Genomic DNA, 230,823 nt, shown 5'->3' on the forward strand with positions numbered 1-230,823 from the left:
GGACCCCTCCCTCCCAAAGATGGTGGAATTGCATTTTCCATTACGCTCCACTTTTTAAACGTCTTTCAGTACATCATATGGTACATTAAATATTACCATTGAGAAATACAATTTGTCCTGCAAAAGGCAAGCCCTCATAAAGCTACATCAAAAGATAAATAAGAGTCCTAATTTTTTGAAAGTGAGGAGAAAAAAAGAAAAATGGAAAAAAAAGGCTGCATCATTAAGCGGTTAAATTTTATTCAATGCTGGGAAGCAGAGATCTTGAAAACACTGAAGAATTGAAGCACAGAGTATTAGAAAGTTGCAGGACTTTTATTATACATTGATCAATTTAAGCAAAACTTTTTGTTTGCCACATTATCATAAACACCCCCATAAAATAAAGGATCAGTCCTCTACATAGCAATGTAAACATAAATATGAAGATAATCCTTCATTGGCCTGAACCATCTGCTGCAGGGAGGAGGGGGGATGTACATTGTACTTCAAAAATCATTTGCAGTAAAAGAGTTTGAAAGAAGGGGAAAAATCTGTTCTGCTTGCCCATATTCCTACCTTATCTGTGCCAAGGAGAGAGAGGATTCCAATGCTCCCCCTCCCCCTTCTTTGGCAGGGTTATGGTTAATATTTGGAAGTTCATTGCCTATTCGCTACTTCCTTTGCTAACAGTCCTGAAGCAACTTCAGAGGACTCACACTGATGTTTTTTGTACCCTTTAATCAGTAAAATATGCATGTTTTATAGCCGAAAGTGGGAGGGCAGATGATTGGGCTCCTATTACATTCGGATCCTAGATAGGTTTGCAGCCTGTCAAGACCATCTAAAGAACATGTTGCATGTATAATGGAGATTTCTTTGTCTCCATAGGGTCCTCAAATAAGGAGGAGAGTTCTTGAGATGCTTCTGTACCTCCTCAGGAAAGGTTCTGCAAGACAACCTACATTCTGGAGGCTGCAAAACACAACAGGCTGAGACTGAAAACTGATCTGTCCTGTTTGGTCAGGAATTTGCAGTCGATTGAATGGACTTTAATGGGCAACAGACTTTATCCGTACGCAGAGTCTCAGCATCACACAGACCCTAGAACGTGTTTCCAAACTTAACCGCAAGTATCTCCTCTCGTGCAGCCTGTCCTTGTGTTCAGAGGGATGGAGTAAAGAGCCAGAGGGAAGGAAGCCAAAGAGAGTGACTTGGAACACAAAGAGAGGTCTTGGCACACTTCTCCCATATAGCCTGGGGGAGAAGAACTTTCTTCATCCTATGGATGGTTCATGTTTGGACAGTTAACAAAGCTTGACACTTTCTCACCAAACTAAAGATTACCCCCCCATCTCCAAGAAGTCCATCAGTGAAAGAAGACGACTTCGAGTCATCTCGGGAATTCCTTTGTGTTCTGATATTTGTGGCTTTGCTCTTGACATCTGGAGCCATTTCTTAAACTTGACGAGTCCTTGGTTCCTTTTTGAATGTCCTTGGATAATTTGCCAACATTTATTTAGAGAAGATCCAGGAAGGAACGGCAGTGTGTTTGGCATCTGGCAGTAAAGAACTCGTACAATGCTGGTCTTAAGGGTCATCTTGGTTGGTGGCATCGTAGTTGGAGTACTTAAAGGATGCCAGATGCCTCAAGATTGGAGACCACAGACTGAAGCCTGCAGAGCGGAACTGGTGGAGACTGTGGTGTTTGCCAAGGTGTTGGCTCTTCATAAGGACAGCTATAGTGTCTACAACTACCTGCCCTGGCAGTACAACTCCGACCTGTTCTATTCTGCAGAGATCGAGCTGTTGTGTGACCAGGGCTGGGGGAGCATGTTGGAAGTCCCATCCGGATCCCTACTTAATGTCACAGGACTGGGTTACTTCAACTGTCACTCGTACACCGTGATGGAGAACAACTCCTATTATTTCTTCCTAAGGTAACCTAGGTCTATGAGATATATACTGTATATATATATTCCTAATCAAGTTTAAAATTGTCTTATATGGTCGTAACTTTTTGTTTATTTTTGTAACATTTTACTTAAAGGGAACCTGTCATCACTTTCCACCATATTAAACCAAGGCCAGTTATAGAATACTGATCTACAGTTGTTTCAAAAACGTATTTTGTTATAGATCATTAGAAAAGTACATCTGAATAATCAGTGTTTATAAGAATTCCGTGGCACATACAAATTATGCAGAGCAGTCTGGTGGGCAGGCTGGACCGCTGAGATGGCTTGAGGTTTTTCCTCTAAACCAGGGGTCCCCAACTCCAGTCCTCAGGGACCACCAACAGGTCATGTTTTCAGGATATCCTGAACACCTGTGGCAATGTCTGAGGCACCGACAATAATTACATCACCTGTGCAACACTGAGGAAATCCTGAAAACATGACCTGTTGGCGGTCCATGAGGACTGGAGTTGGGGAACACTGCTCTAAACCCACCTGTCTCTGCTCCTATGAGTAGTACATCATCCACAGATCGCTGCAAAACTAGTGCACACACCTTGAGTTCAATAACTAGCGCATGCGCAGATTATCAGTCCCTTTCTTTGAGCAGACTTAGGGCGCCTGCACACGAGCGGAAATTCCGCGGCTGGAAGCCTGCATAGGATTGCGTTAACAAACGCAGTCCTATGCAGACGGCCGTGGTTTGGCCGCACGGCAAACAAAGCGTGGCATGTCCTATTTCTGTGCGGGGCTCTGCGAGGTGCTGGGGTCGGGTCCCGCAGCGAGAATCCTCGCCGCCGGATCCGACCTGCCCATCTGCAGGCGGCCTTAGTGCATTTACCTGCACATGTGCTGGTTAATAAACAAATAGCACATGCACCAGATTTGCTGTGATCTATGGATGACATACTGCTTATAGGAGCAGAGAAGGACTGGTTTAGGGAAAAACCTCAAACCCGCAAAAGTGGTCCAGCACACCCACCAGACTGTTCTGCTAATTTGCATGCAGCATGAGAATTTTATAAACATTGATTATTAACCCCTCAGTGACCACCCCATTGCCATTTTACATCTTGCTTTTGTGGGCTTTAATCTCCAGGGATGTAAAAACATACTTCCTCTGGGGATTAAAGCCACGTGGGCTGTGGACATGACAGCTCCATGGAGCTGTCACGGGGGGGCTGCGGGTGTGATCAGCTCTATTTAATGGATAGTGCCGATCACACTAAAGTGTAAAAAACGTTTTTAAAAAGATAAAGATTCAGCTGCCCTTATGGATCGGATCTATGAGGGCAGCTGAGCTTACTCACTCCCGTCCTCCGCGATGTCCTGCGGCGATCCGATCCTCTAGGACCTGACGCCCGTCTTCTGCGCATGCGTGCCAGGCGTCATTACGTCAGCTGCATGCGCAGAAGGCCAGGAGCCCCGGCAAATTTGAAATCTCCTGGCTACTGAAGGTAGCCGGGAGGCAGGAGATCCCACCTGGGACCGCAGAGACCGCTCCTTGGGCCCGTGATCGCCATTACCCAATGGATAACGGCGATCATGGAAAAGTTAAAAAAAAGTTAAAGTATCAGATCAAATCCAAGAGGGCAGCTGAAAATGCTGATCCCCTGTCCTCCGTGATGTCCTGCGGTGATCTGCATCGGCACATGAGCAGAAGGGTGGGGAGCCTGGCAAATTTAAAATCTATCAAAGATAGCCGAGTGCAGGGAGGCGTGTACGAGGATCGCTGTATGCGGTTCCCGGTCACATGATCACTGTTATCCATTGGATAACGGTGATCATGTAAAGTTAAAAAGTGTTTAAAAAAAAGTTTCATCTCCCGTTACGGATCGTATCTGTGAGGGGACATGAAATTTCATACCCAAGGTCCCAGGATTTGTCCCCCGATGGGATCTTTATCTACGGACCTTTCGCAGCTTCGACGCATGCGCCCATCAGCATAATGGCGGACGCATGCGCAAAAGTCAAGGATTTCCCGGGAAATTTTAATTCTCCCTGCTCCTGGCAACCATAGGTAGCCAAGAAGCTGGAGATGTCACTTGGGGCTGCAGTCCCCGGTCACGTGATCACCATTATCCAATGGATAATAGCGATCACGTAAAAGTAAAGAAAAAAAGTTGAAGTTTCATCTTCCCTCATCGATGCGATCGGTGAGAGGAGATGAAACTTCTTACCAGAGGCCTCCTCATTTGAACCTTGATGCAATAGTCCTGCACAGACCTTCCCCGGCTTTTGTGCGTCCGCCTACAGGCAAAATGGGCTGGGCAATTTAAAATCTCCTCGCTCCCGACTACGAACGGTCGCTGAGAGCCTATAGCATTGACCAGTGGCCTCGTTGAGCGGTCCCCAGTCACGTGATAAAAAGGTAGCGATCTGCCTTAGACTGGTCTTACATGACCGGATACAAAAATTGCAGATTCCGCATGCGTTTAATCTGTGGTACTACGTGGAACAATCAAATGAACTGGATTACACAATTCCACTCCCTTTAGTGGGTCAGAATTACGTAATCCACTCGCAGAAAACAGAACGCAGCATGCTCTATTTTACTGTGGATATCTGCAACACAGAGCCCATTGTGCGATATACCCGCAGCCCATGCGCAACTACATTGTGTATGGGCTGCAGGTACCTGTGTCATCGCTAAATGACGACGCGAAAAATCTAAACAAAAAAGGGGTACTGCACCTGTGTAAGTGCGCAGTTATGTGCAGTACATTACGTGGCCATACGCAGTTCCACAGCCGGCTTACAGCTGGTATCCGCTGCGGCCCTCCAGAAGTGGATTTCACATACGGCCGTGTGAGTCCGGCGGTATTCAGACCGCTACCTGTAATAAGTAATTTACAAGAAGCCACGGGAACACTCGCCCTTCCTGCAGTTCCAGCAGCAGCTTGTTGAGCACCACTTTTTACACTCCATCCCTGCCGCTGAGATCAAGAAATACCCCCAAAAAAAGCATACGAGGAGGAGGGATACCCGGTTTTATTGCTGTATGTGCCCATCCCAACCAGGCCTCCGTAATTACCCCTGTCTTCCGACATACCACACAGTTTACATTATTTATTACTTATATCTAAGATTTAGAGAATGCCAAAAAGGGCGGCGGGGGGGGGGGATTATTTTTAGGGAGCCAACTTTTTTCTGCAAAAGTGAGCAATGGGGCCTGGAATTTATTCAGTTGTGCCCTTAAATCCAATGGGTGTTCCTTCCATTATAGGCCCAGCCATGTGTCCTGTAAGTAGATTAGGCCCACAACGGGTATGTTTCTGAAAACGGGACGAACAGGGGGATCCATTTTGGGGTGAAAGTCTTCATTCATATGTGTGCTGTACAAAAAAAAGTTTTTAAAATGACACAATTGCCAAAAAAAGGAAAATCGTAATTTTTTCCTTCTGCTTTGCTTACATTCATTCACAAACTATGGGGTCACAATACGCAGTACACCCCTAGATGAATTCATTAAGGTGTCTAGTTTTCAAAATGTGGTAATTGGTGGGGGTTCTCCATCGTTTTGGCTGCTCAAAAGCTCTAAAAGTGTGCAATGGGGCCTAAATCACCTTCAAGCAAAATCTCTGTTCTGAAACCCACCGGCTGCTCCTTTCGGTTTGGGCCCCGTTGTGCGTACGGACATAAGATTAGGGCCACAATAGGTAAACACAGGACAAACAGGTATCCATTTTCGGGTGTAAATTCTCATTTTCATGTGCACTATAGAAAATTGTCTTTAAAATGACATATTTGCAAAAATATTTTAAAAAATTATTTTTTCTCCATTGCATTAACTCCTGAAAAAACTGTGGGGTCAAAATACTCATGACACCCCTCCAAATGTTCCTCAAAATGTTGATAATCAATGTTAAATTTGTACGTCTTCTAAATGGTTTTTTAAAAAACTAAAGTTTTTCAAATGTGCTTCCTGAATAAAGTAAACAGATAAAAAAATTAAAAAAATATATATATAATGAAAAACAATATGTTTGCACATATTTGAGATATTGCAATTGAAAATGTGATTATTATTTTTTAATTCCTAATTTTGGCTCTTCTAATAAATATACGCAAATTCTATCGGACTATTTTTACGACCTAAATGAAGTAGAATATGTGGCAAAAACAATGTCTGAATCACTTGGATATCCAAAACCTTTACGGAGTTATTCTATGTTAAAGTGACACATGTCAGATTTCTAAAATTTGTCCTGGTCATTAACACGCAAACAGGCTTGATCACTAAGGGGTTAAGATATGCTTTTATTAGGGTCCATAACAAAATATTTTTTTTTAAACAACTGTAGATCAGTTTTCTATTGCTGAATTTGGTTTAATATGGTGGAAGGTAAGGACAGTTCCCTTTAAAGGGTGTGTATTCTTTTGCAAACAACTTTTCGCTCCTTCCATGTGTCTATGCAAATTAGCCTTTCTCCAGAAGGAAGAAAACTAACTCATATTAATCAAATCAGAGACTCCTCCAAAAGGAAGAGACAACCATCCCAGAACAGTACTGTTTTGGACTCTTTTTCGACCCTCCTCAGGGTACTTTTTGGCCGGTTGAGATGTGCCTGTAACATAAGTCTCCATACCACCCGGATCTCTTCCTTCATGCAATGTATTTCAAATGCCTAAATAAAAGAAACTTAGCAAATAGTCTTGGTTTAGAATTGTCTCCCGTTTTGTGATTCCCAGCCGAATTCCACCCTTGATGTTTATGTCATCAATAATGACATCACAGACATGGGCAGCTCTATGGCTGCAGCTCCAGAGTGCATGCGTGTAAAGTGGAGCCTGCACATGTGCAATCTGAAATACTGCATTTGGCTGCTCATGGAGCAGGGTGCAAAGAATTGTGAGAAATGTAGATGGGGGCTCACAGCAGGAGCTATGATATACCTACAAACTGGAGAGCAGGATACACAGTTGTTGGCGCGGTGCATTTGCCACTTATCATTTCATACAATCCAAAAGACTTTTTGAGGTACAAGCGATCAGTAGAAAACAGGAAGTTATTTCTAAGCCACGTTTTGAGGATTCATATCTGCTGCTCCCTCCATAATCATAGAAAGTCTTGGTATCGGGTTTGGATGACTATTGGGTGATATATAGTCAGTCATGGCTTGCCAACACAGATAGCGGTAGAACATGTCCTCACTCCTCTGCACCAAGGCAGAACAGCCAGCAGCTCTTGATACCTCATTGTTTGCTATCCAACTATTGACCAAAATATCTGGTGGCATGGATGACCGTAAAGTGTTTCCATAAAGTGTTTGTTTTACACCAGGTACTCTTAACTACTGAGCCACCACTACACTGCTTTGTCATATCAATGAGGCAAAGTAGCTATGATTCTTATTATGCATGATCATGAGGGCACCAGAAGCAAACCCAACCGGGATGTTGTAAGAGGATGTCTACTAGAGAGAGGAGACCCTATACAAGCCAACATCTGGTAGATCCCCCAAAGACATTTATCCGCCTGCACATTTGGTTTCCAGAGCGCAGACGACTGGCGCATCCTTGACAGATCACAATATCTGACCTGTTAGGTGGCGATGATCTCATAAAAATGTGAAAGCAAAGATTTAATGAGGTGCAACCAACATAGCCTATATAGAGGGCCATAAATCTACAGACGGCACTGGGACTCCCAGCATAGTAAACGTCAGGCTGAGTTATATTATAGGTGATGAGTAACGTCTCAGGTTATAATTCATAGGCACTTAAGGCTTGTAAACTTAATAGGCCTGTGGGGAGGGGGCAGCCATTGGTGGTGGGGGTACTGTAAGTGTGATCTTTGTCTACTGTTACTTTAACCACTGTAATCTATATACTAGTAGTAAACACCCTCCATATGGTTGTCGCAGCTGCAAGAATTGGTTATCGCCATCCCTGATGTTAAATAACTTGCCACAGGTAAATGGCCTTTATTATAGAGTCCCATGGCGACAGCGGATTGCCCACAACTCATGCTGCAGCACAAGTTGCGTACTGCTGCAGTTTTCCTGCACTTTGTAAGAAACATCATGTCCTAAACTTATTAAGGCCATGGCCGGCCTTAGCTACCTGTGCCCTGTGTGTTCGCATAGGATACCAGCCACCGGCTGGAAGTGGTGCTCCAGGTGGTTGTAGGCTGGGGGCAGTCAACCCCACCCTAACTTAGATCTCCCCAGCCCAAGGTTCTTCTTCATCACTGCGTCTTGCGGAACTACATGAATCATCTCCTCCTGGCTTTGTCTTCTCATCTATGATATTCTGAAGTGCTGCTGTAAGCCAATCAGTGCCCCCACAACACAATCACTTGGTTCTGCCTCTATATTTATGGTACGAGCTTGGTTCTGGTGTTGTATTTATGTACTGAGCTTGGTTCTGGGGCTGTATTTATGTTATGAGCTTGGTTCTGGGGCTGTATTTATGTTATGAGCTTGGTTCTGGTGCTGTATTTATGTATTGAGGTTGGTTCTGGTGCTGTATTTATGTTCTGAGCTTGGTTCTGGTGTTGCATTTATGTTATGAGCTTGGTTTTGGTGCGGTATTTATGTACTGAGGTTTGTTCTGGTGGTGTATCTATGTTCTGAGCATGGTTCTGGTATTGCATCTATATTTTGAACTTGGTTCTGGTACAGTATTTATTTTCACTGAGCTGTTCTGGTGTGGGTATGCTGCCATCTTGCTCTGTTCATGCAGAATACAGGGTCTTTTAGTGCTCTATGTATAGTTTTTCTTATGACGGGAGGGTGCCAAACAATTCTGCAAATGGTACCATATAACCTAAGGTAAGCTAGGACTATATAGCGACTTTGGCCACAAAATATCACACAACCAAAGATTGTACTACGGCCCCACATCATCACATCCTAATGGAAGCGAATGTTTATTGTGTGCGATGTGCATGTTGCTACGACTGTGACGCAGCAATTATAAGAAATACAAATCTGATGGATTTCATTGGGTTATGCCCATGGCTTTCAGTTACATTAGGATGTGATGTAGGAAGGCCAGTTCAGCTTTTGACCATGCGACATGGGTCACTACCGAAGGCACTGTGTAACCCTAGCCTAATACATATAGTCCCAAGAGAGAGGGGGCTCCTTCATAGCTCAAAATGAAAAACTGCTGCAAAGAGCAGCTCCTACCTTGGAAGATTCTATATAACTGTTCATTAAATGATTGTAGAGATAAGGGCGCAGCGTATTTTGTCTTTCACGATGCAGCATATTTTTTCGTTTTTGGTTCGCCGCATTCCATTTATATATGTCACTATAGTAGAGAACAAAAAGGGACATTCCCCTTTAAAGAGCATTTGATGGCTCTCCTGACACGTCCATTTAAGTAAATCCTTGCATTCCCTATAAAATAACAATTCTGGAGCATCTTTTCTTAGAACTTTACATTCCGCTGCTCCTCTATTATTCTTCCTGGAAATGAATACATTAGCAACTGGGTGTTAGCCTTCCCCTTGTCAACAGGGCATGTCCCTACAAGGTCAATGCTGACAGTGTCTTACTGTGTTTGTCAATTTGTTTCATTCATTTCCAGGAGAAATAAGAGAGGAATATGACACTTCTATTCCTAATCCCTAGCAAGACACTAGATAAAGGGTTAAATGCATTAGGCTTAAGCGGAATTTTGCTCAATCGGTCCTTACAGTATCACCTAGTAATAATGTATTTTGTATAATGCGGTATTGTGTTCAGGCAAGAACCCGTCACATTAGTCTTCAGTGTAATCTGACTGCCGGAGGCCCGGAGAGAGATAGAAGCGACACGCTGCCAAGTATGTAAAAGATGGCACTAATCCTAAACGAGAGTTTATTGGACCTTATCGAAATAACACAAGCGGGAGCCGACCTCTCCTGTAGCGGCTCTGTGAGGACTGGCAATCCCAGACTCCTTCCTACAGGTGGTAGAGCACCCTTGGTGCATAATGAGCCCCCCGAGAAAAGCAGAAACTAAACACCGGGAATGGCCTTACCACCCCAGGGCATACAGATACAACCTGGGCGTGTGGGGTTTGTATGGTGTGGGATTGGGAACCGGTCCTGCTCCATGCATGGCGGGTGTCGGCTGCCCACAACAGCCGCGATCAGTGTGAGCTCTGATTGCAGCTATTAACACTTCAAATGGCGCTGTCAATTCTGGCAGTAGCATTTTAATGCCACAATTGATGTTCGGGGGTTCCGCACGGCCCTCAGCGATGAGATTGCAAGGCGCCATTTGGGTTCCATGGCAGCTGGGGACCTTCTGAAGTCCCCCAGGGTTGCCATGACTGATTGCCATATTTACAATAAAAAAAATCAAAGCAAAACAACATATTTGGTATCGCTGCGTCCGTGTAGGTTATAAACTACCGGCTGATAAGTCTTACTTCTATTGTGAGTAAAATGTGAATGGTACACACACTGATTGGGTCACTGTTACTAGTGGGTACCACAGGGGCAGTATTGGAGGGGCCACCGTTACTAGTTGTTCAATGCAATGATCTTCTATATAAGTACTCAGCAACCCGCTCCTAATAATGTCAGTAGCAAGGGCATAATTTAAAGGGGAGCTTTGATTTTACTTTAAAGGGTTGACCACTTGTAAACTATTGATGGCCTGTCCTCAGAAAAAGGCCATCAGTAGTAGATTGATGGGGTCTGCTACCAAGGGACCCCTGCCGATCATTTGTTTGCCAGGCTAGTGCACTTTTGCACTGAGCTGTTTTCTGCAGGAAGCAGGCAGCTCCATTCTTAGTGCAGTGGCTAGACTTGGTAATGCAGGTCAAGTTCCCATGCGTTTCAATGGACATGCCTTTTAAATCAAACTCAGTGAATGTAAAATGAATGTTTCAATTGAAGTGAATTGATGTAAAACCAAGCCTGACCACTGCGGTAAATTCAAGAAATTGTGTGAACAACCCCTTGTGTATATAAAGTAAAAAATTATATATCTTAGACAAGATATGTAGGCACTCACCCGGTGCAAAGTGGGTTAACCATATAGGTCTCCACTAGCGTCCAGGACAGAGTATCAATTTTGATCCCCTTCCACGATGCAAAGGTCCTGGAGAGACATCTTGCAGAGAAAGGAAGCTCACCAGTGGCAGGAGCTCCTTGTACGCCAACAGATACAAGATAGAGAAAAATCCTCTGCGCTCCACAGGTCAGGGATGAACAAATTTAACCATATTTTATTAGACATAACAGCAACGCGTTTCGGGGCATGAAAGCGCCTTTCTCAAGCTTAAAATTCTTACATCCAGCAGGTATAAATAAACAAGTAAGTATACTTTACTAGACATAACGCGTTGCTGTTATGTCTAATAAAATATGGTTAACTTAACCATAAATTTGTTCATCCGCGATCCGTAGAGCGCAGAGGATTTTTCTATCTTGTATCTGCCGACCACTGCAGTGGGAATGCAGCTGTCTGTTTCCTGCAGAAATCAGCTTGGTGCACGAACATACTGGCCCACCAAACAGTTGATCAGTGGGGGTTCCAGGCAGCAGACCCCTGCTAATCTACTCTTGATGGCCGATCCTAAGCATAGACCATTAATAAATTACAAATTGACAACCCCTTCAACTCAGAGGATTGTCCAAATTGGCTACGCAGATGTGAACAGAACTTTATAGGATGCAGTTTTCACTGTCAGCGATGTTGAATTTCACCGGATTCTTTGCCACCCAATGATCCGGCACATGCTCCCCTTCCTCTTCTAGCTCTTCCTGGCAGTCACAGTGACACGTTATTACCTCACTGAGCAAAGGCTACTTCTATATGGGCATATATCCCGGACCCAACAATTGCTGGTGAATGATATAGTATGTTGGTCAACGCTTGTTTAAAGGGCCTTTTAAATAAGCTGACTATGGAGCATGCAGACAGGTTGGTGATTGGACACATATGTGTAACTGACACCCGAAGGCGTGGCCCAAGGTTAGAGAAACATGGCTGATTTCTTCCAATTACAGCGCCATCTTTATCTCTGCAGTGTGTCTGGTATTGCAGCTAATATTCTATTCACTTCAATGGAGGCAAGTTGCAATACCTTATGAATAGAGATGAGCGAACGTACTCGGATAAGCACTACTCGTCCGAGTAATGTGCTTTATCCGAGTATCTCTCCGCTCGTCCTGAAAGAGTCAGGGCGCTCCGCTGCTGACAGGTGAGTCGCAGCGGGGAGCGGGGCAGAGCGGGCGGGAGAGAAGGAGAGAAAGATCTCCCCTCCGTTCCTCCCCGCTCTCCCCTGCAGCTCCCCGCTCCGCAGCGCGTCCCGAATCTTTCAGGACGAGCGGAGAGGTACTCGGATAAAGCACATTACTCGGACGAGTAGTGCTTATCCGAGTACGTTCGCTCATCTCTACTTATGAACAAAGGTGGCGGTGTGTTTGGATGAAAGCAGGCATGCTTTTCTAATCTTATACAACCCCTTTAATGTATAAACATACTTTGGATCAAAGATAAAACAACTATGCAAAATAAATGGTTGATGAATCCCTCAGGGATATAGTACAAAAATGCATACAACATGCAGAAAAAATAGAATCCGGCGCTTCTTATAAAAAGCAGAGAATTGTAATCTCTTCTGGACCCCTACAGTCCAGCTTTCACCCTCTACACTCAACAGAAACCGCCCTGACTAAAGTGTCAAACGACCTCCTGACGGCCCAAACATGTCAGCTGCCCCTAAAGAACATTGCAATAAAACCGCGCCTTTCTCACTGTCGACACGCTAAAACTGCTCACTGTTGCCCTCATCCACTCTGCTCGATATTGCAACTCGTTGCTGATTGACCTCCCTGCACCAGACTCTACCCTCTCCAATCCATCCTGAATGCGGCAGCCAGGTTCATCTTACTATCCAGCCGCTACTCGGATGCTTCTGCCCTATGCCAGTCATTGCACTGGCTGCCCGTTAAATACAGAATTTAATTCAAACTCACTAGCTTTATCCACAAAGCGCTCCACAGCACTGCCACGCCCTATATTGCCTCCCTCATCTCAATCCGCCACCCAACCCGCACCCTCCGCTCTGCTAACAAAATCAGATTAAGCCCCCCTTTAATTCGAACTTCTCATTCCTACCTTCAAGACTTCTCCAGAGCAGCACCGGTCCTGTGGAACGCACTACCCCAAACTATCCGGGGCGATCCCTCACTCACAAAACTTCAGGCTGCTCTAAAAACGTACCTCTTCAGGGAGGCATACCATCTCCTAAGCCAAACCCCTCTGTACTCCGCCTGATAAGATGCTCCCTGTCCTACCGACTGCAATCCCTGCTAGCTGCCATCAACCACCCCCTGCAGTCACACAGATTCAGCCACCACATGGCCTAATGTCTGACCATTATTTATGTGTATAGCATCCCTCACTGAACACCGCGCCATACCGTGCACATCTCCAGCCCCTTTACCTTCTGTATCACGCTATTATTTGTAGTATGTAAGCTCCTTGGAGCAGAACCCGCACCCCTATTGTTTCCATCAATTGATTACTACATGTAACCGTGGTTTTTGTATCTTTGCTTTGTATCTGTTCTCCCCCCAGAATATGTTGGCGCTATATAAATAAAGATTATTATTACTTCCAAAGTTGTGCACTACAAGTAACTTACTTGTGTGAGAGGCCTCCTTTTTTGAGGTGGTCTCGATGGAGGAGGCCTCCCATACAAGTTAGTCACTTGTAGTGAACAACTTCGGAAGGACAAATATTTGCTTTTTTTAAGAAGCACGAGGCTTTTTTTTTTATGCATGTTGTATGCATTTTTGTATGGTTATCCCAGGTACCTGTTTGCTATCTGGTGTTAGGTCCAGCAGCTCACCACCATGTTGGTTCTCAGGAAGCAAGAAATTTGACCCTCATTTGACAACAGGGGGAGTTTGCTGGGTGCAATGGTCGAGCCATTTACCTCTGGGCTAGACCACTATCACCAGACGAGTCCCCCCTTTTTATTCTAATTGGTTTTCTTCATCCAGTTCTATTTTTTATATCCCCTGTCCTAAGAAGGCTCACCTGAGCGCTGCTATTACAGTCGATTTCTTAGCAATATAGTGTAATCTGTCCTATGGCTGTAGGATGGCAAGACAAGTGCTCCCTATAGATGTACACGGGGTGCCCAAGCATTTATGCTCCTTAGGCAATATGGAATAGCACCACCCTGTAAAAAAAACAACTCATTTCACAGGCATTGAGAGAGCCAATACACAAGACACCAAACATATATTTGAACCATTGAGACCTGTCTGAAGAGACAGAATAATAGTGACCCAGTAGTGGCCCCAATAGGAAGTGTCCCCCTCAACGGCCCCAGTAGTAATACTGACCCCCATAGAGGTCCCAGTAATAATAGTGCCCTCAATAGTAATAGCACCCGTTAGTGGCCCTATTAGTAATAGTGGACCCAGTAGTAATAATGTCCCCTTTAGTGATCCCAATAATGATAGTGAGCCCCATAGTGGCCCCAATAGTTATAGTGACCCCACAGTGGCCCCAGTAGTAATAGTACAATAAAGGCTCCAGTAGTAATAGTGACCCCCATATTGGCCCCAGTAGTAACAGTGCCCTTGTTAGTGGCCCCAGTAGTAATAGTGGCCCCAGTTGTAATACTGACTCGAGTACTGGCCCCAATAGTAATAGTGCCCCCTGTTAGTGTCCCCTGGAGTAATAGTGGCCCCAGTAGTAATAGTGCCCCATTATCCCTATGGACAGCACACCGAATAGCACTAGATGCATAGTTGTAGTTACATTATTGTCTATAGGAAGCAGTATTATAGTAATTATATTCTTGTACATAGGAGTAGTATTATAGTAGTTATATTCTTGTACATAGGGGGCAGTATTATAGTAGTTCTATTCTTGTACATAGGGGGCAGTATTATAGTAGTTCTATTCTTGTACATTGGTGGCAGTATTGTAGTAATTATATTCTTGTACATAGGAGCAGTATTATAGTAGTTATATTCTTGTACATAGGAGCAGTATTATAGTAGTTATATTCTTGTCCATAGGGGAAAGTTTTACAGTAGTTATATTCTTGTACATAGAGGGCAGTATTATAGTAGTTATATTCTTGTATGTAGGGGCAATATTATAGTAGTTATATTCTTGTACATAGGGGGCAGTATTATAGTAATTATATTCTTGTACATAAGGAACAGTATTATAGTACTTATGTTATTGTACATGGGGAGCAGTAATATAGTAGTTATATTCTTGTACATAGGGGGCAGTATTATAGTAGTTATATACTTGTACATAGGAGCAGTATTATAGTAGTTATATTCTTGTACATAGGGGGCAGTATTATAGTAGTTATATTCTTGTACATAGGGGGCAGTATTATAGTAGTTATATTCTTGTACACAGGGGCAGTATTATTGTAGTTATATTCTGGTACATAGGGGAAGTATTATAGTAGTTATATTCTTGTACATAGGGAGCAGTATTATGGTAGTTATATTCTTGTACATAGGACGCAGTATTATAGTAGTTATATTCTTGTACATAGGGGCAGTATTATAGTAGTTATATTCTTGTACATAGGAGGCAGTATTATAGTAGTTATATTCTTGTACATAGGAGGCAGTATTATAGTAGTTATATTCTTGTACACAGGGGCAGTATTATAGTAGTTATATTCTTGTACATAGGGAGCAGTATTATGGTAGTTATATTCTTGTACACAGGGGCAGTATTATAGTAGTTATATTCTTGTACATAGGGGAAGTATTATAGTAGTTATATTCTTGTACATAGGGAGCAGTATTATGGTAGTTATATTCTTGTACATAGGACGCAGTATTATAGTAGTTATATTCTTGTACATAGGAGGCAGTATTATAGTAGTTATATTCTTGTACATAGGGAGCAGTATTATAGTAGTTATATTCTTGTACAAAGGGGGCAGTATTATAGTAGTTATATTCTTGTACATAGGAGGCAGTATTATAGTAGTTATATTCTTGTACATAGGGGGGAATTATAGTAGTTATATTCTTGTACATAGAGGCAGTATTATAGTAGTTATATTCTTGTACATAGGGGGCAGTATTATAGTAGTTATATTCTTGTACATAGGGGGCAGTATTATAGTAGTTATATTCTTGTGTATAGGGGGCAGTATTACAGTAGTTATATTCTTGTACATAGGAGGCAGTATTATAGTAGTTATATTCTTGTACATAGGGGGCAGTATTATAGTAGTTATATTCTTGTACATAGGAGGCAGTATTATAGTATTTATATTCTTGTACATAGGGGACAGTATTATAGTAGCACATCATAAGGTATATTAAAGGACCCTTTAATGTTACTGTTCACAATTACATCAATCTGGGTATAAGAATACACATTTTGCTTCTTTCACTTATATTCAATACTCAGAAACCGTTCTTCTCCACTCCCCCTTTGGCTCCTGTATATTTCTGTTTCCCATCAGTGTAGAATTGCTGTAAGTATTCAATCTCTGGGCAGGAAGCTGCGCTCGGCTCCCTCTGGGACTCCTTATGACTTGCAGGTTGATACATAACACATTTTCTAGCTCGGAGTTCTGCACTGAGAATGCACACGTGTATGTATGTATATGTGTGTGTGTGTCGGCCATGTATTTCAGGCCTTACTTCTGTGCCAGACAAAATAAAGAGCTAGAATTACCAGAAAGACTATAAATCTATGAGTTACAATATTGAGGAAACTTGCACTATTATTGTGTAGCTAACATTGCATTAAGCCGTGGATCTGGAATATAAGCTGAACTGTGATAACCGATTCTGGGATTCAAGTTGCAGTAGGTCATATATATATTCCCAAGACCTGAAGTTTGCAGGATGATATCCTTGATGGGACCTTCCTGCATTCGTTGGGATCTCTGGTTAATTCCAGCAAGTGGATCAGTTCTGCAATGCCTTCTCTGAGTTCTTGGTCTTGAATTTCCTCAACTATCATCTTCTGGTGGAACCTCTGACTGGTTCATCCTAAATAGAGGCTTCTTACCCCTCTTTTGTGCTCTGACACAACAGTAAAAAGTGCCATTTTCCCAGTATGCCCCTTCTCTCTGCAACTTACTTTTAAACTTTGCTCTGCTTATTGTCTGGGTAGTCATAGAGATCTCCGTGCTTGGCTTGATTGCTCATTCATCTGGGAGAACGTTTGGTTCCTCTGTTTTTGGCTTCATGGCATTAATATGGTTTCCTTCTGCACACTCCATTGTCACACAGTTTGGTATTGCCTTATCTTAAGGTGACCAGATTTTCCTAGGGTCAAAGCGGTGTGGTCAGGGGGCGGGGCTTATCACGACATATGATTGTACTTCTGCCATTAGAAATAGGACATGGAGCAAATCACGCAGGATTTTTGCATCGACAAAACTGTCCAAATCCGTACCATTTGTGCGGATTTTGACTAGAAATCAGCTGCACACCCTCCTACCTCCTTCTAGTTCCCAGCTGCCTGTAGTGGCCTCACCTGACCAGCAGCACCGCACCTGACCAGGCTGTAGGGAATCGGAAATCTGGGACTGCTAACTGCGGGAAGCCTTTGCAGGCGCGCCACATAGTGTGAAATCAGCTGCAATTACGCGGCTGATTTCCAGTCAAACCCGCACCAATGTTATGGATTTTGACTGTTTTTTGTATGTGAAAATGTTGCCGGATTTGCCATGGAAATTTCCGCAGGGGACATTCCACAGCATTTCCGACACGTGTAAAGATACTCTAAGTCAGCTTGAGGTATGCGGCAATGTGCAGAATGGCCTCACTACTAATTGTGTCCCCTATATCAGCTCCAGTAGTAATAGTGTCCTTTATATCAGCCCTAATAGTAATCCCTATATTGGCCTCAGTAGTAATAGTGACCCCCACAATGGTCTCAGTAGTAATAGTGCCCCCTATATTAGCCCCAGTAGTAATAGTGACTCCACAGTGGCTTTAGTAGCAACAGTGAACCCTAGATTGTCCCCAGGAGTAATAGTGACCTCCACAGTGGCCACAGTAGTAATAGTCACCCCCACAGTGGCCTCAGTAGTAATAGTGTTGCCTATATTAGCCCCAATAGTAATAGCCCTCCTGAAACCGATATACTTAACTCCTCGTCTTCAGAGCGCCGATGCTCCTTTGCTCTGTGCTGCTGTGGGTTGAAGTGTGATCGCCTGGATGCCTACTCCTTTCTCCTATCCTTCTGTGGAACCAAGGAGGAGAGGTCAGGGGAGGATGATCCTGGGTGAACACACTGACATCAGTATATGTGTCCCGCAGCGGCACCACTGAGTGATTACCGGTTGCGGCTTCCCAGCTGATAGTCACCTTCATGATGACCAGACATCCCGAAAGCAGGACAAAAGCGGGACAGATGTCCCAAAAGCATGACAAAAGGCTGTCCCGCTTGGGACCCTGGGTAAGTGGGACACAGCGTCCCAAAGCGTGACTGTCCCGCCTAAATCGAGACGTCTGGTGACCTTACTTGTCTCTCACATAGCTTTTTCTTCTGGTAGGTCAGAGTGACTTTGGTAGCCTAAGTGGCAGGAAGAACATCACCTGATAGCCCCAGAAATGCCATCAGAACCCTCTTGATCCCTGTAGACCCTGGTAATGCCTTGAACAAGTGCTGGTACTTACGTCTTCAAAAAAAGAGTTTTTAAGGGCAGAAACTATTGATGACCTCTCCAATAGTTAATTGCCAGGAACCGACCGCTTGAGGTTCCCGGTGATACGCCGATTGCTCTGCCTGCTGTTATTTCCATGTCCGACCACTGTCTTGGAGGCAGAAGTACCAGAAATGTAATAGAGACAGCGCTCCCATAGAGTTCAACAGGAGTGAAGCCTGGTAAGGCACTTCAGCTCTTGTCCCCGATGACAACGTCGGTCCCCGCTGCACTGACAGTAGGCCAGGTGATCAATGTATTGCTGGGGATCCCGAACTGTGTGTTCCTGGCAATTAACTATTGATGACCTATCCTGATGATTGGTCACCAAGAGTTTTTGCCTGGAAAACCCCTAAGCGAACCTCTAGTCCTGGACAAGCACAGATGGCCTTCTCTGACTCCTTGATGCACACTGTTCATTAGTATGTATCATTAGGCCGGATTCACATGAGCGTATACGTATTTATGTGCACATTTGTACTGCGCTTTTGCTTAATAAGTGTTGCATATTTGTGCGTGTTTTACTGTATTTTTTGTGTATGCAAAAAACATACAGCCATGCTCCCATTCATTAAAATAGGCAATTACTTAGTTTATTATGTGCCATTTTTGGAGGGGAAATATAGCAGGCTGTATATAACAGGAAGTCTCATAGTGATTCAATCTCTGGCCAAGAGAGGGGGTGGGGCTAGTAGGATCTGCCGCTAGCCCCGCCCCCTCTCTTTGCTACAGAAGAATCGCTATGAGAATCCCTATAGGCCCCACCCTCTCGCCTCCGCTTGTGGGGAAAACCTGGGAAAGCCCTTTAGCCTCGCCCCCTATCTCTCAAAATATGGGGAGTTATGTAAGAGATCCCCTGTAGCTCCGCCCCCCTTTCCTCCTCGCTATGGGGGATTCCAAGGCTGTTGCGCAATCGCCTCTTATTGATTTCAATGGGGCCCTGGCCCCACTGAAAACAATGGGTGATATCGCAGCTTTTTTGTATCGCAGCAAGGGTTGAGTGAACACATCGCAAATGAGAATGAAACCATTGAAAATCATTGGTTTCATAATCATTCGATTTTACTCACTCTCGCATCGCTAGAAAACCTATCGCTAGTTAGTAAGAGCCCTAATACTTGTAACATTATATGTGTGGGAATTTCTATTTTACTCTTTTGCTTACCTAAAGCCAGATCACATTGCAGATGACTGTGCACCAAAGTAATTGGACAGCTGAGCAAGAATCAGAAAAAGTATTTATTTCCATATGGTAAATCTTAGTGGGGCTCCTTTGGCCCTAATAACATTGGATACTCTCCATAGTATACTTTCTACTAATGTCTAATACATTTCAGCTGGTATTTCCCTTCTCTCATCCTGCAAACATCTGGAGAGTTCTGTCAATTAAGATGGACGCTGTTCATATTTCCAGACCTGACATTCTAGTTCATCCCAAAGATATTCCGTAGGGTTCAGGTCAGGTATGGTGCAGGCAGTCCAATTGTGGAACATCCATATCCTTAAACCAACGTAAAACAGCATTGGATGTGTGACAAGTTTCGTTTTCTTGTTGGAAGTATGGCTGACCATTCCTAGAGTATTGCTACATTCTTGGCAGCACATTACTGCCACTACAACCAACGGACCGGGACCATGTCATGTAAAACATCCCCAGCCCATAACGGAACCTCTGCCCTCCGCCGTACTTACCTGTTGGCACATCACACTCAGGCAGGTGGTGTTCCCCAGAATCTTCCACACCCAGTTACATCCATCTGATTTGAAGATGGAGTAGTTGGATTAATCACTCCATAGAATGTTCTTCCATTGCTCAACTGTCCAATGACAATGCTCCTTGAACCACTGCAGACCAGCCCATGCATTTTCTTTGGGAGGACTGTCCAGATGTTTGCGGGATGAATGGAGGGATATACCAGCTGAAGCGTATCAGACATTAGTAGAAAGTATGCCATGGAGAGTATCCAATGTTATTAGGGCCAAAGGAACCCCAATGAGTATTAACATATGGATATAAATACTACTTTTGATTCTTGTTCAGGTGTCCAAATACTTTTGGTAGGATAGTGTATCTCTTATAGAACTGGATGTAATTGAGACACATAAATTCAACTTGAAGCTCCTGGATCCCAACACAAAATCTGTAACAGGGCCCCCACCTACAGTACCATGCACCATTTACTATGCTGGTATCTTCTTTTGTGGCATGGGAGCACCTGGGTGCTACTTCTACACCCCTTATAGTTACACCCCTATTAGCAAAATAGCAGTAATTTCCTTCGTTTTGCTTCTATACAGCACATTTTGTTACCTTCTAGATCATGTCTACAGGCGCTGTCATATGGGTTTTCCCAAGGACCTTAGTTACTACAATTGGAATTATTTTCCTTGGCGTGTTTATTTTCCTAGAGATTTAGGCCTTGACATCGCTGGACTGCTGGCATGAATGCAGAGTGAATCCAGTGACTCTTTTTCAGCAGTTGCCCCCCAAAAGGAAGGGGAAAACGATTTATATCGTTCTACTATATAAGTTCTACTTGAAATTATGTCAGGGTGATGCTAGACAGCAGACTTCATCTTTATCAGTCTCCTTCCCTGGGTGCTAACAATGTCTCCCAGTACTCAGATACTTCCAGGACTTACCGTGGAGCTGAATAATGTAACAATGTATGTCATAAGAATAAGAGATATGAAGCATATATCAACACAATAGAAATCACTATTAAAAAACTAAAGACTCACCATTACGTTACAGAGGCAGAAGGTGATGGTAACCAGATGATGAGAATGATGGTGAAACTGGCAGTGGAGATTGCAGCAGATGGTATGGAGCAGAAAAAGCAACCAGAGAAATCCTATCCCTAAGGCTAGCTTACCCTGACACTGTCCCCAAGTATTTTTTAGTTATTCCTACCGGTGACCCTAACAAAAATACTGTCCCTGACATTAAAAGGGCACTAGGACCCAGTCAAGAAGCCAAACAAGCTGAATAATTAACCAAGGCTAAGAAGATAAAAACATAAACTGAGCAGACAAAAACCAGAAGCAGGAAACAAAGACTGGACTAGATGTTGCGGATAGGTGGTATTGCGACACAGATTCAGGATACAATGCAGAATGAGCTACAAGATATACAATATTTATGAACAGAGGAATAAAAATGAGCAAGGTTATAATAACAAGTAAACAATTTAGCTTTTACCGTATGTTATCAATATGTTATTCGCAGTACGAAATAACACTAATGAGGGAAACATTTTCAATATTGCTGTAAAGAGATCAGTCCTGCTACACAAAAATACAAATTCACACAACATGTATTGTAAGGGGTTAACGCTCTTCTACTAGCAGCACAGCCCATGTGAAACACCCTTCTGTAGCCTTAATTTGTAACTGCAAGCAATGTACTTTGTTGAGTCCAAGTCCTTGGATTTAATGCCTTTCTAAACTAAAGATTTTGTGATTGCGAATTCTCTACACTGTGTACACCTAGCAGTTTTACTGAGGCTAGCCTCACTTACAGTAAGTCATGTGAGAGTACATACTTCAACCAACCCAGTCTTGTCCAGGGTCAGTAGCGCTCCTCTATCATAGTTTCCAGTTTTCCTTGTGACAGTCCTGATACTCCATTGGCGTGGGGATGTAGTAAGGTCTCTCCCTCTCTTTGGTGGTTCCAGGCAGCAGACTGTCTCCATTTTCATCAGTCCAGAGCTTGCTGCTTCTCCTTTACTTCTCCTCTGCAGACCACTATTGCACCTTTTCAGGCAGCTACCCAGCAGCACCTCTATGCAGGCTATCTTGTCTCTTACTGATAGTGCTCCAGCAGCAGCTACTGGTTTCACTGTCACAGTCTCCTGCTTATGGCCCACATAAAATTAATTTTATAGGGTGCTTGCAGGTGCCAAGAACATTTGGGATTGGGGGTGGGGTTTCTGTCTTCAACACTAACAAGTGCTACTGTTTTCTGGTGCTTTATGCGCCTGAATTCACTGCCATGGACCTGATTCTGGTGCACAGCCAATTTGTCCTCACTCCACTACCCTGTCTGATAGGAGAGGGCAGCCCTTTGTACGGCCGCTCATCAGGTAAGAGGAAAGGTGGGGCATCGCTATATAAATAAGACCAAAATAACCAAAACAAACTAAACTTGAACAAGATACTATAACAAGGAATACTGGATATAAATGCACATGATTACTGCTATCACCAGCGACCACACTGCAGAAGTCAGGGATACTTCAAGGGAGGCTAGACAATGAAGAACTCCTCCCTAAACAAGGTTAGCTAAGCAATGAGGTCATCTGAACCCCGCAATAGATCAGCTGCAGGAATAGTTGTTACATAACTGTCCCAACAACAGGTTAGAAAGCACAAGATGACGATCCAGCAAGAGAATTCCTGCTGCTCGTAACACTACCCAGTCGTGTCTTGGACTAATAAAGTTCAATTTGTTCAGTTAACATTCTAGTTTAATATTTCATTTTTTTTCTTTCCGTTCAGGATGGATGAAAATTATAATCTCCTTCCACATGGAGTCAATTTTCAAGATCCCATCTTCCCCAACACACCAGAAAACAATCGCATATTTGCAAGTATTTTCCAGTTCTCCAACTGCGTAGCCGGAATCGATCCACAGGTTTACTCCCCCGACTGGGAGGCTCAAGAGGACAGCAGGGTGAGAGGACAAACATCTGGTCTTTGATATTTTACAGTCATAATACATGTTCTTGAGTATCGTGCCATCTTGTCTATATGTTGTCTTCCGCCTGTAGGACCATCTGTTTCTTATCATCATCTGATTTATATTCCATATAACAATCAAGTCTTCTATAGGATCCTGAGAAAGTCTAGCATATTTTATGTTCTTCAACTTCTATACAACGCGTAACAAATGTTATAGCTTTCTCTAGTTTAATACCTGAGACACTCCTTAGAATCTGCTTCAGCTTCTTAACACATTTCATAGTCTTCTCCAGGTTCTTGATACTTGTAGTCATCTCTAACTTTTCATAGTTTAATGCATTCCGTACCGTCTTCTACAACTTTTTAAGAATTGACTCATGGAGTCATCTCTGACTTCTTCATGTTTGACTTCTGTCATACAGTCTTCTCCAGCTTCTTACTGCTTGACATACTTCTTGGAATATTATCAATTAAGAAATATTTGACATACAATTTGACATGCATAAATACATGGTGTACTTCTGGAAGTTCTCTGTCTTGACGTATCATACAGTCTTTTCCAAATTCACAAGATTCTTGACCAAAAACGTCAAAAGCGGCATATTTCAAGGTTATCTTAGCATGTGATAGTTTGCAGGTCTTTTTTAGCTTCTTAATACTTGACACCATTCAGTGTGTCTTCTTCAACTTTATAACGCTTGACAGAGTTCGGGAGTCTTGACATATGGTGGTGACATATCTGACTTCTTAATATTTGACTCAAGCTTCTTAATACTGGACTTACTTCTTGGAGTCTTCTCAATTAACAAATGTTTGACACCTTTTATAGAGAGTTTTCAAATCTGTGATGCATATTTATTGAGGGTCTCTATGTAGATGTGTCATAGAATCCTTTCCAACTTCAGAAGATTCTTGTCCAAGGGTCACATATTTCAAGGTGTCTTAGTTAACATGAGATAGTTTGTAGGTCTTATCCGGGTTCTTAATACTGGATGTCATTCGTTGTGTCATCTTCAGCTTCATAACTTTTGACACATTTCACAAGGCTCCTCCAGGTTCTTAAAACTCGACACACTTCATGAAGTCTTCCTTCTTGAACAAGATATATTTGACACATTTCATAGAGACTTCTACAAATTTGTGATGCATTTTCTAGAATATTTGCCAACTTTACAACCACAAAGTTGTCCATCAACTCCAAATGTGACACATATCAATGTATTTCTCCAGCTTTTTTAAACTTGACATATTATGGTGAGTCTGCTTTGACTTGACTCATTTTATAGTCTTCTTCAGCGTTTTTCTATTGGACACACTTCTTGGAGTCTTCTCAATTAACTGATGTTTGACACATTGACACAGTGTTCTTCAAATTTGCAATGTATTTCTTGAGGTTCGCCATCTAGACATCTCGTAGAATTTTTTCCAACTTCACAAGATTCCTGTCCAACTCCAAATGGGACATACTTCAAGGTATTTTAGCTAACATATGCTAGACTTTGTAGGTCTTATTCAGCAGCTTAATACTTTATGCCCTTCAGTGTGTCATCTTCAACTTTATACCGCTTGACACATTTCACTTGTCTTGACATATTATCATGACATATCTGACTTCTTAATGTTTGACTAATTTCATACAGTCTTCTCCAGCTTCTTAATACTTCATATACTTCTTGGAATAGTCACCATTAATAAAAAAATGTTTGACATGTTTGAGTTCTTCAAATTTATGTTGCATTTCTTGAGGGTCTCCAGCTAGATGTCTCATAGAATCCTTTCCCACTTCAGAAGATTATTGTCCAACGATTCAGAATGTCACATATTTCAAGGTACGGTGGATCTAAAAAGTCTACACACCCCTGTTAAAATGCCATATTTTTGTCATGTTAAAATATCCGACAAAGATGAATTCTTTGAGATTTATTTCCACCCTCCATGTGCCCCGTTATCTGTACAATTCCATTGAAAAACAAACTTAAATCTTTTCAGGTGGGAAAATAAAAATAACAAAACTAAAATAATGTAGTTGCATAAGTGTTCGCACCCTCTTATATTCGGGGGTGTGGTTGGGTTCAGAACTAGCCAATCACATCTAAACATGATAAATAGCAGTCAGCACTCCGCTGCCAGTATTTACAGGGATTCTGATTTACCCCATATGAAGTTCAGCGCTTCTAGGAGGATTTTCCTGACATTTTCTTAGTTGGTCTGTAAAGAGCTTACAGCACATCAAAGGGATCTGATTGTTGGAAGGTATCAGTCAGGAGAAGGGGACCAAAAAATGTCCAAGACATTATATATACCATGGAACACAAAGACGACGTCATCAAGAAGTGGATTAAATCTGGCAGAATGGTGACATTACCAAAAACTGGACGCCCCTCAAAAATTGATGAAAAGAAAATTGGTCCAGGAGGCGGCCAAGAGGCCTACAGCAACATTTAAGAAGGTGTAGGAATTTCTGGCAAGTACTGGTTGTGTAGTCCATGTGACAACCCTCTCCCGGGTTCTTCATAGGTCTGGGCTGTGAGGTAGGGGGTAAAGACGGAAGCCTACTCTAACAAAAAAAAAACATCTAAGCACGGCTATGTTTTGCCAAAACCTACATCAAGTCTGCCAGAAGTAAGTGGAAGAATGTGTTCTAGTCTGAGGAGACTGAGGTTGGACTTTTTGGCCATAATTCCAAAAGGTATTTTTGGCACAAAGCCAACACTGCATCACCAAAAGAACCCCATACCCACAGTGAAGATAGTGAAAGCAGCATTATGCTTTGGGGCTGTTTTTCTGCTGCTGGAACTGGGGCTTTATTCAGGGTAGAGGGAATTTTAAACAGTTCCAAATATCACTCCATTTTGACTCAAGACCTTTAGGCCTCTGCTAAAAAGCTGAAGATTAAGAGGAATTTCACCTTTCAGCACGATAACGACCCAAAGTAGACCTCCAAATCACCAAAAAAAGTTCCGTTTTCAAAACCCCCAGCCAGAGCCAAGACCTGAATCCCATGAAGAGCTGAGGGTTGACCTGAAGAGGGCGCTACACATGAGATGCCCTCGCAATGTGACAGGTTTGGGGCACTTTTGCAAGGAAGAGTGGGCAAAGATTGCCAAGTCAAGATGTCATGCTGATAGACACCGATCCAAAAAGACTAAATGCGGTCATAAAGTCAAAGGGTACATCAACAAAGTATTATGTTTTAGGGTGTGTATAATTATGCAACCACATTATTTTAGTTTTCTTTTTACATTTTTCTACCCTAAAAGATGTCAACTAGTTTTTTCGATAGAATTGTACAGATCGCGTTGAAGGTGGAAATAAATCTGAAATAATTTGTCGAACTTTCTAACATGATAAAAATATGGCATTTTAAAAGGGGTGTGTGGAGTTCTTCTATCCCTGTATGTTAGTTAACATGATAGTTTATAGGTCTTTAATACTGGATGCCATTCACTTTGTCATCTTCAGCTTCATAACGTTTTATATATTTCACAAGATTTCTCCAGATTTCCAAATCTTCTTTCTTGAAGAAGATATATTTGACACATTTCATGGAGTATTCTCCAAATTTGTGATGCATTTTAAGAGAATCCCCAATGTTTTAACAATTTATAGTAAATACTAGCAGAATTACCCAGCTTCACACAGATCGATTTTGTGTAACTGTTTATGTTTGTGGTTAAAAACTTTCTTTGCTACTGATATGAAGACAACATAATAAACATAATTAATTTCACTCCTTTCACGGCAGTAGCACCCCCAAAAGATTTTAATTCAAGGGGGTAGGTAACATAGTGGGTAAGGCCCCCTGCACAGGGGCGGAAATTCCACGGTGGGATTTCCCGCAGAATTTCCACCCGTGGAAGCTGCCATAGGATTGCGCTAGAAAACAAGATCCTAGGCAGATGGCCGCGATTTGTCCGCGCAGAAAACAAATCGCGGCATGCTTTATTTCTGTGCGGGGCTCCCCGGACATTGGCTCCGCTCCACGCCGTCTGGACAGCAGCCGGCACATCACAGAGCCGGAGCCGCGGATGCAGGTGAGTGCCGTGCTGGTCCCTGCAGGGGCTCGGGTCGGGTCCCACTACGAGAATTCATGCAGCGGGATCCGACCCGGCCATCTGCAGGAGGCCTAAGACTGAAAAAGGACTTATGTCCATCCAGTTCAGTCTACTACCCCCCCAATGTTTATCCAGAGAAAGGCAAAAATAAAACCCAATGAAGTAGAAGCTAATTTTACTCTTTAAGGAAAAAAAATACCTCCCTGACTACAATGTGGCAATTAGAATAATCCCTGAAACATGGACCCATCTGAAGTTATCAGTGACAATAACATGTAATATTATTACACTCAAGAAAGGCATTCAGGCCTCTTTTGTATTCTTTCAGTGAGTTCGTCATCACAACGTCCTCAGGCAGAGAGTCCCACTGCTCTTACAGTAAAGAACCCCCTTCTATGTTGGTGTAGAAACCTTCTTTCCTCTAGACGTAGATGGCGCCCTCTTGTTACAGTTACTGTCCTGGGTATGAACAGATGATAGCAGAGATCTCTGTATTGTCCTCTGATATATTTCTACACAGTTATTAGGTCGCCCCTGAGCCATCTTTTTTCTAAACTAAATAACCCCAATTTTGATAACCTCTCTGGGTATTGTAGTTCGCCCATTCTGTTTATTACTTTAGTTGCCCACCTTTGTACCCGCTCAAGCTCTGATATGTCCTTCTTGAGTACCGGTGCCCAAAACTGTCCACAATATTCCATGTGTGGTCTGACTAGTGACTTCTAAAGAGAGGGTTGTCTGGCCATTTCCACTTCAATTGGATCACGTGTATTGAAATAATAAACCCTCTCTTTACAACTCACTGATCAGACCATATATATATATATATATATATATATATATATATTCATTCCAACTTTTCTTGGCCAAAAACGTGCAATGTGACATACTTAAAAGTGTCTTAGGAGACATATGATAGAGTTTGTAGGTCTTATCCCTCTTCTTAATAACCAGCACCATTCGTTATGTGTTCACAACATAACAGTCCATATAGTCTTCTGCTGGCATCTCTGATGTCTTAAAGGGGTACTCCAAAGAATTAATCTTTTTTCAAGTTTTCACCCATCCACTGGATAAGTGAAAACTGACAAATCCTGAGAACGGGTGTTCATTTGGTCTCCAAGGGAATGGAGCAGAGGTTGCACAGGTGCACCACTGCACCATTCATTTCAGTAAGAGTACCTGAGATTGCTGAACACATAAATTTGCCAATCTCTGGGGATCTCATTGAGAGGAATGCAACGGAAGTGCATCTGTAGAGAAACCAGGCCCTTGTTCTCAGGATCAATGGGAGTCCCAGCGTCAGACCCCCACCGATCTATCAGTGTTTACCTATCCAGTGAATAGCTGAAAACCTAAAAAAAACATTACGTTTCTGGAATACCTCTTTAATGTTTGGCTGATTTCATACAGCCTTCTTCAGCTTCCTTAAACTTACATGTCATGGTGACATTTTTTCACTCATTTTGTACAGCTTTCTTCAGCTTCCTAAAACTTGACACACTTCATGGAGACTTCTCAAACAAGAAGAGTCTCGTCCAAAAACTCCAAAGTTTGACATCTTTCTTGTTCAGCTACTTAACATATGATAGCTTGTAGATCTTATCCACTTAATACTTGACTCCATTCCCTGAGTCTTATTCAACTTCACTACACAACACGTTTCATTGTCTTCTGCAGCATCTTAAAATTTGACATACTTCATAGAGTCTTCTCAAACTAAAATTTTTTCAACATATTTCATAGTGTCCTGTAAATACACAATGCATTTCTTGAGCTTCTTAATCTCTTAACATTTCACGGAACCTTTTCCAACTTTGTAACATTTGATCAACAACTCCAAATGTAAATCAGTTGAAATGGTCTTCTCTAGCTTCTTAATATACAGCATATTTAGTAGTGTTAGCCAAAGTCATAATTCTTGACATTGTTCATTGTCTGCTCCAACATCATAACATGGGACTCACTTCATTGAGTGTCTTCGTATCCTATAATTTGGTAGCTTATTAAATGTCCTAGTCTTAAAACGGCGATGTGTCTGATATATTATCTCCTTTTCCTTGAAGTTGATGTGTGACTCGGTACAGAGGGCCTTACTAGAGGAGGAGGAACGGTCAAAAACCTTATCCCAAAAAGTTCGCTTCTTAGAAAAGGCCAATGCACATCTCCGAGAGAAGGTGAAGAACCTAAAACGAGCATTGCGTCAGGCAACAGAGGACAATAAGAAAGAAGTTCTATCAAAGCAGCTCTTGGAAAAAGACAAAGGTCTTCATAAAGATGACCCACCGCAGACCAACCACAAGAAGATCATATCAAGAACAACTAAGAAAGCAACAGGAAACATGATGGATTCTTAACCGGGTTTGATGTTTGGAAATTTTGTTATAGAGGAACCTGGCACCAAATAGCTCTTACTTCTGAAGACTAAATGGACACAATGAAGGCTTGATAAGTCTGGTGCTATGGATCCTCTACAGAAAATGTATTAAAATCAGTATCATATGCAGTAAGTATACATCACATATTTACCTTGGAAGAGCTAATTAGTATTATACATGCCGAGGTCGATCGCCAGCAGCGTGACATCTGCTATATGGTCCACCTCAATATAATATGGGCCATAAGTCCTCATAGCATCTCATAAATTGAAGAAGCTTATACTAGTGGTACAAAGTATACAAATATGGCTTCATATAAAAAATAACTACAGGAGGACACCTGTATTAAGAAGGAAAAAAAACGGAAAAAGAGATGAAAAAGAAGAAGGAAAAAGTCGCAAAAAAAAGAAGGGAAAGGAAAAAGACCTTTTCTCTTTTTCCTTTTCTCCTTAGCTTTCCTTCTTATTTCTCCCTAGTCTACCTTCTTCTTGTTTCCTTTTCCTTTCTTTTTCTTTTCCTTCTGCTTCTTCTTCATGTTTTTCATTCTTTTTCTCTTAGCAGGTTTGGCAGACACAAACCACCTGAGATTCAGGTTCACATCGAACCAAACTTTTAGCAGATTTTAACTCGAAACAGGGTTCAACTGTTTCAATTCGCTCAATGCTATTCGGGATCCCCATAGGGCTTTGTGGTAATCTATGTTTGGTTCAGTAGAACCAAAGGGAGAAGGGCTCTGGATCTTGAGACCATAATATCGACTTAAGATGTGGCCATATTACAACAGTTTCAAAACAGCCTTATTCTCTCTCTTGTTTATTTGCCATTGTTTATGTCATGTATCAGATATGTTTTCAATAATACATAAATGTAACAGAAAATATTCCAAAACCTCAATGTATACATTGTAGATAAATGAACAATAAACTATAAATAAGGAAACAGGAACTGTAATGGCGTCAGCGTCTTCATATTTCACTACTTTGATTTATTAAAGGGATTGACTAAGATAAGAAAAAGCATGGTTGCTTTCTTCCATTTAAGTAAATGAAACTTGGCTGCAATACCACAAACAAGCTGTGGACAGGTGTGGCACTGTTTTTAAAAGGAAGCAGACATGTTTCTCTCATTCTATACAACCCTTTGAAATGTATTAAAAAGGGAACATTCTTGGCAACTTGTGCTTTTTCGATTAATTATGCACTCCTTTCTCTCAAAGGCGTTGTCTGGTTTTAAATTATAGGTGGACACGTGTTAATAACAAAACCAGTATTACTTACCTGTCCTCTACCCTGGTGATCCAGCGCTGCAGCCCCATGGTCCTTCTGGTTTTTATTGTGGAACGGCTACCACCTGACCAATCAAAGGCTGCAGCAGTCATGCACCATTCTCCTGGCATCATGGTTCACAGAATCTGGGCAGTGATGGTAGGAGAACATCCCCTGACCGCGGTGGTCTATGATTGGCCATTCTATAACAAGGACTGGGAGGACTGCAGCGCTGAATCATTGGGGGAAGAGGACAGGTAAGTACCACTAGTTTTATTTCATCACATGCATCTATATTTAAAAAACTAATTTGCTAACCAGACAACCTCTTTATAGTTAATGGAGGTACTTTACACTTTTCAAGTTGATGGTCATGGTAGAAAGGGGCCACCACTGTGAATCCATCACCTTAAGTCCCGCATACTCCTGAAGTCAGCCCTCGCTGCTACTAGTTATACTACTGCACCTGCTGCAGTGCTGTTCCACAGAGTGATGCACCAACCCAGGGCACCAATTGAGGAGGGCAAGCGGACTAGGTTTCTCCTCCTGATTGGGCAGAGAGTTGAGCTCTTTATCTGCTATTACTTTTTGAAAATCTACAGACAGGAGGAGCAAAAGAGCTGAAGAGGTGGAGAAACACAAGACTGCACGATCAGACTACACAGGGGTTGCTTGTAGTCTGTAACCAGGGAGACACAGCTTTGTATAGGAAGTGCATGAGCAAAACAGTAGTAGATTTTAATGAAATCTCTTTGTAGTTTCATACTGTTTGATACATTGGAACGCTCAAAAGTTATAAAGCCTGAAAAAGTTATAGAATAAGTATTTCAGTGATGGGTTATTATAATGTGAAATTGAAAATGCAAAACAAAAAGCTGGAAACAGCATAAAACCTTAAATTACAGGTTAAAAGAATGCGAGCAGATGGTATTTCATGGAAATTTTCATGGCCTAGAAAATAAGTAGCTTTGTACTGAAATGGAGCTGGAGATCTGAGGAAATTGGCTTTTTTTCAGCTGGTTAGCTCTGTCGTTATAGTGTATTATATTTTCATGTGGTTACACCACCTCTGCCGCAGTTATCATTATATTACTAAGAATAGGGCGTTTCATGTGCGCACAGACCGGATCTCACATTCTTTCTGCTCCTAATGGAAAATACAGAACCTGTGTATGAGCTAAAGGGCAGCGAAAATAGGTCAATGCTTACTGCTATTAGAAGACCAGAAACATCTTACAGGAGATTACATTCCACAGCTTCATATACTGTAGAAACGAACAATTGTATAAATATGATATATAGTGCACATTTAGTTGTTCCTATTCATAGGAGCAGTATCATAGTAGTAATATTCTTGTACATAGAGGGCGGTACTATAGTAGTAATATTCTTGTACATAGAAGGCAGTATTACAGTAGTTATAGTCTTGTACATAGGGGCAGTATTATAGTAGTTATATTCTTGTACATAGGGGTAGTATTGTAGTAGTTATATTATTGTACATAGGGGTAGTATTATAGTAGTTATATTCTTATACATAGGGGGCAGTATTATAGTAGTTATATTCTTGTACATAGGAGGTAGTATTATAGTACTTATATTCTTATACATAGGAGGCAGTATTATAGTAGTTATATTCTTGTACATAGGAGGCAGTATTATAGTAGTTATATTCTTGTACATAGGGGGCAGATCTATAGTAGTTATATTCTTGTACATAGGGGGCAGTATTATAGTAGTTATATTCTTGTACATAGGGGGCAGTATTATAGTAGTTGTATTCTTGTACATAGGGGGCAGTATTATAGTAGTTATACTCTTGTATATAGAGGGCAGTATTATAGTAGTTATATTCTTGTATATAGAGGGCAGTATTATAGTAGTTATGTTCTTGTACATAGGAGCAGTACTATAGTAGTTATAATCTTGTACATAGGAGGTAGTATTATAGTAGTTATATTCTTATACATAGGGGGCAGTATTATAGTAGTTATACTCTTGTATATAGAGGGCAGTATTATAGTAGTTATATTCTTGTATTTAGAGGGCAGTATTATAGTAGTTATGTTCTTGTACATAGGAGCAGTATTATAGTAGTTATATTCTTGTATATAGGGGGCAGTATTATAGTAGTTATATTCTTGTACATAGGGAGCCGTATTCTAGTAGTTATATTCTTGTACAAAGGAGCAGTATTATAGTAGTTATATTCTTGTACATAGGAGCAGCATTATAGTAGATATATTCTTGTACATAGGGGGCAGTATTCTAGTATTATATTCTTGTACATAGGGAGCCGTATTCTAGTAGTTACATTCTTGTACAAAGGAGCCGTATTATAGTAGTTATATTCTTGTACATAGGTGGTAGTATTATAGTAGTTATATTCTTGTACATAGGGGGCAATATTATAGTAGTTATATTCTTGTACATAGAGGGCAGTATCATAGTACTTATATTCTTGTACATGGGTGGCAGTGTTATAGTAGTTATATTCTTGTACAGAGGGGGCAGTATTATAGTAGTTATATTCTAGTACATAGGAGGCAGTATCATAGTAGTTATATTATTGTACATAGCAGGTAGTATTATAGTAGTTATATTCTTGTACATAGGGGGCAGTATTATAGTAGTTATATTCTTGTACATAGGGGGCAGTATTATAGTAGTTATATTCTTGTACATAGGGGGCAGTATTATAGTAGTTATATTCTTGTACATAGGAGCAGTATTATAGCAGTTATATTCTTGTACATAGCAGTATTATAGTAGCTATATTCTTGTACATAGGAGCAGTATTATAGTAGTTATATTCTTGTACATAGAGGCAGTATTATAGTAGTTATATTCTTGTACATAGGAACAGTATTATAGTAGTTATATTCTTGTACTTAGGGGGCAGTATTATAGTAGTTATATTCTTGTACATAGAGGGTAGTAGTATAGTAGTTATATTATTGTATATAGAGGGCAGTATTATAGTAGTTATATTCTTGCACATAGGGGGCAGTATTATAGTAGTTATATTCCTGTACATAAGGGGCAGTATTATAGTAGTTATATTCTTGTACATGAGGAGCAGTATTACAGTAGTTACATTCTTGTACATAGGAGGCAGTATTATAGTAGTTATATTCTTGGACATAGAGGGCAGTATTATAGTAGTTATATTCTTGTACATAGAGGGTAGTATTATAGTAGTTATATTATTGTATATAGAGGGCAGTATTATAGTAGTTATATTCTTGTACATAGAGGGCAGTATTATAGTAGTTATATTCCTGTACATAAGGGGCAGTATTATAGTAGTTATATTCTTGCACATAGGGGGCAGTATTATAGTAGTTATATTCCTGTACATAAGGGGCAGTATTATAGTAGTTATATTCTTGCACATAGGGGCATTAATATAGTTGTTATATTCTTGTACATAGCAGTATTATAGTAGTTATATTCTTGTGCATAGGGGGCAGTATTATAGTAGTTATATTCTTGTGCATAGGGAGCAGTATTATAGTAGTTATATTCTTGTGCATAGGGAGCAGTATTATAGTAGCTATATTCTTGCACATAGCAGACAGCATTATACTAGTTATATTCTTGTAGATAGGAAGCAGTATTATAGTAGTTAAAACCTGGTACAGATAATGTCAGATAACATGCTGACCTTCCCTTTGCCAAGCAGAAGGCAACTTTTGGCAGTCATGGGGTAATGTGGTGACTTGAGTGACTTTGTACGCCGCCAGGTTGTTGGCGCCCAAAGGTGTGATGCTAGTATTTTTGAAACAGTTGCACTTGTTGGCTATTCCCAAATCATGGTAACAAAATTGTACCAAGACGGATGGAACCATGGACAGACATCTGATAGAAAAATCGCATAGCAGCAGGCCACGTGTGGTTGACCATAGAAGCAAGTATCAAGTAGCACATCTGGTATCTCAGCAATGTTGTGTCACAGTGGAAAAACTAACCTAGCAGTGCAGCAGCAGGGAAGTTTGACAAATTTCCACAATTATCATGTGTTGACTGGGGTTCAATAGCTGAATACCAACAAGGGTGCACCTGATGACCTTGCATGATCTCCAACAACACCTGATATGGGCCCAGGAAAGATGTAGGATCAGTAGAGAGTGGTTGGAGGATCATGACAATGAATGAGTCAGCAGGGCAGCAACTCCACAAGCGTTTAACTCACGCAGTCTGTAGCTCAAGTCCAGCGGCCTCTGATGCTGTAACCAGTCTGTGATCCTGACCTCTTCCCCCAGGGTCAGTGTTCCTGCATGCACAAGCCATCCACAGTGCAGATGCTGGGTCGAGAGGTCAGGTATCTCATCCTGAATACAGCAGCTACGGCTGCTGCTGGATCGGAGCTACAGACCGGAGTTAAATACTTGATGTTGGTTGCTGCACGGTTGTAGCTCCACTACGGGGTGCTATTACTAGTGAGGTTATTGATCCAGGTCTTGGAGTCATGGAGGAACTTTCAAAACGTTGGTCCAGGGATTATTCTGACTGCCATTATGGAGTCGGGAAGGATTTTTTTTCCCCCAAATGGGCTAAATTGGCTTCTGCCTCACTGGGTTTTTGTTTTTTTTTGCCTTCCTCTGGATCAACAAGAGGCGGAGTGGGGGGTGTAAACAGGCTGAACTGGATAGACATTGTCTTCTTTCAGCCTAACATACTATGTTACTGGGGCTACTATGGTAGAAACAATTACTACTGGAGCCATTAGGTAGGTCACTTTTACTATTGGGGGCACTAATGGGGACATTTACTATTGGCGCTCTCAATGCCTGTAAAATGAGATTTTTTTTTAAGGGGGGGGGGGGGGGTGCCGTTTTACATTTTGCCTTTAGGCAGCATAAAGGCTTCGGGCACCCCTGAGATTTAACTAGTGTACATATTGTATTGGGACCAAGATGTTTTAATGACATCTCTGCCTATTCTTTCAGCTACAGTCCATATGGAACCTGGCTGTTTGGATTTAAGAAAGTCACTCTGGGTAGCCTCAACAGGAGACGGCAATAAGAGATCCTAACATACCGGGAAAATAAAGAGCTATAAACCTATAAGATAGACCAGGAAATGGTCTATTCATTCAGGTTCCATCTCTCATTTATAACCAGGGTTGTGGACTGGAATGCCAGATATAAAAAGCAGCACATGTATATTATATACAGAGGGTGGAATAAGAGAAAGGTCATTTACAGATTTAATGAAGAAGGTCCTGGGAAGAACAAGAATTATGAAAGCTTTAAAGGGGGTTGTCTTCTTACTGGACAACATTGACCCTATAGCTCCAACTATGTTAAAAAAAGCAGTACTTACCCCTGCTATGCCGCGGGGGATCTAGCACTGTAGCCACACCATCTTGCTGATGTTTGTTGTGGAAGACTATGTCACTGTTCTGAACTCCTGGCATCATGGCGCCCAGGATGTGAATGCTGATGCCAGAAGAACAGGCGGTGATGCTGCAGCGATCAGGTGATTTCCTTCTTGTACAACGAATAGACATGAGCGAACGTACTCGTCCGAGCTTGATGCTCGTTCGAGTATTAGCGTGTTTGAGATGCTCGTTACTAGAGGCGAGCACCACACGATGTTCGAGTTACTTTCACTTTCATCTCTGAGACGTTAGCGCGCTTTTCTGGCCAATAGAAAGACAGGGAAGGCATTACAACTTCCTCCTGTGATGTTCCAGCCCTATACCACCCCCCTGCAGTGAGTGGCTGGCAAGATCAGGTGTCACCCAAGTATATAAATCGGCCCCTCCCGCGGCTCGCCACAGATGCATTCTGACATAGCTCAGGGAAAGTGCTGCTGATGCTGGAGCTGCTATAGGGAGAGTGTTAGGAGTGATTTTAGGCTTCAAGAACCCCAACGGTCCTTCTTAGGGCCACATCTGACCGTGTGCAGTACTGTTGAGGCTGCTTTTTGCAGTGTTGCACCTTTTTTTTTTTTTTTGTATATCGGCCATGCAGAGCATTGCGTCCTCAGTCTGCAGTAATTTTACATAGTATAGGGCCAGTAGTGCTGAGGCAGGGACAGTGAAAAACGTGAAAGACATATACTGTCTATATAGGCAGTGGGCTTTTCCCAAAAAATTTGGGATAAAAAAAATATATTTGGGCTGCCTGTGACCGTCCTGACTGTACTGCGTCTCTGCTGGGGGTAGTAGTCCTAATTAATACGCAGCCAGCTAAGTGTTACAGCAGGCTTGCGCAAAATTCTTTCCTGGCTCTGCGCTGCCCGTTACATCATTGCTGTCATCCTGTCCAGAGGGAAACAGTCTGCATTGCAGTCATTTTACATAGTATAGGGCCAGTAGTGCTGAGGCAGGGACAGTGAAAAACGTGAAAGACATATACTGTCTATATAGGCAGTGGGCTTTTCCAAAAAAATTTGGGACAAAAAAATATAATTGGGCTGCCTGTGACCGTCCTGACTGTACTGCGTCTCTCCTGGGGGTAGTAGTCCTAATTAATACGCAGCCAGCTAAGTGTTACAGCGGGCTTGCGCAAAATTCTTTCCTGGCTCTGCTGTGCGTTCCATAAGCGAAGTCAGCCTCCAACCACAGGCCAATAAGCGACACATTTAATTACAGCGTTCTGTTTCTGCACTACTGGTAATACACCATGCTGAGGGGTAGGGGTAGGCCTAAAGGACGTGGAGGCCAAAGTCAGGGTGTGGGCACAGGCCGAGCTCCTGATCCAGGTGTATCGCAGCCGACTGCTGCGGGATTAGGAGAAAGGCACGTTTCTGGCGTCCCCACATTCATCTCACAATTAATGGGTCCACGCGGTAGACCTTTATTAGAAAATGAGCAGCGTGAGCAGGTCCTGTTGTGGATGGCAGAAAGTGCATCCAGCAATCTATCGACCACCCAGAGTTCTGTGCCGTCCACTGCTGCAACTCTGAATCCTCTGGCTGCTGCTCCTCCTTCCTCCCAGCCTCCTCACTCCATTACAATGACACATTCTGAGGAGCAGGCAGACTCCCAGGAACTGTTCCCGGGCCCCTGCCCAGAATGGCCAGCAATGGTTCCTCTCCCACCGGAGGAGTTTGTCGTGACCGATGCCCAACCTTTGGAAAGTTCCCGGGGTCCGGGGGATGAGGCTGGGGACTTCCGGCAACTGTCTCAAGAGCTTTCAGTGGGTGAGGAGGACGATGACGATGAGACACATTTGTCTATCACTCAGGTAGTAGTAATTGGAGTAAGTCCGAGGGAGGAGCGCACAGAGGATTTGGAGGAAGAGCAGCAGGACGATGAGGTGACTGACTCCACGTGGTTTGCTAAGCCTACTGAGGACAGGTCTTCAGAGGGGGAGGCAAGTGCAGCAGCAGGGCAGGTTGGAAGAGCCAGTGCGGTGGCCAGGGGTAGAGGCAGGGCCAGACCGAATAATCCACCAACTGTTTCCCAAAGCGCCCCCTCGCGCCATGCCACTCTGCAGAGGCCGAGGTGCTCAAAGGTCTGGCAGTTTTTCACTGAGAGTGCAGACGACCGACGAACAGTGGTGTGCAACCTTTGTCGCGCCAAGATCAGTCGGGGAGCCACCACCACCAGCATGCGCAGACATATGATGGCCAAGCACCCCACAAGGTGGGACGAAGGCCGTTCACCGCCTCCGGTTTGCACCACTGCCTCTCCCCCTGTGCCCCAACCTGCCACTGAGATCCAACCCCCCTCTCAGGACACAGGCACTACCGTCTCCTGGCCTGCACCCACATCCTCACCTCCGCTGTCCTCGGCCCCATCCACCAATGTCTCTCAGCGCACCGTCCTGCCGTCGCTAGCGCAAATGTTTGAGCGCAAGTGCAAGTATGCCGCCACGCACCCGCACGCTCAAGTGTTAAACGTGCACATGGCCAAATTGATCAGCCTGGAGATGCTGCCGTATAGGCTTGTGGAAACGGAGGCTTTCAAAAGCATGATGGCGGTGGCGGTGGCCCCGCGCTACTCGGTTCCCAGTCGCCACTACTTTTCCCGATGTGCCGTCCCAGCCCTGCACGACCACGTCTCCCGCATCATTGTACGCGCCCTCACCAACGTGGTTACTGCCAAGGTCCACTTAACAACGGACACGTGGACAAGCACAGGCGGGCAGGGCCACTATATCTCCCTGACGGCACATTGGGTAAATTTAGTGGAGGCTGGGACAGAGTCAGAGCCTGGGACCGCTCACGTCCTACCCACCCCCAGAATTGCGGGCCCCAGCTCGGTGGTGGTATCTGCGGCGGTGTATGCTTCCTCCACTAAACCACCCTCTTCCTCCTCCTCCTACGCAACCTCTGTCTCGCAATCAAGATGTGTCAGCAGCAGCACGTCGCCAGCAGTCGGTGTCGCGCGGCGTGGCAGCACAGCGGTGGGCAAGCGTCAGCAGACCGTGCTGAAACTACTCAGCTTAGGAGAGAAGAGGCACACGGCCCACGAACTGCTGCAGGGTCTGACAGAGCAGACCGACCGTTGGCTTGCGCCGCTGAGCCTCCAACCGGGCATTGTCATGTGTGACAACGGCCGTAACCTGGTGGCGGCTTTGCAGCTCGGCAGCCTCACGCACGTGCCATGTCTGGCCCACATCTTTAATTTGGTGGTTCAGCGCTTTCTGAAAAGCAACCCACGCTTGTCAGACCTGCTCGGAAAGGTGCGCCGGCTCTGCGCACATTTCCGCAAGTCCCACACGGACGCTGCCACCCTGCGCACCCTGCAACATCGGTTTAATCTGCCAGTGCACCGACTGCTGTGCGACGTGCCCACACGGTGGAACTCTACGCTCCACATGTTGGCCAGGCTTTATGAGCAGCGTAGAGCTATAGTGGAATACCAACTCCAACATGGGCGGCGCAGTGGGAGTGGGCCTGGTTGGCAGACATCTGACAGGTCCTTGGAAACTTTGAGGAGTCTACCCAGATGGTGAGCGGCGATGCTGCAATCATTAGCGTCACCATTCCTCTGCTATGCCTCTTGAGAAGTTCCCTGCAAAGCATAAAGGCAGATGCTTTGCGCTCGAAAACGGAGGCGGGGGAAGACAGTATGTCGCTGGATAGTCAGAGCACCCTCCTGTCTATATCTCAGCGCATTGAGGAGGAGGAGGTGGAGGAGCATGAGGAGGAGGGGGAAGAGACAGCTTGGCCCACTGCTGAGGGTACCCATGCTGCTTGCCTGTCATCCTTTCAGTGTGTATGGCCTGAGGAGGAGGAGGATCCTAAAAGTGATCTTCCTAGTGAGGACAGCCATGTGTTGCGTACAGGTACTCTGGCACACATGGCTGACTTCATGTTAGGATGCCTTTCTCGTGACCCTCGCGTTACACGCATTCTGGCCACTACGGATTGCTGGGTGTACACACTGCTCGACCCACGGTATAAGGAGAACCTTTCCACTCTCATACCCGAAGAGGAAAGGGGTTCGAGAGTGATGCTATACCACAGGACCCTGGCGGACAAGCTGATGGTAAAATTTCCATCCGACAGCGCTAGTGGCAGAAGGCGCAGTTCCGAGGGCCAGGTAGCAGGGGAGGCGCGGAGATCAGGCAGCATGTACAGCACAGGCAGGGGAACACTCTCTAAGGCCTTTGACAGTTTTCTGGCTCCCCAGCAAGACTGTGTCACCGCTTCCCAGTCAAGGCTGAGTCGGCGGGAGCACTGTAAAAGGATGGTGAGGGAGTACGTAGCCGATCGCACGACCGTCCTCCGTGACGCCTCTGCCCCCTACAACTACTGGGTGTCGAAGCTGGACACGTGGCCTGAACTCGCGCTCTATGCCCTGGAGGTGCTTGCTTGTCCTGCGGCTAGCGTCTTGTCAGAGAGGGTGTTTAGTGCGGCTGGGGGAATCATCACGGATAAGCGTACCCGCCTGTCAACCGACAGTGCCGACAGGCTAACACTCAAAGATGAACAAAGCCTGGATTTCCCCAGACTTTTCTTCTCCACCAGCGGACAGCAGCGATACCTAAACAATACGAAGGCTGCACCCGCGGATGGAAGCATCGTTCTCTATCACCATCAAAAACGGGGACCTTTTAGCTTCATCAATCTGTGTATTATATTCATCCTCCTCCTCCTGCTCCTCCTCCTGAAACCTCACGTAATCACACCGAACGGGCAATTTTTCTTAGGCCCACAAGGCTCAGTCATATAACTTTTGTAAACAATGTTTATACGTTTCAATTCTCAATTGAATAAAGCATTGAAACTTGCACCTAAACCAATTTTTATTTTAACTGGGCTGCCTACAGGCCTAGTTACAAATTAAGCCACATTAACCAAAGCGATTAATGGGTTTCACCTGCCCTCTTGGTTGGGCATGGGCAATTTTTCTGAAGTACATTTGTACTGTTGGTACACCAATTTTTTGGGGCCCTCGCCTACATTGTAATCCTAGTAATTTTTAGCCCACCTGCATTAAAGCTGACGTTACCTCAGCTGTGCTGAGCACTGCAATGGGATATATTTATGTACCGCCGGTGGGTTCCAGGGACCCACCCATGCTGTCGGTCCACACGGAGTTGTAACTGCATGTGTCCACTTCTAAAGAACCCCAGTCTGACTGGGGCATGCAGTGTGGGCCGAAGCCCACCTGCATTTAACATGACATTACCTCAGCTGTGCTGGGCACTGCAATGGGATATATTTATGTACCGCCGGTGGGTTCCAGGGAGCCACCCATGCTGTGGGTCCACAGGGAGTTGTACCTGCATGTGTCTACTTCTAAAGAACCCCAGTCTGACTGGGGCATGCAGTGTGGGCCGAAGCCCACCTGCATTTAACATGACATTACCTCAGCTGTGATGGGCAATGCAATGGGATATATTTATGTACCGGCGGTGGCTTCCTGGCACCCACCCATGCTGTCGGTCCACACGGAGTTGTAACTGCATGTGTCCACTTCTAAAGAACCCCAGTCTGACTGGGGCATGCAGTGTGGGCCGAAGACCACCTGCATTTAATCGGACATTACCTCAGCTGTGATGGGCAATGCAATGGGATATATTTATGTACCGCCGGTGGCTTCCTGGGACCCACCCATGCTGTCGGTCCACACGGAGTTGTAACTGCATGTGTCCACTTCTAAAGAACCCCAGTCTGACTGGGGCATGCAGTGTGGGCCGAAGCCCACCTGCATTTAACATGACATTACCTCAGCTGTGCTGGGCACTGCAATGGGATATATTTATGTACCGCCGGTGGCTTCCTGGCACCCACCCATGCTGTCGGTCCACACGGAGTTGTAACTGCATGTGTCCACTTCTAAAGAACCCCAGTCTGACTGGGGCATGCAGTGTGGGCCGAAGCCCACCTGCATTTAACATGACATTACCTCAGCTGTGATGGGCAATGCAATGGGATATAGTTATGTACCGCCAGTGGGTTCCAGGGAGCCACCCATGCTGTGGGTGCACACGGAATTCCCATTGCGGAGTTGTACCTGCCTGTGACTATTTATAAAAAACCGCAGTCTGACTGGGGCATGCAGACACCTTGACAGAATGAATAGTGTGTGGCACATAGGTTCCCCATTGCTATGCCCACGTGTGCAGCTCCTGATGGCGGTGGCACAGGATTATATTTCTCATTGCTTCTGTACAGCATTGTGGGCTATCGTCCTGCCCCTTTTAAAGAGGGTCGCTGCCTAGCCGTTCCAACCCTCTGCAGTGTGTGCCTGCGGTTCCTCCTCATGGCAGACGCACTTATAAATAGACATGAGTGTGGCGTTGCATGAGGGCAGCTGAAGGCTGCGCAGGGACAATTTGGTGTGCGCTGTGGACACTGGGTCGTGCAGGGGGGGGGGGGGGGGTTGGGCAGCATGTAACCCAGGAGAAGTGGCAGCGGAGTGTCATGCAGGCAGTGATTGTGCTTTGTTGGAGGTAGTGTGGTGCTTAGCTAAGGTATGCATTGCTAATGAGGGCTTTTCAGAAGTAAAAATTGTTGGGAGGGGGGGGCCCACTCTTGCCGCATTTGTGGCTTACTAGTGGGACCTGGGAACTTGAGATGCAGCCCAACATGTAGCCCCTCACCTGCCCTATCCGTTTCTGTGTCGTTCCCATCACTTTCTTGAATTGCTCAGATTTTCACAAATGGAAACCTTAGCGAGCATCGGCGATATACAAAAATGCTCGGGTCGCCCATTGACTTCAATGGGGTTCGTTATTCGAAACGCAAAATTTCATCCCGAGTAACGAGCACCCGAGCATTTTGGTGCTCGCTCATCTCTAACAACGAACACTAGGACGACGGCAGGGCTGTGCTGGATCCCCGCAACAGAGGAGGGACAGGTACTGCTCTTTTTGTTATTTTAACACAGTTGTGGTTAGAGGCGCAGTGTTTTCTAGTAACCGGACAAGCCCTTTAAAAAGTAACTATAGTACCCCAGCAGAACAGAATAAGGGGCTACTCCACCGTGACCACCAACGACAGAGAGTTCAGATTATGAAAAGTTTGCAAGTCATTTGGTCTCCAGTCTGCACCATGTGTCTTTCTAAATGGCTGCTTTCACACAAATGAAATTAACACTGCAGGACACAGAACGGTTACGGATTTCATCAAATCAGGTGGATTTTGTTGTGTTTTTAACTGTAGAATGCTTTGCAGAATTTCTTGAGATTTTTTTTACCTGCAGGCTTTAATTGTGGAAGTACATCTCCTGAATGTTAGAAATCCACAACGTTGGTAGTTCCACAGCGTTGGAACTCGCATAGGGATAACATTGTGTCACGTAAACGTCTCCACGGACTTATTTTGCCCCTGTGTTAAAGCATCCTTATAACAGGGATATAGCGCACAAGTCACACACTGTGATGTTGTAAAAAAGTGCAGTTCACCCAAGAGTTTGGAAGAACAATTAGACTGATCCGGTCCTTTGTATTGGAGTCACTCCCTGATATTTTTTATTATAATTTAAGAACATTTTTAGTTTTGCTCTTCCAAACTCTCGGATGAGCTGGACTTTGTACATTAACAAAATATATACGTTTGGTCAGCCGTACCCGCACACAGTTCCTGCTGTTTGGAAGTAGCTGGTGATTTGGATCTTTTTCTATTCATCATACAGTCTTGTCACAGTAAGAGGATTGCAATCTCAGTGAAGTTACAGCACAGGGATTGTGTGTATAGTGATGTCACAGATGAAGGATATATAATCCATGATGTCACAGAACAGGGATAATGTACATAATAGTGTTAAACGTACAAGGATAATGTACACCATAATATCTCAGTAATGTGCAGAGCGATGTCACAGTACGGGGATAATGCACACCGTGATGTCACAGTACGGGGATAAATGCACACCGTGATGTCACAGTACGGGGATAAATGCACACCGTGATGTCACAGTACGGGGATAATGCACACCGTGATGTCACAGTACGGGGATAATGCACACCGTGACGTACTCTGAGGCACAATAGAGGTCTATTGTCAAAATTAAATGCCCTTCACAGTATAGATGCAGTTAAAACTCAATTTTATTTGAAATATTAAAACTAGAGCTGAACCACACACGAACAGAAAAAACCCTCCCGCAGACCCACTCACGGGACAGAAAACATCGGGAGCAGGAGTGCGGGTTTCTAGACGTATGAACACCACATTTAAAGTTAATCAGCTATTGTGGATAAGTGGGTCAGTGATCCGAGGATAGGGATCCCCTGACCATTCTTCAGAAACCTAAGTCCCAGTTCCCTTCTAGATGGAGATGAGTGGGCTGGTCATAGGGGTAGGTTATTGAGAATAGCTGATCAATAGGGTTAGTTCGATGGGAGGGAGTGGGCAAAGAGATTCTCAATAACCTCACTAATTCACATTGTGAGATCTGTGATAATAACGATCCTTCAAAGTGCATTAGAATTAGCTGATTCTAGATATATTAGTATACAATATCTTACTTCATTGGTGTAGTTAATTGGTTCTCGGTTCAACACGTTTCCCTGTATCTAACATTCATCAGCAACCATCAGAACACTTTCTTGATAGAGCTAGAGGCAATAGAGATTCCCCAGATTTACGAGAACTTAGAATCAGTGTATATGTGTATCTAGACCCAGTTAGTGCAGTTGTCAAAGTACTAGGTCTCCATAGGCAGCTACCCGAATGGAGACTCCTGTGCCTAGGGGGTAGTTAAGCCAAATTCTGAACTAAAATAGTCCCTACTGCAATTTCAAAGTAATCTCTAGATAAAATAAGAATGTAAAAGTCAATTTACATGTTTCTCAGCTGGAGACAGGGCTGCAGGTCACATCACACGGTTTTATTATTTTCTGCCTCTATCCATTCGGGGCTTTATAGGCAGGGCGATTGAGACGCTGTTTTTCTACTAGAGACTAAGAATAGGGACTTGGGCAATTATCTATAGCTTTGTCTAGCACAACAAGACACTACGCCTAGTAGTCTAGCTTAACTAGCCTAAATTGCCTCTCTAGCAGTTATAGAGTGCCTGCATATAAGACATTAGCGCCTGGGGTCAGTACAGAATCCTACGTTATCCATCAACTTCCGTTGAAGGGTTATGTACTCCCATATAAGCCCAGTAATTGGGCAATTTAAAACTGTAAGACTCTAGCTGAGAAACATGTGAATTGACGTTTACATCATCTTATTTTATCTTATACTGTGAAGGTGATGTCACAGTACAAGTAGAACATACACAGTGATGTCACAGTAATGTAATAATGTGCACAATGATGTCATAGTACAGTCAGAATATACACAGTGATGTCACAGTAATGTGATAATGTACACAATGATGTCATAGTACAGTCAGAATATACACAGTGATGTCACAGTAATGTGATAATGTACACAATGATGTCATAGTACAGTCAGAACATACACAGTGATGTCACAGTAATGTAATAATGTGCACAATGATGTCATAGTACAGTCAGAATATACACAGTGATGTCACAGTAATGTGATAATGTACACAATGATGTCATAGTACAGTCAGAATATACACAGTGATGTCACAGTAATGTAATAATGTACACAATGATGTCATAGTACAGTCAGAATATGCACAGTGATGTCACAGTAATGTGATAATGTGCACAATGATGTCATAGTACAGTCAGAATATACATAGTGATGTCACAGTATAGATTTTAATTTAATGCGTTTACACATTTTTTATAGCACACGTTTGTTCCACAGCACTGTACATCACTTGATGTCCCCATCAGAGCTCACAGTCTAATATGTTTTGGAGTGTGTCAGGGAACCGGAGTACACAGATGAAAGCCACGCAAACACGGAAAGAACATACAAACTCAATGCAGTGTAGGGAGAATACACATAATGATTTCACAGCACACGGATAATGAACACAGTGATGTCACTGTACTGGGTTAATGTACATAGTGATGTCAGAGTACAGGCATAATAAATACAATGATATCACAGTTCAGATTAATATATAGTGATGTCACAGAACAAAAACTGTAAAAAAAACAATAATGCACTCTGCAGGGGCATAACTGGAAATCGTGGAGCTTTCACCGATCATCCATAGTCATCACAAACTGCAACTCACCTCTGTATGGTAATGGGCCCCCTTAGTGGTTGGGCCCCTGTTGGATGCTCTCTCTCCTACACTGGTTGTTACACCCGTGACTCAAGGAGAACTAAAACAGCTCTACAGTGTAAGGACCCCACAAAACAGTATCCTATATCTCAGATTAGAGTGTGACACGGTTGGAGGATGATAAAATAGATTATACCTACCCGATAATCGGGTTTCCAGTAGTCTCCACGACAGCACCAATTGAGATTGCCTCCTCCTGGTAGGACAGGAACATACTGAGAGGTTAAAAGCTCCCCCCCTTCCCCACTTTCCTCAGTGGATTCTAACGAATTGCCGGGGCAGGAGCTCAACTTAAAATTCTTCCCTTAACCGGGGTTTTTTTGGAAATTATATACTATACTACTTTCTTAGGGGGGGAAGGTATGGGTGCTGTCGTGGAGACTACTGGAAACCCGATTATCGGGTAGGTATAATCTATTTTTTCCCCAGTCGTCTCCACGACAGCACCAATTGAGACGTACCAACTAAAGTTTTCTTAGGGTGGGATTGCTGCCGAGAGGACTTTGCGGCCGAAGGCCATGTCCTTGTCCTGCTGCACTTTTACCCTATAGTGTTTCACGAACGTATGGGGTTTCTTCCAGACTGCGGCCTTGCATATCTGCTCGACCGAGGCTGAGCTATGTTCGGCCCATGAGGATGCCACTGCCCTTGTGGAATGGGCTTTAAGAGCTAACGGGATTTCCTTCCCGAGGGCCTATGATGGCTAGGCGGATCCACCTGGCTATGGAATTTTTTGCTGCTTTGCTACCTTTATTTGGGCCACTGAACTGGACGAACAAGTTGTCGTCCCGTCTCCAGTGGCTTGTTGCATCTATGTAGGCTAGGACTGCTCTCCTAACGTCCAGGCAGCTTAGGGTTTTTTCTTCCTCGTTCTTTGGATTACTGAAAAATGAGGGGATTATTATATCCTGGGACCTATGAAACTCTGATACTACCTTTGGCAAAAAAGCAGGGTCCATTTTAAATACTAGTTTGGTGTCTGCGATTTTCATGAACGGGTGGCGGATGGACAAGGCCTGTAGCTCGCTAACCCGTCTTGCGGAGGTGATGGCTACTAAAAAGATGGTTTTGATTGTAAGCATTTTTATGGGTAGTGCCTCGATCGGTTCGAACGGTGCCGCTGTCATGGCCCTTAGAGCCCAATTAAGGTTCCAGTCTGGAAAAAGATTTATGGGCCTAGGTCGCAATCTAGTTGCTGCTGCTAGGAACCTGTTGACCCATCTGTTGTCTGCGAACTTTGTGTCACATATGGCGCTAAGGGCTGAGACCTGGACCTTTAGGGTGCTTGGAGAGAGGCCCATCTCTAGGCCCTCCTGCAAGAACTCTAAGATTAGCGGAGTGTCAGGGATAGAATCCCCGCGATCCCTTCCCTGTCTCCATGAGGAAAACCTTCTCCAAACCTTCTGGTAGATCCGGTGGGTCGTCTTTTTTCTACTGGACATTAAGGTTTCTACTACTCTCTCTGAGAATCCCTTCTCTCTTAGTGAGGATTCCTCAAGAGCCATGCTGTTAAATGGAGTTTGTCTAGGCCTGGGTGGTTCAGTGGCCCTTGGGATAGGAGATCTGTCCAGGTAGGCAAGGTGACTGGGTCCTGGACGCTCAATGTTGCTAGAGGACCGAACCAGCTTCTTTTCGGCCAGAAGGGGGTCACCAGGACTAGTGTGCATACCTGGGTTCCGAAATGCTGTAGAACCCTGGGGATCAGTGGTATAGGAGGGAAGGCGTACACCAGCCCTTGTCCCCAGTCCTGGCCTAGGGCATCTACTGCTGTTGGACGATTTCCTGGCCGGAGGGAGAAGAAGTTGCCTACTTTGGCGTTCTCCCTGGTTGCGAAGAGGTCCAACTGTGGGGTCCCCCACCGGTTGGTCAGGATTCTGAATGCCTCTAGGGAGAGGGACCATTCTCCTGGGTCTATTTGCCTCCTGCTGAGGAAGTCCGCTTTTTGGTTTAACGTCCCCTTCAGGTGGGTTGCCGTGATCGAGAGGATCCGGCCTTCTGCCCAATGAAAAATTTTCTGTGTGATGCTTTGCAGGGCGGGAGATCTTGTGCCCCCTTGGTGTCGTATATGGGCGACCGCGGTGATATTGTCTGACAGTATCTTTATATGTCGGTTCTGTAGCGAGTTCCCCAACTGCTGTAGAACCTGCCATACTGCCTGTAGTTCTTTGTAATTTGAGGACTGTTCTTTTGTCCTCTGAGGCCAGGGGCCCTGAAAGAACTGGTTCCCCACATGCGCTCCCCATCCCCAGGCGTTTGCGTCCGTTGTGATGTGGGTGGCTGGGTTTTGTAGCCAGTGAACCCCTTTCCGCAGGTTCTCTGGGGATGCCCACCAACTCAGGGATGTTTTCACCCCGCCTGGGATGTACATTCTTGCTCCTAGGGAGGACTGCCTTTTGTCCTATGAGGATAGGACTAAGGCCTGCAGGGCTCTGGTGTGGGCCTGGGCCCATGCCACTCCTGGAATGCATGATGTCAAGCTTCCCAGGAGAGACATTGCTTCCCGAATTGTGCAAAATCGTCTTCGTAGGAAGGTTTTGACTATTCTTCGGATTTTTTGTATTTTCTCCCCGGGTAGGTAGGAGCATTGGGATTCTGAGTTGAGCGTTATTCCCAGAAACGTCTTCTGCTTGTCGGGATCTAAGCTGGATTTTTCCCAGTTTATGATCCATCCTAACGATTGGAGAAGCTCTAGCACTATCTCCAGGTGTTTTGTTAGGAGTTCCCTGGACTCTGCTATTATCAAAATATCGTCCAGGTAGGGTACTATTAGGACCGATTTTTTCCTCAGGTAGGCGGCTACCTCTGCCATAATTTTGGTAAAGATTCTGGGGGCTGAGGATATCCCGAAGGGCAGGCATCTGAATTGGTGGTGCTCTATTCCTTTGCCCATGTCCACTGCAAACCTTAGGTATTTCTGGGACCCCTTGTGGATCGGTACGTGGAAATAAGCGTCCTTTAAATCGATGGATGCCATGTAGGCTCCTCTGGGAATCAACTTTATCGTTGAGGAGATGGTTTCCATTTTGAATTTTCTGTATCGGACGCAGGTATTCAGGGGTTTCAGATTTACTATCAACCGATGTTTTCCGCAGGGTTTTCTTACTAGGAAGAGCCTGGAATAATGGCCCTGGGTTTCCTCGTTTTGCGGTACGGGGGATATTGTATTTAGTTGTTGCAAGTCGCGCACGCTTCGTCTTAGTAGGTGTAACTGTCTTTTTGAGCATCCCGTGATAACGAATTTTCTTCTGGGGAGGGACACCAGCTCTATCTGGTATCCGTGCTGTAAGATCTTTGGGATCCATGGGCCCTCGCAGATTGCGGCCCATTGAACCACAAAGTTCCCCAGCCTTGCCCCTACGGGGATGGCGTCAGGGTCTCTGCTTCGGCTCTCCCTGGTGGGGGTTGAAGAGGATATTCCTTCCTCTGCCCCCCTTGGGGTAACTCCAGCGGCCTGTCTTGCCCTTGCCTCAGTAGGCCTCGGGCTGTTGCATTGGAGCCCGGAAGGTCTTCCCTCTCTGTGGTTTTTCTTTGGGGAACCCCTTCTTTCTGTCGGCTGCTTTCTCTAAAATTTTGTCTAGGTCCGGTCCGAACAAGAACTGGCCGTAGAACGGGAGGGCGCATAACTTATTTTTTGAGGCTAGGTCGCCTGACCATGATTTCAGCCATAACACCCTTCTGGCTGAGTTAGAGCGGGCTGAGGCCTTCGCCGAAAGTTTAACAGTTTCGCCCGCGGCGTCCGCTAGGAAGTTAGTTGCCATGCGCAGGATCGGAAGGGAGTTTAGGATCTGCTCCCTCGGCGTCTTATTGGTTAGGTGAAGCTCTAGCTGTTCTAACCATACCCCCAGGGTCCGCGCCACACAAGTGGCTGCGATCCCTGGCCTAAGTATGTTTGCCGCTGCCTCCCATGATTTCTTTAGAAGGCCCTCCGCTTTGCGATCCATGGGGTCTTTTAACTGTGCGGCGTCTTCAAAGGGAAGAGTCGTCCTCTTGGCTACTTTGGCCACCGGGACGTCTACCTTAGGTACCTCTTCCCAGCTTGCGCAAACTTCCTCTTCGAGTGGGTATCTTCTTTTTACGCCTCTAGCGGAGAAGGAGCCTGCGTCTGGTTTCCTCCACTTTTTCTGAATTATTTTGGTGATATTCTTGTGGACAGGGAAGGTATGCTTGCGCCTCTCCCCTAGTCCACCGAATATCTCGTCTTGTAAAGTACGTGGCTTTTTGGGCTGTTCCATTTTTAGAGTAGCCCTGACCGACTTAATTAATTCCGTTAGGTCGTCTTGACGGAATAAATATCTTTTTTGGCCCTCCTCGTCTGAGGACTCCTCGGCCGCCTGTTCCTCTTGCTCAGATCCGATAGAACGCTCAGAATTGGAAGGCTCGTCGGGAACATACGCCTTTTTCTGGCGTTTCGCTGGCGGCGCCGACTGTGACGTTAGGGCTGATCTAACCTCCTCTTTCACCAGCTTCCTAACGTCATCCAGGAATCCCCCCGATTCCTCTCTGACTAGCCTAGCCATGCATGTCTTGCATAGGGGCCTCTGGTACGTGGCTGGCAGTCTCGTCCCGCATTCCACGCATTTTCGCAATTTTGTTCTGGGGGTGATGTCTTTTTTATCCCCCTGACACACACAGCATTTTTTGCCCTCTCAGCGATCCTGCCTCCTGGCAGGACAGGAAGACACTGAGGAAAGTGGGGAAGGGGGGGGAGCTTTTAACCTCTCAGTATGTTCCTGTCCTACCAGGAGGAGGCAATCTCAATTGGTGCTGGCGTGGAGACGACTGGGGAAATTAGAGTTAATTTCAGTTTTGCATGGAAGCAAAAGAAAAAGGGTCTTGCATTTTAAGGGTTAAAATGACACATCAACCGCTTTGTGCTATGCGGTACGTTATCATCCCCATCCAATATTACATGTATTGGTTCCAGATGTATCCTGCTTCTTAATGCATACAGTTGATTGGAGAGGAGAGACTGTCTGGCTCAGCATTTAAAGGGCCACGCTGGTGACTTTTTAAAATTCATTCATTATGTAGCTATCCCCCCAAGTGAATAAGTGAGCTAGTGTGTTACCTCAGTTAGTTACTTCTCTCTCTCTCAAACTCCCGACCTCTTTTACCTCAGATGATCAAGTGATCTCAATTCTGACGAGCTCAGATCTGCTTGGGGTTATATATTCATTTTCTAGTCAGTGTTTCGGTCTGTGTGATGCTGTTACATGATCCCTACCACAGAAACAGCATATAGAGGGACACTGACACTCCTGTCACACTTCCTGATGATGATCACACAGGTATTATAGAGGAGATCACAGCTTATCCTTCTGACTGTATACTTATGCTCTGCAGCTTATATGGGGCAATATAGAAGGTAATGATAATTTAACTGTCCCAGCCGGAAAAAAAATAGTATAGCCTCAGATAATGTTGTGCTGATCCATTATGGGATAGATTTGAAACAAAGAAGAAAAATCTCAGCCTCAAGCGGTTGACTGATAAGCATCAGACTGGGGGATGCACTGCATGGAAGTGGCTAGAATACATAGGGGAGACCTGCAGAGGATGACAGGCAATCGGGTGAGGGGGGCAGGAATAGAAAAATGTGTTTATGCATGATGGCCCTTTAAGGGGTTAATCCACCATCCACTAATGGCTGCAATATGTCAAGGAGGAAATCACAGCATTGTTCTAGTTTTAAATATATGCAATTGTGTGTTAAGCAAAAAACTAAGTTTTTTTTGTAGCAGTTTGCTTATTTACACAACCCTAAAACAGATCATTGTGCAGCAATGAGTCAGGGCCTCAGCCCTGGCCAATGGGGGCAGGTATAAAGATTAAGTTTCCAAATTCAAGAGTGAGCTATAGACTATTGTTAAAGGAGAACTCCACTCAAATCTGCACATTTTTGGGTTGCTGGTCTATTAACAACATAAAGTGATGCGCATTGGCTCTGTGATGCGTCAGTCCTCTTCTCTTAAATGATAACGCAAGAGCACAGTCTCCGAAAAAGTCTTCAGAACTCTCCCGGACTCATTAGACTGTGCCACCTACCTTGTTTACTGCACCTTTGTTCCACATACCGGCTAGTTGCCCCATTGTACAGATCACCTTTCGTTAGGGACCTTTCACATAGACAGAACGGTTTGGCAATACGCAGGGGAATTTGCAGTCCTGCGTAATCAAAAATGGCTTAATTCTGATGGCAATTCCACATTAAAACCCGTATCTACCAAATTCCACTGCCTGTTGCAGGACAATTCTGTTCCATGTGGAAGCTCCATTAAATGTCCAGATTGGGGTTTCTCAAATCCAGTCTTCAAGTACCACCAACAGGTCCAGTTTTCAGGATTTCCTCTGTATTGCACAGGAGATGCCATTATTGGCAGTGCTTCAAAAATTGTCGCAGCTGTTCTCAGCACAGGATGTCCTTATATACCTCCAAACTCTCGAACAATAAGGAGGGTCAAATCTTGGAACATGCTTAGTGGCAAACTTTTATTCATATTAGGACACACCCATATCACGTTAAGCCGCAGCCTTTGCGTCCGTTTACAGTAATACTAAGTCAGATATTAGCTGTACACAGTGATAGTGATTACAGTGCAGTTACCTCCTGTGATCACAGGTGACATCCCCTCTGATTGGAGTCAAGTCGTCCACATTCACTTTTTCTTCTCTATCCCGGCACAAACCACTATGAAGACATCTTCCAGCCATAACGGATCTGCACACACTCCATATCTTGCTGCTACTCTGTGTAGAGCCGGGCTTAGATAGCCATAATTCGCTGCGGGAGACAAGTTCGAGACCTTGCATCGCACTCGTGTGCACCTAGCATGCGGTGTGATGCTATTGCTGGTCCCATTGAAAACAATGGGCGATGCGATGGCCCAAAGATGCGCCATAATGCAAGGAAAAAAAAAAAAAAATCACTCATGTGTATGACCCCTTTCAAAATCTTGCGCGATTTTCTTTCTCAGCCACGTGAAAATGGTCTTAAGCAAAAAGTAGCATTGGACAGCGTACTCTGTATAGCATAGCATGACTCCTCCCCCTTCTTCTGCTCTCTGGGGCCCAACACTGTACTCCAAGAGCAGGAGAGTGGGGAGGAGCTAGAGCATGCTATACAGAGCCCACTGTTTAGCACTACTGAGTGATGAAGAGGGTTTTTACTGCTGCTGATGGATGGAGGCTTTGGAGCGGGAGTCCAGCGGCAGAAGTGAATCAGGGCATGAATGCGGCCTGGGAGGCACACATGAGCTATTGGGGGATATGAGAAACAGTCCTAAAGCAGTGGATGGGCCAATTAGGGACTGAGAGAAATCAGGCCTTTGATTCATGTAGTCCTGAAGCAAGTTGTACATCTCCCTCTGTTGACGCATTACTATATAGTAGGCACTCCTGAGTAGGCGTCCCAAGTGGGCATAGGGGTCCATTCGAAGGGTACAATGGGTATATTTAGCTATTAAAAGCAGGTCTGCTAAAAATATTGGAGGTTGGTGTTTTCGGGATATTTCCAAGTGAGGTTCTAAAAGATGATTTTTTTTTTCCGATTGAAGCGCACATTTCCCGAACGACCTCACTCCTGAGGAATGGTGTAAGCTCAGAATGAGTCCAGTGCAAACAACATTGGAAAATTCTCTGTTCTGTAACCTATTCATCATTATAGGAAACAGCTGATGGATGGCTGTAAAGCACGGATACGCTATAAGATCTCATTGTTATGGGGAATAGAAATGTTCTCCACATGTTACCCACAACGTGGCCCCTACGGAAAAACCCTCCAAGATATCACAGCTCATATAGCGATAAAACCTATGGTGTAGGGTTCATAAAGGCAAATGAGGACAATACAATACATTATTTTGTACTGACCCTGTTACATCCTGTATTATACTCCAGAGCTGCACTCACTACTCTGCTGGTGGAGTCACTGTATACAAACATTACTTATACTGTACTGATCCTGGGTTACATCCTGTATTATACTCCAGAGCTGCACTCACTATTCTGCTGGTGGAGTCACTGTGTACATACATTACTTATGTACTGATCCTGAGTTACATCCTGTATTATACTCCAGAGCTGCACTCACTATTCTGCTGGTGGAGTCACTGTGTACATACATTACGTATCCTGTACTGATCCTCAGTTACATCCTGTATTATACTCCAGAGCTGCACTCACTATTCTGCTGGTGGGGTCACTAAGTACATACATTACTGATAAGTAATGTATGTACATAGTGACTCCCATAGTGGACTACCCAGAGAGGCTATCAAAATTGGGATTATTCATCCTAGAAAAAGATACGGTTCTAGGGTGATCAAATAACTATGTATAAATACACTACAGGACAATACAAGGATCTCTCCCATGATCTGTTTATACCCAGGACTGCGTTGGCAACAAGAGGACATCCGCTACATCTAGCAGAAAGCAGGTTTCATCACCAACACAGAAGGGGGTTCTTTACTATAAGAGCAGTGAGACTGTGGAACTCTCTGCCTGAGGACGTGGAGATGGCAAAATCGATTGTGCTTTAAAGACTTCTAGTTCCCTCTTAAACTCTTTAATATTACAGGATATAGACCTAAAATAACCAGAAGGGCTGCTGATCTGGGGATCTTCCGACTGCCTAACTTGGTGTTAGGTAGGAACCTTTCAAATATTGATCCAGAGGTTATTCTGACAGCCATTATGGAGTCTGGAAGGAATTTCCCCCCCCCCAAATGGGATAAATTGGCTTCTACCTCAATGGGCTTTTTACCTTCCTCTGGATCAACATGGGGGTGGCGGTGGAAACAGGCTGAACTGAATGGACATTTGTCTTTTTTCAGCCTAACATACTATGTTACTATGAGATTATACTTCAGATATTTTTATTGTTAAGCCCAGTACTGGTGATACGGTGGTGGACAGGGGTTCATAAGAGATCATTTTAACTGTCCATCCTACACCTATTTAGCAGAGGTGTATCACTTAAAACTGTTGTCCCACCATAAAAGTTACCCCCTATCCATAGAAAAGGTGATAACTTGCTGGTTGGTGGGGCTCTGACCACTAGGACCCCCACTGATCCTGAAAATGAAGGTCACGCTTACACATTACCGCACACTCCATTCATTTCAATGGGACTACAAGCACCTAGCTAACTGCAGCAGTCCCTTTGAAATGAATGTTGCAGCGCACATGCTAAACCACCACTCTATTTTAACTCAGGAGATTTTAGGACTTCTGTGCTTGTGATCACTGGAGTCCAAGCAGTCAGAGCGCAACAGATCATTTACTTACTCCAATCTTGTGGACAGGAGATAATTTCTATTACTGGGATAACCCCTTTAACTTCATGGTAAACTCTCCTGCTGTCATAGCCCCCATGGATCATACCATTAAAGGGGTTGTCCCACTTCTAGCGGTTTTGCTGCAGGAAGCAGACAGCTCTGCACATTGCACAGTTGCTACTGCAAGGTTGAATTCTATTGAAGTGAATGGGACTCAGCCTGCAGTACCAACTCTGGCCACTGATCAAAGTACAGAGCTGTCTGCTTCCTGCAGCAAAACAGCTAGAAGTGGGACAACTCCTTATTAGTCCCCAAAATGATTTATTAGCCCCACTTCCAAATAAAACTGTTTTAACCCATCAAGTGACTTGATTTACAATACTACTGTGACACGCCCTTTAAATCAAGTTTACAAATAAGGAGTCAAATACCATCAAGTCCAGAAAAACATCATTTATACATATATGTACATATACAAAGAACGCAAAGTCTAAAACAGAAGTATCAGCAATGAAAACTCCATTTTAACTCTTTGCTGCCAGCAGTGGCCTACAACACAACGCACTGCAGGATTTTGTCTTGCAGCAACAGGGTTAGTACAAAACGAGCCATAAAATATACATTTTTTATCATTTTTTTTATATATATATTTTGCTTTTCTTGAAAAATCCTCATTACACATGCTTTAACAGGAAATCGTGTGACACAGGCAAAAAACAATTTCGAATAGTAGCTTTTCAGGTTAGAATTGACCGATACGTCAGACATCTACCGAGACTGGATCTTGAGTAACCGTTCATTTTACGCTAACCTTCCATATATTCTATCCTCATAGGAGTTGCCCAGGATTAGAAAAACATGGCCGCTTTCTTCCAACAACAGCGCCACACCTCTGTACAGATTGTATGCGGTATTTCAACTCAGTCCCATTCACTTCAATTGAGCTGAGCTGCAGTACCAGACATAACCCATGGACAGTGTGGCGCTGTTTTGGGGTTTTTTTATATGAAGAAAGCAGGGCAACCCCCTTTAAATTGAGCAACACATATCAACAGGAAAAAGGTCTAATAGTTTTCGACATGGAATGAACAACAAAAAATTTAAAGGAAATGTCCACTTGTCACATAACATTACCACGATGACCCCATGTACAAAGCCAATGACGAGAAGGCTTGAAATTTAGAGAATGGAAATATGTCAAGTCCCAGTTTTATTTTCAATCCATTTTTGCATGATGCAGGATTTGCAATTGGTCATTTCAGCAGGTTTAATATTGTGGGTGGAGCCAAGTTGTCAGACTGATGTATAAATAGATGCAGTCTACCATGTTTCCCCCAAAATAAGTCCTACCTGAATTACGTCACTGAATGGCTGAGATTGGCTTATCGAGTGCCGGCTGGGATTGGCTGCCGACGCTCGATTAGCCAATCACAGCGCTCGCTTTGCTAGAGGCGGGGTATTCAAATCCTCGTCACCAGCAGAAGATCAGCTGTGAGACGAGGACGACGCAGTGCCGCCACCTGAAACCATCCGGACGCTGTGGACCAGGTGAGTTTAAGGCCCCCCTTGAAAATAAGACACTGTGCCCATTTGGGGGGCAAAAATTAATATAAGACAGGGTCTTATTTTCGGGGAAACACAGTAGACAGAAGAATATAGGCTATGAGCTCTTAGACCAGAATTATAAAGCTGGCCATAGACCTAAAACCATTGTTAGCCAAACATTCAATTAGGGGGCAACTATCTTCTCCATGTAACCAATTAACATGGCTATTTGGCTGTTTAAAATGGCCATGATGGGAGGAGATAAGTAACAGACACAGACATCACTTATATAGGGGGAAATAAAGGACGTGAGAAGTAAAAAGAGCCAAGCTGTCTAAACGCAGGAGGTCCAGTGTTAGGTAGATGGTTATGCCAACTAAAATGCCAGCTAAGCAGAGAACTCAGGTCTGACTGGCCTGCGTAACTAGACCATTAGTGTTCCTTAAATGTTCCTCAGAATGCTCATTTACCTGACAATCCAGTCGTGTAAAGAGACTAACGATCAGCCAATGACTGAGCAAATGCTTATTCAGTAGCTGATCAGCTCAGTCATGCAACATGCGTTGAAAGGGTTGTCCAGTTGTAAACTATTGATAGTCTATCCTAAAGATAGGCTATCAATAGTAGATCGGCAAGGGTCCACCAGCTGGGACCTCCACCGATCATCTATAAACTGGGCCTTTGTGCTCACACACCAAGCTGACTTCTGCAGGAAGCAGATAGCTCTGTTCTCACTGCAGTGGCCAGGCTTGGTATTGCAGGCCAAGATTCCGTTTTCCTCAATGATTGCAAATGCAGTGAAAACAGGGCCTTTTCCCCTACTGCAGAAATCAGCTCATTGGTCATCAACAATTTTCAACTGGACAACCCATTTAAGCATTATTCTTACCAAGGTAAATTTGTTGCAGATGAACCCTTGAAGAAAGTTACTGGTGGTTGTCTTCTAACCACACTTTATATCAAAGTCTTCTAAGGTTTGAGGCAATCATTAGGAGAAATGTACTGATCACCACCAAGGCTTTTTTGGAACATCCTTTAAGAGCATTGCTGATAAGATATCAAAGGCCTTCAGGTATCTGGGCCCCTTAATTATGTACCCTAATGCGATGGTGCAGGGTGTCCCAGCCGTTTGGCTGACAGTCAAAAGTGGTTAATGTAGTGGCATCTTATCACTCTACCTGTACCTTCAGATAGACATCCACTAATAGGTCATTGATATCATTGAAGGTGGCAGTTCATGGTTTTCCTCAGCTGTCAAGTCGGTTGTAGTAATAATAATATAAATGTGTTTCTTAAATCAGCTTAAGCAAACATATATATTCATATATCCACCTCCAAAGAAAATAGCTAGCAGTTAAATGGTTAACGACCTAAATATTATAGGTGGGTATGTACAAGTAGAAGTTGAAGCTCCCACGTACGGTTCCCATAGCTCGCTAGCAAGGGGAGGAACCGCTCATCTCTGACTGGATACTTTCGGTCCAGATTGGAATATTAATAAAGTCTATGCTACTTGGGTATATAGGAATTACGTGTTGACATAGCGACATACACCTGGGGCGTAAACATATGTTAATCATCAGCGTCATTATATACCAGGCCAATCATGAGTTGTTATGATGTTGGGAGGGGTATGCATGTAATTGGTGCTTCATATTTAGTATATCTGTATTGCACTTCCTTTCAATAAACCAGAAGGGTATGGGGGCTGACGGATAGCATCTGTGAGTTCAAATACATATATTCATGCATGAAGCTTCTCATTATAACCAATCTGGAGCAAACCAGTGAAATCTTCTGGAATATGATTTATTCCCTTAACAAGTCCTTAGATTTGATTCTGAATTAAGGGCAAATATCAAACTACAGTATCTTAACCACACGTTCCTCGACATGCAGCTCTCCTGTTGATAAACGATCACTCCCAACACGGCTAAAGGCAGCTGACTCCAGTCAGTGCATGATGGGAATAACAGCTGAACAATAGATGGAGAGCCGCAGGTTAGGGACACGGATCTAGACAACTCCTGGATTCAGGTCATAGTTACACTAGAATACCGTGGGGTGAGGGGTCACCAAAGAACTAAATAATCAAAATCACATTACTGAATTCATAATAGATCATATATTCTGCTTTTCTACTAATTATAATAAAAACATGATAATGCGATGTATATGACAAGTTATATTTACAGAGATTTTTATAATATACATAGAGTTTTATGCGCACTATGGGTTAATATTCAGTTCAGGATACATCACATCAGTACTGGGTTAGGAGTCTGTGACCTCCCGCTTGTTTCCATTCCCTCCCTACACCGTGACACATTACAGACAGTCCTACATGTAATCTGGACAAACGTCATCACATTAGTGACTGGCGTTTCCAAGGTCAGCCCCTTCCATTAATAGTCTGTGGCATGATGATATGGTCTTGTCACATCTCCCTGTCCTCTGGACCATACCTCCATGCATGGACATGTCAATATATAGTTAACAGGTTCCTTCATCAACAAAATCAGCACATTTTTGTCCCCATGATTAGGGGGCCTTGTGTGGTGCAGAGAGTTAAGGCAGCAGTATGCAGTCCTAAGCTCTCGCTCACGAACTGAAGGGTGTTAGCGCAATCCCCGTATGGTTCAGGTAGCCGGCTTGAGGTCAGTAAAATGAGTACCCAGCTTGCTGGTGGGTAATAAATTATCTGAAAGTGCTGCGGAATAAGTTGGCGCTATACAAATAAGTCCCTTTCCCCCCCCCTTTTCCGTGATGTCATCATTATCATGATTTGATTGCCTGCTGGGAACCATGTCTACGACCTCCCACTTTTTTATTACCTTTCTTGCATCATACTACCCAGTCACACCTCCCCACATCTCAATATCACAAGAATGTACAGGTCAGTTTCCCTCACAAAATCAGCACACTCCTTCCTGATGATGTCATCATTGCCGTGATCTGATTGGCTGTTAGGGACAATGTCTCCATTTCTTACCTCCCATCACGATACCGCACCATCAAACCCCCGAACTCCTCACTAAAATCACTAAAGTGAACAAGTTACTTTCACCTAAATACCGGCATACTCATGTCTTGATGACATCATTGAAATGATGTGATGGCCTACTGGCAACCAGGTCTGTGCTCTCCCACTTGTTTCTATTCCCTTCCTTACATCCTGATAATGCCCAGTCACACCTCTCTGCTCCTCACTAACAATCCTAAGAGTGAACAGGTCACTTTCCCTTACAAAATCAGCACACTCTTCTCCTGATGTCATCATTGCTGTGATCTCATTGGCTACTTGTCATCCTGTTCCCATCCAAATGCACAGCAGAGGATAAAGACATAAAAAAGGCTGAGGAGTGACAAACTTGCTCGCATCTCAGCCACATTGTTGAGTATTACAACAAAGGATGCATGTGTTTTATAGACTTTCTGAGGAGCATCCCTTGCAGTCCTATGTAAGGATGAGCAGCAAAAAATTACAAAATGTCTTACGATTGTATAAAAAAGAAAGAAATATTTGGCCCCGTTGGCTACAAAGTAAATCTAGAAAGAACTTGCAATAATGAATCATATTTTCTCCACCCTGAACAAGTTCAAACAAACAGGAATTCCACTGGCACATTACCAGCTCATCAATACACCTGGACTCTTCGATCAACCTACAGGAGAGAGACAGGACTGTCCAAGTGCGGGATACAGGCCGCCATAGATAAAACCCATACTCTGTACAGTAACCACGGAAACCTGTAACAATGCAGGAAATATCTTGTGACCAAAACGAAGAATATCGCTGAGTGAATGGGAAGTATCAATGATGCAGCCGTAGACGTTACGTAGTGAGAACTCCCAATAGGTTTACCTGGGCCTTTTGAGTCATCTCTGGCATCGGTTATCTCCAGGTGACACTACAGGTCAAAACCAGCCAGTCAAATCCTATATTGATAAGTTACCAGAATGTTGAAAAACTTTGACAAGGTTGACAGAAGTCTATTCCTCTGCCACCCCTCACCCCCCTTTAATATCTAGGCCGATCAATCTTTAGTATGGTTGGAGCTCCATTTTTTTTCTTATGAAGCGCTCCAAATCCTCCGTGGAAACGTAAGAAATAAATAACATACCTGCAGCCACCACTAGGGGGAGCTCAGAAGCTTACTGTATACTGTGGTGTTATAGCATTTAGGTATTAACTGTATGCAGTAAGCATGGCCATTCTTAGTTACATCGGACCTGTGTGGTCACACATGGAGCTAGCCACCAACTTTGAGGGAGGCAACTAAGGTTGTATGCTGGGGGTGATCATTCCCCTATGGCTCACTGCACACAGGCGGAAATTCCACGGAGGGATTTCCCGCAGAGTTTCCACCCGTGGACGCTGCCATAGGATTTGTCTGCGTGAAATCTCACGCGGAAAACAAACCGCAACATGTTCTATTTCTATGCGGGTCTCGCAGAGGCCCGCACGGAAATGTCACTCTCGGGCCGCCGGCTCCGCTCTGTGCATGCGACGGCTGGAAGGCAGCCGGCATTTTAAAAAATCCGGAGCCGCGGGTGCAGGTGAGAGCCGCACTGGTCCCTGCAGGAACGTGGGTCGGATCCTACTGCAAGAATTCTGCTGGCAGCCTTAGGTTTGCCTTGCCAGATTTTCTTGCTCCATGCAGCAATATCTTGTGGAGCTAAATGAATCCTCCTGGCTCTGTTTCCTCCTCTCTGGTGTTCCAAGGTGCCACTGTCAGTCCATCAGTGCCCTTGCAACACAATCGCTTAGTTCTGCTACTGTATTTGGGTACAGAGCTTGGTTCTGGTCCTGTATTTGTTACAAGTTTAGTTCTTGTACTGTTTTTATGTTGCAATCTTGTTTCTGCTACTGTCTTTATACTAGGAGCTCAGTTCTGGTGCTATATTTATGCTATGAGCTTGGTTCTGGTGCTGTATTTATATTAGAACTTAGTTCTAGTCCAGTACTTATTCACTAAGCTATTATAGCATGGGTATGCTGCTATCTTGCCGCTTTTTGTACAAGCATAATACAGGCTTCTTATAAATGGAGGGAACACAGACCACCGAAAAAAACTTCTGGACATGGTACCATATAACCTAAGGCTGGCATTGGCAGTAAAGCTCCTGAGCTCCATTTAAGGTTGGCTGCAGGTATTAAGAATGCTATCATTTATCTCTGTGTATGTGCAGAGGATTTGTAGCTCTGTCTCAGAAAAACTCTGACCACTATAAAGATATACTAAGAAATTATTCAGTGCACAGTTCTGGTATGACCACATTGCATCCCATCAAGTGAGATCCCCTAGTCACTTATCTCCCTAGACAGAGGCATATACTGCCCAACTGATATTCCCACATAGCAATAGTGTGTAGCTATACAGAGCTGCAAAGCTGTTTCTAGCTTTATTTGATGGTACTGGAGACAGACAGTAATCCAATTTTAAAGAGAACAGATGTATCCATTTCACTTCATCCTATAAATTGCCAATCATATATATGCACATTAATATCAATCACCTCTATATACTGTATATATACATAGCATTCATGGCTAATTACCAGCTTAGTAAGGGGAAAGCTTGCTACACATCGGATACAGGCGGAAGTACAAAAGCAGTCGTTTTATAAAATACAGTTCCTTAGTGTATATATTCTATAATTAAAAGAGATCACTGTTCTTTAATTGGTCCTTAAAGGGGATGTCCAGTTTGCTTAAAAATTTAATAAGTCACTACAGCTGGGTTATGAGTGGCAGTGTTGACTCTTTCTGCCTGTTTAGGGTTCAGCTATGATCAGTGACTTCAACTAAACTGCATTGTTCAGTGGAGTCTGAGGTAGTCTGAAATCCACCTCCTGCATTATCACAGGCTCCTCTATGCTCCACTCAGCAGCTCTGCCTAATGTGACTGCTGCATATAAACACAAGCCAACCACAAGCTCAGAGTTGATGCAGGACTGAAAGGTTATAAACCACAAAAGGACCTAAACCACCGATGAGAAAAGGATTATCATTAGGTAATGGTACGAGTATACCAAGCCTGAGTATCTACCCGCAATTACAGTATTGGTCAATCTGGTTGGCATATATTAGCACCAGACTGTCAATGGCCCACAGCAGATTATGGTAAATTACAGGCCTCAGGAGAGGGGGGTCTTGTAGAGGTTCATGACATTGACCATACATTCACAAATCCAGTATCTAGTCCAGACATCTCTTCCGTGTCGGGTTTTAATACTGCAGATGTGCCCCTAAAGAAAATTTTTAAGAAGTACACAGAACATTTTGCATTTTTTTTCACCACTAAAAACCACGAAAGAAATAAAAAAAATTCAGTAAAAAGATTACCCAGGAGGCCTTGCGACACATATCGGGCATTTAGCATTATGTATGTTAATATGGAACGCTGCATTTTATTACGCATCGCATCGAGAATACGCGGAAAATCTGCTCAAGGCCTGGAAGAACAAGGAGAACTTTAACAAACATCAATCCCTCTGACCACTGTGGTTGGACATGATCTACTTCAAGGGATACCTTTCAACCTAGGGTGGTCCCACTAGCATGGAGACTTGGTGGTCTCCCAACAATATTTCATGACCTCAAGCTCTTCCTACTAGCGACGAAGAGTTTTTCACTGGAAGCCAAGTAACACAGCAGCAAAGAGTCTTCACCTCGAGACATAAAAATTTACATACTCCCTTACATACAATGTGCAGGCAACATTTTACAAAAAGTTTAACAAGGAGGACATCCTTGGACTATCTGTAAACGTTTCGGTCTTTCATTCAGGCCTATGCTTTTTCTATCATACATACAAGCATATAGAATGGCCTGCCCCTTACCCCCTTCATTCAGTACCCTCTCTTTACCCAGGTCCCACCCCCCATAATTTGATAGGTAAGGTCTGTCCTTGCTTGAAGATCTGCCCTTTGCAGTCGGCCAACCAGGGTAACACTCAGTATGGCCGCCTCCTTTATTTCCAGTGGCATCATATTCCAGGTTGTCTACCCTAGACCCGATTCGACTGAGGGCAGTGGTGGGTGTTGTAGGCCAATGAGTTGTTCTCTGGAGTCTTCTGGGAACAGCGGTCTTGACAGCTGTTGGAAAGGGAGCCTGTAAATAAAGTAGATTAGTACATTAAGACAAATGTCGACATCATGATCAAAGGTCTTCTCTATCATCACCCTACGGTCAATATTGGATGCTCGAGATCTACGAGCCCTCAGGCGTCACTGCATTAAAAACAGGCATGAGTCTGCAATGCAAATCACTGCATGGGCTCAGGAGCGAATTGTCTGAACACTGTTCACTGCGTAATCCACAAATGCAAGTTAAAGCTATCATGCAAAGAAGAAGTCATATCAACACAATCCAGAAACGATGGAGTCTTCTCTGGGCCAAAGCTCATTTAAAATAGACCGAGGCAAATGAAAATGGCTCTGTGGACCATCCAGCTTGTTATCAGCGCACATTTCAAAAGCCTGCATCTCTGATAGCATGGGGTTGCATTAGTGCCTATGGCATGGGCAGCTTACGCACCTTGAAAAGGCACTCAATGCTGAGCAGTATATGGAGGTTTTAGAACATATGCTCCCATCCAGACAACATCTCTTTCAGGGAAGGCCTTGCATATTTCAGCAAGACAATGCACCCATCACAACCCCATGGCTTCACAGAAGAAGAGTCCGGGTGTTGAACTGTCCGCCTGCAGTCCAGACCATACACCAATAGAAAACATTTGGTGCATTGTGAAACGAAAAATCCAGCAAAGAGGATCGAGGACTGCTGAGCAGCTGGAATCCTACATCAGACAAGAATGGGACAACATTCCTCTCCCAGAACTCCAGCAATTGGTCTTCCCACTTCCCAGATGATTACAGACTATTGTAACAAGTGGAGATGCTACACAATGGTAGACATGGCCCTGCCAGAACTTTTGTGAGATGTGTTGCTGCCATCAATTTCTAAAAAGAGTGATTTAAAAAAAACAAAAAAAAACAAATATGATTATGTGTTCTACTGTGAATAAGGGCTCCTGCACACTGGCAAGAGCGATGTTGGGCTGTGATTCACAGGCGGTTATCACCCTCGCAATGCTTCTGCATTACCTTCGCATCACAGCAGGGCGGAAGGAATCTCCTGCTGCGGCTGTGACAGGAGAATTAAAAATTGGAAAAGCCCTTTGGGTGATGCACATGAAAGAAAAAAAAAAAAAGACAAGACGCCTTTGCGGTCACACTGGGTACCATGACTGGCACTGTGCTGCATGTAAACTGCCAACTGTATGCACAAGTGGTGCCAACTGCCCGCTGTATACAGTGAATACACTGCATGTAGAAACTTTCTGCAAGAATTATGGAGATGTAACAAGAATCAGCCGTAAATCTCATGAAACAAATGAATCATTGCCAGATGTAAGAAAAGCAAGCTCAGCAAAGGGAGAAAACGCTTTTCAACATTGGCGTACTGGATACTGAATGCAAAATGTGCCACCATACTGGACTGGCGATTGCCTGTAGTGGTCATATGTGCTATATGAGAGGTCACTGAGCTGCCCAAGTAGACAAGACCCGGCGGAGGAAGGACCGGCCGGGCCAAATGTAAGCAGTTAATGACAATATATTCTTTAAGAAGCTGGAAGATCTCCTAATGGCTCATTCACAGCGGCATATGCAATCTTGATCCGTGAAATCAGCAGCATTTATACTGTGTACATATGCGTAGTTGGTGCATATACTTTTTTTTTGACATACATGCGCAAAACACACAAGTAAGTTTTTTTTTTTTAAACCATTGCTTCCTGCTAACATACGTAAAAATATAGCGATTCAGGCTGCTCTCAGAAAATGAGGTGCGTTAAACGTTAAAAAGGCATGAAAATAGAGCAGACAGCGGTCGAAAATCAGAGCGTTATAAACCCTGAGTTCGAGCGCTGGTCTGCGAGGACCATTAAGGCCGCGCTCACAGCCCGTGTTTTATACTGTAATCAGCGCGACGTTTCAAATGCCACCATTGATTTCAATGTGTCTCTGCAGACTCCACTACAGTTTTCAAGCGCTGTCTGCTCTATTTTCGTGCGTTTCATCGCTTTTTAACACACCTCATCACCCATCACAATCATGGGGTGTGTTAAACAATGCTTTCAAATGCAGCAGAACGCGTTTGAAAACACTCTGCGAAAATCGCAGTAAACCACGGAATTCAAAGGCGTGGCATATCAAGTGTATCGCGGTTTCCGCTGTGGGCTCTCTCCTTTCTATTCCTGCAGCGAAATAAGCAGCTTTAAAAAAAAAGCGCCAAATGTCTCAGGACCTTAGCGGCGGAAATCTTGTGGAATTTCTGTGCGGTGCCTCTGCCGACATTTCGCGAGATTTCCGCTCTGTGTGAACCCAGCCTCAGTGTACAACTACGTATCTGCCGCATTTTTAAACAATTCCAATGCACAACGGGGTTATGTCCGTATCATGTGCATAAAAAAATACGCACGTAATACAGACCGAAAATACGTCTGTATGAATAAGCTCTTACGGCAACCCTTTGGGCCTCGGTCAAAATGTTGCCCCAAGACTGAAAGGGTGAGGGGGTGTTATATCATCTATTAACCTCCTTCAGGGTTACACGGAGCGACCATTGTTTCGGAAAGTCGTTGAAGCATATGAATGACAATAACTTCTTTGCTTTTAGGCCGCCTGCACACGGGCGGATATGAATTGCGGAAACCAGAGCGGGCGACCGCCTCCGGATTCCGCAGCAAATACCGCCCACAGCATGCAATGGAAAAGGGATTCTTCATGCACACGAGCGGAAGCCAATTGCGAATGAAAAATCGCAGCATGCTCCATTTCCCTGTGGATTCCGCACAAACAGCTTCCATTGCAGTCAATGGCAACCGTTCAACCCGCGGTCCGTCCGTAATTAACATTGCAGATGGGCTGCGAATTCCACGGGAAAGGCAGGAGTTCATAAAAGAAAAATCTGTACTGCGCATGTCCGACGGCGAGCCGAGCAGACCATCCGCAGTACCGAAAGAAGAAAATGAAAGCAGGTAGACACAGACGCTGATGCTGCCAGGGCCGGATTCCGCATTCATTTTGCACTATGTAGTCTAAGAAGCAGCGCAGCTAACCCGGATTACCAGAGCACCGTCCCCCGGCGGATCCGTTAGAGAATAAAGGGCTGGTGATATAGTGGAGATGGCAAAGCTCCGGTCAGCTGTCCTCTCTATATTACAAGCTTGCAAGTAAGGAGTCGGCAGCCGCCAGCTTCTCTATCGGAGCGGTGTATGGCACAGAAACTGCAGGCAAGCATTAGCGCTACTGGTTATATCTATAGTGACATCCAGGAGGCGCTCTTTATATTATTTCAATAAAGAAGGGCATCAGGTAATACAGGATGTAGTCAAAAATCCCATTCCAGCGCTATATCGCACTACTGGTATCCTATAATGAAATAACAGTAGCGTACCTGAATAGGAAGGCATGAATGCGCTATAGGATGGTATGAGATTTTTTACAAAGGGCCTTTTTTTCCCTCTTTGTGGTGAGTTTTGATAAGATTCTCACATTTTGCACATGGGAGGTTACATCAGGACAACTGCTGAGCCAGCAGAATTCCCGCAGCGCTATGTAGGCATTTACTGTGCAGCGAACATTAGGGTAAATTCTCTCGCTCTCGTTCCATCTTGGAATCACACAAAGCTGATATTCCCATTGGTGACAACCTCTGGCCTAACCTCAGATTCACATACATATTCATGGGAAAATCCTGCCGGCCGGGACACGCTTGTAACGGATGACTGCGGCGCTGAGCATTTTACGTTGTTGTTTTAGGTGTGAGCAGCTACAGGGAGACAGCTCAAACAAACCATGTCCAACACAATAAACTCTTTTCAGCGCAGTGAGGGAGCACATCTCCGTGCACAATGAGTTCACACATTTGCAGCTCATCGAGGGGCCACGGGGCAGACCTACAATGGTGGCTTTGTCTGCTGACCACACGTGCTGAGCCATAGTATCAGCTTGTCTTTGTGCATAGTGCTGAAACCCATGTCCAAAGTGAATTGATTTGTAAAATTGAAGAGCGCCCTAGCATAATAGATAAGAGGTTGTTTAGAGCACATCACAAGTGTGAAAACCATTTTTTAATATCTTACTTCTAGGCGGAGATATGACCGTTTGAAGTTACAGGCCCAGAGCCTGAGGCTGCACTACTGAGACATTCTCATGACAATATGCCTCTTTATGATTTAGGTTAAGTGCTGAGTTTCAAAGAGACATCATATGCTTCAAAATATACTAGTTTGAGTTACACAAGGCTTCCATGACAACAGTACATGTAACAGCAATCAGAATGACTTACTGTTAGAGTTACTCAGTAGTGCAGCCTCAGGCTTTGGATTTGCAATTTTAAATGATTACAACTCGGCTTAGGAATAAGTTATTGAAAAACGGTTTTCACTGTTTTAATGTACACTAAAGGCCCTTTCAAGAACTGTAATAAACTTGCTTTAACCCTTGTATTTCCTCTTCAAGCTCCAGACTAATCCTTCACCTCTTAGGAATAAATATAGGAAAACAGCTGGACTCTATCCTCAACCTGAAATGGCTGAAAACAGGGATCGAAAGCTTTCAATAGCATTGTAAATGAAGATAAGCCGACTTGAAGTTTCCTCCCCTTTATTTTCGTCTTGCCAGCAGGAAAACACAGTCTGAGGTTCGGCTATAACAACAGGGCTTAATGGTGGATTAATTAGACGTGTCACAACATCTCCTTGTTTCAATCAAGCAACCATAAAAACAGTGAGCGAGGAAGTAATTATACATAATCTATCCTAGTGCTACAAGGTCTACACAAGAAACTCATTAATGCAATTAGCCAAACCTTGGGAAGTTAGTGGATGCTCAGAGGGGATCAGCCGACAGGCTCAACAGGTTCACCTTGAAGGGGTTTACCATACTAAAAGTTTGCCAGCGTAGCCCTGTGTGGCTATAGGATTTCCAAACGGGGCCCTGCAATAAGAATTTAGGAGCGCACCTCCAACCCTTCTGGTTCCCTAGGATGTTGAAGGGGTTGTCCAACAAAAATAAGTTATCTGATATGGGATAACGTATTGATCAGTAGGGGCACTGGGACCGAACTTGAGAATGGCCACCGCAGATAGAATTAACTAAGCGGCACTCGCATGTGTGCTGCCTCTTCATTAAAGGGGTTTTCCAAGTTATTGATCGTGCCCAAAACTATATAAAATCAACACACTCATTGTGGCGATGGACTGCCGCTTCAGCATCTGACAGCTAAGGTCATCAAGCTAGCAGGCGTGATGACGTTCTATAAGCCTGTCACGTGGGCTTCGAATATAGAAACCCCAAGGCAGGTTTAAGGAACGTCACTGATGATGACCCTCAAAATATAAGGTCAAGGCAGAATCAGATGAGTTAAGTCATATTTCATTCCTCCAATGATTAAATAAGACTTAACTCATCTGATGCTGCCTTGACCTTATATTTTTGTGGAATGTGATGTGAGTCTTGATCCTGATCTGGCTGTGCATTTCCCTCCTCGCCTAAAGAAGGTTTTGAACACCAGAAGGCAGTTTTGGGCTTCATTTGCTGCTGAGTAAACATCTATTTTCTACTGATGTAGACCCTGTCGGCCTCCTATTGGCTGCAGCAGTCACCTCCTATTGGCTGCAGCAGTCACGTAGGTAATTAACCCATGTGACTAATGCAGTCCAAAGTAAACAGAGACTGGAGCAGCGGGGAAGTGGGAGGGGAGGTTTTTTTTTTGACTGCCATCAATGTCAAGGGTTCTTGGAAACAGTCCAAACCAAAAAAATAGATCCTCCAGCAAACCAATCATAGATCTACAAATTTGACTTTTATTTGGAAATCGATCAAAAACACAGTACAGGGAGAAAAGAATGAAATTAGCTATTTCCAGCAACTCACATGTGCAATCACTACACCATTTACTAAAGGACATTATGGATGGGTGTACTCAGGATTGCTGGGGGTCCCAGTGGTTTGACCTCCACTAATTACCAAGTTATATCGTCTCCTTTACAGAGAAGATAAATGGGGTTGCCCACCAAAATAAGTGTAACTCTAATGCTAATCATCATATGGTTTTAATACTTCATAGTGGTCAGAGCGGATTTTCTGAAACGAGGCTACGAAATCCCTTGCATAGACAAAGTTAAAATTATTTTACCAGCAGCCGCCACTAGAGGGAGCTTATTGCAGACTAAGACTTCAGTGAGTCCTAATTGCCATCTAGTGGGAGCTGCAGGCAGTCCTCTGGAACGCACTACCAAAGGCGACCCGAGCAATCCAGGACTCGCAGAGCTTCAGGCGTGCTCTAAAAACGCACCTCTTCAGGGAGGCATACCGTATTCCATAAATAAACCCCTCTGTACTCCGCCTGATAACATGCTCCCTGACCTACTGACTACAATCCCTGTAAGCCATCATAAACTGCTCCTGCAGTCATACTGTTTCTGCCATCACACGGCTAAATGTCTGACCATTGTCTATGTGTATATCACCCCTCACTCTCCACCTCGCCATACCGTGCACATCTCCAGCCCCTTTACCTTCTGTATCACCCCATTACTTGTAGTATGTAAGCACGTTGGAGCAGGACCCTCACCCCTATTGTTTCCATCAATTGATTACTTTGTAACCGTGGTTCTGTAATGTTTGTACTTTTGTCTATCTGTATCCCCCCTGTCTATGTAAGCGCTGCGGAATATGTTGGCGCTATACAAATAAAGTTTATTATTATTTATTATCATTATCTTTCATTCCATGGCTATACAGGAGATTGGGAGCTCGGCATCAGAATACTAAAAGAACTCCGACCCTATAATGATAGACTATGATTTCCTGCGACTGGACTGTACTTTAAATAGCCATTCTTGGGTCACCCCATATATACACAAGGCCTATATTATTATTTTAAACTGTAATCTGGTCCTGTATCATATTCTGATTGGGGCTGGAATGCAAAGCAAGTGGTCCATGTTAAGGATCCCCAACAATCAGCTGTTTGTTAGGTCCGTGTCCTTATGCACGGAGTGGATTTTTGCAGGACGTAGCAGGTAGCTCCGTTCTCACTGCAGTGGTCAGACTTGGTATTACATGCAAAGTTCCCACTGATGTGAATGGGAACGTTGCCTGTAATACCAAACCTGGCCACTACAGTGAGAATGGAGCTGTCCATTTCCTGCAGAAATCAACTCTCTACATGAACACACCATCTCTGCAAACAACTGATCAGTGGGGGTCCTGGTCAGGATAGCTTATCCTAAGGGTAGTCCATCAATAGTTTTCAACTGGACAACCCCTTTAATTCCAAAAAATGGAAATATTAGTTTCTATTTGACATCTATTAATTACCATTAACAAAGGGATACCGAAACACAGATGTGAACAGCGTCTTAATCTTACAGCCAACTAGTTACCCCAAGGAGGATACTGGATATAACTGCAGTCGCCCCTTCAGGCTCCAAGTGGGGTAACACTTTCATAAAACAAGCACACTTGGCCAGACGCGCAGCACTGAGTATTCCCTCTCCCCGACCATAAAACGCGCCGGCCCAGTCAGCAGCGTGAAGTCATTGCGGTGTCAAACTCCATAAAATAAATTAACAGCTCAGACAGTCTTCCAGCATCGCTGTCTTCGTGAGACCAAGAAGAATCTATAAATTTATTTATGTTCTGGAGTTCATTGCCCGGAGTCGGCCTGGAGAGGGGATAATGGTTTCCTTCTTTTATAGTCATGACTATTACTTCTTAAAGAGAAACCACCGTGTAATATGAAAACATATTGAGGTCCAGGAACCGGATGAGGGGGCCGGGGTCTTCACAAGCCCCTGTGCTTGCCATGGACAATGCAGATCTAGAGGGTCATGGTCCTAACCAACAGCTCCCCATATTATAGCTTCCTGGCTGCCTGTGAGGATGATCTGTTGGGGTACCCTGCAGACACCCTACAATTTTCGGACTTGGGCTAACTTCATATGGGCGAGCGCGATATGGGGCTGCGAATCCGGCCCCCATATCGCTCTCCGAGGATGCGTTGAGGTTTCATGCCAAAAGCCAGTTTGTTTCTGTTCTGGGGCTCCGCCACAGAGCAGTTTTCTGTACGTGCGATGGGAACCCTTGACGGAATCGCACGATGTACTGAGAAACGCGTTGGTAGCGCCTTCAAAGGGCTCATTCACATGGCCGTATTTCCATTATATTTTACGCACGTAATACACAGAGTGAGACCCATTCATTTGTATTGGGTTATTCTGCTGAGCATGTTTTCACGAGTATTTCGGTTACGTGAAAAAAGCAGCATGTCCTAATTCGCACGTAGTTACAGACCAAACGCGCCAATTCAAGTTAATGGGATTGCGTAAATATACAGTGAATACACATTATACATGCGTGCTCACTGCCTTGTTACAGAAAATCAATTGGACCTACTTGCATTTTTTGGGGCATGTAAGGGCTCAGGCCCACGGGCGAATGCGTACAACACTGTGGTTCTCCCCGCAGCCTTTTACCGTTTTTGTAACCATATGCTCTGCCGGCCGTTTCAGAGCGGGGATGCATATGAAAAAACACGCACACATGCAATGTATTGCGTATGGCCAGTGTATCATACGCAACCCATACAAGTGTACAGGGCTCACGCTGCGCGGTATGTAAAGAAATAGAGCACGCTGCCATCCATTTCTCATGCGCATCTACACGCATTGACTCCATTCACTGCGTATCATATGTCCATGCAACATACGTGCAATACGTGGTGAAAACATGGTTTGGGCATGAGCCCTAAATACGCAGTGAATAGGTCTGCAAAAAAAACACACACATGGCAGAAACTGGATAGCCTGCAGCAATTCTGCATCAAAATCTGTGTGCAAGACGTGGAGTTTGGTGTGAGTTTCTCCAGCACAGGTAAAAGCACTCTTATGGAAAAGCTGCAGCAAAAGTTGCAATATCATTCCGCCCCCCAAGAGTCACTTGCACTGGGCTGCTCACTGCCTTCCTTTGGAGTCCCCACTTAACCAGGTGGTTACAGACCAGCAAATACAGACCAAAAACAGACATGTTGCAATTCTTATTACTACATGTAACGTTGGTCCATGTAAAAAACAAAAAAAAATGTGTGAATACACCAATTTACTTTAATGGGTCTGTGTGCTCTCCATATTCTGTCAGTAAAAATATACTGACGCCCATGTGACTAGACCCTTATGAAAAGCAAAGCAAGATTCTTTAAGCCATCACTAGAGGGAGCTCACATTCTACATTTTATAATGGAGTTCAATGGGAGCTATATAACTTCTTTTGTAGTGAGCGCCCTCTAGTGGTGGCTGTAGGCAAACTGAATTTTATCATGTGCTGTGAAGGGAATCAGGGGATTTGGAGCGTTAACCTTATAAAGTATTTTGAACACTTAAGTTTTATTAAATTAAATCTCTTTTTTAACCCCTGATCATCTCAAACCACCAAAAATATTAGATGCTAGCCTCTACTCCACATAAGGCCTGCAGAGCAACTGGGTGATAACCAAGCTTACCAATAGTCTGCAGCTCCCTAGAAAATCTGTATAATGATTACAGTTGCCAAATGTGGGCCCTAAGAACCCCCCTTTAAAAAGTGTGTGTTTGCCCCCGCTACATGTGTGCTCAAGATGCATGTTGGCCTTTCCCGCATATGATTCCCTCTGGCTGAAGCTTCTAACTACCTACTCTAGGTTACCTCCTCGTCCGATGCTCTTGACATGAGCCAATAAGCTCTGCTGAGGAACCAAGTCAAAGGGTTTCTTAAAGTCCAAGTAAACGACTTCAGCTCCAACGACAGCTGCGGCAGAAACGTCACAATGGAAGAACTGCCAAGAGACATAGCTCAGAGACATACACTGTATGGAGGCTGGGGCAGGAAGAAGGGCAGCCTCCGTTCTGAGGCTGTTAATCATGATAACCTTAATTCGGAGTTATAAAGCAATTTTTGGAATGGTCCGTGTTACCAAATAAAAGCTTTAGATTCTTAATTAAAGGCGATTACAGTAAACAAGGAGATTGAAAATGGCGAGAAATTGTAATATAAAGTATGTTAAAAAGTTCTGCAACTTTATTCTACACATATTTGTATGCTTGTGCAATATTAAAGGGTTTCCGGGATTAGAAAATTATATATATACTGCACGGGGTAAAGCTCAGCCCCCTGATGGCCACTTTAGGGGAGGTACATACATCACTAGTTCATTTCTATTAGGGCAACTCTAATACACACTAGTAGTTTATAACATACACTGAAGGGCCACTTTATTAGAGACCCCCATCAAAAGAGCGTGTTGGTCCTCTTTTGGCTTTCAGAACCGCAGCAATTCACAGTGGTATAGATTCCATTAAGTGTTGAAATAGCTCATGAAGAATTATCGGCAGATAGGAAGCTTTTTGTAGTTGCCGCAAATTAGATGGAGGTGCTGACATGTACTGGCCAGCTGACAGGAAGGGGTCAGCGCTTCATACTGCTTGCGCCAAATTCTGAGCTCCCATCAGCACGGTGCAGCAGAAATCTGGATTCACCTGACCAGGTGATGTTATTCTACTACTCAGAGATAAGGTTTTTGCGTTTTTCCCCCCCGATGTCCATTTTACTTAGCAATAATGTTGGAACTGGTCGTCTGCGGTTAATAGTCCATCCGTGCTCAGGAATGAGGAGTTGGTGCTCCAACTAATGTGTCTGAATGCACAGCGTTGTATTTGGCTGCTTTTGACTGTGCAACACCCGTTCATCAGAAGGATTCCTGACATCCTCCTATGACCCCTTTCAGAGACGAGTTGTTTCCTTCTCAGGATCCCCTTCGTTGAATATTTTTCTCGATTACACCATTTTCTGTATACTCTCCATACCTCTGCCGAAGAAAACCCCACCCGGTTTGGTAGTGAAATCCCGACCCTGGCTAGTCTAGTACTGATGACCAGGCCTCGATGGAAGTTGCTTGGATCGCTGGATTTTCCCATCCAATGCGATATCAAGTCACGGTCAGCTTGTCATGTGACTTTATGCTGCACTCCAGGGGTCACGGGGAGAATTTCCATACAGGAAAGCTCCAACTTTAACCCTTTGCAATACAATTTTGGATTCAGGGTTTCCTAGGGGGCCTTCTCTTTCTGCCATTATATAATGGCGCCATCTGCTGGCTAGAGCCAGTACTGTGGTATTGGACATGCTGTCGAGGCCCCCGACATCAGAGCGGCCAGTAATCTACAGTAAGAATACCCTGCCGGACGTCTTCCGACATCAGAAGCTGTACAGCCTTCAATCAGAATGTCTTTAGACGTCAGACAGTGGATTGGAAAGGGTTAAAAGGTCTGTGGTCTCTAATAAAGTGACAATGTAGTGTATGTGATGAGTTTCCATGAGCTTGGCAGTCCTCACTGTCACCAGTGTTAGACACGGAGCAGCCCTTCCATATACTCACCATGATTATCTCCAGGCACCAATAAGTTTCCGTGGCATGGACTGGTGGGAGTTGTTTGCCCAGGTCCCTCCTGACTGGTCCCCAGCTGCAGCTTGCGCATGTGACGTACCACCGCTGTGGCATTAAAGGCTTGCTGTAGAAGGTGAAAATAAATATTATCAGGATTACCGAACAAATAAAAAAAGTTACATGAAGTCAGAAAACAGCCCCGTGCCAAGGAACGCCTGCCCTACTGGGGGCTCGTGTCACAATGCTATCCTAGTAGGACAGTCTGGGGTTTGTGGTCCCCCTGCCAATCACTCGTAGAATTGTAGGACTGCAGTCTTTGCCCTTACTATATGGAGGCCCCTGCAGTAAGTAGCGCTATACATACTGCTCCTGTATCTGACACACTAGTTATTTTGCACATGTCACTGACTCATAATCTTACATAATGACTCCAGGTGCCAGGTACTCGGAACAGTTGCCGGCTTATTTTAGCAAAAGTTAACACTTCGTAATAAATGCATCAATGCTGTGCCAAGAGGAGGATGACATTTGCAGAAGCAGAGCGCCTCCTACTGGCTGAAAGTTTAACGACAGCTGTGTATTCTCCAAGTTAGACCATAATCAGCAAGTTGAATTCCCATTACGTTCCATATAATATCACGTTGATAGAGTGATAGTGGGGCCTAGAAGAGCTTGTTGCCCCCCATAACAGTACTTCTTCACGTTCCTATGAGAAGTTTGAGGTTCCAGTGCACATTGAGGATTGAAATAATCTTCCACATCAGCATTCACTAGGTAGGATTGTATGCAAACAGGAGGTGGTGTAAGGCGTATGCAGCACCACTTATTATTGAGGCCCATTTACACTGAAATATGATCGCTCAAAATTCGCTCAAAACGGCAGTTTGAGTGACAGTTTTGAGCGATCACTTTGTATAGACTTTTAAGTAGCTAATTAGCTACTTAAGAGTTCATTAGCGTGTAAATGAAGGCTCCCGCTGTATGCAGACGACAGCGGGAGCGCTGTTATCTGCAAACAGCTGCTTTGTTCTCGGAGATGTCAGCGGTATCCCGCCGAGAATTCCGGACGAGATAGCAGCTGAGAGAATACTGTCAGTGCTATCCCGCTCAGAACTCAGCGTGCGGCACTGATAAGGCTCATCGCTGACTTCAGGCTGGCTTGAAGTCAGAGATGAATGAATAGTGCACAATGGGCAGGATTTCAGACACAGCGATTATCACTCAAAAGATGGCCTTTGAGCGATCGTTGTGTTTAAATGGGCCTTAAGGTAGCGTCCCTACAAGTTAAAGGGATTGTATCAAAATCTAAAGCTATTCCCTATCCACAGGATAGGGAATAGTTTTATGATCGGTGGGGATCCCCCACCATCTCGACAACAAGGTCTTGGTGGTCTCTGCATAAATGAAGCAGAGGAAAAACATGTGTGCCATCGCTCCATTCAATTCAATGATAACACTGGAAATTGCAGAATGAGCATTCGGCAATCTCTAGCAATGTCACTGAAGTGAATGTAGCGGCAGTGCTCATGAGCCTCCTCCACGCTCTTCATGCAGGGATCTTCAGCAGTCAGACCACCACTGTGGATAAGGGATAACTTTAGAATTTGGTACAACCCGTTTAGGATGCTTTACCTTTCTTTTTCACCCCCACTTAAAAAGAAAAAAAAAATCTTTTATTTTTCCATTGATGTAGCTGTCTGCAGATACCCCCGGATCACGTCACTGCAAGCCGGCCGGATCCTCTTCTTCCTGTGACATAGAATACATTCTCTGCATTCTGCAGGTCAGTGTACCTGGTCACTAGTGACATAGCTTTCCCTGCCTAGCAGAGCCTTACAATATTCTTATGATAAAAATGAGACGCAAAAGTATAGGGCAGGAAGGGTTATCATAGGGACACAGGAGTGGCCAACATACGGGAACTTACCTTCCACCGGCTTTTGGCAAAATTCTTTCTGATCTGCTCACTGACTGATTCGTGAATATTCTTATCCAGGGCCGTGTCGCCTGCAATCCTACAACAATCAGAAAGGTCATTATAAGAACATAGAGCCAATGATGTAGCAGTTTCCCCAGCTCCCCGACAATCATAATCTGTTTAGAGAAGTATGCTCAACCAGAGAACTGACAGCGGCTTATCTCCCAAGGAACAAAAGGATCGGGTATTGAAATTCAATGTCCTCCAGCCTCCTTCCCCCAACATCACCTGTCGGTGGAAGTTAAGGGGCCACCATATACAGTAGACAGCTGTCCAGCCCCGCTGTATTGGTGGGTTCAGATAACTAAACACTAATGCATATGGGGACTTTAGTGTGTATAATATATATATTATATATATAAAATTTCATATTCTTTAATCAATGGGATGACTAATATGAACTTTAAAAGTATCCCTCTCGCATGATCCCTACTTTATGTCCCATATGTCCTGTTCTGAGACCTCCCACGAATACGTCTGATATAGGCATCTGGTCTAATACAAGTGCAATAGCATTACAACATTTTGGCGTCTCCGGGAGTTGTGTAAAATAAAAATATATATAAGCAGAGCAGACATGATCTATATAGATGTGAATGTAGAGGACACAGCAGGGAGGGGGGAGGGGTGGCTAAGGGTAAAGCGGAGGTTACTGTAACATTGGAATGTAGGTTTTCCCAGTCTGTGATGTTTCCATATAATCTGCGGCTTCATAATCCACATTCTCAGGTGATCGCCTGCAGATCTGGAATGTTTGCCTTGTAGCACATTCTATACGTGAAATCTAAGCAGTCTCAGGAGGAGTAGGGTTACCAGTATACCATGTAATGCTTCATTTCCCCTGTGGGGGTGCTGCAGGAAAATTGAACACTTGCTGAAGATTACAGCTGATCAATCACAATGATCACTTTATATTTGGGTGAACCTTTTAATAAAAAAAGGATTGCGTGGACCACTTCTTTGCCCCCTTGATGTCACTGCCATCTTTTGTTCATATTTTCTACTCCCAGCTTTTAAAAAAATCATAGCTTTTTTAAATTTGCTGTCAACATTCCCGGAAAGGCTAGCTTTTTTGGTGGGACAAGTTGAATTTTTCAATGGCAACAGCTGGGAGCGGCTGTCTTATGCCATTTCCAAAAGTCACACTAAAGTGAAAGGGTGTTACAGAACACCATTGCACAGTGCACCATGCTGTTTCTGTAACACGGGAGGTAAGCAAACAGTGTAGGGTGGTTTCGGTAACTCCCATTCACTTCAGTTGGAGTTATTGTAACAGCATAAAGCTGCTGAGCCTGCTCTATACAAACCAAGCACACATAAGGAACAGGTCGTGAAGAGGTTAAAGAACACGTGTTATGGCTTCTGTTATAGTATTTTCCACGTGAAATCCACCTGTAAAACTGCAGCAGAAATCCATGGCATGAGACATGTCATTTCTTCACACGGACATGTGTTTGCGTTATCTTGGAGGAGACACCCAATTTAAACATTTGGTCTGGGTGAATATTTCCATTGTTTTATTACTAATCTCTCGAGGTATATACAAATCGGCATGACCCTCTACCAATCTTACCATGGATGCTGCAGGGCCTGGTCACACGTGTACCGTTTATTAGGATCCTTTTCCATCAAATGCTGGATAAAATCTTTGGCTATTATGGAAGAAGAAAAGACAAAAAACTTGTTTAATGGCATCAGTCTTCACAGAGCTCCCCCTACTGGTGAATTTTAAAGTACTCAAACTAAGTCTGCAGCACTTGTGCTCAGTAGTCCGTTTTAACCTTTTCCCCGCAGTTGAAAATGGCCCCATATAGCTCTACATGGGGCAGTATTAAGCTGCTGGGAGTGCTGCGGACTGCATAGACTGAGATAATAAAGAGTACTTGCATTTTCAGAGGGTTTGGAGCTCTGTATCAGAAAATCAGTTTTCCAACCCCTAAAAATCATTGTTGATTTGCTGTAAATCTCTTCATGTAACGATTCACAGAATAGAAAGGCAGAAGGGTTGACTACAGGTTGGTGATGATTAGAGATGAGCGAGCGTACTCGGAAAAGCACTACTCGCTCGAGTAATGTGCTTTATCCGAGTATCGCTGTGCTCGGGTCTGAAGATTCGGGTGCCGCTGCGGCTGACAGGTGAGTCACAGCGGGGAGCAGGGGAGAGCGGGCGGGAGAGAGGGAGAGAAAGATCTCCCCTCCGTTCCTCCCCGCTCTCCCCTGCAGCTCCCCGCTCCGTGCCGGCACCCGAATCTTCAGGGACGAGCATAGCGATACTCGGATAAAGCAAATTACTCGAGCGAGTAGTGCTTTTCCGAGTACGCTCGCTCATCTCTAGTGATGATCCAATGAATGATCGAAACTACCCATCAGGCGCACACAGCTAGTACCACAATACACAGGGGTACGGAGTGTAAGCAGTTGGCTTCAGCCCCTTTGTGATGGCTGGAACAGTTAAGTGTAGGCGCAGCTCTCATTGAAATCAAAAGACAGCTGCGCCTGCAATTACAAGCAGCGGCCACTACACAGGGGTCAAGTGATGTGCTTCCCCTGACCCTAATCAGCTGATTAGCCAGTTGCGGACCCCAGCCAATCAACTATTGAAGCCCTTTCCTGAGCAGGGGTTATCAGTAGTATTTGCCCGGAAAAACCCTTTAATCAGCACTAAATATGGAATTGTTTCCTCGAAAAATCTTCAACTTTCCTACCAGAGTCTGAAATGTCGTCCCAATATGGGGAATCAAATTCGTATTCTGCCTTCAAGATCTGTTCGAAGAGTTTGGCATCATTTTCATCATAGAATGGGGGGTAACCACACAGCCTGCGGGGAGATACCAGGTGTTATTATCATAACCTCCATTTCTCCACTACATCGGATGAGCCACGCTGATCACGCGTGTTAATTGCAGAATAGCGACTATTTCCTATGTGTACGGACCAGCATGGAAACTTACAAGATATATGCGATAACTCCAATCGACCAACAGTCCACAGCTTTACTGTACGGCTTCTGTGCCAGAACCTCCGGAGCTGAGAGACAAGAATATATTATGGAAGGGACTATAAAGACAATCTATACTGTGTACAAGGGATCAGATCCTGCAGTTATCCAGAATTTATCCTCACCCACATATCCTGGTGTCCCACAGGCGGTAGACATGACGCTCCCAGAACCTTCAATTTTCGATAGGCCAAAGTCGCTGATCATGATTTTGGAATCTTCATCCAGGCTGTAGTATAACAGGTTCTCTGGCTACAGAAAGTCAAAGGGCATTACACAACCATCCGCCTGTCCAATCACACTATTATTTATAGCAAGAAGTTGAGTGCGAAGAAGAAAACAGCAGAATTTTGAATGCAGCTCTAGATGTGACAAAAGTATAAGACCCCATTTACACTGACAGATGATCACTCAAAAGTCGCTCAAAACGACAGTTTGGAGCGATTATCTTTGCAAAGTCTAAAGTAGCTACTTAAGAGCATGCAGGTGGAGTGGGACACCGCCGCTATCGCTCGGCGAACAATACAGCTGTTCTGCATAAGCAAACAGCTGTATTGTTCTCCACGATTACAGCTCGCGCCCTGCTATGAACTACCAGCGGGACACGAGCTGAAAGAATCTTATCAGTGCTGCCAACTGTGATAACAGCCTATGCCGCTGATAAGACTTCTTCGCTCAATTCAAGAAAACTAGAATTTAGCAAAGAACAACTCGTGCACGAAAACTGCACGATGTCCATGCATCGATTCTCAAAAGATGGTTTGGGGCAAATTTTGAGCGAGAATCGTGGTGACTAAATGGGCCTTAAGAAATAAGGCAACTCAAGATAAGCAAATGGATTCTATAGGTATAGGAGAATTAGGATAAATCCCATGTAGTGTTTTTAGGTAATGGTTGGGTTAGCGTTTCATACTGACATACACACGTCCATGGTGTACATATGACAACCCTATGGAGACATGCTTACGTGAGCAAATAATGCAGATGAATGCCCCTGTCCTGATTGAGTCTTGCCCTACAGGTGCCCAGCTTGTTACAATGGTGTATAATCACCTGATGGCCTTCCCATTGACAATCACACAGGAGCGATAGGAGTGTAGTAAATGGAGGCAGAGTGCGCAAGAGATCTCCTTTCCGCCCACCTGCATTCACTGCGAACAGGCAGTCGCTCATAGATCAAAGACTGCCTGTTCACACAGGCCAATAGTCACTTGGATTTAAGTGAGCTAAAAACCAAGCGACTTAGACAAGCGAGCTATTTCTTGCTCAGTGTCCTGTTGCTGGTCGTGTGAGCAGGGACTGGCAATCACCGAAAATCCCCGTCTCCAGCAATTATTCAGGCGATAATCACCCTGAGTATAAGGACACCTTTAGAGTCCAGTCCCACATGGCGGTCACCGCATGGCTGCAGCAGTGATGAGGCCAAGAACCCCGCCTCTAATGCAGGTTTTGCGCTACTTGCTAATTAAGTAAATGTTTACTAGCTGTAGGTTGGTAGCGGCTGGACTGTTTGCCTAAAACCGCACGGCCATTAAAAGGGGTTGCCCAACACTTTTACTGTTGATTACCAGTCCTCAGGATAGATTAGTTGATCAGCAGGGGTCTACTGATTGCCAGGCCAGTAGTCAGGGCAGACAGCCCTGTCCGTATTTCAGTGGCCTGGGTTGGTACTGCAGGCACAACTTGCATTAAATGTGCTGCAATGTTGACAGTGCTTTCTGCTTCCAGCACTTTTTGCATTGATAGGGAGTCCAGCGATCAGCGGGGATCCCAGGTGGTGGAACCCTGCCAAACATCTACTGATGTTCTATCCTGAGGATAGGTCATCCATGGTAAAAGTCCCAGACGACCCTTTTGACAATCAACCGCTAGTGACACTTTATTAATTAGCTAGTTAACAGACCAGTATCACGGGCAGGGTTCTCAGCCACATCACTGCCTCAGCGCAGCCATGTGATGAATGCTACATGGGACCATAGATTTACAAGCCTGTGAGCAGGACATGATCAGAGCTGGTTTTCAGCTGGTGAAGGTTTCCAGTCACTGACAACATTTTGTTATATGCGGATCAAAGCAGTATTTCTACCCTAGGTATTTATGGCCATTCTGACTGCTGCATTCCCCATATGTTGAGATGCCCGGTTTGTACGCTGCCTTTTCTCTTGAAGTCTATGGGAGTTACAGAAAGAGACCAAGCAGACCACATAGGTGAGATCTGCATCCATCAGTCACTTACGGTGTATTCTGACGATGTGCCATAAATGCCCAAGACGGGAATAATCCTTTCTTCTTTACACACAACTAGAAAACTCCTTTTAATTCAGTGACAACTTCTGACAACATGGTAAGCACCCACCAGTGGATGAGACCCCTTCCAATGTTATGTACCTTTAAATCCCGATGTACGATCCCCATATCATGGAGGTATTTTACGGCGTCCAATATCTGCTTGATGAGCTGGCTCGCATCTTTCTCAGTGTAGAACCCCTTTTCCACAATCCTATCAAAAAGTTCTCCTCCAGACACCCTGCCAGAGAGAGTGAGGTGCACGTTATAAACATATACCCACATGTAACTACATCTATACCCCTTAGGGAGAGCGCCATGTTGGTGTATGGAGTTTTATAGGCCGGGCGATGCTCCCTGGGAAAAAAGGTATGCAAATCAGCTCCTCAGGTACAAGTGGAAAATATGTGTCGAAATCTGTATCAAAATACGGGTAAGTGCAGATTGAGACTTGGATTTAGCTGCGGATCCACAACTAATTTCTGCATCAACTCAGAATACTGAGAGCTACCCGTACCACACGTGCAGCGCACACAGTCACTGAGCGCTGCCAGTCAGGTGATGTGGAAGTGGGATGCCCGTCGCCGGGGACAGTGGGGTGCTCAATAGTGGTAGCTGGATAACGCTGTGCTGCGCTCTTGGTTTCGGCAGCACTCGGTATTTGGAGGCAATAGCAGCATTATGTGGAATATTAGACTGAAATCAGCTGCGGAGCTGAATTAGAGCCAAAATCTGAATCAATGGTGGGGATTCTGACACAGAAATGCAGCGTTGTGCTACGTGTGAGCGTGCTCTTATGTTGGAAGAAGAAAGCTGGCTCTTTAATGCCACCTACTGGATTATTACCTTGTAAGACAGTTTCCAACCCTTTTTTGCTATCCAATAGGTGGCACTACAGAGCCAGTTTTCTTCCTCCTGAATGATCACTTTTTTGTATCCACAACCCTGCGGCGGTATAAAAATATTTAAAAAAAACTGCGATTATGTTTTATCACCAGCAGGGGGCATTACAGAACTACAAAAAAATTAACCTACAGAATTTTTGTTCATATGCAGACACGTGAATACTCACAGTTGCATAATGAGGTACAGGTGACTGCGGCTTTCATATATATCCTCCAGAGACACGATGTTTGCATGTTTGATCCTTGAAGAAACAAGAGCAGCAATTAGCACAGAAAAAAATGGAGGAGATTACTCCAGAAAAAGTCACATTACTCACGGAAAAGTCAGACACCCTGAAACTTTGGACATCTACAAGCAGCCTTAAGAGAGATGGCCTAACGGGTGCACCCATGTATACCCAATAGACGGCTGCAGATGTGCTGTTAGGTGGCACACGGCATCTCATACCGCGTCCTATTAGCCAATCAGAAGTGATCCCCTAATAGCCCAAGAGTCCTTTTAGAGGAGCCGATCGTTTGAACAAGTGAAGGACTGAACGCTCAGTGTTTACATTGAACAACCCAACCATTATTTTTATGCTTGTATAAAATGAACGATGAACGAAAAATGAACGATTATCGTTTGGTCGTTAGTACATGTTTAGATGAACGATTATCGTTTGGTCGTTAGTACATGTTTAAGATGGAAGATTATCGTTTGGTCGTTAGTACATGTTTAGATGGACGATTATCGTTTGGTCGTTAGTACATGTTTAGATGAACGATTATCCTTCACTTTGACTCGTTTGAACGATAATAGTTTCGTGTAAAAGCGCCCTTCGGAGCAGATTTTTCTTTAAATGAGCGACTGATGTCATCCCTAGCTCATTCGCTCTTGTGCAGCCTGTTCGAACAAGCCAACATTGTATCAGCCTGTGTAAACGAGAAATCCTTCAGTCGTTCACATTCGCTGTATAAGTGATTGAGAACGGCTGAATGATCGCTGTTTAAACGGAATGAACCAACGATGGTTTTCATCGCTCCATAGATTGAATGACGAACAAAACGTGAACAATTATTGTTCGTTCAGTCGTTGGCGCACATTTAGACCAAACGATTATTGGTCACTTTCGCTCGTTTAAACGATTTTTTGAACGATAATCGTTCTATCTAAAAGCACCCTTCGCTTGCAATCAAGTTGCTTGACTAAGACTCCTAAACCCGAGTCTTCTTTGGGCCTCTCATAGGCTGACTTATAACTAGAGATGAGCGAGCATACTCGCTAAGGGCAATTACTCAAGCGAGCATTGTCCTTAGCGAGTACCTGCCCACTTAGAAGAAAAGGTTCGGCTGCCGGTGGGGGGTGGGGAGCGGCGGGGGAGAGCAGGAAGGAACGGAGGGGAGATCTCTCGCTCCCTCTCTTCCCCCCCGCTCCCCCCTGCTCACTGCCGCAACTCACCGCTCCCCCGCGCCGGCAGCTGAACCTTTTCTTCCAAGCGGGCAGATACTCGCTAAGGACAATGCTCCATCGAGTAATTGTCCTTAGCGAGTATGCTCGCTCATCTTTACTTATCACCCATCCACTCGTCCTGAGAATGGAGGTCCTGTGTCTCCCTCTTCTCATCACTGGCGGCTCGCTGCACCCATCTGCAATGGCATGTAAATTAAATTGAGTGCAGTACATGCATAGCGCTGCTCCATTCACTTCAATGGTGCTGACAGAAATAGCGGCATACAAGCGCTTGCCCATCTTTGGCAGACCCATTGAAGACGAATAGAGCGGTACCGCGCATGTACAAAACCCGCTCCATTCATGCTCCTCCACACTGCAGGGGGTGCAGCAAGGAGGAGAGGGGGACAGGTAAAACTAAATCCTGATACAACCTCTTTAAAAGTGAAGTGCAGATGTTCCTTTCTCTTAAAGTCTCATACAAGTTAAAGGGGCCTACCTCGCATCTGCAGCCCTTTTAGGACAGAATAACTACAGTAGCAATGCTGTAATACAGGCACACATTTCATCACTAAGCTGGCAGTGAATTTGAAATCCCTTGTGAATGCAGCTCTGGAGGTGACTGGAGTAATGATCAAAAGAAAGCAAACAGCTGTTGACTGAAAGCTTTTAACCCAATGCTGGACTTTCTCCATTTTCAGGCTTTATTAAATGATCCAGACAGACCTGAAGGAACAAAGGATATGTGCCGTCTTACATGCTTGCCTGAAACTTGTAAGATGGCACGTGTCCTTTAGTAAAGGCTGAAGGCTTTTAACCCAACGCTGGACTTTCTCCATTTTCCTGTGCATGAGTTGTGGTTTCCAGACAGTCCCTGAGTGGGAGCGACTGCAGAGGAGCAGGTCTCTGGTTTGCATTTCAGCTGTTGCCCGAATGCTTGTTTGATCAGCCGATCATCATTTGACTCCTATGCCTGCAGAAACTGAACTACGAATGATAAGCAAACGAATTATCGCGTTTACACTGAATTCATGTAAAAGGGCCCTAAGATTCCATTAACACAAAACGACTCATCTTTTTAACGAGCAGATGACGTCAGAGTTTACTCGTGCAGCCAGTTTTAAAAAGCCAACGTTGTATCTGTCTCTGTAAACGAGAAATCGTTCAGTCTTTCACATTCGCTGTATAAGCGAACAACCATTTAAAGCGAACGACTAGCGAATGCACCAACGATTTTTCGACCTGCATAAAATCAATGACGAACAAAAATTGAATAATTTATCGTTCCATCATTGGCTGCGTTTACACCAAACGATTATTTTTAATTTTCGCTCATTTAAACCATAATCGTTCCGTGTAAAAGGACCTTAGGTTGTTGTCATACAGCTCTGGCTGCAGCTTATCTCTGGGAGAACAAAAGGATCAGATGTTGAATTCAGCATGCCCGATCCTTTGTTCTCCGCTACATCATCTATGGGGGAAGAGTTGGGAGGACCCCATACACATCCGGTAGTCATCCGATCCCATGAAAATTGGTAACTTCTAATGACGTCTCCCTAATGTGTATGGTGGTCTTTAATCTTAAATTCTAGAACTGCAAAGGACTCTGGGAAATAAACCGCATCATGCAACCCTCTGCATAACCATTCTAAACCATGTATTCAGGGATTCGGCAGAACGAGGCCCTGCCTGACTCATGTCGTTACATGCAGTGTTCTCTCCGCACAGCCCACGTACGTGAAAGTTGGAGAAGATGAAAGGATTGGAGTGGGTGAGCTGCGAGACGAAACACAAAAGTCAGGGTTAAAACGACAATGCCCACCTTACACCAGACCAAAGGAATAACAAAAGGGTTTTCTGTAGCTGCGGGGGCGTGCGGGAGGATTGGTGTGTGGAAACCAGTTCTATTGTTCACAAGCTAGGTTTTATTCCGTCCCCATCGCGAGATCCGTCACGTAAATGGAATTTCAGGGAAAACGCCAACTAGCAGCTGGTAACAAAAGGTAAACATGCCCGCTTGTCGTAGCAGAGCAGGACCAGGATGCATTTACACACGCTCACCTCGCGCTTCCACCCGCCGCCACAGTCTGTCAAGTCTATAAACAAGATCCGCGAAGTGAAAGAAACCTCACCGCCACCTCCTCCCAGCGCCCACTGACAGGTGACAACGGCAGCAAGGCCAGGAGACGCCATGCAAATATACGGAAAGGCTGGCATTTCAAAACAAGTGGTCAGAACTAATCAGCTATAGCGCCAAAATGTCTGCTACTGACCCCAAAAAGAAATCGGTTGCATATTCGTAAAATTAATCATCAGATGCCAGGGAGGAGTCTATAGGGATAGAAGATTAATGTGTTTATAATCAAAACGTTTGCAATATGCTGAGATATTTCATTTTAGTTTGTCAGCATTTTCAAAATCGCTGCTTGCTGTCAGTGAACAGAAATGCATGGACAAGAAAAAAAAAACGTCCTGATTAAGTCCAAGTAAAACAGCTGCAGGGCTCGTCACAGTGTTTCAGAGAAATCTCTTGTTTAAGCCACTTGTAAATCCACCCTAAGGACTTCTTCGCACTGGTAAAATCGAGAGATCGCTGCGAACAAAAAAAAAACAAAACAAGAAATCGCAGCTAAATTGCATTCTTGTTCCCATGATTTTTGATCAGCGATGCTTTTTCTTGAAAATAATCTCGCATCACAGCTGCCCGCGATTTTTTCGTGCGACAGTCAGTTAGGAGTTTCTAACGTTAAAAATACATTGCATGAAAATCAAAAATTTGTGCGATGCGCTAAAAAGGAGGCTCCATAGGGAAACGTGGGAGATTTTTTTTTTAAAAACCACGCGAAAAATAGGCCATGCTGCGATTTTTTTTCACTCCACATTGCATGAGCGAAAACATCGCAAATAGGAATGAAACAACTGAAAATCATTGGTTTCATAATTCTGCATTTTTAATCGCACTCAAAAAAATGCGCGATTTTTTTTGCAAGTGTGAAGGCTCCCTAACGGTTACGCATTTCTTTGGGTGAGAATATACAGCACATACATCCCCACGTGGGAATACTTTCCACAATCGTTTCTATATGCGTTGCAGAATTTAATTTAGACTACAATGCTGTGTAAAATACTGCACCGAAATCCGTAACAAATCCGCGCCAAATAAACCACAAGATCTGCCACAGAAATTCTGCTCGTGTAAACTTCTGTGAAGTTGTGTTTTGTGGCATTGTTTTATGCCATGTGCGAATTCAACGGTCCGGATTTTCACACAGATTTTGCCGTAAATCCTCAGCAGATTCCATCCTCTCAATTGAAGGGTTGAAGTCTGCTGCGGATCCACATCAAACTCTGCACCAATGATGTGAATACCGGCACGGATTTTGATGTGGATTTTCATAAGTGGAAAATCTGCCCCAAATCAGCTAGATGTGAACGCATACGAAGGAGATGTTCATAACGCAGAATTCTCCAATGCGTTTCTCATGTGAATCCTACCTTAAATACATAATAATGTGTCAAAATTCGTGGCTCTGTTGCAGATCCGCACGGGGAATTTGCCCTGTCAGTAGGTGAAATCTACATGTGGAATCTGCGGTGGAAACTAGCGTGTGGCATGTTACTTCTTGATACGAAACTATTTTCCGTATCGGAATTCCACACGTTGATTTTGCCCCTTCATAGGGTAAATTCTGCTTACAGATCTGCGCCAAAAACCACATCAGAAAGCCACGGATTTTGACACCGTTTTTGATGCGGTATTTAAGTGGAAACTTCTGAGGTAAATTTCGCTGTGTCAGACCATTCCAACATTTGGCAGAATATGCCGTCCTGGAATTCCACACCAAAATCCGTACTGCTAAGGGCTCCTGCATGCTGGTGATCACGATATAGCTGTGTTTTTTTTTTTAAGCAGATGACAATAGGACTTTTTAATGATAAAAACACATCGCAAAAAAAAGAAAAGAAAATTAATTAAAAAAAAAAAACAAACGCAAGTTTGTGCTTTGCGATTTTTGTGTGATGTGTCTTTATTATTAAAAAGTCCTATTGACATTCGTGTAAAAAAAAAAAAATAAAAAAAATCAGCCATAGCGCATTCGCCAGTGTGGACTTTGATACGGAATTGCTGGCAGAATTCTGCCATTTTCAATTCCACATCAAAAATCCGCAGGTTAGCAGTGCAAATTTTGGTGCCGAATACTCAGTCGCAGAATATTGAGTCCTGTGTGAAAAGGTTTATGGAATAGTGTTTCCATTCACTGACAGTAAGCAGAAATCTTGAACATGAGGAAGAACTGAAACCAAGTCCTGTTAATCTCCGCTATATGTATGTTATACTCCATATATACATATACGCACACTGTATCTGCGGTAAAGCCAGACTAGACACAATAGGGGGTTGGGGAACAGGCAGACCGCCGGCTATCTGGCGAAAAAGGCCAATCCCTGTAAATCCCTATAGACTGTAGAGATCAGTGCATTAGAGAGAATCCCGCGGTGATTTGTGCCATTACTGCTGCTTTGGCAAATGAGGGATTTCTTAATCATCCTCAGGTTTAGACAAGAGAAAGGCAGAGAGACCCCTGTGCAGATAACAGGATGGAGCCGCAGATTAAAGCTTCCCGCACGGAAAGATGCTGCACAGATGTCGCGGCTATTCTTAGTCTGCAGGAGGATTGGACAATTTCGGGGTATTTTAGCATCGGCTCCAGTGACCCGACAACGAACACGTCTGCCATATGGGTCATCTATAGGAGCCACCGGCGCTGGCTGAAAAACCGCAAACTACCCAACTACTGCATGCAAGAACCCTCGGAAATCATTCAGTGGATCTCCATCTGCTGCAGAACTACAACTACCAGCATGCCCCGACAGCGAGGAACTGTAGTGTGGCAAGCTGGTCTTGAATTGTATTCTGTGTGTAAAGTAGGACATGTGCAGATATACCGTATCGGCCACGTAACGTGTAATTTATCGCTATACCGTTCCTAGCAGACAATGGACGTACGGCCCTGCAGCGCCTGAAGTGACCTGTTACAGCGAGCTCAATGCACAGCGCTCAGGGTTTACAGCGTCGCCATGGAAATGTGTGTAGGAGGACACGTTGCTTTGGTATTTTATTCACAGTTGAGTTTTATACACTTTCGAGAGTCGAGTTAACCATTTGCTGAAATATATATATAATATCTCGGTCACTTTCTTATCTGGATCAGTGCGATTACTGCGAGACCGAATCTAGAGAGATTTCCGTATTTTTAAAGGGAAACGATTGAATCTGTATTGCCGTATTCTACAATCGCTAACATTTGTGTTTTCCCAGCAGCGGAGTTCTGTGAGGGCTTGTTTTTTTGCTGGAAGAGTTGTACTTTTTATTGGTACCATTTTAGGCCTTGTTCACATGGGCAACAAAGTCGTATGATTTTGTCGCGTTGCTACAATTCACATGTATGTGAACCCCATGCTTTCCTATGGGTTAATTCATATGTGCGATGTTTTGTAGCATGCAACAACCCAAAACAAAAACTTTGCGATATGCCCATCGACTCATGAGGTTTTGTAGGCCCCCGTTTCCCTATGGAGCCTTCTTCTCTGTTGCATCGCATGAAGATGCGGTTTTCGTCCGATGCCATGCAACTTTGACAGTAGGAAATCCTACTGTCAAAGCCATAACCTAAACCCTAGCTGCAGGGGGGAAAAAAAAAAAAAAGTATACATCACCTAGAAGTGCTGTCATCTCCGGTGTGTCTTCTCCCCGGGACTATTCTCCTTCATCTCTTCTGGCTGGGGAGTGAAAAATCCCCACCTCCTGGAAGCGCTGGCTGTGATTGGCTGATGCTCAGCCAAATCACAGCCAGCGCTTGATGAACCAATCATAGCCATTCATCGAGCGCTGGCTCTTATTGGCTGAGCATTAGCCAATCACAGCCAGCACTTCCAGGAGACGGGGATTTTTCAATCCCCAGCCAGAAGAGATGAAGACCAGTATCGGGAAAAAAAGAGGCAGCAGAGCCCTGAACAGTGCGTCTAAGGTGATGTATACTTTTATTTTTTCTTCTAGGGCTAAAATTTAAAGCTCCCACTTCCCCGAAAATCCTTACCTGTGGTACTACGAAGTTTACATGAGACTTTGTAGCGCTCCAAAAATCACAGAATCAAAAAAAAAGCCTGCAATTCTGGCATTAAGTTAGTTTACATTGTTAGTAAAATGCACTACATAAGTAATGCAGTGTACTATTCTAAGTCTATGACTGCAGCCTATTATACTCTGCCAGAGGCGGGGCCTAACAGGTTGAGTTACGTGGCACACATGGAGGTCTTTCTAAGACTTTCTGCTGCCATGGTAACCCATTGGTTGCAATCACACTATGGGGTGCTGATGGGAGACAGAAAGAGCCCTTATCCTGTCATCTGCTTACATGCTACAGTTGCTACAGATTGTGGCATGTTAAGAGTTTAGCTGCCAGGATCTGAGTTTTCTCCATTTCCAGCAGTTAAAGCAGGAGCCTGGCTGTCTATAGTCGGCTAAGCCACCGCCTTAAAAAGTTCTATGTGCAAGTTTAAAGCCAATTAGTGAAGTCAGTAAAAAGGTGCATTTGCCGTCACTACAGGGTTAAGAAATGAAGAGCTCTGATTTTTTTTTGGCGCCATGAACGCGCTTTTTTTGCACGCATGTCGACGTATTTTACTGTACTTTTCCTGCCAGCAGGGTATGTATATTTGCATGCGGCAAACAAACACACCTATTGAAATGGCTAATTAGTTCCAGATGTGTTTTTTCCAGCGGAATTAAGCATTTCACACATTTCCTTGCATGTTCTGCACGCCACATTGACTTCTATGTCCCCGCAGTGCGCAAATACGCAGGAAGATAGAACATGCACTAAAAGTAGCATAAAACGTTATACAAACCCTAGAAATTCTGCTTAGAACAGATATGACGCAGACTATTACACAAAGAGTCTTCGATTAGTCACAGAAGCCGCTGATGCAGGTAATGTAAAAAAAGGAACCTTCTAGAAGATCAACGCTATGGTGACAATATAGAAAAGCTGCGACGGCTTCTTATACATCATGTGACATATAACGCACTCCTCTGGGGATGTTCTGTCACCCGAGTGTCACGTCAGCCGGTCTAGTCAGCATGTAAAAATATATACTGCACACGTTACCAGGTCTAGGAATAGAAAAACATCAGTGTAACGGGGGAGATGATCGAATTCGGATTGCCGATATTGCTCGGTGTAGAAGAGGAGGAGATTTCCTGACGTGTATTTTAGTAAATACCTACATTTCCCATGGGACAACAAGCCTGAAGCATCTATTACTAGAAGACTGCATTGTACAGTTCCCTCTGTTACTCTTCTGGGAAAAGCTAGTCAAAAGCTATCCTGCTCCAAACAATACGGGTGTCGGCTGTCTTTGACAGCTGACACCTGCCTGCAATAGCCGTGATCAGCTGATCGTGGCTGTTAACACTTTAAAAAGGTCACTGTCAATTCTGATGGCGCCATTTAAATGCCCCAATCGGCAATGAGATTGGCCATGGCAGCCGGGGGCCTGTGTGAAAGCCCTCAGGGCTGCCATTGCAGATTGCCCATCAAGCCATATCTCTGGTGTGGCTTATAGTAGTACTATGGTATTACATTATACTGCAGAAGTGATCAAATGATCACAAGTTCTAGTCCTCCAAGGGGACTAAAAAAGAAATGTAAAAAGGAGTTTAACAAAGTTTTATTAGTCATAAAAAATGTAAAAAAGGAATAAAGTTGAAAGCCCAAGTCCAGTCTTTTCCCATATTTAAATTAACAAAACACATTTTTGGCATTGCTGTGTCCGCAAAAGTCTAATCTATCAATTTAAGGCTGCATTCAGACGACCGTATATCGGCTGGGTTTTCACACCCAGCCGATATACGTCGTCTCTCTCTGCAGGGGGAGGAGGCTGGAAGAGCTGAGAGCAGTGCTCTGAGCTCCCACCCCCTCTCTGCCTCCTCTCCACCCCCTACACTATTTGCAATAAGAGGAGATGGGACAGGGCGGGGCTAAGTTCTGGGAATAAGCTCCGCCTTTGCCCCGCCTCTCCTAATTGAAAATAGTGCAGGGGGGTGGAGAGAAGGCAGAGAGGGGGCGGGAGCTCAGAGCACTGCTCCCGGCTCTTCCAGCCTCCTCCCCCTGCAAAGAGAGACGCCGTATATCGGCCGGGTGTGAAAACCCAGCCGATATACGCTCGTCTGAATGCACCCTTATGCATTGCTTATCCCACACAGTGAATGTCATCAGAAAAAAAATATAAATGCACATCAGAATTGCGCTTTTTTGGTCACCCCCATTTCCAAAACAAAATTGAATAAAAAGCTATAAAAAAATTTTTTAAAAAGTCATATATATACTCCAAAGCGGCATCAACAGAAAACTCCAGAACATCTCATACAAAAACAAAAAACCCTCACATAGCCATGTCAACAGAAAAACTAAAAAAAAAAGTTGAGGCGGTCAGACGATGGCGGAAGAAAATAATCTTTTTCTTAAAAAGATTGTTTTTTGCTGTACTACTTTTATAAAATGCATATAAATTTGGTATCTTTGGAATTGCACTGTCCCACAGAATATAGTCATAATGCCTTTTTTAATGCAATGTGTATGCTGTAGAAACAAGACCACCTCTTTCCCAAAAATGGCGGTATTGTATTTTTTCTCCATTTCACGCCACTCGGAATCTAAAACATTTTTCAGTACATTAGATGGTTCGTTACATAGTACCATTGAAAAATACAACCCGACCTGCAAAAAACAAGCCTTCAGACCACTACGTCAACGGATAAATAAGAGTTTAGATTTTTTTTGAAAGTGGAAAGGAAAAACTGAAAAAAAAAAAATGAGGGGTGTCCTTTAGGAGTTAAAGGGAAATGGGTCATCAATAGTTGATCGGCTGGCATTTGCCGCTTGGGAACCCAACTGATTCTGAGGATACGTCATCAACAGTATTTCCCTTTAACACCTAGTTGTCAATTAGAATTCTGCATTGTCATCCCTCGGTTATTCATCCTGGATCTAGATTTTTAAGAAAAGATGCTCCAGAGTTGTAATCGGACAAATCCCTTTACAGGTAGTGTAGATAATACAGGAGGTGCACTGGAGGCTTACTTGGGTAGATTTGCCTTAGGAAATAGATGTTAAATTATCCCATAAGCCTTTTCTCACACTGGCAGTTTAGTCCTTGTCGGTTTCAAATCTTCTACTCTTAATGAAAATCAGTTCTCCATGCACCGACTTCCTGGTGGGCTTCTGATTATACACAGAAGCCAAATCAAACAAGCAGAGCTGCAGTGTATAGCATGGAGGATAGCACCGGTCTGAGCCTCCGATTAGCCAGAAGGCGGTTTTAATACTAAGTCAGACTACAACTGATAATGAAGCTGGAGGAGTCACTCTTTACAGCTGTGTCTTAATGTAGAAAAGTTAAAAGGAAGCAAATATGGAAGAAAATATATAGCAGGTAACCATCATCCAAATGTAGAGGCTACTCGCAGTATGTACAACTAACATATACAGTGAATGGCCACTTTATTGGAGCTCCTCCCATCTAGTAGTACGTTGGACCTCCTCTGGCCTTCAGAACTGCAGCCGTCTGTTGGGGTGTAGATCCCACTGGGTGATCAAATTATTCTGCAAGAATATCGGCCCCTGAGGACAGGAAGCTTCTTGTAGTTACCACACACTAGATGGAGGTACTGACATGTTCTGACCAGTTGACAGGAAGGGATCAGCGATTCATGCTGCTTGTGCCAAATTCTGACCTCCCATCAGCACGATGCAACAGAAATCTGGATTTATCTGACCAGGCTATTTTTCCACAGCTTGGTGATACAATTTTTGCGCTCTTTTGACCTCAGTCGTCTCACTTTTCTGTTTCTCTTAACAAAAAGGTGCTGAAACTGGCGGTCTGCTATTATAGCCCCTCTGTGCTAAGAAACACATAGTTGTGTTCTCAGATACATTAGTTGGAGCACCAGCGTTGTATTCAGCTACAATTTGCTTGACTGTGAAGTGAGTGTTCATCAGAACAGTTCCTGACATCCTCTTATGACCCCTTTCAGTGACTACTTATTTTCATCCACAGGATTCCTTTTGCTGGATGTCTTTCCTCGATCACGCTATTCTCTGTATACTCTCCCACTCTGCTGCACAAGAAAACCCCACGCGGTTGGCAGTGAAATTCTGGAATCCACTAGTCTAGCACCGATGATCAGGACTCGTTGGAAGTCGCTCTGATCACTGGATTTTCCCACCTAATGTGGATTCACACTAAAACTGATCCACCAAAAACTTGTGTGATTTTATGCTGTACTCCATGCTAATCATGAGAGGCCGGGGGCTCTAATAAAGGGGCCATTCAGTATATATACACTGCTCAATAATACTTCTGTAGTGCCGAGAGCAGTCAGTCATTCTCTCCCTCCAAAACGCCAAGACCGCAGGGTAGGATTAAGAAGCCTCGGAGGGAGCAGCGAGTTCTCTCCGGGATTTAGACCACGGCGCCTGTCATGTTGGGATGTAACAGTCCGCTCACCCGTAGTGACCCGCTGATGTTCTAGGTTTGTCTTACACAAAAATAACAGCTAAAGTTCAGGACCCGCTGAGAGACAAGAAGAGGAGTCGCCACTTACTTCCTCAGAACCGCTATCTCGTTCTCGATGCTGGTCTCCTTCCCCTCCAGAGCTTTCTTGGGGATGCATTTTATCGCTACCAGTTTCTGGGTCTTCTTCTCCTCCGCTAGGACCACCTCCGAAAAAGCCCCACTGTGGAGAAAAGAGAAGGACTTGTCAACGAGCAGGTTCAAAAGGCAATGCCAAGTAACACAAGCTTATATGGGGTTGTAACATAGTATGTAAGGCTGAAAAACGACATATGTCAATCCAGTTCAGCCCATTACCCCCCCCATGTTGATCCAGAGGAAGTTTAAAAAAAAAAAAAAAATCAGCTGTGAATTCCGCGGTTTATCCAGACAGGTTTGAACAGTGTTCTGACCAAACACTACCAAAAGAAAGAATGTACTAGTTTTTCCCAATAAGATGGGGCAACATGGCAAACCTCCTGCGCCTCACTGCCAAGGGGTTCATGAATGGTTTACGAAAGAGCGAACTGCGAGCAAGGGGGCTTATGGCCACAGTGTTCCCCGGACTTAGACACATGCGATTTTTAATCAGTCAGGAAATTTAAAGCAGAAAATGTATGCAAATAATCCACATGCTCTGGATGAACTCGAGGAAAACATCATGAACACTATCGGCAGTATCACAGTTGAAGAGCTGCAGGCACTATCAGCCAATATGTTGCGACATGTCCAGAGGTGAATAAAAATGAACAGAGACCATTTCCAGCATCTGCTGTAACATGGATAAATCAATAAAGCTTTAGAAAAAAAACAAAAAAAACAACAAAGAACAATCCACTTGCTTGTCGCAGTATGGTCAGAGCCGGACTACTTTTCCGTGGCCCGCCCCATACATGATCATCATCCTTTAAACATATATACTATTATACATACATGGTTCAGTACAGATAATGAAGAAAAGGGCATGAGATGAAGTACTTGGGGCATATGTAACACCACAGAACAATGTCAACATGTTGCAGCTTTAACCGTAACTAGAGATAGAATTGACAAATCCCAACGCAGTACAAATCTCATAAACAACCTACACAGATCAATTACCGCTGGCCGTAAAGTATAAAAGGAGTAACAAGCCATTGTTGTCTATAACGAGCTAATTACACAGGGCTGGAGACGGATGGAAGACGCTCTAATGCTACATCTGGAAATAGACAAGGGCTGAGCGAGGCAAACGAGCGCCAAGATCTCTTCTATATTCATATGCTCTGTGACACTGAGCAGCGCGGCCTCCCCAGACAGCGCATTCATCCTCCCGCTGGATACGGGCAGCCATAATTATATGCTATTTGAATCAAAGATGAATGATGCCCTGCGCAGGCGGCAAGACAGTTACTTTAGGACAATCGCGGCACGGCTGAATTAAAATTTTTGGGATCTGGAGGGACCTGCGACATATTGTAAAGGCTTAATGATCTGAGGAAGCCAGGAGGATGATGAGGAGGAGGAGAAAGAGGTAGTCAGAGCTGCCTCGGAGGGAGACTTCGCTGTCACATAGGAAAAACACAGAATTTTTTTTCTTACTACTTTTTTTTTTTTACATTTTTTTTAAACCCCCACTGAGCACAACAATGGGGGGTCCCGAGTCTCCCCATATGGTGGTCATGCATGCGCACTACCACTCTATTCATCTCTATGGGGCTGCCAGACATAGCCAAGTGCTTGCAGTCCACTACCGTATCTCTGGCAGTCCCATAGAGATGAATGGAGCAGCAGTACGTATGTATGACTCCATTCATACAGGGCGAGTCAGGACCCCCGTTCTGGGAATCTTTTCAGTCAGATGTCCACCAATTAGGCCATGTTTGGACAACAGAATCCGTCACGGCTTTTTCCATTTCCGCCATGTTTATGAAGGTGTAGGGATGCGGATCTGCATGCAGATTTAGGGCAAATCCTCATGCGGAATTCCACAATCGAGAAGTGACGGCACTTTAATTTTGCACACAGATTTGATATCAGCATGCGGAAAAATCTGTCCATGTGGATTGCCATTGTCAATTAAAGTCTATGGGATTGAATAAAAATGCTGCAAATGCGCAGCTGCATTTACTGCATTTTTACACAGGTTGGTTAATAAAATAGTGAAATCAATTGGTCCTTTTTGTGTTTATTCACTGCGTGAAAAAAAATGCAGTGAATAGGTCTGCAAAAAAAGAACCACCTATACATCAAATATGCATATTATATAATGCAGTAAGCACTAATCATTAACCCTTTCCAATCCACTGTGTGACCTCTGAAGACATTATGATTTAAGGCTGTACAGCTCCGATGTTGGGAGACATTTGTCAGTGTTCTCTTACTGTATATTGCCAGCCTCTCTGCTGTCAGAGCCTATCCAACGTGTCACCTCATGCAGTACTGGCTTTAGCCAGCAGATAGCGCCATTGTATAACGGTAGGAAAAGACTAAGCTCCCTAGAAAAACCAGAATGCAAATTGGATTGGAAAGGGTTAACTTGATCGGTCCTCTGCAGACAGCTCTCATTGATCGACTGCATATCTCCCCATTTCTGTGTATTTTTATGCTCACATAAACGAGCCAATCAGCTAATAAACGAGTGTTGGTCGCTTTACACGGCTTGAATGTGCAGCGAACGAGGAACACGAAGGCCGGATGATCAGTCCTGTGGATAGGTAATAAGTTATTTTGGAGACACACCCCCTTCAAGTGAATAGGGCTGACCTGGAATACCACACACTGCCAATGGAGAAGAGGGGCGCTGTTTCTACTAAACCCCTCCACACGCAGGCTGATTTGTATCATCAGAGACGGAATGGAAGTCAATGTTTTTTCCCTCCGCCAACACAGAATGCAACAAATTTATCAAACATTCTATGATAAATTGATACATTTGTTGCAATTTCCGCTGACATGGGAAGGAAAAACCTGAAATTCTGCCTCCTGATCAGTGCCTGGATGTTATATCAATTCAGTGCAAAAAATTGATCACCTTTTTAGAAAGCTACAAACGATAAATATACCGGGTTTTACTCACGCCAAATCAGCCACACCCACTTTGCGACAAATTTCTATCAAAAACCAGATTTGTCAATCATTTGCTCGTCACTTTTTGACTTGCACAGTATGCCAGAAGTGTGGCGCAAGCAGGACGATCCATTTACTTCCCCGCACGGCTCTTAGAACCATTCTTTCCCCTTTTTTCTGGTCTCTATTGCCCGGCGGCTCCCAACGGAGGCACTTTCCCTGGTAACGAGGTGGCAGGGGCAGCGCTCTCCTCATGTATATGGATAGGCCTCCCTTGCTGCGCTCTCCTGGGTCTCCCCATCTTCCCGGCTGAGCAGCAGACATCTCTATAATAAGAGCAGGCAGCTATGACTACTGATCCATATGGTTGGGACGAGCGCTGCGGAGACTTTATTTATAGCCGTCTGCTCCGTACAACCGTTGTGTAATAGCCGAGCTATAATAGTCTACAGGTGCAGCGCGTTGTATTCGCCAAGGAACTAGAATCAACTTGATACACATTGGTAGGAGAGCTGGGTGACAGCTACCTCAGCTGCTATTCTAGCTCACCCAAGCATTGCTACCCAGCTTATCTGGTCTCCTGAATGGCACATCTGTCTAGATATACAGTGCTGAAATGAAAAGACGAGGAGCTCAGGGTTGTACGAAAGCTGGATGACACTTATATGGCACTGTAAAAGTGGTCATGTTCGTTATCACCTACCCTTCAAAAAGGAATGAATTGCGTAATGCAATCGCTGCCAGCGACTGAGCGACGAACAATAATTCGCTTATCATTCGTTATGGAGTTTCCGCAGGCATAAAAATCAGATGACGATCGGCCCGGATCCTCTAATTTCACACAAGCGATGGGAAGCGGTTTTGTCAGAAAAACGTATGAACGCACATTAGCGAATGAGATATCGGGTCGAGTTTCTCCCACTAGCCCAAGTGTGATTTTTTACGGCCATTTCACATATAGGTCATCCGTGTTTCACAAGCGGTGGAAAAAAAAAAAAAAAAGACAAGCAAGTCCAAGTGATCTCAGTTGTCACAACCACAGAAAACAGGGTATTCAATAGAATAAGAAAAACAAAAAACCGCAGTGATCACGAGTGCTAACGCATGGACTTTAATGGGTGATGTTGGTTCCGTAAATAAAGACAAAAAATGAACATGCTGCATTTTTTTCTGGTCAATGTAAAAAACCGCACATCTGAATATCGCAATCTAACTTAATGGGCCCATGTGCTGTCCGTAAAAATACAGACAGAAAATATACCCATCTGGACAGCCCAGAAGAGCTCATTCACGCGAGTTTAGACGATTTCGGTCCAGGAAAAACACTTATTTCACTGTGCATTTAGCATGCGTTTTAATGGCGTGTTTTCACCAACTTTTAACGCACACGGAAAAAAAATAAAATAAAAAAGCCCCAGAAGGGCCAACTGTTACCCATTTTCTTTTGTTTCATGGTCTCCTGCCAACATGCTTAAAAAATTGGGAACAAAATCTGTGTGTGTTTTGAAGACTACTTTCGGCTGCGGATCTGCTGCAGATTGTCCGCTGTGAACATTCCACAGAAAACCCGCCTTAACATCTTCCACACTCCAGGCTGATAATCACACTGATACATTGTAACAAAAGCCTCAGCACAGGAGAGAAATTTGTGCTGCTGATCTATTTAGCTCACAAGAGATTGTTGAGACTGGATAAACTGTAGCAAACCCTCAGCTGTGTCCATATGGTGTGTATTCTCTTAATGTAGGCAATGTTTCCATTCACTGACAGCAAGTAGTGACAAGCTGAAATACAAACTCTGCATCCAAGAATCCCAGAAGGCTTCATTATACAATGACTGGCCCAATATAACGGCAACGGGATCCACCATCCTATAAGGCTTTTCCTGCTCCAGAGCCCCCAGTCCCAGGTGTCTGATCCGGTCACAACGGAGCGATCGCTACGATACAGTCATCCCCACGGAGCAGCTACAGTGCTGAAAAATTATTAACCCGTTAGACCCGACAAATGGAAAAAAAAGCAACAATTTTAATCCATGTGTACGTCCGCGCATATGTGTCTCCCACAAACAAATGGGATATATGTGCAATACACAAATCCCGCGCGATTTTGACAGCCGTGTAAAGGCGTCCATACAGCGATTTTCTTTTTACTTTGCAGCATAACTGTGAGGAGAAAAGACACTTCCATGAAGGACTCCATTTGCACCCTCATATACAGCGACAAATGTCTCAAGGATGCTAATGCGCATTTGCTGCATTTATTTATTTTTTACGCAACCATAGACGCTAATGGGCGATTTTGGTCTGCGTTTACGGACCAAGATAGGACATGTTGCAATTTTCTTTTTTTCACGCAGACCAAAACTGCACATCTGACCCAGAGAGGCAGGCCAGTGTCACAGTGGCTAATGTCTCCAACTCTCCCAGCAACACTACAGTGCGCTGATGGGGCACTTGATGCCATGTGCTGGCTCCTGCTCTTGGGGCGGTGTTGTTGTGTAGCGTGGTGCAGGTCCCCCGGGGGAAAAGGAGCTCCAGGAGTCAGGAAGGGATGTAACAGCGAAACTGAGGTTTAATTTTAGGTCAGGTGAATTACATAATACAGTCCATTTCCATATATCCTGCCAATTGCGGTTTAAAAAAACAAAAACAAAAACAAAAACGCAGCATGCTCCATTTTTCTCCTGGATTCCGTGCAGACATCTTCCATTGAAGTCAATGGAAGCAATCCGTCCTTCAGCCCTTCCACATTGGAAAAGGTCGCTGATTTTGAGTCATCGCCCAACAACAGCACGGGTAAATCTGTACTGCACATGTCCGACGGCAAACCTCCAGGACCATCCGCAGTAACGGTATGGTCCTGGAGGTTTGCAGGGTCGCTGGCCGCGGTCAGGGCCGGATTCTGCCATGTGCACCTCTTACTACACCAGAGGAGCGCTCCTTTCTGAGGCTTCCAGAACTGAACAGGGGTTCCAGAGTCCTCCAGCAACAGAGCTGGGGGCTAGACAGATACTGAATACTACAGGAGTCACAGAAGCCATTCTGTCCCTCAGATCTAAACTCCAACATAGCCAGCAATTCAGCCCAAACCATATCAACACAAGTAAAAACACCCAAAACATACATTGATCACACACCCTTCTCCCAGAATAGTATTAACCCTTTCCAATCCACTGTGTGACGTCTAAAGACATTATGATTTAAGGCTGTACAGCTCTGATGTTGGAAGACGTCCGTCGGGGTTCTCTTACTGTACATTGCCAGCCTCTCTGCTGTCGGAGCCTATCCAACGCGTTACCTCATGCAGTACTGGCTTTAGCCAGCAGATCGCGCCATTTTATAACGGCAGAAAAAGAATAAGCCCCCTAGAAAAACCAGGATACAAATTGGATTGGAAAGGGTTAAACACCTCGTAGTAACGACGAATAGTACATGGGTGTAAAATAAAAACAAAAAACGTACACATGCAACAAAATGCATTTATGGACTAAAACTGCACACTCCAATGTGAATGGGCACTAAATCTACTGATCCAGAAAATCAGGGGTTCTGATAGTCTGGTACACGCTGGTCCAATACTACGTTTCTGGGATCACACAATCTAGGATTTGATGCCCTTGAAGTCTCAGCTGTGAGTTTCTTCAGAGCTATCTGATAATCTGGAATCTCTGGGTGTGCAACCTGATAATCTGGAATCCCTGGGTGTGCAGTTGCAGAAAGTGTGGATTTGGGTGAAGAACAGACGTATAATTTGGGTCTGATGTTCAATAGTATGGTGCTATAACATTCAGCATGCCGGATTATCAGATGCCATGTTTTATCTACTACAACCGCACAGGCTCAATGACTCGGTGCTGTATTTGCGGTATTTGGATTATGGAGAGAGAAGGGTTAACCGTTATCTTTATTATGTGGTATCTCCGTGTTTACTCCATTTTCCGCAGCCTCTCCCCGCCGCGGCGTCCTGCCGGATTGGAAGACTGACAATGCCACCTGCCTCCATGGAAACAGAGAATAATTCTCATTTATTTTTAGGAAAGCATCAGAGTGATTCCAGTGTATCTGAAGGCATTGCGCAGCAGCGATCGCCTGGCAGCCCTGGTTACACATGCGTCACACCATCTAACAGAGGCTGCACTAATGAGCGGCTTAACCACGCCAATGCCAGGAGGCGAACAACATTCCACCAGGGATGCCAAAAATGTGTGAAAACCGACAATGCGATAATAAACATGGCGGCCAGAGATCAGACTAGCTTGCCACGGCTCAGTGGATCACGTGCCATCTAAGCCCCATGACAATGTAAAGTCAGCAAGTTGTCTTCTCTTTCAGGGAAAGCTGGGTGACAGTCATCATGGCTGCCAAAGTTACGGCAACTTAATGCCATGGCCGGGTCGGATTCAGACTGCGAAATCTTACAGCAGAATAAGATCCTGTCCCCCAGCATTGACCCCCGCGTACCTGTCTTGAAGACTTCTTTCTGCTCTGCGGATGTGCCGGCTTGCACGCTGCCGCACATGTGCAGTGCACAGAGTCGCGCCGGCAATGATGCGGATCGACTGCGACTTGCTGCGGGATGGACGGCTTCAATTGACTGCAATGGAAGAAGTTTGTGCCAGGCTCGCACTAGAATAGGACATACAACCATTTTAAACGTGTTGTCCAGTTGGAGACTATAGATGCAATGCAGAATCAAACAGGTGGGAACTTGAAGTGCCGTGAATAAAAACTCCTTTTATTGTAATCCGTGCATATAAAAAAATCACAGGTCCAGAGGACTAGTTTCAGCTCCTCATGAGCCTTTTTTTTTGAAAAATTTTTTTTTTTTTTGCAGGCTGATTGTTATGTCGCTATATACTAGAATTAATATTTATTTTTAATAAATTTGGTTTAATTTCAAAGTTATAAGAGATTATGCAATTAACAAGATATTATGGTTCATATGAATATAACAACCTCCGATATTGGATAAATACACTTACATGAAGTGAAAATGCAATATAATTGAACATATGCCTATAGTTATAAAAAACTAAAATGTATTATGAACATATGCCTATATGCCTAGATAGTCCTTATACTATATATTATCAAATCAGTTTTATATTGATGAATTTTGCATTGAAATGAAGTATTTGGGTCTAACTTTAGAATACAGACATAAAATCATGTTTTGGCTATTTAAGATAAGTATTCGCTGGAATAACAGGTAATAATAATTCATTGCCGTTTATAACGAGTATGCTATTGAATAATATGGAATCCATCCACTATTGCTGTATAAAGACAAATGTTCTATACTAGCATAATCTTTTGATAGACATATGTTTTGGGCTAGAATTATTTTCTAACAGATTGTGCATTATGTGTATTCATAAAATTGTGATTAAAGGGGTTGTCTCGCGAAAGCAAGTGGGGTTATACACTTCTGTATGGCCATATTAATGCACTTTGTAATATACATCGTGCATTAAATATGAGCCATACAGAAGTTATTCACTTACCTGCTCCGTTGCTAGCGTCCCCGTTGCCATGGTTCCGTCTAACTTCGGTGTCTTCTTGCTTTTTTAGACGCGCTTGCGCAGATGGATCTTCTCCCTTCGGCTGGTCTTGGAAGCATCGGCGTTTTGGCTCCGCCCCCTTTTCGCGTCATCGCGTAGCTCCGCCCCCGTCGTGTGCCGATTCCAGCCAATCAGGAGGCTGGGCTAATTCACTGAACTTAGCCCCGCCCCATCTCCTTTCATTGCAAATAGTGCAGAGGGGCGGAGAGGAGGCAGAGAGGGGGCGGGAGCTCAGTTCCTGCTCCTGGCTCTTCCATCCTCCCCCCCCCCCCCCTGCAGATGAGGACGACGTATATCGGCTCGGCGTGAAAACCGAGTCGATATACGTTCGTGTGAATCCAGCCTTAGGGAACAGGGTGAGAGGTGTTTTGAAAGAGGAAACAAAGGGTTAATAATCAGGTATTGTTTTTAATTAGTTTCACTATTTAAATAGGCTAGTAATGTTATTTGTAAGAGGTGATCAAGGCTCATGAGGAGCTGAAACTAGTCCTCTGGACCTGTGATTTTTATATGCACAGATTACAATAAAAGGAGTTTTTATTCACGGCACTTCAAGTTCCCACCTGTTTGATTCTGCATTACGTATAAATACCACCGGATCGAGTGGTTAATGAAGTATGTGAGTATACTCCTACATGTGAAATATATGCTGCAAGCTGAAGTGGATAAGACGAGGCGAGACTTTTTTTGCTGCTTTACAAATGGAGACTATAGATGGCCTATCCTCAGGATAGGTAATCAATAATGGATTGGCAAGGACCCCCCCCCCCCAACTCTCAGTAAGCCTTGTCAGTTTTCCCTTAGTATACAGCATTATATGATGATCGAGATACATAAATGACGAGTGTGGAAATTATTCTTCGTCGCTGCCTCGTTATTTATCATCGTTATTATGTGTGCAAAAATAAGCCCGTGTTTGTAGAACAAGCTTTGGCTCTTAAGGCGCATTTTTCCTTACGCAATGAGTGGCACATAGGGTTAAAGTGATAAACGAGGGGGTGTGGAGAGGGGGAGTCGCAAAGCAAAGAAGAATCTAATTATTACAATGTGCAATGGAATTTTCTCCCCGATACCTGGTGTAATAAGCGGTATTGAAAAGGTGTTGCTAAGCAACCAGCATGTTGTGCCGACACCGGGGTCTCGCTGGATGATGGGTGACCTGCAGAGGAGCCGGATCACGGGAATGGAGATAAAATCCTATAAATCAAGCCAGGAAACGGAATTTAGGTATAAAGCCGTAGACGCGCCTGCTGCGAGTTTGTCCTGTATAAATCCGCCAATACTGGAGCAGCCATGGTGTTACTTGTAAGGCCTGAATACTCTCCAAACCCATCTACCGACAGCGCATAGAGAAGAAGGGGGAGCAGGCATTCTTGGTGTGGGCCACGGTCTAATTGGAAGGAGCAGCCATTGATATAAACATGGGAGGTAGAGGTGTAATAAAGTAGACAGACTCAAAATCAAAAGGCCTACAGGGTAACCCAAAGGTAAGGACGCTCGACTGAGTCAAAGGTCATTGCAGCATCTAATGAGACCACCACCCTAGTACCAGCATTATCATGTCTGGTTGTATATTGGAATATAACCAATTGGATACTCAAAGACGTAGCCTTCCCGAGCATGAAACTGGTTTGATCATGATATACTAGCGAGAGTATAATGGTTTTAAGTCTATTGGTTAGAACCTTGGCAAGGATTTTAACATGAGTCCACAGTAGGGAAATAGGGTGGTACAAGTCGCATATTGCAGGGTCTTTCCCTGGTTTGGGAATGACAGCCATGGTCACCTCATACATAGACGGCTGAAGGGCACCAAGGCATTTCGCCTTCAAGAAGACCTGTCGTTTCCTTGGAATCCATCCGTAACTAAAGCCTTCTTATTAAGATCGGAAATTATCTCATAGATTTCCTCTAGCTGCCATAGTATTACTATAGGAGAACCATATCCAGTCCCGTTTCACAATGGTAACCAATATTTTACTTTGTCGGAACGATTGCAAGTGATGGAGCAGGATGTGCAGTACATTTTTGATTGTGCTTTTGGGAAAACCACAAACCTACATTGCTTGTATAGATTGGATTCATTGCCATGGAGGCTCAACTGCCAAGAACCCAAATGGAACCCCAAGTCAACAGACTGATCCAGTTGATATGCCCAACTCTTGAGAACCTCGCCAATCCTGAAAATGGGACATCTGGTTCCCTGTATCTGGCAGAACATCTCTTTTCTTTTTACTGCACCAATTGTGCTAAATAGCCCACATAACAGGCCTCCCACCAGCCAAGCTACAAACCTACTGCACACGGATGGGGGGCAAACACCCCGAAACAGCTGTCTGTGTATGGTTTTCTAGCTTGGCTTCCTATTTCCAATCATTGTTTTATAGACTTGTTAAAAAGTCATACATTGATTTGAAGGAATACTGCCATCCAATAGGTGGCGCTGCAGAGGAATGGTTTGATCTTCCTTATCTGCATAAATTGCACTAAAATCTTGTCCCAAATCTTTTTTTAGCCAAATTAAAAGGGTTATCCCAATATATGAAATTATCCACACATCTACAGGATAAGGCATAAGTGTTTGATGAGTGGGAGATCAACCACTGAGAAACTCAACGGGATGCCACAACTGTAGGTCGAATGCGGAGATTGTGGTCAGTTAGAATGAAATGTGCCTTGTCTTAGTTGGACTGGAGCACTGAGACGAATGTCACAACGAACAGATCAAAGTATTCGGTACCATGAGGTAGCAGCTTCATAATCCTCAGGTCGTCACCGTTTTGGATGCTGTTGAGGTAAGCTTGTGGTCAAGTAAGCTATTGCATAGAGTATCCGTCACACCATATCAACGTCATAACACCTGCAGTGGTGTCGCTCCAGAGCGACCTAGCATGGTGGTGGTCAGCAACAAATGGAGATTCTGTCTGAGCAATGATGATCACCAAGTGAGGGTCTGGAGGACACCTTGCGATCAGGCTGATATGTACCATGTACTGAGAAGGTTCAGGTACAGAAGGTAATGACAGCCACTCAATCGATACCAGGCACCACTTCAAAACTGTGAAGATTTACTCAAATGAAAGTGAAAATTGGTCCTGGGAAATTTGGGGTTGGAGCCTGAAAGGTGCGGCTCTTTGGCCCCCTGCAGGCCTAGTCCTTACAATGCAAAAATGCCAACACTATCACACCGAGTCTTTCCAATGACGAAATAGAACCCAGGAATTTCTAAGGATGGAGAAGTCTAAATATAAAGTCCATCTCTCTTGTAAGGTTGTGGCCTCTGTCGACCTGCTCTTCCTCTACACCTTGGTCTTGTCATGTGTGCGTATGATAAGGAAGCGGCTGCGATGATAGTGGCTCTCTGCCGAAGCTGCAATGGAGGTGATGACTGTCTGTTATTCCAATGTATTACGCAATCCCACAATGGTGGGCAGGACCAGAAGGTCTTCTTTAGATCTTCCATGTTCCCTGCTGACCAGTGGAATTTCAGAGGTGAATTACTCGAATGATTGTAATGGTTTGGAGATTAAAACCCCCGTGATGCAGATGGTGTAAACAATGGCACCCAACTGGCACAACATGCCTAGGTGGAAAATCCTTTTCAACATGGACAGCATTCTACTGCTACAGTTCCATATATTCTTGTCCGTAGGGGGCCGTATTACAGTAGCTGCTGCTGATATAACCATAAGAAACATACCAGGAGAAAATGAAAAAAAAATAGTCCTTAGATGGACGGAAAAATCTGTGCTAATGGTACATTGAGGCCCAATGTCCACGGGCAGATTTGAATTGCGGAATCCGAATTGGGCACCAGCATGGATTATCCGCAGTTCAAGCCACCCATATGGAAGCATGGGCATCGGCAGCGAAATTAAAGCATGCAGATTTGATTTGTGGATCTTTGGATGCGGAAATCAAAATGCAGCATGCTCCATGTTAGTGTGGTTCCCGCAAGGACGGCTTCCATTGAAGTCAGTGGAAGCCGTGGCTGCGGATTCCACAAGCAGAGCAGGAGATTTTTTAAAAATTTAAACTCTGTACTGCGCATGTCCGACAGCGAACCGCGCGGACCATCCACAGTACAGACATCCTAGAAGACTAGAGATCTGTGCGGACGCTGCCATCTGCAGACACAGGTACGCAGGGTCGCCGGCAAGATCCGTGGACAGGAGGCCTAAACAACTGCAAAAGTGGCAACATCAGCGCTAGTCGTTAGCGCTGGTACAGAGCGTTCAGACGGGCAGATCCTCGCTGACTTCTTGCTCAGAGCTTCACATTCTATTCATAGGATAGATGATAAAATTCTGATCAGTGACGGTCTCACTGCAGGGCTTCCACCGATCCTGAGGATAGGAGTCCCGTGTCCGTCCCCTCTCTCTTCTTCACTGCACCCCCCCTCGCAGTGAAGGAGGCGGCCACTCAACGGCCACTCAAGCGCAGTGCCCCTTCATTCATCTACAGTGGCACTGCTGGCGATAGCCAAGCCCTGTACTCGCCCAATTCAGTCAACCCCAACTGCTGCTCCATTCAATCTTCTCCTCACTGCGATGGGGGGCAGTGAGCCCGCAGTGAGGAGAAGAGGGGGACAGCCACCGATCAAACATATTATCTATCCTATGCATTGGTGCTAAAAGTCAATTGGGGAATAACCCTCTAAGGGCTCATTCACACAGGCGTAAATATGCAGCATATTTTTTTTTACACATGTAATATGCAGCATATTCACATACGCTTATTTTTCACGTGTATTTCAGTCATGAGAGGGAAAAAACAAACGCAGCAAATAGGCTTTTTTTGGTCCGTGAAGACGCTGCTTATTTACGCAACTGAAAACAGGCCCGTGTGAATGAGCCCCAACTCTTCAAAGCCTCAAACCTCCAGAAGTAGACTATCGCCTGTCAGCAGATAGTATCAAGGATACAAACCCGCCTTGAGATGTGCAGCTGTCTCATCCAGCTCACAATGAGTGTTTGGGTAGGAGTCCTTAATGAGGTGTTAAGACGTCTATTTATTCATAGGGTGCACAGTGTGTTCATACCACATTTTATTTGGCAAGCGGAATCGTGGGCAAAGTATAAATATTTTTAATCACTTTCTCAATGTGTTCTAAAGTCACTTCAATCATCGAGAGTGAACATGTGGTACAACAAGCGAAACATGCCGGTGAATGATCATGCAAAGTTTGCCAATGTCCTGATACCGAAGTGGATAATTTTAGCATTCTTACGTTGGCGTCTATAGGAAAATTCCCGCAGCGATATTCATTATGCTCTGAGTCCTAGAATAACCAGCATTTAAGATATACAGATCAGCCTCACAATTCCTACAGGATAGAGCAGAGAAGCACAACGAGAAACTCCTGGGTCCAAATACAAAATCTGCACCCTGCCATTCATAATAATTGTGTTTACTTAAATGGTAAAGGGGTAGAGGGGCCTAAATGGATTGTCCAATTGTAAGCTACTGATCGCCTATCCTTAGGCATGGACACTAATAAGAATGGCGGGGGTCCTTAACATGCTAATCAGCTGTTCGCCAGACCAATGCACTGAGTCAATTTCTGCAGACAGCTCCAATCCCACTGCAGTGGCCAGGGTTGGTATTTCAGGCACAGTTTCCATTCACTTCAATGCCTGTAGTACCAAACCAGGCCACTACAGTAAGAACGGAGCTGTCTGCTTCCTGCAGAAATCAGCTTTATGCACAGGCACACTGACCTGCTGAACAGCTGATCGCCAAGGCAGGGACCATGGCAATCACAAGTGAATATTTCATTTAGTCAATGAGAACTAATAATAATAATAATAATAATAATAATAATATTTATTTGTATAGCGCCACCTTATTCCGCAGCACTTTCAGGCATGGATAAATGCAAAACAATACAACAATTACAATATGAGGTACATTGGGTTAGACACAAATGGGCTGGGAGTGGTACAGGAGGTGCAAAGGGTGGGGAACACAGGCAATAGGAAATTTCATGTGCAGATCAATTATTAGAAGGCAAACAGGGTGGGCCACCATAGGGGGGGGAGGGGGCAGAGGACTAGGTCAGGAGATTTGGTATGCTTCCCTGAAGAGGTGCGTTTTTAAGGCACGTCTGAAATTTCGTGCATCGGGAATTGTCCGGATGCCTTGGGGTAGAGCATTCAAGAGGATGGGTGCTGCTCTAGTGAAGTCCTGTAGGCGAGCATGTGAGGTTCGTATTACAGGGGTGTTTAGTCTGAGTGTGTTAGCTGATCAGAGTGAGCGGTCTGGGTGGTGTACTGACAGGAGGGAGGCGATGTATGCTGGCGCAGCGCCATGCAGAGCTTTGTGAGTGAGGTAGAGGAGTTTAAATTTAGTTCTGCAGTGAATGGGCAGCCAATGCAGTGACTGGCATAATGCAGAGGCGTCTGAGTAACGACTGGATAGAAAAATGAGCCTAGCTGCTGCATTTAGTATGGATTGGAGTGGAGCGAGTCTAGTGCGGGGGAGGCTGATGAGTAGAGAGTTGCAGTAGTCAAGCCGGGAATGGATGAGGGCGACCACGAGTGTCTTTAGCGTGTCCATGGTGAGGAACGGCCGTATTTTAGCAATATTTCTGAGGTGCATGTGGCATGTTTGGGCCAGAGATTGGATATGGGGGGTAAAGGAGAGGTAAGAGTCCAGTGTGACCCCAAGGCATCGGGCATGCCGTCTGGGGGTTATGATGGTGCCAGACACTGGGATGGAGATGTTGAGGGGAGTTTCGGTTAGAAGATAGAAAGACAAGGAGGTCAGTTTCAGAGAGATTTAGTTTGAGAAAAAGGGAGGACATAGTGTTAGAGACAGCGGACAGACTGTCAGTGATATTTTAGAGGAATGGTCCAGAGATCTCACGAGAGGAGGTGTATAGTTGGGTGTCGTCAGCGTAGAGATTGTATTGGAGGCCAAATTTGTGGATGGTTTGTCCAATTGGGGCAGTATAGATAGAGAAAAGAAGGGGACCGAGCCCTGGGGTACCCCAACAGCAAGAGGAAGTGGAACGGAGATAGAACCAGCAAAGGAAACACTGAAAGAGCGGTCAGAGAGCTAGGAAGAGAACCAGGAGAGAGCAGTATCCTTTAAACCAATAAAGTGGAGCATAGTGAAAAGGAGGTTATGGTCAACAATGTCAAATGCAGCAGACAGGTCAAGGAGGATTAGTAGGGAGTAGTCACCTCTCGACTTTGCAGTCATCAGGTCATTTGTTACTTTTGTAAGGGCAGTTTCGGTCGAGTGTAGAGAGCGGAAACCACACTGGAGGGGGTCGAGGAGTGAGTTGTCAGAGAGAAAGCGTGCAAGACAGGAGTAGACCAGGCGTTCCAGTAATTTGGAGATGAAGGGGAGGTTTGAGACGGGTCGGTAGTTGGCAGTATCAGTTGGGTCATCTTTTTGTCCCTGGCTCCTTGTTGAGAGCAGTAAAGATATTGGCATGTATAGGCACCCTTTTAGGCTTAGAAGACTCATTTTAAAATACCTTACTAAGGCATTTTCATTTTATTAGGTGTGGACAACTGTTGAGGATATTCATCCATTAGTGGAGGCCAACTACAAACGGTCACTGGAGGACTCAACATGTCTGTGCGTTATATGAACAGCCCATTTATTTAACAGATATAATTTAATGCTTAATTTCACCAGTGGAGCTGCTGCAGGGAAAATGAATACTTGCTAAGGAGTTCTCCCACAGTAGATGGGTGGGGGTGCCAGCGGAAGGACACGGCTTTACTTCTGTACCCTTCTAACAAAAAGGATTTCCAAGAAGAACAACCCTTGATTCATCCGGAAGAACAGATTTACCTTACTTACCCAAAGGCCCTAGTACTACTCAGTATCTCCATCTTGAGAACAACCCCTCCCAATGAGCAGGTAGCAAAAAGAACCTATAAATAAGAGGCTTATGGTCCAAGTCTTAAACTATATCATATAATGATGTGAATTAGGCAAGTAGAAGAGTTGGCCATTTCATCATTCTCTTCTAGGAAGCCACAAAAGGTGCTTCAAGATGCTAAAAACAAGTGGGCAGATTTCCTGGTGGAGATGGGGCATGGCACAGCTTGTTCCCATTGAGGTTTGTTTTTAGGCATGTAAAACATGGAAGATGAACAGAAAGTTCTATGCAGAAGAGAAACAAAATGTTCTTGGAAGCAAGAACAGACTTTAGCATAACTGACTGGGAAGAAACAGAACGTCATGTTCTACGGACCCCATAGAACAGGCTGAATTTTTAAAAATAAATCTGATTAATAATGTAGACGGAGATAAGACACCGTAGACTAGACTGTCTTAAAATGCGCTGGTTCATCATAATAGCTCTGCTGATATCGAATATAAAAGACCATCTAGTCTAAATTTAGACCACCTTTTAGTTGGCTTTGGTTGTGCCAAAAATTGTACAAAAAGTTTGGTGCAATTTGGCATAAATTGCCCATTCCAGTCAATGGGTGCATTAAAAAGAATGGAATGCATTCACATGCTTGTGCATTACTTTTTTTTTTTACGTTCCCATTGATTTCAATAGGAGCTCCAAATTACTTTTTTTTTTTATTTTTTATTTTAAGGCTCATGAAAAATGAATTACACGTTTTTTTAAAAACGCAAAAACTGATGGAAAACGCACACACACATTATTAGTTTTTCACTGACCGAAATTGCACTCGTCTGGGTAAATATAGCCTTATGAGGCTTAGAGGGTTCACATATTTTTAGACTGTTCACCTCTACATGGGAGCCCCACAGGCAATGTCTACACACAGGCCTGAAATACAGGACATTGGAGAAGTGTATCTTGAAAACGACAAGTGTTTAGTTTCTGAGGAAAGGGAAACTTTAGAAGGCAGCAAGTAACGGGATAAAATAACCATCTCCCCCGGATAACCTCACTTCCTCTCAGCAGCAAAAAGCAGAAGCAAAAGTTGTAGAATCAGAAACTGCAGATTCCACCGATACTGCATTAACTCTTACCGCTACACGCTTTACTGTTAAATAGAAATTTAAGGGTCAAGAAGTTTCATAATGTACCATTGAGAGAGCAAAAACTCGTATTGTGACCCTGAGTCTTAGCTCCTCCTTTACACTGCCACTTGTATTTAGGGTTGTCCTGTGCAATTGGGTCCCACAGCACCCCCAACATATGGGGCCCTTTAACCCCCCAGCAGTTTAGGAGGAGCTCTGTTACTTCTGCAAGAAAAAGACAACACAGTTTTGGATGAACTGAGCTCGTTTTGCTATAAATGGCTGTAGCTGCGGTTCTATCAGGGCTACTGACATGTTTTAGGTGTCATTTTAAAGCTAATGTGCTTGGAAACCCCTATAAGACCGCAGCTGCAACTGTTTGAAGTGGGGCCAGGAATAATAAATTTACAGTGGTCAATTTTTTAAGTCTGTGTATGCAGAGAGGGAGGGGGGACAAAGACTTGTGATTCTCCTGTATATCTCCTTGTCCTAGGCAAGGGGGGTGACATGAATTTTGTTCATGTTACCACCCCTCTTATAAAAATTAGAACTCATACCACAAAAGACGAGGCATAATCGAGCTACATTAATGAAAAAAGAAAAAAAGTAATGACCACTGGAACACAAAAGGGAAAAGGATTTAGGGCTCCTGACTACAGCCAGATATTTACTGCGGAATCCGGCGACTGAATACGGTGTCAAATATATTTACACGAGGCAAATTCAAAAAATAAAAAAGAAATGCGATATTTTTGGGAGGCTTTTTCAATTTTAAGGTGACTGTTGGGGAGGTGGGAGTAAAGAAATCTCTGACGTATTTTCCACCCATTAAGCCATTCCCGGCATGCAGTCAGCTACCTACCGACCCTTCTTAACATGTATCCATGATTGCCAATACCACCCAGATACTGTACCTTAGGAAACATACTTTATAAAACTACCAACCTAATGAAGGTTTAACAACCTAGCAAGTGTGCCCGCACTTCGCAGCTACCCAATGGATTCTTTGTAACCATGCCTTGTCATTGATTGCCCCCTATGTCACCCACACGACCAGCCCAATCTTGTGTATCCTCAGACTGGTGCCAGAGCATAATCTTTTGCCCTACTTCTAGCAGACTCCTCACTTTGTACAGTGTATGTGCCAATGCACATCTGAGGTCCAGATTCCGGGACAGGCGGGTGTGCAGTTGTTAGTGACTGTAATGGATACACCAAAAGTTGTGTCATTGCACATGTGGGGGGGGGGGGGGGGGTAAGGTGGAATGAAGGGGAGGGCAAGTACAGTGGATATAGTCCTAGGTAGTCCTGGTGACAGCAGCTGATTGGCTCAAATCCCTGGCCAATGGAATCCTGTTGCTCAAGCAGATGTTCACATCTGCCCCACAGCATCTGTGTCATTGGTCTATGATGAAAGGATAGGTGCAGGTTTTTGTTATTTAAGGGGCAGCTGTGGGGTAAGGTCGCGTCTGCAGCTAAATTCTCTGGGAGACCACACTGTACTTCCTGACTTATCCCTCTCTTACTTACCATGATCAATTGGTGGTAGAGCTGCGTCTGAGGGCCGGTCAAGGTGAAGTAGCTGCTTTGTTTGGTTGGAGGATTGTCTGGACAGCCTAAATTCCAGCCAGAAACCTGTCTTATTTGCCATCTCCTAGGACCGATAATCCTGATGCTTCAGCTGTGGTTACCTCCCCTTCCCTGATGCAGGACAATCCTCCGGTGGTGGCACTGCATTGTCTAGTGGCTCTAGAGGACATCCCTGGAACCGTTCTGGCAAGAATGTTCCTAATCAGATCATCTTCTTGTTTCTGATGAGGCAGACTCCTGCGGTTTTAGAGCGATATGGGAAACACATTGGAGCGCTGCTAAATGCCATTCTTCTTGGGTAGTAAACAAGGGTGCTTCCAACCTGGTACTGGAGCACATTTCCAGTTGTTGTAGTGGTAGCCCTGGGGTAAGCGTTTCGCCAACCAGTGCATTTTGCTATATATAGACAATAAGGGAGTTCCCGGTTAATTACTTGTCCTCTAAAAGTGATAGTGTTAAAGTGCTGTGACACTGGGTTTTGTTACGTCTGAACCACAATGTTTGGCTTAAGACTAAGCATATTTAGGCTTTCTTTAATACTATTGCCAACTCTCATGCTTTCAGTTTACGAAGTTCTAGGAGTTGGCGCCGTGGACTGATACGGAAGAGGAGGAGTTCTATCTTTCAACGGTTAGTAGCTCTTTCCACTTGGGCTGGTTCTTCGGTGGTTTGGTCCAGGTGGTATGATTTTGCATGTGAATATGGTTGGTCTCCATAACTCAGTAAAGAATCCTATGCCCTTGCCTTTAGTTTGCAGTTATTTAGGGTATGCATAGTGTATGCTTCTATCATAATGTTCAATTTTTTACAAAGCTTTGCAATTTTAAGCCATTTACTAAGCCGTTGATTACACAAATGTTGAAGAGTTACTATAAGGGTAATTAATTTGCCTGATACTCATGTGGCGCAGAGTGTTAAAGCAGCAGAAATGCAGTCCTAAGCTCTCGCTCATGAGCTGAAGGTTGCGAGTTCAAGGTTCAGGTTCATGGTTTAGGTAGCCGGCTTAAAGTTGACTCAGCCTTCCATCTTTCCGAGGTCAGTAATACGAGTACCCAGCTTGGTGAGGGGTAATAAATACATTTACCTGAAAGCACTGCGGAATAAGTTGGCTCTATATAAATAAGATTTATTTTGATGCCCCATCTCCCCCAATCTTCTGTTACAGCAGTGCAGGGTAACGTCTATAATGTGAACCCTTTTGAGGCAATGTTTTTTGTAGCATTTAGAATCAGTGATCTTTTCCCTAAAAATAGGACAAGTAAAGTGGGCCTTGTATTGTATCATCTGCGGGTTCACTCTAAATTAGGTCCTTTTTCTTTTCAAATCTAATATGGACAGGGAAGAGAGCGGTACTTGGCTGCATGAGAGGTGGTTTGTCCGGTGAGTATGGTGTCCAGATTTTGGGGATGAGCCAGTGGTTTGGCATTATTTCTTAGTCCATAAGAATTGGTCTCCTTTGACACAGTTTCAATTTAGGTTTGCATAGGTTGGGTTTAATGGGGTATGCTTTTTCCTCGCCTTCTCTTAGGATTAGAGGGCCACTACGGTTGCGGGTGCAGGTCTGACAACCCCAATGATCTAGAAGTTAGACAGGTGGTCATCTTGTTGATATAAGCTGTAAGTAACAGAGCAAATCAGGTCATCCAAACATTTTTTTTTTATTTTCCTTGGCCATTCATTTATTTATTGGGTGCAACAAATTGCTAATGTGGGCCTCTGGACACAGGGGAGGCCCAAGATTACTGGTCCGTACCCAGGGTCTTTGCTGTGAAGGTTGGATCAATACAGTATTGCAGATGAGCGATTTGTATCCTGATCCTGATGTAATTATTTTCCATTTGGGGGGCAAGGACTTAGAGAAAAGGAGTACCATTGTGCTAGCCTTTGAGCTTAAGGCCTCAATCACACAGGTGTTTGCAAAAGCGCTGCATTTTTCCAACGCAGCGCTTGTTGCATTTTCAGTAGCGTTGACGAGCAGGTGGGACAATGTGTTGACTATGTTTGCTGAGAGCCAGAGAGAAGAGCCAAGAAAGCTGAAAAAAACAATTTGGGTATTATCTTTCAGGCATGCTGATGTGAAAGAGGGTGAACCGGCCCTTATACAGTATTTGGGAGAAAGTAGATATAACTATTGGCTTGCAGATCTAGAGTAAATAGATCCAGACCATGACCGAATTGGCTTTGGGTGGGGTAGGGCCCAGGGCGGGTGGGGTAAGTTGCTCACATTGCGAGTGGACTGGTATCTCATGTATCTGGTTAGTCAGAGTTTATGGCTAGACTATCTTGAGTATTCCGTTCAGTCATTTGATTCCATTTATTGGTTCACCTGTTTGAGTTATTTATCTAAGCTATAATAAAAGGGCTGTGGCCAATTTTACTCCCATTTAAAATCGGTCTCCACATGTCTTATTGATATGGTTAAAGTTTACTGTTCGTTATTGTGGCATATGATCTATAATCCCATGATAAATAGTAGTCAGTACTCCGCTGCCATTATTTACAGGGATTCTTATTTACTCCACACAAAGTTCAACTCTTCTAGGTGCTTACAGCACATCAAAGGGATCTGATTGTTGGAAGGTATCAGTCAGGAGAAGAGGGCCAAAAAATGTCCAAGACATTATATATACCATGGAACACAAAGACGACCTCATCAAGAAGTGGATTAACCATTTCTAATCCAATTTCCCTGCCACCGGCAACCTCCCCAGGAAAGCACATTTTGTGGGTTCCTTGGAATTACTCCACAGAGGCATAAAAATGAACCATCATGATGATTTTGAGAACTTTAAAAAAAGTTAAAAGTGGATTAATCTATATTATACCTACACAATACTAATATGTGTATATAAATAAAAACGAGGGTTGTACCGAAAGTAATGCAAAAGTGGTCATAACTTCTTTATTAACTGATGTGTATTGTTTATATTGCACATGTAGTTGGAGTGACTCTTCCGCTATACAGGTGATTTAGAAGTTTTTTCTTCCTTGCTGGTGAATGATTCCAAGGGTGGAAGTCTGCTCTGATCTGCTTGGAGCATTCGAAGCCAATGAAGACACGTTTTTTCCCCCGATCTGGTGACGGGATGAAATATGGGCGTAGCTTTCTGATCCGGAGGCGAAGAATTAGTCCACGCAATGGCGGCACACCTCTTCTCTAAGGCCTAAGAAGTTCAATAGCCAGCGATCAGCACAGAAAGTCGTGCGACTGTTTGGGATGACAAGGGTGTCATTGTCCTTGATTTTGTGGAACACAGCCGTACCATCAACAGCGTGTGGTACAGGAACCGGATGGCTTTCAAAAATTGATGAAAAACCAGAAGAAAATTGGTCCAGGAGGCGGCCAAGAGGCCTACAGCAATATTAAAGGAGCTGCAGGAATTACTGGCAAGTACTGGTTGTGTAGTACATGTGACAATCATCTCCCGTATTCTTCATCTGTCTGGACTGTGGGGGAGAGGGGGGCAAGACAGAAGCCTTTTTTAACAACGAAAAAAAAAAACATCCAAAATCCAGCTATGTTTTGCCAAAACCTACCCATAAGTCTGTGGGGGAATGTGGTCTGGTCTGAGGAGACCAAGGTTGGACTTTTTGGCCATAATTCCGAAGGTAAGTTTGGCACAAAGCCAACACTATCACCAAAAGAACCCCATACCCACAGTGAAGATGGTGGAGGCAACATTAGGGTTGGAGCTGTTTTTCTGCTGATGGAACTGCGGCTTTAGGTCTAATGCCCACAAACAGATTATCGCTGCGGAATTCGCGGTCAGACACCCACTGCGAATTCCGCAGCAATGTCCGTCCATAGGCACGCTGTGGTAAACAATTCTCCAATGCAGATGAGCGGAAATCAACTCCGATTTTCCGCTCACAGGGTAAAATCGCAGCATGTTCTATTCCGTAAGGAAAATTGCGCGGACGGCTTCCATTGCAGTCAATAAAAGCTGTCCGTGCCGCAATACTTCAATGTGAGAACAGCAGAAGTACGGCGAGAATTTGTGTCACCGCCCAGCACATCATTCGCTGCACTGCACTGCGCATGCACGCCGGCTTGCCAGGGCAAGACACTCGCGGCAGATCCGGAGAGGTGAGCACGAGGTCTCTGGGGTGCGCCGGGTCATATTCTGCTGCAATATTTCACAGGCGGAATCTGACCAAGCCGTGGGCACGAGCCCTTAGTGAAGGTGGAGGGAATTATGAACAGTCCCAAATAACAGTCCATTTTAAAATGCTAAAAAGCTGAAGGTTAGAGGAATTTCACCTTTCTGCACCGTTCAAGGCCCCTGTACAACCCCTTAACCATGACATCCTTAGGAGCTATTTGGCTGCCATAGCAGCCGGGAGCCTTCTGAAGGCCTCCAGGGCTGCCAGGAATGAAAGTGTATTAAGGAATGCCTGTGGCACGCCTTCATAGACTGCCTTTCAAAATACGGTATAATGTAATAGTGCAGTATTTCATTATACGGTATGAGCAAACCCCTATGGGAGCTAAAAATGAAAAAAATTCAAAGATAATAAAAAAAATAAAAAAAATATTAAAACATTTTTTAAAACTTTTTTTAAACTTCCTTTTATTTTTTTTCCCAAAATCTAACATAAAACACATCTTTCCTATATTAATTAAAAAAAATGCAGATTTGGTATCACCGTATCTGTAAAGCTAAAATAATTTTTTATTTTTTTTTTTTTTAAAGTACACTAAAGAAATTTGGTATGATAATTATCGTATGGTCCCACAGAATTGAGTTAGGTAATTTTTACCACAATACGTATGCTGTGAAAGCAAGTCCCCCGAACGTTCCCCCTCAAATATGGCAGAATTGCTTTTTTTCCCGGCTTCATGCATTTAGAAATTTTTTAATGTTTTTTTATTACATTATATGGTAGATTTAAATAGTGTTAATTAAAAATACAACTGATCCCACAAAAAGAAGCCCTCACACAGCAGCCTCAACAGAAAAAGATTTTTTTTTTCCCTCCCGACTTTCAAAAAATAACAAAAAAAAAAAAAGTAAACAAAAAACTGCATCCTGAGGGCGGTTTCACAGGGGAGATAAAAATCATGCGATGCAAGAGGGAGTAAAGATGCAATCCTAACATTAGAAAGTCTTATTGACTTTTGCACTGGCTCTCAAAATCAGGGTGGGGGGACGACACACAACATAATGTTGCCGCAATATTGCAATCGTCCGACTGAAAATTACCATTAAGTAGCGTTTGTGCGACAGTTCAGATGACATGGGCCCGGCCCATATACGTCAAGGCCGCAGTGCTGTTACCTGTCCTTTCCACACCCTCGCCAACTCACCTCCTCTCTCCCTCCCTCCGGCTGTTTGCAATGTGAGTGGGCGGAAGAAGATGGGGGGGGCATAGCTTAGTAACCGCTCCCTTCCCGCAGCCAGCAATGGGAGGGGGCAAAGCGGGGCCGAGCGTAGCTCCACCCCCTCCCGTTGCAAACAGCCAGAGAGAAGGGGCAGGGAGTTTAACCTTCTCCAGCTGCTGTCATTGGCTCCCATAGGAGTCTATGCAGCAGCTGATGTATTCATGGTTCAAGGGCTATCTTTGCTAACTGGCGCTATATTGGCCCGGCTGGCGCTTTCACGCTGCAGGAATACGGCCATGTGATCTGATGCATTGGAATGCAATGCATCAGATCGTAGCGTATATCGGACAGCCATGAAACCGGTGGCCGATTTACGCTCGTGTGAATAAGCCCTAAGATCGACTGTTATTTTTTTGACAATGGAGCCAAGTGAGGGCTTGTTTTTTTGTGGGAAGAGTTGTAGTTTTTATTGTTTTTTTATCCATCCGGAATGTCGCTGCAGCCGCTAATCCAGAGATTAGCCTGCCAATCAGTCGCGGCAAAGCCGGCGCTGCGGCGCGGATTCCCCGGGCGCATGTCAATTTTTTTCTTCCCCGTTGCAGCAGCGCTCTCCTGTATGGGAGGGCCGGCCGCAACGGGAAAGCATGCTCCAAAACCCACGGCTAAGTGCGGCGGGTTTTGGGGCAGCGCTTTTCCGGCGAAAATCTTGCAGCAAAACCGCAAGATTTCCCCTGGGAATACGCCCTGTGTGACCCTGGCCTTAGATTGCTTTCTACAGTGTTTTTTAGGAGGCAAACAAAAGAAGGAGGTAAAAAAAAAAAAAAAGACAAACCACAATTCTGGTTTCACTTATGAATATAAAAAAATAATTAAAAAAAACAAAACACAACACCTAACAAAACATTTTCCTTGTTTGGGCCGTTATGAACGTGATACTTGCTGTGTTACTTTTTAAAACCGTTCTTTGGCAATTTATCCATTTAAAAAGGGTTTTTTGCCCCCTAAAGTAGATTTTATTGAACTTTGACACTAAAATTTTGTATTCTCTGAAGGGGACCTGAAGAGGTGATCGTTTGATTGCTATTATAGTACACTGCATTACTTATGTAGTATATTCTACTAAGCTTCTGACAGCAGCCTATTTGAGTCTACTAGAGGCAGAATCTAATTGACCGAGTTAAATGGCACACATGGAGGTCTGTGTCAGGCTTCTGGCTGCCATGGGAAGTCATTGGTACTTTGCAATCACACTGTGGGTGACAGAATGATCCCCTCCCTCTCATCTGCTTAAATACTACAGTTGCTATTAACTGCAGCATGTAAGGGGTTAAAGTGGCAGGATCTGAGGTTTCTCCGCATCTGGCAGTTAGAGCAGGAGCCTGCCTGTCAGTGGTCAGCCAAACCATCGCCTTAAAAAGATGTATGTGCAGGTGTAAAGCCCATTAGTGAGGTCAGTAAAAGGCGTACTGGCCTTCATGGCGTAATTTATAGGGCGCATTAACGGAAATCTGTCATCACGGCATTTCAGAGGAAATCGTAAAATCAGCAGACAGTATACGGCAGTTATGCTTCACATGTACATCGATACCATCTGCCTGACTGAAATGTTCCACCAGCAGATAACGCAGACCATCAGATAATAGTCGACTACACAGATATCTTGTCTGCAAGCTCGTTTAATGGGAAAAACAGCGAGATGTAAACATGTAGCACGATAAGCTGATTACCAGTCAATAACATGATGAAGATGTACAACGCAAAGTGCGATCCTACAAAAATCGCATGAAGGTTTCTCTTCAAGTCCGGTACAGACCAGCGACAGATTATTCCACCCGCGACTTTACATGGAGACAAGAATATTATCTCACAATAAAGCTGTAATATCTCCACTACTGGCCCAGAAATGGAAAGAGCTTGACAGGGTTTCCTGCTGCTAACTGAGTTTGTCCCGAGACTGAGCAGAAAGAAGAGACCACCACAGTGTTGCCCTGTTCAGGGCAGGTGTTCTAATAGCACATGTTAATTAGGGCTCCAATCAATCTGACATCTGGACCATTTAGTAACACGTGTCCTATTATGGAGAGGCAGTATTGGCCTGATAAATGTGGCATAGTTGTGAACCCTGGAAACAGCACCATCCTAGTTCATAGGTAGTGGATGGTATTGCAGCTCAGCCCCTTTGAAGTAAATGACATTTTTTCCCCACTTACTCTTCAAATCTTAAAAACAAGCTCTAAACCTGAACGCCATTTATAAAATAACAATCTACATGAAACATTTAAGTAACTTACTCCGGGACATAAATAAAGGGTCAGGAGGTATGCCAGCTATTATAGTGTGCATATTACACCCACAATACCCTGACCACCCGAGGATCACTGCAGCCGAACTTTAGGTGATAATCCCCTCTCAGCAAGTTATCCTTTATCTACGGGAATAGATATAACTTGCCGATTGGTGGGATCGGACTGCTGGGACCCCCCTGAATCAAAAATAACTCCCCTGGAATGTCGCTAAATTTTCATAGCAGTGGTCGCTCCATACACTTCAATGACAACTGCCGTAGATCACCCAGTTCAAGAGTTCGGCTATCTATGGCAGTTACCAATGAAGTGAATGGAGTGATGGTGCGCGTGTGCAGCCACCATCATTAAAATATAGGGATTTAACAGGGAAGATTACTCTGGATCTGTTGGGATCCAACCGCTGAACTAGAGAATAACACAGAGATGGGAATAAACCTTTAAAGCGACCCTCAAAACCCTCCAAGATGGCCACTGCAATCTTCTGATTAACTAACATACACTATGCATTAGTAGTGTCTGATACACTACACCTGATCCAATTGGCTAGTGCTGCTCGGGTTATCAGCATTGGCCAATGAGAGCAGTCTGATGTCTCAGAGTACCAATGTACAGTGTGCATTAGACAGTCAGATAATTTCCAAGATGTCCGCAGCAGACGGAAACCGGGCCCCAAGAACTGGCGGAGCAGGTGGATAACAAAGCAGACAGCAGGTCATATACCTCCACTACCTGGAAACAAAAATTTGGCCTGGGACCAAACAGTCCCTTTAAAACTGGTCCTAAATTCAGCCTGTTGTATAATATAACCAAGGTAGACCAATATACTGCTAAACACTCAGGGTGGGTCGCCTAACCTTCAAGCCACATGGGCTTACTTAGGGTTCCCCATTTCCGCTCATTCTGACATGTTAATTTGACTTCCCACGAGTGTTTGGCCGGCTTCACACGGCCAGGTTGTATTCCTTATGCGGATCCCACAGTGGATTCCGGCTGTGCAGCTGGCCAGCAACCCTGCGTACCTGATTATTCCATAATGCAGATGACCGCGGCAGCTCAACGTCGGTCATGCGCAGAACAGTTTTTTCCCCCCCATGTTTGTTACTTAGCAATGACATGGGTACCCACAGCCCATAAGCAAAATAGAGAATGCTGTCTTTTTTTTTTCCGCTCATGAAATACGCAATTCGTATATGGCATGAGTGAGCGCGACAAACAGATTTTACATGCCTTTCAATGTGCGCGCTTTGCTGCGGATCCTCTTCCGCAACAGGAATCCGGTCCTGTGAAGCCGGCCTTTTGAGTAATTGGGAAATTAGATTGTGAGGTCCACTGGAGAAAGGGATTGGTTAAAAATGTCCCGCACTGTTGCCACTTTACATCAATAATGGGAAATGGTCAATAAATCAATCGCATATTTGCGAAGGCACCTTCCTTTGCTGCAGTGAAAAATCAATATCCGTTGCATGCACAGAATCTGAGACTATGATGAGATCAGATCATGTATCTCATATTTGTAATTACAAGGATGACAAATCTACCCCCCCCCCCCCCCCCCTCACCGCCCTCCTTCGCTGGAGCATAATCAGTTAAAGAGGCCTCCACCTTCTGTAATTTTATTTGCTTAAGCTATTTGCATTGCAATCATGTAAAAAGAAAAACATAACTTCCAGAAATAGCACAAATGTTAGACTTATGAATAATCGTGCTACACACAGATCCGAGGAGTACAAAAGGTTTCCTCAGAATGCGTGACCCCCCCCCCCCCCCCCCCCACTGGAGAGAGCGGTGTCCCCGGGGAGCCTGTGGCATCCATTACACAATGTAAGGGAGTTTTCAGAAGGTCGTCTCCCAGTCTCTACAAAATGTTTTACGAAGACACTCATTTTTGCATTGTGATTCATTGTGGCCAATGTCCTCCTTTTGTTGATGAAGGAAGACCAGAACCATAATCCAACCACGGCCAAATACAGTGGTAGCAAACTGTGGATCACAACCTACCAACAAATGATCTAAGGAAGGATGGCTACTGTTCTCCTCAATTCATATTCGCATTACTGAAGTCAACATGGACACTGGGCAACTACGATTAAACAGGGTGTAGTCAAAAAGACTAATCCAGCACATTCGCTTAATAGTGGTGTCCGATATTGAAACAATAGGATACTTGAATAGGAAGGCGTGGATGAGCTACACGATGGGCATGGCACACAGCCCCGTAGGGGCTCCGGAACATGGATTTAAATTTTGTGTTGTGGACCCTGTAAGAGAGATCAAGTAAAACCTTTCTGTAGGGCAGCAGAATAAATAATGAAGCTGACTTGGACTGGGGGGTGCGGTTAGATTAGAGGGGGCAGCGACCCACAGTTAGAGGGTGGATATAGCAGTAGGAAGAAGAAAGGAGGAAGCAGCAGTTGGATCCTGGGAGCTGTGGAGGAGGCACCCGCCCACGGGAAGGGGCACAGGAGGTTCATGTCAAAGGCATGAAGATGGAATACAGAAGTTTCGGAACTCGTCACAGCTGAAGTGTAGGCGGATATTGCTTTCCATGTCGGCAATTGGATTGGGAGAAGGGTGGTTTACAAGCCCAGTTATATAGGGGCATTCTAACGCCTTTCAGACTCAAAGAAAATCAGTGGTGTTTTCAAGCGTTAGAGGGTTAAAGTTTTGATACATTTTTGATGGGGGATTATAAAATTGTTAAAAATGGTTTGGTTAATAAATCTGTGGCCTACCCCACTTAAAAAGCAAATTTTGCGTGGAGTTTCATTTGGAGTAAGAGGGGAGCAGGTTGGGGGGGGGGGGGGGGGGAGGGGAAGAACGGGGCAAGTCTCCCTGGTCTATTCAAGTTCGCTATTGTTATTTCAACATAGAACACCAGTACTGTGGTACCGTTTCTCAAAGAGGTCTTCAGCTTGGTTCTTCAGGCTTCTCAAATGACAGGTTAATACAGTATATGATCGTATCCATCGATCTTGTTGAGGCTTGTTGTACATTTTACCCTTTTCCAGAATCCCAACTTTTGACTTGATTTTGTTAATGACCAATTTATCTAAAGGCCGCCTTCACATGCGCAGTACAGATTTTTATTTTTTTTGAACTCCTGCTTTTCCCACGGAATCTGCGGCCCATCCACAATGTCAGTTGTGGACGGGCTGCGGGTCGAACGGCTGACTTCAATGGAAGCCGTCCATGTGGGCACCCACAGGAAAGACAGGAATTAGGTTTACCTGTTAATTCCTTTTCTGGAGTCATCCTGACAGCATACACATGGAGGATGTCCACTGGACCCCTGTTGGGACAGGAAGCGGAAAAACATACAAAAGGCACCTCCCGCCACCAGCTCACCAGTGTGTACCAAATAACTACAGTGACCCGGCTTTGCTTAATCACTCATTTTTAATACCGAAACCATAGTACAATACGTTACTTCACGTAGAGAAGGATAACTGAAGGGGAGGGAAAAGCCCCTATGCTGTCAGGATGACTCCAGAAAAGGAATTAACAGGTAAACCTAATTCCTGTCTTCCCCTCGTCATCCTGACAGCATACACATGGAGGAATACCAACAATCAAGGGCTTTAGGGAGGGACCACTGCTTGCAGAACTTTCCGCCCAAAGGCCGTGTCCCGGCTGGCCCCCACGTCCAGACGATAGTGTTTTACAAAGGTATGGGTGCTTGACCATGTGGCGGCTCTGCAAATCTGGTCGGTTGTCGCCTGGGCTCTCTCCGCCCAGGAACAGGCGACCGCCCTAGTAGAATGGGCTCTAACTTCGCCCGGGAGTGGGATCCCTTGGGATCTGTATGCCTCTTCTACGGCCCTCCTGACCCAGCGCGCTAGGGAGTCCTTAGTAGCGGCCCCTCCTCTGCGTGGACCCTGAAATTGAATGAAGAGGTTATTAGATTTCCTAAAGGTATGTGAGACCTCTAAGTACTTCAGAACTGCTCGTCTCACGTCTAGGTTATGGAACCTCTGTTCCGTAGTGTTCCGGGGTTCCTGGCAGAAGGAGGGAAGTACTATTCTTTGCTCTCTGTGAAAGTCCGTAAGGACTTTCGGTTGAAAGAAGGGGTCGGGCCTAAACTCTATCTTGTCCGGGAAGATGGTCATATATGGGGTTTTTATAGAGAGGGCTTGGATTTCCCCGATCCGCCTGGCGGATGTAATGGCCACTAGGAAGGCAACCTTATATGAGAGGGTCTTAACTGAGAGTTCTTCCAGGGGCTCGAAGGGGTGTGCGCAAAGGGCCTGTAAAACAAGATTCAGGTCCCATGGGGGCATGGTTCTTCTTATAAAGGGGTGAAGTCTAACTGCTCCTTTAAGGTATTTTTTGACTAGCCTATGGTCGGCTAACGGGAAGTCAAAGAAGGCTCCTAGGGCGGCCACCTGGACCTTAAGGGTACCAGGTTTTAGGCCCATGTCCAGTCCATCCTGAAGGAACTCTAGAATCTTATTAATGTCTGGTTGTTGGAGGTCGTGAATACTGTGCCCCAACCACCTAGAGAAGGTGTCCCACACCCTGGTGTATATGTTCCTGGTGGACTCTTTGAGACTCTCACATAAGGTGGTGGTCACCCTCCCTGATAGGCCCTGGTTCAGGTATTTTACCCGCACAGCTTCCAGGCCGCTAGTCTGAACTGTCGGGCTTTTGGGCAAATCAGGGGACCCTGTTGTAGGAGGTCGTCTCTCCACGGCAGATGTAGGGGCTCCTGTGTTGATAGAGCGGCCAGGAGCGGGAACCAAGGTCTTTTGGGCCAGAACGGGGCCACCAGGATAACGGAGCCCGGGGACCCCTGGATCTTCTTTAGAACCCGAGGGATCAGGGGGATAGGTGGGAAGGCGTATGTCAGGTCCCATTCCCATGCTTGGGATAGTGCGTCTATTCCCAGGGAGCCCCCGTCTGCCCCCCTGGAAAAGAACCGGGGACACTTGTTGTTCTCCCGAGAGGCAAACAAATCCACCTTTGGAGTCCCCCATCTTTCTGTAATCAATTGGAATGCCTCTGGATGTAGTGCCCACTCCCCAGGGTCTATCCTCCTGCGGCTGAGGTAGTCTGCCATGGCGTTCTCTGGGCCCCTTACGTGGAACGCTGAAACGGAAGGCATCCGCTGCTCTATCCACCCGAGCACTTTCGCCGCCAGGTCTTGTAGTCGGGGGTTCCGCGTGGATCCCTGGTGGCGAATGAGGGACACAGTTGTTATGTTATCCGAAAATATCTTAATGGGTCTACCCCCGATCTCTGTCTCGAGGTCACGGATGGCCCTCCAGACCGCGCAAAGCTCCTTGTAATTGGAGGATTGAGTGGCCTCTTTCTGGTTCCACACCCCCTGGACATAGCGACAGCCTAAGTGGGCCCCCCAGCCAGTTGCGCTCGCGTCAGTGAAGATGGATACTGGGGATGCCGGGTCCCAACTTGTGGACCTGGCGAGGTTGGAGATAGACGTCCACCACCCCAAGGAGGACCTTACTTTGTGAGTGAGGGTGATTTCCTGATCCAGGGAAGCTGGAGATTTGTCCCAGTTGCTCAGGATAAAGTCCTGGAGAGTTCTACCATGTAACTGGGCCCACGGGACTACTCCAATACAGGCTGTCATGAGACCGAGGACCCTCATGCCTCTCCTAAGGGAAACTTGTGAGGCTAACGAAAGTGCCCGGCTTTCGTCTTGGATCGTTTTTTGCTTTTCTAGCGGGAGGGAAGAGCACTGGTGGTGTGAGTCCAGGATAACCCCTAGGAACTTTTTCCTTTGTTCGGGCTGAAGATTGGATTTGTCGAAGTTAATGATCCAACCTAGCGACTCGAACAGGTGGAGGGTGAGGTTGACCCGGTGCTGGAGTTCCGAGGGTGATCCTGCTATAAGCAGGAAATCGTCGAGGTATGGGACAATTAGTACTTTGTCCGTCCTTAGTGCTGCTACCATCTTCAATACTAGTTTGGAGAATACCCGAGGTGCGGAAGAAATCCCGAACGGCAGGCATGCGAATTGGTAATGCGAGACTGACCCTTCTATCACCAGGGCGAATCGAAGAAACTGTTGGGAGCCTGAGTGTATGGGAATATGATAATAGGCGTCTTTTAAGTCCACCGTGGCCATGACGCTATCTGGTGTGATTAGGGGGATCACTGATCTTACTGATTCCATTTTAAATCTTCGGTATGTTATAGATTTATTCAGGTATTTCAGGTTGATTATAACTCTGTAGGTCCCGTTAGGCTTCTTAATAAGAAACAAGGGGGAGTAGCAGCCTTTGAACTGTTCTTCTACGGGAACCGGGATAATGGCCCCCAGGGATAGCAGGTCCCGTACCCCCGACTGGAGGGCCCGGGCTGACGCGGGTGACTGGCAGGGGGTAACCACGAACCTCCGGGGAGGGGGGGGCGGAAAGCTCAATTCTATAGCCCTCTGAGACCAGGCGAAGGGCCCAGGGATTGGAGGTTATTTCGCTCCATCTATTGGCGAAACCCCTAAGTCTGCCCCCCACCTGCCGGATCCCGATGGGCGGATTCTCACCCTTTCCGCCTTTGGGGTAAGACCAGCGTCCGGTTTTCCCCTTCCCCCTGTATGTTCTCGGGGGGACAAAGGGAGGAGGGTAGGAGGAGGAAGGCCGCTTGACGGGTCTCTCTGCTGGTAGCCCCTGACTTTTGTCTGAGGCCTTCTCCAGGAGTGTATCCAGGGAAGGTCCGAAGATGCGATGTCCCTGGAAGGGCAAAGAGCAAAGCCTGTTTTTTGAGGCATTGTCCCCTGTCCAGGCTTTTACCCAGACGGCCCTCCGGGCTGTGTTCGAAAGTGCCGCCGACCGGGCCCCGAACCTTACTGACTCCATCGAGGCGTCCGCCAGGAAGCCGGTGGCCTGTTGGAGGAGGGGAAGGCAGTTGGAGATATCTTCCCTCGAACCCCTTTGCGAGACCAGGGCCTGGAGTTGGTCTAGCCAGACCGTCATGGATCTTGCTACCGACGTGGCCGTAATGTTGGTCTTCATGGTGAGGGCCGCCGACTCCCAGGCCTTCTTCATTGCCGAATCCACTCGTGAATCCAGTGGGTCCCGCAACTGGGAGATGTCCTCAAAGGGGAGGGCAGCCTTCTTCGAGACCCTGGCGACCGCCAAATCCACCTTCGGGACGGTGTCCAAGAACTCAATGTCTTCCGGGGTGAAGACCATACGCTCTCTAAACTCCTTAGACCGGAAAAACTTGTGTTCTGCCTGTTTCCACTCGGTCAAGATAAGCTGTTTTAGGATATCATTGACCGGGAATGATGGTTTGGGCTGAGGTATGAGTCCCCGGAACAGGGTATCCTGGAGGGATGGCTGCTGCGGCGTCTGTTCCTCCACCTGCATGGTGTGACGGACCGCTGTTAGTAGCTGCCCCAGATCCGCCGATGCGAAGAAGTACTTCCTCGTTTCTTCCATGGGCGGTATGGATTCTGAGGGGGAATCTTCTAAGAACCCTTCCTCCGAGTCTGATTCTTCTATCCGTGACCGCCTTACCCTTTTCGTGGGGGGGCGGAACGGAAAGAGACGAGAGAGAGGCCTCGATCTCCTCGCGGATCATAGCTCGGATGTCCGATATGCCCGAGGGGCCTTCCTCACGGACCACCTTCTCTGTGCAGGCTGCGCAAAAGGGTTTGGTGTGTCCCTCGTCCAGTCGCCGCAGGCAGACTGGGCACTTGCGCACGCGCTTCTTGGCCTCTCTGCCCTTTTGTGCTTCTCTGTCCTAAGAGACGGAGACAGCAGAAAAAAAAGGGGGGGGTTTTCCAGCACCTGACCCTTCCTTACCCCTGGTGTGAGCCCCCGGAGGTTTACTCACCAGCGGGCTGCTCTCCGTGTCCTCTCTGGCCGACATCTTTACTTAGGTGCAGACCGAAGACATGTGGGGAATCCTGCTTTCTCCTTTCCTCTTTTTTTTTTTTTTCAAATTTGGCGCCTTTTCCCTCGAGGCCCCGCCCCCCCGTGACGTGGCCGTGCTGACGTCATGCCGCCGCGCCGGACCCGGGGGATACACTCTGCGTCGGGCTCTGAGGAGGGCGCATAGATGTCCGGGGATGTCGGATCGAGCGCAGCCGTCGCCCGCGCCGCGCGCTCTTCCCCCCCCCCTCGCTGGCATACCTGCTCAGCCGCTCCGCCGACAGAGGATCTCTGGAAGCCAGGGTCCCGGGCCCGACGTCCAGAGCGGGTGCCTGATGTCCGGAGGCGGCTTCCAAGCCCTGCAGGTACGGGCTGTATCTTCCCAGTGCGACAACCCCACTGGGCAGCGCGCTAGGGAAGGGTTCCCCGCAGGGAACGAGGTGCTGGTCTTTGGGATCCTGCGGGTGAGGGTCCCCACGTAGGGTCTCACCCGCGCAAGCTCTGCCAGCCCGACCAGAGAGTCGTCCCCCCACGGGCGGACAGGCTGCATAGGAATTTTTCTTCTTTTTTCCTGCCTCCAGCATACACCTGGAGGCTTCCGCTTGGACTGTCCTGTAGGGACAGGAAGACACTGGTGAGCTGGTGGCGGGAGGTGCCTTTTGTATGTTTTTCCGCTTCCTGTCCCAACAGCGGTCCAGTGGACATCCTCCATGTGTATGCTGTCAGGATGACGAGGGGAAATGGAGCATTCCACTTGTTCTGGCGGGAGATCAGCTGCCACCAGTGGTGACTGGCAGAGTCTCTCTCCTCTTCCCGTTCAGAGCACATGCACTTGGCCAAGCCAGGTATGCGTGTGTATAGGGTAGTCTGGAAGGGTTCATCCAATGGTTCTTGAAAGTATGTGGGCACTATTACAACCCATGGTGTTCGCAACTCTTCATTAACATCACTATTTTTAGGGTCTTTATTCTTTATCATCCAGATAACGAAAGATGAAAACAGAGCCTGCCCTTTGTAAAAGGTATAGAGAACATGATTACTTAAAAATATTGGTCTTTTTATTAGATTTGACTAAACCATAGACCCAGAAAGATTACTAGGAGGTCTTGTGGAACATTAATGATACAGATTTGGAAGAAGCATTTGGTGTCCACATCCATTAACTATATAGATAGCATAGTCACTTATACAGTATAACATTAACAGTGAGACCGTAGGAAGTCACCAGAACAGGAAAAACAGACTTGAGTGGACAACACACGGCAGCACGGTACACAGTATTCCATTGACAAGTGTTCACAGAAAAGTGGTTTTGCAAGTGGAATTTAAGCTTTTAAGGTGGTATGGAGTTTCCCACTATAAACCAAGAGTCTTAAAGGGGTTGTCCCGAGGCAGCAAGTGGGTCTATACACTTCTGTATGGCCATAATAATGCACTTTGTAATATACATTGTGCATTAATTATGAGCCATACAGAAGTTATAAAAAGTTTTTTACTTACCTGCTCCGTTGCTAGCGTCCTCGTCTCCATGGTGCCGACTAATTTTTGGCCTCCGATGGCCAAATTAGCCGCGCTTGCGCAGTCCGGGTCTTCAGCAGTCTTCTATGGAGCCGCTCGTGCCAGAGAGCGGCTCCGTGTAGCTCCGCCCCGTCACGTGCCGATTCCAGCCAATCAGGAGGCTGGAATCGGCAGTGGACCGCACAGAAGAGCTGCGGTCCACGAAGACAGAGGATCCCGGCGGCCATCTTCAGCGGTAAGTATTGAAGTCACCGGAGCGCGGGGATTAAGGTAAGCGCTCCGGTAAACTTTCTTTACTTCCCTGCATCGGGGTTGTCTCGCGCCGAACGGGGGGGGGGGGGGGGGGGGGTTGAAAAAAAAAAAACCCGTTTCGGCGCGGGACAACCCCTTTAATGAAGAAGCATGTATGCTCAGCTCCATATAATGAACCATATGAAAAGCAACCCAAAAAAAATCCTGTATTTGTAAACTGGTAGTAAAAAAACCCAGAACACAGTCATTATCATGAACAGTTTCTATATGGGTTATACCATTTAAGAACCATGAAGAATCAATGGGTCCAATAATCCCTTCGAGATGCCAAATTGTAGCTGTCAAATATTTGCAACCTAATCCCAAAACAGGTAGTGCTGGATTACGAACGACAAAAGTTAAAAAAAAAAACTCTGCAGCATTATTGTGAAATTATGGAAGAAAATGATTGTTTGTCGACCTGGGATATGTTTATTGCCATAACAAAGTCAAGATCCAGGTTAGGAGAACTACATTGACCTTCATAATAGTGTGGAGAAACAGAAGGGGCAACTGCTCTGGGCACTTTACTAGATCATACCATTGGTTGTCACTTTTTGTTTGACTAAGCCAGTCACGTGACTTCAGCAGGATTGGTCAACATTCTAATGTGTATAAAGGTCACCTGACTCACCACTAAAATCGCGGCTCTTTTTGTGGGACATAGGTCATACATGCCAACTCTTCTGGAATGTACTGACTGAAGAATCCAGGAAAAAAGGGGAAATCTTCGATACTCAACAAATCTTTTGGGTGGCCCAAATACTCATTTCTTCCCTCTCTCCCCATTCCCAGGTGCCAACACAGGCAACATTCTTACTCCCGATAGTGTTAGGAAGTGGTTTGGGATAGCGCTTGAGAGCAGAGGGAAGAACAGTAAACGGGGACAAAAAAAGTATCTGAATGTCTGGTAGGAGGTCTGTAAAAGGGTATTTTGAGGTCTGCTCTGGAGTCTGTAAACATGAGGGGTCAACTCTAGAGAGTTTGAATAGGGGAGGTCTGGGAGTCTGTATTCTCTATTAGTTTAGAGGCCTGGAAGAATCTGTATTTACAGTACTTATGAGCTTGTATTTGTTTAGGGGGTCTGGTCTGCAGTCTGTATATATTTAGGGTGTTCTTGTGTGTGGTCTGTGTTCATTTTGGAAGAAGGTCATATGTACAATTTGTGATTCAAATGTCCTATAAAAGTGGGCGTGGAACAGAGCCAAAAAAATCTTGCGGAGCGTGCCCCTTCGTGTTCCTCACTTTGGAATCTCCTTGATGTCCCTTCTCTAAAAGTTGGCAAGTAACATACGAGCTACTGCAAGACAGGTTTGGAGCCACTTATTTACCTTTTATGCTGAAATACACATGTATGCTTGCTCAAGAACAGCGTGCATGCGGGTCAGGAGAAATAGACATTAGCCGAAAGAGCATTTGGCAGCAGCATCAGCTGTATGCGCTGAGCCAACTTCAGCCCAATTATCGTTAACGCGGATGGCAGGGATGCACTAACCATGAAGCAAGGCGAGAACTCTTTCCCCGACTTTGGGAGGGAAGCAGAGACACTTTGGCAGATATAGTCTATACTTGCACTTTTCCACTTTATGTCTGATGAAGAAATGGGGCATAATTTCACGTTTTCCCCTAGCAAAAAGGTAAGCAGCCCCTGTGCCACCATTGAGCCATTAATCCCTTTTTCCTGTGCCAACATACTCTGCAGAGCTGTACATCAGTCCCTATCCCTCATAGGGCTTCACAATCTACATCCTCATCTCAAAAACTTGTGTGCACAAATGGGCTAATTTTGTATTGAGGGCCTTGGCCAGATTTGAGCCCTGGACCACAGCACCGAAGATGACCAGAGCAGGTAAGATGGAGCAGGTTCCTGGTCCAGGATGGAAACAGGGGCTACATCAGAGGCCATTGGCAAGGCTGTCTCCTCCATAACAACTGCTGAGCTTTCAGTGGTTTGGTCAGCCAGCTGATAAGTGGAGCGCTAAGCCGCCTCCTCCTCCGGCTTTCTCGTAACCGATGCCGCTGCACCACACTTTGTCTGAAAGGTGCTCGATCATATGAGACATACCTGGCTGGTCACAAAACAAGTTCTCAAGTGTGTTGCATCTTCAAAACTTTATAAAAATTTGGTCGTCACTTTTAGTAGCAGTAGCCTGTCAATCTCAGAAGTGGACATAGGGTCCGACAACTTGCTACCTGGGTAACGGGTGTGTACTCCTCTCGCTTGCCATTCATGTTGATCGTGGGAAACCCAACTCCTAGTTCCCCTTCATAGCCTAATCGCCTCTTACACAAGATCTACATCCTTCATGCGCGCTCCTTGCCCACTTCCCTTTTAGCTTTTCTCCTGACCTCTTTACATGACCTTCCGTGTAGCATGTCGGCATAACTTGAGCCACCAGCCAATTTAAGGTTACATGCAGTATTTTCATAAAATATTGTTACATTTTCACATAAGCAGATTTAGCTGAACATAAGGTTACAATCTGAAACCATAACCTAGCATTACCCTTCTAAAGCACTGCAAGGCAACAGTGCTAACCACTGAGCCACCATGAGTTGACTATAAGAGGATACTCAACTGCTGACATTCTGTGCTGCAGGAGACCACCACCTGCCTTAATGCCATCCTCACATGGGTGGTTGGGTCATTACTACCTCCCGTTATGATGTTGGCTGACAGCTGGTAGGTTCACTTCACCAAATCACGCGCCTACAGCTATCAGAAAGGGATAATGTTTTAAGCAAGTCATAAAACGCCCGGTCATAAAGCCGCCCACTTCCTGAAGACTGCTTCCTCTATCTTTTATGTTTTGTTTGTACTGTCATATAAGCTAATAAGAGCAATAAATCTATTACTCTATAATGCAGTTTACAGTAAATGGTTCTATTTAACTCTTCCAGAGTCTAACCAATGTTAATGCATCAGTCAGGGGAAGGGAAAGGGAAAAGGGAAAAGGGAAAAGGGGAAAAGGGGGGAGAGAGAAGAGAGAGAGAGAAGAGAGAGAGAGAGAGAGAGAGAGAGAGAGAGAGGAGAGAGAGAGAGAGAGAGAGAGAAGAGAGAGAGAGAGATGAGAGAGAGAGAGGAGAGAGAGAGAGAGAGAGAGAGAGACGACTCCTGAGACATCTCACACTTCCGCCATTTAATCCCCATCTCGTTCAGGGAACAAATCTACCAAAATTTCCGAAAATACACAGTTCCCTACCACAAAATGTCAAATATCCCATGATCAGGTTTCATGTAGCAGATATACATAAACACAAATCAGAGTGCGCTATATATTATATATTCCTGCATTATACAGTTGGAGGGGTGTATATCGTTTGCATAGCAAAAAGGCAGGTAGGGCGGGGGTCCTAGGCATGACAGGACAATAATTTGCACCATGACATCAAACTTTACAACCATAGATGGAACTTTAATAACTCATCTTATTTCCTTATTACAGTCCCAATAACAGTTAAGAGTCAAGGTCACAAGTAGGAGCTGCTCAAATATGTAGCATTATTATTGTAATCTCATTATAAATATTATACATTGGACTATGTGTACACGGAAGGAGTAGGGAACAGAGCCAGTTACAAAATGTTACTTGAAAGGAGATTATGTTTTTGACATACATAGAAAATGTAGATCTGCACTGAAAGAGAGAAAGAGAGAAAGAGAGAAAGAGAGAAAGAGAGAAAGAGAGAAAGAGAGAAAGAGAGAAAGAGAGAAAGAGAGAAAAGAGAGAAAGAGAGAAAGAGAGAGAAAGAGAGAAAGAGAGAAAGAGAGAAAGAGAGAAAGGAGAGAAAGAGAGAAAGAGAAAGAGAGAAAGAGAGAAGAGGAGAGAAAGAGAGAAGAGAGAAAGAGGAGAAAGAGAGAAAGAGAGAAAGAGAGAAAGAGAGAAAGAGAGAAAGAGAGAAAGAGAGAAAGAGAGAAAGAGAGAAAGAGAGAAGAGGAAAGGAAAAAGAGAGAAAGAGAGAAAGAGAGAAAGAGAGAAGAGAGAAGAGAGAGAAAGAGAGAAGAGAGAGAGAGGGAGAAAGAGAAGAGAAGAGAGAAGAGAAAAAAATCTAAAAATGAGAATAAAAGCAAAAGAAAAAATGGAGAGAATAAGAGAAAGAAAATTAGAGAAAGCAATGAGAGACAGAAAGTGATCGAAAGAGGAAACAGGAGAAAGAGAGGAGGTGGAAATATGGTTAATTTCACATGGGCAAATGAGATATCGAGCTGTGAAACTTGGCACACTATTGCGCTAGGAAAGGTGCGATGTCCTCGCAGATGCCAGGCCTTCTTGTGTCAAAAATGCCTCACATCACTTCAAAGAGAAAGGGAAATGCCCAAACATAGGACACGCCGTGATTTTTTTCCTGCACCTCGATGCAATGCGAAAAAAAGAAATTGCTCAGTATTTGACCCCATTCAAAAGATAGGATTCATATTAGCACACAAATCTCGCACGATTTTCTCGGCCGTGTCAAAGTGGCTTAAAAGAGAAAGAAAAAAGCGCAAAAAAAGAAATCTGAGACAGAAAAATAAAAAGGTAAGAAAAAGGGAAAAAAAAAGAAATAGAAAATGGGGGGGGGAAAAAAGGAGTGGCTCATGGAGGGAGCACAATGTATAAGGTTCTTCATTTCCCACCAAGTCCAGCAGTGGCGTGGTTAATGGGTTATTCTACAACATATTCACAGACCTCATTTCAATAACCATTTCCACATCTATTCACAGGGCAGCAGTAGCTGGAGGACAGCTCACAGTCAATCAATACAAGCTGACCGATGTCTACCGCCCCACATCCCATATGTAATCTGTGTGCCACGCTGCCTGCTAACAACAGAGCTTCTCTAACCTAGAACTATGCAACCTGTGCCACTGGCCAGAAATTACTAACAAGTACAAAGAGAATGAACCAAAAAAAGGACCTAACTCAGGACAGGATCATCTAGGACAAAATGTTCCATCATAACCAAATCACTGATCAACGAAAGTTCATGGATATTGACACGAACCTTCAAAATGGGGCATGGAACCACAATTGGACCCTAATGGGCAACATAACACATAATCTGGACAAGAAGAGGCAGAAGAGGATGTAGAATGGCTCCAATGGACTAAACAGGCCCAAAACAGCTGATCATGGCTGACTGGGCTATCATTCACTATGTCTGAATTCGTTGACAATCCTGTAATGGACCCTAAAAGTTCAGCTGACCCAACTGGTATGATCAACTCAACAAGATATTGGATGTCAGTCATAGAAGAATAGAGATATGCCCCCAAAATAAATATATTTTGTTTTTTTCCTTACTTGAATTTTCCAATCAAAAATTCCCAAAAACACTCTGGACATGACTGGCCCAGGCCAAGAGAACGTTATTTACTTTGATCACACTTGAGCCCAACTGTTTTAGCCCCTGGACTATTACTAATGTATAACCCATGCTGCATTGAGGAAACATCACCAAACTCCACCAACCTATTCAAATGACTTTCTTCCAAAGGCAGAGCCACCCTGGTTCACAAAATAGGGATACAAAAAACTAGGGTCTAGTTTCGAACCACAAGAATGAAGAGGAGCTTAAAAATGGTGAATGATGGAAGAAACTTTATTAGGTGCCAGCTTGTGACACGTTTCAAGGCAGTAATAGCCCCATTCATAAGACAGCTGGACTATATAGCAGAAAAACAAAATCCTTGGTGCATATATGAATTAAAAGAGTTAAAACATTAAAAAAAGTAATAAATATGAAACTACTTTTAAAATATACATAAAAAACGAGAAGTATGATAAAATAAACACTAAAAAAAAAAATATAGCACATCAAAAAGAGATGTAAATAAAAACAGATAGCGTATCAGACGTTATGTAAAACACAATAATAAAAAGCCAGAAAAATACTGCCTATAAGATAAGATGGAAAACTGAAGGGAGGTAAAATTAAATCGCAAAACATTTTCTTAGCCTTCATTAAGGCCCACCAGACTTAATATATTGGAATTTAAAAATCCAATGCAGTTTGTGTTCTGATTTTTTGAAGTGATTTTCTACATTCCCAAGGATACACTCAAATGGTGGCAGAGAATTAAGGCAAATATAGGCTTTGCTTTACAGAGAATGGACTTAGCTAAAAATGGGTCATTCAATAGGATGTACTAGTATTTTTCAAACACTTTTCTAATAACTGAATATGATATGTTCTACGTGGTAATGAAGGTAGGAGAGTAGCTGGAATTTTTTTTTTTTGTACCTTTTTCATTTTGGGTCTTATTGTCTGTATTTGGTAGACACTCTTGCTTTATTATAGGCTTTTTTTTATTAAAAGGTTTGGGGTAGCCTTTCATATTTAAGCGTATTTTTAATTGTCTTACTTTGTGTGATAAAATCTCTTTTTTTGTGCAATTATGTTTGAGCCAGAAAAACTGGCTGAAGGGGATATGGAGTAGTCATTTTTTAATAATGTAATTTAAAAGGCTGTTTCTATCCACTCTTGAAAAAAAGTTTCCGGGATAATTTCTTCTCTCATATTAGGTCTAAATATTTAATGTTAGTTTTCACTGGAAAATGGTATTTTCATCTATATAATTATTAAAATCGAAGAATTCTTCTGGCCTGTTCCAAATAAGGAGATTATTAGCGTACCTTATATAAAATGATCTTGTCTCTCCAAGGTTGATTAGATGTGATAAACGTTAACTCGAAGGTCCCTACACACAAATTGGCAAAGCTAGGGGCAATATCGTTCCCATAGCTGTGTCTAACGCTTGAAGATCTACATTTTGAATTGAAGCTGAAAAAATAGTTTTTCAATATAAACGATATACTATATACAATTTTTTTTTTTAATGGATTGCGTAGAATAGTTGGATCTATATCTAAAAAACTGGAAACCACTTTGATACCGGATTGATGCGATATGCTGGAATAAAAAACAGAGCCACAATGTCTATAGTTGCCCAACAGCAAGAGGGTTTCCATTATATTCCAGAGAGGAGTTTTATAAGAGTAGGAGTATTCTAAGGCCTCATGTCCACGGGGAAAATCAGGCCCGCCGCGGATTCTTCATGTAGAATCCGTAGCGGGTTCCTCTTGCCCCACGGACATGAGGCCTAAAAAGAAGAATAAACTCACCTGCTCCGGACGATGCGGTTCTTCCCTTATTCGCGGCCGTATCTTCTTTCTTCGGCCCGGCAGGTGTGCTTGGCACGCTGGCAGCCTGCCGCGCGAATGCGCCGGACACATCCGCCGGGCCGAAGAAAGGAAGAACCGCATTGTCCGAAGCAGGGGAGTTTTAATTCTGGTATGGGTCTCCCGCACTAAAATGGAGCATTTCCGGATTTTATCCAGCACGCGGATCCGTGCCTGACGGGAAAAATGACATCCTCAGGTATTAAAATCTAAGAATTCTTCTGGTGGCCTGGCTCCCTTTAAACTGTCTACATCTGTAACGCTACCCACTTCACAATCTTTCACTCCTCCACTATATTCTTGCTAGCTGGAGAGAGGATGTTGACCAAGTTTGCTCTAATTATGCCCTATTGCCACAGCAGGGTGCAATGGGATGGGCAGATCAAGAGTTAAAGGGGGTTTTACAGAAGCAAAAGCAGCTGCTGCCATGTCCACCCCACAACCAGCTGCGAGAGAGATGGATAAACACATGAATGTTTCCTTCACCATGAGTGTGCTACATATGGAACCTCTCAATAAATGTTGCCATGGAAGCAGATGCTTTACGTCAACCTCCAAGTACAATATACACAGTTACACTTTTTTACCGTAACTCCCACCCCCCAATAAGCGGATTTGCAAAGTTCTCATTCAGTGTAGGCATGCCACAAACACTATCTGAGCAGCACACGTCAGGTTTGTGCCGGGCTCTCCTACATTCTTCTTTCCCGTTCTGCCCAAGACGTGTTGAATGAAAAAGTATCAACAAAATCCCGGGTTGCTAGGCATTCTTGGAAAGTTTTGTTGTTTTTTTTCACTTTTGCTGCTTGGTCTCAGCAATGGCAGTTATGACATAATCGTAGAGCATCTCCTAAAATTCATTTATAGGTCGTCTATAGTCTTTGAATTAAAAGGGAACCCGTCACCAAGACAGTCCAAGCCACATCTACCCAAAATATACCTTTGGCTGCGACTGGGCGTTCAAGAGCCCGCAAAGTGTTAAATGGGCCACTCTGGTGAATAAAAAAAAAGAAAGAAATTATGTAACTGGCCCCCCCCCCCAGAATATAGAGGTGATTAAGGCTCAAATCGGGCTGAAACGCGTCCTCCATGTTTGTGATCTTATAAAGCACATTTTTTAATAAAGAGATTTTATTCACGGAAGTCCAAGTTCCCATTTATTTGGATGTATCTTATTATAAAGACCACCTGATCGAGTGGCTGTTTTTGGACGTGAGTATCTATCCCTCTCCATTTGAAGTTATATGCAGTGAGCGCTCATGGAAAAAACGAGGTGAGGCTACTTATCCTGTTACAGATATTCTTCCTCCATGCAGCAGAATCTTGTGAAATTATATGAATCCTTCTCCTCCTGGCTCTGTCTCCTCCCTGATGTTCCCAAGCTCAGCTGTCAGCCCATCAGCGGCACTGCAACACAATTGCCCTAGTTCTTCCACCGCATTCGTGCCCCGAGCTAGGTGTGGCCACCGCATTCGTGCCCCGAGCTATACTACTGTGGATATGTTGCTGCTTTCTGCACATGCAAAATACGGGCAGACTTCCCATCAGTGATATTATATATATATATATATATATATATATATATATATATATATATATATATATATATATATATATATATATATATATATATATATATATATATATATATATATATATATATATATATATATATATATATATATATATATGCTTTTCTTACGACTGCGGAGGTACCAAAAAAAGTTCCGCACAAGGTGCCATCTAACCCAAGGCCACCATTGTAATATCAATTACAGATGGGTCTTGTGGTATCAGAGCTATAGGACAGAACTGAAGCAACACAGGTCATCAGGAGGGGGCAGATAATTTTTAATGTCTTGAAAGGATTCCTGTTAAAGAACCTTTCTATCAGTCTCTCCCCCAGTCTGAAGTGGCTGATAACAGAGAAAAATAAACTGCGTTGAATTTCATAGCAAATAGAAACACAGACTTTAAATTATCAAAAATAGAACAAAAATTTGCAGATTCACGACGGGAAGGGCTTGAAGGGTTATTGAACAATGTGAGCAATATTCCTGCGTATAGGTCGCCCGGACCCCCCCTCCCATCCCCCCAGGGCTCCGGCTGTGATTCCATCGGCATATTCCATCAGCGGCCCAGCCAGGACTACATGACTCGTGCGCAATCCCAGCAGATTCTCATATCTGCCTCTTCCAAATAGAGTTCTGGCCGAGGATCAACAAGCACCTAAGAAACCCAAACTTGGAATTTTTTCAACGTCAACTCATGATAAACATTCCTGATACTGTCTGGTTGCCATAGGAACACAAGAATGTAGTGACAGAAGCTACCAGGCGTATCACAATGACAGGACCTTCCAAGGATTCTGCTGGGTTCTTGGATAATTCTTCCCCCAGTCTGATCCATGATCTTAATTAACACAATAATCCGATGTAAGAGCCTTAAACCATCTCATAGAGCTGTAAAGGAGGAATTACTTTCACTGTCAACGCGTCCCAGACGCTGAGACGATGCGAACACCGCTACACAATTATCCCGAGCACAGGTTACTGCAAGGAAGACTAAGACTAACCGCGGAACAAGCCCAAATTCTGAATCTTAAAGTGGTTTTCCACTCAAAAACTTAAAAATCAGCCATTCATTAGTAAATTGGTAGTTAGAACAGTAGCTGAAATTTGGCCATTACATTGCATTTGCTTAAAGAGATAGTGCCATTTTTATGGTTTTGCTCTGGTGGCCATTTTGTAAAGGTCACAACAGAAAGAGAAGTCATACAGGTGGGCATCTTTGAATTAGCTTCTCGCAAACGGACGATAAGCAATTATTCTGTTATTTTCTATGAATAGCCATGTGACAATTTGCAAGTATACTATATTGAATCAATATGGTAGCACTTCCTGTTACCACTTTTGCAAAATGGCTGACCCAACAGAGCAGAAAAGTGGCAATATCTAAGTAAGTGAATAACACAGAATGACCAAACTCTGGCTATTACCTTAACTTCTAGTGTCCTAAAATATGGGTCAAATTTACATTTTAGGTTAAAAGCCCCTTTAAGGGTCATCAGAAGTACCACCTTCAGCATGGGGAGCATTCTGATAAAACACCTGAAGAAAAGAACGCATTGCACGCCAAATATGGAATCAGACTGCCAGATCCGGAAATAAGCTCATGTCAAAGGACATTTATCCCCTACCCAGAGGATAAGGGATAAATGACCGATTGCTGGGAGTGCAATCTGCTGGGAAACAGGAGGGAGTGTGACGGCTATATATGTGCAGTTAGAATGTATATAGCAGTTTATCGAATATGCTGTGTATGAAGTGAGCTCCGAAGCTGAACCCACTCAATACATTGCAGGTCAAGTCCATCTCTGACAGCCAACACCCGCGATCAGAGGTAACTGTGTTCGTGGCCATTTACCCTTTAAAAGTTCTGACATTGGCCTATAAATGTTCAGACCAGGACTTAGATGTCTTGAAAGGCCATCTAAGATTGTGGGGGTGCCTCCTGAGGGTCATGACAGCCTGGGGACTTCTGAAAGTCCCCAGGGCTACTGTAACAATTTGCTATTAAAGATGTGCATGTGACAGGTCTTTAATGGGAAGCCTGGTAAAAGATAGTATAATGCAATACCATAGTATTGCATTATACTATACTATATAAGTGATCAAATGATGAGTTTCAAGTTCCCTATGGGAACTAATAAAATTTTTAGAGTTAAAGTTAAAAAATAAAACATTATAAAAAAATAACATTTTAAAAAAGGAAAAAAAAAACCTTGTCTTAGTCACATTTAAAAAAAAAAAAAAAAAAAAAAAATCTAAAAATTGGTATTGCTACATCTGTAAAATGTCCATTTTTATTTATTTTTTAATATCACATTATTAATCCTGCATGATTAACTGTCAGAACAAAAAATATGCAATATAATATGAAGTATTACTTTATAAATTTGGTATTGCTGTACTTCTCTTTATTCTGTAAGTCAGTACAACATGTCACTTTTACTGCACTATGAACTGTAAAATTTAAAAAAATGGTTCAATTGTAGGTTTTTTCCCCCCACTTGGAAGATTCAAAACATTTTCTAACACATTATATGTTCTATGGGACCACTGAAAAATACAAATCGCCCCCCCCCCCCCCAAAAAAAAACCCACAAATCCCATGTAAATATGACACCTGAAAAAAAAAAAAATCTTAAAAGCTATCATTTTCTGAAAGTGAGGATACCAGAATGGCAGAATGTCCCGGACGCAGTTGCATCAATGACCCTTGATCATGAAAGGGCTAAACAGTAAGGGTCCTTGAATTAAGAATCAATAGAACCCAACAGATTGTGTATTATGAGAGGTTCTCCATGACAGGCAAGTCACAGAAAGTGATAGACAATTCATTAATCAGCCAACAGAGCGTAATAAATCACTGGATTATTAGATGCCAGATTAAAAGAATTCCACTGCATAGTCTTCAAAAACAGCTTAACTTTGTGTTTCAGGCAAAAGTTGTCATTTTCTTTCAAAAACATGAAACTGTGTAATAGTTGAGGGTACAAATGACCGAGACATAACAAAAAGTGGCCGGATCAAACACAAGCTTGGGCCTAAAACAGGATGTAGTGCGGTCACACCGCTGTGCGTGTCTCGCTGTAGACAATAGCCTTATAATTGTGTCACAGCAGCCTGATAATGGCTACAGTCACACCAATTCCGCAATTGAAGGGATACTCCGGCCTGAGAGCCGTACACTGTACATATCAGCCAGCGCTAAAACCTAGATCACTAACAGACACAGAATGGCCACTTTATTAGAGACCATGGCCCTTTAACGATTGGCGCTTCCCTGTAATGAAATTAGCCCTGGAGTGCCGCATAAAATCATGTGACAAGTTTTCCGTGGATCAGTTTCAGTGTGAATCCACATTAGATGGGAAATGCAGCGATCTGAGCGACTTCCAATGAGGCCGAGTCATCAGTGCTCGACTAGCCGGGGTTGGGATTTCACTGCCGACCACGTGGGGTTTTCTTTGGGCAGTAGTGTGGAGAGCATACAGAGAATGGCGTGACCGAGGAAAACATCTAATGAAAGGGATCCTGTGCAGGGAACAACTCCAGACCACCAGTTCCAGTGCCATTGTGTCTAAGGACTTGTCCACAAGAGTATATGTAAAATGGCGTGGATCACCTGCACCGTTTTACACATAAGGAGGACTTTCGCTCTGCCATCAGAGACCGCGTAGCAGCCGGGTATGCACTGCGCATGTCCATTAATCTGAGGGAGATGCGTAGTGCGATTTAAAAAACAAAACAAACAAAAAAAAAATGCTTCAAAAAAAGTTTTGAAATGCTGCCCTCTTGCCACTCCCACTTAGTGGCAGCGTTTTGATACGGAGCCCACAGCAGGGCTCTGTACTACACGCAAAGAAACAGTGCATGCTGCGATTTATTTCTCTGCCGTATGGAAATGCTCTCTACACACGCTGGTGTGCATGGAGGAATGAAAGTCTAATGCCTCCATTCACGCATGTCACGTGGTGAAAATCGCCTGGTCAGATGAATCCAGATTCCTGTTGCACCATGCTGATGGGAGATCAGAATTTGGGGCAAGCAGCATGAATCGACGATCCTATCTGGTCAGCACTTTCATCAACCATAATTTGCGACAATTAGAAGCAGCTTCCTGTACGCAAGGGCCGATATTCATGCAGAACGATTCCATCACCAAACGAATTGTTGTGATTCTGAAGTCCAAAGAAGGGCCAAAGCACCTCTAGATGGGAGTTTCTACAGGCAGCATGAATCGCTGACCCCTTCCTGCCGGGTTGGTGGAGGAAGAGTAATGGTGTGGGGAAGGTTTCTTTCCTTCACACCCCTTCTGATACCTGCTGACTGATGCCACAACAAATAGCTGCCATTCTGAAGGCCAAAGGAGGGCCAACGTGCTGCTAGATGGGGTCCCTAATAAAGTGGAGAGTCAGTGTATTAGCTAATATTAGTCAATGGGGAGGGGCGTTCTCTAGAGTGTCGCCCCCTTACTACTGCCACTCGCAGCAGAAGCAACAAGGGTGAAATGATGGAGAACACAAGTTTCTTATGAAATGAAGCCTCACGTTTAGCAGAAATCCCATTATATGTTAATAAGCCGTTTCAATCCTAATAACGCTGACACCGGGCCGTAAAATGCAATTATGTGCGCTGTCCAACACTAATTCAATAGGAAGAGGCATTATATGCTATTCCTGGCACAAAAAACGTACAGCGATCTCCCAGCGAGGCCACGCAGCCATTACACTTCTGTAGGACTGCGCTGCCATCTTGGCAGTCATCGTTACGCAGCACTTCCACAGCGGTTTTCACTATGATGTGGGATTACGTCACAGGTGCCGAAGACAGCGCTGTAACGAAACCGCAGAGCGGAGATTAACGGAACAAGGCGCTGCCATTAGTATGTCAAGGGTTACATTTGTTTTTATTTGGAATATAAAATCGTGAAAGCGGTCTGAAAGAAAAACCTGTCTGTGTTGCCCCTAGCAACCAATCGCAGCGCAGCTTTCATTTTACCTCAGCTGTATAAGAAATTAAAGTTGCGCTGTGATTGGTTGCTAACTCTTATACTGCCGAGGTAACATGAAAGCTGCGCTGTGATTGGTTGCAATGACAGGTTTCCTTATAGACAGTCTTCATAGCAGTGTGGTGCCGGCTTACTTTTCTGTGGCCACCCTGTATAACGGAAACAAACGGAACTCTAATGACAGCGAGTGGTTCAGTTTCCATCACAAGGCCGGTTTCGGTACCTGTGGTGTAACCACTAGACTGAATCGCACAGCGAAGTGAAGACACTGAGGGAACGCTCCCCAACGGCCTGTTCGCACGAGTGCACAACACCCCCCCCCCCCCCAAAAAAAAATGGTGTCCTTTTTTGGTGCGCATAATGCTACAAAATAGGCCAGTGCAAATATGCGATGAACACGCAGGTTGTTCTCTGCCGCCTCTCCGATTTACTGGTTTCAGGACCATTTTTCATCAGTCCAAGATGGCTGCTGTAATTTTCCACACTGTGCACTGCTCTTTGACTGGTCAGTGCTGATCACATGAGCAGCTCTGGCCAATCATACAGCAGGTCAAGTGCAATGGCCGTCAGACTACCTCATCCCCACAGTGCATGTGTTTGAAGACGGTAAAAGCCATCTTCGATGGACAGAAACGGGACGCAGAACTGGCAGAGGTACAACAGATAACAACTGCAGGCAATATCCCTCTCTTCCACCCCCCACAAAAAAATAGAAAAGTTGCCCTAAAACCAGGGTCGCTTTAAGTCTTGACTAAAAAAATAGTTTCAGGTCTACATCTCCTATGCGCCTCCATGGTCATACTCCTTTTCATCTTTCCCCTCCCGGATCTGGAGTAGTAATAGGGACTCCAGGATCAGACTACATGGATGTTTGTAGTCTGTTACCATGGAAACACAAAGAAGGTGGAAACCCAACTCGATAGAAGATTTTTCATCAAGATCAATTGTAAAAGTTGTCTCATTTATCATTTTAGATGCAGTGGAGGAAAAAATGGTTGTAAAGTTGGGCATAAAATGCCCCGCCCGACCAGAAGTCTCCGCACGGATGTGGCAGCGAGTGCCACCCTCCTCCCCCGTATCAGGCAGGGAGACTGGAACATGATTTTACAGAGGACAGGCGGATAAACATTTATTTAAGAATGTAAAATGTTTACCGCGTTCTGGTCTATATTCACAACAAACAGCAATCAGGAGCCGAACTCCAGCGAGTGGCTGACATTCCAGCGCATCATCTACATCTGCGAGCGAGGTCTGCAGGGGACTAATGCTTGGGACTGCAGCTGCAGAGAAACCAAAAATTGACTTTTTTGTTCCATAGAGACATCTCATTAGGTAAACAGTGCTGGCCAGAGATTTAGGAGGAAGCAGGGGAGGAGGGTCTCCCCCTTAAAGGGCAATTCCACCAAAAATATCCAATCGCATCTCACTGCTTAGTCTTGGGAGCGAATATTTCATTATAAGGGTTGTCTGGGTCTAAACAGATGCAGGAAGCCATTACAGTGCCCCGTAGGGCCGTTTCTGAACTGCATAGTAATCTATCCTCATCTGCTCTGCCCGTGTAAGTGTGGAAAAGTAGTTCTGCATCCGGAGGATCAGGATGAGCTGCGTTTTGAGATAAGGGAGTGATGCTGTGCATGGGATTTAGGAAAGATAAAATAGAATATATGTATGTAACATATTGGAAACCCTTACCAACAAAGTATCTGATAATGCAGGATGACAGTTTTTGCTACATCTAATTACTATATACTACCTGGAGTAAAGATGCAATTAACCAAAGCAAGCAGGGCATACGTGAGATTCAATATAATACAGGCTGCAACTCAGGATCAGTACAGGATAAGTAATGTATGTACCCAGTGACTCCACCAGCAGAATAGTGAGTGCAGCTCTGGAATATAATACAGCACGGAACTCAGGATCAGTACAGGATAAGTAATGTATGTACACAGTGACTTCACCAGCAGAATAGTGAGTGCAGCTCTGGAGTATAATACAGAATGTAACTGAGGATCAGTACAGGATAAGTAATAATGTATGTACACAGTGACTCCACCAGCAGAATAGTAAGTGCAGCTCTGGAGTATAATACAGGATGTAACTCAGGATTAGTAAAGGATAAGTAATGTATGTACACAGTCACACCACCAGCAGAATAGTGAGTTCAGCTCTGGAATATAATACAGCATGGAACTCAGGATCAGTACAGGATAAGTAATGTATGTACACAGTGACTCCACCAGCTGAATAGTGAGTGCAGCTCTGGAGTATAATACAGGATGTAAGTGAAGATCAGCATAAAATATGTAATGTATGTAAATAGTGACTCCACCAGCAGAATAGTGAGTGCAGCTCTGGAGTATAATACAGGATGTAACTCAGGATCAGTACAGAATAAGTAATGTATGTACACAGTGACTCCACCAGCAGAATAGTGAGTACAGCTCTGGAGTATAACACAGGATGGAACTCCGGATCAGTAAAGGATGAAGTAATGTAATGCAATCACAGTGTTACTTTACATAGATTAATTTCATGTGTAAAATGAAAGTTGTGTTTGGAGCCATCTTGCATTACATTATGAATTGCTAGAAACAGATCATACAAGTGGCTTCATGTTTCTGTTTAGAATACGTATCTATTGTAAAGGAAGCGATATGAAAAGGGAAAGCAGTTTCCCGTCACCTAATCTTTTTCCCAGCTGGCAGTTTTCTCACCTGAAGCCAAGAGTCACACATGCAAATACCTGCTGTAATCCAGTATGACTCCACACGTCTTCAGAACTGACAATAAAAAAAAAAAAAAAAACTTAAAGGAAACGCTTCCGCATTCACTACTGGGACAGCGAGGGGTCTCCTGGGCCTAGGGGCGAAGCAAAGGGGTCTCCTGGGCCTAGGGGCGAAGCAAAGGGGTCTCCTGGGCCTACTAGAAAATTGGGTGCTCTGATGACTGGGGAGGTGGGTGCCAATCTTTATCACTAGAGAGGACGGCTTCATGAACTTGGCCCTAGCTGGAAATCAGACAGCTGCCACACCAAGATTGGCGCCATTGTAAGTTCATAGCAAAACATCATCAAAAGCCACAAACAATGAAAACAGAAATCTGAATAGTTAAGCAGTGCTTTTAGATCGTGTCCATGGGCCACACTAACGATAAAAGGCTTCACCATGCAGATCATTAGGTCATTGCTTTAAATGGAACAGAAGGCGGACATCGGAAAATTGCAGATAAAAGCAAAAATGCAGATAAAAGCGGCTGTGATCCGTGTCCCCAGGGGCTGGTAGTCTCCATCAACAAAGGTCCAGGCTGGGGCTCAGGAGGGACTTGTGCTATTCACACATCTACTGTATCTTAGGCCTCATATCAGGGACGCCAAGTATGTACTGAGCTTATAATCTATAGTCCAATGCCAGACACCTCCACAGTGCGGGAGCCGGTATATCCTTCATCCTAAAATCTGTAAGAGTATACCCCCCACCATCACAGACCATTTAACTCTATAGAATGCCCTAAAACAAAGCTAGAACATCTGGATCCATAGGACTTCACAGTACAGACTAAATACAAACTCTTTGGGGTTCATATATCAAAACTGTCTAAAAAGAATAAATAAATTTAAAAATAAAATAAAATAAAAACACCACAACTGTGGTTGCTCCGTAGCAACCAATCACAGTGCAGCTTTCATTTCCGAAACGGCTGTGGAAAGCAGTGCTGTGATTGGTTGCTAAAGACAACAAATGACAGTAATTCTTTGGGTACTTTCTGCAGCATTTCCGCTGTGTGTGAACATAAGTCTTGCTAGACGAGGCTCCATGTGTCGTTTGCGCCTACAGTCATATTACTCCACTCTATGCCATGCTACTTTCAGAGGAGACGGGGCTTTACTATAAGGAATGTTTGTAGTCTGTAACCATGGAGACCTATAAATCTGCACAAGACCTTTATACACAAAGGGGGACCTAAGGCTTCTAAGGTTACTGAGCTGTCCGGTGGGCAGGCTGGACTGTCACAGCTCCCAGAGTATGCTCTATGCTGGAGATCGCGGCCTGGGTATACTAGTATGCCAAATCTGCTCACCAAAGGGCTAAATGAAATGCGCATTTACACTGAGCCGCAATCTCACAGCGCACGCTTAAAGGGGTTGTCTCGCGAAATCAAGTGGGGTTATACACTTCTGTATGGCCATATTAATGCACTTTGTAATGTACATTGTGCATTAATTATGAGCCATACAGAAGTTATTCACTTACCTGCTCCGTTGCTAGCATCCTCGTCTCCATGGTTCCGTCTAAATTCGCTGGCAGCTTGCTTTTTTAGACGCGCTTGCGCAGTCTGTTCTTCTCCTTTTAGCACGAGCCGCTTCAGTGTGCTCCCCGCTACAGCTCTTCTGCGCATGCGCAGACGAGCTGTCACTGCTCGGGAGCGCGCTGGAGCGGCCATTCTGTACCATCCTCTGTTAGAGGAAGGTGCAGAGCCGCCCAGCTATCCCGAGAAGCCGCCCAGCTGTCCCGCCGTCCTGGTAAGTGATGGGCTGGGGGGGCTGCCGCTGCGCCGGGGGCGGGCTGCCGCTGTGATGGGGGGGCTGCCGCTGCGATGGGGGGGGGGCTGCCGCTGCGATGGGCTGCCGCTGCGATGGGGGGGCTGCCGCTGCGCCGGGGGGGGGGGGGGGCTGCGCCGGTTACCTGCTGCCTGGCGGTGGGTGACTGGTCGGCCGTGTTCACACCAGGGGTCCGGTCGGCGGCTGCGGGGCGTCTGGTTGTCAGGGAGACACAGCTGGTAGCGTCTCGGGAGCGCGCACGTCGGGCTACAGCAAGCGAGGGGAAAAGAGCCGGCGGCCATCTTGGGAAAATTTTTATAAGTTGCTGAAACGCTGGAACGGTAAGTACAAACCAGCTAGAAAAGTCATTTACAGGGGGGCTTAGTAAGGTGTGCTTAATTAGGGGGACTGGGCAATAAAAAAAAATCCACTCCTGCCTTGAGACAACCCCTTTAAGGTTTTTATCACACAGTAGATGACGTCTTGTAGGTCATCCATGGAATGCTGACGAGAGGGACGTACTCCAGGAGCTGAGACAATCCGGTGCAACCAAAGGAGTGCTTGGTCAGAATTAGGACCGCCTCACACGAATGTGTTAGAACAGCGTAATCTCCGTGCAGGTCTTGCGTGCATAATACACTGTACCAGTCTGTCTTAGGTGGCCATGTTTCCGCTCACACAACTTTCACTACAGGCACAAGAAAAAGAAAAAAAGTAGCATGTCCTATCTTGGCGCATATTACACTCCAAGATAGTACATGGCGATGAGCGTCACGCAGCCAGTAGGCACTGTCATTGTATACTGACTGCACTCCCTGCGTATATCTAGCAGCTAACTTGCTGTGAGATATGCTAGCATGAGCCCAGCCTTAGAATATGGTGCCGGAAATGTTAAAACGTATTTATCCAGGTAATTCCAGTAGTTCTAATCAAGTAGGTTTCTTTACGGGCACCACTCCAATGTTGTAACGGTGTAGGCGCTTTAATAGCCTCCTTAGAAACTATGAACGGTTCCCTTTAATGAAGGCCATTTACAAAATTGATTTTATTTTATTTTTTTGCTCTGGGTGCATTGGAGGAATTAAAAAAAAAAAAAAAAAGTTGCAGAAGTATACATAGCTTCAAAAACTGCACTTTTAGCATAGAGATCCCCAGCCTTTTGTGCCCTGTAAGGCACATTAAACTTTAGGTGATGGTTGGAAGCCATTAATAACTCAAAAAAAAGGAGGAAACTAAGTTTTAGGCTGCATCCGCACGGGCTAGAAAACATCGCTCATGTAAAAGAACCCATTGGCTTCAAATTGTAGCGATTATTTTGTAGCCCGTGGAGATGCAGACTTAGGGCTTATTCCCACAAGCGTATATCGGCCGGTATTTTCACGGCCGGCCTATATACTCTACCATCTGAGCAGCCCCCCCCCCCCCCCCCTTTCCCTCCCCCTCACTGACTCTCTGCTTCTCTCCTCCACTCTGGCGTTTGCAATGGGAGGGGACAGGACAGAGCCCAGCTCTGCTCTTTCCCGCCCATTGCTGGCTGCAGACAATGGGCAGAGAGGGGGTGGGAGCTTAAAAGGAGGGGTGTGCTTGGGAGCCATCAAAATCTCAAAAAACAGAGGAAATTAAGTTTTAGGCTAGGGCTACATGTGCAACCAAATATAAATGAATGCAATCACAATCTGATGGATTTCGTACACTTGTCAGGTCACAGCAAGTTGTAAGGTAACCACATTCACTTCTATTACAGTACCATGTAGCAAGGCCATAGTGCAATCATTGGACACTTGACATGTCTCAGGGCCAGTCACCATGTAGCCCTCACCTAGATGTGCAGAAACAAGAAACTGAAATATCAAATATTTCAGTGTGAAATGTATTTTCAGTTCGTATTACACCATCCAAATTGGCACAGTTTGGTTGTTAGAATCTGTCTGCAATAATGTCAATTACCAGCGCAGGTGGTCATAACTCAGGTCTCTTCCCATTGTGAGGCACACAGTATGGGGCATAAGCCACTGGTTAGGGAATCTCTGTTCTAGAGAAATAACCTATGGGGATCCTCAGAGCAAAACTGCCTCAGAAAAATGTGACCTTGATAGAAGAGTCTTGTGTGGTGCAGAGTGTTAGGGCATCAGAAATGCAGTCCTAAGCTCTCGCTCACGACCTGATGTCGGTAGAATTAGTACCCAGCTTGGTGGGGGGTAATAAATAAAGTTGGTGCTATACAAATAACAAGATTTTCATTTATTTTTAAGGGTTATACATTTTATGGTTACCAAGGAACCAACAGTAGTTCACTTAAGACCCCCCACCATACACATTAGAACTTGGCTGACCAAACCAGCCAATAATGGAGGGGCCAGACTCCTCCAATGTGTATAGGGACCAATCAACTTCAAGAAGGACCAGAGACACTGAATTTCAACACCTGATCCTTTTGTTCCCCGGAGGGTAAGCCAGCGTCAGGGCTGCCTGGCTGTGGCTTACCGCCTTAAACACACAAATGTTCGGCCAAGCAGGAAGTTTACATGTATGGGGGACCTAGGGGAAACAGCTGTTGGACGAATGATCATTTGCCCAACAGTTGCCAGGTTGCCTTTACATAAAGTGGGTCTGAAACGTTCTGGTCCATTGCAGTCAGCAGAGGTCCTAATTCTCTTGACAGTACCTAGAAATACTTCAAACAGGGAAACATATAAGGATTCAGGTAGGTCATCCCTCAAAGCTAAAAGGGGTTGTCCAAAGGTAAAACTACTGATGACCTATCCTTAGAGTACAATTTGGCGGAAGTCTGCCATTCAGGACTCCAGCTGATCAGCAGTTGTCCCAGCTAATGACATGTATGGAGCAGCAACCCAGGTTCGTACTGTATTGAATTCAGTGGGAGCTGTACCTGTATTACCAATGCAGGTCACTAACGTGTACAGAGCCATCTGCTTCCTGCATCATACATGTTGTCAGCGGATGGTTAAAAAACTGATCGGCCAGGATCCTGATCACCTAATCATCTGCTGATGACCTGTCCTGAGGATAGTTGGACAAACCCTTTAAGACCTTTCTCTCCCTGGATAGTTTTTGTTTTTCTATATTACAAGTCAGCAAAGCAGGAGTTAATGTCCAGCACACCCGCAGCTGAGTCACGCTGGACTGTGCACTGTGATATTATTACATTATTTCCAGAACTATTGCCGAGCGGTGGGTTGCTCCTGGCCGGAGTACAGCTTCCTTACGCAACAAAGCCAGTGCCGTGTGCCTCATCCAACAACCTAAAAAGATCACTGCAATCTGTTCCGTGCGCACGTTCACCACCTACCCCTGCACGGATGACACACGGCACAATCAGGGGAGAATTGTGCCATCAGGTTTGAAGAAAACCCTGGCAAGTTCACTGACCAAAAATTACTTCTTCCATTTAGTATAGCTATCCCTCCTAGGGAATGTTGACATGGCGGAATCCCTGGGTTCCGACTATAACAACCGTGGCAGAAATCTGCAACTAAAGGTCACGTTACATGGGGCGCCTGTTGGGCACATAAGAGCCCGACAGTCGTACCAAAGACTATTGAGCAATAGTCGGTCATAGAATGGAGGCGGAGCATGTGGAAGATCCTTCGGCTGCCGCCTCCATTCATTGCAAACAGGCTGATGACAAGCGACTTGAACAAGTGAGCGATTTCTCGCTCAATAACCCATCAGTCATCCTGTGTGCACGCAGCCAGCATCGCTCAAGTTCACGGTTTCCAGGGATTATTTGGTTGATAATAGCCCAATGTAAAGGTAGCTGGGTAACGGATAACTGCTGCGGTTATGTAAATGTATGGCCATTTTTAAGTGTGAAAATCTGTGTGCAGAACTTCCGGGGCAGATTGTGTGGATATGGCACATAATCCACATCAAAAACGGACATGTTGCTTCTTTTATTGCGCACAGATTTGAAATTCATGTGAGGAAAAAAAATCCACATCATATAAACTGTGGTGCAGATACCCACTTATATTATGGGATGTGGATTTGCCACACAGTTGATGCAAACTCTGCGTTAAATTTGTAGCAAAATTCCACCTATAATACAATCTAGTGGATGACATCACATGTAAATCACTGAAGGAGCTGTGATGAGGGTTGGAGTTGGTCAAAATATTGAAGACCCTGTGATGACGTCAGTGTCATGTGATCAGGGGCGGAGCATGTAACTCACTCACAGACAAGTGGTTGTTAGTACTTTGACAGCTCCTATGGCCGACGCTTCCCATAGCATTGCTAAGGAAAGCGCCGGCACCTGTCCACGAGCAGAGAATCATTGCGATTCTGTGCTCGCGGCGGGCAATTCGCAGCATGCTGCGAATTGCACCGATTCTCTGCGGTCAGCCTATTAGATAGGGCTGACCTGCGGAGAATTGCCGACGGCTCATGCTCCCAGGCGGCGGCTCCTGCGGCAGAGCTTCGCCGCAGGATACCGCATTGTCCGTGGACAGCTGGCCTAAGGGCTAATGCCCACGCTGGAATTCCGCGGTGTTTCACCACAGTTATTACATTCTATTGAACCTAATAACTCATGTTCACACTGCGGAATTCCGCTGCGTGAAATAACCCGCGCCATGTCCTATTTGCCGCAGGAATACGCACAGACTGCTTCCATCGTAGTCAATAGAAGCAATCCATAACGCTTTACTGCTGGTGTAGCACAGCAGAAGTATAGTGTGAATACGCGCCCCGCGTCATATGACACTGCGGGCGGGTCATATGACACTGACGGCATGTCATGCGCTGTACTGCGCATACAGGCCATGCGGGGGCTGCGCAGCGTATCCGGAGGCGAGTATGGGGTCTTTGGGGGGTGCCGTGATGCACTCCGCTGCGGTATTCTGCTTGCGGAGCCCCTCACGGCATTGGGCATGAGCCCTTAGTGTACTCAGATCTGGCATGTTTTACTTCCCGACCCTCTTCTTGCTAAGTAGGAGAGTCGCAAGAGCAAAGAGAGTCCAGGGGCAGCACCATAGGAGAGAAAACCCATGCAATGCTCCCTGGGAAAAAGTTGTGCAAATGAGTAATGCAGTAAGGCGGCTTCCTTATGAGTTGACCTTTTAAGAGAGGGAAGGGAGTAACAACTCCAGAACCAAACTAGAAGTTAAAAAGGGAGGGAAAGGGTTAGTGTGAAATCAGAAAAAAAAATTGGAACAGCAGCACCCTTGTCCATGTGTTGTGTCTGGTACTGCAACTCAGTCCTGTTCACATGAACACCAGACACAGTCCATAAGTAGCACCACTTCTCAAAAAAACTGGCCCTTTTTTAAAATCTCATACAACCCCTTTAATCAACAACCACCCTGTCCAAGTAGGACCTGTAGCACTTGGAAGGGGATAAAAGTATTAGCCATGTTTACGCAGGATAAGGTCATTGTCACTTATTATATGTGCAACTGTTTAATTGTGGTTCATGTTACAGATCCAGTTATGGCGCCGGGGCACACTGTGTTGTCATCGTCTCGATCCCAGTGTGGTGGCCATTTTTAGGGTTTGTATAACTAGTCGTAGTACTGGGCAGGGCATGAAGTCTGCAGATGAATGACAGAGCATAGCAGACCCCACAGGAAAGGGCCTGTTGCTGGGAAAAATAGTGGGGTCTGACACAAAAGAGTAGTGCAGCATAGCAACATTATGAACTGAAGTAAGATAATTAGTAAGACGCTTCATGGAAACCGTTGGAGAGAGGAAGCAAGTACAAGAAGGTCTGAAAGATTGGAGCAGCAATGTAAAGAGACTGTAAGTGTATGTCCCACATGTGCCGATGCCTGTGCCCCCGGAGACACACCAGGCCTAAAGTGTGCCTAAAGAGACTGTAACTTGATCCTGTGTGGGCCAATAGGGCATTACTGAGGTGCTAAGCTTTGGAGACGGTGTTGCTACTTTGCTTCTAAGTAGAGACTGTGTTCAGTCTCTTTATCCTCCTACCTGTGGGGGGTCCCACACACTTCATCTTGTACTCCCTGGTTCATAAAACAATGCCAAATCTACAGAACTAATGTGACACAAGGTAGGGCAGCATGAGATGAAGGAGACGGAGTAGAGAGGTGTAACTGTAAAGCAGAACAAATTTTTATGCCTCTCATGGTCTTCAGAAAACTGGAGGTCAACCTCCAGATCTGTTAACAGTATTCATTACAGGCTGCCACGTTCAGAAAGCTATTAGCCCAAATAATTTAGAGGAACATCTTTTTAAAAAGGCGTGAGGGGTGATGGGTGGTGGGGGGTTAAGTGATCCCATTAGGACAACCCCTGTCCGTATGTCCTACAAAAGGCATAGGAGCATTGTAAAAGGGTAGGGCCCCTACTTGGAACTTCCTTGGAACCTACTAACCAAAGTGGAGAACTATTCCAAAAAGTGCCCCCCACTCTGGAGGATACAGTGTGACCATGTATTAAGGCTCATTCACATCAGCATCGGAGGTTCTCCATCGCTGAATTCCATTTAAAAGCAGGACAAAATAGTGCAGCATGCTGTGCCATTTCGTCCTTTAAAAAGTCTAAAGCACGTCCAGAAACCGAAAATCCCATTACAGTCAATGGGTCCATTCACTGTCAAAAAACAAATCCATTCGGCCACAAGGTGCAGTTTTCCTGTTCCCGAAGCAGAATGGGAAAATGGAACCTCCGAAAGCTGATGCCAATGTTGACCTGCTCATTTGAACACAGGAAAATGTAATACCCCATTTATCCTGCAGGGGCCGCTGTGACAGCCACCTCCTGCCTCTTCCTCCAGGTATAAAAGCCAACCGCTGAAAGACTTCTCTGCTGGACCTGCTGCTAGTTTAGCTGGTAACATGGCACGATCTGAAGTCAGACAAGGTACAAACTGGGCAGTGCTGAACTGAGACACATAGAACTGCCCTTTAAATATTCAGAAAGCAGCAGGAAACAGGATATCCAAAATCTGGCAACTCCGTGACATTCTTGTCCCCTTATAAAATATATTTGCATGTAGACTGCCTGTTTTCTGAAGTCAGATGACGCCACGCTGGGGTTAAAATACAGGAAGGAAGCAGATTTCAGGAATAGAAGTACTAGAGCAAGAGGTCAAGTTCTGAGAGAGAAATGCTCTGGGGAATTTAGAGAAGTACTTGCTGCAAAAGCCGCAGATTATGTCAGAGGTTTCCACCAGCAGCAAGCAGGCGAGAAGAATTAGCAGTTTACAGAAGCGCTGAGGATACGGAAAACAGATTCTCTACAGATCGCCACATGATGCTTGTTAGGATTAGGTTCAGGGGCCGGTTATATGTAATGCCAGTTTTGGCAAGTAAAAGTTCTAACAACATACCTGCCAGCGGACTCCAAATCACTAAAAAGTACCAAACTACGTTTAAAGCGACCCTGAGGTTTCGGGCCAAAATTCTGTCCCAGGATCAGAGGGGTCAGGGTGTTCTATTACCTGGACTTGTTCTTCTCTGCTGTCCCTCTGACTTGCTTGTTTCAGGTCCCATTTTCAACCATCCAAGATGGCGGACCTAATCTTCAGACTACCTTCTCCTCATAGTGTCCTGGTAGTATAAGATCACCAATGCACTGTACCTGGTCTCTGATTGGACAACACTAATGAAGTGGTCATCACTGGCCAATCAGAGAGCAGTGCGGTGTTCATTAGTTTAATAGAAAATTTCAGTAACCAATCTTGGACTGCTGAAAACCAGAACTGGTAGATCAGACAAGTGAAATACCCCCAATGCCACCGATCCTGGGACAGAATTTTCTCCCTAAGGGCTCCTGCACAAAACTCGCGTTTTTCTTGCGCATTTTTTTAACGCGATTGTCAATGAGACTTTCTAATGTTAAAAACGCATCGCAAGTTGGTGTTTTGCAATTTTTGTGCGATGCGTTTTTAACATTAGAAAGTCCCATTGACAATCACATGAAAAAAAATGCAGTGATATCGCGTGAAAAAAAACACGCAAGAAAAACTTGAGTATGCAGGAGCCCTATGACAAAAGATACATTTTTAAAAAATTGGAAAAAACAGGTTGTGGGAAATTTTTATATACTTTTAAACTGGATTTTTTTCCCCTTAAAATTAAACTTTATTGAAATGTTGACACTTTTTTTTAGTTTCTGAAAGGGACTTGAAGATGTGACTGTTTGATCGCTAGGATATTACACTGCATTACTTAAGTAGTGCATTCTACTAAGCCTACGACAGCAGCCTATCAGACTCTACTGGAGGTGGACTTACGTGGCATGGAGGCCTTTGTTAGGCTTCAAGCAGCTGTGGGAATCCATTGATATCTTGTGATTGCACTGCAGGGGGCTGATCGAGTGACAGAAAGAGCCCCCTCCCCCTGTCATCTGCTTACATGCTATAGTTGCTATTGATTGTGGCATGTAAGGGGTGAAACAGCCAGTATATGAAGTTTCTCCACTCCTGGTTGTTAGAGCAGGAGCCTGGCTGTCAGTTAGCTAAGCCACTGCTTTAGAGATACATTTGCAGATTCAAAACCAATTAGTGACTGCCATAAAAAGTCATATTGGTGGTCACTGAGGGGTTAAATTGGCAATATGTTGTGTTGTGCAGACATGTGACTACACAGCCAAATGCTGGAAGGAGCAATGACATTGGGAAAAATAGTGGCAGCCAGCAATTTCTTCCAAGTATGACCTTCACCCCAAGACGTGGCTGGAAACAATGGCGGTGGCGGCATGGTATATTACAGTGTGCTATTCTTAGTGATTTGGAGCATGCTTTATCAAATAGGTTGTTGAGGATTAGAAAATAGGGACACAATTCTTTCCACCCCAGCAACAGCGCCACTCTTGTCAATAGGCTGAATCTGGTACTGCAGCTCAGCCCCATTCACTTCAATGGGAATAAGTCGCAATATCTCCGATAAAAAAAGCATGGCACCATTTCTGGGTAAAAGTAGGCTTCCACAGATTCCAAGAACGGAGGTCCCATGTCCCCCTCTGCTTCTCAATGGAGATTGAATCAAGGCGGCAATCGTACATGCGCAGTGCTTCTCCTTCCGTCTTCAATTGGATTGCCCGCGATAGCCAAGCGCTTGTATGACTACCTCCATTCAAGCTCCACAGCACTGGATAGGTGACCTAATCAGTCTGGGCACAACCCTTTTAAGGAATATACAGACAAAATTAGAGAAAGCAACACTCTGCCATGTACTGCTGACCCTGCGAGTCCCCGGGACCCTGAACCATCAGACAATCATGACCTATCCTAAGCATAGGCGATCAATATAAAAGCTCAGAAAACACAGTTATTGTATGAGAAGGTCAGCAACTTTCTAATATACTTTAGGTTTCCATTTCTCAGTATTTTCAAGATCTCCCGAGAACAGAGTTCCTTAGTCCCCCTCTTCTCGTCACCGCCGGCTTGTAGCACCCAACTGCAGTGTCAGAGAGTTTGAATGGAGCAGCGGTTGTGGTAAAAGCCCTCTAACTCTGCTTAATTATGCAGCAATCTTGGGGACAAGATGTAGCCTTGCAGTGCTAGCATCTGGGAAAGCTGGGTGACAACCCCAGTTGCTAGAATAGTGATTTTACCAGTTGCACCCAGCTTTCCCAGAATAACCAGATATAACAACAACAACTGGATTGACTTTTTACAAGTAAACTTTTTGAAAGTTTTTGAAATGTTTATTTTTTTTATGTCTACCCATTACATAAGGCAGCGGCATAAACAAAGAAAATATGCATCCTGCAGGCGGAGCTCACAGGGGACAGCGCACGGTTTACATATAAACATCGGTTCCCATCAGAGAGACAGATCAGACAGGAAGTGTGGGGCCAGAGATTACACAGTCCTTCACGTCTCAGACAACAGGAGTGATTTTACTGCATTAAGCGGATGAAGCTTGTAAGACCCTCTGATCCTGATATTTAAAGGTCTGACATATGATGCATGCGTGGGGTATCGCGCACAAAAATATATATATATCTGGAGAGCTGAGGTGTGCAGGCAGGGTTTGCTACTGTGTCGGCGCGGAATTACAGTGAAGAGAAACCAGTATGCATGCCAATCAAGAACAAGATGTGCCTGGCGCGGTACTGAAGGAAAAATCTGACTCTTCAGCTCATTAGAGTACAGAACGGAAAAACTCCCAAAGCAGTTTGTAGAAGGTACCGTTAAAGGGAACCGGTCACATCCCCACAGCACCATTAACTAAGTTATGATGCTCTTGAGGGGGGTAACAGGGAGCTCATTGATGTATTCTTTACTCACCCGCTCTAGCGGTGCCCCCTCTGCAGTCTGCGTGCAGCACAATCTGACTCTTTTCAGAGTCCAGTGCATGCACTCTGCTATACAAGTCTATGGGAGAAGCGCGCACACGGGGCTTTGAAAAGAGTCAGTTTTCCTGCGCCACAAGAGCTTTGGAGGGGAACGCCACAAGATCACAGGACAGAGTGGCAGGGAGGGTGTTAAAAAAAAACAAAAAAAAACAAAACACATCACACTGTCACATGGCCTAACAGCACCATAACTTAGTTCATGGTGCTGTGGGGAAGTGACAGGGGGACTGTTGTATCTTGTTTCCACCGGAACTAGGCGTGGAGACATGGGTTGGCCAGCTACACTAGTAGGGAAGGGTCAGTGTGACAGCTGTACACGCCCCTCTGGCATGCAAGCTTACCACTCTGTGCTGGTAGGAGACAAAATACAACAGTACCCTGTTTGAGACGTCCTGGCTGCGACATCCCATGTCCGCTGATGCCGACTGTGTTACTCTCCTCCTACGCCGGTCTGCCATGTCCACTCAGCACCTCCCTGTAACTGCTGTGGTTGCTCTTCCATTTGTAACTTGTCGCCTTCAGCTCAGCGGTGCCATCTCCCCTCCCGCCTCCGGCGCTGTAATTGTCGCCCCGTCCTCCCTCTCTCCCCAGCGCTGTAATTGTCGGTTCCATCCCCACCCACAGGCGGTTTCATCTGCAACGCTGTGACCTCATGCCTCCTCCTGAAGTGGTCCCCTACCAGCCCTGGCGAAGCACCGCACCCGTGCACCCTGTCCCCGGTAGCCTCCCATCAGCGTTCCAAGTTCTGCGGCGCTTTGCCACTTTCATGGCCTCAGCTGTCAGTGACCCCGCCGCTCTGCCTTCAGCCCTCCGTGCTTCGCCACACTGGATCAGTCTCCTGCTGTCAGTCTCCTCACCGGCCTCGCATTATGTCAAGCATATGTGACGGCAGCAAGGAGACTCACAGCGCAGGAGCCGTGAAGGGGACAAGGCCTAGCGGTGATTGACAGGAACCGGCAGGGGAGATGAGGCCCACCCACTTTCCTGCCCAGCCAATCCAGTTGGGGGCGTTGGTTGTGGGCATGCATCTTGTCTCCACCCATTCTTCTGGTGGAGACAAGATACAACAGAACCAGTGACAGGTTCCCTTTGAAGGATGATTGTGGACTGCATTGTAAAAACTGACATTCCCTGTAAATGGATGTAGAATTTTGCAACCTGTTTTTTTTTTATTGTTCTGATGCATCAAAAATGGAAAAGCAGCAACTCTTAAAAATCTCCTACTTTTTTGTATATATTGCTTGAACGCGGAACTACAGTCTGCATGCAACCAAACAAATTAACATGTGAAATACGGCCATGGGCTATAGTCCTATAATGAAGGGGGCAGTTGGATGGTTAGTCATGTCGCTACTAAAAAATGAACAATAAGCACCCACAGGCAGCTGCTGATCATTTTCTCAATATCAAACTTGTTCATTGCTTATCTGATTCTAAAGAAGGTTATTATCAGGCAAGAGGACTATAGATAACAGACCCGTGACTGACATAACAACTATGACTAAGCCATTTCCACTTATCAACATTGCACTCTTCAGAAGAGGTTTGCTTATACAAATTTGTACCGAATTTGAGTTGCTTTACGCCATTTTTTCCATATGCATCCACAGCTGGTTTCAAAATTCAGCAAGCTGCCCTTGGAAACAGACAGCGGTTGAGTCCAACCCGCTGTCAGACATGTAACTTAAAATCAGAGATCAAACAGATTCCATCGGGAGGTTCCATCACAAGTGCAAGAACAACTGGGACCTCCGAATAGAACCATCTACCGGTTATTAGAGAAATGGGCACCACTTTCATGTCCGTTTGACAAGGGAACAGCTCATTTCCGTTCTATGAGGAGTAGAGAATAGCGCAATCAACTAAGTTAATCTATACTCCAAATATAACTGAAACGAACAGAACCCTTGTCAAATGGACCCAGGTTTGCCAATCGGCCAGTAATCTGTCAAGAAGGCGATGCCAGTGTTTAGTTTCTACCAGTCTTATTAGAGGCTGGTAAAAAATAAATTTTTATCTTGGACAAACGGTGGCAACCCTAAATGGTGAACGGTTCCATTTGTTTCCATTTAAGGCCTCATGTCCACGGGGAAAATCAGATCCGCTGCAGATTCTCCATGTAGAATCTGCAGCGGGTCCCTCCTGCCCCGCGGACATGAGCGCTGAAAATAAGAATTTAAAAGCATTTACCCATCCGTAGCGGGCGGGGAAAGCCTTCTCTTCCTCACGGCCGGATCTTCTTTTCCGGCCGGCGGATGAATTCGTCACACCGGCGGCACGTCGCCGTCACGTCGGCGACGTGCCACGCGCATGCGCCGGGCACATCCGCCGAGCCGAAGCAAGAAAGATCCGGCCGTGAGGAAGAGAAGGCTTTCCCCGCCCGCTCCGGTTGAGTAATTCTTTTAAATTCCTATTTTAGGTCTCCCGCGGATCCGGACGGCTTCCATAGGCTTCAATAGAAGCCTGCGGGAGCCGTCCCCGCGGGAGACCCGCATGAAAATGGAGCATGGTCCGGATTTTTTCATGCTCCATTTTTTTTAAAATCCCTTTTATTGACCATCCGCGGGTATTTATCTACCCCGCGGGTGGTCAATGCATCCCTATGGGGTGCGGATCCGCGGGCAGAAGAAGAGTTAAAATCCGCTGCGGATTTTAATTCTTATTTTGCCCGTGGACATGAGCCCTAAGGGTTCCGTCACAATGCTGTTCTCGGCACCTGTAACGAAACCCCAAATGGAATCCCACAGTGTAGTGAATAACACTGTGGAACACTCCCTTATCGGAGATCTCACAACGCAAACCTCAGCAGGAAACCAGATTTCTGAATTGAGCTTTGGATATGAATGGAGAAGAAAACCTTCTGTAATTCAAAGGAAAAGTGGTTTCAGGTGGAGTCAACCTACTTCAGTTCTCTTCTCACCACTTAAAGGGATCACTGGGTCCCCAGTGCGGCCCAAATCCTCAGCGTGATAACGTGTCATACACAACACAAGACCACGATCACATCAGTGCCGTGAGTATGGAGGACAGATCACTGGAATGGAGCAGAATAGTATAGTAGGGTGTGTGATTTTTACCCATCTGGAGTTTGTTGGGGGTGATTTTAGGAGTTGTAAGGGAGTACAATCAAGAAATTCGCTCTTTCCTATTGTTTTCTTTTCCTACTTTTGCCTGTGCCCACCCACCCGCCTACTAATCCTTACCGCCCCATCCCTTCCAAAATAGCAGCATAGACAGCAGCAAAAGGGACTTCCATGGGAGTTTCCTCAAAAACAGAAAACCTTTTAATGCAACCACTTCATGAATCCGCTTGAAGCTTTCTGAAGATTGTGCAATAAAACCACAGGTACTCCAGACATTTGGCTTATCCGGCCAGTCAGCTGTAACATCCAAGAACCTCTCAGACAAGATTCCTTTTTAACAAAGACACTTAGGGTGCTTTAACACGAGACGCAATTCGCACACATAACTCACCCAAATCCAGTACTGCAAATTCCACACCAAAACTCATAAGTCTCACAGCGGATTTTGATGTAGAATTGAAAGTAGAATTAAGCAATTTTCAATTCTGCACACCCTGTTTGCATGGGTTTCTTCCGTGTACTTCCGTTTTACAGAATCATAGAGCTGGAAGGGACCTCAAGGGTCATCGGGTCCAACCCCCTGCTCAGTGCAGGATTCACCCAGTGGTGGCAAACCTGTGGCACACCCTGCTGTCATGCACCACTGTTGGCTGCTCACCACGATAGCGATTACCAGCTGTGGTGCCACAGCTCCCCGACAGTAATCACGCAGCGGCGCTGCTGGCAGCGCTGATCTCGGCGCACACTCTGACGTCAGTGTGCAGCCAGGATCCTCCACCCCTGAGTCCCCTTCTCCTTAGTTCTGCAGGAGAGGACAAGGGAGGAAACATTCTGAGCTCACACACTGACGTCAGTGTGCACTCTGGGATCTCGCCAAGAAGAGGAGGAGCGGTGCTGACTACAAGGAGGAGGCAAGTATATGGGTTGGAGGGGTGGAACAACTATTAATACTGGGGCTACTGAAGGGGTTACCGTTACTACTGGGGCTACTAAGAGGGGTTAATATTACCACTAAGGGGGTTACTTTTATTACTGCGGCTACTAAGAGGGGTTAATATTACTTGGTCTTCTAAAGGGGTTAATACTACTGGGGCTACTGTGGGGTTATAATTATTAGGCGGACTACTGACGGAGTTAATATTACTACTGAGAGGGGTTAATATTACTGAGGCCCACTGTGGGCTGGCACATTCGCAGCAGAGCAGGCTATAGTGACAGTGCAGCATCCTCTGTACTGCGCATGTTGCAGCCGGCACATTCGCAGCAGAGGAGAAGATGCCAGATAGGTAAGCTGGAGTCACCGACCGCCACCGGGTTGAACTCCAACCCACCCGTGTGCAGACAGCTTTATAGTCTACATACCACCCACAATGATCTGAGAGGATGCATTCTAGAAGCCATTGCATCAGTCAGTCCTGATCCGCTACAACGTGTATGGCGGAACCTTGCTCCATGTGTGTCCAGTGACAAAGGGGGGCTCACTAGGACCACCTTTGATATGTTGTGCAACAAAACGGCTTGGGCTTGTTTTTCCAGTGATCTCAAATTTCTGTATCTGGAGCATCAAAACGTGAGTTTTGAGGGTTTCAAATTGGGAAGATGATATGTAATAACCCTGTATAGAAGGATAGGCTGACGGACAGTTGCAAGGATTATCTTAAATTTGAACCCTGGAAGGCCACACCATTATGGCCTTCACTTTCTCTATTGGGTGCACTGCTGTAATCATGCCTAATGGCTACTCCATCATATGCGTTGACTAGTATAAACCCATCTTGATAAATGCACTTATAAGCCATGCTCACATATGGAGAAAATGCAGCCAATTGCACCATAAATCTGTAGCAGTTTTCAGTACAATACAACTAGATGGGGTGTTCAAAAATCAAATCCGTAGTACACTCATTACCCTGCAGAAAAGCTGCAGATTGAAATTGTAAAATCTTCAGTGACAAAGTATAGGATGAAATTTGCCGAGACTCCACCGCCAAAATCTCTACGTAAGAGTCATCCATGCAGCCAACAAATGAAATTCAACCAAAGATGAAGCTCCCCTTTAAGAAACCCAGATAACAAGATTGTAGGATCCCCGGAGATACTCACGTTCCCAACACATCCCGGAATTCATAAATATCTCTTATGTCTTCCGCTCTCTTCTTCCAACTTGGCCCATCCTCTCCCAAGGGCATCCTGAAAGGTATTCCTTATCCACTTAGTGCTGGTAGAAAGATCTGCCAAGTCTAAAAAGGCATAAAGAAAAAAATATCCATCAAAGGACTGAAACTGAGAATACGCTTTCTCTCTAATTTGCTCATCAATCATACAGGCATACGGAGAATGTGGCCAATACTACTAGTCCACGCTATATCAGTTCTCCACTTTGGACAAATCGATACTTATTAAAAGTTTTGTGCCAAAATTAGCAGTTATCCCCTAGCCATAAGTGAAAATAACTATCTGATCAGTGGGGGTTCGTCCTCAGTGACCCCACCGATCAGGAGAACAGTTTTGAAGGTTCACAACTGAGTAGAGTGGTGGTAGAACACACGCACCGCTGCTCCATCCTTAAAAAGGGAATGTGTCACCAGAAAATTATATTAAATTACATTTTTGTGTTAAGCATAATTAAGAATTTTGGGTATTTTTTTTTTTCGGTTTCACTTTGTATTTTTAAGAAAAGCCTAAAATCTTGCATTTTTCATACTGACCAAAGAGCCTAATACTAGCCAGTCACTTCCTGATCTGTTGTGAGACCACCACCGATCAGACCATTATGGCCTATCCTACGGATAGGCTCTAAAAGCCTATAGTGGTACAACAATCCATTGGCTCTAGTTGGCCAGAGTCTAAAAGCTTCGTACTAAAAATGTTTTAATGCAATAATTCTGATTGCACATAGCAGTTGAAATAAATGTCACACGTTCTAGAAGACAGCGGAACATCACTTTACAGACACCTTGACACCTCTGTAACAAACACAGTTTATCTTTAGTACATCCGTTGGCTCCAAATAGAATGACTAGGCATAACCGATTGTGTACAGACTATCCGAAAAGAAATTTAAGACTGACACCACTCAAAAACCTTGAAAAAAAAAAAACTAGTGTGACTCATGGAGGTTCAGGAAGCCACAATTGGGCTTGTTTGATGGGTCCCCCCTACTGTAGAGCTACTTTTAGCTGCGTCTATCTGGAACCTGGAAAGAACACGATGGGCAGTGGTGGTTTTCATTGCCATACAAACACATTCACTGAAAAAGCCAAAAATACCTGAAGGTCTGCAAAGCAGACACGGTCGCCATAGGCACGATCGCCATAAGGCAGGCACAATCGCCACCGGCACAATCGCCGTAGGGCAGGCGCAATGGCCTTAAGCCCTGAGGATATGTAGTCAGCCAGACAATAATGTACCGGAGATTAGGAATGCTTGAACTCAATAATCTCTGGCGCTGTTAATGAAGTGAATGGAGTGATAGCCTGCCTTATGGCGATCGTGCCTATGGCGACCGTGTCTGCTTTGCAGACCTTCAGGTATTTTTGGCTTTTTCAGTGAATGTGTTTGTTTTTTTCTTTTTCCTCACCTCTGTGATTTTATGTAATTTATCGTGAGTTAGCGTAGGTACTGACGGAAGCGGTGTGACCTCGACGCGGTCCGTCAGCCTATGCGTTTTGGCCAAAATGCAGTACTAACACCCGCATTTTATCAGTATGCATTAGTATCTTTGTATGTAGTTTGCTAGTTGGTGGGGGAGCCCAAGATGTCAGCCAGTGTGGCCCACCTTAGAGATACAGGGCAACCCGCTGTCATATCAGCCAGGGTTGATATCCTGTATGGTGGGTCACCACCTATCAATGGCTGACATCTTTGGTATCGTTCACATGTGCAGGCTTTTAGTATATGCAGTCACTCCTCCCCATTCTGGGCTGGGTTGAGTGGGTGACTGCATATTAGCTTGCCAGGAACAAGTTGCTCCTCCACACATTATTGTCTGGCTGACTACATATCCTCAGGGCTTAAGGCCATTGCGCCTGCCCTACGGCGATTGTGCCGGTGGCGATTGTGCCTGCCTTATGGCGATCGTGCCTATGGCGACCGTGTCTGCTTTGCAGACCTTCAGGTATTTTTGGCTTTTTCAGTGAATGTGTTTGTTTTTTTCTTTTTCCTCACCTCTGTGATTTCATTGCCATACAAAAGAGAAAAATAGAAGCTCTTTGGTGTCAAAAATAATATTTTCTTACTCTTTTGCAAAGCTGCTCAACCTGCTGTAAAAAGATAAAGGATACTCCCCACAACCGATCCTCCACAGATTCCATTCGGCCAATGCCGGCTTCCGCGCTGCTCTCCACTCTTGGCTGCCACAAGCACAGGTGATATCATGGACCCTAGGGACATGTGATTGCTGCAGCTTATCACCAGCTCAGTTCGGCCGGTGATCAGTAGAGAATGGTGGGGAGTTGGGCACCAGTAGAAGGCTGGGTGAGGCAAGAATGACTTCTATTATTGTTACAGTAGGCTGGATAGCTTTGAAAACATTTTTTTGTTCCCAGTAATCTCTTTAAAGCGACCCTCCGATTTCGGAACAAAATTCTCTCTCAGAACTGGTGGGGATACATTACCTGTAGTTGGGTGTCAGCTTTCATTCGGTTAAGCTGGTGGCTGCTACCATTTCCTAATTAAATGATGCACCGCTCTGGGATTGGCAGTACTAAGCACCTGATCAGCACTGGCCAATCACAGAACAGATCTGGTGTATAGGTAGTCCTAACACTACCAAGGCACTACGGGATGATTAAATAGCCTAAAGATGGTGGAGGCCACCCTGGGTGCCCAAAGAAGGAACTCTAAACCGGGGTACCAAACAACGTCCAACAAAATTTACAGGTCATGGACACCCCTCCAGTGCTGGGGCAGAATTTTGTCACAGAACTGGAGGCCCACTTTAAGCTTCCCCTAGTGCTGACTGCAGATAGCCTTAATTTTAGCATTCATCACAGATTATGCAGGAGATTTGGAAAAGCAGAGCTCTGACCACTATAAAGATAGATCAAGAAATTAAATCAGCACCATTTTGGAATTAAAGAGTTAAAAAAATATAAAATCACAATCATATGGTATGATTGATAAAATCTTAGTTCCCATGATACTTATAACCCAGAAAACAAGCTGAGCAGGTTTACACAGAACAATGGTTACTAATCCCCAATATGAAGCGGCCAATTACTGATTGGCTGATACCACCTTTCCGTCAAGAACCAAAAATACGTAACAGTAATATGTGCATAAGACAAAGCACTGAAAGCTGTGAACAACTACAACCCTCAGCATACTGTCATACACTTAGCCATTGGCCAAGTGTTCCTTCCGATGACAATTTGGCCTCTCGATTCCCCCATTCACCTTAGATATTGAGCCATACATTGGCCAAATATCTAATTTCTACCAAATTGGGCACCTTAAAGATGACCATACACAGACATCGGAAGCAGATAACTTCAAAGTCAATGGGATCTGCCAACAATCTAACGCGTACGGACCAGCCTTATTGTCCCCTCGATGTATCCCATCAGAAAGGCGAGAACAAATGTATTTCAACTTGGCTAAACAATCATTTTACCAAGAGTCAAATGGCAGCAGATGTCTTTAGCAGCAGCTGATCGCTCTCCCATAATGAGGATGTTTATGGGGAAAGCCAGACAAGATAACTGAAGTATGAGAAGATTGCTCTTGGTTGCTCGAAGGCACATAACGAGGGAAGCTGTGCTGGAACAAAAATGTTTAAAGCCCTTTTCCAAAAAAAAATTTAAAAAAAGGTGTCATTGCTGTGCCCACCACATAACTCATAGCATTGGCCATAGTGCTTTATTGTGCCCACGCCACAATTGTCCATGGGCAATGTATGGTATTGTGGCTCAACTCAGTTGATGCGAATAGAGCCAAGTTGCAATACCGCATACGACCTGTGAAAAGATGTGGTGCCGTTTTTGCTCTTTGACATACAACAATCATTTTCAAACTGAAGTACAAAATCCAAGATGTTTAAGGCAAACCTACAACTCTTGATGATGGAGATGAAAATTGGTGCAATTATCAAACACCCCCTGAATTCCATTATGTAACATTTGATATATTGCAATTTCAACCACTATTCCATTTTTTTTTTACTTGGAATCAATGTTGCAAGACCATCCTACAGATATGGTTTCTTGAGGATTGTATCACTGGGTTTTATTACCATTCTCCATTAATAGGTTTTTCAAGTATCAGACCCCATTTTCCTTTTTCCGAATACATTTAATCAACTTTTTCTCTATACAACTACAGCTCACAGGTTACCATGACAACAACAGTAGCTCATAAGTGTACGAAGAGATTCCCCCCATCCTCCCACCCATAAGAACACTTCTGACACTTATTAGAAACCTTTGCAGTTTGCATGTAGCAACCACCCCGCCAGAAATAGTCTACTGACAAAGGCTTCTATGCGCCATACTGTATTTCTCAATTGTCGCAAAAACACATCGGTGTGCAAAGCAGAAGAGGAGATCCGGATTTATTTTTAAGGAGAATATCTAGGACACCTGCAATGATTATGCTACCCAGCCCTGTCAGTCTTGTGGATGTCTGTTTCTCATCAGGATCCAAGGAAGTAATAAGGTCTAGAAGACGATTCCATTGTGTCTTATTGTTTTACAATCAGAGTTAGGGCTAATGCCCACAAATGGATTTCTGAACCCAATTGCTTTCTGCCAGTGCTCACATGCGCAATTCTGCCATGGATTTCCGCTGCGGGAGGGGGGGGGGGGGAATCGCGGCATGTTCTATTTCACCACATCTTTCCACAGCGGAAGTCTCCATTAATATAGTATTAATGGAGACCTCGGAAAAACGTTTGTTTTTTTTTACCACCGCGGTGCTCCCGTGGTGTAAATCTGCGAGCGTAACCTGCTCTGACTGTGGGCATGAACCCTTAATATATGAAAAGTAAAGACCACAAGCACAGAAGCCAGAAGAAGAGGAAAGGATAGGAAGACCAACAAAATGAATGAATACAATGGCAAAAACGATAAACAGTGAAAAACTGGAAAACCCAAACATAACAGAAGTCTATGGGTGGAGACATATCAATAAATTACTGGCAGGTTACGATAAAGGCCACTTATTTCTTCGAATACAGCCCACAAAGAGATAAGCACTCTACCCAGTCCGAGTGCAGGTGGAAAGGCAAAGGAGAAATGCCCAGCCCTCACAAACAGGATGAAAAAGGAATGCAGCTTTGGTGCAACCTGTTGGTATGAAGAGACTATAGGGAAAAAAAAGTCAATGAAATAGCTCTTAAGAACATATACTTTATTCAGAACCAGCATGTAATGTGTTTCGAGGTTTACAGGCTTCTTCATCAGACAGCTGAGTTACTATGACCTACGGTCAGCTAGTGTAGTAGGCCGGCAGGGCCTAAAGTTTTGTCAATTAGCCTAAGACACATAACATCATGGAGGCTCTTGTACCCTGTTGTACCACCTCTAGCTTGAATACAAGATGTGACATGAGCGGGCATGGAGGCTCTAGTACCCTTTTGAACCACCTCTAGCTTGAATACAAGATCTGATACGGCTTGTCATGGAGGCTCTAGTACCTTGTTGGACCGCCTCTAACTTAGATACAAGATGTGATCAAGGTGGGCATGGAGACTGTTGTACCGCCTCTAGCTTGGATACAAGATGTGATACGGGCGGGTATGGAGGCTCTAGTACCTTGTTGGGTCGCCTCTAGCTTGGATACAAGATGTGATACGAGCGAGCATGGAGGCTCTAGTACCTTGTTGGGTCGCCTCTAGCTTAGATACAAGATGTGATATGGGCGGGCATGGAGGCTCTTGTACCCTGTTGTACCGCCTTTAGCTTGGATACAAGCGGGCATGGAGGCTCTAGTACCTTGTTGGGTTGCCTCTAGCTTGGATACAAGATGTGATACGGGTGGGCATAAAAGTATACAGATTCCGTGTGGTATCTGGTGGCATATCACTCCACATTTGCTATAACTGAGCCTCTAGATCAGGCAAACTCCTAGGCTGTTGAAGTCGGCCCCCAGATGGTCCCATACATGTTATATTGGTGATAAACCTGGCGAAGGGGGCAGTCACAGAAGTGTGACAATGTTGTGGATACATTCCTGTGACCCCCTTGTGTGTGCTTCCGAGCACAAGCGGAAGAGGAGGTCACTACACACAAAAAGCCTCGGAGAGTCTTTTATGGGCCATGGGGGGGAACCACTTTTAGCGCCTCTGGTGACAAGACCATTCATCTAATCCCACCACAACTCTCATCATTTATATATCTGCCTGAGATGGAACTGTATGCTGAGTTTTGCAGCTAATACGACAATTTCTTCTAGGGGCTGGATTGTTTTTTGACAAAGTGTCCAGGTCCGAGATGCTTGCAGTAATGAAGTATGGCCAGCATGACCAGGAAAATCATCAGGAATCTCAAAGCTCAAAAAGCAACAGATGTCCACGAGATGAAAAGATAGTCTTTAAAGTATAGACATATTTTCAGTCGGTGCTCAATTCTCCTCTCTTCACTAATTGCTGCTGCATTGAAAGGAAGGAAACGCAGCCTTTGATCCCAGTCCAACTGATGAATATTCAATGATCAGTCACTGCGTGCAGACATCTACCTGAAGTCAAAGGGGACATTTCTTTACGTAATCATCTTTGAAAATAAATTAAATCAGGGAGAAATATCACAACATAAGATGAATACAGAGAGGGGAAAGCGGTATCTACATTTAGTGACGACCAGGCTATGAAGAATAGGAAGAGTCTTCCAAAATGTAGACTTGACAACTCATCCTATTTTCCAGGGAGCTTTTTGTCCCCTCACATTTGAGCATATGTGATCCTTTTAAGGAAGTATAGTATGTGCATATAAGGCAATATAATATTGTTTGAACACAGTACATAATCATATCTGCATGGCGGTAATATTTGTGCACTGTATGACAACATTACGACCGGTACCACTTTGCTGTGTTCTCCCATGATGATTTCATTTCCTTGAAAGTGACGTTTTTCTGTGTTCATGGTAATAAAAGTTAGAATATGCTTACACAGCGCAGATTTCCTGCAGATTTTGGTGCAGATCTGCAGCAGGATTTCACCCTTTCCATTTGAATTCAATCAGAAGGGTGAAATTTGCTGCAGATCTGCACCAAAATCAGCAGCAAATCAGCAACGTGTAAAAATACCCTTTAAGGCTTCTTTAACACGAGCATATATAAGCCTGCTGTTTCCACTGCTGGCGGATATACGATGTGATCTGATGCACTGGATTCCAATGCATCAAATCAGATGGCCGTATTCTCGTGACGTTAAAGCGCCGGCTGGCCAATATAGCGAAGGGCGTTTTTACGTCGGGCCCAAAAGATAGTCCTAGAACTATCTTTTGGGCCAGAATGCGTCGGCCGCTGCATTGGCTCCTATGGGAGCCCATGACAACAGCCAGAGGTGGGAGGGAGTTTAGCAGCGTGGCTGCTAAACTCCCCCCTTCTGCTCTCCTCCCTGCTCGTTCTTTGCAATGGGAGGTGGCGGGACGTGGGCAAAGCCAAGTGCTGCCCCACCTCCTCCCATTGCTGGCTATGGACAAGGGGGTGTGACGGGGCGGAGTTAGGCTCCAACCCTCCCTTTGCCCACAGCAAGCAATGGGAGGCGGCGGGACGGGGTAGCGTTTAGCTCCAGCCACGTTCCACTCCCTCCAATTGCAAAGAACGAGCAGGGAGGAGAGCAAAGGTGAGCCTGCAAGGGGTAGGGAGGGCATAGGGGCAACGGCATGGTAGCCTTGGCGTATATGCGCCGGGGCCCGTGCCGTCTGAACGGGCGCACAAACGTTTGATTTGTGCGCCCGTTTACCAGTTTTCTCTCTCCCATCGTAGCGTATATCGGCCATCCGTGAAAACTGGATGACTAATATACGTTCGTGGGAATAAGCCCTAAGGGTACACATACACCCTTTAATAGCCGTTAGCCGAAGGCTCATTTGATGAACGTCCATTTCTCCCAAATCCCCCATACAGAAAATCACTCTGTTCGGCCAAACGATTATGCGTCTTACATGACAGTGGAGAGCCTGCACCTGACAGTGGCTTATCTCCAGGGGGCCCAAAAGGATCAGGTGTTGAAATTAAACATTTGACATCGTTTGCTCGTTCACATGAGAAATCGGCAAGTCTAAATGGACCCCCAGTATTGCTGCATTTAGACTGAACGATAATCGTTCAGAATACCGTTCAAACGAGCAACTGAACAGCGAAAGAGAATCTTGCGCTTCTTGTTCAATGCTCCATTTCAGCCGGCATAAAAATTACAGTCAAACCTCTAGTTTCATTGTCTTCTAGTTTTGTTGATTTTTCAAGCCAGAATGTCGCCTCTAGTTTCGCCGGCTGGCTGTGATTGGCTGAGTGGGCTATCATTCAGCCAATCAGAGCAATCTCTTGCTGGGAGGCAGGGAATACAATCCCCGTCACTAGCAATAGATGCTTTGCCAGTTTGACAAGCACCCTGCAGCTGGCCAGAAGCTCCAAAAGCAGTGGTGGAGACCCTGACTGCACCTGAAAGGAGAGTATTGATGCCAGTCCTATGTAACACCACAGATAACAGTTATAACTCTTGGGACAGATAATGATGCTACCTGCAGTCCTATGTAACACCCCAGATAACACACAGCTCTACGTTAAGCTGCTTTTTTGGTATTAAAAACCATATTTATTCTCTATTAAATGTGGTTTGGTGTGTCTTTTGGAATGTCTAGAACGAATTAATTGGATTTACATTGATTTCTATTGACATAGTTACCTTAAGTTTCATTGGTTTCAAGTTTGGCCGATTGCTTTCAGACGGATTACCAACGAAACTAGAGGTTTGACTGTAAGTGCCAGTTCATTCACTCGTTGGGCAGTATAAACACTGATGGCTTAGTGCTTCACATAGAAATAGGTCAGAAACGCTATCTTTTCTCTTTAGGGAGAGCACCTAGACGGTGAGTGAGGAGACTCAAATGGTCATGCACGCTCCTCTGGGTAATATTCCATCTCCCTTATTTACATAGAAATAGGAAACCCTGAACAACCAGTGCTCGAGAATATGCAGTCTAAACCGGCTACCCAAGTGTGAACCAGCTGGTGAGGGGAGATTCTCGTGTAAAAGGGGCATTAGGCCTCGATTAAACGTCTGACACGGCATCGCCATGAGAAAAATCACAGCAATATTGCTTCGCTGGTCGGGGAGGGAGTAGAAAAACCAAGCACTACCCTGAAAATAAGCCCCAGCTGCAGGAGAAAAAAACCAAAAAACTTATGCGTCACCTTGGAAGCGCTGTCTGGCTCCGTTGCAGCATCTTCCTGGTCCCCGGCACAGGTTTTCTTATTCTCTTCTGGCGGGGGATTGAAAAATCCCCGCTTCCTTTAATTGACTGATGCTTAGCCAATCAGAGCCAGCACTAGATGAATGGCTGTGATTGGTTTATTGAGCATTGGCTGTGATTCGCTATGCGTCAGCCAATCAGCAGTAGCGCTTCCAGGAGGCAGGGATTTTTCAATCCCCGGCCAGAAGAGATGAGGAAGAATGGTGCCGGGGAGAGGATACAGTGAGGTGATGTATACTTTTTTTCCCCCTGCAGCTAGGGCTTAGTTTAGGGCTTTGACAGTAGGATTTCCTACTGTCAAAGTTGCATCGCACCACACGAAAATCATGTTTTCGTGTGATGCAACAGAGGAATGCTCCATAGGGAACCGGGGGCTACAAAACCCCACGAGTCTTGGGCATATCAGATTATATATAGATAAGGAAAAAGGAATAAAATTGTATAGGTTGCATCAGCCATAATTATATATCCCATTGTGTTCAGGGCTCAGACTTTGGATTTTACTCCTCTGAGCCCATGCTGGCGCAAAACCTTACTTTCTGCCTGAAGAATCTGCCTCGGTGCCCTGAATCCCACAATAGTAGTGAACGGACCGTTGCTGTGGGAAACCTCGATCGGTTTCTGTAATGGCACCAAACAATACTTTTTCTGCTTAGGATTTGATGTGCAACCACCGTTTTCGAAAAGTTCTCATGCCATCAGTTTTAGGCGATACTAAACCTCAAAAAATGAAACAGTCACCTCCTACAGATAGTGTCCCACAAACTACTTGACATGTCCAATTTTTTCGGTTGCTTGCCACAACAAGGTCATCGTTTTGACACAAAAGGCTCATAGTGGCTTTTAAATAAAGCCAATGTAAAAAAAAAAAAAAAAAAGGGTTGCCCATAGTAACCAATAAGAGGCCTTTTAAAACAACATCTTTTATTGGTTACTATGGACATCACACACTAGTTCTATAATGGACCCTAATGAGTGCATGCTTGGACAGATCAGTGGCAAGAGAAGACTTGTCCGCCATGATGGCGGATACTGTCAAAGCTGATACTGGCATGGACATCACACAACTGAAAGAAGCAATGCAAAACCGAAAAACATGGAGGAAGCTCGCCTGTAGGGCCCCTCCCTTCAAGGGCCGTGAACGACTAAACAGCCAACAACGAGTGCAGCGCCCGAGCAGGCGCCATGATAGGTATAATAGAATATTACAAAAGTAATTATTTCGCAATTAAAATTTTAATACTTTCAACAAACAGCGAGGCGAATCCAAATCAAGTTACCACGTTGGTGGAGCGCCCGTACAGAGATGCCACTAGAGCCAATTATCAAAACTTGAGAAGACATTAAGATGAGCAGAAAGCTTGTACACTTCATTCCCATAAATATCTCATGAGACCCCAAAACACTTTAGCATCATGTATTTTTCAGGACGCATCAAAGTTGTTTTAGTTTTAATCAGGGAAGCAAATTTCTTTGTAACGCATCAGTAAGCGAACGTCACACGGATATCTCCATGGAAATACCAGGAGAACTGCAGGTGACATTTCAGTCATTTAATTATCAGATTTGGGGATTTAATTACTAACTATGAAAGAGAGGTACACAATCCACACATCAGTGAAAAGAGGAAGGTTCAAAGTTTGTTATGACATTACCAGTAAGGGCCCTTTTACATGGGACGATTGGTCAGGTACAAATGTCTGACACATCGTCCCAGCGATGATCGTTCTTTTTACATGGGAACGATCATCACTCAGTGAATGGAGGTGAAGTGGACCGGGGAATCACCTCAATTCACAGTAAGCAGGCAGTCCTAATAAACGAACAACTGCATGTTTACACGGGCCGATTGTCATCCAGTGTTCTGCATGCAGAAACTGAACAACGAATGAGAAGCAAGCAAATTCTCATTTGTCGTTCAGTCGGGGCGTGCCTTTACACTGACCCGTAATCATTCATAGTGCCGCTGGACACAGGAATCTGAATGGTTTGCCGGCCTGTGTAAAACTGCCCTAAGTTTCCTTTTCAGTGACACACCGCAGCGCTGTTTCTTAGGGTTTACAATTTATAGCAAAGTGGTGACACCACAAGAGAAGCAACTGTGTGCTTGCGTTTGCCAAGTGTGAATCTATTGTTAAAGTGCCACATACTAATATTTATTTATATAGCGGCAACATATTCTGCAGCGCTAACAAAACAGGGGTAACGGAAACAAAAACCAGTTACATGTAGTAATCAGTTGATGAAAACAGTAGGGGTGCGGGTCCTGCTCCAACGAGCTTACATACTACAGCTAATGGGGTGATACAGAAGGTAAAGGGGCTGGAGATGTGCACGGTATGGTGAGGTGGACAGTGTGGGATGCTATACACATAGACAATGGTCAGACTTAAAGGGGTTCTGACATGAAAAAAAAAAAATTGTACTCACCTTGCCTGGCCTGGCCCGATCGCCAGGCATGTCCCCTCCAGCCGGCATCTTCTTCTGTGCCTTTAAAGCAGAGCAGGAGCGGTCAAAAAGACCGCTTCCTGCTCTGGTCCGTCCGTCAGGCACTTCCGAGGTGAACGGACGGACCGCACAGTGCTTGCTGTGGGCGGCCCGTCCGTCCTGCTGGACTCCGGAGTGCTGAGCATGCGCAGTGGAGATGCGGCCCGTCCTGACTCTTGTCAGAGGGCACCTCTCCACTGCGCATGCGCGCGATCCCGGAGCGGCGCGGCTGCTGGAGGAAGAAGACTGCCTGCCGGGAGGCATACTAGCACTTTCTGCTTAGGTTAAGCAGCGCTGCTGATTAGAGCCACCTGATTGGCTCTTCGACACCACGTGACTGCACAGCGTGCACCAATCAGGTGGCTCTAGTCAGGCTGCTTAACCTAAGCAGAAAGTGCTAATATGCTGCCGGGAGATGACCCCCCGATGTCAACAACAACAGGAGAACAGGTAAGTATAAGATTTTTATGCTTTAGCAGCCATTAACCCATGGGTTCCCTGGGTCCATTAGGCAGACCAGGGAACAATGGCTGCTAAAGCATAAAAAAATTATTTGTGTCAGAACCCCTTTAAGCCGTGTGATGGGTGATTTGGTATGACTGCAGGGGGGGCAGTTGGTTGCAGCTAGCAGGGATTGCAGTCACTAGGACAGGGAGCATGTTATCAGGTGGCGTACAGAGGGGTTTGGTTTAGGAGATGTGGTATGCCTCCCTGAAGAGGTGCGTTTTTAGAGCACGCCTGAAGTTTGGTGTGTCAGGGATTGCCCAGATAGTTTTAGGAGCTCATTCCAGAGCACTGGTGCTGCTCTGGAAAAGTCTTGGCGGAAATGAGAAGTTCGAATTAAAGGGGCACTTAATTTGATTTCAATAGCAGAAGGCGCAGGCTCGGTGGTGGATTGAGATGAGGGAGGTAAGGTGGGGCCGAGGTGCTGTGGAGGGCTTTGTGGATAAGGGTGGCGAGTTTAAATTGTATTCTGTATTTGAGGGACAGCCAGTGCAGTGACCGGCACAGGGCAGAGGCGTCCGAGTAGCGGCTGGACAGGGAGATGAGCCTGGCTGCTGCATTTAGGATGGATTGGAGAGCATAGAGTCTGTTGCAGGGAGGTAAATCAGCAGTGATTTGCAATAATCGAGCCGAGAGTGGATGAGGGTAACAGTGAGCGTTTTTAGCATGTCCACAATGAGAAAAGAGCGGATTCTTGCGATGTTCTGGAGGTGCAGGTGACATGTTCGGGCAAGAGATTGGATGTAGGGGATTGTGTGTAGGAAGAGTCACTTTTCCACAGCATGTTATGGGGGTTTTTGCTGCGGAACCCGGTGGCAGATGCCCACCGCGGATTTGACAATGCAAATCTGCCTGTGAGCAGGTGGCCTCAGACAAAGTGTACAGTCGGTGGCGTTCGAGGAATGTTGCTGTGATGTCGCGGGAGGAAGTGTATAACTGGGTGTCATCAGCAAAGAGATGGTACTGATAGCCAAATCTCCTGATAGTCTGTCCAATAGGGGCTGTGTAGATGGAGAAGAGGAGGGGGCCCAGGACCGAGCCCTGGGGGACCCCAACAGCAAGGGGAAGAGGAGGGGAGGTAGAGCCAGCAAAGGAGACGCTGAAGGAGCAGTCAGATAGGTAAGAGGAGAACCAGGAGAGAGCAGTGTCCTTTAGACCGATGGAGCTAAGAAACATGAATTCCAGTGTCTATTCCAAAAACAGCCGTTTCGTCACAGGCAAATTTACAAGAAGCACAGAAAATTTGTTGAACTTCGTTGCATATACAAACAGAAAAGCATTGGTTGCCAATACACGTCTCAGGAAAACGTGGAGCGCATTATAGGCGCTTTCAAACGGAAAATGGAACTTAGGCCTTTTGCCCACGGCTGGCTCTGATTCCAACTGTGAAATCTCGCAGCACAATCATACCCGATGCTGGCCAGAGACCTTATTCTCACCTGGATCCGCGGCAAACGTCTCAGCTGGCGCACCTGCGCAGTGCAGGGAATGACCCTGCCGTCATGCCGGCGATGAAGTGAATCTGCAACAATTTTTATAATTTACATTTTGAAATTGGTGCGGATCGGACGTCTTTTATTGACTGCAATGGAAGCTGTCCGTGCGCAAGCGGAAAAAGCGCAGTTGATTTCCGCTTGTGGGCAGGGAAGAATCATTTAACATGGCATGCTATGGACGGACATTGCTGTGCAATTTGTGGCAGGCGCCTGGCCGCGAAATCTGCAGCGATAATACATCTGTGGGCATTGGGCCTTACTGGTAATGTCATAAAAAAATTTTTTTAAAAACAACACTTTGAACCTTCATCTCTTCGGTGATGTGTGGATTGTGTACCTCTCTTTTGAAGTTAGCTTACTTTAAATCTATAATATTACAGTTATATATGGGTAGTATGTATAGAAGTATCGCTTGCATCAAGTTTGTTCCCCATTTCTGAAAAGGCAGAGTGATGCTATGGTTGCAACGCTAATCAATTTTCTCCACTTCTGAACGGCAAATCTGCTTAGTCTGCTCAGTATGTCCACCCCGTCGCCTGCATAACCCTCGGGAAGTTAGGAAAGCAAAGTGACAACCTCGTTACAGTGTTATTACTGCTTGGCGCTGCATTTTCTCAAAAATGGATATGAATATAGTATTTTTAGAAGGGGTATTCCGGGCATTTTTGTTATAGGTCATCAATAGTTAATTGGTGGGTTGCTGCTTGGGATTTCCACCAATCATATCTTTTAGCCACTGTCAGATGTCTGCATGAGTGGTCAGAGCTGGAAGTATAATAGAAGGCATCTCTCCCACTGATGTCAATGACCGCGATGCCAGTGGTGGCACACAAAGTAATGCATCACATGTTTTGTATAAGCGCCATCCTTAAAATATAAACCCCACCTCCAACATACATTTCCATGCAGTATACAACCCCCGGATTATCTCTAACCTTGAGGCCATATTTACACATTCATGTGCGATATCTGTCCGAGAAACTCAGATGGACATCACACTTGTAAACCTGCAAACGCAGAGAAAAAAAAACCAAAAAAAAAACAGTTTCTCGAACCCGTGTAAATACAGCCTCAGACTGTGACCCTCTTGTGCGCAGAGCAGCAATAACTAATTTCCCAAGCATGTACCAATGCACTTATGTTATTGGAGGCTGCTTATTGGAAACCTAGCAAAAAAAAAAAAAAAGATTAGGAGACGATCGGATAATCTACAGCGGAACTTTTCACATATTTTCTGTCTGTGCAGATGACAAAGGGACAATTACATGATTAGTGGGAAGGGTCAGAGTTACTGGAACCATCTGTAGATAAGGGGTCCCGTGAGAGTTGGGGATGAAGGGGAAAAACAACAAATCCATTCCTGCTAAGCATGGGAAGCTCCGGAAGACAGTACGAGCATGGATGGGTCAGAAAGTAGCGTTCTAGACAGATCTCGATCCAAGAGGATAAAGAGCGCTCATTAACAGGTCCAAATATTAGTGATAAAACGGAGAGAAGACAACGTCTGACACCTCGGAATATAATAATATGTAATTGGAAGAACTGACAATACTTCCAGAACGTACGTGCTCGGCGACTTTCACCAGTTACTAAGCAACAGCACATGTAAGAGGAAAACAACTAAGCCTACTCATTTTTGTGGACGCATCCATTTTGTCACTTAAAGTTATCCACACTGTCATGCATAGTCTCTTTATGGATAATCAGTTTGGAAATTCTGTGTGAGATGGAAACATTAATTTAAGGGGGTCTAAACTCCAAAACTGCCCCAAGAACATAATACTCAAGCTTCATGTCTGTGGTAAGCTCTGCGAATGACTTTCACTCCTATGAGAGATTGGCATGGGCTTCTCTGATTCAGCTATGTGCCCAAATACTTAATGAATCAGCTCTGCCCATCTCTCCCGCAGCAGGAAATCCCAGCATCATCTGAAGAGCATGAAAGAATGAAAAGTTGACATATATGACCTTTCCCAATTATACACAGCAAGCTAATATTGTTACTTGTTATTTTTAATGTACACAATGCATGGCCCCTTTACTAGGGGGAGCATCTCTTTCACTATAGGTGCTTTCCTTTATGGAAATTCTCCCCGGAGTGCAGCATAAAATGATATGACAAGTTTCCGTGGATTAGTTTCAGTATGAATCCACATTAGATGGGAAAATTCAACGATCTGAGTGACTTCAGACGAGGCCGATCATCGGTGCTAGACTAGCCGGGGCCGGGATGTTTCTGCAAACCGCGTGGGGTTTTCTCGTGTAACAGTGTAGAGAGCATGCTGAGAATGGCGTGATGGGCTATAACAGCAGATGACCAGTTCCAGCATTATTGTGTTGATGAGAAGTCACAATTTGGCGCAAGCAGGGTAAACTGATGAACCCCTTCCTATCAGGCTGGTGTAGGTGAAGTAATGGCGTGGGTAATGTTTTCTTGGTACACCCCAGGTCCTCTAATACATCACGCCAATTCTGTGGTTGTCAATGCCAAAGGAGGTCCAGCGCATTGGTAGATTGAAGTCTCTAATTAGGTGGGCAGTCAGTGTATATTGACAAGCACATAGGCAAGTGTGATATCAGTCTGACAAACTCAGACCAATATCGCACTCGTAAACTTGCAATTTTTAAATGCGATGTATTTTGCAGGAAAAACAAACAAACAAACATTGCGTTGCTGCACTTAACCCCCTTTAACACACTACAATTACCGCTCAAAATTCTTTCAAATGATGTATTTTGAGCGATAATCGTTGCGTGTAAATGCTTCCTTAGGCCGCCTGCACACGGGCGGAAATCCCGCGGCAGGATTTCCGCCACTGAAAGCCTGCATAGGAGTGCATTACAATACGCACTCCTATGCAGACGGCCGCGATTTGGCCGCGCGAAATCTCGCGCGGCAAACAAACCGCGGCATGTCCTATTTTTGTGCGGGGCTCGCAGAGCCTCGCACAGAAACGTCACTCACCCGGCCGCCGGCCCCGGTCTGCGCCGGCATGCATGGCAGCCGGCACATGAAAGAGCCGGGGCCGCCGGTGAGTACGCGCTCGTCTCTGCAGGTGCTTGGGTCGGGTCCCGCGGCGAGAATTCTCGCCACCGGATCCGACCCGCTCATCTGCAGGCGGCCATAGATTGTTTTATGGCCGAACAATGATTTTTAGTTCAGCATTAAAAAAAAAGAAAAGAAAAAAAAACATCATTCGGCTGGCCAGCTGATATCCAGGACCGTACGCTGTGATTCTCCGCAGGAGTGCTGATACTATTGTTCTCAGCTGCTTCCCCTCGGGAGAACAATGCGAGCTGTATGCCAATAACAGACCACCGCTGTTATCTGCATACAGCGAAGGGAGGCTCATTTACACACAAATGAAGCTAATAAGCTACTAATGGGCATAAGGGTACTAGTGCATCTTGTCTCCACCAGAACTAGGGGTAGAGACATGGTTTGGCCTAGAGCACTGGCCGGGAACGGCCAGTTCACACTGCCATTTGCAGATTGGCTACTGCGCTGGAGTACAGATGTAGCCCCTGGTGCAGGACCACGAACAGCGCCATGAAACATCTTCCAAGGAGGCTGCAAAGTGGTGCAAGGTGCCAGCGATCCCACAGAATGGCAGGACGGAGGAGGCAGCTGAGTGGCGTCTGGAGGAGCGGCTTTAATCGCCAAGGAGGCAGCAGACTGCCGTACGGAGGAGCAGCGTTCTTGCTAGCCGCTGTCATTGCTTGCCGGGAGGCGGAAGCGCCACCTGTGCTAAGAGTAACAGCGCAGCCACAAGCACAGTGTGGAGGCCCCCAGGGAGACTCACCGCTTGCAAATTGCATGTTGCCGGAAACGAAGATAGGAGGGTGCCGGGGGCTGTATCGCAGTCAGCCGGGTAGCAGCAGTGACTGCCAAGTGGGAAGGCTGGCGGAGGGGAGAGTCACAGCAGGACTGTGAGCACAGGCGCTGCAGATGCCTGGACACTGACAGCGGGGGCATAGCGGGAACTTAACTAGAGTGAGTTTTGAGCACAAGTGGGGTCACAGGCAGGGAAGATGGCAGCCAACATACTCACAGCAGTGCACTCACAAGGGGAGATGTAGCAGCCAATCACCACCTGTGGGTGTCACCTGGCCTTCCCCTCTCGGTCAACCCGGCTAACTCATGTCTCCACCCGTACTTCCGGTGGAGACAAGATGCACCAGTATCAGGCATTTGTGCCCATTAGTAGTTCATGCAAAATGCTTGCTCAAACTGTGATTCAAGCTATCTTTTGAACGAATTTTGAGCCATCATCTTTGCGTGTAAATAGGGTTTTACACGCTCTTTCAATAGTAAATTATATATATCATTGCACTTGCATGAAAGTCGTATTTATATGCAAGTACTATGTGATTTTTCAGGTTTCCATAGGAAATAGACAATTCTTAAACGAACAATCACTCAAAAATAGTATATGCTATGATTTTTTCATCTTGGACCAAGAGAACAATCGCTCATGTGAATAATAAGAGTTAAATTAAAGTATTCTTTTCACATGTAGGTTCCATTCATATCACAATCAATAGATGACATACATTTAGACAAAAACCTCTAAAAATGCGCTAAATTTATCATCCAGCATTAGTCATTGTGATAAATTTGGCGCATTTTTTTTTTTAGACTGACTAGTCTACGTTTATAATGTCTAACTAATCAATCTGCCCCAGTGTCAGTTTTGCCCGGAGTGCCATGACTAACTATTGCAAAAGCCCACTATAATGAAATCATAACAACCTAAAATAATTGAGGAGGCGTTCCGCTCCTGCGGCAGCATAACCAATCCCCTTTGTGCTTGTTTTCCTGACATTATGTCCGGAGTTCCATTATTTAAATGCAAATTACTTAGCTCACAACGGGCCATTAATACATACTGAAGCTAAATACGGGTTTTACTTGCTCTTTAAACCACTGCTGAAGTCTGACAATCAGTAGGCAGCAGAGTATTCACTCTGAAACGCGTTTCACATCCCCCGTGGAGAGAGATTCCCCACAAAACACTGGTTTTATTTATCTCATCAGATGATTGCTCCATATGAGAATTCGCTCTGACAGCAGCTCCCTCGTACGGATTTAGGTCAGGAAGAAGAGGAAAGTCCTGGCAGAAGCATTACACAGAGGAGAGGGTGATCTCCTCGTCTCCAGCACAGCCTGAGGGTCATGCTGTGGTACAACTGGAGGTGGCCGCGCTCCCGGCAAAAGACTAAACACCACCAACTACTAAGTAAAGCAAATAAAGTCTATTTATTGTATAACCCTAATGAAAAGTCATGCCGTTTTCTAAACACTTTGTATAGCAGATCCTTGTAGCTTTCAAGCTTTCTGCTGCCAGCCATAGATCACCACCCTTCACCGTTTACTTCCAGAGGATGAAAAAATGTACAAATGGACAGTTTATTAGAGACCCCCCACCCCCTAAGTAGTGAGTTGCCTCCTTTGGGCTTTAGAAGAGTGGCGGCTGATCGTGGCGTCCACCCACTTTGTAGAAGAGGACCTGGGTGAGCCACACCATTATGCCACCAGCCCGACAGGAAGGGGTCATCAATTCATGTTGCTTGTGCCAAATTCTGACCTCCCATCAGCACGGTGCAACAGAAATCTGGATCCATCTGACCAGGTGATGTTTTTCTACTGCTCAGGGATCCATTTTTGCGCTCTTTTGCCCCTTGAGTCTTGTCTTTCTGCTTCCCTGAAGGTCCGTTTAGACCTGCCGACTTGTTCTTTGAACTAACGAAGTTAGTTAGTTTGGGCGGATACATCGTTGGCTCGTTTAAACGAGCAATCATTCACTGTATAAGCCAAGGATAACGACTGGATTACCAGTATTTAAACCGAATGATTAATGAACGAGCCTGCAGAAAATGACCGATGACCGAAAAGCAAACGATTTACCATTCATTCGTTGGCTGTATTTACACTGAAAGATTATAGTTCATTTTCGCTCGTTTTAATGATTTTTTTGAATAATTGTTCCATGTAAGAGGGCCTTTAGGTCTTATTTTCAGTCCAAAAAAAACCCGACTCTGCTGTTATTCCCATGCAAAGAAAAAAAAAACAACCTGATGGAATGGAAGTAAACTGAAGCCTTTCTAGGTTTTTGTTGTTTTTTTTTTGTTTTTTTTAAACACCATTGAGATTAAGGAATGGGGGAAATAGAACTTTTGTTTTTCAGTTTCTCTCCTCAAAAAAGGGAAGCAGAAAGACGGAAACTCTGAACTAACCTTCCGCAGATGAGAGCAGCCTTAACGCCCATTTACACGTAACGATCGCTCAAAATTGATGAAAACAAATACATTTGAGCGATAATCATTCAGTTTGAAAGCGGAAAAAAATAAATAAATAGAAGCTCTACATCATTAGGAGGTCTACTCTACTCTACACCTAGGGTGATGCAAATCAGAGTGCAAGAAAGTGATGGTTTGAGTTACAGAAGCAGGAGGTGGGGATGGCCGAGGGGCAGAAGCTACAACTCCAGATAATGAGATAAGAAGCATTCTAGGAGGCTCTGAAGTTATTAGTTGGAGGTGATGACAGACAGCGAAGGGTGGCGGAGCAGCACACCATTACTACATTTGCCTTCGGCCCCAGACGCCGTGCCGACAGGTTTGTACTATAGCTTAAAAGAAAAAAGAAAAGTTGAGGGTGCGGCCATTGGGTGTTTAAAGGGTACTTTACATGGGATGATTGCCCAAATTCTCTTTAAAAAGAGCGAGTTCGAGTGATAATCACCTGTTTACACGTGACCGCCACTCGGGGCACTAAGCGAGAAATTACTTCAGCAGAACTGAAAAGCAAGCGACTGTCGGGCTGCGCAAACAGGAGCCGCTCAATCTTTGATACTCCTGTTCGCAGTGAACGGAGACGGGTGGTCGAAACGATCGCGGCCCGCTCTGCCTCAATTCACGTGTAATTACAGGAGCGGCAGGCTGGGAGACGATTGTCGGGCACCAATACGCCTGACAGTCATCCCGTGTAAAGGGGCCTAAAGCGGACTTCACACATGTATTTGCGCACGCATGAGTGCTGCGTTTTTGCAGACTGAACGTTGCTTTTTTGGGTGTGCATCGGCGTATTTTACTGTACTCTGTGCTTGAAAGTCATGGGCAGTTGTGAGCCCATCCATTGAAATGACTAATCAGTCAGGAGTTCAGAACTTTTCATTACGCACCGATTAAACTGTAGTTCCATAAAACCGGAAGCCCCCTTTATAACGCGCTCGCTGCGATAAACACAGACAGGCCCTGTAAAGTTCCACACGGCGCCGTGCCAAGACTAGCGCACCGTACAGGAGCGGGGATTTACATGCCGGCTCCACACGACCACCAAGACAATGTTTGGCACATAACTCAGATTTTCTAAATATATTGTAAATCCTGGATTATGGCCGCTTGACATCTCTAATGCTCGAGTCAAACAAGTAAGGCTTCAGCGAGCGGCCCTGAAAAACCATTAAACTGCAAAGCGGATGAAATCATGTCCTGAGACTTAAAGGGTCCAATTACAGAGAGTCTGTCATCGCGATAGACAGAAATGTGGCGGCAGATGATTTTGGGCATGTTCAATTTCCTGCACCACGCTCGGCGGACACCAATAAAGATGAGATCATAATGCTAAAAAGGGGGTGTCTAGTTGTAAACTATTGTTGGCCAGAAATTAGGATGGCTACCAAGAGAAATCAGCGAGGGTCTGTCATTTGGGATAAGCTGCTTGCTTGTGCACCGAGCTGATTTATGTAGGAAGCAGACAGCTCCGTTCTCACTGCAGTGGCCAGGCTGGGTACAACAAGCTCCCATTCACTTAAATGCCTGTAATACTAGGTCTCACCACTACAGTGAGAATAGAGCTGTCTGCTTCGTGCAGATATCAGTTCAGTTTACAAACACAGCTGATCAGCAGAGGTCTCAGGCAGTATAATGGACCCCATTATATAGCGAACAGTATCTGTTCGGTTCTGTCATAAGACAGATCCGCTGGGTGACATTTACTGCCCCCATAATGAAGTAGAAAACCTAACCCCTTAGCGCAGATGTGAACGTGCACACTAGGCAAAATTTCTGCAGCAGATCCCCACGGACCAGCCAGCTATACTCTAACCTATGGATAGGGAATAACAAAGGGCTACTCCAGCAAAAACACATTTTTCCATCCCTGTCCCATCATCTGATTGCCTGTCACACTCTGGAGGTCTCTTCTGTGTATTCCAGTCGTTTCCCTGCAGTGCAGCCCCCTGTCTGATGCTCATCAGTCACAAGAGGCGTAGATTTTTTACTTTTATATCCTATGATGCATAAGCACAGCCTTACCTACAGGATATACAATTTTTGCCTGCTGGGGAGACAGTTTAATTATCATTACCTTCTGTATTCACTAAGCTACAGAGCACAAGTATACAGTTAGGAGGATGAACTGTGATCTCCTCTATTATACCTGTATGATCATCATCGGTATGAGCCCTCTTACACGGATTATCTTTGAAAAAAATAAAAAATAGTTGGCTCGTGCAAATTTGAGCGCTAGTCGCCCAGGGTAAACGCGGCCAACAATTGGACAACGACTGAGAATTTGTTCGCTGTTCATTGTCTATAGGCATAAAAATAATTGTGAAGGATTTATCGCTGCATTTAAAAGGAGCCTAAGGATTCATTTACACAGGCGATCGCGAGTCGCTTCCAACATGTTCGGGTGCGATTCACATCGCACAGGGCAATCTGTCCGTGTGCTGCGCAATGTTGGGGAGACCACACATCTGCATGGTGTATTGTCAAGAGAGATTCACACGGAGAAACAGAACATGCTGCGACTTTTCCATGCGATGCTGCGAGAAAAAAAAAAAGCCCATGTAAATACTCATTGAAAAAAATGGGTTTTACTTCCATGCAAGTTGTGTATGTCAACGCACAATTTTATCATCTATGCAAATGCAATTAGACCGGTCTCACATGATTGAATTCAAATAGCAGATTCCGCATTCATTTGATCCGCAGAGATACGCTGTTCAATCAGATGTATTGGATTGCGCAATTCCTCTCACATTAGCTGGTCGGAATTCCGTAAAATGCTAGTGGAAAATGAAACATAGCATGTTCTATTTTACTGTGGATATCTGCGACAGAGCTCATTGTACGCAATTACACTGCGTATGGGCTGCGTCATCGCTAAGCGACGGCACGGGAAATACAAACAAAAAAAGAAAGCTGTACTGCACATGACCGCCTGTGTGAGTACACAGTCATTCGCAGTACATTACGTGGCAGGGCTCACAGCTGGAACACGGAGGGCCTCCGCATACGGCCATGTGAGCCCAGCCCTACTGTTACAGGAGTGCCTGTGTCCCCCTGTAGACAGTTTCTATGGTAGATCCATGTAACAGCATCACACAGACTGAGAATCTGACTAGTCAATGAACACACAACCCCAAGGAGATTCGAGCTGCTCAGATTTACATGACTGATGAGAGAAAGAATGTAATGCATGGACGTGTTAGATCCTCCAGACTGAGAGGCACTCTTTGTACCCGCTCTCCGTCCTGGCTAATAGATGAGGGACCTTCCTCTATTAACTTGGCATTCTGTAAGAGGGTTATATGAGAATAGGTTGTTCCATTTCAAGAGGACTGCAGGACTCAATTTAGTCAAATGCTGAAAATCTCCACTAACAACTCCGGGAGCAAAACTCCCGCAGCGGAACGGAGGACGGATTTTTTATTTAGTTTTTTTATTCAGAACTACTTGCTGTAAAAGGTTCTACTTTGAAAGTGGATTTGCCGCACTTTTATGAAGGTTATATATCCATTATATACATTATCTATTCATTTCCACCAGCAAGTCAGAAACGAAGCAGAGATGAGACCCAATTAGTTCAACCTAACGAGCCTAATAACCCGCCATTTACCATATCACTGCCAGGATGCCCACTATGTAGCGATGGGCACCTCCGATTCCCAACAGTCCTCCCCTATAATCAGCTTATAGTTAGGAGTATTTGTAGCCTTCAGACGAGTACTAAATGTCCCTTTAGACTAGGGGATTCTCATATGAACGTGCGAACAAGTGAGTGACGTCACCGCAAGCGCGTTGGCTCTCCTGTGGCCCATTTAGACAGGCAGATACATCGTCGGGTTGCTCAAATGAGAATCAGTCAGTCTTTCACATTCACTGTATAAGTGAATGAGAACGACTGAATGAGTGCTGTTCATACTGAATGAGCCAACAATGATTTCTGTGCCTGCATAAAATGAACGACAAGCGAAAAAGCGAACGATTCTCATTCGGCGTTTAGTCATTGGTTTGAGTTTAGACTAAACGATCATTGTGTACTTTCGCTAATCTGAAAGATGCTTTTTTTTTTTAAACGATAATCGTTTTGTCTAAAAGCACTATCTCAAGGCTCAGTCACGTGCGCACATGTTGCCCGTGTTTTACGCGTGCACTTTTCACACAGTGCTAAAAGCCCATTGATTTCTATTGGATCACTCACACCTTCCTTTTTTTTTTTTCACGCGCATATTATGCATGTGAAAAAAAAAGCGCAGCATGTTCTATTTTGGTGATTTAACATACAGCGCAAATAAGATTGGCCATGCGTCTCTGATATGTATTGCATATTTAATGAGTGCAAAAAATAAGCGCGAAATAGACAGGACACATATGCCCATATGAGTGAAGCCCAAGGGCCGTTTTACACAGGACGAACTGACATTTCTAATAAAAGTGGATGCAACTAATATACTTGCCAACAGTTAAAAGGGTTGTCCAGTTGTAAAGTATCATCAGGATAGGCCATCAATAGCAGATTGGTGAGGGTATGCCACCTGGGACGAGCTCTAATACGCTGTTCTCTGGGCTAGTGCATGAAGCAGACAGCTCTGTTCCCACTGCAGTGGTCAGGCTTGGTATTACGGGCAAAGTTGCTATTCACTTCTATGTCTGCAATATCAAGCTTGGCCACTGTAGAAGGAACGAAGCAGTCTGCTCCCGGCAGAAATCAGTTCAGCACATGAACACACAAGCCCAGGGAACAGCCTATTGGAGAGAGTCCTGTGCAGCAGACCGCTGCCAACCTATTGCAGCACATCGTGTACATCGGCTCCTGGATGTGCCTGACCCCCACTGATCAGTAAGATGTGTATTCATCTTAGTGCAGTATAGTATCAAACTTGTTAACTACTCTACAACCCTGTGTATGGCGCGGATGACTACCCACGGATGCTGCTCTATCTTTATCGCACAACATACTACAAAAATACTGCGCACAATAAATAATGAGTAATGTTGTAGAATTAAAAGATAGGATAGACAGCGGGCACAAGTAATATTGGTACGGGAGGCCCAAAAACTGCACCATGCACCAAATAAGATAGGCACATATAGCGAACAGACACACAGCACGGAAAGATAGTACAAACCTTTATTGAACACATAAAAGTACATCTGTAGGGAAGAGATTAAAACTATTAAAATACAAACACTAAAAAGGGTCCTTTTAGACGAGCCAATTCTCCTTTCAACAAAGGTGTCGTCATCGCAAACTCATTCGCGCTTGTGCGGCCTGTTTAGACAGGCAATGCGTTGTTGGCTCGGGAATCGTTCATTCTTTTATGTTCGCTGTATAAGTGAATGAGATGGACTGAATGGTAAGCAAGCAAGGCAACGATATTTTTATACCTGCATCAAATGAACGAGCGGAAAGTGAACATTGGTTGTTTAGTCATTGCCTCGTGTTCAGACCAGACGATTAGCGAACGTTCCGTCTAAAAGCACCCTTAGATAACCACCACCACAAGAGTCACCGCAGGGCTCATTCACACGGGCGTATGTGCAGGTTTCAGTGTTTTTTTTCCTGCGTATTTACGCGCTCATAAATATACACGAAAATAGGACATGCTGCAGGGTTTTTTTGTCCAGCCGACTGAAATGCACATATGCGCAATGGTCAGCACACAAAAACACAGTGCAAACGCGTCCATAAAAAGCACTTCCACCTGAGTGAACGTGGTGTAAAGGAACAAAATATGCTAAGATAGCTAAATAGGCATTCAAAAAGTAGTTGTGCAGAAACCACAAACAAGAATATGGCAGATTAGCGCCACAAAAGGCGTTTTAAAAAGCATTGAAAATACCAAAAATGGTATCCATGCAACGAGGTAGAAGGTTAGAGATACAGCAGAAGAGCCACAGCGGTTTTAATATGCTTTAATCACATTCACTTTAAAGGGGTTGTCCCACAAAAGCAAGTGGGGTATACACTTCTGTATGGCCATATTAATGCACTTTGTAATATACATCGTGCATTAAATATGAGCCATACAGAAGTTATATACTCCCCCCCCCCCCCCCCCCGTGTTGGCGTCCCCGTCTCCATGGCGCCAACCGAAGCCTTCTTCTGCCTCGATTAGACGCGCTTGCGTAGTCTGCCTGCGCAAGCGCATCTAATCGAGGTCAGACGACCGCTGCGGCGCGAGCACGCTGGAGTGGCCCCTTCAACGGGACAGAAGAGGCAGACTGCGCAAGCGCGTCTAATCGAGGCAGAAGGCGGCTTTGGTCGGAGTCATGGAGACGGGGACGCCAACACCAGGGGGTAAGTGTATAACTTCTGTATGGCCAATATTTAATGCACAATGTATATTACAAAGTGCATTTATATGGCCATACAGAAGTGTTTAACTTCACTTGCTTTTGTGGGACAACCCCTTTAAGGCTGGGTTCACACAGGGAGTAATTGCTGCAGACTTTCCACAAAGAAATCCCGCCTGCAATCTTAAGCCTGAGACTAAGCAGCAACGTAGACGAGATTCACATGTACATGCTGCGGACAGTCTGCTGCGGACAAGCCGCGCTGAAACTGACAGGCGCAGAATTCGATGCCATGGTATGTCAAGTGTATCGCTGCGGGCTCTCCTTTCTCTATGGAGAGAGATGGCTGCAGCGGAATAAGCCGCTTTCAAAACCCGCACCAAATGGCTCAGGACTTCAGCTGTGGAAATCTTGCGGAATTTCCGTGTGGTGCCGCTGCGAACAGTCTGTGAGATTTCCGCATCAGATATGTATGTAATTCACAGTCAAATCTCATGTAAAACGGGTCGTTTTTGACTGCCCTACCTTGTGGTTTTCCCACTAATGACATTTATTACTTATCTGTAGTGTCCGATCACTGCGGGTTTGATCACTGGCACCCCCAATGATCCCGATATCTGCGCACCCCAAATCTCCCATGGAGCGGGGAGGGACACGTGTGACCCCCTTTCCAATCGCTTCTAAAGGATGGAGTGAGATTGATAGGGAAAAAGTGCCAAAAGTTGGAGGACCCCTTTAATGTAAAGTTTCCATACTCATGGGGCCCCTGGAAAGTTTTCCCCTTAAAAGCACAAATTTGTTAACACCATCACTGCCATCGCACAGTAAAAAGCCGAACCTGCTGAATATTTCCAGGAAATCTCCCAATATCCACAAATAACTCCGTTACTACTATAATCAGGAATTCCTCTGTCTATAAAAATTCCCCGTCTAGAACGCGCCGTATAACCCGCCCCCTCCGAAAATCTAAACTCCACTAAAACAGATGTTCTTACATAATAGACCCTGCAGTGACTGCGGCTTCCTAGAAGACGATCACAACGCACCTTTGTCTCTGGCGCTGACTGAACCCGGCCGATCCTAGAGATTATATCCAAGGGCTAATATGGCGGAATGTTAATAAAGCTACTTGATATTACAGACAGGAGCTGTAATACACCTAATGCAGGGTTGTATCTAGGTATAACTTAACCCCTTAGTGACCACCAATACACCTTTTTACTGACCTCACTAATGGGCTTTAAACCTGCACACAGTTTTGTTTTTTTTTAAGGTGGTGGCTTAGCTGACTACTAACAGCCAGGCTCCTGCTCTAACAGCCAGGAACGAAGAAACCTCAGATCCTGGCACTTTAACCTCTTACATGCCACAACCAATAGCAACTGAAGCATGGAAACAGATGGCAGAGTAAAGAGACCCCTTATCACCCATCAGCACCCCACAGTTTGATCGCAAGGTACCAATGGGTTCTAATGGCAGCAAGAAACCTGACACAGGCCTCCATGTCTGCCATGTAACTTAGCCTGTTAGGCCCCGCCTCCAGCAGAGTCTAACAGGCTGCTGTCAAAAGCTTAGTAGTATGCACTACATAAGTAATGCAGTGTATTATCCTAGCGGTTGATCGATTGCATCTTCAAGTCATCTGCAAATCCGCATGTAATTTCAGCCGGCACATAATGGCGCTCCTCTAACCTCCAAATACTGAGCACCGCCAACACCAAAACTCACCCGGCAATGTCTACTGAGCGCCACCGCATGCTGGGCAGTTGAAGTGATGAGGAAGCGGGCTACTTGACACCAGGGAATCGATGGTGGAACTTAGTCGCAGTTGGTGGTGGATGGTATCTGCTGCGCTCTTCATGCTGGCAGTGCTCAGTATTCGGAGGAGAGTGTAGTGCAGGCTGAAATTAGCTGTGCATTCGCAACTGAATCAGAGTCAAAACTGCACTAAAGCTGCTCTCCACGCACCAGACGATTTTACTTACAGCCGCTGCGTGCCGAAATTAAAAAAAAAAAAAAAAATATGCAACATGCTCTATTTTAGAGCGGAATACGCAGGGACGGCTTCCATTGAAGTCAATGGAAGCTGTCCCTGCCGCAGCCCTTCTGCAGGGAGAATTGCGGAAGGGTCACGGATCCGTGTCATCGTCCTAGGCAACGGTGCAGGGAAATCCGAACAGCGCATGTGCCGCCTGCATGCAGAAGAAAACATTTCTGACAGGTATGCAGGGTCGCCAGCAGCGGGCATGAGAGCATTCCGGGCGGGATTTCCCACATGGAGTCCGTGCGCGCCCGTGTGCATGAGGCCTAAGGCTGTATTCACATGGGGGAGGGAGTTCTTGGTCAGTGACAAGCAGACTGTTTTCTCTGTGATTTTAATGCGTTTATGCATTTTTACGATTTTCATGCGCGATTGGCCTCAGTTTTACCTCAATTTTTCACACGCATGAGAAAAAAATTGCAGTGTCTTTTTTTTTTTCATGTAGTCGCCATAGTAATGCGTTAATCAGATTGCGCTCACATGTAAGGTTTGCTAGTACAATCCGTTTTTCAAACTCTCCTATAGAAAATAACGGGCGACTCTTGAACAGGAATCACACATAAAAAGGACATGCGGCAATTTGAACTTTCGATCCAAGTTAAAAAAACACGGGAATTAACCCTTTCAAATTAATTGGTTATTTTTCCGTACAAGCTCTGTCCATCTCAGACTTGGATAGAACATGCATGTGCATACAGCCTGATGGGGAAATCCTTTTGAAAATTCAGTTTGTGAGCCTCGCCTTACACCTACATGCCTTCACCAAGACAGGATATTTTGCTGGCATCCCTTCATGGCACCCAGGGCACATTCCCCTTCAACTACCCATCGCTATGTCCCTACCTAATGGTGAGCTTCTATATTTTGGGCTTCAGACTAGATATCCATGGCAGAACTACAACTCTCAGCATGTCCTGTTAATGGGGTTTTTCACCCAATAACACAGATGATGAATGTTTGACCACCAATCAGTAGAATGGGGATCCCAAGTCTCCCTTCCCTTCTTGCCTGCAGAATTGTAATAAGGAGGAACGGGGGACCCAGGACTCCCCTCTAGTGATTGGTGGTGATCCTAGAGTTCGGGCCCCGGTGATCATGAATGATAAAGGAGCCTGCCTACCAAATACTTTTAAAGGGGCTTTCCCACAAGTTATCCAGACCCGCAGGATGAGTCACACGTTATTAAATGAAGTAGCAGCGCTGACCAATTGAAAACAGTGGGAGAGCGCTGCGATCGTCTGCCGCAGCTGTGACAGTCGCGCTGGGGAAATCCCTCAGCCCCGCAGGGATACGATCCTACACTGAGCAGGGGGTCCGACCTGATGACCCTGGAGGTCCCTTCCAGCTCTGCCATTCTATGATTGCGAGGGCAATATCGGGTCTTAAAGTCAACAGGGTCCATCAGGCGCGTTTTTTGCATCTGGCTCCCATGAAGCAGTAGTGTGAACACAGCCCAACTCCCAGATGGTTTTCTGAGACTTGTAGTTCTGTCACAGCTACAGAGACGCAGTGGGACTTGTTTTAGGCACATATGATAAAGGATGATGAGGGTTGGAATTCCAGAAAAAGGAAGATCTAAAAATAACCCACGAGGCCGTATTTAGACGGAGTCACACGAGTTCCAGCCGATACGGTCGTAAATCGCACAGAAAAATAACATTAATTTCAATGTGTTTGTTTGAGCGATTTTTCTCTCAGATCGGTGATCTGACACAAAAATCGCAGCATGTCCTATTTTGGGGGATTCTGTACAGGAACCGTCCACTAGTTCCTATGGAAGGTGGAATAATTCGCATCACGCTTGCTTGTAAGACCATATCTACACGGGCGACTGTGATATCGCCCAAAAATAGGACATGCTATTTTTCGATCTCGCAGTACTGGTGCAAGTGAAAAATGGCTCAAACAAATTAACCCATTGATATCAGGAGGTTATTTTCCTATGCGAGTTTCGTCCATGCCACAATCGGATGGAACTCGCACGGCCTGAGATGAAGCCGCAACTCTGAGGTTAGTAATGGGTTAAATATGTGAATTCTAATCAGCAACACCACCAAGTCAGACACTGTACCATATACAATAGGAATAGGCCCTTTCAGACTGACAGGAGATTTCCAAGAGGTTCTGCAGCAGCTGGGAGTGAGCTCAGGACACGTGCCCCAGTGACACGGATGTCTGCGGCACAGCTCCCATTATCTGGGCCACTAGGATTAATTTGCCTGGCAGTGAGAAGTCTGTCAGCTGCCCCCGGGAGTGGGTCACATATAGACACGGTTCACCAGCCCTGTGCCAGTGCGTGGGGCGGAGGGGCATCATGGCTGACAGGTGCAGCAGGTACAAGGTATAGAATATCAAATCCGGGATTAATGGGGACATCCCATAAGAAGCCTAGAGAGGAGAGCGGTGATCTGTGCCCGCAGCACAGGGCAGCTGACCCACAGCAGCAGATAAGGTGGGGGCAAATATATACTGCAGGCCAGGGCACATGTATGCCGAGCCAGGCTGCTCATCCACAACATACATACATGGTACACGTGACAACATGAACAAATCACATGTATCCATACATGCACAACTGTAAACATTGCATACATGTACAGCATCTTATACACAATACAGGTACATACATGATAGCTGCATCAACATGCTACATACATACATTATACTGACATGCATGTGGCAGCATCATCATATATATACAGAATACTTGCATACTGCATGCACAATCATACAGACACATGCCACATACATATATGCAGCAGCAGTGTCACCATACATACATCAGATTCTTGCAGCACCATACATACTACATACACAATCATATGTAGACACACATGCTACTTGCATGCATACATATGTAGCACCAATCACCATACATACTACATGCATAGACTTATTACATATACTATGCTTGCAGAAACATTCATACCACATGCTTGCACAATCATACGTAGACATATGTGGAGCAGCATTGTACAGGCTATATACACATAAATTACCATACATACATGATGTTGACATTCATGCAGCATCATACAGACTACACACGTGAAGAATCATACATAGACACACATGCTACTTACATATTTGTAGCAGCAAAATCATTATCATCCACACTATATGCATAGACATTATATACATACATGCAACAACATACATATACATAAGTGGAGCAGCATTGCATATGCTATAAAAAGCCATATATTACCATACATGCATGATAATCGCATGCATGCAGCACCATACTTACTACATGCATCTATGGATGGATACATGTAGCAGCAGATTTATCATATACACAACATGAATAGACATATTACATACACATGTATATATCAGATGCTTGCAGCACCATACATACACAATCATACAGACACATATGTATGTAGCAGCAGAATAATACACACTACATGCATAGACATATTATATACATATGGATCAGATACTCGCAGCACCCATACATACTAGATACATGCACGATCATACGCAGACATAAGCGGAGCAGCATTGTACATGCTATTTACAGACATCCATGCAGCATCACACATAATACCAGGCGCATCCATGCAGCAGCACCCACACCGCACATGTAGCGGCTAGGATGAGGCTGGCATGTCTTACCTGGCAGAGCGGGTGGCAGCGGAGCGCGGTGTCCTCCCTACTGCACGGTGTCTCAGTGTCTATAGCCCGTCCCTCCCTGCCCAGCACTGATGTCAGCACTGCCGGACGGGCGGGGACAAAGACAGCTCACAGCCAATAGCAAGTCGCTAGGGCGGGGTTACGAGGCTTAGGGCGGGGTCTTAGTTGACTATAAATACGGTGCTGAGGAAGGTTCATTCACAAGTAGGGGCGCGGAATACGTCAGGGATGAGGAGGCTTCAGAGGGGCTCACTCCCAGCGCGGAAGATGGGAGGGGATGAGGGAGGTCACACAGGGGGCTTAAACCAGGCGCAGCAGAGCTTTACTAATACATATGAGATATTGGTTAATACTTAGACCAAAATACACCAGCCACAGCAAGGGTCCTCGCTCTCTCCTGAGTCTCTACACGAACATCAATTTAACGCCAAAGGGTGTAACTGTACGTCCTGGCAGAGAGATACTTAACGCAACAGGACGTACACTTAGGCCTCCTTCCCACGAATGGATTTCCGCCGCGTAATTCGCGGCGGAAATCCGCTGCGTTGCCCGCAGCTATTAGGTTCTATTGAACCTAATAGCTCAGTGCTCACGGTGTGGAATTCACCCGCGGCATGCTCTATTTACCGTGGGTATACGCGCGGACGGCTTCCATTGCAGTCAATGGAAGCCGTCTGTTCACGCTATCTTCCGCTGCAGCACAGCGGAAGATAGCGTGAAAACGCTTCACCGCCGCCGCGTCATATGACACGGCCGCGTCATGTGATGCGGTGGGCGTGTCACATGAGGTGGGCGGGGACGCCAGATCCGCAGGTAAGTATGGGGCCTCCTGGGGGGCACCGTGACGGGCTCCGCCGCGGAATTTCGCGGCGGAGCCTGTCATGGCCGTGTGCAGCCAGCCTTAGGCTGGGTTCTCACGGGGCGGACTCTTGGCGGAAATCTCGCGGTTTGGCTGCCTGGCCGCTCGCTCTTCCGCAGTGGCCGGCGATCCCATAGAGGAGAGCGCGGTCGCAGCAGGAAAAAAAAATGGACATGCTGCGGTCGGCTTAGCTGCAGCGGCTTTACCGTCCCGTGTGGACGAGATTTCTGAGAAATCTCGTCCACATGGCTGGCTAATCCCGGGATTAGCGGCCGCATGCGGATTTGCTGCGGCGAAATTCCGCACGGAATTTCCGCGGCAAATCTGCCCCGTGTGAACCCAGCCTTACGTCCTGTCAATAGCGCGACATCAGAAGAGATCCCATGTTATCTGTCACCGATAGCTGGCCTCCTGCCGCGACAGCGGGGGTGCATCAGGACAGCGACCCCTGCTGCTAACAACTTACACGCCACGATCGCAGCGTGTAAAGGGTTCGCAGAGAGAGCAGGCTCCCTTTGTGATATCATCGGACTATCGTGATGTAATCGCGGTGAGCTCGACGGGTTGCCATTGCCTATGATTGCTATAACAAGCGATAAGGCATTGCAGGACTTCTGTCCTGCAATGCTTTATCATAGCGATCATAGGTGCTATAGTGCAAGTCTCCCACAGGGATATAAAAAGTGTAAAAAAAAACAGTCAAAATAAAAAATATATTTAAAAAACACCCTTTTTTGTGCTTTTTCCAATATCAGTCTAAAAAATTTTTTAAGAATTAAAACCCCACATATTTGGTATGAATTGAACACACTTTTTAACCACCACGTCAAAAAGCGTAAAACAAAACTTAAAAAACTGTGGCAAAATGCCTATTTTTTTCATTTTGCCTCTCAAACAAAGCAATAAAAGTGATCAAAAAAGCCATATGTACCCAAAAATGGTACCAATAAAAACTACGGCTCGTTATGCAAAAAGCAAGCCCTCACAGAACTCCTTTCATGAAAAAATAAAAGTTATAGGACTTTGAATGCAGCGATGTAGAAAAACTAATAGTTTCCAAATAAAGGGCTTTTTTATTGCGGAAAAGTGGAAACCCCCCTCCAAAAAATAAGAAGTTTGGTATTGTTCTAACTGTACCAACCCGCAGAAATAGTGTATTGTGTCATTTATGCTGCATGATTAACACTGTTAAAAAAAATTTAAAAAAACAGTGGCAGAATTGATGCGTTTTCTCTCCCTGCGATCATAAAAAATGAATAAAAGTTTTACAATATAGTCTATGTTCCCAGAAATAGCACCGATAAAAACTACAGTTCGCCACGCAAAAAACATGCCCTTATACGGCCGCGTCGACGGAAAAATAAAAAAAGTTATGCATGAAAATTTCCCCAAATCGTTGCGAAAATAGGCCGTGTCCTTAACGGGTTAAAATTGCTGAAAAAGAGAATATACAGAAAAAAATCACAGAAAGCGGCCATATAGTTATTATCAGTGACATGCAGTGTGACTTTGACTGCTGGGGACGACCGGGGTGCCGGTGGGGCTCACCCATGAGGGCAGGGCAGCCGGCTGGACAGAACTGTGGTGTCATTAACCCTTTCCAATCCACTGTCTGACGTCTAAAGACATTCTGATTGAAGGTTGCACAGCTCCGATGTCGGAAGACGTCCGGCAGGGTATTCTTACTGTATATTACTGGCCGCTCTGTTGTCAGGGACCTCTCCAGCATGTCACATACCGCAGTACTGGCTCTAGCCATCAGATGGCACCATTGTATAATGGGAGAAAGAGAAAGGCCCCTAGGAAACCCTGAATCCAAAATTGGATTGCAAAGGGTTAATAGGTTCCGTTCGGGGAACAGGAAAGGAGAATCCTCTAGCTGAACGTCGGCGTCTTCAGCCGAATGGACCACATTGACTATAATAGAGTCTGTTCGGTTTCCACACAGATGCCTGGCATTTTATCAGAAGAAGAAGCACTATTTCTTCCAGTAGTTTGTGGAGATCTAAGACGGATCTTCTGAATGGAGGTTCCAGCGCAATGTGAACCCGGCCTTACAGCAGAAGATAGCCGTGCTCCAGGTTTTCAGATCCGCAGCCTGCTCTATTTGTTGCAGAAATGCTGAAAATTCTTATGGCGTTGAGGAAGGTAGGCCGCAGCTAGACATCTCTGGTGCAGCTTATCCGCGGATGCAAGGCATTTTTATCACTATTTCCCCGCGGATGCAAAGTGTTTGTATCTGAAAACCGCCTCGCATCACTTCGGGGAAGCAGCGATCCTGCTCCACGGTTCAGGATAGCAGAGTATCTCCCATTGATTTCAATGGGGAAACCTCACATCACATGCGCCTAGTACATGGAGCGATGCTGCCGCCGGCCTGATTGAGAACAATGGAAGATGGATTGCTAGGGCACGCCCAAATATATATATGTGCCATAATTTGTTTCCTGCGGTGTAATGCTGGAAAAAAATTGCTCATTTATCTGACTCCATTCCAAGGACACAATTCACAACGTACCAATCTCGCGCAATTTCCTTGGCCGTATGAAAACAGCCTGACTCTGCTAGATGATAAATCTGCCACATCTTTAGATGGTCTATTCTAAGGTTGGCATTTCATGGGACGACTGTACCAAAACATCGCTATTGTGCTTTCACATAGGAGCAATATTGGTTAAGTGAATGCAGGTTGAGTGCGCTAGGGATTTCTTCCGGCCGCCCATCTCCATTCATCGTGAACAGACTACCTTTCAGCAAGTGATTTCTCTCTCAGTACCCAGTCGGCGAAGATCATCACTGTAAATCGCTTATTTGAGATATTTTTCAGCCGATAGTTGTCTTCTATCAAGCCACCCTAAGTTTATACCACCTATTAGTTTGTGCCAGAAGTTTATCACAGAGTTGGTGAATTTTGGGGGGAACAATGTTGCATTTAGGCCACGCCCCCTTTTTGGGAACTCATGCCTGGTTCTAGTGCGTCTTGTCTCCACCGAAACAATGGGTAGAGACATGGGTTGAGTGACTTCAGTTATAGGGGATGGGCAGGTGACGGCCACAGCTGAGGATTGGATGATTTTAGCTCTCAGCTGGCCTCCCATCTGCACTCCTGGGGAAGCTATAAGTATGTTCCCCTGCTGAACTCCCGTCTCCGGCTATTGGGCCACTGTCACTGCTCACACGGCGGAGTACTATCTCCACTCCCAAACATGCTGTCACTGTTTAGCCTCCTGGCTTCCTCGCGGACACTGTCCATGGAGTGCTGTACCGCTGATGTATGTGCTGAAGTCTTCCGACCAATGTGCAATTCAGCCCAGCTGTCACAGGACGGATTTTTGTTAAGCGCAGCATCAGCTATGCTCCCGTCTCGCCTGTGCCCCTGCAGCGCTGGCCAGCCAGCGCCTGGAAGCCACTCCGCCAGTAGATCCTGCTTGTAGCCACCATTGGATGCAGAAGGACCAGCAGCTGCGGACCACTCCTCCACAGACAGGAGCCCCAAAGTACAGCAGGACGTTATCCAATCCGGAGCTTGGGGGGCGTTACCTGTCACTCTGCAGGTCTCCACCCATATTTCTGTTGCAGAGAAGGTGCACCAGTACGCTCATGCCTCTTTTTCAGAAGCAGCGAAAAAAGTGTTCAAAAGTGTCTAAAACACATCATAAATGTTGTTGAAAGCATGTAAAACGGTTTTCTGGTGCAATTTGTGCAGGCAAAACGCATCAGCTTGTAATTAATACCTCATCTCCAGCTGTTGAGAAAACTACAACTCCCAGCATACACCATAGTGGTGAACACAGAAGATTGAGGCCCCCTCCCAGGACAGAAGGGTCTGGGTTTGTTCCACCCTCCCCCCTTTCACCATGACCCTTGGGACAATTTCCTCCTTGTTTGCTACCACTACTACTGTTCCTCCGGAGAGGGGCATCCTCTCACCCAATATCAAAGCAGATATAACCAACTTGGACTGTGCCCCTCTCAATAAAGGCCCCATAATAGTCAGTGTACAGAACGCACGCCCTTGGCTTAGGCCGCCTGCGACATTCCACACTAATTCAAGCGACGATCTGCAACATTCCACACTAATTCAAGCCAATGGAGCATCCACATGTCCGCTCACACGAACGGACAGCGACTGCAATTTTCCGCTTGTAGTAGAAAAAAATCGCAGCATGCTCCATTTTTGTGCAGATTCAGCGCGGACTGCTTCTATTAAAGTCAACTGAAGCTGTCTGACCCGCGGTCCTTCTGTAACTGACATTGCGAAAAGGTCCCGGATTATGCATCATCATCACTAGGCGATGACGCAGGAAAAGCAGGAGTTTAAATGAAAAATCTGTGCTGCGCATGTCCGATGGCGAGCCGTGCGATCCATCCACAGTACAGATGAAGAAGACAAATGACAGGTACGCGCGGGCGCCGGCTGGGCACAGGCTCGGATTCCGCTGCGGGCTCCCACATGCGGAATCCAACCTGTTTGTGTGCAGGCGGCCTTAGCAGAAGGCCTGTAGGCTGGAGATTACTGACATTTGCAATAAATACACAAGACTCATGAATTTAGTGAAACAGAAAGTGGTGCAGGTTGTGACTGGGTGGAGGGATACTTCCTGCACACCCCACACTTCCTGTCCAGTACAAGCCCTGCCGAAGCACCACCATCAGACGTCACACCGTAGCATCCAATAGTAGGATAGAAACAACAATTGGGAGTACTGATATACTTGGATTTCCTGTCCCTGCAGTGAGAGAAAGTCCCCACAGTGTACCCTGCATATCACAGACAGGAACAGCTTTGTCAAACACCCAAGCAGCTTCCCATATCTCATCTTCAAAGTGGAGGGTGTTTATACGGGTTAAGTTACATATTTTTTTTAGTTTGTAGGCTTTAAAGGGTATATAGACTTTTGCAATCTATCATTGTATTGCTCCAATGCATGCAGAAAGGGAATATATATACTTACAACGTGTTTTCTGTTGCTCCAGTGAACCGAAATGACAAAATAAAGCAACTTTTCAAATAGTCTTCATGAAAAAAAATGTCCTATCATTATGTGTATACAGCGCTTATGCAGACCTTTGTGTCTCCATGGTTACAGACAACAAACTGTTTGTCCATAACCATGGAAACACATAAGTCTGCATGGAAGCTGTATACACAAAAAAGTGGTTCTCAATTTTTAATGCAGACTGTTAGGAAAATTGATTTGTTTTGTAATTTAGGTGCATTGGAGTAACAGAAAACAGGTTGTAAGTATGTATATTTCCTTTCTGTGATGTGGCTCCTTGTGGAGGTGCAAGTTCAGAGCTCAGTAAGTTCCCTGTGACACTGCTCTTTCACTTTACTCCCTGAGCCTGTCTGCTGGTGTCTCCTCCCCTACCTCTCACACTGATAAAGTGGGTTTTTTTTTCGGGAGTGGGGGGATACAACTGAGAAGTCTCTTCATAAAACAATGTGTGTGAATACGGCTGCATTCAAATCCCATTTTCAGCTTTGTCTCAGATGCCGTCATGGTGTCCGTTTAAAATCTCGAAAATGGAACCGCTGGACGGAACTTATCTCTGTCATTACAGAAAACTACCGAAACGGTGGCCAAGATCCGTTTTGGCAGATTTTCGTCTATTTCCGGCACAGAGTGGTGCAAGTGAATGGAAACCTGCCAAAGCGGAGACCTATTGGTATTCTCTTCAAGAGTTTTCTATAGTGGCTGAGATAGGTTCCGTCAGGCAGTGCCGTTTTTGGGATTTTAAATGGAAACTTAATAGGGCCCTTGGGCGTAGCTGAAAATGAGATGTGAATGCAGCCTGCTACTGACCTGCTCAGACTACAGACCCTTTTTCAGTTCCCAAGCATTTTACATGGGATGATGATCAAGCATAAACATTTGCCGAAGAAGTCATCGGCCGTCTCAATATGCCGCTAATGTTTGCTAATTGGCTGAGTTGATCTTGCAGCATAAAAATGGTCTTTCGTCAGCAACACATCCCTTTGTGAGAACAGGGCGCTGTGCTGCCAAGACACAAACAAATGTATGGGGACACTTTGTATGTAACACTTTGTATGGGGACAGACCATAGTTATATCAATCATTTGTCCCCTGTACTACCAGTCCTCTGGTGGTGTGAACAGCAGAACCAATGCTGACTGATAAACTATTATATCAATTGGCGCTCATTCAAAACGTCAGAGAATTGGGAAGTGTAAAAGGACCCTTACCAAGGAGCAGGGTAGTAACTCGGGACTGCAGAATCAGACTACAAACAAGGTTAGATTTCAGTCTAAAGTCCTTAAGCTGCACCTGTGTCTACCTAGGGCCCATAATTCTATGTAGAAGCTTCTAGGGGCTCCCCCTACCATAAGGTAATCTGAGCAGGCTGCCTCAAACAGCAGCCTACAGGACCTCAGAGGGACAGCGCTTGGGTTGCCACCCAACCTACCTGTAATTAAGGCCAGTATTTATTTTTTAATGGCCATATTAATAGGCGGTTATAAATAATTGCCCACTGTGAGCCAGCCGGGCAGTAATCCAACAAGCATTTAACTCACTCGGTCTGTCACTCCAGTCCAGTGGTCTGTGGCCGCTAACTTCTCTCTCTTGGCTTCTGCTCTGGGTATAGGACAGCATTTATGCATATTCCCTGAGCATTCTGGGAAGAGGAAAGAATCACTGTAAGCGGGAAGATTGCCGGGATTAGCCGGGTCTAGCTGCTCGGAAGACATCCATCGCCACACCGCGTGCCGTTAGGTTGTAAAACTTAGTAGTATCTTATAGGTTATGTATCTTCACTACAATTGTTGCAACTGACAACATGGAAAAGGAGAGGAGCCATATGGTGAGCTATAACCTATGCTACATGTTTACACACCTACCAGAGGAAAAGCCAAACTTCTCATGCCAGAAATGCAAGCTTGTGTCTCTACTGGAGGAAAAGCTGTATAGTCTTCAGGAGAGAATAGCTACATTGAAACTTATTAAGGAAGGTGAAAATTTCCTGGACAGAGTAGAAGAAAGTCTTCAAAATGTTGCCGGAAAATAAATGTCCAGTGTACCTGCAGAAGCAGAGGAATGGAAGCATGTGACCCAAAGAGTCAGCCAGCACCCATACTGCCCGGGAACCGGTACGAGGGGACCTGGTACTGGTTCCTGAGCAGATGGAGAAAGAGGTACGGTAAGAAATGACTCTACCCACAAAGAACCATGTAGTAGGCACACAGAGTCCTCTTGAATGGAGAAAAAGAAGTGTTGTTGTGAAGAAGAAAAGGAGAGTGGTACTTGTAAGGGAGTCCCTATTGAGAGGAACAAAGGCCGCTATCTGCAGACCTGACATAACCTCACAAGACGTGTGCTGTCTTCTAGGTGTACAAATCAAAGATGTGTCTGATAGGCTGTCAAGACTTTTCAGTCCTACAGAAAAACGCTGCGATTACTGCAAACGCCTGTGTGAGGGAGGCCTAAGAATACAAAGAGAGAACAGAAAGGACACTGCTGTAGGCATTTACTGTAGGCCACCTGGACAAGCAGAAGATATGGATGAACTCTTTCTACATCAGATGGCCAGGCTCTCAAAAAAGCATGACATAGTGATCATGGGAGATTTTAACTATCCAGACATTTGTTGGGAATCTCCCTCAGGTAAAAGTAATGGATCCAACAAATTCTTATCCGCTCTTGCTGAAAACTTTATCTTCCAAAAGGTAGAAGAGAAAACAAGGGAATCTGCTATCTTGGACCTAATTCTTACCAACAGAGAGGAAATGGTTGAGGGAGTAAGGGTGGCTGGGATCTTAGGAGGCAGGGATCGTGCTATCCTTGAATTATGGATAAAAAGGAGTGGAAGACCTGAGAAAAAAATTTAGACCTCAAGGTTGGATTTCAGAAAAGCAGATTTCAATGAACTCAGAAAGAGGGTAGGAAGAATCCAATGGCTGGAGGTTCTTAAGGACAGAAATGTCCAAGAAGGTTGGGAAATATTGCTAAATGAGATTCTCAAAGCACAATCGTTAACAATCCCTACAAGAAGGAAGAATGGGAAGCATTTAAAGAGACCTGGGTGGATGAAAACAGAACTTGCACACATGTTAAAAATGAAGAAAAATATGTTTATCAAATAGAATAATGAATTGAGGCTTGCAACAGTGTTACCATGCGGCGGTTGCTGGTCCTCCTGGGGCGGCAGTGTTCGGGGTCCTGCAGTCGGGGCACGTCCCCCTAGCTTGTTGTCCGGCTGCCGGGGGCGTGGGTGCCTGGCCGGCGTAGTGCTGGTGGCACGCGGCGCCGTGCGCGCACACACTTGTGAGTGCAGCTGCCGTGCACGAGCTCCCTTTTATTATGTTCTGTTGGGAGTTGGCTGTCTCCCTCTCTCCGCCCCTGGGTGGAGGCTTTTGTTTAAAGGTCGGGCAGAGACTTGCAATCACTACCAGTTATTGGTTCCCCTCAGTGTGCTAGCTAGTCTGGCTCTGTTGGTCTCCTGCTTCTGTCATCTTGTCTGCTATACTTTGCCATTATCCGCCAGGTTTTTCCATCTGCCTCAGTTCTGCTTAGTATTGTTCGTGTTGGTTATTTACTTCTGCCTTTTCTGTTGGTATTCTACCCTTTCCATCCAGGTACACCAGCGTCCCTTTTTCGGTCCCTAGTGAGAGTAGGGACCGCCGCCCAGTTGCCCACCTGGGGGTAACCAGGAGTGCAGGCAAGTAGGCAGGGACAGAGGTTGTGGGTGAGATCTAGGGCACCCGGGCTGGCATATCAAGGGTAATTTACCATAACAAACAGAGGCCAAAAGCAATAAAAAAGGATTTGGGGATATGTGAAAGGCAAAAGAAAAGTCAAAGATGCTATTGGATGCTTACAAGATAAAAATGGTGAATTGGTTAAGAATGATGTTGAGAAGGCCAAATTTTTAAATTCCTATTTTGTATCTGTTTTCTCTCAGAAAGTAGATGGAACATCAGCTGATCTTCCCTGTGCTATTGGGGGGAATAAAAAATGCAGGCTATCTATAAGCAGAGAAATGGTTAGGGAACACTTAGCTAATTTAAGTGAATTCAAGTCTCAAGGTCCAGATGAATTACATCCTAGGATACTAAAGGAAGCAGCAGAGGTAATTGCTGAACCACTCACCATAATCTTTGAAAATTCCTGGAGAACAGGCGAAGTCTCAGAAGATTGGCAAAAGGCAAATATTGTCCCTATCTTCAAAAAAGGGAAGAAGGTGGATCCAGGAAACTACAGCCCTGTCAGCCTGACATCTATATAGGGAAAGATCTTTGAACAAATTAAACAGCATGTATGCAAGTACTTGGATGAAAATGGAGTAATTAACCAGAGCCAGCAATGGTTTGTAACAAACAAGTCATGCCAAATATGGAATTGACAAGGCAACTGTTAGGTAGATTGACAATTGGCTGAGTGATCATACTCAAAGAGTGGTCATAAATGGCAGCATATCCAAGTGGAAGAATGTATCAAGTGGGGTACCACAAGGCTCTGTCCTAGGCCCAGTGTTGTTCAACATTTTTATAAATGATCTGGAGGAGGGAATTGATGGGAAACTGATCAAATTTGCTGATGACACAAAGCTAGGAGGGATAGCTAACACTAGGGAAGAGAAGGAGAGTATTCAAAAAGATCTAGAAAAGCTTGAACAGTGGGCGGCGACTAACAGAATGGTATTTAACAAGGAGAAATGCAAAGACCTAAATCTGGGTAAGAAAAATGAAAAAAGCACATACAGAATGGGAGAAATTGGGCTAAGCAGCAGCACATGTGAAAAAGACTTGGGTATACTAATAGATCATAGACTGAACATGAGTCAACAATGTGATGCAGCAGCCAAAAAGGTAAACACAATTCTGGGATGTATTAAGAGAAGCATAGAGTCTAGATCATGTGAGGTAATTATCCCCCTCTGCCCTTCTTTAGTCAGACCTCATCTGGAATACTGTGTCTAGTTCTGGGCACCCCACGTTAAAAAAAGATATAGACAAACTGGAGCAAGTTCAGAAAAGAGTTACCAAGATGGTGAGCGGTCTGCAAATCACGTCCTATGAGGAACGGTTAAAGGATCTGGGAATGTTTAGCTTGCAAAAAAGAAGGCTGAGAGGAGACTTAATAGCTGTCTACAAATATCTGAAGGGCTGTCACAGTGCAGAGGGATCAGCCCTATTCTCATCTGCACAAGGAAAGACTAGAAGCAATGGGATGAAACTGAAAGGGAGGAGATGCAAATTAGATATAAGAAAACTTTCTGACAGTGAGGGTGATCAATGAATGGAACAGGTTGCCAAGGTAGGTGGTGAGTTCTCCTTCAATGGAGGTCTTCAAACAAAGGCCGGACAAATATTTGTCTGGGATGATTTAGTGAATCCTGCACTGAGCAGGGGGTTGGACCCGATGACCCTGGAGGCCCCTTTCATCTCTGCCATTCTATGATTCTATGTGTGCAGGGACACAGACGTTGGGGGGGGGGGGGTGATGTCAGGGGACACAGCTGCCTGGCTGGACGTCCACTATGTAGTCACTATTACTACTAGGGTCACTATTACTACTGGGGTCACTACAGGGAACACTGTTACTATTGGGGCACTATTACTACGGGGTTCACAATGGGGGTCAGTGTATCATCCTGGTCCTCTCCATAAATGTCATACATGTTTGTCCTATGTAAATGCAATGTGCAAAGCCTGTCTTGTCATTTCCAGTGTGTGCATTGCACAGCTGCTGCACTTAAGAGGTTAACTCTTGTAAAGTCATAGTCTGCCTGTAAATGTATCAGTCTGTCATGTCATGTGGTATAAGTGAGGGTATAAATAGGAATGCATGAGAGCGGGAAAGGAGGTCTATCTTCACTGGGAGTCCCATCTTGTCTGTGACCAGAGAGAGTGCTAACACAGAGCCCCATGGAAGCACCTTCAGCTTTCTTGTGGTGAAGATGGAGGAGGAGGAGAGATATCCTGTAGCGGTTGGAATTTGTATGTGAGTGTAGTCACAAAGTACAGATCCGCGCCACCACACATAGATCCAAGGTATCAAATGGGGATTTATATTACTCACCTGGTGCAGAGCGGGATCCCCACGTTTGGGGAAGTAACCCGCTTGCACCAATGATCCCCGTTAACCTGTAGGACTAAAGATGTTTCTTTATGCAAGATCCTCGAAAATCCTTGGTCCAAGGAGATGCAGCAGTAGGAAAAACCTCAATGGGTATCAAAGCAAGCAGTGGGGGGAATTACAATATAAAGGAAATAAAAAACTCCCTCTGCGCTCTTCTTAGGGGTCTTGCAATCCAAAATAAGGAAACTATCAAGTCTCCACCATATGCAGCAAGGTATATTTAATTGTACAAATTGTACATAAAATCATATAAATTTGCAACGCGTTTCGGCACAATTATAAGCGCCTTTTTCAAGCATGTGAGTGTAGTGAGCCCCAAGTCTAAGAGAGAAAGCACATTCATAAGTAATTCTGTAAGATGGACCCAGTGCAGAGGTACTAGTCAATTGTTCCAATCTTTAAATTTTCCTACTCAGCCGTTCAAAGCCAGGATCACCGCGTAGAAGTGCGCTCCAAGTCATACCCAAGCATCTTCAGGGCGGGGTGTAAATCCTAACAAGTTAGTAATTACTACCAGAGTGTCTGTGGAGTGACCCCTGCCTCCTTCCTCCTCCGGAGTGCTTCTTGTCCAGGAACGTTGCCTTACAGATAACGTGGACTGTAGGATCAGTTTCATCCTGTGTATCCTCCTGACCTCTGACCTCTTTTCTTACCAGCACTGTGAAGAATTGTACCTGAGTTACTGTGTGAAATCTGTTTGTTCTATGTTATTCTCAAGTAAAGTTCATTCCGGCCCTAACCATTCCTGGGGACCCGAGGTACTATAAACCAGTGTTTGTGTTTATTTCCCACCGTGTAGTATACCGGTGTGTAGGAACGGTGGCGTCACCCGTGACAACTTCTACCCCCATCATCCTGTTACTTTGCTTTCCCTGTCCTAGGGGTGTCAACGGTGGCCCGCAATCCAGCTTTGGCCTTGGCTACATGTAATTCCCTCTGGGAAGAAGCCTGGTAAGTGCCGCCGCGAAAAGCCAACACCTAACCCCTTAGTGACAGCCCTATCGTAAAACTACGTCCTGCTGTTGCAGGACGTGTATGGAGGGAGGTAGCGGCGCTATCTCCGTCCATACAGCACGGGCATCAGCTGTTTATTACAGCTGACACCCGCGGGCAATAGCTGCGCTCGGCCGTTCGGCCGATCGCGGCTATTAACCCTTTAAATGCGGCTGTCAATTCTGACAGCGGCATTTAAATCCCGCACGGCCCCCCCACGGTGAGATCGGGGGAGCCGTGCAGGTGTCATGGCAGCCGGGGGCCTAATGAATGGCCCCAGGGCTGCCTTAGCAGACTGCCTATCAAGCCATCCACACAGGGTGGCTTGAAAGACTGCCTGTAAAAAAGCAGTATGACGTAATGCTATAGCATTACGTCATACTGCAGGAGCGATCAAAGCATCGCATGTTAAAGTCCCCCAGGGGGACTTCAAAGTAAATTAAAAAAATAATCAATAAAGTTTTTTTAATTGTTAAAAAAAAAAAAGTTATAAAAGTTTAAATCACCCCCCTTTTGCCATATCCATTATTAAAAAATCAAAATCATAAAATAAAAATATGTATTTGATATCGCCGCGTTCGTAAAAGTCCGATCTATCAAAGTAGTGCATTATTTTTCCCGCACGGTGAACGTCGTCTGAAAAAAAAAAATAAAGAACACCAGAAATACACTTTTTTAGTTACCCTGTCTCCCAGAAAAAACGCAATAAAAAGCGATCAAAAAGTCGTATGTATTCCAAATTGATACTATCCGAAACTACAGGACATCCCGCAAAAAATGAGCCCTGCTCAACTACGTCGATGAAAAAATAAAAAAGTTATTGCGCGCACAAAATGACCGCAGAAAATAATTGAAAAAAATTAAATATCTTTAAAAAAAAAATAAAAGTACTACAGCAAAAACAATACTATATAAGTTTGGTATCGTAGTAATCATACTGACCCATAGAATAAAAATATCAGGTCGTTTTTGTTGCAATTTGTGTGCTGTAGAAACAGGACGCACCGAAAGATGGCGGAATGTCGTTTTTTTCCCATTTCTCTCTGCTAAGAATTTTTTAAAAGTTTTTCAGTAAATTATATGGTACAATAAATAGTGCCATTGAAAAATACAACTCATCCCACAAAAAACAAGCCCTCATACAGCGACTTCGATGGATAAATAAAGGAGCTACAATTTTTTAAAAGGGAGTAGGAAAAAACAAAAATGGAAAAAGCAAAAAAGCTCCGTCACTAAGGGGTTAACCCTCCCAGCTCCCCACATCCGCCAAGGGTCCAGGTCATCCCTCTGGGGTACTGCACTGTCACTACTAGGGATACTAACAGGGTCACTATCACTACTGGGGCCACACAGGAGGCACTATTACTCTATCACTTTAGACCAGTCTCAATTACTCAAATATGTGTTAGGTATCTCGTGTATTGGTGCATTCAGTGCTTGTAAAATGAATGGGTTTTTTTTTTGGGGGGGGGGGGGGCACCATTTTACATTTCACCTCACCCAGCATAAATGCTTGGGGCACCACTGGGAGTTGCATACACAAATCAGTAGTTTTTTTAGCAATACTATTTGCATAGTTGCTTCATTATCTATTCTAGATGAATTGGAGCACAAAAAAAAGTTTGCAAATGTGTCCACACCCTTGGAGCTTGTGCCTGTCTGTTTGCATTATGACTATTTTATTAGGCATAATTAGTTTTTGGTTGCAGCCGTCTGCAGATGTAAATGAATTAAATGACTTACTGGGAAACATTAAACATATTTGCATAACAAAGTGAGTGTTGAATCAGCTAAGGCCTCCTGCACACAGGCGGGACCGACCCGGCGTGCATGATTTCTGCAGCGGAGTTCATCCCGGTGCCCGGCCGCTGACCCCTTCGTACCTGTCCGGTGGCTCGCTCTGCACAGCGCTGCAGATATGCTGTCTGGCACTCCATCGCGCATGCGCAGTAGCCGCCGGCGCTCTGGAGTGACGTGGATCTTGCGATATTTCCGCAGTGCTCACTGCGTAAGTGCTGTGGGGCGGACGGCTTCCATTGATTTCAATGGCAGCCGGCCGTGCGTATCCTGCACAAAATCACAGCATGCTACGATTTATTCTCCACGAGCGAAAAAACGCAATCAATTTCCGCTCGTGTAGATGAAGTGGCGTTTTGCCATTGAATACTATGGGCTGTATTTGCTGCGGAGTCCGGAGGTGGACGCCCGCCGCAGACTCCACAATGCAAATACGCCCGTGTGCAGGAGGCTCTCACGTAGGTGTTTTTTTTATTTTTAGCGCTGCGTTTGAAACATTCCCTAAAAACGCTGTACTGATCCTTCAATGATTTAAATGGGGCTCTTCAGATGAGCTCTTTAGCTTCTAGAACACTGTCTGTTCTGTTTTAGCGCATTTCAGCAATTTTTAATGCACCACATCACCCATTGCAACGATGGGGTACGTTAAAAACGCTGACGAGCGCGTCTGAAAACACTATTTGAAAATGTTGCGTTTAAAATCACAGCGTTTTTACAAATGCTTATCTGAGACTGGCCTATGAGTGCTTTCACACTTGTGTTGGGGATTTCGCTTTCTACTCCATTTCGGGACAGAACCGAACAGCATCGGGACGACCCCATTGACTATAATGGGGTCCGCCTGCTTTTAACCCAGCTGCCTAGCTTTTGGATGGAAGAAAAAGCGCTGCATGTAGTGTTTGTTTTTTTAGTATTTTCAGCCGCCATCTGCGATGGAACCTCCAGCCAGACGTTCCAACCAGATTTGAAACTGGCGTAACTTGTCCTTCTAGTTAGTAGTCAGATTGGATTAACCATTGTAAACAGCAATAGCAACAGCGACACCTACAGGCCATTTACAAAAACACAATTGCCTAAAGAGTATGCTGGAAGAGGGAATCTGTACCAAATCTAGAAAAATTCTGTGCATTAGCCCTTAAATGGGTTGTACAGGCAGCATTGGCTGTCAGTTCCAGGTTACACCAAGTGGAACACACTACTCCGACCCTGGTGTAGTGGCCAGCACTCATAATTGCAGCAGCAGCTCTCATTGAAATCAATGGCAGCTGCACTTGTGATTGCAGGCTGGAGTCCCATTGATTTCAATTATGCAATTATGAGGGCTGGCCGCTACACAGGGGTCAGAGAAGTGTCTCCTGCTCCAACCTCGATGCAGCAAAACCGACAGCCAGAGAAGAAAGAAAGATGGCTGCACGACTTCTCTGACTACCTGATGTACACTGTGTACTAGTATGTATTATTAGTCTAAGGCCGGCTTCATACAGGCGTAATATGCATAGAATAGAGCTCATTGATTTCAGTAGGTTTGTTCACATGCTCATGTTTTTCCTGCGCATTTGCTCACCAAAAGTCCCCTTAGAACTCAATGGGGATGCACAAATACTTGCGCAATATGCTGGGAGGTGCGTAAAACACAGCGGAATTCGACTTATACAGACGATCAGCAAGAATTTTCACACTTGTATGAACCAATTGAACATTCTTGCAAGATTACTGAGCCGTGTAAAAGGTCCTTAAAGGGGTATTTTCTAGGAGAATGGCGCATGACTGCTGTGCCATCATGGAAGAAGGAAAATGGAATCCATGCAGAGAACAAATCCATTCTATGACGGTATCCCAGTGACTCTAATGAGGTCCAAGTGGCTTCCATGACACCCACATGCTTCATTATTCCGTCTGGGATTTTGGTCTGAATCTGTGCCAACTGACCACACTTTAGACCCTGCTAGGTAGGTCCCAAAAGACTACAATGTAAACACACCTGGGCAAATGCCAGCGTGTCCACGGTGATCTGGGTAGATAGGGGCATGTTGTGATTTTACTGCCCTCAAGCACCAACATGGAGCCAGTTCCCGATGCAATAGCAGTCCTATTAGCGGTCCATGATTTTTTGGACATGGGCAAGCTTTCAAGCCATGCTTGGCATTGTAGATTAGCAACAGCTGGAAAGTGGCAGGTTGGAGATCACAGCGGTACAGATAAAGATTCAGGAGCTTCTGGCAATGTACAATATATCTGTATCCCTTCATTATATGACTGTACTTGTATACCATGTTACTCTACAGGTGCCACGGCTGCAGGGGCACGGCACGCTGCCACACTAATGCCCATTCCTAACGATTCAGTCATTTTGATGTGGCTGCACAATATAGCAGCCGCTGCGTTAAAGGCCCCACAGGGGATCGTTATAATTAGACTTCGAAATGTGGTGATTACAGGCAGCTCGTCTCCATCCGGCCTGCCACAATACCACCTTGTCATGCCAAGCAAGAGCTGGAAGCAGCTCTGTGCCAGCCGGTATGGCAGCATGGATGAAAAGAAGCATTTTTGCTTTCTCTCCCCCCTCCCACTCTCTTTCCCCTCCGGTTCCAGGAAGGTCCTCCTCTCCTGACCCTTGGCCGGATTTAATAATACATTTATATATCAGTGCCAGCCCCGAGCCTGCAGCACAAGCATTAAAAAAGACAACAGAAGGAGACTGTCCCCGAAACAGGAATTATTTATCATTGCGCTGGCAGCAGCGAGCGCTCTGTCGCTCATTATCCAGCAAACAATATGGTTATAAATGTACCGGGGAGAGCCTGAAAAATTAATTTTCTGTTGTTCTGTCATGTTACGCATTTACGATTGCTCTGAAGCTTAGCTGGTCGTGCTGAGGGGGGAGCAAGAGATGGAAGAAGGGAAGGTTGTGCTCTACAATGGCGTACGTGAGCTCCTGCGGGCTGTATGGGGTGCAATATGCATCTGGTAGAGGCACCACAGAGGAAGACCATGAAGCTGGTATGGGGTGGGGGACCCAATATCAAATTGTCTCCATTAACCTTACCCAGGGCGTTTGTCAACTCGTTTGTCAACTCGTGTCATCCTTCCTTTCCACAGTCACCAATGGAGGATGTGAAAGTCACTTACTGGTTCATGATCCCTGTAGCTGCTAAGGGGCCTGTGGAATAGAGCAGGTGGGCAAATGCAGGTTGGCCCCAATCCGTTGTCCCAAGGGCCACAGCAGTATTAGGGAGAAGGTAGATAGTGCAATTTCTTACGTTTATTGATGTTAGAGTGGGTTTGGGGTCCATTGAGTGGGAGATGAGCACAGGTTTGTTAGCCCACATATCATTACCAATCACACTCTCCCCATTTCAGTTCAAAAGCTGATATCAGTGTGCACCACAGTGCACCTTTATCAGTGCCACATCCCTCCATATCAGTGCTAGTCACAGTACCCCTATATCAGCACAATCCCTCCATATTGATTCAAAAGCTCTGTAACCCTATAGCAGCTCTAGCCACATCCTTCCATATCTGTTCAAAAGCACAGTACCACCATATCAGTGCTAGACATATCCCTCCATATCAGTGCATTCTTTAGTGCTCCTATATCAGTGCATACCACAGTGCCCACATACCAGCATCAGCCACAGTCCCTCCATATCAGGGTAGTGGCCCCTCCATAATAGTCATACATGCCATGTCTTCAGTGCGGATGCACTGTGCAAATTGTCTTGTCTTAAGTTATGTGTATTGCACAGCTGCAGCATGTAAGAGGTTAATGTCTGTGGCTGGGATATGTCTGGTAAATGTATCAAACTGTCTTGTCATGTGGGTATGAAAGCTATAAATATGAGTGCAAGCCAAAAGGTGTAGAGAGAGTCAAAGTTCCATTGCTTCAGTGGTAGAGTGTGGAGGGAAAGTGTCGGCCACATGGGGGTACCTTCAACCCTCATGTGGTGAAGAATAGAGGCTGAGGAGAGGTATCCTGATGTTCCCATTCCAGGACCCCTACCTACAGAGTGAGTGGAGAAAGGAGCTGTTGTGCAGTGTCCAAGTATCCACCTGCAAGTGAGTGTCTGCGGAGTGTTTTGTCCACCTCCGGTGTATCTGTCCAGGAGAAAAGTCATACAGATAACTAGGACTGCAGTCCCGGTGTCATCCTGTGTTTTCCTCCTTGACCTTGCTTAACTGTTCTTCCTGCACTAGTGTGTGAAAGTTACTTTCAAGGGGTTGTCCTGCGGCAGCAAGTGGGGTTAGACACTTCTGTATGGCCATATTAATGCACTTTGTAATATACATCGTGCATTAAATATTGGCCATACAGAAGCTATTTACTTACCTACAGGGGGTCCCCCCCCCTGTGCTGGCGTCCCCGCTTCCATGGCGCCGACCAAACTTCTCTGGTCGCAGGAACAGTCGCGCTTGCGCACTGAAGATTCCTCTTCTGGATGGTCCGGGCTCACGAGCTGCGTCCTGGCTCCTCCCTCTTCTCTGTGTCATCGCATAGCTCCGCCCCGTCACGTGGTGCTGATCAGCCAATGAAGTGGCTGGAATCGGCAGTGGAGCGCAGACTGGAGAAGAACATCCACGGTGCACCATGGGAGAAGACCCGCGGTGCACCGTGGGAGAAGACCAGCGGCGCCATCTTTGAAAGAAGAATCTTCAAAGCTGCAGAACGGGGATCCAGGTAAGAGAATTAAAAAAAAAAAAAAAAGGATGCGGTTTTACTGTTAACTAAGTGGGGGTCTGTGCAAAAATAAAAAAAAATTTATGTTTCGGCGCGGGACAACCCCTTTAAAGAAGTAAAGTTCCAGTCACTGCCCGTTCCCAGTGATTGAGGTATTCAACTATAACTGTGTGTGGACAACCAAACAACGGTGTGAAGGAATGGTGGCGTCACGAGTGACAACTTCTCAAGTCTGTTACACCACTGTACAGGTAACCGCTGTCACAGCGTTGCCTGGAAGAGGCCTAGCGGTGCCTTGGCTGAGGCCATATGCATCCCTCCGGGGAGGAGTTTGGTAGAGCCACCAGGACAATCCTTACATATTGATTCTAATATAAAGCTCAGCACTCTCATATCAGCACTAGCCATATCTTTCCATATCAGTGCAAATATTTAGCACCTCTACATCGGTGCCAGCAACCATCCTTTCTTACAAGTGCAAAATCACAGTGCCCCGATATCAGCATCAACCAGTGCCTCCATATCAGTGCAGAAGCGCAGTGCCCACATATCAGCACTAACCATATCCCTCCATATGCAAGTGCTGCCACAGTATTGGCAGCCACAATCCCTCCATATGGATTCAACAGCTTAATATCCCTATATCATTACCAACCACAGTGCCCCCAAATGAGCACTAGCTACATCCCTCCAAATCAGTACATATCTTTAGTGCCCTCAAATCAGTGCTAGCCACATCCCTCCCTATCAGTGCACATCCTTATTGCCCCCATATCAGCACTAGCCACATATCCCTCCACATCAGTGCTAATACTTAGTGCCTCCATATAAGAGCCAACCATTATAAGTGCAAAACCACAGGGCCCCCATACCCGCATCAACCACAGTGTTTCCATATCAGTGCAAAAATACAATGTCTCCATACCAGCTTAGTACCCCTATATCAGTGCCAGTGCCCCCATAGGAGCACTAGCCACATGCCTCTAAATCAGAGCATATCCTTAGTGCCCACATATCAGTGCCAGCACAATACTTCTTTACCATAGTGCCCCTATATCACTCATTGTGATTTCTAGAAGATTTCTATTTCACTGTTATGCTGTTGATGGAGAAGATATCATCGTACATGCACCCCCCCACCCCCCACCCCCAAAAAAAAAATTATGAGCCATAAATAATTGAGCAGTTTGCCCCCACCCCAGTCAAGACACATTGATTACCAGGGAAGAAATCGGAATAAAATACCGTTCTTCTGTCACACCTAACAAGAAAGTATAAAACAGTAATACGATTTATTGCCCCCCAATACCCTAAAAATTACCAGGTATTTATTATTCCATTATAATCTCCATTTCCTGCATCTTGTTGTCGCCATAAAGGATATTTATGGAAGGCGGCATGATGGAGAACGTCTTTATGTGACATATGGGCATGCTAAAATCATAATGACTGTGTAATGAGTGGAGCCGCTGCGCACCATCTGCAGAACCATCCTGAAGTCACACCTGCAGCAGCCGCCCGGGTTCAGGAATGCACACAATCTAGTAGACACTTGGAGCAGGCTATACCCATCATTACCTATAGCCAGTATATATATATATATCCCTCCTGAGTACAGCGCCACCGTTGGAGATCACCTGTTTGCCGCAATAACAATAAAGGACAAGGCTGATGATACTGGAGACCTGATGGCAGCCGTCTGCTACGTGCGTGAGGATGATAAGAGATTTCCATTTGTGGAGGAGGTTTTATTCATTTGTGATCTGTTTATTTGCACAACATGCTGTTTGTCCAGGAAAATGCTAGAGGGCAGGATGGAAGTCGGACGGACCCCATTATAGTCACTGGGGACCATCTGGCTTTGTTTCTTTCCGCCGTAGAATGTATTCAGCATTCTGTTGTCCTGTTCCCATGACGGAGCAAGAAAAAGAATGACGAATAATGGCCAGTAAAAAATAATTGCCTGCTGCTAGCTGGCGAGCAGCAACCCAACAGGCATTTCACTCCTCCAGCCCGGAGCGGCGGTCCAGCTGTGGTAGCCCCTGCTGAATCTGTGACTACTGACCTCTTGCATCGGCGTCTCCATGCACCATCCAGTTTGCAGGGCAAACACCAGGGGGAGAGGTCAATGGTAATTGACTCAGCAGTGGCTGCCGCCACTGAACCACAGCTACGGGCTGGGTGAGTGAAATACTTGTTAAGCTGCTGCCGGGATGGCGAACAATAGGGGGGTTACTATTAGTCCTGGGGTCACTATGGGGTACAATATTATTACTAGGGCCACTATGGGGGTTACTTTTACTAGTGGAACCGCTTTGGGAGTTGCTGTTACTACTGGGGCCACTAAAGAGTTCACTATAATTACTGCGGCTATTAGGGAGGTCACTATTACTATTGGAGCTACTAAGAAGGACACTTACTATTGTACAACTATCTATTTATTCATATATCTATCTGACAGTATACGGTTACTTACAGATCTGTATAGGGTTGCAAGAGGATCTGGATAAATTGGGCAGAAAAGTGGCAAATGAGGTTTAACACTGATAAATGTAAGCTTCTGCACATGGGCAGAGGAAATACATGTCCCAATTACACACTAAATGGGAAACCACTGGGGAACACTGACATTGACAGCTGCTGCCAAGGCAAATAGGATCATGGGGTGCATCAAAAGAGGTCTAAGGGACAGATGACGAGAACATTGTTCTTCCTCTTTACAAGTCACCGGTCAGACCACACATGGAATATTGTGGACAGTTTTGGGCACTGGTACTCAAGAAGGACATATCAGAGCTTGAGCGGGTACAAAGGCGGGCAACTAAAGTAATAAATGGAATGCAGTACAATACCCAAAGAGGTTATCAAAATTGGGATTATTCACTTTAGAAAAAAGACGTTTGAGGGGCGACCTAGTGACTATGTATAAATATATCCAAGGACAATACAGAGATCTCTCCAATCATCTACCCAGGACTTTGACGGTGACAAGGAGGCATCCTCTACGTCTAGAGGAAAGAAGGTTTCTACACCAACACAGAAGGGGGTTCTTTATTGTAAGAGCAGTGAGACTATGGAACTCTCTGCCTGAGGATGTGGTATTGGTGAACTCGATTAAAGAGTACAGGAGGGGCCTGGATGCCTTTCCTGAGCGATACAATATTATATGTTATAGTCACTAATTACTTCAGGAGGGTTGGTGATCCGGGGATTATTCTGATTGCCAGATTGGAGTTGGAAAGGATTTTTTCTATTAAATAAGGAAATTTGGCTTCTACCTCATTGATTTTTTTGCCTTCCTCTGAATCAACATTGGGGGATAATAGGCTGAACTGGATGGACATATGTCTTTTTTCGGCCTAACATACTATGTTACTATCTTTCTCTGGGACCCCAGCGAAACAGCCATTTGTCCTGCTTTCGGGACATTTGTCCTGCTTTTGTCCCGCTTTCGGGACGTTGGTTCACCATTACAGTGATTACAGGCTGGGGTGCTGTAGCTCCCTGGCCGCTAATCACTTTACAGTACTGCGGGCTGGATGCACACACTGACGGCAGTGTGTGCATCCGGGATCTTCATCCCCTCACCTCTCCTCTTTGGTTCTGCAAGAAGAGAGGAGGGGAAGGAGGCGTGGTGGGGGTGCACACACTGACACTGGCAGCAGTGTTGAGAGGAAAAGCGGCGCTGTGAAGACCAAGAAGAGGTAAGTATATGGGACTCTTAGGAGGAGAGCTAATACTATGGGGCTTCTGTGGGGGGTCACTATTATTGCTGGGGCTACTGTGGCGTGTCACTATTATTGCTGGGGCTACTGTTGGGTATCACTATTACTGCTGGAGCTACTGTGGGGTGTCACTATTACTGCTGGGGCTACTGTGCGGGATCTATATTACTGCTGGGGCTACTGAGGATTGTCACTATAATTGCTGGGGCTACTGTGGGGGGGGGGAGGGGGTCACTATTACTGTTAAGGCTACAGTTGGGTGTCACTATTACTGCTGGGGCTACTGTGGGATGTCCCTATTACTGCTGGGGCTACTGCGGGGTGTCATTATTATTGCTGGGGTACTGTGAGGTGTCAATATTACTGCTGGGGCTACTGTGGGGTGTCACTATTATTGCTGGGGCTACTGTGGGGTATCACTATTATTGCTCGGGCTACTGTGGGGTGTCACTATTATTACCGGGACTACTGTGGGGTGTCACTATTACTGCTGGGGCTACTGTGGGGTGTCACTATTATTGCTGGGGCTACTGTAGGAAGTTACTATTATTGCTGGGGTTACTGTGGGGTTTAACTATTACTGTTGGGGCTACTGTGGGGTGTCACCATTGGTGCAGATTTTGACTGAAAATCAGCTGCAGATATGCAGCGGCGCTCCCCCTTACCTCCTCTGAGGGCTGCCCGCTGTCAGCGCTCCCCCTCACCTCCTCCGAAGGCCTCCAGCTTTCAGCACTCCCCAGCTTCCAGTTCCCAGCGGCCTGGTCAGGTACGGCGCAACTGGTCAGGTGATGCTGCTCAGGTGAGGCCACTACAGGCCGCTGGGAACCTGAGGTGAGGGGGAGCGCCACATAGTGTGAAATCAGCTGCAGACACCCGGCTGATTTCCAGTCAAAATTTGCAGCAACGGTACGTATTTTGACTTTTTTGGATGTAGGAATCTGCTCCCTGCCCTTTTTTTGAATCAGCCCTGTACTTTTTCTAACAATAGAGGTAAAATCATAGGTTGTGATAAGCCACGCCCATGACCACACCCCTTTGCCCTTGGAAAAATCTGGTCACCTTAGTCTAGTATGAACAACACCAGCATAAAACCCGCACAAATGTACCAAGTAGAGATGAGACAGCATGCTCAGATAAGAGAGAGTACCAAGTAATCACCAAAAAATGCACTCACACATTCAGTATAAAATGGCAAATTTTCACAGACCAAAATTGCATACTATGTAAATAAGCCCTAAAGAGTATGCACAAATTGAATACCAGCTTTCTAAAAAAAATTGCTGAATGCTGGACTACACAAATGTACAGGAAGTGCGCCACCTGGTGGCAGATCTTGCAAAATGTAGTTAAAAGTATATTTTGTCTGAAATCAGGGTAGGTTAGCAGAAAATCTCTTTGATGTATATAGTATATAATGCTAATTCTAATTGCTAACCAATGTATTTAATGTTCTTATACATGTATAGTATAGCTTGGCTAATAGCTGCCATCTTCATCTGGTAGCTGAGAATGGACGTATATCTACAGGTGGTGTATATATAGGGGTGCCCCACGTGCAGGACAGTTAAAAAGGTTATCTGACACTTTTAGTATTGGGGTTGATTGGTGAAGGTCCCCCATTCAGGACCTATACAAATTCCAATGTACAGATATACAATACTCGATTGGTAATAGCCAATCAACTGATCCTGACAGCAGACTGGACAGTGTCATCAGTGGTCATGGCCGGAAGTGTAACAGTTGGCTTCTTCCCACTGATTTCAGAGGGAGTGAAGCTGCCTACTACACTTCCAGCCCTGACTACCGACGAGGACAGGTCTTCAATACTAAAAGTGATCAAACCCCTTTAAGACTGGCATTTTAAACGTTGGTCTTAACAGTCTTTTCCCCGATGCACGATGTGCCTGATACAGGAAGAGACACGTGCCTCTTCATATATTTGGCGTATCTTGGCACCTCACTGCGCCTACCCAGCAATGTAGGCCAGTTTCTGGTGTAAATTATACATAAATGTGTCAGTTTGGGCCAGTCATGCCCCTTCCCAACAAGCCACACCTCTTTTTGGGGAAAGTGCCAAATGGCGGCATAAACTTTTACAGTAAACTGACTACAGTGTAATGGGGTCCATGCAAGAGCCAAGAAAGTTTGGCGTCATAAGCGCCTGGTTTATGAGCCTTGTACCTATGTCACTGCAGGCGGAGTGAGCGCAGCAGTAGAGGGGCAGCAGCCACAGAGCACTGAATGCTGCAACGAGCTGACAGACAGATGCAACAGAGAGCAGCAGTAACCATAGTGCTGACATGGCGGCAGCCGTTGGAGAGCAACGTGAGCCCACTGTCACCTTTCTGGGAAAGCAATGCAAAATGAGCAAGAAGATCCAAAGATCACAAACCGCGTGGCAGGAGAAGGAGTCTCCCTTCCCGCAGGGGACTCGGTCTCCGAAGACGCTGACATCGCCATGACACTGAAACAGCGAAAGGTGCCAGAAATGTAAGACCGGTCCAAAGACAATAGTGTGCACACTACTGGGGACACTGACAGATGGACAAATATGGACTGAGGGTGTAACGCAGATGGGACTGTGGGATCCGGGGAATTTTTGAGCAACTGTGCTTAGGTTAAATAAGACATATATGATATTCGCACGATGGGAGTTATACAATGTTTATACCATGAGAGTTATGTGATAAGTGATTACCTTTAGTAATGCGGAGTACAATGATGATGACGGAGCAATACTAGGATGATGGATAGTAATGTTGGCATCGTAGTGCCTTGGCACCCAGAGGTAGAAGAGGAGATGTACCCTGGACCTTCCGTGCATTTAACCTGCATGCTGCGGAATACTGAGACAGAGATCTATGTTATAAGCGTGATAGTTCTGTTAATTGAATGCAACATTAAAAGTATTCATACCCTCCCATGGAGTGATTAACTGGTTCATTTTATAAAGTATGCTGCCTCCGCTTCCATCCCCAACGTGCCATACAGCACCACCAACCACCTGCTTCAACAAGACAGTCATTCATGTGAATGGCCATCCTGTAATACTACATTTCCCCAGACCCTGTAGGAGGAATGCATGGATGGCCGCGGCCTTCCCTGGCAAAATCAGCTGATTGCTGGTGGATGCCGAATTAGAGACCTAAGATGATCGGCTGTTTTTCCCGGGCCCCACATTAAGGGAAAGGTTGTGTATCTTGGCACAACCCTTCAAGGATCCTTTTACAGATGTCCCAGTAATGATCTCAGCTACCGGACCTTCACGCAAGCCAACTCAGACCCTATTACAGGACAAACAATCATTCATACAATCGTTCGTCCTCCATAGAGTGTCATCACAGCCAGCAGTACAGCCACCATTCACACATGGACATCTGCCAACAACAACCATGATTGTTTGTACTGAATAAAAGATGTGATCACCCAACGAACCCGCATTTAGTCTTTCATTGAGTCATTGGTGGTACCTTCACTTGGCCAGATAACTGGAAAAAAGAACATTTCTAGGGATGTTCTTGCTGATTAATTGCCTGTGTTAAAGACCATTAGGGCCCTTCTAAATGGGCCGATAAGTCGTTCAGATTCCTGCGATCCAGCGGGAGTCTGAACAATTATGGTTCGGTGTAAATGTTTCTCCCCCGACTGAACAACTAACAAAAACTTGTGTGCTTCTCATTCGATGCTCAAGTTCTGCATGCAGAAAACAAAACAACAGATCGGCCCATGCAAACAGGCAGTTGTTCATCTATGAACATCTGCCTGTTTACTGTGAATAGGGGTGAGCGGGCCAGAACGATTCCCAGCCTGCTCTACCTCTGTTAACTAAACAATGATTGTTCCTGTGTTAACCCTTTGCAATCCAATTTTGGATTCAGGGTTTCCTAGGGGGCTTTCTCTTTCTGCCATTATACAATGGCGCCATCTGCTGGCTAGAACCAGTATTGCGGTATGGGACATGCTGGAGAGCCTACGACAACAGAGCGGCCAGTAATATACAGTAAGAATACCCTGCTGGACGTCTTCCGACATCGGAGCTGTACAGCCTTTTAATCAGAATGTCTTCAGATATCAGACAGTGGATTGGAAAGGGTTAAAGCACAGGAACAATTATCTCGTCCTGTGTAAAAGGGCCCTTAACTCGTACCTACTTGCTTTACATTAGACTGCTTCTTCATACTACACAGACTTGTTTTTGGTCTCTCTCACTTGGCAACATGAGAACACAAAGAAAGATGTGGGGGGACCTCATGGAGGAGCCATAAAATATTGTATCCGTGTACTGAGAATTGCCCATCCCCCATATCACCTCGCTCTCCTCATCCCTCTCCTTTCCAATATATTATTTTTACCGCCCACATACATAAACAGAACATGTACAATCATTATTTCCATCAACCCATATGTATGTACGGAAAATGCACAGATGGTCATATGTATACAGTAGGATGCACAAAAGCAGCGGCAGACGGCCAAGTGTGTAAATATGTACTCAGCACATCAAAGGACTGCAGCAAATCCTCCAACAGATCCTGGAACAGTCTGCTGCATCCGTCATCCAAGCTATCAGCCCTGTATACAGGGTGACTCAAGATAGACTCAATCTCAAAGCAGTAGATTTCACAATCATGGGGGACCCAAGCCTTTATCCTGTCTGAGGCAAAGTGAGAAATGGCGCCCACCCCAAGGAATACCCCCCCCCCCACACACACACACTCATTTTACAGATATTCAAAGAGCTAATGTAAAGGATACCCAACACAGACAATCATTGTCAAAACCGATCCCTCCCCTAGAAGTTGTCAGAGCAGAAGGAAACTTTCTCTGTGTGATTGTAACATTGATATAAGTAAGTGATTACAATATCAGAGCAAAAGGAGAATTTATTGTGGAGAACTGACCCCTTGGGAGGCTCTAGTACCCTATGGTACCGCCTCTAGCTTGGATACAAGATGTGATATGGGCGGGCATGGAGGCTCTAGTACCCTGTGGTACCGCCTCTAGCTTGGATTCAAGATATGATATGGGCGGGCATGGAGGCTCCAGTAAGCTGTTGTAGCACCTGTAGCTCGGTTACAAAATGTGATACAGGCAGGCATGGAGGCTCTAGTACCCTGTTGTAACGCCTCTAGCTTAGATACAAGATGTGATACAGGCGGGCATGGAGGCTCTAGTACCCTGTTGTACTGCCTCTAGCTTAGATACAAGATGTGATATGGACGGCATGGAGGCTCTAGTACCCTGCTGTACCGCCGCTAGCTTAGGTAGAAGATGTTATACGGTCTGAGTTTGATAAATAGCTACATGTCCTATTTTTGTGCGGGTTTCGTGCGAGAATTGGCTGTGCAATGTGCAGCGTGTCCGTGTGTTGTGCGATGCGAGTTGCACACGAGAATCTCTGGGGCATCTTGCATTGTCCATGTAAATACAGCTTAAGAGCTTACTCGTGCGATGTGCACAACACTCGCACAAATATGAAATCCGTTCTTTTGAATGGATTTATTCACATAAGCGACTTTTTTCCACGTGGCATGTTCTATATTTGGGTGCTTCCTCAAAACACCTCACCCATTGTTTTTAATGGGACATTAAAATACATTGCATGGCATGCTATGTGCATGTGAGGGCAATGTGATTTTTTTAAATCAATGGGAAACACTTGTGAGCCTTTGTTGCATATAAAACACGCAGCTGAGGACCACAGTTTCACAGAACTGATGCAAGGCACTTTTGAACCACAAATGCTTATCGATAGCGTGAAAAACGCACATTGCAAGCACAATATCACACTCATCCGTGTGAATGAAGCCTAACACTGAGAGAAAAGGGGGAAGAACAGAGAGAGCCAGTACAGTGTGCTATCAGATTTATGTCAGAAGCAGCAGGACAACCAGCTAGGTGAAGGAGTTGCACAGACTCTACAACAACAACATGGCAGGACATTTTTGAAAAAGTTGCTTAATTTTGCATTTAGGAAGCAGATGAACAATAAATGAAACTACAAAAGTGTCCAAAACATTTAGCAAACTGTTCAACTTTCTATGTAGATTGCAACAGAAGCTGAATTACGCTTGAAGCAAATCACAGAAACTTTTTTTATGACTTTTGAAGCATCGGATGACTAGTTGGATTCTGACAAAATGTCCCTGGAATTAGAATGAATGCAATCACAGCTGGAGAAACACTGACTGGTATATAGGTTTTATTATATCTGTGCCAATCGTAAGATTAGGGACAGAATAGCCACACCCCAAATACTCCGAACACCAATCAGGTGCTTGCTTTAAAAAGAAAAAAAAGCATAAAATCTAAAGTCCATAACTTATAAAAGGTATGAGGAAATAGCCGCTGATATCATTCACACTCCTGTAGGTCAATATTTGTGGAGGTACTCAGAACGTGACATAAAGTAGCATTACAGTTAACTGCCTGATAACAGGGAACAATGCATTGCAATCCACAGAAAGAGAGATAAAATAGACTTTCTGTACAGGCTGTACTGAAGTGTAGGAACAACGTTTGCATCATTCAAGTCCTTTCCTGAAGAAATATGTTGTGGAAATGCAGACAAGCAGCCTGTGATTCTGCACTTTGGCCACGGCCCAGGGTTACAGCAGTATTAGAATCGCTGTTCATGTGCCCTTTTAGGGCGTATGAACGTCATAGAGCGGGATCCCCTGCACAGGACCCCTATGATTCAAGAGCAGCTGCAGTTCTGGTGGATCCTGTATCATCCTTGTATTACAGGACAGCAGTGGCTGCTGCAAGGGAAATGTATGGCTGGCTGCAACTTCTCCCAGCAATACATGGCGTGATTTTAATAGTATCTTCCAATGGGACGGAAATAATGTGCGATATTATAATGGGCTGAAAAAACACAGATTTTACATAAAAAGTCAGATTTTTCCCTCAGGGTGGTGCCAGGCACACCCTGTTCTTGATTGACATACTCACTGATTTCTTCTCTTTGCTGTAATTCTACGCAGGCGCCCAAGCAAACCTTGCCCTCCTCTACTATCCCATTTCCCTGAAAAGAAGACAGTGTCATATTAATTTTTGCCCAAAAAGATTTTACTGTTTTACATGAACAGCTGCCTGGATTTTATTTACATTGCCTTTTTTTTTTTACTGTAACTAGGACTTAATTTTAGAGTAGGGCTTATAGTATAGCATCCTCAAAAATCCAGGAAAATTATGCTAGGGCTTATTTTTGGGGAAACAGAGTAGCTATAACTTCAGCCATGTAGTGCGCATGCACCTTGCGGATCGTCATCCTAATGTCAGATGACTGTGGGAGTACCGATCCTCATGGCGTATTCGCCGTACATCGCTGAAGTCTCGGCAAATAAGGGAAAGCTGAGGTGCGCGGGCACAGATGGGGTTTGCTACGGCACCTGCGCAGAATTACAGCGAATAAGAGAAATCAGTATGCATGCCAATCAAAAACACGGGGGCTTATTTTAGGTGGTTGTCTTATACTCACCTAGCAGGCAGAGTTTGGGTCCCTCCTGCTGGGCTGCGGCAGACTTCCGTGTAGTTCTCAGTGCTGATAGAGCATCTCTTGCTGGTGATGGGGCTTGAATACCCCTGTCACCAGCATGATGCCATTCAATGAATGGCTGTGATTGGCTCAGGCAGCACTCCTGAACCAATCAGAGCAATCGCTTGCTGGAGGCGGGGTATTCAAGCCCAGTCACCAGCAAGAGTTGCTCTGTCGGCATTGAGGACTACACAGAAGCCTTCCGGAGTGCCGCAGCCCAGCGGGAGGGACCCGAACGGCGACTGCTAGGGGAGTACTTTTTTTTTTCTTTTATGTAGTGTAGCTAGGGCTTATTTTTGGGGAAACATGGTAGTAGTAAGGAAATCTCATTAGCAGTACTGTTTAAGGTCTATTTTGGATTTTGTTGTAAAATTACGTCCGAGAGGCTCACGCACAACTCACATTGGGCAGCACACAGACACTGGTCTGCGTACAGTCAGGGACAATGCACATTAGCGCTCTTCATTTTTGTCTATAAGTGCATATGGCAAAAAACCCTTTTTCTGCTTCCATATTTTCCCCCTGCTGCTGCACCTCAACTATGTTGCTGAGGGCCGGCTCTGCCCAGAATCAGTCTCCTTCCCCCCTGGCAGCCTACACTATAGTCCCTTCTTACATTCCTTGTAGTATTCGTCTTCTCAGCTAAACTGCAGAGGCTGCTCCTGAATGACAAACAGACAGAAAGCCATTTCTACTGGTTGCCCTGCAGGGAGTAGAGGATTATTATGCAGAGATCGGGCTGTGAAAAATGCAACTGATCATATGTCCTCCAGCAACCAGCTTATCAGGTGATGGGGCACATTACTATACACTGAACTCCAGGGGGCGCCGTACTGAGGAAGAAAATGTCAGAACTCTGCAGTGAATCAAATCAGTTTTACTATCTATACAATGAATATGATCTTTAATGGTTGGATAACAGATTCAAAAGGAACTGTCCGGGCAAAAGCTGATTCTCTGCATTATGTCTAGTTCAAGGCCTGCAGGGGGCATGACAAAGATGCTCTCTTATCTCAGGTCATGCACTGCCCGCTCAGGCCTTGCCTAGGAATAAAAAGTACCCATTTTGCTTAGAGTGGTCCTTTAAAAAAAAAAAAAAAAGGAACTGGTCCCCAGGTTCATTCTGCCTGAACCACGTGACTCGATGCCCATTTCCCCATGTAAGTGTTATTATTGAAACACTGTGGTGTATAAAGTGTGTTTATTCTTAAAGTTTGACTTGGAACGGAGAACCGAGGCAAATAGGCCCGCCACGTTGGCTTCTCCCTGCCCCCCTTATGAAGAGTAGCTGTTCTAAGTTTGTGCAGTCAATGGTTTGGACAGCATGAACCTGGTGACAGGTTGCCTTTATTTCTCAGACTCCATCACCCACTTCTTTCCATTCTTTTAATGTAGATTGATGCAAGCAACTGGCATAGGTCGGTGAAAAGATTCTGGATTCCCAAAGCAAGCATCTATTCCCATCTTTATAGAAGTCAATGGAAAGTTGTGCAATCATCATGTGACAGTGACAATATCCAGACTCTTTGGCTCATATTGGGTCTGCATTAGTATGGTGGCACATCAGATACCAGACAAGTGGGCAGCACTCCAATTCAAAGATCCTTTTATTAGCACTTATGCAACGTTTCAGCTCAGATCGCACTTTTATCAAGGTACCAAACAGCTGATACCACGTCTATACCAGTCCAAAATAGCTGCGCAGTTCAGATCTGAAAAGGGTGTTTGTATTATCCAGAACTTAAAGGTCAATTATTGGCCAATCCTATCTTTGTTTACAAAATAATTTCCTAATTGGTTGGTTCTGTCTTCTGCAGGAATATCGG

The 230,823-nt window shown here is 45.0% G+C and overlaps 2 protein-coding genes across 2 annotated transcripts; one reads left to right on the plus strand and one right to left on the minus strand.

Annotated features, from left to right (window-relative positions):
- The first annotated feature begins 723 nt into the window (after nt 1–723).
- LOC136621314 (coiled-coil domain-containing protein 3-like) lies at nt 724–30,618 on the plus strand. Its single transcript, XM_066596745.1, has 3 exons — nt 724–1,919; nt 23,058–23,232; nt 29,362–30,618. Exons 1-3 carry the CDS (start codon nt 1,561–1,563, stop codon nt 29,650–29,652), a joined length of 825 nt encoding a protein of 274 aa, XP_066452842.1. The 5' UTR covers nt 724–1,560; the 3' UTR covers nt 29,653–30,618.
- Nucleotides 30,619–56,231: 25,613 nt separating this feature from the next.
- CAMK1 (calcium/calmodulin dependent protein kinase I) lies at nt 56,232–198,367 on the minus strand. The gene is made up of 12 exons (XM_066596746.1): nt 198,289–198,367; nt 166,241–166,377; nt 96,100–96,231; nt 84,172–84,246; nt 83,202–83,340; nt 80,939–81,065; nt 80,767–80,842; nt 80,521–80,633; nt 79,389–79,467; nt 77,765–77,852; nt 75,829–75,961; nt 56,232–64,455 (listed from the first exon to the last, which is right to left on the minus strand). Exons 2-12 carry the CDS (start codon nt 166,324–166,326, stop codon nt 64,352–64,354), a joined length of 1,152 nt encoding a protein of 383 aa, XP_066452843.1. The 5' UTR covers nt 166,327–166,377; nt 198,289–198,367; the 3' UTR covers nt 56,232–64,351.
- Between the last annotated feature and the right edge of the window lie 32,456 nt (nt 198,368–230,823).

This window comes from Eleutherodactylus coqui, chromosome 3 (assembly GCF_035609145.1).
Source record: "Eleutherodactylus coqui strain aEleCoq1 chromosome 3, aEleCoq1.hap1, whole genome shotgun sequence".
Classification (NCBI taxonomy): domain Eukaryota; kingdom Metazoa; phylum Chordata; class Amphibia; order Anura; family Eleutherodactylidae; genus Eleutherodactylus; species Eleutherodactylus coqui.

Coding starts and splice junctions, on each gene's coding strand:
- LOC136621314 (XM_066596745.1), top strand. CDS start 1,561: ATGCTGGTCTTAAGGGTCATCTTGGTTGGTGGCATCGTAGTTGGAGTA. Junction 1,920..23,057: donor TCCTATTATTTCTTCCTAAG/GTAACCTAGGTC, acceptor CTTTCCGTTCAG/GATGGATGAAAATTATAATC. Junction 23,233..29,361: donor AGGCTCAAGAGGACAGCAGG/GTGAGAGGACAA, acceptor TTTTCCTTGAAG/TTGATGTGTGACTCGGTACA.
- CAMK1 (XM_066596746.1), bottom strand. CDS start 166,326: ATGCCCTTGGGAGAGGATGGGCCAAGTTGGAAGAAGAGAGCGGAAGAC. Junction 80,843..80,938: donor TGGGACACCAGGATATGTGG/GTGAGGATAAAT, acceptor CTTGTCTCTCAG/CTCCGGAGGTTCTGGCACAG. Junction 79,468..80,520: donor GGACGACATTTCAGACTCTG/GTAGGAAAGTTG, acceptor CTTCCATAATAG/CCAAAGATTTTATCCAGCAT.